General features: G+C 45.1%; 13 protein-coding genes across 14 annotated transcripts; 5 read left to right on the top strand and 8 right to left on the bottom strand.

Annotated features, from left to right (window-relative positions):
• Positions 1–32,296: 32,296 nt before the first annotated feature.
• Positions 32,297–34,102, bottom strand: LOC131285608 (uncharacterized). Its single transcript, XM_058314469.1, has 2 exons — positions 33,652–34,102; positions 32,297–33,612 (listed from the first exon to the last, which is right to left on the bottom strand). The coding sequence occupies exons 1-2, from the start codon at positions 34,100–34,102 to the stop codon at positions 32,297–32,299; spliced, it is 1,767 nt and encodes a 588-aa protein (XP_058170452.1).
• Positions 34,103–48,326: 14,224 nt separating this feature from the next.
• LOC131286521 (protein unzipped) lies at positions 48,327–52,028 on the top strand. The gene is made up of 7 exons (XM_058315483.1): positions 48,327–48,681; positions 48,759–48,998; positions 49,073–49,234; positions 49,317–49,428; positions 49,510–49,706; positions 49,783–49,935; positions 50,181–52,028. The coding sequence occupies exons 1-7, from the start codon at positions 48,415–48,417 to the stop codon at positions 50,598–50,600; spliced, it is 1,551 nt and encodes a 516-aa protein (XP_058171466.1). The 5' UTR covers positions 48,327–48,414; the 3' UTR covers positions 50,601–52,028.
• A 2,313-nt stretch (positions 52,029–54,341) lies between these two features.
• Positions 54,342–56,907, bottom strand: LOC131286426 (protein germ cell-less). The gene is made up of 3 exons (XM_058315374.1): positions 56,745–56,907; positions 56,293–56,665; positions 54,342–56,217 (listed from the first exon to the last, which is right to left on the bottom strand). The coding sequence occupies exons 1-3, from the start codon at positions 56,879–56,881 to the stop codon at positions 55,078–55,080; spliced, it is 1,650 nt and encodes a 549-aa protein (XP_058171357.1). The 5' UTR covers positions 56,882–56,907; the 3' UTR covers positions 54,342–55,077.
• Positions 56,908–61,916: 5,009 nt separating this feature from the next.
• Positions 61,917–65,753, bottom strand: LOC131289867 (U2 snRNP-associated SURP motif-containing protein). Its single transcript, XM_058319204.1, has 9 exons — positions 65,590–65,753; positions 65,434–65,527; positions 65,006–65,364; positions 64,399–64,940; positions 64,100–64,327; positions 63,589–64,018; positions 63,281–63,524; positions 62,710–63,199; positions 61,917–62,644 (listed from the first exon to the last, which is right to left on the bottom strand). The coding sequence occupies exons 1-9, from the start codon at positions 65,662–65,664 to the stop codon at positions 62,008–62,010; spliced, it is 3,099 nt and encodes a 1,032-aa protein (XP_058175187.1). The 5' UTR covers positions 65,665–65,753; the 3' UTR covers positions 61,917–62,007.
• A 150-nt stretch (positions 65,754–65,903) lies between these two features.
• On the top strand, positions 65,904–66,529 carry LOC131288134 (guanine nucleotide exchange factor MSS4 homolog). The gene is made up of 2 exons (XM_058317245.1): positions 65,904–66,144; positions 66,224–66,529. Exons 1-2 carry the CDS (start codon positions 66,007–66,009, stop codon positions 66,467–66,469), a joined length of 384 nt encoding a protein of 127 aa, XP_058173228.1. The 5' UTR covers positions 65,904–66,006; the 3' UTR covers positions 66,470–66,529.
• Positions 66,530–68,211: 1,682 nt separating this feature from the next.
• Positions 68,212–69,483, bottom strand: LOC131289924 (large ribosomal subunit protein eL27). 2 transcript variants are annotated; one of them, XM_058319272.1, is made up of 3 exons: positions 69,385–69,483; positions 68,856–69,080; positions 68,212–68,751 (listed from the first exon to the last, which is right to left on the bottom strand). In XM_058319272.1, the coding sequence occupies exons 2-3, from the start codon at positions 69,072–69,074 to the stop codon at positions 68,560–68,562; spliced, it is 411 nt and encodes a 136-aa protein (XP_058175255.1). In that variant the 5' UTR covers positions 69,075–69,080; positions 69,385–69,483; the 3' UTR covers positions 68,212–68,559. The 2 variants fall into 2 exon arrangements, with proteins under 2 accessions (XP_058175255.1, XP_058175256.1); XM_058319273.1 differs by lacking the exon at positions 69,385–69,483 and having other exon boundaries at positions 68,856–69,083.
• Positions 69,484–72,901: 3,418 nt separating this feature from the next.
• On the bottom strand, positions 72,902–81,751 carry LOC131285609 (probable histone-lysine N-methyltransferase CG1716). Its single transcript, XM_058314470.1, has 6 exons — positions 81,119–81,751; positions 78,101–81,025; positions 74,815–78,049; positions 74,030–74,244; positions 73,297–73,962; positions 72,902–73,217 (listed from the first exon to the last, which is right to left on the bottom strand). The coding sequence occupies exons 1-6, from the start codon at positions 81,749–81,751 to the stop codon at positions 73,038–73,040; spliced, it is 7,854 nt and encodes a 2,617-aa protein (XP_058170453.1). The 3' UTR covers positions 72,902–73,037.
• A 769-nt stretch (positions 81,752–82,520) lies between these two features.
• On the top strand, positions 82,521–85,066 carry LOC131289087 (mitoguardin). Its single transcript, XM_058318287.1, has 3 exons — positions 82,521–83,047; positions 83,122–83,979; positions 84,047–85,066. Exons 1-3 carry the CDS (start codon positions 83,000–83,002, stop codon positions 84,662–84,664), a joined length of 1,524 nt encoding a protein of 507 aa, XP_058174270.1. The 5' UTR covers positions 82,521–82,999; the 3' UTR covers positions 84,665–85,066.
• A 9-nt stretch (positions 85,067–85,075) lies between these two features.
• Positions 85,076–86,693, bottom strand: LOC131289088 (dynactin subunit 2). Its single transcript, XM_058318288.1, has 4 exons — positions 86,570–86,693; positions 85,666–86,493; positions 85,494–85,596; positions 85,076–85,423 (listed from the first exon to the last, which is right to left on the bottom strand). The coding sequence occupies exons 1-4, from the start codon at positions 86,603–86,605 to the stop codon at positions 85,236–85,238; spliced, it is 1,155 nt and encodes a 384-aa protein (XP_058174271.1). The 5' UTR covers positions 86,606–86,693; the 3' UTR covers positions 85,076–85,235.
• A 3,133-nt stretch (positions 86,694–89,826) lies between these two features.
• On the bottom strand, positions 89,827–139,486 carry LOC131286231 (patronin). The gene is made up of 27 exons (XM_058315159.1): positions 137,933–139,486; positions 116,383–116,694; positions 116,221–116,309; positions 114,498–114,642; positions 114,167–114,316; positions 113,704–113,804; positions 113,528–113,634; positions 111,250–111,459; positions 105,894–106,040; positions 105,693–105,815; positions 103,534–103,596; positions 102,693–103,232; positions 102,449–102,612; positions 100,841–100,969; positions 100,384–100,485; positions 99,703–99,849; positions 98,036–99,382; positions 97,581–97,761; positions 96,862–97,217; positions 96,552–96,788; positions 96,248–96,470; positions 95,799–95,876; positions 94,833–94,904; positions 93,822–93,923; positions 90,661–90,855; positions 90,228–90,510; positions 89,827–90,155 (listed from the first exon to the last, which is right to left on the bottom strand). The coding sequence occupies exons 1-27, from the start codon at positions 138,014–138,016 to the stop codon at positions 90,011–90,013; spliced, it is 5,832 nt and encodes a 1,943-aa protein (XP_058171142.1). The 5' UTR covers positions 138,017–139,486; the 3' UTR covers positions 89,827–90,010.
• Positions 139,487–143,868: 4,382 nt separating this feature from the next.
• On the bottom strand, positions 143,869–195,385 carry LOC131288289 (transcription factor collier). Its single transcript, XM_058317409.1, has 13 exons — positions 195,144–195,385; positions 186,498–186,651; positions 186,299–186,362; positions 183,782–183,837; positions 175,176–175,249; positions 173,664–173,732; positions 148,121–148,202; positions 146,581–146,758; positions 144,804–144,958; positions 144,606–144,732; positions 144,299–144,529; positions 144,047–144,223; positions 143,869–143,981 (listed from the first exon to the last, which is right to left on the bottom strand). Exons 1-13 carry the CDS (start codon positions 195,263–195,265, stop codon positions 143,869–143,871), a joined length of 1,602 nt encoding a protein of 533 aa, XP_058173392.1. The 5' UTR covers positions 195,266–195,385.
• A 15,157-nt stretch (positions 195,386–210,542) lies between these two features.
• Positions 210,543–215,293, top strand: LOC131285610 (uncharacterized). The gene is made up of 8 exons (XM_058314471.1): positions 210,543–211,299; positions 211,362–211,561; positions 211,641–211,725; positions 211,799–211,969; positions 213,750–214,544; positions 214,615–214,814; positions 214,884–214,968; positions 215,100–215,293. The coding sequence occupies exons 1-8, from the start codon at positions 210,543–210,545 to the stop codon at positions 215,291–215,293; spliced, it is 2,487 nt and encodes an 828-aa protein (XP_058170454.1).
• Positions 215,294–219,721: 4,428 nt separating this feature from the next.
• LOC131285611 (pickpocket protein 28-like) lies at positions 219,722–221,190 on the top strand. The gene is made up of 2 exons (XM_058314472.1): positions 219,722–220,257; positions 220,323–221,190. Exons 1-2 carry the CDS (start codon positions 219,722–219,724, stop codon positions 221,188–221,190), a joined length of 1,404 nt encoding a protein of 467 aa, XP_058170455.1.
• The last annotated feature ends 17,779 nt before the right edge of the window (positions 221,191–238,969 follow it).

The raw sequence follows: 238,969 nt of genomic DNA on the forward strand, positions 1-238,969 counted from the left end.
ACAGGAGGTGTCGGTGGTCCTGAGGCGAAAGCAATGAAAGGCTTCAGGGCGGGAGCAACAACAGAGGCATCGAAAGCGAGAAAGAATAATACAGTGAAAAAGCCCTTACATTTCGTCTTCGGGGAAAAAAGCAACAAACGTTAAACAATCTTTATCGCTTCAAGGCCAGAACTGGTTCCCCGGAAGAAGGAGCGATCTCGCAGCATAAGAAAGCTCACCACGGGGCAAGAAGGGAAGCTCACCGGCATTACTGCAGGAAAGCCGTTGAGCAGGAAGCCCAAAATACGTTAATCAAAAAACATACACGCCACAAAATTGCGCGCCCCAAGAAGTAAGCGTCGAAATACCACCGACTGGCTTCGAGTTCTGCGGGAGTTTTGTTTTTGATGGTTTGGTAATCGGGAGTAGCTCAAGCGTAGTAGTGGAAAAGTCGAAACGTAAAAAATACTGTACACTTGCATGTCGGTTGTCCAGCTCCGAGGGCAGAAGGAAGGAAGATTGCTTTAGAATTGTCGGTATTTTTTTTCCCCCTCTACCCACCAATCCCTTGCGCAATAATCTCTAATACCTTAATCAGACGCAACACCAGAGTGCGCGAGCACTAGAGCCGGCGGAAATGATGCTTTTAGGATTGTTTCATTTTTTTCCATTTGCTGTTGTCTGCTCCCATTTCATTAACTCAACTCGACTTTGAAACATAACAGGACCGAACGCACCGAACGAAATGACTCATGGAATGGACGGATGGTGGTTTTGTTTCGCGGTCCGCTGGACCGCGCTGAAGGCCGAAGTAAGCCACCGGGAAAAAGGGTTTCCTAGCTCTGTCTGTTGGGCGCATATTATGTCGGTAACGGTATATTTACATCGACGAAACGAACGGCAGTTTGCTTGCCTTTCGCAAAAGAGAGGGAGATATGCAGCCGGACCCCTACATCAAGCGAAGCGTCTCGAGTGGCGGCCAACTTCTTTCAAGAAGAAGCTATAATTCTGCCTCGATTATGATTATGACGATGATATGGATTAACTACCCAACGAGCGCGTACTATTTGTAATTCCAACACTGAATTCGGCACCGGGAGATTAGAACTTCGAGTGGGAGTTATTGAGCAATTGCCATGGTTCCAAAGGAGTTTTTATTTATTGCTCCATTTGCGGGATGATTTAACGGAATTAATTCATCGTCCACAAGGCTACAGCAAAACAACTGCAGGAAAAGTTAAGCAACTTTTGAGGGTTTGTGGTGCCGAGGGAAAGAACTCACTAGCATTTGGAAGCAGCAACCATTTTCCTGTCTTGAATGAGTTCCAAAAACTTCCAATAAATTTGTCGGCAATAAAAACTATGCCTCAGTTTAAATGAGTATTTAATGCGTCAAAATATCCACCGACTGTTTATCCTCCCTCCCGTTTGGAGTTAATTCGTTCCCGAAATTTAAAGCATCCCTCTTTTTTACGTCTTCTGAATGGGTGGCTGAAGTGAGTCTCAAGGGTGTCTGTCACTTCAAGATAAGCTCGCCCCTCTCTCGTAATGAGCGTTTTCTTAACGGCTTTCGTCTATCCGTCAACCATCGGGACACTTCAATTATATCTTCCTTTCTTCCCGGGCCTTTAATCCGGCAACAGTTTTGGGTAGAAAAGGAAAGCCTTTGATGAGCAGAAGCCATCGAGTTGTACCGCCTCTAACGCCTTCGTACGATTTCAGCTTTTCGGTCGCGTACTCGGTATCTGCCTTGGTTGATTTGACGTTTTGTAAGCCTCTGCCTCTGGAGGGAAGGAGCCTGCTTTCCGTGTGACCACTTGTGGGACCATCGATAGCTCCCAGGTCACACCTCCACGAGGAACCTTTCACCAAAGTACCCCGTCGTACGCCCTTTGCTGAAGTGGAACTTTTATGGCTTTTCGATAAGATTGTTTCCCAAACATGGTTTTCGTGTTTGGCAGGGATTGTGCCGTTCTCGTGTACCACCTCGATCGTGCTTAGAGCGAGTTTTCCAAGACCATGGGAGTTATATCGGGACTTTCCGGTTGATTAAGCCATAACCGTGGTGGTGTGATGGTTGACAAAATCGGACCAGATCGTGCCGTGACGTGGACACCGCACATTAATTGCCTCAATTCCAATTTCTGCACATTACCATAGGAATAAAGCAACCGTTCTCTGCACAAGACGCCCCGACGTCCTATCTTAACCTTAACGAGCTCGGCATGTCGTATAAATCTCGAACAGGGACTACTGGCATGCGCAGGCCTACAAACTCACCTACGAGACACCGGGACGTAGATACGCGCTCGGCAGGGGATCCTCCAGGATACCCGGGCTTGGACTCGAGGCCATCATTATGATGAGTGCTGATAGTCACGGGCAATTATCATTCTTGACGGCGTGGCACGAAAACTTACCCGTGTCCGAACCGGGAACTCCCTTCAGACCGTCGCCCACGCCACAAATCCGTGCGATACAACGAAACGTAAGGCGCAGCTGAATGCGGAGCAAAAAAGAAAGTCATAAAATCTGACGATGTCGAGGCGTGCTCGGCAAACACGGACGGTAATGTACCAGCCTACATTATCCAGGAAGAGCACTAAGAAGGGGAGCAAAAAAAAGCAATCGTAAATGGGTTGGAAAATCAAGATGACTGCACGACGCGTCCCAATCTTTCTGCATGCTAGCATCTTGATTTCCTCGTCTAAGGAACGCCGTACCAGGGAATTGCGGGTACTTCACGTCGCTGCAATGGAAGGAGACGTTGTTTGCGGCGCTTGGCTTGTAAACAAACGATTGCCTCCTCGCATGTAACGAGCAGAGAAAGGCATTGGGAAGTGTGGGGACCGGGGGATCCCTTTGGCAATCACTTTACATATCTTCGCTGCCTTTGAAAGAGCTGGAATGCCAACGAGCCTCTAACACGTATCCCAATTTGATGCGCGAGAATGCAAACAATCCCTCTCGTCCTAGGTCACAAGATGGAGCTTCGCTGGAGTTCACTTCTTATCTGTCACCGTTTTTTTGCTGCTTCCACTTGTAATGTGTCATACATATTTTTTTGTTCTCCTAATTACAAGCGTAGAGCGTCTCAATGGCTCCCGCTCCCGCAATGGCTAGAACGTTGTCCGGTAGCTTATCGATGCCGCTGTAATTTAGGGCAGACGGAGTCGATGTCTTGTTTGTCTCGTTGTCGCCCGTGATTACTTTTTTAACAAGCTTCACAACAGCGCCCCCGATTTGGTTTGAAAGTCTCTAGAAGTGCCTACAATTTGGAACCATTTGTTGTTTCAAAGATGAGTTGTCTTTTGTCTTGTGTTTGTATTTCTTTTTGTACAGCTCGCGGGTTTCTCAGGCAAGTGTCCATTTCATTTTAACGTACAATGTCGAAAAAGGAAAACAATTCGAATCCTTTGATAAAAAAAAGACACCATTTAGACATTGTCTCATCTTCAGAACTTGTATCATGCCTTGTAAGGGTTCCTCTGTTTCGCCCACTATTGAAACTTTGTCACCGATGAATCAGTTAGGTTGGACGCTCAATTGATGTCAATTGAGATTGCAAAAGATCTGTCAACAACGATGGTGATACAGAGTCCGCCCAGGATTGGACAGGCTGACGACATTGGGATGTTTATTTTTGCTTCTGACTTATGATTTTGGACGGCATGAAAACAAGATGAATCGATCTGTTTGTCCACGGCCTACGTTGTGCGCTTAATTGTTTAATGGGCAAAGTGTGCCAACCCAATTTTCGCTCCAGTGAAGAACTCCACAAGAGCTTGGAGCTGATCGCCCGAGTAAGGTATGACCTCGTTCGATTGCTCGACCAAGTGATTTCATAGAAGTTGCATGGGTTTTTTTCCCGTTCCCATTTTCATTCATACGCCATTATCTTGTGTGACAGAAATAAATCAACTTCTTCCAAGGAAAAAGTATAACTCCACAGCGTAAATCGGGGTCACGCGGAATGGTAATCATGTAGGCTCAGCTCACTTGTTGGTGCCGATGTGCAGTGGCATAATTGCATGCCGGTCCCTTTCACCGGAACGCTGAAATGCGCCTGAGAATGCTCAACTTTCAATGATTCATTCGTTATGGTCAAAAGTTTCTCATTCATCGTATCGTGCGGTGCTTCCTGGAGATTTCGTTGTTCATAAACACCGGTGGGAAAGGATGGAGCATTAGGTCATCGCTCAAAGACCGCGGCCGGGCTTCTTACATGTTCTTCTGTGAGTGAGTCAACAGCATATTATGCTTAACTGATGCAGCGTTCTTATTTTAGACACGACCTGCCTTTCGTAAGCTGCAAAGCACGTTCCACAATCGCTCGTTCGCGTGTGGTTAGAGGCAATCTTGTAGAACGTTGGGCAGTGACGGTCCATGCTAGGATTATGGATGGAATGTGGCCCATCGCCATTGCCCACGGATGCGTAAAAGCGTTTCCCGAGGCCCGTTATGAGAGCAAGTGTGCTCGGGCAACGGTTGATTGATTCGTCTGCTGGAAGGAGTGCCCCGTTCCATGATCCCCACCGGGACCGGTTCTGCATACGGACATTTGACAGCTCATCACCGCGCATCGTGCTTTTACTCGAAAGCCTAATGGACATGTTACCGGTCTCTGAGGCTTCTCGTGACTTGCAATGGAGCGAACGGGAAGATGATGGGGAGAACACAGTGCAGACAGTGTTACCTTACCCGACCCGTTAGGCTGCCGTCTCGCGAAGAAAGCTATCGCTCGATCCCACTGTCACGGTGTGCGCGGAGTTGGTCCGGTCCGGTTGGACGAACGAAGACGAACGACACATCCATTCCCGGAGATGCGAGATGTCAGAAGACTGCGCACTAATTGGCGAGAGCCTAAAGAGAGGACTGGAACTGCGCGCGACATCGATCGATCCATCGATTTATTCTTAATTGATCACCGACACCGAGAAGTTGCCGATTTCCAGCTTCACAAGATTTTTGTCCCTTAAAGTGTTGTTCATGAGGCAACCCCGTCTCGCAAAGAAAGTACTCCTGGCGTCGGTGTGGCGTCAGCCTCCCTAGAGACCTAGACGACGGCAAACAGGGAGTGTCGATTATGACATGAAAGATGAAACGCTCATCATGTCCTCTTCATCATCATCTTCCGCTGGTCGGTTGATGGAAAATCAATGTCCACCCACCCTGCGTTGAGCCCGCCGCCTAACGGATTCCCAACGTCGACTATCCATTACACTCGAGGCACGAAAAGCGCGTGTAACCGTGCGCTGCTTGGTCACGGGCTGGGCAGCGGAAGTAAAGGGTTGGCGTCGGCCGGCAAATCGACCAACCATCCGTCATCGTTGCAAACTTAACCGTCACTTAATTGATGTGTAAATATTTATGCTCGAGATAAATTTTATCCCGAGTTCGAGTTCCATGACCACCGGCGACCGAAGTGGAACGTTAGAGCAACACAGAGAGTGAGAGGGATGTTGTGGTAGATAAATAAACTACTACCACCCCATCTCTGTACGGTACGCCGTGCGATGGAGACGCTCCAAGTAAACACTTTCGCGGTTTCACAAGTTTATACCAGAATCTGGTCCGGCGCTATAGCGGACGGTTCATGAGCGGAAGACGAAAACTAAACCGTCATGCTGAAGCAATGTAAATGTCCTAACAACTGTCAGCTGGCGATGAGATAAGCGTCCATTGGCATGAGTGGGAAACATATTCGCGGTGGGAGGGGTTCATCTAAATAAATAATCGGACGTTCGCATCAATAACAAAGGCGACCCAAAGTGGTGAACGGCGAAATAAATATGCAATTCCACTTAGCATGTCAATACCATATGGTTCACAAAACGGCACAACTTATTTAGCATTGCAAAGGATTAGACCGACAACAGGAATTAGGCATTCATTCTGCCATTCCTGCGTCCGGCTTTTAAACTTGCCACCCCCTCCCTTCATTTGACCGTTAGGTTATAAAATTATACAATTACATTTATGGCAACCTCGTACATCATCTTAATAGGAGAGTTATGACGCGGGACTGGAATCGATCACCACAATCCTGACGTCAGTCGCCTCCTCTTCCCAATTTCAAACCAACACCGATCGATTTTTGGAAGTCGAAATAATTATTCCACCCTTTTCATCGGTTCTTCACGGGTTCTTTGGCTTTGACTTTCAGCGAATGACATTTTTTGTGTTATTTCTCTCTCTCGCTCAATGGAGATGAAATAAACAATAACCTGATGCTACAATGTGAAGCGAATTTTAACGCTCCATAACGCCGCCAAAGCAATAAACTTAACGACCACGAAAGGCACAAGGACAACCTCTAACGCAAAATCACGGCGAATGGTGAGCGTGGCTTCTTCGAAACGGAAATGTGGAACACGCCGGTTCGGATGGGGTTGAAATTTTGTTGTGTTGTTTGCTCCTTGCCTCCAGATGCCGGCTTATGACATCATCACATGCGGCGACTCGCGCAAAACCGGTCCGGCTTGAGATGCGACCGTTTGGTGCGTTGGAACTCAAATGTCCTGGGTCCGGTTTGGTTTCGCCGATTCTTCGCGCGGAATGAGAAGCAAGCAGAAGAAGATAGCGCACCGTACGATGACGACGACACGCACATGACGTCTTGCCTACGGGAAGGTGCAGATGAAGACTAAACAAAGATGAAGTGCGCCCTCTCACGGTGTATACGGGGGTATACAAAAATAACATAAACTGTCTCCCGCCGGCTTGGGAAAGAGGAGGAGAGAAAAAAAAAGATGCTACGGAAAATAATGTACCCTTCCGAAGCAACACAAAGTGGTCAAGAGAGTCGCGAAAAATAACAGTCCAAAAGAAAGAACAATTTAAATTTAAACCGGACCCACACCAAGACGGGAGGAATGCAGAAAGGGAATAAGCGATGGCTAAAAAGATGGTCCAACTCGAACCGTGGCATGCGAAAATCCGTGTTCCTTCTAAAGTCACCATCGTGCGCATATGTGCGTAAGTTGAAGAAACCCCTCGGCCGCTCCATCCCACCAGGATGACCTCCGCGACCCTGAGAAAGTGGACACACGTCTTCGCGATTCGCGAGCGCTAAAAAGGCTGGCCTCTTTCTTTCGCCTCGCATTGTTTCAATCTTCATTACGGCTGACCGTCAGTTCGCATAATTTTAATCTTTACGGTCTCACTGACACGGCTGGACACAGCCGCCGTTAATATGCTGGCGTTTGTTGCTGACCGGTTAGGCTGATGGTTGCTTCGACTGGTCCACGAATATGCTGGGGTCCCGGTTTAGCATCTACTTACACCAAATTAACTGATAAACTTTGACAGTTTTGACACAGCTTAACCAACACGGCTGGCGTAGGAAGATCCCAGCAGGGAAAACCAGATAACCTTCTTATTTGTTTAGGACCTCTGGTACAAATATTTACCGAATCATTTAAAATGCTCGCTTTCGTGCATCGTTTTAGCACGCTTCTGTGCGAATATAAAACTCTTTCCTTGTTCTTCCACGGAAGCATCTGACAATCGTTGGGATTGTTTATATGTTACCGGTGGTCCACAACTGGTCAAAAGGTGATGGTGATCTTCAAAGATCCAACCACAAAGACAGAAGAAACCCCGTTGCATTTTTTTCATGGTTCTCGCACAAAACATCTAAAGTCATTTTCCCAGCGTAAGAATGACACGAAGTGGTCCTCTTGGTCGGCTTCCGATCTGCTTTTGAGTTTGTTTCTGCAATTTTCATTGGCAATGGTAGCAAAAGAAAATCCAGAGACCACCTTGCTAAAGCGCGGTGGCAGCTTAGGAAAGCGCCGCACATTCATTCGGCTCCACGGTGGAAGCATCGTGTGAATGGAATTCAAAAAACTAGAACACCGTAAGCCTAAACACGTGTGAATCGAACAATGTGTGTGCAGAGGGAACGGAGAGCAAGTGAAAAGAGTGGTGGGAAAAAGGCGAGGAACAAATAGGCGGAAAATGACATTAGCGATGTGCAGATTTGCACGTTTCTTAGCGATAGTGTGCGCTTCGGGAGCAATTTTCTACCAAGAGACATGAGCACACACACACACTCAACCCTACATACCACGAGGGTTCTTTTCTTGTTCATACGTCCTATCCCCGCCTTTCCAATATAAGATGGGTAGCAGAGGGTGGTAAATAATTGAAATTTATTACCACATCGTTAGTGCATCGGCAAGAAATGACTTGCGGTATGTGAAGAAAAGCATTGGTACAACTTTTTGTGCTTCTTCCTGAAGAAAAATGCCGTCCAGCAAATTAGGTGCCCCAGATGGAGGATTACAAATGCGATACAAACGACAAATGACTGGACCCGATGAGGACATCAAAGCGGGGAAAATTACATTTGCTTGCAGTGAAGGGAAAGGCAACGTTTGGTCAATTGCATGCAATTTGTCAAATATGTTTGCGAAATGGTGGCAGAGAAACGGTTACTGTCGGAAATTATAATTGGTGCACCTTTGGATTACTTTGTAGATGCCTAGAAAATGCCAGAGATTAAAAACTGTTCTATTGTGCAAAGTTTCTATTTACGGTGATTAAACATTAAAATCATTTTATGATACCACAACCAAACGATAATAAAAACGAATGAAAAACATAAACCGTTCAACAGCACGAGCCTTTCTTATCCCCGCATGCAATGATTGTATCGAAAGCATCGGCCTGCAAGAAGAGGCACAACTTCTCACCACAGAAAGAGGTACGTACGACAGTTACGACGGCGATACTCTATTCGAACGTAACGACTCGATCGGTTAAATAGATAAGGGCTATAAAATTTCCAACACTCTTCTTGCTTCACCAGAATGGCCGCCTTCAAAGATACAGCAAGGCCGATAAATCGAAATTATTTTCTGCATCCTTACGAAAGTGGGAGCCGCCGAAGTGGTTTCGCATGGGGTGGTTGCATTTTATATTCCATTTTCCCCGGTACAGTTTTCCGCACAGGGGCAGCCCTCGATCTCTCAACCGCATCCTTTGTGGCTAGATCCCGCTCTCGACCCGGCGTCGGTTTGGTGAGGTGAAGGGTTTTTTTTCCTCTTTGCTCGGGTGTCGTTAAATGCGGAAATCGATCCGTTCTACTTGTGTAAACCGATAGAAAAGAAAGAAAGACTTCGTTTGGAAGACTGCAATGCTCCGCGCGTCGTTTGCCCATTCGCCGGGATGCGGACTCTCATGCTGTACGGTTTTGCAAAGACGGCGCCAGAGACGTTCGGTACAATGGAACCGTATATCTTACTTTCTAGAGCGAAAGGCAAACACCACCACGCTGTTCCTCCGCAAACCGACAATCGGCAATGGATTTGTGCTCAGTGGCGGGCGAGCCTTAAATCGACGAAAGATTGAAGCCGGAACAGCGTACTAAACCCTTCCCGTCAAAGGGACTTCCACGAGGAATTAATTTGCAGTAACCGTATTAATTGCCTTTCCTCCTAAGAAAACCCAACTAATCCAATTACATTAAATATTTAACTCCGCACCTCCGTACGACAGCGGAGGTGTATTAAAGCATCGTCGTCGGTGGCATCTCGCGATCGATAGAAACTGGCAAGCCCTTCACCCAGGGCTTAGGGAAATCAGCTACACGTTGGCAGGGGTGGCATGCGGCCATGTTTGTTGTTGGGCCGCGTGTCCTAACGAGAAGGTTAAGGTGAAAGCAACGTTCAATCACGTTTCATTGGCTCCAATTTAGAACTAGGACAGGACCGTGGTAGAGTCGACGAAGGGGCGGTTGAATCTGCCAAGGGCCTTTGCAACGTGGGGAGATACACTGGATTGTTTCGGTGAGGCGCATGTACCGCATTGCACTCTATTTAAAATGCACGACGTAGAGTTGAAAGCGTTTTCTTGAAGGCTGCCTGGCGGAATACGTTATTTGTAAAGAGTTACATTTTTTTAAATTGTTGTAGTTCATATGCACCCGAAAACCAAAGTTCCGTCGAAATATAAGATAGGAATTTAAAATGTGGACGGTAGATAGGAACTTTCCAAACGGAATGTCTCTAGGAAATGTTTTACATCAAACAAACTTTTAGATGTTTCTGAACCCTGAAGGCGAAAAGGTCGTCCCAACCGCAATGGCGTAATGGTGGCAAATCAACCACCAAAGCTACAGTAAAAGTTCGCCCTCGGTGAGAGGAAGGTTCTTCTTTTCCATTGGTATGCCGCAAGAGGCGCAATGGAAAATGGATCGCATTTCAAACACCTCCCACCATCAATTAGGAAAGCCTGACATGGAGAAGGAGGAAAAGTGGGCCTGTTGTAAAAATGTCTCTTCGTTTCGTCGGTGTCCAATGTCGTCCTTTGCGTCCGGGCGTGTAGCAGGCGGAGATGATACCATTTTCCGGCACCATCGGCATCTTTCGGTGGGACCTTTTCGCCAGAACATCGTAGGTATGTGTATTCTTTTCTTTTTGCTGAAAAAATAGACACACACAAATGGTTTTTTCCGGGTGGAAATGCCTCCGTAGCGTTGTTGGAAATGTTTTTATCGTTTTGCGATTTATTTTTCATGAACTCCTCCGGCCAGCGTAAACGAACTCCCGTCCCGCAAGGACGTTTGAAACCTGCCACTCACGAGCAGTTTTTGACACGCACACCGAATGTATGCTCTCTCTGTATGCTAAGGGTGTACTGAACCGGTATGTGGGATGTGTCAGGGTTCGAAAGTTCAACGGAAAGCCTTCCTCCGAAGGCCGAAATTCGAGGCGTCACCAGAGGAAGTGAAGGCCTCACTTGGTATTAGGGAAAAACGTGGGAGGTAGGGGTGTTCGGTATTTATTTATTCAACGTGTTTTTATTATATTTATGTACCACCTCCACCTTGGAAAACACGCACGACGAGGTGTTCCCGCTTTTTCCTCAGGATTGTTTGGGGGGTGAGCCCCATAAGGACGATGATGTACGTCAGCATTTTGGATGTGTACTGACAGGTTGGTTGCTTCTTATTGCTTTCCAACGGTCGATTGTTTTGGTCTCCCATATGTTTGGATCGATAAACATTAATTTCTCGGATAACCATGCCCTTTTTTTACAGTTTAGTTCACTTTCCGGAAAAATGACTCTTTAACAATCAAAGGTAACATACATTTTGATAATTTGGGAAGGTTAAATAGAATCTGTTGTTAATATCTCTGATATGAGTTTTGGAATTTCTTCAAAACAAATACTAAGTCTTCCATTTTTCAACCGGAAATACATACAGAAAAAACGTAAATGATACAAACAAAGAACAATCTCACCGTAAGTTTGCTTCTGTTTGGCGTGCCCTTAATTATTCATAGACAAGCTTATCATCACTTTGTCCCCAAAATAACAAAAACATGTAAAACAGCCCCGAATGTAAGACACCCGAGAGGCGACCCAAAAAGTGCCTTAAAATGAATTAATTATTGCGTATCACGACAAACAACTTCTTAATTACGCTCGTCGGTACCCAAAACGGTCGTGTAGCATTCCAAATTCGTTTTTAACAACCTCCACGGGCCTGGGTATTTGCGCAAGCATAACCCAAACCTCCCTAAATAAACAGTACGGGATGAACATTGGGAAGTGTTGTGTCTACCCTGTGCTCCGGATGGCCGGGACTGGAACCGGTATAGAACTTCAATAATTAAATAAAATATTCAACCATTTTTCATACTTTTCCCGACCACTGCTGCCTAGTTTGTCCCCCGGAGGAGTTTGAAGTTGAACTGCTGAACAAGACCAACAGACAGGCACAGCATCCAAATGCGATAAATCAATTAACTGTCCAACTTTTTGCAACGATCCAACGACCAGTCAGTGGTGGAACTTTCTTCGCGGGTATTTTTCGCATTGTGTTTCGCGTTGATATGATGTTGTTTTCCTGTTTCTTGTTTTTCCTTCGTCTGTTTTGTTATTTCGGTTTCTTTCGCTAAATTCTTTCATTTATTTCCCGCTAGCCCCAATTGTCCACCGGTCGGTGGAAAAATATCGTTGAATGGAAGCAAAACGGGACGGTGGATTCTTCGCCGCTGGTGAAAATTTAATTACGCCGGTCGAACGGGGGGCAATGTCAACCGCATAGGAGCTGAGGGTTGTGGGGCGGGCTCCATTGATGGGTTGTAAACGGGAGGCGGCAGTCGGTCAGCGGGAAACATATTGCCCCGTGAACGATGCCGGTGGAAAATGGCGCCTCCAGCTTCCGTCGGGGGCCGGGTAGTCAATGGGTCGACCTACTTGATTTACACCAATTAACTTTCTCTTTTCTTTTCTTGCTGGCTTCATTCCGCGCACGATGATGTTGTTGTAGCGCAAAAGTTTTTTTTTAGCTTTCTTCACTGTTGCCATTTCTTTTTTATTTTGTTTGCCTCGGGGTAGTCGCGGCGTGCATCGTTGACCTCGCGCGAGTTCGTTCGAACAGCCACAGAGAGTGGAGTGACTTGGTAAGACGGGATGACCTTTGGAAATTACTGCAGACCTACATGTTTTTTCTTTCCTTATTTCCTCCCTCCTTCTCTACCAACCGTGACGAGTTCATCTGATTGAGGAACTGCGCCGGGAACGATGCCTTATTTGGTTGGCATTTAAATGGATTGAAAACGATCCGCGGCAGTTGAAGTGGTAGGAATAAAAAAAAACTAATTTAATTATCACGTTCCCGGCGCATAAGAGGATTCCGGCGGGTTTACTGCTGTCGGTGTGTGTGCGTGGGCACTAGGTGGGTTCCAAAATTGGAAACCGGAAAATGAACCGTTCCCCTAGGAAACCACAAAAAATCTCAACATAATGGCGTATCGCGCACACGCCTTCTCCGCGTACCTTTCTTTTCACTTTCCTCGGGCATTCAAAAATCGTACCCTTTCCGGGTTGGAGATTGGTTGCTTTTTTTTTCGGCAAGACACCGGACGACCCTTCCGGAAGGGGTGGTGGGTGAACGTGCCCAGCAACGCATTCCGACCATTTAGCATCAGTTAGCGCACCTTTTAAACGGAAGGCAACGCCATTTGTCCCTCAACACCTGATTGGAAAAAGGTACATTGCCTCTCGCAGCCGTCGTCGGTGGTCTATGCTGCAACCCAAAACCGATTCTAAGCCGCGTGGCACACAATACATATGTGCAGACACAATGCACATAATGGTTTACGGTTCGTTGGGATCGTCTGGCACCTGGAAAAATGCGCCACGAAAACCACAATTCCATTGTGTTACTCGAGGCCCTCGCTAATGCGATGGGAAAATGATCCCAAACATCCCAAACTCATTGCCCAATGGGAACAACTGGAGCAGTCAAATTCGTTCAAATGCTTTCATTTTGACATGGTCAAAAAAATAGGGTCAGCATATTTACGCACAGTAAGTATACATTTCAGCAGACATATTTTTGATTTACGTGAAAAAAAGCTCAATTTGTAGGAAACTTCTAGAACCTATAGCGCGCAATCTTGTTTGATTAATCTCCATTCCCAATCGCTCTCAATAAAATTGTTGCTATGGACCTTTACTTTTAAAACGACATGTTTTTGACATTTTTTTTAGCTCCTTTTTTTGTCTTCCGGGTACGGAGAGAAAGTTGACCAATTAGGCTATTAAAAACCGGATTGAATCTTATTTTAAACTCTTATCAATTGCCAATAAAAAAGCCGTTATAGGTTAACGGTCATTTCAATACAAAATCGCACTCGCGATTTAGGCCGTAATCAACTTATTTCGTTATGTAATCTCTAGTACTGTGTATTTACAAACATTCTTCCTATCAGCCCAAAATGCGCACGACCATCGAGTTATTCACTGTTCTATATGTTCCCCTGGTAATTAAAACTCGCTTCTCAAAACAAATATTTGCAAAGGAAGTATTCATAACAAGAATTTTGTACTTCCCCCCCGGTGCCAAGGGTGAGTGCGTTTAAATTTAAATTTCAATTAATCGATAAACATATAACTCACCACACATTCCACATGACTGCACCATCACGAGACCGTTATCTTCAATCCATCCTTGTAATTTTAATGTTAATACCATCCATTCCCCGGTTGGTGGTATTTTTCATTACACCCCGCTTATCAAACACTGAGCCTATGACGTCGCCATCTCTCCTTCGCTTCGTTAACTCCAGGATGGTTATAGTTTGGTTGTATGTGTCCTGTCCCCTGCCGGGTGTCCTGCTAGTGCAGGCCAATCTCATCGCACCAGGAAGGCCATCGATTTATGGTCAAAGGTGCTGCTCTACGGCTCCTGTTGCTTCCCTTTCGGCTTCGGTTCGACTCATTCGATCGACCGAACCGAGATAGCGCAGGCGGGACAGGAGGATAGGGCACCCCGAAGAAGATGCGGTTGCGTCCGATAGCAGGACGGACACCCCGGGGCCGTCGTGGCAGGCGTTGAAGCATCACCAACCCGACAGACGCTCAAGTGGTACACTCCTGAGCGGGCTCGTGTAATAACATAAAAGAACCACCAACTTCTCAAGCGCAAAGAGCCGAGCTCCTATCAGGCACAATCAATCTCGAGTGAGAACGCAAACATAGAAGTAACGGTAGGGAAAAGGTCACCATCATCGCAAGTTTCAATGGAAAATGCTGATCCAGATTTTCTCTGTCCTTCCTCGGTGGAGGAGCGGAAAACTCCATTGAAAAAGGGCAAAGTTTGTGTAAATGTTGATCACATTTTTTGCGGCCCGATAAACCCGCAGCTGAGGATGTGGAAGAAAGGGGGGTCGGGGAGCAAATGTTTGTCTTAAAGGTCCTTCGAATCGAAAAAGACCGAGCGAAGCAAACAAGGAGCGACGGAACAAAGATTGGGTAGAATTTTCTCGGACCGTAATCGTGCGCATTTGCATACTTTAAAACAAACTTATATATTTCATGCCAAATTCTGTTTGGTGAACTGCAAATAGGGACCCTTTTCTTTGAATTTATCCTTCTACCCACGATTGGGGTCTTTTCTCGCAGGATATAAATAAAACACAAGGTAAATTGATGACCTGTTTACGTAACATATAGATGCTCCATGACTCTTGTAGCATAAGTTAGAAGAAACTGAATTCACCAAACTATCATCATTCTTCATAACGAGGCCTAACTTAATACAAGAATCACAATCGAACGTTACAGCCCGTTCCTGTTAGCTTGCCAAGAATAGCTCTTATAAATATAGCCAAGATGAATTTATCCAGTACAAGCTTTGGGGGAAAATGAGAGCAGCAACTACGGTAAATCATGTCCATTGACATTGACATAAATAGCAGATGCTGCATCTCGAAAACAAACTTTCTCGTGAACAATATCAACCAGAAGGAGGGGGAGATAAAAATCCCTTCTCTCCCAATTTGCCAACCATCCCATGTTCCCTTCATGATTTCGTTTGATGGTCCCCAAGGCCAATCCCGTGCATCACGAACCACGACTTCGATTTGGCGCTGGTTTGGCTTGATTTGATAAAATCGGACAAACAAAATCAACTAAAATGGAGCACAAACTGTCTTGGATAGCTGACCGTTAGCCGTTGAAGAATGAAAAGAAACTTCTACCAGATATGTTGTGCTTGGACGTGAATCGTGGTGGTAAGTGTCCGAAAATGTGTAACTACCCACCAAGAGGCATGTATCTGACGTATCAATCTTAAAACGCTCGCCCTTGGGAATAGTTCGAATAAATTGTTGCCTCAAGATTGCTCCGTCACGGAAATATCGTTCGATCGATCAATCCCATAGTTCCCTTTCTATGGCAACATTGTTGTACTATATTTCAACAAATAAACTGCAGAACCGTAGCCAGGGCGTGGGATTAAAATACGCACCATATTTCACCCGGCAAACAAGGCCCTAGTTGAACTCCAGTAGGGCCACGTCATCCCTTCTGCCAGCCCAGACCGAGGGCCAGGTCTATTTGAAATCGAATTAAAGTTTTATGATTCAACAATTAAATCAATAGTTCAACCGGAACGAGGCCCCTTCCCGGCCGCCCTTCACCAAGACCGCAGTGTGGGTGAAAACATGCACGTTGTATTATGCAAGCCGACGTCAGCCCATCTGTCTGGTGAGAGTTATTTGCTACCGGCTTCTTGCTTCGCCTCGCTTTGGCAGAGTTTCTACATGGATGCAACATAAATCACACATTTTATACCACCGGCACTACGGCCTAACCATGCCCGCCAGTTGTTTGCGTCTGCCGATCTCATCGAGCTCTGGACAACGTCAGGGGGCGAGACTCTGATTAGAGCGAAGAGTACACTGCCCGAAGGAGTTTGTTTTATGTTCCAAGAACCTGTATGGAGTTGCCGTTGCATCTACAATTGGGCTGACAGAGGAAGACATTTGCGTAACTACCCTACTTCCTTGGCATTCATTGTAGCAAAGTCTGAACGCAGAAGATTATGGCGCACACCGACATCGGCTGGACATGTCTTGCTGTCATCCAGATTTTACTGTGGCTCCTGTGTACTACAATACCGACACAGTTGCTAGGGTCCAACTGCGACGTACTCGTCGCCTGGAACCACTGGGCCAGAGAGATCGTTCAGCACGGCTTAACACTTTCGACTTTGATGACAAATAAATTCAACCTAAATTGAAGTCAATTGTCTATGTGTGCTTATGAAGTGTGCGCGCAAATACTCCCTCCGCCGCTACCAGGTGCTGTCCATCTACGAAAAACGGCAGAATTGGGACCGCTTCCAATCCAGCAGCGTGTCCCCTACAGCAGACCCAGTTCTAAATTGCAAAGCATGCACCGCAGTCCCAGTCCGACAACTCGCTCGATGTTCGACTGTCAGGGCGCTCGTAATCGTTGACATTGCGGCTCGTAACTTTAGCCAAAACCGTCCAACCACACAGTCCGCTCTCGGGAGCACGTTGGAGGTTCTGGATTTGTCATGTGCTTTTGCCTTTTCACTTCAACTGGAGTGCCATTTATCTGGTATTTAGTTGCATACGACAAGCTAATGAAGATTGGACGCGGTTGATTCGGTCCCGATTGTCAGTAGATCGGAGGATTAGGGTTGATCCTATTAGACTATGACCTCTTTAGATCTTGAATTAGGTTAAACGGCCACCTATATCCCTAGATTTTAAAAATATTTTGGATATTATCGGAAGGGATTTTTTTTATATATATGGTCTACTCGAAGCTAAAAGTGTGACTTTGTATCTTTATTAAAAACAGATTTGTCCAACTTAAGCATCGTACGGTTATGGTTATCAATATATCCTATGTCGAACAATTACCGGAAGTTGATGCGCATAATCGGGTACCAGGCTTTTCTTGCACAATGGCTCCCTTCATGATTCAACCAAAACTTCATTCCCTCTTTGGCGTTCCCGAAATGGAAAAGAAATGGAAATAAATTACAATTCAATTAACACCAATTGCTGCGGCACGCTAACCTTTCTCGGGGCCAGGCTCCTTAACCCAGTGCGGGTCAGTGGGGCCTGCGGACTGAACGCCACATTCATCAAACTGTCACCCACTCGTGCTGTGTCAGCAAAACAAGAAAAACGCCTCGCTTGCCAAAGCAGAAGTCGAGAAAATTATCACCTAAAACCAACAACGCAAACAGCGCTGTGGACCCTAAAGTGGATATAATCTAATTCATGGTTTAGTTATTTTCGCACGGTCGTACTTGGGGAAAATCCCCAAAATTTTTCGTCGTGTTGAACCGTTGAAAGGTACCCCCGCAAGGGCGGCACGGCGATGTTTGTTGGCTCGTTTGTCCTGTCAAACACTTACTCTAGGCTGCACGCAACGGATCGGTGGCTTTCGACGCTCAGTCACTTATGACTCGGTGGTGATGGTGGTCAATTTGCTCCTGTTTCCTTCCCCTAAACGAGGGAAAAAGTTTTTGGTGTACGAAAAATGCGGGAGGAAGCGTCGGGTTCTTTATAGAAGTGCAAAAAGTTGCGTTTAGAAGCGTATCATTTATCAGAGGGGACTCGTTTGAAATAAAAAGGTCCCTCTTCTCTAATCGCCCACGGTTCACGATTTAATGTAAATCCATTCGACCACCCAAATCAATCACTGTCAATTCCGTTGGTCGCTGTCTGCGTGCTTTCCCGCCGTCGAACCGGTTCTTCCGGAGTGTCGAGGAACCATCGTTCAGACAAACCGCGCTTCGATAGAGATTTGATTTGATCCAAAGTCACCTCAGTCTCCCAAGCTTAACCTTTTGATGTGTAGTGAATTGAATCGAAGCCGATACTCCCCAACTGATACGGCGGTTTCTATCCACCATCCTGAGAAACTTCTAGTAGGACCGTTGGTGTGCGCCTTTAATGATCTCTTTAAATAACGTTCTCGTGACAAGTGGGAAAAAATTGTTAGATTTTTTGCCGTTATTTCATCTGTCAACCGGATGGATACTGAAAGTTGATGATCAATGAGCCATTAGGTGTCTCTTGCCGCCAGCAAAACTGAGGAGCTCGAAAACGGTGGAAAACATCGTACAACGCTCCGTATGGTCGATTTGCCTACGTGATTTGTGATCCCTTCACTCTTCTTATTATTTGACATATTTAGATCACTTGAACGGACGCGATCGTCCAGCTCGAAAAGATCCATCTTGAACTTGCTGAAGGGACACACCTCTTACTGCGGTGAGATAAATGTTCGCTGTACCGGAAACCATTTCGACGATTTAAACCACCACCTAATACTGAGTGGTTTCCTGTTTTCTCTAACATTCTTTTCTCGTGTCACTGGATGGTTTCTTTTCCTCTTCAGCCTCCATTCGGAAAGTCAGATGAAAGTAGACAGCCCGAAAGCGCGCTGACTAATAACCACGACACTTTTCCTAACGGGTTTAATTTAGATTATCGTTTCCCTTACGGAAACCCACTGGAGAAAAAAGAACAGAGCCCTGTTTCCCACAAATTACACACGTCGGCTGGAGATTGTCCGTTTTACGACTAAATTATTTCTTCGATTGAATCTTTTCGAGCGGCCCTTGGGGTGTATTTCCCTGCCGCACAATCAAGATTCTCATGTGTCACGTGTGTGAGAAAGACCAACCCGAGCCGTTCGAGCGGAAGTGGTTACTACAACTTCCCGAGTGGCTCGCGAGCCTCCCAGCTGTGATCAGTTTTCGTCCATCAAAATCCCGGCTTGCGCACACCGGCAAGTGTTAATTTATTCACGAAACGTTGTCCGCACGGCACGGGTCCGTCGGGGCATAGAGAATGAGTTGGTAAACATGGAATATCACTTTCGGAACGGCTAATGAGTACTGCGGTTGGAATAATCAACCACCAATCGATCGTTTGTGGTGATACTGATGCGATGCGTGGTGAATATCTCCATTGTCTGCGGGAGGATAAAAAAGTATTTTAATGTTTCATTAGAATATCTTTCTATTGAGGAAAGGCTTGGAAGTAGAAGGTGCTGGCGACATTGTTTTGTTTTATTTAAAAGATACCGGTATCAGATACATTGTTGTCAGATTTTGCTTAAAACGATTTAAACTAATTAAAATGTTATGCTCGAAATGTATAACATATGATTATCCACCCAACACGATTATTCAAATCAAGTGACTTTATCCCTGAATAATATCATCCCTTTGATAATTATCAGCTAGCAGATCTATTTACGCTTTCATTCACTCTTAAAGTTGATGATAATATCTTCATTATCAACACCACCTTCTTCTTCTTAGTCCGATTGATGTTTTCACACCGGAGCTAAATTATTCATACTTGGCTTAAATAAAGATATGATAAAACATAATTCAGACACAAAACATCCGTCCCTTCGTCCTTCCGCCCCGCAAAGAATAGCTTTGAAAACTCGGAATCGGCAACCCTTTTTAAGCCCATCAAATTATCCCTCGGAGCAAATTATGACCAATTTATGCTTATCCTTGGTCCGTTTTTCCCTCCCAAAATACCGGAGCCCAATCGTGAAGGAAATGAATTTGGAAAGATAACCAAAAAAGGGAGCAAGGTCCAGTTTGTCATCACCCCGAGCAGAAAGGGTCAGCTGCCATTGACTTCCAAAGTGACCAATCGGACCGAAATGGAAGGAAATGTACCAACTCGGAAAAAGGTCATAACCCACTCGAAAACGGCTTCCTGTGTAATCGCTTTTGTTTCCGGAAGGTTTTGCTCATGCTGAAGAGTATTTCTCTATACCGTTTTGTTTAGAATTTATCACTAAAAAAACATAAGCCTTCAGAAACCTTCACCATTTAGGGAATTGGGAAAAAACCGCGCCCACATGCAATAAAACATTTTCTTCTAGTGCCTTTCACCGTCGCAAGCTCTGCAGGTCTCTATTGGCTCAGCTCGCGGAACGCGGTTGATTGTTTATTGACTCAGTCAATTTGCCCGTTTGCCACAACTGTAACTCTGGCTTGTTCTCTGGTTCTAGTCCCTCCGAATCTCAGCCGAAGTTCAACCGTCCACTTCTGATGCTTTCTTTGCGCGTCATCAGCGTCTTTGCCATGGCTTCTGATAGAATTTGAATTTTAAATCAACCAACAAACGATGTGCTTTACCTCTGCAGGTCTGCGTCTGCAGCCTGTCCCTTGCCTGCAGTCACTTAATCCGGTACCATCACCCACACGCGATGCGGCCGGTCGTTAAACGTGCCCGAGAGCAGATTATCCGCTTTAAAGTGAGTGCGATAGAGAGCCGTGAAGCTGTAGTTTTCTGGCCCATTATCCGGTGAACCGTTGGTTGACAATCGAAAAAAGAATGTCACAATACGGGATCTCAAATACCTTCCTCTTTCTTCTCGCTACTGCGACATAGGGCTTAAGTGCTTTATTGCCGGTGTTTACATAGCTTCCACTCGGAATAAAAATTGCTGAAATGTTATAAAACCCCAAACCACCACCGATTCCAAACACCGTCGCCATTACACAAACACGTTCACCCTAGTTTGACGTGATAAAGTAACAACAGACGTAAAACCCGTGTCAACACACGACACGGGAAGCTGCAAAGTTCAAGGTGTGGAATTTTGTTGTACAAAATTAAAACATTTCTCTTGTTCTTATGCGAGAGGTGAGATCCCCTCAACTCCGGCGTGCCGTGTTTGCACTTTTTGCTTGCTGATCCCTTATCTAATTTTCGTTTATTATTTGCTTGTTGTGGATGCTGTTCATCCAGTTCCCGACCAGGGCTCCTGTGGATGTAACGTCACACGGAGTACACCGTACCGTAACGCTCGGTAGGAAATGGTTTTATATTCCCGTCCCCCAGCGGGTGGGAGGGAAGTTTTTATAACCATTTTAACACGCACGCAGCTAACCCACAACCCAAAAACCCCAATTGTTGCCTGCTATACGCGCTCTGGAATGTAAGTTGAGTGGGATGAAGTGCACTTACCGGTTTGCCAAAAAATAAACCGGATTTGACTGGAGTCTTTCCTCTGATACTCACCCACGGAAAGTTGGTTTTTTGGGAGAAATGGTGAGGTTTCGATGGGGAAAAGTTAAAAGGGGCGAATTCCCTCAGCAAACACAGGGAGACATTCTGTGACCGTTGAATCTGGGAACAGTTTGGGTTGCAAGCTCTTATGTCCACCAGAATTTCAACCGTTCGAAACTCTAACAACTTTGGCCTCCCTTTCCAACAACTTTGGCCTCCGGAGGAGGTCCATCCGGAGATAGATGGGTTCACGGTATCCGACTGTCGGTTGGGTTGAGGTGAACCTTTTGAATATTAATTTCTCACACCTCTCTCACCTCGACCGGTAAATGCATCGTCCGGTTGACGTTAGGTTTGGATTACATTGGACCGAACGGGCGTTTTATCGCCTCTTCGGCATCGACTCGGCTTCGGAGTGAAGACGTCAGCTTCATGAACGCCCAATGCCTGGACGTAGGTTTAAAGTTTATGTTTGCCCAAACTGTCTCCGGAGTAAATATTATCACAGTCAATGAGTTGATAAATCTGGTCGCAACAGATGGTTCGACAACGACAAGGCGAGGTTCGACAACGACCCGGTCGGACATTCTCACTCAAATGTCATGCAAAGGATATACGGTCGAGAATTATCATATCTCGATCGGAAAGAGTTCCCATGATCGAATGACTCGATCGGCAACGTTCAACTTGGCGGCATTGAACCACTTCAGAATCTGTCGATAGTTTGTTTTGATTTGTTGGACACCGATGTTCGATTATCAGTTATTTTCGATTATTACCGCTCGTTCGATAGCGTAACTCATGCGCTTCAGATAAGAAAGAGGTAATGGACTGTGTCTTTAATTAACATGTTTGTGAAGCGACAAGCCTATCCAAACACGTATAACTTTATTTGGCTTACGAAGTTTGTGGAACGATATATTATGTTCATCTCTATGCATAGTTTTACCAACTTTTTCATTCTCTTATTTCTCTGCTCTTTGGAGGGATTGATTTATATTTTTTCTAGCATCCCGTGGTGAGTGCAATTTGTTTCTTAAATTATACCTTAAAGCCTGTGTTGCCTTTCTCTTGCAATGATTCCTCGCGGACGAGCAAAGGATTACGACCTCACCGAATTCGAAGAATAAATCATACGATCGCTCCAGTTATGGCAATCATGCTGTTGCGGTCTTCAAGTAAGGCTGAGAACTGCGGGCAACACTTTACACGGGAATAACCGTTAAAAAACACGACCGGAAAACCCCATGGGCCGCCCAGAGTGACAGCAGAAAAATATAAATAAATAAATTAATGCCTTCAAGTGACAGAACAGGCACACACAAAGCGCGAGGCTACAATGTAGCATTTTTGGGTGGTGGGGGGCCCAGGTTACGTACGGAACACCCTTCCATCGCGTGGGCGGAAGGCATAAATTACGTATCATTTTTTTTTTCAAGCCATTTCCTTCCTCCCTGCCCTGTGAAGTATGAGTTTGGTGTCTTTTATTTTTCCCCAGGTTCCCCGTCAGCCCTCACCCCACCTTAAAAGAGATCCTTCAGTTCTTAAACTCCTCCAGAGGGCGCAAAATTCAACAACCTCTTATCCTCCTTTCCGATCGGCGGCGCAAACAGAAACAGTCGTATTTTATCATCACGATCAGCATAGCCCAGCCTTTGTGTTAACGACTTTCAGTGCTGGCTAAAATGCTAAAAGCTGAAAGTGGTTTACAACAGCAATGGCTGAACTTGCATATTCAACCACACGAACATCATCGATGAGCCCTTAAGCCGCATCTCTTCTGGGATTGGCATCGGTAAAGTTATTGAAACAAGTTACTGACCACAACAATCCCCTTTGGTGAATCGCGTAGGGAGGAGTTGCTTTTCCTTCCCAAGCCTTAATGTATATCCGTCAGTTTCACTTAGGTTATTTTTATCGATAACATCAGCTCCAATCAGCCTAGTGGAAGAACTGGTGCCTTTTTGACTTGCACCACCACCACCACTCCCTGCTACTAGTCCTGTGCTTTATGAAGCTCGTATCGAAGGCTGACGTCAACAACATGGATCCATTGTGGAAACCATGCAGGAAGGATGCGCATGGTGTGGTCATATGGAAATTATTTCCACCGAACGACCTTGTCGTTCATACACACTCACATACTAAGTGTTGGTGATGTCGAAGGATCGAACAGAGGAGGCCCCACAGTGGCGCCTGCTGGGCTTGTGTACATAAATAAAATAGTTCAAATGTGCCATGTAGCTGTCGGCACACAGCAGTAGCAGCAATGAGCACATGTGGTTTGTACCGGTCATACCCGCTAACAGCACCGGACAACACCAAAGGCAGCCAATTCCCGTAATGCCATTGTGGCGTAACGTCGCCTGCAACTCTTGGTGATCATCGCTATGGCACTGCACTGCGTTTCGATGCCGGTGAAATTGAGGTTAGGCTAATAACGGACGGCCTTCTGGGAGCGGGTATAGGCTACTCCTGTTCAATATTGACATCCTCGCCATCCCTTTATTAATGGATGATGAAGCGGCTACTTTATTTCTAAAACCCTCGGAGGAACGGTTTCCCTGTCCTCATTCTGCAATATTCCGTTCCCGATATTCGTAGTTCTTCCGTCAAGAATAGTTTGCACAAAAAATTAATTGCATACCCTAGAGCTCCAAGGGCTGAGTGAGTCCATGAAACGAACACGACACCTTATAAGATCCGTATTTCATTCCGCCAGATTCTCCTGCTGACGCTTGCCCGAGCTGCTCTCCAGCCCGTCATTTCAAGTCATCTAATTAATTCAAGAATTTATTGGTTCAGTGGCCCGCCCGCCATCGGGAAGGGGCGGACGTTTTGCCTTTGCTGACATTTGCACGTAATTGCATTGCAACTGGCAATTGCTACTATCACAATCGTCGACCGGCTGGCCTCTGACGTGATCACGTGAAGTGGTGCAGTAGAAGAACCGCGCGAAGGAAATGAGAAGAATGTTATAACACTCCACTGCTGTCCTTGCAGCTGCAATGATACTAAGGCGATAGTTGGCGCGTTAATGGTGGAAAAAAAACGTACACATACCACTTAATCTCGCTCACTCCCGGGTATACGTTAAAACGCCATTTTATCACATCGTCACAATCGATAGACGGTCGGAAATTGCCTGAAATGAGTGCACCTTCCTCTGTCTCCGTGCGATCTGAACTCATCCTAGACGCAAATTGTGCCTACTGATGATCAAACGGAGCAGCTTGGGGGTTGGAATTTGCAAATGCATTTTTATCGTGGTAATTGGGAGCAAAAACTCTCCGCCCGAGAACTCCTTCATGTTCTCCTATCTTATTGCCTCCCGTGGCAAAGTGCAACCAAATGGATGACGAAATAAAATACTTGGCCGTCTCTTATAGCATAAGTCTCTTCCAGCAGCTTGCAGTCCCAAGGGGATGACCTCGACGAAAAATTAAGGCCTATCGGCTGCAACATCTAGGTTTCTGTTTCTCCATCTCGGAGCCACTCGTTCGCAAGTCGTATCTGTCGCTCCGGTTGTATTAACCTCGTTTTTGTTTAATCTTTTTCTCCACCGATGAAACCGAGGCGTCGATGATGTCATAATCCGCAGGGTCGTTCTCATAAGTCGTGCTCTTTTATCGTTCTCATGCTCAACGCCCGGCCTTTTTTCTTCCTCCCAACACCGCGTCCTCACTCATGCAGTCGCTTAATTCTTATGCACTCCGATCCGCCGGTGGCTCGCAAAATGATCTAGGACAACATTGGTGCGGCATTTCAATTAATTCAAATGACCGGTCCGTAGCCGACCCGGTCAAACTATCGGACCCTGCCATCAAATGCATACGTAGATGTGGCATGATTGTGCGTTTCAGAAAGCAAATTTGTGCGGTTGGTTTCAATAAAAATGCTGGCAACTGGATTGAAAAGACGTCAAGGGAAGTAGGGGTAGAGCCACATGTATGTCACCGAATGGGAACCCGGGAGAGATATCCTTGCATGACTTCGTAAGAGACTTTCATTTCCGGACCCCATTTCTTGGGCCAAACACGGAACGGTAATCACCGACTGGTCGGAAAACGGTCGATTTCGATGGCATGCATACAAATTCAAACCCAACACGCAACCCTTGCATTGCATGACCTCGGCCAGAATGCATTTCATTTGATTTGCCTCATAAATAGCTCCCAAAGAAAGAATGGGAAGGTCTCGTGACCTGTGAAAGCGACCCGGGTGAGATCACTCCGATTTCGAAATGCTGAAGGAGAATCATACGAACATGGAACCGAACCAATCTGAATCGATTGTGGTTCATTAGCAAGATGACGATGATGATGGTGCAAATGATCGGGATGACGCACCCAGAAACATAAGAAAAACGGAAGAGAAATCCATACCAGAATATTGAATCCGCTTATCGAATGCATTAGTTAATCCAACGAAGTGTGCGTTCAAAATGTTTCTCGATTAGAACGTCATCTGTAGGCGATTGGCACGTTCGTTTTGAAACCATCAGAATCGTTGGATTAGAGGGAAAGAGAAATCGACCATCACCGATCGACTGAAGCCGTTCTTTCGGTCACGATTAAGCGTATCGCTCCGTCTCTGTGGTTCTGCTAATTGAAATAGAACGGAGCTGCGTTTGCAATGGAAACATTCAACCTAACCTTCAAACTCCATCTCTAACGGTAATAGGATAAACAGTGCAAATCGATTAGATTTGCATTTGCATACAGCAGCCAGACGATTAGCATAAAGACGTGAAGTTGGATTGCAATAACTACAACGTTCGACCGGGAGGAACGTTGTTGGCATTGGCAGCTCTCAGTCAGTACATTGACTGATTTATAGGCATATAATTCAAATTTTCAACACCACCTCCATCGGCCATGTTGCTTCCCTCGCGGTTATGGCTTATTTTGTACGACTTCTTCTAACCCTCAGGGATAGCAACCACCAACCTTCGTACCTCCATTTCCGACCAATCAATCCGAAACCGAAAGGAAATTGCTCCACCCAGCGTGGGGAGAATCCGTTGAACCTGAACTTCACCGGTCCATTATGCCGCATGCTCGAAGTTCACGATCAACTCGGAGGCCGAACCACCTGTGGACCAAGTGGGTAGTGAAACGTCTCGAATCTCTCTGCTTCCATCCCCTTTTTATAGCGTCAGCTCCCGTGGGGAAGTTGCTTGGGGGGTAATTACTACCTCCATGCAATCCATAACTAATCATTAATCTAACCTTACATTTCTCTCTCTGTCTGTTTCTCGTGTGTTTCAGAATTCCTGTTCCACAACGGATGTGTTGTTAGCGGCAGAATTCCAACAGCGATCAGCGTGCCCAGCCCTGAGGCCGCGAATCGGATGCGTGTTGGTGGAGTGGCCAGGTGCGTAAGATAGAACGCAACGCGTGGATTACGTCGAGTCCAAAACGGATTATAAATCGTGCGTCTAATCGGCCGTCGGTCCTAACGAGGTTTGAATCACTTCGCGCCCCGGTACCCGCTCTGTGCGTACCGAGTGAAGTGAATTGTGTTGCGCAGATAGTTCTCTCCGTTAAACCGCTCACGAATTGTGCGTCTAGTGAAGAAACGTATCGCGCCACGCAGCTGTTGTGAAGAGGCCTCGCTTTCCGTTCGGTGCGTCTCCATTTAACCCGCTGGAAAAGGTGACAGCAACACAACACGCATCAACACGCGCCAGTGATAATATCGCGCACGGTGCAAAGAAAAACAAACCGACTGGAAGTGTCTTAGGTTCCCGAAAAACAAACGCCGACATTCATTGCCCGGGGAGGATCCCCTCGCGTCAAGTGTTACGCACGAGCGCGTGGTACGCCAGCCGCCAACTCCAGAGACCCAGACCCGTGTTGCCGTCTAATGACGCGTCAATCCGGCGCAACGAGCGGAACGCGATCAAACTGAAGTGAGTAGTCATAAATGTTACTCGTCGTTTTAATTTATTCGTCGTCACCAAGGGGCTCCAGCTGCCGCTGCCTATGGTTGCACGGTTGAGAGGCGGGAAACAATTGAAGAAGGAGCAACTTGAGACACGATCCGTTCGTAACAAGATGCCGACTGACAGGGCAGGTGGTTGTGAAGAGCGTGTTCCATACGAACTGTCTAACGTTACCTAGAACGCAACGCTAGCAGAGGATGGTTATGAAGCAGCTGTTGCGAAAAGATTTTGTATCCTTCAACTTTTCTACAGCCAAAGTTCACTCTGTTGAATTTCTCCACTTCAGAATTTATTTCGTGCCAGACGGTCACTATGGAAAGTTTGAGTTTAATCCTAAATGCCCTTTAATAATGATAAAACGGTATGATAAGTTGTCATTCGAACACGCCGTCGTACTAGTACTCTATACCCCGTGACCGGTGTCTTTATCCTCTTTCCCTCGCCACACCAACTTTCCCAAACGTTTACGATGCCAGCTCACGAAAGAGTGTTTCGAAGGTGGGATGACCCGTTCTCGAGGTAATCGTTTTAGTCACAACTTCCAAAGCGGTTTAGTTCCTATCTCTTCCCGTTTCGGCCTCGCCTTAAATACTATCGTTTAATCACAGTATTGCTTTATTCACCCGCCACGGACTAACTTTTCCATCAAAATTGATTTACGTACTTCAGACCGTGTCAGGCTGACGGCGAGGGATGATGAAGGACTCAGACAAATCCCGTTCCACCCAACTCCTCCGGTCGGAAGTGGTTGGGAGCGGTACACTCGCCCGTTGCTTCCCTTTCACAATTAACGACACTTTTCCAACCCACGTCCCACGTTCCTTTATAAAGCCCTTGGCAGAGGTTTGTTCACCGCCGGAAACGCGCTGCGTCGAATGAGGAAGAACCAATTTAAATTCGATTTCAACCGAAATAAACCACTTAGAACCGTGAACTGGTTCTAGAGGTTTTCCCCGAGGCATCCGGGACGCCCCAAAAAAAAAAAACTCGATCATGGACTAAAAATAAACACGGTACGACAATGGGTACAACCCGAGGCACCGAATAATCGACGACGCGGCTGGAGACGGGAAGCGGAAATCGCGTCCATCCGCTCGGAGCACGGGACTATCCGACGGGAAGGTTGTCCAGAGTTGCCTGTACGAGGTGTAACTTGATTAGAAACTTTTGCGGTACGGTTCTCTTTCGACAAAATGAGCTCAAGGTCAGATCTGGGACTATGACGAGCTACTGATCCGCCAGTCTCGGTTTACGTTCTAAGCCGCTGGAAGAGCATGCCATACGGTAGCAACATAAACTCCGACATCCAACGGTCTACATCGAAATCCGTAACAAGCAGATGGCTTCGGTAAGATACGGTCGGATATCATATGTTCCGGGAAACATAAAGTTGCCTACGATTTATGCCTCTTTTGGATCTCTTAACATATGTCATAGAATCCCCGAGGAACGTCATTAGTTTAAAAGGACAAAATTAACAGAGTGCCCTCCCCACAAAGATGATCTCTGCATTGCTACTAGATTTTTATTTCTGGTATCGCTTTGATCGTTCATCTGTAGAAGAAAACTCCCATGAAAAGGGGACGTTCCAAAATCCGGTCATTAATAAAAAGACAGACGGACATCGGTATTGGATGTTCCACACCGTTTCCCGTTAGTGTCCATTTTTAGAAGGAGAGAAAATGCTTGATTGTGTCAATTATCTAATGGGACGATGATGATGATGATGGGCAGCATTTGTTTTCCGCCAGCCTTTTGGAAGGATCGAGACACGAGGGAAACAAAAGGAAGCCACAATCAACCGATGAAATGGTGTACCACTTGTAGTTCGTTGAGCATTTCTTCACAACATTAACCCGACGGGTGGGTGGTCGAACCGTTTGTGTAATGAAGTACAGCTAGGCAAAAAAACCTCAAAACGAAGGACACAATTAACCGTCATTGCCGGACGTGTTCTCTTTTCGTGAATGATATTTACAAAAAAAAGAACATTTCTAGGGGGAAAACCGCAACCTGACTTCTGGAAGGGACGTCACGGTGGCGACTGTGGTTGAATGTCAACCGTTTCAAAATTGGTGGGAGTTGAGGAAAAGCGGTGGAAAAGATTTACTGCCCTCGGTCACGGCAGACAGAGCAGACGGGAAACAGCGACGAGTGGACACAAGAGGCAGGGACATATGAAAACAGTGGTCGAATGATTGAGATTACTTGTCAAGCGCCCCTGAATTAACATGTTGAATTCAATAAATTTTCACTTCGCGTTTGAATATTTGTCGTATTTGGTGTCAAACATGGCGATGGAAATCGGTAACTCAATACCATGCAGATTTATGAACCCTTTACTAACGTGTTGGTTTGATTAATGTTTTTCTTTGTTTGCAGAAAATGGATTAATCATAATGTAAATTAAAGTATATGGCGATAAAACAATCAAAAATCCATTAAAGCGTTCGAATAGAAACATGATATTTGCGAGTTTCAACACCTTTGCCGGGATATCATTTGAGAGCGGACAAGCCACTTGAAGCTCCGAGGAAATCCTAGAACACCAGCCGCCCAATAGACCCTGAAAATCCTATCCATCCCCGGCCTCTTAAGTGTGAATGAAATATGAGCGAGTGTTTCCTAAACATCTCCGATGGAAATGTTAAAAATCCGAATAACGCAACCGTTTCCATTTCTATTTGCTTTCTCTCACACGTCCCACTGCAGGGCTCATGTTTGGTAAACGACCACTGCCGACGACCGTTCGGCACCAGGATTTGAATCTTCTCCGGTTACAGCCAGCAGCAACGGCAGCCGGACCATAATGACCACGGCATTCATTATGAGTTGTTCGAATGGTTCCCCTTAAGCCCACAGAATGGCCTTTTAGTTTTCTCGATTCGTGCGTTATGCAGCCTTCGGGTGCATATATGCACAAAGTATTTGCCTCCACTTTCCACTGGAGCCGTTGAGTTTCGGAAACGTTCGTCCCGGCTTAGCAGCGGATAGTAATAAGAATTAATTTTCAAATTCCAATTACATGTTCAAACAATTCGTGGCGGAAGCAGAACCTATCGGAACTATGCCTGCCCGGGACAATGTAATGCTGGCGCGCATTACTCGAGTGTTTACATTTCACACCATCACGCTCGCCGAAAAGGGACCGCGCTCTCAAAGAGGCGCGGGTCAGAGGGAAGCTAAACGGGTGAGCGGATTAGATTTCCATGGGCAAATAGCAAAAAGGAAACTCGAGCCTCTAACCCATTACGGCTTTGTGGTGGGACGGTATCGATCACGGGTTCCCGAAGGCGTCCACGGGGAACGCGTAGGGAACTGGCCGTCTAATGTCCGATTTTTTTTTCAAATCCGAATGAAGAACGAGACAAACCCCTCGCTTCGAAAACGACATTCGATTCCTCGAGCAAAACGGGACAAACAAAACCCTACGATGTCCAGCATTCGTGGCTTTGAGGGTGAAACTTAATTGCGCCGTCGACCAGGCGCAGGAAGCCATAGGGTAAATATGGAAAATTAAATAGTTCCTCTATCGTACGTCGGATTCGATGCCGTCGTTTCTGGACGGCGCCGTGCCACGCGTCCATTCATCGTCCGGCACCGGATTAATGGCCACGAGTACCGGATTCATTGGGACCCGCGGAAGTACGACCGGAACTGTCGAAAAATATTACAACGTACAGGAGAACCTCCAGCAGCAGTTACGCCTGATTTATTCTCCCGCATGCGACTGCATATCCTAAAACAAGCCCGGTTGAAGCAGAGGGCAGCCGGTAACGGATTTTTGTTTGGATTTTCGGGTCGGTAATGTCCATCCATCGGTAAACCCCACGGGACACCTAATTGAATTAGACAAGTTAGAACTAAATTGGGCGGTATGTCGAATGATTTAACAACCCCGACGCTAGGTTGACCTTTGCCCAGTTTTCCACCCTTCTTTGCGCACCGGAACCGGACCCGACCCCTCAGCGGAGGTCGCAGCAGGGGGTGCGAAAATGAAGGAGTTCCCGTAATGGGTGCCGAAATTTTATTAAATTAGATTCCACAATGAAGCATGTCATCCTCCTGGGGGCCCTTGAATTGACCAGATGTTCGCGCACCGTAACCATAGCGGAATTAATTTATTACATCGAGAACATACATATCAAATTTGTGGATAATGAATTTGGCCACCTAATCGATTTGGCAACACCAACACGGTCTGTCGACGAAAGCGAAGCAAATTGTTTGTTGCCCGTCAAAGACCCAACCCTGGTTATAAGGTCAGAGTGTATAAAAATCTCCCAAGAAGTGAGAATAAAACTCCCACCCTGCATTAATTCTACAAACCTTGTCATGTGTGTCGGATCAGTGATAAATAATGGTGGTGCCGGGAGTATCACACAACATGTTGGATAAACTGTTCGACCATGTATAATTTTGTCGGTCTACGTTCCTATCTCCTACGACAGCAGGGAGTGGGAAAATGCTTTCCCCGATTCGCTTTCGATTCGTCATTGACCAAGACAGTCATCTAACAGGAGAATAGCGGAAACAACATTGGTCACAAATCATCTCAAAACATTATTTCTTATACGAAATGGAAAACATACAGATCGATCGAAAAACTCACGGTGAAACCAGCGAAGAGAATGTGCACCATTAGCATATCAATTTGTTGAACATTGGATTTTATCTGTACCGCCTCATTTCGCTTTCACAGAGAGAGAGAGATTTATGACGGTTGTCATACGGCCAGGCCAAACGGATCGAAGAAAACTTCAACCGGAAAGATTCGACAGCAGCATCACCAGATCACAACTAGTAACCGGCATCCGAAAGCCGATCTATTGTTCGATTCCTCCTGGGACTTGGCCTTACCGGCCCCCGGCTTTGGCTGAGGTCACTTCCAAAGTTTTTCCAAAAAAGGCGCCACGACATGTCGTCGGTAACAACAACCTCTCAACCGTGGCTCCCAACGACCGTGAGGGACACTTAGAGGGAGTCGGGTATTTGGAAGGAATTCCAACCCGTCCACCTTCCACCAAAGCCGCTAGTCTCTCCTCCGACAGCAAATCTCGTCGACAAGCTTCTCAATCCATCGCATCCGGCTTTTGCGCAGCTGCCGCTGAACCTTCCTCTGCCCTTTGCCGATGCGAAGACGTTCCTCGACGATGTCCGAATATGGTCGGAGCGTCGCATTGTACGGCACGAAATCCAGCGGCTCGGGATTGGGCACCGGGTCAAATAGCAGATCACGCATGGTCGGACATGGTGAGCTTGTGGCTCGCACGGAATGGATAATCTTCTTCGACCGACGATGTTCCTGCTGCTTCTTTTCGTGTTCCACCGTCGGCGACGTCGTGGCGCGGGAAGGTCCATCGAGACGACCCTCGATGTACGCACGGATGGGACTTTCGTGACACTTTTGCACCATCACCGGAACTCGAGCCACACTGACTTTCGGTAGTTTCAGCTTCTCGATCTTAGTACTATGCGCCATCCAGTGACCCCATTCGTCTCGCGTCATGCAGGTGTGGTAAACCAACGGTTCTGCCGGACGGCACTCCGATTCCCCATCGGAATCGAAGTCCTCTGGGGAGCTTTCAAAATCTGCCAATCGAAACCGTTTCACCTCTAGCTTCGCCTCGGGAATCTCCCTCGGTGCATCGGCTTTACGAAAGTAATCTTCAACCAATGCCGCCTCATCGCGCAGTTTACGCCTGTCTTCCATCAGCCGTTCCTTGTACATCGCAAACTGTTTCACCGTCGTTGGATACTGGCGCACGGGGCGCTCCTGAACTTTGTTCAACTCCGCCAAACGCCTCTCAAGAGTCTCACGCAAGCGTACCTTCCCTTCATTCCTAATGTCCGGAGCAGGATATTCGGCCATATACTTTTCCCCATCGAATGGCTCGGGCTGTTTGTGACGGTCCCGTTCCACCTTTTCCATCTGCTCCCTGACACGATCGAACCTCGCCAGGTAATGGTTCCGCATTCGGTCCAGAAACTGTTCCTGAGCTTCAATGGCTGCGGGTTTATTTTCTTTGTGTACAATTTCCGGTGACTTGTAGGAACTTATCGAGCAGGAACTGTCTTCAAGCTGTTCGGAAGAGTCAACTAGGTCATGGTGCTGGGGTTCAACCTGTTGGTTTTCAGACACAATCTGTTCAAACTCTCCAATCGCGTCTTCTGATTCGCTCTCGTTCTCAGGACTTGGTGGTCGGTTGAAATATCTGTCGAAAAGTTCGCTTCTCAGCAAAGCACGCCTGGCTTGGAAGAATGTCTTGCAGCACTCCTTCGATATCCTCCTCTTGTGGACATTTTTCTCCTCCTCCTCCTCCTCGTCTTCCTCGTTCTCCTCCTCCTCTTCGACGCCTTGCTGTTCCGAGTCATACACACTCCCACTGGAACTAACATTCCCCGCAACGATCACATCATCAACACAATCCTCCAACGGTCGCGGCGCTTCCGTTGGACAAACTTTCGTCCGGTTCCGCTCGTGAAACACTTCCTCTATCGGTGTACGCCTGGCGAAAGCGTTCGGCTTGCAACATTTTTGCGGCTTCACGTTGAGACCCTCGAAGGCGGCCAAATAGTTGGGCAGCGCCCGGTGTGGACGATCGTACTCTTTCCTTTCGTACGGGCGCCGAATGTCAAACCGTTCCCTGTCCCATTTCACGCTTGCTGCACCCTTCGAGCAAGGCCAACCGTCAACGTGACCATTATCCGCCATCGGTGGTTGCGCATTAGAAGAGCATTCTTTTTCGAAGGACTTTTGCGATAAGCGAACTTCTTCGTTGTTTGAATTGCCACTGGGGGACGAATTGTTTGTCGAATTCGGCTCGAGTGATGCCATCGCTTCCTTCGATGGAAAGGAAAAACAAACCTTGAAATGAAAAATGAGCCAGTCAAAGTACGCTATGTACTGGTATTCTTTTGCGATAATTTTAAATTTGCTTACCTTTACAAAACTACCTCCAACTGGACCTCCCCAACACCGTCGGGAGATGCAAATGAATGGATCACAGAGCAAAAAAAAAACTGTTGAATGTTTAATGAGCGTAACAGTATGACATAATTTATGTTCGCCTAACGACTGCAGAAGAACCAACCCGAGGGTCACCCTACCGTACCTGTTGCCAGGCAACGGAAAGAGATTGGCAATGACATGCTTTGTTGCAGAAGAGTTGAAACCACGTTACGTCATGTGTAACGTCACACCGCGCATCTTCAAACTCATCCCCATCCTAGTTCGGCTGTCCGACATCAGTGCACACCGAGTGAACGCAAAGTGAAAAATTATGCACAACAACGTTTCGAGTGGTTTCCTCTTCCCTTCTTTTTCGCTTGCCGCGGGTGTCAAGTGCATTGCTGTGTGAGACATGATCTGGAATTAACCGGTAGCTTCACCGGTGACCAAAACCCAAAAACCCGATAGCGTAATGCCGGCCTTTGAACAACATCTACCGTCGATCCAATATGGCAGCATCTACATTTCTGAATTGCACATCATATAGGGCTCGGCAAGCCACCGAGAAGAAGTTGCTTGGGTGTGCTTATGGTGCTTATTAATTAAGACCCCCTCTAGTGATTTCCTTTTTCACTCCAGTACGAGACCACGCAGAAGAAAGGCAACAGATTCTTGTGACATCCGAGCCTATCCTAGCCCATCCAATGGTCCGAGTGTAAGCAGGGTAAGCAGTTTATGAAACCAGAAAGATGAACCACATTGACATCATGGTCGTTACGGGTGACATTTTGCGGAGGTTTGTGGTGTGTCGGTTACTGAGAAACTCGTATGGACCAAAAATATGCAAATCTCGTACATTCCACAGTGGGATGAATTTTTTTCTTGGCGTCCTCAAGCTAAATTTATCGTCCTGAAGCTGTGCGGTCGGAAAAAGACCGCATTTCTCCGTGTCGTAGGCTGCAAACTGAGCCCATATAGCGATAACGTTAACGTTTCGAGTGCGTTATCCGATTTCGAGGTTTCGTGTTACCTCTAAAAATATCTTCCAAAACCGGTTCGCGAATTTCACCTTCCGATTTCGCATGCTTTCATCATATTGTATGAAGGTTTACGTTGGAAAAAATGGTATTGTAAGGAAGAACGTACTTTTGTATGCTTTTTCTTTTATTAATCTTCTTGTGCATCTCCATCTCACCACTCGCCGCTTATATTGCTTTTTATTTTATGGCTTTGGACATGCTACCCCTGAGGCAGATTGTCCACTTACGGCACTGCACTTGTTCCGATGGACGGACGGACGAAAAACCCACCGTTCGTGCAACGAATCTTAATCGAGCGTTTGACCAACCAGACTCCACTCGTCGGTACACAACGGGGAATGGATTAGTGGCTCTGTACTTGTGCACCCGTTGATTCGGTCACTTCGCATTGACTTCCCTTTCCGGGGGTCTTAAGCTCCTCCAGGCCATGATGGATAACGAGCGTAGGAGTTCGTCCGATCCCTTGAGGCGCACGGCTCTTTCGGATGAACACATAACCCAAACTGAACCAATATTGCCACCGGTTAACATTTCCGGTAGTATATTTTGATTAGTGTTACAAGCGAGAGCAACAGCATGAAGGCGAGCTGAATGAAGTGCAATCTTATGTGAGCTAAGAAGCTCTAGTTTATGCTCATTGCTACCGAAGTTATACTAATTTATTTGAGATGGAAAGTATTGTTTGATTCAATTTATGTTCTGAAATATATTTTTAAGACCACCACTTAGTTAAACTGGATTTCAAATCCAGCGGACAGTCACGAGAATGTTCTAAACAACACTAACCAAAAATAGCTCAATCTGTTTCATAACCTGTTTCTCTCGCGATGGTCAACATAGAAAATATTAATCCTGTTTTCCGGTACGAGGACTGGTTTATGCAAATTCGTCCAACATGGAGTGGTTCGGGAATCCCCGTATCTCGATGCTCGGTTTTAGTTTTGCCCGTTCATGGTGCGTTTTAGCAAACCGTTCCCCAACGGAATGGCTTCTTCCTATCGATCTGTTCTGCAGTGTGCCTTTACCCAACGCTCGCCGTCATCGAAAGTTGCGCCTGGAATGCGCCATGTCAAGGACGCGTGGCGTAGAGCGTAAATGAATTGAATCAGAAGACGACCCTGGCCGAAATTGAATTCCATCCCAGAGGCGCTTCCCAACATGACGTAAGCTCTGTGCTGTGCACCGGCACTCGGCGGTTTAGTCTAGGGCTGGCATCATCAACAGCATACGAGATTGATGGCGCCAAAGAGTTGTGGAGCTGCACGAACTCTCGACACAGCATGGGCTCACGTTCACGCATCTCCCGGGGACCGACCGAACGTCGTCTTCGTTGTTGAATGGTATGGTTGAAGGAGGAGTTCCGCCGCCATGATGTCAGTCGCCCCGATCACTGTCAGGGACATGTCGAATCGTTTAAAGCCACCCGCTTTATCCGGAGCCACCCATCGAGGGATCTCTTAACGGATACGTGATGCGTCTGGCGTGTCAGTTTTTTGTGCCACCGAGACGAAACTCATTCATTCTTTCTTTTTTGCACGCTCGTTTTTATGTTACCACCGGGACGACGGTGTAGGATCAACATCGGCTCACCGTCACCACCATCACCATCGTTATCAGCGGAAACATCATTAGCGCTGATTTGACTTCTCCCCGACGTATGTTCCAACACTGGTAACGTCAATTTCAGCAAGGAAAACCTTCGCTCGAAGGAGTGTCTCTAAAAGAAAAGGGTTTTTGTACTGTTCGTGAAGGAAAAGAACTTTCCCTTTTATATGCATTCCACAAGGTCGGCTGAAAATTCGCTCAAGAATGTACCATCCATGTCTTTTTTGTCAAAAGCCTTTGTACAGTCTTCAGTGTTGGAGGTAAATTTGATTTCAGAAATTCCACCTCGTAGTCGATTACCGCTCTTCCTTGGTTGGTCCGCAGTTAACTCTATTTTTCCCCCATTTCCAATTGTCAACGTCATAGAGCAAATATTGATTGTCTTCTTGGCAATTGGTTCCAGTTCCAAAGGATACTCAAATGGGATAAATATTCAGGCATATTCAAAGTTTTAAGTTCTATGGTCTATTTATAATCCAAATTCTGCAAATTATTTTATACTGAGATAGTTTTTCAAATCTTTTCTCAAAATGTTCATGGATCGATTCCATTTATAGGACGGTTTATTTATGTAAAAATAATATAACCACGTTTATTTAAAATTAAAAGAAAAGTACAAATGTAAGCTTTCAAGGATCATTTTCCTTCCTTTTTTCTGATGTTCTTCAAACAATGTATAAATAACTTCATCGACTAACAAAGATCATTTTTCCCGCTATAGAAAAGTGAACAATCAATGGACGTACTAAAAGGAAATAAATCCTCCAGTACAGCCGCCTTTCCTCTTCCATTCTCGATCCGGATATCCGTACCATGTCAGCAAGTGAAAAATGAGCTTTCAATGGTCGCTCTTTTTTTGCAATCGGTTTACTTCATATTCCGTTCCTGGTGCTACAAGGACTCAGTCGTGCCCACGAGACACAAAAAAGTAAGAAAAACTACCCGCCAGCACGACAGTTTGATGGAAGTGTACTTATTTTGTGTCACTTTAAAGTGATTCATTGATTTGTGCAACCAACCCTGGCCCTTTTTGGGCTCTCCTTCGCCATTCCGTCTACAGATCATGATGATAAAAAGTAAATCAGTCCCAACCGAACCCTACACACAATGGTCCTACAAATGGAAGGACAATTTCATTCGTTAGTTGCTCAATCGTATGTCTGCTAGCTTGCGTTGTTGAAGTAGGAGGATGTCGTGGGTGTTTGCTTTTCTTATGCGGAAGGATATGTTGTAAATGGTTTTTAATATTTTAACGCCCTGCGGTGACAGAAAAGTGAAGCCTCGTAATAAGCTATCAAACGACGACACAGACATAGTTTGTCTTTTCCGTTGCATTATCTGCCCGTAAAGAAGTGATGATGAATGCGTTGCCCAACTTCTTAACCGGTTTACTTTCCGGGGCGTTCACAGCAAACTTACTTTTCTTATCAACCAACCAAGCCTTTAGTTGTTTCGAAATGGATCTCTTTTCCACCATTGCGAGATCATGCAACTTTTTCTTAGCTGGCACCGGTGTAAACATTGGCTTATCTGGGGATGACTATTTGTCGACAAATTTTATGTAAACGATGTTTTATTTTACTTCCCGCTCAATGGAAGGCCACCAAAAGGGGCATGTAAGAGTAATAACGGATGATAAAAATGCACCAGCTGACTACAACGCTGGGATGCAGGATGAAGAATGTGCCTTCCACAAACCGTGGTACCGATCGCGATGGGCAAACAGAATGTTTCTCGCGTTGTTCAAACACCAAATCGCTGAATCGCTGTAGCTTATCCCAACGCGACCCCGGGTAGAGGTAGAACAAACGTTGAAAAAGTACACACGAAGTAGGCCAGCAATATGTCAACGGCGTGCGATAAAGGTGTAGGGAAGCTGGGGCAATATGGATTGGTGGGGCAAAATACATCTGGCACTGCTGAAATATGCAATGTTTTGCAGATATAAGAATCAAATAAATTAACGGAATTTTCTGAAAAGAATATTATTTTCCACAAATATTGCATACACTCTTGCATACATTCTCAGTTGAAGAGCATCAGACCATGTATTTTAAAAAATACCTTCCAATATGACACAAAATATTTTTCTGCATAGCTCATAACTCATCTGTTATTAATTTGACGTTTTTTTACATTTAAATGAATCTGAAATTTTCTTCAAGAATATGGTTTTTTATTATTGAAAATTGATCTTAAGTTTTATTTTTAAATTTGTTTACAGTGCTAATACTACTTCGGTATCTTTTTGCTGATTTAACAAAATTAACTGTTTTTCGACGTCTGTACGGTCAGCGTATTTTTTTGCTTGGAGGGTGCGTGTTACCTCGACTTCCCTTATAACCGGCAAAGCCGTTTTCAAACTCACTCCTCCGGCGCTGCCCAGCCCCCCGGAATGTACTCTTTCATTGCATACATTGGATGATTAATGTTAGCTGAAGCATCGGGCTGGAGCCAGCAGGACTCTTTTTATCTACCAGTTTCTTAATTGTTTTCCCCTTCGAATGTCTCCATCGACCTCTTTTGCCCCCGAAAAAGGTCATCCAAATGTCATTTGCTACATTTAAAATTGCACGTTTCCACGTGTACCGTTTGCTTCCCTTTTCATGTCGACTCCCAAGCCACTGCAGCTCAAGGAAGAGCTTTATCGGCCCTTTTTGGAAGGTACGTTCCTTTCGGGCTTAACGTTAACTTTTGGAATAAATCATACACACATACACACACAACCGCAGCTCAGCCGTTGATGCAGTATGCAATTTACCCACTCAAATCTTATTTCATTACTTATTTATTGCAATAAACGCGGTGCAGCAGAGCTTTACTCTCTTCGCTCCTCTGCGGTCACAATGGTTGGTGGAATATGTTTCCATAAATTTTCATTAAATCTATTCATTAAATCTTCTCCCGCGCCGGGTGATACATTATTCTTCAATTTGTGACTCTCTTTCTTCTGCACTTTCCTGATAGTTAGTCGCTCGGGAAATGGTGATTAAACTCCGGTGCAGGGATATAAAATGTATATTCCAAACCACCAACGCGAACGATTCTGGTGTAGAAGAGTTCGGCTTCCCTTAATTTAAAAGCAGCCAGGTGTGAGCGCAGGCCCTCGGTGACGAGTGGCATAAAACGTTTTCCTATTTTCTCCTCAAAACTCGAGTATGTGCCACACAAAAGCCCCTAACTCCTCGAGTGCATCCTTCCGCTCCGATGAAGTTTAATTTTCGCTTATTATTATTATTTTGCAACCAGAGAAAACAAACACCGAGCGGGCGTGTTGAATATGCAACCTCCATGGCCAGTTCCATAGCGCTCCATAACGTCTCGTCTCGTCATAACGTTTCCGCAGCAGTAGCAGAGGATTGTAGCTGCTTCTGGTGCTTCAGCTTCCCGTGGTTCCGGTCGACGGTTTGCGCATATCCGTTCCACTGCTGGCCATAAACCTTTGTGTGTTGTTTTTGTTTCTGAAACCCATATCGGTTTCATCGGTTTTTGTTTTCCGAAAACCTAGCTTTTTGTTGCTGTACGCTCGAGAACTGGCAAAATCTCGATCTCGTACTAACGCCACGCTCTGGTGCCGAAAACCATTTATCCTTCCCTCAGCCTCTGCTTGCATTGTCCTTCTCGAAAGCTACCGTATGGAAGCAGAGTTTTAGCTCCTGTGCCAAATTACGTTTCCTTTCCATGCCGGCCAAAGGACAAAGAAACACCGAAAGTGACAAGTGCTCTCGGAACCGGTGAAAATGGCCTCGATGGGAAATTTAGATAACCACGCCGCCGGCGTGCAGGAATGCTTGAACACAGTGTTCAGGTGATTAAAAGCATCATTGGCAATAGAAGAAGGATGGAAAAAGGTGCCAAGGTGACAAAGAAATAAATGAGATTTATGCCAATATACATTCTATAGGAAATCTTCCTTACCTTGCCATATTGGAGATATCCAATGTAGTTAATGAAGCTCATTTGAATAAGAATTAAAACTGACTTTAGCGACAGTCTTTCCGTGGGAAAAAAAAGAATATTTAACGATCGGCAAGTGACAAATGGCGGGTTTTTGCATACACAAATAATAAAGCACATATGCCATATCCATTGAGGCACAACAGGGCAAACAACATCTTCCTATAGTTCTAAAAAAGACCACAAAGAAGTTCAATATTTGCATACCAACTGTGTGGTTTTCAAGTATTTTTATTTCTTTACAAACATCCGATGAAAAATGAGCTGTGAAAATAAAATGTACCATTATTCATTTGCCGCGGAAGTTATTTTCCAATTCATGACACATCCTCCAAACAAAACAGCAAATCGCAAAAAGGTATAAATTAGTCGAAATTGAAATCTAATTAGATGTTTCGCTAAACGATTGACGCGGATTGCAAAGAAGTAAAAACACAACCACAGAATTAGGGAAGCGTGGTTAAAAAATGTACGCCTTTTCGTTTCACCCCGAACCACGGAGAGACCAACCGGGTGAGCATGCCGGTTAAAACATCTTGGCACCGAAAGAGCGAAACCGCGTTGACCGCAAACCGGTAAATTTATGCGTCAAACGCGTTGTTGTTGAACTTCATTTGCATTCAAATGGGGTGAAAAAAAAACTGCGATTTGGGGAGGGAAGCTTACTCATTAGCGGGTGAGTAATTGTTTCATTAACCGAGTTTGTAGGGTGGGCATGGTTTTTTTATGTTTCCCTGAAGTTCATCATGGTTTTCGAAATGGAATGTTTTTTTTCAGCTAGGCAATTGAAGAAAAATCATAATTTGCGTACAACTTAATGCAACACACCAAACTGGACCAAAATCACGTACGGGACATAAATCGTCCATCGGAACAGCCGACCACAAATCCCGGACTCTAACGAGGCATGGAAAGAGTGATGGCGTGTTGTCAATTTGTTGCACCGTTACGGCACACTATGCTTCGCGAATGGAGACATTTATCGTGCAAGAGAAAAAAAAACCGCCAACACTTGAGTGCTATATAATCCCCCTTCAGAGAGCAAACTCAAACCTTTCCAACGCGTTAAGGTTCATTAAATGCCCGACATCGATTCCATCACCTTATGATCGGTGTGTTCTGCATCAAATTAGTGTCCTCATGTGCATACAATGCCCTCTTATGTTCTACCCACAATCAGTGTGTGTGTGTTGCAAAACTAAATAATGCAAAACGATATTAATATGATTGCGTAATTACGTTATCTTGTAATGTTTAAAGGGAGTAGAACGCACACCTGCGACACACTCATAAACGGCGACGGTGATCGACCTCATCGTTATGCAAGACATCAGATCACTTGTCCCCTCCGTCCTTGTCCTCATGATCGACCGAGAAGAAAGCAGGAAGAATGACTTATTTATAAAGAAGCCTTCTTGACACGTCTAGTGACTCCTCGGAGCGCATGAAAATGGCAATGGGTCGTTACAGTGCGTCTCGGGAAAACCCCTAGTCTAGAATGATGTCATTTTGTTTTTTGTTAACGGAATCTACTCACTTGAACCACTACTTGATGAAACATAGTTCACTGTTTTTGATTATTTCAATCGAATGCCCAAAAATCTAAATTAAATTCAACAACACATTGTTTCACGCAAAGTTCTTTTTTTAATCTTATCAAAAGAAGTTTCCGGAACACAATATTTTTGATGATTAACGCACGCATCACAGCACCGGTAGCGCCACCGCATTTACCACAAACACGAGAAACGTACCAGATGCGGCAAGTTCTTGACAGTTTGAGGGCGTCATTTAATTGCCATGCGACTCGATTACGGCGACAAATCGTCATTTGCCATTTCGAGCGAATGGCGGTATGCGTTTCATACGAAACGAGTTTTCTGACCGATGCGATCGTAACATGGACGACGATGGTCGTCGAAAAGTTCATACGGTGGAGTGTTGGTTTATTTTTCCATGCCCTTTAGCAGCCCTTCTCAGTTGCAGGCTTAATTCTTATGGTGTTATTCTGGAGACTCGAGATTCAATCCCACGCCTGTGTCGTTGTGTTGACCCCTATTTATTATTACATTATTACATGTTACATATCACAAAATATGTAAATAAATTTTTCTAATTAAAATTAGGGAAAAATAGACATGTTTTTGGCGTTCTTCTAATACTTCACGTGTACTTTTTTACTTGTACCACTTACGATACCAGACGTAGATAAACTATCCTGAACAAAAGAAGTAATGATAGACCTAAATAGAATCTAGCTGCAGCTTTTGATGGCCAATAGGTAAACTGTGTGTTCTGATTACAACGACGCCATTGCATTAATTATTGTTAGAAATGTTTTGAAAACTTAAAACATGGTGCCAAACTATCTTCTTTGGGGAAATTTATGCGATTTATTTATATTCATCTGAATTCCCCCAGACATGACAACTGACCGCTAGATGATGCTTCCAAGAGTGTGGAACCGTTGGTGTTGTGTTGGGGAGAAAAATGATCCTCATTTGCAAGAATCGACAACCGCAAACACGGGGGTAACGCAGGGTCGTAACGATGGATGACATTACGTTATGCAACGCGGGCTGCTGTTGCAGTTGCAGTTGCATGTTCTCCATTTCCCCACCCCACCACGGCGGCCGATCGGCGTAGGAATCAAATTAAATAATAAAAAACGCTACACACACACGCCGGTCAGTTTGCGATGGCGCATCCCGAGGCAGAAGTGTGTGGCAAGCGCGCGTTCGTTCCGGACGGTAAAATCTCACTTAACGCACGCCATTCTCAATTTGCATATCCGTTCGCCATTCATCAAACGGGCGCACCGAGGACATCCCATCGGTGTGATGGTGGCAGCGTGCAAGTGCACCGTTGCAAAGGTGCAATCGAGGTGTCGAAGGGGGACGGGGGAGGCTGAACTGCGATGATGCAAAAACCTGAGAGAGAGAAACTAAAGAAGGAACCGCAAAGGCTTACAGCATCAGCAGCACATGGTTACAATAATTTTAATTACTTTGTTTGGCACCATTCTCCCATCGGGGGAGCATAAATATATCCGATCAGCTGACTGACGGCTGACGCATGGACATTGAAAGCCGTGCGTGTTCGATGGATGCATTGGTACTGCATTTTAATTACGGTGGAAATTGAAAAAAAATCTTCGAGATCGTGAGGTCATTTGCGTGCATGTTGCACTTCAGACGGCATAACATCTCGGTCTCGGCCCGTTCCGTATCTCTTTCATCGCGTGCACCAATAAACTATCTTTTTCCTTAACGATCCATTCGAGACGATGTTATGCTTCTAGCTTTCCTTAAATTCCCCCGTCGTTCGATGTAACGATTATTGCCACTCACAAAAATGACCATTAAATACGCGCTGGTGTGCCGTGTTGGATTCGCATAACCATAAAATCAAACGGCCCAGATGAATGGCCTTCGGTTGGGCTAGGTTTCGAAATATCTACGGTCTTAAGTTCCAGTCAACAACTACCACCACACACAAAGCCTATAGCTTTTTAGTTCACAACATTTCGACACACTACAGCTACAATATCCAAGCGTGACCTTGTGCCTTCATTGTTTATTGATTTGTCATGCTAAGCTAAACTATCTACATCCTGGAAATGGTCGAATTTCACCACCCACCCCCATTTTCCCACCCCGCAACAAAGCCTGGCACAACGTCGCATGATAAGGATAGACGTCATTTTTAGCATCGATTCATTTCATGCTGGCATGCAAATGCTTCGGTTTTGTTTGTTTTCCCTTTTATGCATCACCGCTAGCGTATTTTATTGCGCAAAATATACGTAACCTTGCGGAATTCCTTCAGGGCCGTGAATTCGCGTGGGAGGTTCCAGGCTCGCAAAGGGATGAGTCACCGTGTAGCACATGTCGGGTAAAACGGCACGAAAAAGAAAGTCCCTTCCACGTGGAGGAGGGAGCAAAGGTGGTATAAGAAAGGATAAAGGCACCTTTTTCTCGTCCATTTTCCCATCGTAGCGTTTTCCCCCGGTGGTTCCGTGTCGAAGAATTCTGTCGCCATGAGTTTGATGGCGTTGTCCCACCAACGACGCCACCGGGAGACTCAAGACCGGTCGGATTTTCGTGATTTCGTACGAGCCATGAGGAAAGTGCACCCGAAAGCGTACCCGTCGTTGGTGGTCGCGTTTGGTTTTCTTTCTTTTCGTTTCCGTTCAATTACGGACGTGCCGCGTCTCGGAATTGGATTAATCAAGCCATCAGCTATTTGGAAGGCTCTTTTTCGGGATGGGAACGTTTGGTTTTACTTCCTCTCGTACTCGACGAAGGAGGAATTATATTTCTTGTTGTTTTCGGGTTTCTTGATCGAATGTTTCTTATCTTCCATTTGATTAAACATAAACACCCTGTAAAACACGGTTTGAAACTTACAGAACTTTTTACTCGAAGGGAAACTCACCTTCCGATTCGATTCCGTCCCTTCTTGCGCATTCCTATTCCACTCGGGATCTTGAGGAAAACTTTGTAAAACCAATTTTACCCCTCGCAGCAGCAGAGAACCTGCAAAACCCATCGAGGAGAAAGGTTAACCACAGCCCACATCAGGCTTTTCTCACTCTCAAATCAACTCCCAGGTGAAGGCAATCCGTGGTATACCGTAAATTACCATCTTTTCCTTGATCCCTTGAATATTCCCTTTCCCATCCTTTGTGACCTGGTTTTCGCATCTTCATTTTCCAAGAAATGAAATGGATGTACAGGTGTGGGGTATGAGTGCTAAGCCCCCATGTGCTGCACCATGATGATACACTGTCATCCCCTATTTTCCCTATTGTAACTCTGGCTACATCATCAGTCATCGCGTCTTCCTGTGAACCGCTGACAGAATCATTAAATGTCACTCAATTCACTCGAAAACCGGTTTCCCGAATTCCCATACGAGATGTCACACCGCAATTCCCACATGATAATGATTTTCACCCGTTTTTCCTTCCTTCTAACGGCTGATCTCAGACCGTTACATAGGCCCTGGTGTTGTTTCAAGGTTTTATAGGCAAGGCCCCGGTATTGTCCATTTGTATAACTAACCCCTGGTGAATTTAACACGACCACAACACGGCTTTACGATGGGCAATTGTAACTTTCGCCGTCCAGTTCGACCCGATGAAATGAGCCGAACCTCTGCCGGAACCAATCAACCGAAAATTGCCTCACCGATGTCCACGAGTTCGGAAAGGCCTCGAGTTTGGTGGTCGCTTACGCGTGTGCGGCCTCAGTCTATCAAACCGCCAAAGAACAAGGAACAAGTTAACTTATGGACAAACAGGAAAAAAAGGAAAACTGAAAGAACATGAGAAAATGACAAACGGCCCAATTACGGCCAACGGCGAAGGAACTTCGATAGGTCAACGAATGTTCCGACCGGTATTCCGGCTATGTCGCCGACGGTATTTTTTGGGATACTTTGCTCCAGTTCTTCACCGTCGGCTGTGAGATGCAGACCACATCGGCGATAGGCGCCAGGGGTTCGGGAGGACGCCGTAATTGCTTAATCGCTCGAACGTTATTATTGAGACGTTCGTTCGCGGGACGGTATCGGACTATTTGGTATCGATTGGGTAGGTTATGTTGAGAGGGACAATTTGTACATCAACCCAAAAAACCCAAAAATTCATAGAAGATGAATATTTTCAATGACTTAGAAGGAACAGAAACTTCAAACATAATGGTTCCAATAATAATTCTTAAAAAAAAAGTATTATCAAACAAGAAAATGTATCAATAACTAAGTGAACTAAATATTGTGAAAAGTTTTTTTCGTTCCTTCAATTGAATTTGAAATTTCGACATAAGAAATAAGTTTCCCCAGAAATATGTTCCATGTTCTCTTGTTCTCAAGTTCAAATAGTGTGAAAATCCCCAAAATGGCTTTTGAGAAAATCTTTGAAGAAAACTTTCACCTCAAGCGTAAATCAATCGACCCTAGGGAATATTGGCTCGGCAAGATCATTGTCGCGTCACCATCATCCGGACGAAATCCCCTATCCCTGCCAGCGTATCATTATGCGACTGGTGGCATGGTCCATTGACGCCATTGCCATTTGATAGCAATCTGGCTGGCTGTTTTTCTTCGGGCGCACGCTTTTCCGTGACAGTACTCAACAACAAACCTTGCCGACCCGGTATCCTGCCATTGGATCTGATATCCACCAAACGAGAGTACAGTTGACGCCAGCCTGTCTGTGTACTGACGAAAATCGATCAGATTTTTCAGAGCCATTCGCTTAGTCTCGCCATTCGCAAGCGACAGCTGGTTACTGGACAGACAAATCGAACTGGGCGGCATATAATGCTCGCTATAAAAACCGACTCCTACGAAGCGGTATGCCAAACCCCCAACCGAACTCCCGACCAGCTGGCTGACGGGACGACAGGGTGAGTTGTTTTTCTGCCAAGCCAACGATATTTTGCGTCACTTTCTGTTGTGTGCACATTTCTATTTTTATTATTTGCGTCTATGCGACCTACCCTCCTGTGTGGGTGGTACACTACACTACCGGACACCAACACTCACGGAAATGGCCCCAAGCTGAGCTGAACTCTCCACCCCGGAATCCACTTCGTAAACGAAGTGCATCCCTCTGCCCTAACCCTGACCGACAAAAACGAACTTCCTAGCTTCAATGGGGTTTCATGCAGTGGTGGTTGGGTGATGAAAATTGTCACTGAAATGAACTCTTCTTCAAACAACGACAACAACTAAAACTACGTTGTCCCTCACGTGCTTCCGAAACGGCCTAACCTTCTAACTATTTCCTCTGCCAGGGGCAGAAGAGTTCAATTTTCAAACGAACCCGCACTCAACGCCATCCGCTGCATCTGCATATGACAAATGCACCAACTCGTATATCCCGCACATCGTAATGCCCGCCCCATTCCCACCCCAAGCCGTTTGGTAGAGCGAGAGTTACATTTGCAGAAAATAAATCCACCAGAACCCACCACAAACAGATGACTTCACGAGAAGGACATCATGCAATCCATTCCAGCTCGGTGTCCGCACAAGCCTCTCGGATTGGGGATGATGTAATGGTGGTACGGAATCGACCTCCAACTCAGCCAATTCCCGACGGCTCACAGCCGAAGGTCACGCCTCGCTGGGAGGGATGGGATTTTACGGTATTTTAATATAGTTATTTCGGGCTCATTTACTGCTTTCCAATTTAGTTTCGCCTTCGGTCTTCGGCCATCCGAGACCGTTGTGGACGGGTCAGATGGCACCGACTGTGGATGGCTGCTAATAATGTTTTATGAGTATTAATTGCAACAGGCCACGGCATTGGGACCGGCCAGTAACAGGAGGGACCGTCGTTAGAAATTGAAAACGAAACGGGACAGCGTAATAAAACAATCTGCCAGTTGGGATAAAGTTGAGGAAATAAGGCTTCAGAAATAGAATCAAATATCGCTTTAAAGGAATACTTCTGTTTAACTTATCACTTTTTCCATCTTTTCATTCCAGGGACTAAAAATCCACTGACTTTCCTTCGATTCCTAACGAAGTCTCTCAGTTTTTGAGGGGACACCTCTTTGCCCAGTTCAACCAACGCCAAACAGAATGACCAACGTACGGTGGCAAAAGGGAAGCCGGCGGGCGGCAGCGGTCATCCTAGCCGTCCTATCCTGCGTACTGCTTGCTCCCGCCCCAACGGTCGCCTTTGCGCACAGCGTGTTTAAGGCGCTGGCGATAGGCACCAGCACGCAGTCCGTGACGTCGAGTACCCTCTCGTGGGAGAAGTTTTCCGGCGCCGAAGCCCATCTGCAGTATGCCGTCCGAGTGGCGGAACCCGAGCAGCACTCGAAGGAACACGTTGAAAACGATCACGTAAGCAATAGGGTGAAGTTTGTTGAGAGTTACTGAATAGGTTCTAATGAAACGCTCCTGTGTGTCCCTTGTTGCAGGTTCACCCACCGAGCTACATCTGCCGGGTGTTGCTCGAAGGAATGCACACCGCGGGCCAAACGGTGGCGGGCGAATCGGGCACCATCTGTACCGTGGCGGCCCAGCAGGCCGAGGTAGAACGTCACCATGCGTTCGAGATCCTGATCAATATGGGCGGCGGGGGTAGGCTCCTCTGGCAGTCGTGGGACCGTTACCATGCGGGAATCATCGGCGGGGCCGTCAGTTCCGGCACAGGCAAGGTGAGTTTCAAAACGGCAGGCGCAAGACCCCCTTTGGATATTGATCGGTTTGTTTCGTCTGTTTTATTTTTTAGTCCAATGACTACTACATCGCACGCATCCGACCTGGCCATGGTGTACACCAGCAGCAGCATCACCACCATGGACACAATTTGTACGCTATTGGCAATTTCGACCCGAGTGTGAGCCTCAGCGGACGCATCTTCGCCCCGCTACCGGATTCAAAGACGAGCACGGTAGGTTCTTAAATGTCTTATACGTTATACTTCTGAAAATGAAAGGAAATTCACAAACTCTTTCGTCATTTCGGTTTCACAGCTACACGAACAGGGTGAAATTTTGGTCGAAATCGAACCGGTCAGGTACGAACTACATCAGATCAAGCTGATGAAAGTACGGACCGTTGTTAAGAAAAACGCTACCGTTTTGGGTAAGTCAACGGTCGCATAGCAACACGGTGCTAACCAGATGGTTGAATGTTTAAAACCCCTTTGGTTTGCCAATTTTGCAGGATCGACGATCCTTTCCAACACGGACGACAAGACCAGCCAGGCGGAAACGGTCATCACGTACGACTTCAAGAAGGAAATTTACTGGGGTAAGCACGAGGGCGTCGTGCAGGGTCTCAACACGAAGGTGTTCGACTCGCGCGCCCCTCAGGCGACTAACGTGACCTGGGGCATCAAGAACTCCGAACGTCGGTTTGAGGTATGCAAAAAGGATATTGAAAGAAAATTTATCGAAGTATGAGTATGAAAATGTATATTGTTTTATATAATCGTAGACGAAGGCAGTGAATACAGTGCTGGAACCGGGGACGGCCATAAATGTGACGCTATTTGGAAACTACACCGAAATGGAAGCACCATACACGGCCACACTGAAGGCGTACTATGACGATAAACCCGATCCCGTCAGTCGAAAAATTACAACAACGGTAAGGGGATTTTATTGTTGATTTTAAAATTTTACTTAACCGTATCATGCACATTCTGACTCTTTGATGGTGGTCTTCTGAAGTCTTTGATGGTTCTGTCTATGAACAAAAGTTGTTGGGAAAGAACATAAAAGAACATATGTACGAAAACAACGCTTTTCAATCCCACTTTTCACTTTCAAATCTAGAAAGCAGTACAAAATTAGAGACAATTACTTATCACAACTGTTTTTGGTCCATTTTAGATGGTTAGCCGGGACATGGAAGACGTAAAGATCGAGTTCAGCCCGGTGTACTGGATCGAGAATGGTACGCTCGTGCCAACGACAACAACGACGACCACCACCACAACCACCACCACAACGACAACGACGACCACAACGTCCACCACGGAGGCCACGACCAGCCTGCGTCCGGTACCGATCAACAGCACGCCAACCGAAGGCGGTAACGTGATCGACGAGGACGGCATGAGCAACGAGATTGGCCACGCACCGTCCACCAGCCGGGACATGAAGGACATCCAGAGTGCGCCGAAGGCCGACATCAACAAGCACGCCGACCATAGCCAACCGTCCGCCGGCGTTCGAACGTCGGCCTTTACCCAACCGATGAGCAGCCTATGGTTACTCCTGGCAGTGATGTTGCTTTTCCAGCGCTGTTAAATTAATCCACCCCATCCCGGGACACTGCTTTCAAAACCTATTTAGTCGACAAAAACACCTTACTCTAAGCCGCCACCACCGGAAGAAAGGCCACATTTCGGTCGACCTTTTTTGCTGCCCCCTCCCTCCCCGCTCAGACCGGGAACGAAATTCAAAGCGAAATATTTCAATGAAATATTTCAATTCTCCCTCAGAATCGCTGCTCTCAACCCCAAAACACATTCTGTTACCCCGGAGGGTATGTCTCGTTTGTTACGGAAGTCGCGAGGCAGCGGAGAACAATTTGTTTTTAGTGTGTAAGCAGTCATTTAAGAAGCATTTTATCATTAAGGCTTGATTGTAGCACCTCAAGCGCTTTGCGAGGGGCAAAAATGCGCGATACGGTTATCATTTAGTTGTTTCATCATGCTTTCGAGGGATCGACCGAGAAGATGCTTGCTACATCTTCGGAGGAACGTCGGAAAGCCTCTCGCATTTTATCGATAATTTGAAGAACACAAAACGCTGGTATCGCAAACGAATCGAAAATGGCAAACCAGGTCGAGCCGAGGAATCTGTTTCATAGATGTAAGGAATTAAACGCTAAGAAACAATGCTTCGTTGTACAAGGGCAAGATAGAACGGGGAGAACGCGAATGGGCAAGCAAATCGATGTAAAATTGTATGGTTAAATAATTTACTTCTTCGTGTACATAGCAATCCGACCCTAACCCGTGACCGAGTGATCCCGAATTGGTTTTATTTCTTTCACACACGCGGACAAAACACCAAAAACGTGCGACTCTTCGGTAGCTGTTCTCTATCGGCATGAGTTTTCTTGCCTCCCAGCCCCGTCTTAGTAATGAAAAACACACACAGATCGCTCGCACCAACGTTGCTGGCTTTCGACGACTTTGTTTAAACAATTCTGCAAAAACGCGAGTGTCCGCGTCTAGGAAAAGATTATAAAAAAATTCACTTACAAAAATGCTAAATGTAACGCTGATAAAATACAAATAAAAGCACATTCCGTTGAAGCAGAAAAGGAAAACGTGTGGGAAGAACAACAAGTGATTTCGAGATAAAAGTTACAGCAACGATTGTCGGATGAACGGAAAAAGCAGTAAATGAAAAGGATTAAAGAACAAACAATGTAATTCTAAATGTATACAAACATAATGATTAAACAGTACTGTAAATGGCTGAAACAAGAAAGTTGCAGATGAAACCCCAGTTGAACAAAAAAGTATCCTTTGCAAACACGTGCACGTTGATTACGAATATGTGAGTGATTCTTCACCACGGATCGTTTATAATAATTACCTACAGAAACACACAAGTCGTATTACAGAATTTTTAGTTTTATCCTCCAACGATTAGCAAGCTCGAGTACATCAAAAATATGCAACAGAGAAACTAGCTTATGATTTTGTTTATTTATTATATGATTAGACCAATAAGTTTTAGTTTCAATGTACGTTTTATCGCAATAAAGTAAAAACTAATTTCTCAACTCGTGAGTAAACTTTTTTTTATAGACAAAATAATATGTTTGATTGTTCAAAAGAACCTTCCTTTTATGTTCCATTATAATTTTTTTAATGTGTACTTCTATTTATATTGTTTTTTTTAACCCCACAATTATGAAAAGAATGAAAACAATAGCAAAACAACAAAAATCTGCTCCGAAATTAGATCGCGGAAAAGTACAAATTGTTGGAACTATAGAAACGAAACGCCTTTCATAAGAAGACGTTCTTTAACACTTTACTCATCCGATCTTACATTACACTTTTTGAACGTCCTAACGTTACACCAGCAACGCCAGTTTTCTGAACGGTAAAAAGCAAGAAAAAACTAAAAAAACAATTGACTGAGGAAATAAGGGTAATATGATTATGATCATCCTAAACAACAAAGGTGAAACAGAGAATATGCTACATTAACTGAAACAATGCCTTCGGTGAGTGATAAATGTAATAGTACTTCTACAATACAGCAACAGCAGTAAATCGCTAAACAAAACAAAAAAAAAAACAAGCTAAACTAAGCGTAGCAGAAATAACAAAAAAGGGAATTTTAGTGGATTTGAAATGAATTAATAAGATACTCCTTTACGACTTTCCTTGCCACACGTAACACCACGTGGTGGACTAAATTCCTTACTTTGAATCCATTTCGATGTCATTTGCAAACAGAAGTTAAGACCGAATGTACTTTGTTCGCGAAATGGCAATCACTATTCGGGGCGGGTTTCATCGGGCGTCTGAAAGCTGAATGGACGGAATTGAAAACGGAGCAATTGAGCAAAACAGTGATCGGAACTTTGTTGGCTTGCATTACAGTAAACAAAACGGGAAACTTGCAGAAAAAATATTAATAACAGCAAGATACTCGTGTGGCAGCCAACTATTTCATTAAAAATGGTAAACATCTATAACAAAAACAAATAAATCGTTGCCTTCAGTTGCTTTGTAGCTTGGTATATTGTGCTGCTTGTTAATGCTTTTCATTCTTCGGTTTATCGGTGCAACGCAAACTCAAACATATAAAGCCAAGTGTCTACACGTTGCTGAGCCATGTGTATAAGAATTTGTATCATCGACCGTTAAAAAAAACTTAAAATAAAAAAGAAAATTGCTTGTAATTCGTGCTACATTAAGTCGACAAACACAACTAAAGTTGAACGCGATGGATGTTTTCAACAACAATAACTTCAGCAGTTTAGAGTGGTGCTATGAAATTGAAATCGAACAAAATTCTACCCCACACTACAAGGAAGGAGCAACAATCTCTTTTACTTTCGGCAAAACAGAAGTTCAATTATGTTTGGAAACGCTATGGAACACACTTGAATTCAAATGGAAATGCCAATGGCAAGTGTAGCGTTATAGAATGTGGGAAAACAGCATGCCGCAACTGTAGAGAAAAAGGTCCAGTGCAGTGAAACAGTGAAATATGGTACGCAAATATTTTTATATAATCGTATTAACAAAAACCCAAAACAACCCTTATAGAGAATGGTGGAAATGCAATTACCCTCGTGTGCAAGGAAAGGAAACCAACGAGATGGTAACAGAAAGCAGAAGGTTGAAACAAACAAAAACTCTTCAGAATAAACCGAAGAAATAATGCCGGAATCAAAAATAACGCTAAGAAAAACAATAAAACAAATGTAAAACCAAAAACGAAAACAAATTGGTGAACCACACTTCTCACGTTTGAAGCATGAACGTGTGGAAAACCGCTAAATAAAGAATCGAAAACCGTACCAACCCGCTGAGATATATTTTTTATTGCACATTAGGGCATCATTTTGGAGATTACTTTCTTTCACCCTTGACAGTACAGACACTTGATGACATTGTTTGAAATTCATCATACCAATAATTATTTTACTACCTTTATAGTTTGCGCTCGCAAGCTGCAGAAAGTAATGATTTATATGAGAGAAAACGACTTAAAGTTCGAATGATTAGATGCACCTTTTTATCGCACGTGTGATGGTTAAAGTTACCTTACCTAACATTATGGTACACGAGTTTACGACGTTAATGTTATAAACGACTTTCACATGATTCCACATATGAGGGGTTATCATGAAATCGTCGTTTCGTTTTAGCGGTCGCTAAAGGCGCTCATTCGTCGCTAAGGGTGCTCATTTGTTCATTATAATGAACTTTTAGCGACTGAAATGAACAAATGAGCACCTTTAGCGACCGCTAAAACGAAACGACGATTTCATGATAACCCCTATGATTCGTTTAACATTTCCATGACAAACATGTTTGTTATTCGTGGATCAGTACCTTAAACCGATATTAGTGGCATGTTGTTAAACAAATCAAACTTAACCATTAGCAGTGGTATGGAATCGCAATCGATCGCTTCATTTTCGATCCTTGTACAAATGCACCGGGTGTCCGCAAACACCACTGCCTACTGGATGGTTGATAGAAACATCATAATAGGATGCAGGGCACCATCAAAACACGGGACCCGAACGAGCTCCTATGGTTACTGCGTTAGTAATGACTTTTCATACAAATTCATTCCAAAAATTCTTCATATCTGCACATATTTGCTCTATGTGCAAAATTCCTGATGTTAATAGTAATAAAAAATGGCCTACCTACATATGCAACGTAAGAGACAGCGCCATCGTTAATATAGTAAATACATATCTATATAATACACATCTGCCTACAATAAATTCTCACCGGGAAATAACACAAGACACAATCTTTAATTAATGGCACTTTTACCTGTGCGTTCTCGAAATTAACCAGCTTGCACTGCTTTGCGTGTATCACGTTTTTTTGCCATCCGGTTTCCAAAATTCGCTCAATTTCCGAACCACAGAACTAGTTTCACAATGCGCCACTAAGTACACTTCCATCAGTTGGTGGTGACGCTTGAATACCTTAGGAATGCGTTGCACGGCACTCTATCGCCTTGCATCATTCGTGCGCTTCGCTCGTCACCGTATCACCTCCAGTCAGGATTCGTTCACAAGCGCCATCCGGTTCGAGCTGCTCGCAGACCCATCCAAAGATTCCACCGTAACATTTCCGGACGATCCCGGGGCGGTCATACGGCGCCCGATGCTTGGTGAGGTTGAAGCTTGCGAAGATGATGGAATTTGTGCCAGCGTGTCTCCAGCTGGGCCCGGTGTAGGGTCGGTCGTTTCGGACGCATCGCTGAGGGCCGGTAAGCTGGTGGTTACTTTCACCGGCGGCGAGTCGAGCATCATGTTGACGGAAATGAGCATCGGAAAAGTGAGCTCTGGGTCGAACACAACCAGCGGAGCTTCCTCGTTCTTTTCCAACGACACCGACACGATCTGGGTGGTCTGTTGGTGCTTGATCTGGCGTAGCTCGTTCAGGGACGTCAGGGAAACGCGTATCAAAAACTGGCGCTTCACCTGCAGACTTAGCAAACGCTCGTTTTCCGTTCGATGGTGACGTTTAATGCGTAGCGTTCGTGTGTCCGAGATCAGCAGCAGATCGAGCCCATAGTGGAAACCAGTCCAGCGCCATTTTGAACTCTCGTTCGCAGTCAGTATTCGACCGCAACGGATACACGACTCGAGGAACGTGCGATCGTCACACTCGATCTGCCTGTCGAGCGACTGGTCGATCATCAGCACACTGTTCCACTGCTGAAACAGTGGTTTGTGCAGCCATTCGATCGGAATAATGTTATCCTGCCGTATAATCTTGATGTCAACGTGGTGGTTAAGCAGGTGGCGCAGTCTCAACGCGCGGAACACTCGCTCGAAGGGAGCCCCTTCGCCGGTGTAGAGGAATGGCACGCTACTGGTTCGCTCGGCAAAGTAGCACACAATCGGGTCGTCCACGCCCGGATTCTTACCCGGTTCTATTGTTGGTTCTACATCCGGGAACAGTTTTAAGCTCATCCAAAACCGAAGCAACTGGTACAGTGAGAACTCGGTCTGGACGACGTACAGGTCCGCGTTGGAGATAAGCTGCTCCATGAGTTCGGGACTTATTAGTCGTAGCCACTTGGCCGCGCGAAAGTAAACACTGAGTAGATTCACCAGCAGCCATCTGTAGGTGGTTTGTTTGACCACCTTTACGCCATACTCACAGGCAGCTTCATAATACAACACGGCCGTCTTGAAGAAACAAAGAAGAAGAAAACAATGTTATCGCATGCACCGCCGGAAGGAGCGTGAATTCTTCCAGTTTACCTCAGCATTTATCGTCTCCACCATCACCTCGGCACACCGATCGATGAGACTGTCGAGCTGGAAGAGAGTGGCCGTGGCGAGCGTAGAAATGACCTCCTTCGGCTCCAGCACAATCTCGTCCATGTACAGCGAACCGAACACAGAGTACAGCGACGGGATCGTGATCTTCGGGTCGATGATTTCAATGTGCACATAGTCATCGTCCGCCTCACGCCACGATCCATTAAACATGCTGGCAAAGTACGGACTCTGGCTCAGGTACACCTTATGCAGATGCCACTGCTTCCCCAGGGCGTGCACAGTAATGTCCGAATTGCGTTCCTCCTTAAACAGTGCCTGGTAGATGTACTTTGCCGTCGAGGTTAGCTTCTTCCTAAAAGTGGGAAATAAAATCTATGTCAAGCATCGACACACACACAATCATTCGTAGGGAATCATTGCTGCTTGCTTACCGCTTCGGAGACTGGAGTGATTTATCCAACAGATCACTACCGACGCCACTTTCGCCACCGTCGTCTGCCTCACGCTTCCGCTTACGGCCACGCATCGATTGCGAAACATCGCTCAGCTTATTCAGTACGTTCCCCATTTTAGTCAAAAGAGTTCTAAAAACAGTCTTTCTGTGCCACGTTGGCTTCGAAACTCAGTCGTCTGAACGCGATGCTCCTCTCTGGCGGTGATTCTTGTGGAATGTTGTTTCTAGCGATCGTCAGCAGCACTTCATCCCAAAGTAGTTTGAAGCCGGAGAAGTGTTAATTGCGACACCTATGCCAACTGGAAGAGGAAATGGGCAAGGAAAAAGAACAAATATAAAAATCGAACTGCAATAATAAACAACTCAATAAAGGCATTTAGAAAAAGATACCGGATCGAAGATAGGGCTATGTTTTACGGATCATAAAGAGTGTCTATTATAAGGGCTTAAAGCTAAATTCAGTTCGGTGTTATTAAAACATGATACGCCTCTGAAATTGCTTTTGAATTATCAATGATTTCGATTAACAAAACTTGTGTTTTCATGGATTAAACGGGTAATAAACCAAACACCATAACTTTTTCATATATGTGTGTTTCAAGAATCAGGGCAAAGCGCATAGGAATAATGGAAAAAGACACTTTTTTTCAAAAACTTTTCGTCGTTCAGATTGATGATTGCACCCAAATCATGTCAAGTGATACTTGCTTCATGTTCCTGATCTGAATATGCGCCATTATTATGAGTGATTCCGGTTCATAGGAAATCATTTATGTGACTTAAAAAAACTCACTTCAGCAACGTGCCTTCATCATTGCCAAGTTACGACGAAGCAAACATTAATTTCTGAGTCCGCCTTATATCCGGGAAAAAACGGTGGATAGAAAACGTACTGTTCGTAAGACAAATAAACAAACGAACATGGAATCAGATGAAAATGCGCGATTGTCTAAACGAATCGTATGGGATTGCTCAAAAATAGAACCTTCCGTTCATTCAGTGAAGATAAACGGCTTGTGTTTTACAGAGACATTCGACACTGTCGTCGTCTCCGGAAAGGGTATCCATAAATTCCCGGGATGGAATGTCCCACGAACCGCAGCACCAGTGCAGCTCATCGATAACTAGAAGAATTTGCAAATACAATTCAAATTCAGCAAACGTCCAAGCAAGCTCAGATTTGGGAATGCCATCTTCAACCAACTGTGGTTGATTGGAAATTCCAGTCTGTGGTGTTCTAGATGAACTATGTAGTAGAAAAAAGCTAGACGAACGATTTAAGTACTACTATGAACATAAATATAAATGTTTAAAACAACTGCTAAAGAGCACCAGTTTGTCGATTTCATCGGACGTTGACACCTTCTCCAAAACGTGCTTCGCATTCAAGACTTGAATAAATGAATTTTAACCTGATCAAACACTTCAATCTAAGAGCGCGGAGGATTTTCTTGACTTCCTCCAAACGACATCACCAGCTGATGTCATTATCTTACATTCTTCCTTCCTCACGTACATGCTTTAGAGGGACGGAAACTATCCACCCCCCGGCTTTCCTCGTTCATTCACAAAGCGGCATCATGATGTCACCTGCATTCGTGCGATAAATAGCAAACAAAAACGACAAATTGTCCAGAAACCATCGATCCCTTTGATGGAGTTTATTGGTAAACAAAAACTAAACAAAGCTGAACTACACCCATCGTTGGCAGCAAGGCATACACATTGCACTAATGACGCCAACATTGCCATATCACAGCATAAACAAACCCTTCGTTGGATAGAGGTAACGGAAAGTAGCGCACGTATCAACTCACGTGCGACGACGGAACGACCTCGACCTAACTATTTGAGGAAATGGTCGTTCGGTGCCGCCGAGTTAGCCGCCTTTGCATTTTACATCGCGGGCCCTTCCATTCAGCTCGTTTTGGTGTCGACCCAACAAAACGCGACCATCCGCGAATGGTATGGTTGGACTGCATCTGGCTGAAAACGTTAAACCAATACCTACAAAGCGTGTATGCACTCCTGTGCTTGTGCTTCATTCGCGGGGGGACAACAAATTTCGTCGTTGCCGCGATCCGCGACGCGCCATCGTGGTAGTGGTCCGATGAGAGCAGATCACGCACTGTGGTGGGAAAAGCTGCCTACTATTGTGTAATGATGCTCGCGGAAAGTTGGGACTGAACTGAAGGCACACACCGTCACAACAGAGCCTGCTTCGATCGAAGGCAACAGCGAACGAATGTTTGCGCCTGCCCCTCCCTCGCCGCAAGCATAAAATCCCTCATCCCAGGGCATCGATCGTCGCCATCATGGGGCCCATGATGTCATCGCGTGACTGGTGGTGCAGTGTCCCGCCGCACCGCCGTTAAATGGGAAAGTGTGTAGGTGTGTAAGCTTTGTCCGCCCCTCGCGAAGATGAGATATTATTTACAAACCAAACAGCAATGACAGCATCACCAGCAGCCGGCTGCGGAGATCTTGCAGAGGCAGCACTGAATGTACTTTGAGTTTGAAACGAAAATTACCCACAAATGCCATACAGCATCCCGAAGGTATCATTATGGTGGAATAGCGAACCAACGTATAAAATCGTCAGACGAGAGAAGTTTGCATCTGGAATCTGTTTAAATATTTTTCCACATGTGTTCGTGCAATCCAACCTACTTTACAAACAACTGCTCTACAAAATGTCTGGCTCAACGGATGACCACAAGCTATTCGATTCGGTTTATGGCTACTGCGAGCCATTCATTTCAATTTCAAGTGTGTTCAATATAGAAGATGCAATTGCAACGTACTGGCAAAATGCCTTCCCGTTTTTGGAACAACGATACTGTAAGACACGTTTGAATTTAAAGTTGAACTTCGATCGGAATTTCAATTGAATTGCCTATTGAAAATTACAATGTGTTTACAGGAATTTGCAATGCAATGGCTTATAATTCATAATTGCACAGCCGGAAGAATCAATGCGAATTCCTATTGGCCAGTATATAGTTAAAGGTTGCCGCGATATGCGATAGCATTTTATTTTAAGCTAGGAATAATCATCACCCATTGCAGTGTGAAGGCTCGAGCGTTATCTGAGACAACAGGATTAGTGTCACAGTACTATCGCCACATGATGATCGTACGATCCCCGGTAATCAATTCACCGATAGGCGGAATTCTGTTGAAGAAAATGTGCTCAACGTTTTGTAGGAAATATGAGGTAAGCTGTAAAGATCGGTTGAAGAATAGGACAATAATAAAGATGCACGCAAGAATTGATTTACCTTAACAGGGAAAGTGAGGGTCCTGCTAGAAGTTAGATTTTCACATCTCAATCGTTCATGGGCTTATATTTCCCCCATTCGTTTGTCGCTGTTGCGTTCTATAAATAAATGTTTGAAGCGGAAGTTTTTCGTGTTTCCCTTCACTTTTTAATGCACTTAGCACCACAACACATCCCGTAGAAAACTACTTTTCCTTTCAGTGTTCTGCACAGCACTATTGATTATTTAATTTTGAAGTGGAGGACGCTTTAAAAAAAAAATTATGCACATAAATTGCACAGCACCCCTTACCAAGTGACACCTCTTTTGTTTACTTCTGCTTCGTATAGGACGGATATTACGTCGTATTCACTTGCACGAGATTAATAGGGCGCACATGAAATCACCATTGTGATGCGCACAAATTGCCACAAGCCAACATCTGTTTTTACGATAGATTATTACACCGTACACAATGAATTGTTTCCGTTCCGATTTATCAATGCTGCCCCGAAGAACGTTACTTTTGAACCATTTCGCACTGCGCGCATCAAAACAAAACTGGCGTCAATGCTGCTTCGGAAAAGTCTTGCACCTACAGTTGATGTGAACTCAACACAGGGAGCTTGCATTGCAAGGTAACGTAGTGCAGAGAGATTTGACATTTCCCAACTTGACATAACGTTACGAAAATGGCGGATACGGAAACTAAAACATACACCATAATTAATGTACCTTGGGTATTGAGATAGAAGAAGTAATTTAAGTTCTAAAATTAGGTATACAGTTGATATCCGACTTACGCGGATAATAGGGACCAGAGAAATCCGCGTATCTCGAATATTGCTTCACACATAGCTTATACTTGGAGTTAGGAGATCGAGTTCTTGTATAAATTTATCATAGAATATTCAAAATTTTACTTTGTCCGTTAATATGAATGGAATGCAAGCGTATTCAAACAACGTAAATTGCAATAAACGAAATAAAAAGGGTAAGTTAGTTGTGTAATTTACATATTTATTCGTGTGGTTGTGCATCTCAGGAATTCACATCGATGTAATAAACCTAATCTACTATGAAATTTTGGAAACCGCGTATGTCGAGTACCGTGTATGTCGGATATCAACTGTACTCCAAACAAATAATCAAGATTTGCAATTACATTTTATTTTGTTTAAAATTGTTAAATTTACTTTACTTTAATAGACTACATTTGCAGTGCTTTCGAGAAATCCGGGGATCCGTGACACCCGAGCGATTACGCCGGTTAGAAAGTCGGCTCATGAGCGCGCACCTCGATGGCGTGGGCTCGAATCAAAACCATGACCGAAACCTCGCCTTATACGAAAAGACTGACTATACACGTACACAAAGGGAAAAAATCTAGTAAGCCTTTAACACTTTGACGGCCGCACAATTCACGGTGTCGCAACGCTTTGCGACCGGTGCGTTTGCACTAGTTCCTCAGTATCTGGCCGCCCTGTTTGATAATTCTTTTTCAATCTTTATAAGAATTTACGAACGAACAGCAACACGCCCTGTGAAATTTGTTATTTTTTTTACATCCAGTAGTCTGTGGTGCTTATTTGGTGACAGCGTTGACAGCACACCAAAATGATGTGATCGGATGCAAACTGAAACGGAGCCATTACATCTATAGATGTACCCGGCCGTCAGAGTTAGGGTAGGCATGACCACCGTTGGTCGTTACGCCAAGACGAGGAATCCGAATGTGGAAAATTCGTGCTCATACGAAAATTTACCACAGAACCTTTCCGTGTCCTGATAAACCGATGATTTTGTAACAGCAGATTCAGTCCCAAATCTTAAACTATCGCGGACTTTTTTTTATCTTATACGAAAATATTAAATTCTGCTTGCTGCTTGCTTGGCTACAGTACTAAGAATAATTTTTTAAATGTTCGTCCATGTTATAATTATTTAGCAGTGCTCGAATCAAAGGAAAATGAATCGCATTTACCGATATCGTTTACCATGAACTCTATCATCATACTTTGAACTTCCTGCAGATTCTTTCCTATTGCTACTACTGCTACTGGTACTGGCGTACACATCCTTCGCTCGATCTCGTTCCCGTTCACGTTCACGTTCCCGGTAACGGGAACTGGAAGTGCTGTCTCTAGTCCGATCACGATCGTAGTCTCGTTCACGTTCCCGATCGTCACGGGTCCCTCGATCGCGATCATGATCACGCCCATGGCCCCGTTCACTATCGCGTCCCCTTTCCCGATGCTCCCGATGGTCACGTTCGTGCGAAAGTTGCGTTCTTTCCCTTCCTAGTTCCTTCTTCTCGCGGTGATCGCGGCCATCCCTGCTCCGGTCGCGATCGCGATCGTATCGATCATAACCGGCGGATTCCCCAGTGCTGGTATGTCTGCTCGCGGCAGCCGGAGATCCAAGAAGATCATATTTACTGGTACGTGAACTGGAAGCTGCTCCCGGGGACACGGAGCGCTCCGAAGAGTATCGATAGCGTGATGCAATCCGGTCCATCGACGATTGTTCCTCGTCGGAGGAACTGGTGGACATCCGACGTTTTGACGATTTTGAACCTGGAGAAATGGATGTCCTTCTTCTTTTGTGTTTTCTTAAGCTGTGACAAGGGAAAATTTTCAAAATCAAAGCATGATCAACAACCCAGAAACTGCCTTTACTTACCTATCCTCGCTTGGACTGCGCTTGGTAGCTTTCCTCGAGCGATTGTCCTCATCCGAAGCAGGCCAATTCTGCTCTTCACGACCTTTATGGCGCAGTTCCTTCTCCATTTCCTTTATCAGCTTCATCCGGTAGCTATCGATCTCTTCGTGCATCGTCCAACCGGTGCGCACCGGCCGTGAACCGGACTCGAATTCGTCCTGATACTGGACGATTTTTACCTCTATTTCACGCAACCGTAACCGTCGAAGCTCGTCCTGGTCTGGTGCGCCATTCCCGTCGTCGTCCCGATCGTCATCGTCGTCTTCACTGTAGGTGTTGCCATACTTCCGGCCCATCGAACCACCCGAATTTTGAAGTGAAATTTTCGGTGGCTCCGGTACAACCGGATCTAGTGTATCCCATTTGCTGGTGGTGACCGCTTGGGCTTCAATTTGTGATGCATCAACCGATTCCCATTTGGACGGGATAAATGAGCCACTGCCCGGTTTCCCTTTTTTCGAACTAGCTCGTCCCCCGCCTTCACCTGTCGCCCCGATGGAGCTGACTCGACTTCCCAAAGATTCCAGAGTACCGCCCAACTCATCCGCCGCGTTGTCCAAGGGAATACCGTCGATATCATCGTCCGCCAGAGGCATACCATCGATGTCATCCTCATCGCTGTAGATGTCATGTTTTATCAGTGGGGTTCGATTTTCTTCACTTGCCATTCCACACAGCATGGCACTTTTAAGCAGTGCCGCCCCGTCCAGCGGAATCCCATCGAGATCTTCGTCTTCCTTCTCCTCTTCCGGTTCCTCTTCCGGTTGTTTTTCGACCTAAGTAAATAAATTAAAATTAGTTGAAAGGTCCGAACATCAGAACCTTCCAACCCTAGCTCACCGGTTGAATTCCAAGAAAAGTGTGCTGCAACTTCAAAAGAAACTCCCTCGGATAGATCGTCCATTCTTCCCAAGCGCGAAACACACCCATCACGCGGCTCTTGAATCCTTCCGCCTTCAGTCGACTGTCCAGCTGCATGTAGTACCCGTTCAGATTGCGAAATATGTCGAGCAGATTCTTTTCCATCGCTTTACGAAAAAAGCTAGCGTTTTGCACCTTCACGGCGGAGTTGTGTAAAATGTCTGAGATGAGATACAGCCGGGCGACCTTCTTTTTTACGAGCGTATCGTTCGAAGACAACGCCTCGGTTATGCATTCGCAGATTTCCTCTGCCGCATCAGCGTGCTCGATGCAGAAGATCATGGCATCGGCGATCTTTTGCCTCTCCGGGGTAAGATGACGGATAAGATCTTCCAAACGATCTCGTTGTCTAGATGGTTTACAAGAAAATAGAAATATTATTTTTATCTCTTCGTGTTTCCTTTCCGGTGCAAAATGCAACACTACATACGCTAGGGATAAATTTCCTTTATTCGTCTCGATACCCTCTTCATCCGCGAGCAACTCATCGGGCATGCCCTGGGTGTAGAAATTAATCGGCGGCGGTTTCCAAATCGAGCCATTCTTGAACATACGAAACTCTTTCGTACGCCAATCACCCGGCGTATCACCTTGAAGCAAAGAAAACAACTTCCACCGGTAGTAAATGTGCGCCGGGCTTTCGTTTTCAAACAGAAACCTATTAAAAAAAAAACAAATAGTTAAAAACTAATATTCAAGGACCGAATCTTTGATCTTGCAAGTATTTACTTGTACATAGGATTATCCATTTCTCGCGTCATAATGAGCGCTTCAAACATTGGTCCTTCGCGGATTACAAACTCCACCATACGATGGATGAGCATTAGCAGATGTCTTTCGGTAGGTATGACAACCTTTACAACGGATTTCACCAACACACTGTCCATCCGTTCCTTCAGCTCCGGCTCCGACATGTACGCTACGGAGGTCATCTTCGGAATGTTGTCCGTATCCGATGGATGAGGTTGTGCATTGAACGGTAACCCGGACGGTGGCGGAGGTAGTGTGTAAGCGAGCAGCTTCGGTGGGATGTAGATGGGATGCGTCATTATTGGGACGGATTTGCCCCAGCCAAGCTTCATCTCGTATCCCATCACATCGCGCCCGTTCAGTGCGCGTAGGGCTCGTTCGGCATCGCGCCGGCTCATGTACGCCACGAAACCACAGTTTCTACCACGCATTTTCTCCTCCTCGGACCGGGGCCACATGATTTTAATGCTCGCCAGTGGCCCATACTTGCCGAAAAGCTCCATCAACGCTTGCTCAGATATCTGCAATTAGGTATCAATCGGTTAAAAAAGGAACTTCTGCAATCGACTTTCGATCGGAATCGAACCTTTGGATTCAGATTGCCCAAATATAAGTTGGTCGTGTTGGGGTCACCGTTGTCGAATGAACCCGATTCGGTTTCCTTGTACACTGGATCCGACTCGGCCGAGCTTGTTCCGGGCAGCATCGAGCGGGCCATATGTTTGTACTTGTGCCGCTCTTCGCGTTCCTCCTGAATCTGTCGGAGCTCTTCTTTGAAAATCTCAAGATTGCTCTTTTTCTTCTCTTGGTTTCTTTTCTTTCCCAGGGCAACATCTTTCCGATTCTCGCTCGCTACCATTTTCACGTAATCCATCGATTTTTCCTGGTCTGACTCGAGGCGGGACTGGGGTTTGTACAGCTTTCCCCTGTCGCGTGTATCTTCCTCTATGGGAAACAAACAAACATCTTATTAGTCCCGACTCGCGAGAAAGTAAAAGATTCTTTACTACTTACTCCTCGAACCAGCATCGTACGTTCCTGCCTTTACCCATACTTTAGATATTTTCGAGGGTGCTTCTTGAAATGTCTCAACAAACTCTTTAAATGCCTTGAATTTTCAACACAGATTAGCTGCGGCCTGTACATTCGCGGTGGAGGCGTCCAACTTACATGAGCCGCAGCAGCTTCATCCTCACGTTTCTTTTGCTCCTCGAGTTCCTTGCGCGATAGCGGTCGTTTCCCCATGGCTGTTGCTGCAAAACTGTTCGCGTAGGATCCTAATTTTCATTCGAAAATAAGAGTTTTACGCACCGCACCGCACAGAACTGCACTGTATTGTAAATATGAAAATGGTGGATCTGTGATGTGAAAATTTTGACAGCATTTTTTCTTATTGGATTTGTGCTGTCAAAACATAGCGCCGCAGCCGTTGGCCGAGTGCCTTTAGTTTTTGTTACCAATTGACGTAAACAATAGCAGGTGCAGTGACGAAAACAATCGATGCGTTTACGTTTAGTGTGTTGAGATCAGTCGCAGTGAAATCTTTATCGAGGCAGGTTGCAACTTCCCGCAATAGTGCATTTAACCATGGCCAGTGAACAGTCGACCAGTCCTGATTACACACACCTGGTCGATGCGGATTCTAAGAACAAAACAGATGTAAAGTGTGACCATTGTGGTTCGGTTATGCTAAAACCAGCGAATGCCGAATTCACAACTGTTCAGGTAACAACATTACTATGCAGGCTACATCCAGCAACTTCGTGTACATCAATGCCAACAACCTCGTGTTTGTGTGTTTCAGTACGAACTTCCGCTGGCCCGGCAGAAGCGACAAAACGCCGACAAAGAGGAAGACTTTACGAGGGAAACACTGAAACACTTCTGGATGGTGAAGGACATGTTCACGTTCGAAAACATCGGCTTCAGTAATACGGTCAACAATCGGAAGTATTTGATCTGTGCCGACTGTGAGATCGGTCCGGTAGGGTATCATGATTTGGAAACCAAACAGTGCTACGTTGCTCTTGGGCGAGTAAAACACGAATAAATCAACGCTTGCTGTGTTGAAAATGTATTAAATATATCTCACTATGAACAGAGACAAGACTGTGCCTAGTTTTTTTTCGAAATTTGTGTTGCTTCTTCAAGAAAAGGTCCACCAAGGAAACAAACGTGGATCGACTGCATGGTCGTTCGAGGGTTCACTAGACCACAGGGACTAGACCTAGAAAGATTGGTAATCAAAGTCGGAGAACATTAGAGTCGGTAACTTTTTAGGATTATAATTATTTTAAACACGCATTAATCGATTCACTTATTCGTTTTAGCTGTTTCTGTTTTTATAAAGTATCTTTACACTGCTTGTACATATTCACTTACTGTAATAGAAACAAAGAGCAAATTACAGGCCAAGGTTTCTCCTCAGTTTGTCTGCAGATCGGTGATGGACAAATCTGTAGGTCTGGTAGCTTCGACAATTGTACTTTAGCTGCTATGGCCTTTCACAAAGATCAACAATAAAAGCGAAAAAAATAAAGAAAGCATATTGTAGCGGTATATTTAGCCGGTAGCCGTTGGCTTTAGCCCGAATGCTATATGTGCATGCTTGAATGAAAGCAGCTTGTGCTTCCTTGACGAAATATGGCTGCGTACCCTACTACACTACCGCAATCTGTACAATTTCCGCTTCATGGTAAAAGGCTGTGTACTTTTATTTTTGAATCACCAAAAATACACATCTGGTATTTTTGAAACACATTTCTTCCAGTACTTTTATAGAAATGAACCATCAAAGTGATTTCGTTGTCAGACTAAAAACTAAACTAAAAATTTTTCAAGCGTTCGAAAGTAGCTAAACGCGTAACGAAGTACTAAGCGAGTTTGGTTTAATCAATCCAACTTATAACAGAATTATTAGGAACCAAGATTTGATCAAATCACACGAAATCTATGATACTGGCTTAACTGGCCTGTTTTTCCAAATGTTTACCTTTCCAAACATTAGTTTACAAGATAAGATTCAGTCACTCGTCACCAATAATTGAAGCATACTGCTTGCTTCCAAGGTAATACGAATACGGAAATATGGTAATACAGAAATATTCATTAAACTTGCTTAAACTGCTTCTTATATTTTTTTCCATAAACCCTTTTGTCGAAATTGTTGACCATTGAAGTGATATGTTCACCCAGTGATGCATCTGGAAAGTTTCGACCATTCGATAAAGGAATCGTTTATAACTTAAAACGTACCATTCGTAAGGACGTAAGCAGGCATGCGCTTGCCTGCCGGGATAGAATGATATAGCCTGACATAGACATGCTTCGTGCGATAAAGTCTGCTAGAGTTATGGGTCATAATCAATATAGCTACCACCATAAACTGCTTCGAAAAGGCCGGGTTCCGTAGTATAACAATGAAACAAAACCTAGAAATAGCCATATCGGAGCAGGATCGAGCAACGCCGATTGGTCGAATCTTGTGTCCAAACTAAATAAACAATGCAATCCTATGCCCGGTCTTTGAAGATGGGACAGACTTCGATGGAGACGACGATTAATATGTCACGGAAGATAGAAGACCAGTCTTGGCGTCTCAAGCGTTGCAAGCACTCGAAACACTCCATAGATATTTTGTAAAGTCTAGGCTTTACCAACATTGAAAGTTGTGTTTTCGAAGTGTTTTCTTCAACCCATATGGTTTGTTACACTTTTCAAATGGTAGGATTTCTTTCTCGAAACCGCGGATTTTTTTTCTATGAAATCACGAACACCGGTACACGTGTATGATTAGTTTTCCAGTAGATAACACGAATTTATTGTAAGTCCTTTCGTGTCAACCGGTGAAAGAGAACGGATGTTAGCTGTTCTCCCCTGTCCGACGCTGATGGGGCACCATCATGTGCCACATTGTTGGGCTATAGCGGACCCAACAACGCAACCCATGCGGCAAGCTACGGCCCCAGTACAAACACAATACACTACAGATTTGCACCACACACTGCGGCCACCAACACACCACACCAGCGCCGGAACATTCCGGCAATCACACCGAACGAAAAACTCGCCATATCTCTTCCCCCTTCTTTTCGTCGTCGCACGCACGCATTTTACTTCAGTGGGTGTGTGTATTGTTATTTAGAAACGGAGCTTCTGGAAGAACCACTTGTTCTTGCCAGTCTTGTGTCGCTCCTCGAACTTCATACGGATCTGGTGGCGAGCCTTCTTCCGCTTGGCCGGATCTTTCAGCTCCGCGGCGGAAACTTTGCTGTCTAGGCTCACGTCTGGAACGCTGTAACGCGTTGGCATCAGATGGTTGTAGTTAAGCATCTGCGGGGGTAGGGAAAAGAATAACAAAATGTCAATTAGTAACAAGAACCTACTCCATTGGGCCCCGCGACAAGATGGGCACACGTCACGAACGATTCACTTACCCTGATGAATGGCTTGATCTTGCAGCGCTTGTGGAGGCGCTCCTTGCTCATTTTTCGTGAAACACGACGTGGGTAGCGATCGATACCGGCGACCAGAGCCTGACCGAACTGCTTGTCAGGGGTGCCGTCGTCGAACGTCTTCATGATGATAGCCTTGCGACCGGCGTACCGTCCTCCAAGGACGAGTACCACCTTTCCAGATTTCATAATCTTACCCATCTTGGCCTGGAAGATCGAAACGAAACCGAACTAAATTAACTTTCTATTCGACGCCGACACTGCGGGTGGCAAATCGTGCGAAATCGAACGGAAGTCCATGCCGAAACTGACAGCTTATCGAACCGTCCACACAATCCATCGCATCAACCACAACATGGGAGTTATTTCGACGGTTTTTACAACCAAATACCATCCAAATGGTATCTCCATCGATGGTTCGCAGTCCGGAGGTTCATTTTCTGCCAGTTTATCACAATTTTCGCACGATTTTACACACTTTTCCGTAAAGTTTTGTATCGAATTTACTTACGTAGTGAAATGCGTTCACTGTCGCTGCAATGGCCGACCGGAAAAAGAACTAGTAAGGGATAGCAAACGTTGACGTTTGTCAGTTGTGTCAAAACGTGTTGGTAGAATCGGGGTTCGGAAGATTCGTAGATTCGATCCCTAGACGGAATCTAAAAATTCGAATCCGATCTGACGGATTCTAAAGATTCGAATCCCATCTGTCGGATTATAAATACAGTAGGTCCTCGCAGTACGCTATACGATATACGCGAATTCGCAATACAGGTGAACATCGATTATCCGGGGGTGTCGGGACCGGTAGGTCCCCGGATAATCGAATTCCACGAATAATCGAACATATATTAAAATACGTTTATAATACCTGGTTTGAGTCTCGGTTAGTTCATTTTTGACCAGCTACAGTTAGTTGATTAATCATAAAAAATGTTTGAATTATTTTCATATGGTTATTTTTATTGCTTTTTTCGGTCCGACAAATTTTAGTTGACACTATTCCTAAAAAAATGTTGTGAAACAGCCTAATATTCATGGAAATATTTCAACCCGGTTGCGCAGTTGTCAGTTGCAAGACACCCGGATAATCCGCCCCCCGGTTAATCTGGCCCCGGATAATCGACGTCTGACTGTACGCAATTTTTTACAACTGACAGCTCATAGCGTTGCTTGAGTTCTGACTAGTCAATGTTACTTTGAATGATGTAGAATGAAGTTTTTAATATGCTCTTTTTAACAAAGATATAATTATGCAATGTAAGAAATGGAACACTTATTAGTGATTTGGATAGAATATATGTTAAATAAGCGGTTCCCTCTCACTGTCAACTCTTCAATATGAAGTATAAACGATATGGCAGAGGAAATCCGCAATACGTGAAAATTCGATATACGCTATTGCGTTCGGTCCCAAACATTCGCGTACTGCGGGGACCAACTGTATTTGTTTCGATTAGGATTCGCTTCAGATTTGATTGGTTTGGGACTCGATTTGATTCGATTCAGACTTGATGTTTTGAGTCAAATTAGTCACATAACGAGTCGATCTAAAGACAATGTAATCGATTTCAATTTACTCAAATCGAACACTGGGTAGAATGCCCAAGGAGAACCGCGCTGCACTCTCCTACCAAAGGTTTACATGTCTACCAAAAAAACACCTTGTTCTTGTATTTTTGGTAGGCTTTCTTGACATTTACCCCTCATAACCTACCAAAGGTGTATTTTAGGTAGGCATGTACACCTCAATCGCGTATTTTTAATAATAATATATTATCGTCCGGTTTCGGAAGGCGATCAGGCGAAACATCCAGAAATGGTCCCCCTCCTCTGGTTCGTGCTGGCAAACAGCGACCACGGATCGTAGCAGGCTCCTTCGATGTACGATGTGCAGCACCACTCTGTCATGGCCAGTGACAGAAACGACGCGGCTAGCCATTTTTTCGCTTTTTTCAAAGGTGTTGTTTACCTTTTGTATGGGATTGCGTCGAGAAATCTGACAGTTTTTGTCGTTTCCGTCCTCCCAATTAAAATACCCTCAATTGATTGGTTTATATCGAGACGATGTCGCGACTGTTAGTTGGATTGGGAATCGGATTTGGGGATTCGATTTACCCACCACTAGGAACGAAGCTGACAACGGGCCACGGTTACTTAAACTAAGCTACTAGCTTAAATTCCATCCGTTGGAAAATGCAATATTGCAAACTTCGGTTCGATGGGAAATAACGGTAGTCAAGAGAAGGCAGAGAACAGGAAACAATTATTCAGAGGGGTCTTAAAATTATTAAATAAATAAATAAATAAACGGTACATATGTACCGTATATATATTTGCTGAGGCAGGGCAAATGAAACATTTCACGTCGTCATCAAGGTTACTTGAACCGAGCTGCTTCGTTCCAGTAACCTTGATTGTTGCAGAGCTACCAACTGGACAGCGTGTGATCGGATCGGCCATCGGCGGCCGATCAACTACAGGATGTGCAGGATCACGAGGATACGTGAACGTTTCTTCAACCTGAGCATTATTAATGTGCACAGCCCGCACCTTGGGAGCAGCGATGACGACAAAGACGCTTTTTATACGCAGCTGGAAAGGGAGTACGACCGCTGCCCACAACACGATATGAAGATCGTCATCGGAGACCTAAATGCTCAGGTTGGGCGAGAGGAGGCCTATAGACCTACGATTGGAAGCTTTAGTATCCACCAGTTAACCAACGACAACGGCCTCCGGCTCATAAACTTCGCATCCTCGAGGCACATGAATATCTGTAGCACCTTCTTCCAGCACAAACCTTGTTTCAGCTACACCTGGAAATCACCACAACAAACATATTCCCAAATAGACCACGTTCTAATAGACGTAGTTGGTGATTCTGAACAAGATTGTTGATTTTTGAAACAGTTTCGTACGTTTTTGAAGCTGGGGGCCCCTAGAACGAGGTTGGCCTCAGTTCCACTTGACCATCTCACTTTATTGCCGATACCAATAAAACCGTTACACTGAAAAAAATCTCAAAGACGAGCGGATGCACTCACAGAAACTAAACTTTTCATACTGATCAAGAAAATGTAAAGGTTTAAAAAAATGTTGAACTCGATCCGCTTTCCCCCTCCCTTCTCTACTACCCGATTCCCGTTACTCTCTTTGGATAGAGGTGTGTCTGATATAATCTTTTTTATTGGTACAACGACCGACTTCGGTCATGCGTGCCCCGTAATCTAGGGACTTCTTTGCATCCACTTAATCCTTAACTCGTACCAAAACAGATTGTCCACAGGACGAAAACCATGTTTTACTCAGTTTAGCACCAGCGCCATGACGAAGTAGCAGTGCATTTGCGCAAATGTTGCCAAAGGAGTATCCCGGTGGACCGTTGAACGGGTCTTAGACAGGGAAAAGGTTGGATAACTAACCTCAAAGGTATCTAATGGTCAGTTTGGACTCGGACCAGTGGTCAGTTTGGACTCAGACGGTTATTGAATCGGTAGATAAGTACAAGGCGACGCTCTTAGATAATGGTTTGCAATCACTGCTTGATGCTCTCTTGGTGTACTGTAGCGTTAAGTTCTTTCGAAGGTATGCCGCTTGCGGAATGAGCGCGCATATGTAAATCAGTAAATCAGTCATTGACGGCGAACGTAAAGTCTAAATTCAAACAAACGTACGTATCTTTTCGAGTATTCTTTTGAAAAGAAGAATAACTCGTTTGGAAAATGGATACATGAAAAACGTATTCGTTTAACGAAAACATGCTAAACGCCATGCCGATATCAGTACAACTTAATAAAATTAGTTTTTGGAAGCGATGATTTTATAGGTAAAAAAATCTGCAATAACACGACGAACTACATTACAACCATATTGAAATGATATCTTTGAAAACGCATGCTGTAAGGTAACTTCTTCGAACGTGGGCATGACCGAAGACGATCGGTAGGCTAAAAAGACGAAGAAGAAGGAGAAGTCCAACATATATTACAACCATATTCTTTAATTTATTTTTATATTATACTTCGATCACTATTAGTATCAGGAATTAGAGTAAAATATGTCATAAAAACTAAAAATGCCATTCAATGCTTCATATATAGTTACTGTACTGTACATCAGCAATATTGCTGCTTCTTCCGGTAAAGGTAGAACCATTTCCGACTAAAGAGTCACGTTTGAATAGTCGGGTTCGTTGTCTCCGCGCACATATACTGGCCCATGCTTGGCCATGTACTTTTTGATAAATTCTCTCGCCTTCGTTTTTACCGAGTCCGTCACCTCCAGCACGTGCACCGTATTGTCGCAGTGCTTAAGTTCCTTTACCATTACGAAATGGGTGAGCTGTTTAAACGATTTGGAAGAGCAACGAATGGTTAATTTCGAATTTGTTGGGCTGTCGTAATACTAGCACACTACTTACCTTTCTGGCCAGATGCTTAAAATCATCGGTGTTGGTAATGCGACCCAACGGACAACTCTCCTTCCGATAGGCACTCAAATGCTGTACTATAACGCCGGCAATTTCCACTCGGAACTTTTCCTTGATTTTCTTCGCCTCTTCACTGTTCACATCGCCCTTGCTCGATTTCTTCCTCTTTGCTAGCTTCGACGATGATGGACCGGCAACGTCCCCACCCGATCCGCTGGATGTTCCACCCGCAGCATTCTCGTGCGTTTCTTCTCCCGGTTGTTTACGCTTCTTGCCCAGCCGCTGTTGAACCTTCTTCCACTCTTCGTACGGGGAGATCTTTTTCTTCTTCGTCAGTATGTCCAACTCATCGACGATACACTTGTCCTCGACGATCTTGTGCGACACGACAAGATCGTCGTCCATCAGTGAGCTATCGCCAACCCCAACGCCGACCCCAACACCAGCTCCACCGGCCACATCCGACGAGGCAGCAATCGCCCCGAGCGAGGGTTTATCCAGCGGACCACTGAACGGACTGTCCGCGAGCGTTTTGTCGAACATGCTTCGAGCGCGCAGCCGTTTCGCTTCTTCCTTACGCTTTCGGAGCTTCTCTTTCGTTTCCTTGTAGCGTTTCATTTCCATCTGCCCATACTGTTTGTCTTCCTCCGTACGTGGCTGTAAACCGAATATGATTTGTAAAATTAAATGTTTGCTTCAAAGCCACCTGGAATCAATTACTTACGCTGATAATACGTGTTTGAACCAGCTTTGAACTGTGCTTCTTTTTCCGTCTCGGTGGCAACTGCGTCGCGGCCGATTCGTCAGCATTCTGGTTGGCCGATTCGCCGAAAATTTCCTCCAGCGTTAACATTTGCGGTGATCCATCACCCGGCTCTTGCTTTGCGATCGTCTTCGACATATCTTCGTTCATATCGTCCGGTTTGGCCAAAACATCCTCTGTAAAATTGTTAGTAACATTACGCCAAGGCAGTTTAGTTAAAACGTAACTTTAATTCCAATTATCAATCGTACTTATTTTGGGTAAAAGAAGGTGGCGCAAAATGAGCTATCAGCGTATAGTGCACTGCACAATTTTAACTGAATTATGTAATTTGCTAAAAATATATGAAGCAATGGAAGATGTCTGATTATGTTTTTCAAAAGTCTAATAGAAATTTCCCAGTTCATTTCCATTTCAAATTTCCCAGTTACCTATGATCGCGATGAAGAATAGAAATTTTGGTTTAAAACTAGAATTGGTTACTTTGATCACTACGAAAACTGCAAAACGGCAAGATTATATCTTAATATAAAAAAACCAAATCACCAAAATATGGCCAACAAACAGACTAAAAACTATTCAATTTCTAATGTAGTTTTACTACCATTTAATAAAGGGAAGTTGATAATTAAAGTTGGGAAAAATTTTGGAGTATATTTCTTGAATGGACTGCGAGAAATTAATGTTTTGCTTGGAGAGGGTGGATACGATGGCTTCCGGATTGATGTGGAGATAGCAAAACCTACCCAAATTAAAGCTTGACTGCTGCTTCCTCATTTTCTTCTGCAACTGTTCCAGCTGAGCGGCCAATTCTTCCTCGCTCGAATCACACGTATCCGTTGTACTCGAGTCGGAGCTCATGGAAATGTCTTCGTCGGCAAAGGAGCCCACCGTTCCTCGACCCGGATGTTTCGGTGGTTCCCATTGCGGTACGCGATCCTTCACGTGGTAATAGTACAGACGGCCCCGCTCATCGATCGCAAAACGCCAGTAGGCGGGTAGTTTCATCATCGGTGGCAGCTCGTAGTCGTCCGGATTGGTCGACATCGGGGGCAGTTGGATCTTGAAGTACGCATGACTCGGTGGCGTCGGCAGCAAACGATCGTCCTCGGAAAAGTACTCGCCCGTTGCCGGATTCATGCGCACCGGGATGTCCATGGGGGCGGTCAGGTGCGGATTGAGCCCAAACCGAAGGCAAGCATTTTCGTGCATCATCCACATCTCCTTCTTGCGCCGTTCCGCTTCCTCGTGCGCTACCCGCATCTCGAACAGATGGCGCCGCTGCTGTTTGGACAGATTGTCCTGCTTCACTATGGGGCCATAGCAACCGGACCCGCTGCTACCCGGCGGCGGGGGTGGTCGCTTGATCTTGCTGGCCAACCCACTGCCATACGGCGCAGCTCCATCACGGTCATCCAGCGAACGGCGACGTTTCGGATCGGTTCCCCCCCGAGAGCTACGATCCCGATCCCAGCCGCGCCCGTCCCCGCGGTGACGGAGGTGTTTGTCGTCCTTCTCGTCGCCCTCGAGACCTAACGCCTGGTAGCGCATGTCCGCTTCACGCTCGTGTTCCTTCATCTGCTCGATACGCTCCTTCTTGGGGATACGGAAAACTTCCTTCAGGTTGATCCAGCTAATTAACAGTTTGCAGGAAAGGATTCGAATTTGCGTCCCGAGCCGCTGCTCTTCCGGTGCGTTTTCATCCTCCGGCTCAGGGATTTGAATGTCCGAGAGCATCACGACGCTACTGTTGGAGGCCAACGATGTGCTTCCCCCCTGTTCCGGCGCGGAAGATGCGGCGGTTGTCGCCGAAGCCGCTGCAGCAGCTGCTGCCGCTGCTGCCGCCGCTGCTTTCTCTTTGTTTTCCACCTCTTTATCGCAGGTGCTGATGATCTCCTTCAGCTTGCCCAAGTCGGCCAGTTTTAAAAGCTCGGGCATATTCTTCAGCACGTCTACACTCCCAAGGAGATCCTTTTTCACCGCTTGCTGTTCGGTGGCCTGACTACTGCTGTCACTCCCCGCCCCGTTACTATCGCTCGGGGAGCTTGTTCGGGAGATTTCCTTCGCCTCGCCGGTCGCAGCTGCCACCGACGGTTCCCTAGGTTCGTCCTTCACAGGTGCCACCGCGGCTTTCTGCACGCCGCTCTGCGAACCTGCCACTGCTTGTGATTGTGTTGTTGCCGGTTTTGTTCCCTTTTCCACCCGAGCCCACTTTTCGATCGTGTGCAGTATCTTGCTGTCCTTCAGCATGGTCTTGTTGGATATCGGCAGCCGATCAAGCGTATCGAGAATCTGTATGCGAAACTTGAGATCTTCAATCGATTCCGTGGACTCGCAAATCCACCCGTACAACAGCCGCAATCCGTGGTAATCGAGGAACAACCGGCGGCAGGGCAGCTCGCCACTCTGCAACAGCGTCAGCAATCGGCTGCGCGATTTGATGTCCTTTGCGCGCACCATCAAACGGGATAACTTGAGCGTGTGGGCCTGGTTCTTGAGTCCCGTCTTGAGCAGTTTGTTAATTTCCTCATCTAGATCCGGATCTTCATGGATCTCTAGTCGACGCTTCTTGCGAAGAATGGTTGTTCGTTTCTTGCGAGTTTTTTTTTCCTTGGCCGTAGTGACAGTAGTTGCAGAAATCGTTGCCGTTGCTGCGGCCGATTCTGCAATCTCCGCCTGTTCCGTTCCGTCCAATTTAAGCCCTTCTACTCCGGACGATCGATCGGCCGATCCGGCGGATGAGACCCCCTTTGCCGCTTTACCGAGCGTTTGATCGCTTGCACTGGCCGCTTGATCTTCCTTTAGCATGCCATCCTCTTCACTCTCCTCATCATCGTCACCTTCCTCCTCGTCATCCTCGTCATCGTCTTCATCAAAGTCCGACTCTCCTGCGCCTCCTTCACCAGTCGGCTTGGCCCCTATCCATCCACGACAGGTTTCCGCCTCACAGTAGCACTTCTGGGCCTTTCGCCCGTACCGCTGGAACTGGTAGTCGAAGGTGATCTCCTCACCGGGCAGGATGTACTTCGTGCTGAAGAACCCAATCCGCAGCTCCCCATTGACGGTCCACTTTTGCGTTTCCGCGTTCGGGTCGCACGAATGATTGATAAAGCGAGATATATTTCCCTTGGTCGTCGCATCGATGATGCCATCGCTGCGCAGTGCCATGAAGTAGTAGTGCTTGTTCTTTTCCCTCGAGTATGCCTCGGCACGCTCGTCAAACTGCGCGCCATTCAGCACCTCACCGACGTACTCCATGATGAACTCACCGGGAGCGATCGCCGTGCTCGCCTGAATGCCGAAGCCCTTCTTCTCCGTGCGAAACACCTGGCAGTGAGCGTAGTCTTGCCGCTGGAACCGCCGGTTCGTACAGCGATCACCGACGGTACAGCGCGATCCGCACTCGATCATGAGCAACCGATTGAGGCAGTCCTCGCCGCATCCCAGCTCGCCGCGTTCGATTTCCTCGTGCGTGAGAAAGCAATCACAGGTCATCTTCTTCGCTTCCTTGCTCACGATCCGGTCGCTGTGGTAGATGTTCTCACGGATCGTCTCGAATCGGCTAAGCTTTTCCTCCACATCGCGTAGGTACTCTTCGGACAGTTCGGTGTTTGCACTGTCACCCTCGTTGGCGATCACTGGCCAGGCTGGGCCACTGCCTCCACTCACACCATAACCGGTAGAACCCATTGCCGTGACTTCACCTACCGCACCGGTGCCCTCTTGAGTGACGCCCGGAACCGACGTACCATCCTTCATCACCTTCGTATCGATCGAAGCGTTCGGTTTCTTTAGCAGCCGATCTTTGTCACGCACCAAACCATGCCCACTGGTACGCTGCTTTTGCGAGCTGATTGTCTTGATGCGCGTCGAGCGCCGGATGACGCCGTCATCGACGTAGCTTTCAACCAACCGTACCAGATCGACCCGTTGCGAGTCACGATCTTCACGTTGAGGCGTTATCCCAATCGGGACGTTATACTCGATCGCATGCGGTGCATTATGGTCGGTTTGTGGTTCTCCCCTTTCCACCACGCCAGTCGGTTCATCTTCCAAATACGACAGCTCATCACACGGTGAGCTGGCCCCGCTGCGCACACCGGAGTCGACGTCCGATTGAAATCCTCCACACAGCGTTCCTTCACCGTCCGAAAGTCCCGCGACGGATTCCGATCGAAGCGTTTCGGCTTCACTGAATCTACCCTCTTCCTCCTCCTGTTCCGCTGTCACACTTTCGGCGAAAGTTAACTCAACTTCTTCTTTCAACATGCCGGGTTCTTCCACTTTTCCTAGATTTGCTGATGGCTTTTCCTCGATTTGTTGATGATGGAAAGTCGAAAAAGGTTCTTCTTTTATTTCTGCCTGCATCTGCGATGGCGGTGCGGAAAAACCTGTTGGTTCAGGCCCTGATTTCAGATGCTCCTGAATTTCGCCTATCTGTGGGGGAATGGGATCCACTTCCATTTTGTACATTTTAAGCGAAGCTTTCGTCACGATTTTCGGTTGTTCGGAGGATATTGCAACGATTGGTTCCGTTTCGCTCACCGGGGGAAGGTATTCCACGGGTTTCTCATCAATTTTCCTCTCACACATTTCAATCGTCGAGACTGGCTGTGGATCCTGCTTCATCGTTGCGGACGGTACAACTCCACCTTCTTTGGAGGATCTCTCACTTTCGCGGGAAATTTTTCTTGATTCTTTTCTATCCTTCGATTTCGATTTCTTCCCAACCGATCGATCCAAGCGATTACTCTCTTCCTGAAGGAAGGAAAATCCAGAAACGGATTTCTTTCCTTTGCTGCTCGATGCTTCGCTGCGCCCCTTTTTTTCCTCCTCTTCCACCAAGGAGCGTTTTGTCTTGTGTGAGCTGCTTCCCGAATCGGATTTTCGTACCGCATTCGTGTCGGAGAAGGTTGACTTCGACGAACTCTTACCGTGCCGATGATGGTGCTGCTGCTGATGATGTTCCTTTCGGTGCGAGGAAGAGGAGGACGATGAATCCTCCCGATCCTTCACGTCCCGCCGGCGAGAGGATGATTCTTCCAACGATTTCCGTGCAACAATCGGCTGCATCTCGAGCGCCTGCAGTTCGCTATCGAAACACTTCTTGGGCTTATCCGGACGCGGCGGGTGTACGATGGAAGACCGTTTTTTACTGGCAGCATGAAGCGACAACGCTACTTTTTCAGGTTCCACCATCTTTTTGCCCACCATTTCCTGATCCGCCACCTCTGTGGTAGGTTCGGAAGCAGAAGTCGTTTTATCGACGTTCTCTCTATGATCTCTTTCCGCTTTATGGCGTTTTTCAATACTACGATCCTTCGACGCTGGACTTCGCTTACGAATTTCTTCATCGGTGCGTTTCCGATCCTTCTTGCGTTCACGAGAACCCGCTCCATCATCGCGAGACGACTTATCTGACGATGAACGATGTTTGCTAGTAGTGGTGGATGATTCCTTAAAAGACCTATCCCTTCCGGACCTACTCGTCGTCGAGCTCGTGTCACCAGCCTTTCCCGACTCACGTTTATCTCGTTTCGGAGTTTCCTCCTTCGGCGCTAGCTTCTCACGAAGGAGTAATTCTTCCGTTGGTGATTTTTTCTCGGGTGTCCCGGTGGGTTGCGGAGGCAAATCCGCGGGCACCGGTTTTGCTTCAGGAATCGATTTCGCTGACGTTTCTTCTATCGACAAAGTAGGCTGCTTTAAAACTTCTTCTGCTGCTGGTTCCGTTGTTTCTGGCGCAACTTCTGTTGCTTGATCAACGGAAGTGTGTGCCTTCTCCATGGCAACCAGAGCTTCGATTGCGATATGTTCCGCGCACAATCTACTTTCATTTTGTAGCGCGTCGTTTACTTCGTTCTTAGCAATCTCTGCCGGAACATGATCCAACGGCGGCACCGATTCGTGATATTCTGTTTCGCTTATGACAACTTCTTGAATCTCATCCAAGTGCTCTTCGATAATCTCCACTTGCTCGGTACAAGCATCCGGTGCTGGGTCCATCTTCTTTTCTTCAATTAATGCCGGTTCCGCTTGTGGGATCGTAGCATTTTCGACCTCTTCGACCACCGGCAGCACATCGATTTCATCGTCGATGTTCACGTGGGTATCTCTGCCAGACACTTCATGATCTGCAAATTTTCTCGCTGCACCACGCCCACGCCCTCCACGTACTCCGCGACCACCACGGCTACCGGGACCACCACGACTGCCACGACCACCTCGTGATCCACGTCCGCCGCGACTACCACGACCTCCGCGTCCCCGTGTCGATACGGGCTTCACTGATTCTACCATCGTGTGCACGCCTTCCATGGCCGATGGATCGTTAATTATTTCATCGGCTTGCAGTACAATTATGTCGGCATCTTCCACCGCATCCGCCAAACTATGCTGTATTGGTAACGGCGGGTGTGTTTCTTCATCGTCCGCCATAGCCAAAGCCCCAGAATTACGTGTAGTTTTGTACGACCGCTTGATGAATGTGGATCCTGCCGGACGTTCCGGTGTTCCAGTAGGTGTTCCACGAGGCTTGCGTCCTCTCCCTCCAGATGCAATCGCTTTTAAGGGTATCGAGATGGCCTGCTCGGTAGTTTCCTGTGAACTCGAGCTGGGACTTGTGGGAATGCATGAAAAACTGTCGTCATCACCAAACACGGCTCCATCGATTTTGAGCGCTATCAATGAATTATTTCGTTCCTCCGGGTTTGGCAGTTGGATTGTTTCATCAGACGGATCCACGGCAGCGATATCGAGGGACGTTACAACTTTCTTCTTTCGACCTCTCTTTGCACCGTTTCCTCTGGAAGCAACTCCCGTTGTGAAGTCGCCCGAGTCCCGTTGCTGTCTGTGACTGGTTCCACCGACTGCGACCGTTCCCATCAGTCCCTGCTGCAAACCGCTCGTCGATGGTACAGCGACCCTCGGTGATCTGCCGCTAGAATAGGTACGTACGGGCTGTCGTACGAAGAAGAACGAAGATGATGAATCCGACGAATCTTCCGATTCCCCCACAGTGCTGCTGCGCGCAAGCGAAGCCGTGTACATTACCTGAGTCATCAGCATCGGTGTGTCGACTACGAAATCACGGAATTTATTCGTCGCCTTTACCTGCCGTTTCGATTTTCTCGTACCGGCCAGCTCTTCCTCGATCAAAATGCTCGCGTCATCATCCTCCGTCACGGTCAAAACGGATGCCTCTTCGTAGCCCGCCGACGGTGCTTCCTCCGACACGGCACATATCGTTTCCTCCATCACTTCCACCTCCTCCGATACTTCGATCGGAAGAATGCCGCTCATCGTGTCTTCTTCCTCCACCACCAACGTGTCGAACCCTTCCAACGATTTACTGGTTTCTTCATCTAAAATCTCTATCATTTCCACCACTTGATCGTCCGTAGAGCAACCGCCCTCGGTGGACTGCGATGTTTCACCATCCAGCACCGGTGAATCGCTCGCTGGCACGAAACTGCGTGCGCCTCGTCCTCGTCCCCTTCCACGACCCACCCCACGACCCCTTCTCCCCCGTCCACGTCCCACACTCACAAATTGCTGCATTTCTTCCTGCACCGGAGTACCCGAAGCTGATCTTCCGCCACTATCCGATGATTCCTCGATGGCCGCACTTGATCCAACCAACTTTATCCCACCCACATTCGACGTCCCACCTCGTTTTCTTCCCATCCTGTATCGTAGAAGATCGATATCGTTTCAGCACAGTGAACTAAGATTTTGAAGAAATTGAGACGCGGTTCATTGGAGATGGTTTTTGTACGCTCTAGCAACCATTTATATTGTCGTTCTAATCACTCAGATGATGGCTGCCTTTGCCGCTTCGCTTTTTTTGCCTACTTTGGCGTTTTGTGTTTTTTTTCTCGCGAAGAACTGTCAAGCTGGCAAACAAAACAAAAAGGTTTGCATCTGTCAACGATTAGGCTGCGTACGTATATTTAGGCTACGTACGTTTGATGCAATGGAGAAGAAAATGGGAAAGTATTTCGGTAATAAAACTGAAACGAAAGCCAATATTTTCAATGAAAAGTGGTAAAACAAGCTTAAAAAAGAAAAAAAAATAAATTGTTCATCAATTCGGTTCAACTATTTCAATTGACTTTGTGAAAAACCATGCAGGGTGACATTATTTAATGTTTTTGATTTATTAAATTCCATATCTTGACGAAGCACGTGCTTGCGACTTGCGGTACGCATGAATCGAATGTGTTTGTTTGGTTTTGGAACTGTCATACGAAGGGATCCCCCGCGCCCTTTCCCTTCTTCCAAGTCGATCCAAGTCAAACCAACGAAAACGACGAAGAAAACCGCGAACTACACCGCGTAAACAAGCAAACTTCGTTCATAATCTATGAAAACAGTTCTTCCCAACGCCGTCGGGTGGGGGGAAAAGAGCGATCCGACGAGATGTGCGGTAGGCAGTAGACAGGTGACGTAAAACACCATACTTTCCGACGACGAGCACCGTGTCCTCTTTTCGCGCTGCAATAGCGCCTCTATCACGGTTACGCACCGAGTCGATCGTCGTGAACTTGATGAAGAGTCACATCGCCTTCTTCACGGATAGAAGAACCTGTACGCGAAAGTGTGAATAGTGAAGTGAAAATAAAGGACATTACGAACGTCTTGGGAGACGGAGACGTTCGCTAATTGTTTCGAAGTGTTCAGCGCCCTTCCGACCAAAGGTTGATGCAAAGAGAAAGTGCTGCTTATATCTGATGTGTTTGTTTTTATTTTGTAAAAGTGTGTCTAAATTGTTGGTTTAGTGGGTTGTTTATTGTGAATTTTGTTACTGAAAGAACCATCGATGATGGTTTACTTTATGTTCTACAATTTACGAGACAATTCGACTAAAAGGTTTGTGTGAGGAAATTGTTGGACAACTTTATCATCGTTACGGGAAAACAGCGATTAAACAGTATGAGCGTCTCAAAGTATCTTCCGCTACATGTTTCGACCTCACAGAAGGTTTGTTGATTGGATTCTTCTCGTTGTTCGGTCTCGTTGGATTATAATTGACGGTTTATATTTGTTCTTTACAGATTATTATACTTTCCGTATCGGCCGGAGTGGCCCTACTCGGAGCCTTGGCCGCGTACCTTGGCCGGCGGAGAACTCCACTGCCACAGCAGCGTAGAATACGCAAGCCGTGTAACCGGAGGACCCGAAACAGTGTACGCAGTCCCAATGATATCCTATCGGTAGCCGGTTCCAAAGTGTCCGCCCGGTCGTACAGTCCCAGCGGGTCGGTTCATGCCATTTCCGACCGTATGTCACTGGCATCCGGGTCGCTGGTGGCTGCGGGGTCCGCTGCACCAGGTACAGTAGCGCTGCTGGGCAACACAACGCCACTGACCCCACAGCAGCTGGGCGTGATGGGAATGGAGGCGCTCGAGAATGTCGTTAGCTACTGGGAAGATGCCCTTGCTGGTCGGAACGATATGGACATTCCGGGACGGATAAATGCCGATCAGGAAGAGTTTTGTCGTGAGCTTCAAAATCTGCTCGATGCCGCCTACAACCTGCAGGAGCAGGGTGAACTGCTCTTCCTCGACGAACGATCCGTCCTGTACCGGGATGACGAGAAGCGGGCCATCACCAACGGCGAGCAGATGGGACTAACGAACGGGCACCGGTCGGGGTCGGATCCGAACTTTGATTCGGCGGAAAGTTTTGCCTCCGCCCTGGACCAGGTGGCCGATTTGCGTGAGTTTGAAGACTACGCCGAATCGTTCGGCGATAGCGAACGGTATCCGCTTTATTCGAGCGCCCTCGAGGTTATGGACGAACAGCAGATTCCGTACCGAACGCTGCGGACCGACATGGTTGGATGTGCTTCCGATACGGAGTATTTGGCGAAGTTGCACTGTATCCGGTTAGCGTTTCAGTTGCTCTTCAAGGTAAGCAATGTTGCTTTTCAAACGCGTCAATGGTTAATTTACATCTATTTTCCCCCTCCAACACAAGGATCCCAAAAATAGCCGCTGGGTGGCAGATACGGGTCGTCAGATTCTCACCGATCTTCTCTGCCTGGGTGATAAGGATCCGAAGGATTTTCTCGTGGCGTACGAGTCAATGCTCGAGTTCCTACAGAACCAAGGCAACTGGATCGACATCGAGCAGGAGCTCGAATCGCGCAACGTAAAAGCAATGACGTTCTACGACGTCGTGCTCGACTTCATCATCCTCGATGCGTTCCGCGACCTGGACGCACCGCCCAACAGTGTCCTGGCGGTCATCAACAATCGTTTCCTGTCGAATAGCTTCAAAGAATCCGCCCTCTCGACGGCCGTCTGGTCTGTGCTGAAGGCGAAAAAACGTATGCTCAAGTTTCCGAACGGCTTCATGTCGCATTTTTACTGCATCACCGAACAACTGTCCCCGCTGATGGCGTGGGGTTTCTACGGGCCGGACGAAAACCTGAAGGAGGTGTGCAAGTACTTCAAGGAGGAAACCATGAGCTTCCTGTGTGATATCTACAACTTCCAGAAGTGTCGCTACACCACGGTCGAGGAGCTCGCGGAAGATATCCTGGAGAATATGCGGAAGCGTGTGAACAACATTGGCGTCAAGTTCAATCAGTAGTTATTGCACGATGGTGTAGGGAAGGGAGGAGATTGCACACGAAACCCGTAGCCGTAGGATGGTTGTTTGTTGGAATATGTTTTAAAGTTATTATATTACTTTCATTTTCGAATCATTTGGACCCACCATCGTGTGTCGTGCAATCTACCGTTGTGGTGTGGGTAATAGTTTTTGGGAAGGAAAGGACCAAGCTTGTAACATACACAACAGGACGTGGCACTAGTTCCTCTCCGCTAGCTTTAGTACAACCAGTATCATCTAAGCACCAAGTGTGAAGAGAGTTCCCGAGTTTGAATGTTTTGTTTAAATAAAGGGAACATAAACGAACAAACTGGCGCATCAGGAGGCTAAACATTCGTCTCTATAGTAACATAGCTTTAATAAAGTGAAGGAATCCAATCTTATCCGTCGTCCTTTTTTGTAAGCATTTATATTTTACCAATTATTATTAGAGAATGTTTAAATAAGTAAGCGATTTCTGGATCGCTCTATAGAAAGCAATGTTAGTGCTCACTGTTAAGACATAATTACGTTCGTTTCGAAAAGAACGCCCTAATGCTATATGCTTCATCTACTTGATAGACTGTTGAATTTTTGTCATTCGTTCCTCCAACTTCTTCACTTCCTTGTTAACATTTTCCAGATTCTGTGCGAACGCTTCCTGCACGCCGGTAAGCAGCGCTTTGTTGGCCGCCACACCGTTGAGGATGGACGCTTGCGTTGTTTCCAGTTCGGCAAACAGTTTGCTAAAGTTCGTTGCTGCGTAAAAAAGGAAAAAAGGTCCCGTCAAACTTGACTGACTTACGACTAAAAAGGACCGTTAAATTACCATATTTGTGCAGGGATTCCAGTGTTTGCATACGGTGCAGCATGTCCGGCAGTATCTGCACGATCGGTTCCGAGCTTTTGGCTATTTCGTACAGCTCCAAAATCTAGAAAACAACGGCCATTTGATTGTGGGTGAATTTTCAAAATCTGGAAATGTTTGCAAGATAGGTTACCTTCTGTTCCCGATTGGGATCCTGCCCGGTAGCGTTGGATTTCTCCTGAATACTGTTCATTTGCTGCAGCAAATTGTTCAGGCGCGTTTCGATCGTGTCCAGCTGAGTCGGTTGCAGAAGGGCCGCTTTGGCCGAAATGTTTTGCACCGCCTCGATGAGATTTCCCGTTCCGGTGGTTCCAGCCAGCCGACTAATTCGTTCCGGCTTCGCACCGACAGCAGTTTCTAGCTGATGCAGACGATATTCCAGCTGCGCCACTCGGGAACTCTGCATCAACTCATTCGCCACGAGCTTCGGGTCGCTGCTGGAAATGGCTCCCGTTTTCTTGTACTCTTCGATTTGGGCGATCAGCTTCTTCGCCTCCACCTCGCCACTCCCGGCAACCGCCTCGGATCCGATCACCTGCTCGAGCTTCAAACTATCCAAAACGTTTTTCGCCGTGGCGACGACCCCAAACACCATCTCGTTGGAGGCTTTCTCCTCCGCCGTACGGCTGGTGTCGCCTCGGGCCGCTTCAATCTGCTCCATCAGCTCATTGATCTCGCACTTCAACCGGTGGCAACGCTGAAGCGGATTCTCCGCCTCGCCTTCACCGGCCAGATCGTACTCAACACTGCGCGCATCGTACCCGAGACGGTTCTTTCGGCCGATACCGTCGGAAAAGTCCACATCACCGGTGAGATACTTTCCCTTAAACTTACCGATCGAATCCTTCGTGGACAGGTGCAACCGTTCGATGGCGTCGTTCAGTGGCTCCTCTTCTTCGTAGTCCGACGTGTCGGCCGGATTTACATCCGCGGTTTCGTACACATCCGGTTGATCGTGAGCCTGGAGCAATTAGAAAGCGAAATAATAGAAAACATCTTCTTGGGCAATATCTTCGTCCACGATCCGATCGACTTACAATGTAGGGCAAATATTGAAACTTTGGATCGGCCATTACGTTTGATTTGGAATGCAGAAGAAAGTGTTCGGATGAGTAGAAAACTAGACAACTTTGCCACAAATGACGAAAAATGACATCACAGAATATTGTAAAAAAAGAAAAACTGCTCCCAAAACAAACGAAGCTGTCAAAACAATCTTAGAGCTGTCATTAGAACTTATGGTACAAACCAATAGAGGACGCTAGCATAGCGAAAAGGAACATAGATTTGAATAAACGAGTTTTGGAACATTTATCAAATCACGTGGCATAAGCAAAAAACCCCAGTGTAGAAATATTATCGGATACTGCAACATAAAACTATTGATTACTGAAATATTTATTTATTGACCCAAGTATGTTACATTCACAGGCAACGTAAGGTGCAAGATGTTCCCTTTTGCTAGTTGTCTTTTCTTTTAACTTCCATCAAATCCAAAGCGTAGACACGACGCCAAAATGTTGCAACTTTTGAATCCATGATCAAACAAATCGGCCGCACTTTCCATTCATCCAAAATCTCTAAAGCTTTTCTTATTATTGTGTGTATTGTGGATAACACCCCTTTTTTCTAAACAGCAAAATGTTTGTATAACGGCAAAACAATCGGTAAACGTGTTTTCCAAAACCTAATTTGGCGATAGAGTAGCTGGGTTTAACGGCAATTGAGGGATGAAAAAACATAATAGACAACCCAATCAACAAATCACTATCATCATATTTTCATAAGCAGTTGCATTTATCCTACGTTTCACCATAACACACTCTGCGTGGCAATAGTTCCACTGAGTTGGGAATATTTTACGACAACGACATAAAAGGAGGATAGATTTTAAATAGCACTACAGATCTAAAAATCAACCACCGTGGGCTCCTGTCCTTCATGGCGCTCGTGTAGCTTCTTTCGTTAGTCAAACGGGTTATCTTGAGTGAGAGGAATTTTCAGCAATTTTCCAATCGCAAGTGCAACACCCAAACGCTGTGATTTGTCTTATGTAGTTCCTCCGCCTGGCTAACGAAATGCGTCTTTTATGCATCCGTTTAATGTCGCCTGAGATGAACTATAGATATCCTTCATTGTCATGTAACTATCATCAGATTAGAACATTTAAAATCCATGTAACGCGACCACAGATGAATCTTGGCGCTTCCATTTTTGAATGAGCCTGGACAGAAACAAGTTAATGCTGGACGCTCCGAAAGAGAAGGAATAATGCTATTTGTTTTATACATCTCTCCATATTACGTTTATCCGCCGATCGGTAGTATTCACAGAGCAACAAACCAAACGCTCACTTCATCCTACGGTACTATACGGGAAACTTGCAAAAACTTTTGTTTTATTATTAATAATTCTTGCAAAACGCCACTGCCGTTAGGAAGAGTGTTTGCACAATTTTAGCTAACTGTATGTGTGTGTTTGTGTATGTGGCATTAATAAGTTTGTCTTGATCCTGCTTCCGACGCCGATTACCGTGGAGTTCAGTAAATGTTTAGAGTAGTTTGTTGAAATTCCAATATTTCCTATCATCCACTTCCATCTCTCCGCTCTTTCTCCTAACTTCAAATGTTTGTGCACACAAAAGCACTGATATTTGTGAGTAAGGTCTATTAATGTTTGGTTTGGTTGTTTGGCCACCGTCATTTGGGATTTTCTTTTGCTTTTGAAAGCATATACTGCACACATCACAATCACTTTTCACAACTAAACCGATAACCTAAATCAAAAACAAAGAACAAAGAAAAGGAAACCAAGAAACACAAACGAAATATTAATAAAAACGATTATATTTGATCTTTGTTTTAACTTAGGTATTATAAAATGACAGTTTTCGCTCCTGCATCATTCAACAGGATTCCCCCTCTCCGGGTCCTCTACCTGTCTGCCTAGTCCCTTCCTCGCCCGATGGTTACTGCTTTGCCAACACTCGCGATGAGTCAGAGATTATCGTAATTGTAAGCATATATTTTACAGAAAAAAAAACGAATCCACTAACAATAAAGTTACCTGCACGTGTTATCTTCAGTGCAACCGTTATCCGGATATGTCTCGCGCGTCTCGATGTTTGCACGCAGAGGGAAATTAGCTTTATTCTTTTGGAAAGGATGTGGTCATCTATCGAAATAATAATTATAATAATTATTAATAATTTTACTTGAATGTGTATGCATATTTCTATCATGTTGTTAACCGACTAACGGTACGACTGATGCTCGTTATTTCAATCAGTGGTAATTATTAGAGAGAAAAGAAAGAAAGTAGCATTAACAAACAATAAGGTAGAAGTAATAATTAGTCTTTAATTCAATAACATGGGTGTTGTTATCTCTTTTTCGCCTCGCGCGCTGTTAACAATAATGGTTGATTAATAATTTATAGCTTGTTTAATGCATACACGTTGTAACTTAAATCGTCACCATCGGTTTGTGTCGTTTTTTTAGCTTTTGCTGCAGCAAATAATTATGTACGGTTAACTACTTTATCTATCAGTTTGATCAGTTTCGTCCATCATTCTTTTTCTCCTAATGTATAATTTAGAAACTAGAAGGAAGGAAGAAAAACATGGGGGAAAGTTAAAGACAAACAGAGGAACAGAAGGTTCGATCAGGTTAGCTTTGGATGGAAATTTAAAAAATAAAACATCTGAAAGATACCGTTGCCAACTTATTTGCATCTTTTTACTTTTTTCGTTTCATTTGAGACTCGTTCCACCAAAATCACTTCCGAGAAGAGGGGATATTCATTTCAGGAATGTCCTTATGAAAAAAAAATCAAACTTTACGCAGTGAATGTATTAAGAAATACGAAGACCGCAAAAGTAATTTTGTCTAAAAAAAGTTAACTTCTCGCATTGGGCTATATTCTGGTCGGTTAAACAAACTGACTCGTAACTCATTGGCTCACCGCTATCGGGGTTTGCTTTTCCCTCTTAGCACAGAGGGTTTGCTGTCTTTTCCGTGTTTTTATTTTCAATATGAGGAGTTTTTATTCTAGGTCGCGTGTTTGCGCCCATCGCATACGACCTCTTTAAGGCAGTTTAGTAACAAAATGAGACAAGAAGATATAAACAAATAATGCAAATGAAAAACAAAAATTAACGTAATCACTACGATCTTTCCGTAGGGAAAATACTCGTTGAAAGAATACAAATAACGACTGCTCAATAAAAGAAAGGAAAGCCATGTGTGCAATATATCCTCTTGTGTCAGCTCTTGGGAAGCATCTGCTTTTTGCTCCACGTGAGCTCGTTCTCTCGGGGCGTTGGCTTCACGCCGGTTCCGGAAAATCTGCACGTTTACGATCGATCGTACTTAGATGAAGGTCGCTGTCCGACGAAAGGTGGGAGTAGCGGACGTAGTGGACGCCGTTGTGTCGGTGGAGCGGATGGAATGGGAACGCCGGACGTCGCGCGACGTTCCTCAAATCACCAGCGCCATGTCCTTTTTGCTCGGCAGATTAGCCTTCTTGCCCTGCCACAGCGAGTTGTGTATCGTGAACGCATCGATCGTAACGGTGAGGTGTTTGGTGTGCACTTGGGTGAAGCATTTGCCGCCCGAGTTGTATCTGAAAGGAGAGGTGTTGTTCCATTAGAACAAGTTCGGTCGATTTCCGGTAAGCCACGAAAAGTTTACTTACTTGAAGAATTTGTCGAACATAACATCGTCGACCTGGCTCGGTCCGGTACCGTACAGCTTGATGATCTGCTCGTTTTCCGGCCAGTAGCCGTAGAGTGCACGGAACTGACAACCGGCGTCGCGGAACAGTACGAGGAAATGCTTTGCCTCCGAGCGGGCAATCTTCTCCAGGACCTTCTGTTTGGCGTCACGGTTGACCGCACCCGGGAAGACACAGTACTCGACGGCATTCAGGATGATGCCGCGGTTGGATTTCGTTGCTGGTTGCTTGTACAGTCTCGGGCCTGTTGAAGGATGGAGAAAATGAAGCGGACATAAGTAATCACTCCCGCCAGCCGTTACAGACGCACGAAACGTGACGCTCGCGTTTACGCGTTCCAAGGAACGTAAAGAAAGAAAAAAGGATGTGGGAAGGCCTTGCCCACACTACAGACCATTGTAGTCCATCATGGAGCTCGCGTTGGACGAGATATCGCTGGAACCGTCGTCGAAGCCGCGCCGTTTCGTTATCAACCCAGGTGGCAGCGATCCAGGGCCGGACGGCGAAGGCAGATGGCGGCTCGACGGGCCCATTCCCGGCGATGGGGCCCGCCTCGGTGGTGTCGCACGTCCCAGCCCAGAGTCGGAATCTATCAGGAGCGCGCGCGTTCGTATTGGCAGTTGCAGTTAGTAGTAGTTGTTGGTGCCGGGGGGCGCGGACGGACACAATAACGTGTGCAGGCGTAGGGGAGAGGGCGCGCATCGGTTTAGCGTTTACAGAAGGTTCACGTTCAATAGCGCAACAGGCACACAGGATCAGCGGCATGGCATGAGCACGCATGACATGAGTCGCACGCAAGTGATGAGAAGTAGATGTTTTTTTTTTGTTTTATTCGGGGATTGGAATTTGTTTTTGACGAAGTGCCATGAAGATGTTGTGGACGAAAAAAAAACAATAAAGATATTCAATCAGTTCAATTAGTTCAAGCAATAGTGTGTGAAGAGCAGAAAAGAAGTGACGAAAAGATGGTGCAGCATTTTATTGTTAAGAAAAGGCGGAATGGGGGGAGTAGGTTAGGGTTAGTATGTTTTCTCTTTCGCTTTTTGTTTATTAATGGGCACAACAGCATTGTTATTGTAATATCAAGAAGCGCGTTGCATTTTTAAAGATATATGCAAGCAGATTTTCGTCTGTTATTAAATTCTTGAATCCAATCATGTTAACCAAACAACACAAAGTGTAACCAAATAATTTCTAAAAATTTAACAAAACGCAAGCACAAACAAAATCGACAATTACATGAGAGTATGAAATTAAACAAAAAAACTTAAAAAAAGACAATGAAATGAACGGTAATGAAGAGACGTGAAGTGAAGTGAAACACGGTGATGAATAACCCAAATTCACGCGCGCAGACGTATATCCTATGATTGAATCGTTTTGGAATAGTTCAAATAAATGAACAATCGTCTCAAAACCGAAGCACAGAAGATACAACACTTTGTTTGAGGAAAAGTTGGTTACCTAAATTTAAAGGGGCAGCACGATCTGTTATCTCTTGGGTTGTGTTTAACTATACTCTCGAGGTCAACTCTAGCAAGTGTTCTGCCTACGTTAAGGTGTGGTTTTTTGTGCTAAGTATGCTTCTCTACTTGACTAAATTACGCTAATGGGTTAGTTCTTACGGATTAGTGGTAGTATTTAAGTTTACAGTATCGAAACCATCGCTAATCAAACTTCTACCGCGGAATGTAATGCTTATTGGGTAAAGCGATTTTTAAAGAGTACGATAAAAATTTATTGCATTTTGCTTGTATCCAAGATTAACTCTCATTCAGTCGCTCGACGCAGGATTCCACATCCCGGATCGATTACCTCTGGCAAACGTGTGTTTCAATTCGTGCAACTTTCTCGCCCCCGCATCGATTCCGTGCGTTGGTTCACCTTTGTGCTTCACGGAACCACCGAACGGATGTCTCACCATCGCCTTCGTCGGTGTGCTGCTTTCGATCGAGAGACGCTGGAAAACATTTACCAGACATTCCTGTAGCCCTCGACGAGCACTCTTGTCCCTGGTTTCCGAACGATTCACCAGATGCTGCTGATTCGGCATATTTTTTCGGTGTTCCTTCGTTTCGCTTATTCCGGTCCGTCGTATCAGCTCGATTAGTTTATCGGTTTTACTGAGTACTTGCGGTGTGTTGGAGAAATTGTCACCACTATGGGCAGGAACACTGCGCCGCCGTATGCTCTGATGCACCGCCAGGCACCGATCGCAGTACCAATGGTTGAGGTTTTCCTTCTCTTCCGGTAGCGGAGGTAAACCTTCGATACATACCGTGCGCCGGTGGCGAAGGCGGACGTTCTCGGCGGATTTACGATCGTTCGATCCATCGTGAAGGTGTGAAAATTCGGATACTCTGAGCGACGTAATTTCGCTTATCGTTGCACAGGAGACACACAGCAGCATTTTCGCGGTTCTTGATAATTAACTGCACCCAACACGCTCAAAAGGGATAAATTTCTTGCGTAACAAGAATTTCTGAAGTTCGCACACCGAAAGACTGCGGACTGCCGATCACGCGTCAAGCAAATGCAGCACAGAATGAAGGAAAACTTCTCTGTCTGCTAAAAATATGAGCAACAATCACGCGCGCCGCACTGGACGAACGGACTAACTGGGATGACGTCGGATCGAGTGCTCATGCTGCGACCATAGTTTGTTTATCCCATCGCGTTCATCCCTTAGCGTAGGGGGCATGGCAAGTGGCGAACCTCGATTGAGACTAATTACGATTCATTTGAGAACACTTCACACAACTGGCAGTGTGAAGCAAGTGTATGAAGTGTCCCCCCGCTTTCGTATGCAGCAGCAAAACGGGAGAAATTGTATGTGAGTGTGTTTGCGGGAGAACGAATAACACGTTGGAAAGATGAGTTGAGGGTCACTGGTTTACCAAACAAGACCAAACGAATATGAAACATTGAAGGGTACAAGGACGACGCAATTGCAGCGAAAAGGATCAATTTATGCACGGTTTGATGCTTTATGACAAACTCACTGATAATCTAGACTAGTGTGCGGGACACAAGGAAGACGTAAAAATAAAGCGCAAATATGATTTAAAAGTTAAAAAAAATATATAAAACATATTATCCGATAAACTAAACTAAATTTAAATTTCACTGATTAACTTAACCCCGAAAACAAAAAACAATGTTTAATGTTAAAAAGAACCATTATTATTCATTACCTTTAACTTCCTATGAGAAAGGTTTAGTGTTATGAACGGTATAAAAGATAATAGGAGCTAAAGTTGTGCAAGTGGCCACTGGCCGAAAGAAAGAAAACCCTTCACAGAACTTCTTTTAGTTATTTTAATTTCTTTTAGTTATGTGCTTATAGGAAAGTAGCGGTGGAAAATCCCGTCACGTAGCGCGCAACAAACAGCATAATAACCGTAACCGTATCTGACACCATCTGAAGGCAGTTTTTTGGGGGGAGCAATAGTCCATTGATTGTTATGTTTCTATTCACTCCAACCAAGGGGGGTGTAAGGGAGGAAACGAAAGAGGAAAGAGTGTGGTGTGGTTGTTTGGCGAGGGAATTCTTACCGCATAGATTCATCAGGGAGTTCGATTTACGTCCCCGGAAATTGGCACCTTTCGCTAGCGAGATACGGGACAGTGTGCGACCTCGTTCGATCGTGGCCGGTTCTGGAAGAAGCACATGAGGACATGAGGATTGGCTGGTATGGTCAGTATGGACGGCTTCTTGAGATGGTAACGCGTAGAACTAGTTCAAGTTGAACTCTTACTATTCGTGTGGATGTTGTGTGTTTGAGGACATTATGACGACGACAATTTATAAATACAACTAATCTGGGCGGAAAAACAGGAAAAATATGCTTTCCTTGGAGCGAACTTGCAGATTATGAATGTTGTTTTCTCAAAACTACAACGACGTTTGTACGAAAATATAAAAAGCACCAATATACGGAGAACAGAATACATTCTTAATCTATTAGGAGCATGTTGTATGCTATTGCAGTATTGTGCAAGTAAATGTAAATATTACGTGTAAGCATAATCGTTCATATAACACTCCCTATTTGTATCATTCCATTTGATTCGCACTTATTACTATATAAACTTAAAAATTACGGTAAACTGTTGTGCTTAAGTAGCGTTAACGTAATAAAAATAGCAGATAAAAAAGATATATAAAGTACCCACTTTCCCCCTTGAACTGTAAAATACTCCATTGTGAGAGGGGGTGAATTTGGGTTGATAATTTTAGTTGACTATATATAGATGAAAAATCAAAGCGTAATGGCGTTAATGTGGGCATGCAATAAAATAATGTTAATTTTGTCATTTCCGATATTCTATCTAGAATTAATTAATCTGCAATAATAAAAAAGGTGTTAGACAAGGTTAGCTGCATTAACGAACGGATTAGTTATAGGAATATTAAAGATAAGTGTTTGCCACTACACTATTTGGAAGCAACTTTTGTTCAAACTACTACAATGCGGCTTCTTCGCTGGCACAGGATACTACACCAGGACAGAAGACACACACACAACAATCAGACACAGACAAAAACAGAGAGCCATCACCAACCTCTTCCAGTTTTGTATGATCCTCGGCGACCAATCGGCGTAGAGCTACTGCTAGGATACTCGTCCGGTGATTCTACAGATTGCATTATGGGCGTATATTCCAAGCGGTAGGTACATTTACGTGTAAGTACGTTATGTGCACGAAGAAGTAATCGGACCACGGTTACATTGTACAACACCGGTAGAATATGCAGCGCGACATCGACGAAGGTTGTTAATTTTAGTCGTTGTTTAAATACATTTTTGGTTTTCGGTGCATTAAGCAGAAGTGATTGGAGATAGATAAAAAGAAAATAAAAGAAAAGTATAAACATCCAGTGGTTAGAGTGGTTGTATACCAAAACCTAGAAAGGAGGATTTTAATACATGACTTCAACGAAAAGTATGATAATTATACTTTCAACAACACAACAAGCAAAGCGTACCTACTCGCACGTGGTGAACCTTTTTGAGTTGGGGTTTTTGTTAAGGTAAAACCTATTCAATGCATCACAGCATCAATGTGATTAACAATTTATAAACAAGTCCTAGGAGAACTTTAAGACTTTAACAGATTTAATTTAGAGTTAGCAATAGTTATATTGAATATTAAAAATAGATCCATTGAACGATTTTTATAATTTATAACATAAATAAATCGTAGAGCACCACCACCAAAATGTGAGCTCAAAAACATTTCCCTTATAATCGATTTCGTACGTACGATACAATTTGAACAAAATGTTTAAACACCAACAGACACACTTAATTACTGTAAAGAGACGAATGTTGATTCAGCAGCTAAAGAAGATAATTGTACACACAATTCATGACCTCTAAACAAATATTTTGCATAACACGAGCAATGCACTTCAACACAGGATTCCATATAGAGAATGAAAGAATTCATTTTCCACAGAAAACTATTAAACTAATGAGAAGATATTAATATAATGAAACAACAAAACAAAATAAAACAAAATATTACCTCTGATTGCAAGTGAATCCTGTGATCCCCGGTAGTAATCCCGGCGTATCGTGTTCGACGCACTATGCATACCGAGACCTAGTTCGGATGCCAGTCAGGTGCATCCATTCGGCGAGGGCGTCGGGGGATGATCGAATGAGGGGCACGGGATTCACATAACACACATACACACAGACATATACGCATCATTCACATTCAAGGGCGCAAACGAGTCAGTGATTCAGCATCAAAATTAGGAAACGAAAACGACACAGAAAGAAAAAAACAAAATACAAAAAAGCAAAATAATATATTGATTAAATCATATTAAAACAAACCAACGGACAAAGACGGCAATGCGCGATTAGCATAGGCCAACGGGTCATTCCCGGACCAATGAGGGTGGTCTGTATCATCATCATCCTTGACGAAACTATCAAAGACCGAACAAAAACTCACGCGCCACTTACCGGTTAGGTTTGAGTTGGAACCCTTCTTTCCCCGACTGCTGAGGCTGGACGCTTCGCTAAGATCAACCGAGCCGGACTCGACGTGGATGGTTTTCGGTCGCGGCCGGCTTAGCTTTTGCGTTCGCAGCTTTGCCACCGGCGTCGGCGTCGAGTGTTGCGTTTGATGGAGCTGCTGCTGATACTGCTGGTGTTTCAGCTGTAGTTCTCGATCGATTGTCTTTCCCTGCAAAATGCGTAATGTGCGCGTTACAAAGAGCAGGGGTTCGGCAGGTTTCGGATCAAGAGATCCATCCAGAATGTTTACTTCTCTCTCCGCTTCTTCGATGGCTTTCTTGAGCTTGTGCGCCTCGAGGATCGCTTGGCGGCGGGCAAACTGTTCCTCTTTCTTCCGGGCTCGCTCGTCCTCCTTTTCTCGCTCCTTTTCACGCCGCTGCATCGCTTCGATCTCCTTTCGGGCCTTGGCCTCTTCGGCCTGCTGTCGTCGCTGCAGAGACAGCAGCATGATTTTCTCCTTCTTTCGTTCCATCTCATCGACAGAGGTCTGAAATATAAAGAAAAATGAACGGCATAGAACAAAACGCATCATCGCATAGCATTTATCAAGTTGCTCTTACCTGATCGGTCGAAACGTCGATGACAATCTTTGCCTTCCGCTCCGTTTCACTTCCGTAGCCATCGCTGCTGTTGTTGTGACTGCTGTAGTGGCCATGGTGGTGGTTGTTGTGGTGGTTATTGTTGTTGTGGCTCAGCCCGTTATCATCGCCCATCGCCATCTGTGGCTGGTGGTGCATGGTCATGGTACCGGCGACATTCACCTTGTGTACCACCGGCTCGAAAGGCGATGCCCCACTGTGGTCAGCAATGATGCTCTTCCGCGTGTGCGCCGCGTTGTGTTCCTCGTTGAAGCTGCTCGAGAAATTGCTCGCCGTCTTGACGCTGTACGTTCCGAAATTGTTGGCATTGGTTTCTACTTTCCGGCACGCGATACGAAGGGCAACATGGAGAGAGAGAGAGAGGGAGAGTGAGAAGAGCAATGAAACGGAAATAGTTAGTACATGAGGGGTTTGAAAAGAAAGTTAATGTTTATTGACTGGCCGTGTCGGCACACCCTTGCTTGCATGCACTTCCCCAAAAATCACGGGAAGTGGGGTTCAATTGGTAAACTCCCCCTTGTGCTTTCCCGTTCCGCATGAGGTCATTTCTAAAGGTTTCTTTTTAACGCACGCGTGTGTCTTCCGCGAACAGCGATGCGAAATATGCGAGTGCATGTGCGGTGTTGAAAGTGTAACAGTCGGCATCCGAGTGTCAAAACGAGGACAAAGAGTACACATACCTCTGGCCGACGGTTTGTCGCTGATGCTGTCCCGACGTTTCTCACTCTCGGTAGACTCACCGCCAGGCGGTTTGTCCTTCTTTGGGGAGCGTTTTGTTCGCAGTGGAGGCTTTGGTCGCTTCGGTTGCTCGTTGTCGAACGAAATGTAGAATCCTTTCTCGTTCACATCCTCCTGCGGGTCCTGAAAAACAAGGCGAAAATAAATTGTAACGTCATTCGTTTCATGAGTTCAAAAGAAATCAATGATTTGTTTCAACTAAATACATGAATTTCGATAACGGAAAAAGATTAATAATGTTTGTGTGATTTAGAAAATCTGTCTTTACTATAAAAAAGATCACATTTCATAAACTACACAAATGTCATCTACTCTTCGTTATTGTTCTCAAATCATCACCGTTTGAAATAGCTTCGTTGAATTTGAAGGTGTTTGACTCTTTCCATTCCTTACTTACATGGAAACTATTCGAGTTGAGACTGGGACGCGTCGGCGAAGGTATTCTATAAGTACGATTTCCACTAGTAATGTTCAGTTTGCTCAGATGTTTGTCCAGATCCTGCACGCCTCCTCCAACGCTATTCCGATGACCGGCGCCCGGTCCCTTGCTGCTTCCGTACAACGCTTCAAGCTGCTGCTGTTGCTGCCTTAGGCTAAAACTATCATTATTTCCACCACCACTCTTCGAGGTGTTAATCTCGACGTCTCCCGTATCCTCGTCGCCGATGAAGGAAATGCTTTGCGGTGCCATATCGTCGATCGGTGGGGACAGTGGCATACTACGATTGTCACGGTAATCTCCACCTCCCAGCATCGCACCGCCACCACTCGAGGGACTGTTGCCGTTGCTGATCATCATCTGCGAGATTTGATTGCGCACCTTGCTGTGCTGCGGACTGGCAGCCGACTGTCCGAGATTGTGATGGTGCGGGTGGTGCACCTCGAACAGATTCTGGAATGACTGCTGGCTACCACCGCTGCCGCCGCTTCCGACGCGTCCCCCGCCGTAACCACTATCGCCATCACCCCCTCCACCTCCGTTTTGATGCAGCGAGAATCCTCCACTTTGGGCCGGCGATTTGTTGTACCCGCCGACGATACCACCCGCTTTGGGACCGTGATTCCACGCGTTCACGTCAACCATACTGTTGACGCTTGCACCACCGGGAATAACCGGTGAACCGCCCGGGGCAACACCGGCCGCTGCAGCTGATTGTGCCCAAGTGCGGCGCTGAGCCGGTTGCGGTGGCGTAGCGTTGTTGTCATGGAGGAAAAACTGCCCACCGTGCTGTTGCTGCTGTGGCAGCGGGGACTCCTTCAGTTCCTGTGGATGGTACGGATCCCGGTAGTGGTTCGAGTCCTGGTGATAGAACTGTTGTTGCTGCTGCTGCTGCTGATGGTGTTCCATGTTCAAGTACGGATTGGACGAGTACTGGTGACTTTCCTTGCTCATTGTACGATACGGTCCACCGCCGTTCTGCTCGCTAATCAGCTGCGGTTGACTTTGCTCACGAGCCACCGGATACACTAGATGGTGGCTGTGATGTGGATGCTGCTGCTGTTGCTGCTGGTGATGGGCCGGAGGTCCATAGTTTGGCTGCTGCGGCATGTACTGGCCCTGCTCGTTGATGTACTGCATCGTTTGTTGCTGTTGCTGCGATAGGTACGGATCGCGACTGGGTGGCCGCATGCCGTAGTTAATAGGCGACGATTGCTGTTGCGGCAGATGTGGACTAGAACCGAACAGTTGGGTGTTCATCGGGCGGTACGTCGTGGCCGGGATGCTTTGCTGTGAACCGTACTGCTACGAAGCAAGAGAAAATTAAATCAATTAGTATATACGCGAACAATTGTTTAACTAAATACTACATTCTGATTCTATCAGCGCTATGAACATCTTAATTAAATTTGAGTGCATCTTTGAAGTCGAAACAACAAATTGTTATTTAATCAATCATGCAATCATGTAAAGGATTTGGAAGTAGTAGTGATTCACACGTGTTACATAAATGTTGAATCAATTATTTTAAGCTAGAATATGACCCGAAAATCGTAGGAAAATGTATGAGAGACATGAGCTTTTTTATGGTCTGTGAGATGAGCGTAAGACAAAGCATCAATTACCTGATTGAGCAGATTGGCTATTTGTTGCGCATGCAGGAGCTGCTGTGCCTGCAGCGTTTGGGCTTGGATTTGCGACTGCTGCTGCGTGAGACGCTGTATGTCCGCCTGAATATCGTGCAAGTTGGAGTTCATTTTCGAGATGCTTTGCTGTTTGATTTTTATGTTTTTATGTGTTTCCGTATGGTAGCGAATGGTTTGCATTTGTTTTTGGTTGATGTTGTTGATGGTGACCCCCGGCGGACGGCGGTTGATTATTAGAGCGAGCGAGCGAGCAATGAAAAATGAAGCGACAGACGATGCGCAACGCCATCGATCCGAACGTCGGGGGGATTGGTTTAGGTGGTTCGAGGCGTAGGATCGATAGAGATCGGTATTAGTATGTTGCCAATCGGGAGAACCACACCAATCACGCGGGAAGGGATGATTTGCAGAGTTTTTGGTTTCGTTTACAAACCCAGAAATCAAGCGCGATTGGGAAATAGAGAAAGAGTGAAAGTAAACGAGACGAGCGATTAAAATTTAGTTTTTGGCACATACCAATAAATAGAAGAGGTTAGATCGGAGTAGATTATGCATAAGAATGATGCACAAAAGTTAGAAGTTGGACAACAAGCAAACAACCAAAACAAATAACGGAAATAACAAAAAAAAAAAAACGGGCAAATTGGAAACGTTATTTACTTGATACTGTTCCAGGTCCATGTTCTCCAGATCGGGAGTCTTCTTCGGTTCGATTATTTGTGCATTCCACTTCTGCTCATACTTGCTGTGGTCATCCAAATCCTGGTTATATGCATACCGTGTATCAACAGTTGATAAAAACACAAAAAGAACACAATTATATCAATTAGTACCCATTCATCTTCCATTCGTCAAGCACCAGCATTAATGAGTTTTCTTAGAGACATGAAAAATAAAAACAAAATAAGCACATGCAGAGTTAAAATTGAACTAAATTTAATTCGTAAGAGATTTTGATTGTAAGAGATGAGGCCTAATGCCAACGAAAAGAAGAATAAATGAATTTTGTGTCCAATCTATATTTTTAGTTTATCTTAAGAAACAAGAGTTAAAAGAGGGTTAAATAAGAAATAGAATGGAAACACCCAACGGTCAATACATATTACGCTAACAGTACCTTGAGCGAACAGGGTCGTTCCGCCTTTTCTACTACAATCTCATCCTCTACTACCGTAGCCCCGTCGTTCGATTCTTTCGAGGTGGATTCCGGCTCGCCGGTGGCGGCGACATTGCTGCCACTTTTACTCTGCCGCACCCGAACATTGAACGGGCGAACGCACGAGCAGAGTGTGGATGGGGTGGTGCCAAGGATATGTGGGTGTGGGTTGGTGATTTGTGGTGGAACGGGGTCCGGTGGTGTTTCGGTACCCAGGGTTTCAGCCGGCGCATGGTGTGACACATACATATTTACAACGAATGGAATAAGCGACGCACCATTCGCAGGTGATAAGGTACGGATGGGGGAGGATGTGGGGTTTCCGTTTTTCGACATTAAGGATAATGGTGTCCCCAACCAGCCCATACAGGATTTCCAACGGAGTTGTGACAGAACAGTGTGTAACGCCGTGCGCGTGCATCACGGCGTTGAGTTTTGGTTTCGAGTTTTTTTGTTTGAGTACGAAGGAAGGCGCAGCAAAAAGGACGAAATGAAAGAAAATAAACGTATTGGAACATGAAACATGAGTCGATAACATATAATTGCAATTGCGGCTAATAACTTTTGAGGCGGCACACACACTCTCACACTAAATGCCGTGTGCTTGGAACCGATTTTCTAGCAAAATATGCAAAACAAACTATTTTTCAAAACAAAATTAAGTGCATAGTTCTCTAGTGAAGCAACAAAGCGTTAAATTTATAAATTTTGTGGTAGAGAGAGGCACAGACCAAAGCTTTAAAAATCAAACCGAAAACATATTCAGAATGGATGTTTGATCATCGCACGAAATAATTGAGCCTGTCCGAAACTGACTTTAAATAGATGGCAAATTATTTGATAGCCGAATAGATTCAGAAAAGCATTATAGGAGCATACACATTTGACAACCAAATGGAAAGGAGAGAAAAACTGTCAATTTTATGCAGATCCTTTTGTGAAAAAAAGCGCTCGTAAAAAGACAATACAAAAAAATGAATTAAAAGCATAACGGTGAGCGAACGCTGAATAAAAGAGTGTGAATTTGAAGGCACATTATTCGGGGAAGGAAATTTCGAACGAATCGCACGACGTTTTAACTACAGCTTTCCATTCACCAGAATAAGGATAGAGAAAGAGAGAGAGAGAGAGGTATCCTTGGGAAGATATTTGTGCTGCAATGCATCACACGCGTGTGTTAACAGTGAAACTCATCCTCCTCCACCGGTGTTAAATATACTGATAAGAATACTTTGCAGCGTTAGAGTAGATTATTTTTCTAGTTAGGGACATTACTTTCTGTGCCAAACTTGGAACCGAGAAAAGAAGTTGGCAACCGAAACGTTTACTCACGAAACAACGAAAGCGATAATAACCCAGGTAAATGATAAAGGGAAAATATCGATCAATACTACATTACTATACGAGACGGTGAAATCTGAAAGGTTTTGATTAAATTCTACTAATACCAACATTCAAGTCCTCCAAAACAATTTCCAACTACTGAAATAAAATTTAGCCACACGTTCTACCACTTCCTACTACACGGCGCGTGTTCTCTCGGTTCCGGTGCGTCCCCATCACCCTCACCTTGTTAATTGCTTGTAAGAAAGCCTGTTTGCCAACCGTTTGCAGCTGCTTCGACCAGGCGGACTCGATGCGACGCTTTTCCTGCTCGATCAGGCGCCGCTTCTCTTCCAGCTTCAGCTTGATGGTGGATATTTTCGTGGCATCCTCCAGCGGCTGAGCGTCATCTAAAAAGAGGGTCGGAAATGTGCGATAAGTTTGTTTGTGCTGGGGTTTTTCAGAGAACGTGCTTGTACACGGCACCTACCAACATCATCCATCTTCTGTACGCTTATGGCTTGTTGTTGCCAGGTGGTAGTGTTGTTTGGCAGTGTGGCGAACGATGTCTTCCGGCGGGGAGTAAGTTCCACCTCCGACACGGACACAGCACCGGTTGCCATCGTCGGTGTGCCGTCTCCATCGACGAGATCTCGCTCGACCGAACCACCTGCACCACCATTACTGCCGATACTGGCCGCCCCCGTCATCATCGTGTTGGAATGTAGGGTGGTGCTGTTGTGACGTCGCAGGGTGCCACTGCCACTGCTGCTGCCCGGGGGCTTCTCCGTGTCACGATCCTGCTTCTCATTGCCCGAGTCCGTATCGTAGCCGAACTGGATGGAACCGCGCGCGTCAGCGAGTGAGGATCGCGTCGGGACGACCGGTTCGATCGACGTCAGGCTGGTGTTGGAAATTTTACGCTCCCGCTCGAACCGCCCGACCGTGTTTAGCTGATCCTGCGAGCCGCCAAAGTTTTCGATCGTCAGCTGCGAATCATCGCTGAACGAATTCCGACGTGATCTTCGTCCTGTGAGCGTGTGTGTGAAGATAACGGTAATGATATATTTGGTGTTTGAAATATTTGATGCCGGGTAGTGGACGAATGTCTTTCGTTTAACAAAGTAACTAAAAGAAACAATAAACACTTGCACTCGTAAACGTAAAGCTTTCGATAGAACTGACTTAACAAAAAAGCAAGCATGATTTACGAACGATCGTATGGTAGTGTAACGTGAAACAGGACTCAAATTTTAGAGTAGACACTTTTCCTAACAGACACACACACACATACACACGCACTAACATACACAAAACTCGGTAAGCCTTACCTGAGAAGCTGGGCTTGCGTGTCTCTTCCCAGTTGCTTGGCCGACCAGCCGGAATGCTATCACCTAGAAGCACCACGAGAAGGGTTTTGAAAACGTAAAATATGCACCGATTCAACAACTGATCTAGCCCAATCCGATTGAACAAGGCCATCGTCGTGACGTGGTAGAAACTTGTCGCGGGCACGATTCGTTACGTTCTGACGCTGTGGTCACTAGTCACCACTACTAACTCTGCCCCTCGTTTACTGCACGGTGGCTTTCTTATGGCGTTAATAATCAAGATAATATTTTTGCCCCCACTGTACAACAAGTCGTCAACACACGAACCACCCAGTGAACGGTACCGTCCCCAATTCAGTGCGGAAGATGCCATTCGACCATCCGGACAGCACTCCGTCGTTATACGTTTGCACACATCCCCTCCGCCTTTCCAGAACATGAGGTTGGTTCTTCTTCCACGGTTGCCGCTGGTTGCCGAACCATGACGACACACCGAACTAACGGGGAACTACACTACACCACAAACAGCAGTGTCCTACGCTTCGAAGGGTCTCTGCTTTACACTTCACAACAACCTTACAGCTTGATCTGTGGACAGGAATTATTGTTTTCTTTTCCTTCTCCTTCTTTTTCTCTCCTGTTCGATATCCGATCGACGACGGACTTCTTGACGGACAGCAGCCAGACACTCTCCTGTTGGGAGCAAACGGCGTCACGATTGGGTCCACTTCCGCACACCAACTAACTGGCTGGGCCTTACTGTGGGTGGTGCCAACCCGCAAAACCCATAGGTGCTGTTGTCTGCCAGTAGACTTTCCGTGCACAAACCGCACAAAAGACAGAGCCACGTACGTTTTATTAGAGTATATATTTGTGGAGGTGAACACACAGGAGGAGCCTACATTTTTCTGCCTTTTTCTTGACTTCGTTACAGTTTTCCACCGCATGAAACTTTGGTGAAATGGTTCAGTGAAGGTGAAATGGCAAGCACCGGGAAAAGGCTGGTTGATCATCCACGCCATATGCGGAGGGAGTTGTCGGAAAATTTTTAACGAATGTGTGTACCTCGACCGTGTGGTGTGTACTGGGGTAATAGTTTTATGTTTGCCCCACTCTCAGTGCAGCTAGTGGGTGGTTTTTGTTGTCTTTTTTCTCGTTCACTTCCGCCCGCGTTATTATATACTACCGTAAAACGCCGTGTGGTGCCACACTCGAAATAAAACTGAACCGAACAGTTACTGTACGGCAATTAGCGATAGGTTTGCCATCATCCACTTTCCCATTTCAGTGACCACCACACGGGACTCACCACCATGTGGTTCATGTGGAAGGAAAAATCTGGAATAGCGTTTCGTCTCCTTTTTGATGTTCTTCTGCACAAAGGTGTTATCTTCAAGCAAACTCTCCAGCAATCCGGGTGAGTCTTTTACAAGTTTGTAACGTTTACAACACCTCGTAATTATCAAATTGATTGACTTAACTCCGGTGTGATTTGTGCCTGCCACAAAATTTGTCGATCAAGTTTCTTATCAACGTTTCTTGGGTTGATGCCGGGTTCGAAAACGAAACTTTTATGCTCTGATCCTTTCCAGCAAGAGAAATCTTCAACACACCTTTGACACGGGTGCCATAAAGGAAAGCGAAATAAAGGGAGGTGTGTATGTCATGGCCAATGTCATTCTGTTGTGTATTCGAAGCTTAAATGACGAACGGAAAAATAATGATGCGCGTTCCGGTGCCATCGGTGAAGAGCTGTGAAGCTGCTGACGTCCGCGAGTGCGTTGTTGATGAGTTTTTCAATAAATAATGGAACACACCATTTGCTTCGATCGATGTCTTGGAAGCTTCCGGATGTCTTTCTTTGCACAGGAGGGAAAGTGTAGGTTTGCCGTTTTGGTGATTTGTTTGCAAATTCTATCTCTATGCTTTATCACTGTGATCTCTAGGGTAGTGATGGAATTATGAATGCTAAAACATATCACGCCTTTGGTTCAACACAACGAAACTATAAAACTGTACATTTCGAACACTAAGATGTGCCGAAAGTGCAAAATTGAAAACGCATTACAAAAACTAGAAACTAAATTAAACTAAACTAATTCGGTATAAACGTTAAAACGACTGAAACGACCAGCAAACAAAAACGGCCTAATACGAACCTCGTTCTTCCGCCTTGGAATCATTGTTGGTCTTTTCCTTGGCTTGCCTTATCCTGGCCGGTACCAGTGGTTCTTGCATCGACGACAGCGTTGGCACTCCTTTGCTTCGGTGTACAACGAATCCTGCAAGTAGACAACACAAAAGGAGAACTGATTAGACAACGGTTCAAAACGCTTTGCGCACGAACGGACGGTCATTACCTTCCTCCGGATCCGCTTGGTACGGTGATGATGATTGCTGCTGCAGCTGCTGCTGCTGGTACAGCTGATGCGGCTGATGTTGCTCCGGCACTTCCCGGCTCGCGATATGCTGCTTCCTGAGTGTGCTGGCCGAGGGCGACCGATTGACTGTCGGTTGGAGGAGTGGGTTGAGAAGGGGGGGAAGTGGAGAGAAAGATGGTTTGCGTTAGTTGCTTCAATTATCACACACTCGCGTAAGCAGCTCTGCCACGCCCGGACGAGAGGTGTATATCTCCGCAGATAAAAGAAAATTAGAATCAAGAGAAACGATAAGACGGAGGGGGGGTAAACATAAATAAAACACAAGCCGTATAGTGTCCGTTACAAAAATAAGATAAAACAAATGAAAAAGTAAACAAAACGAAACGAAACTTAACTACCAAACAAACCATTTCACAATTCGCACTCACAAACAAACAAACCAACAAACAAATGGGAATGATGGTAAAATGGACGGATTTGCTCGTTGCAAATAATGAATTAATCAAGCACGTAATGTAGCGCATCAGCTAGAAGGAGAAAAGTGTGAAGCTAGATAATAACGATTGCATCCTATGGCATGCATAACTAAGAAGAAGGCGGTAATGTGACAATAATACTATCTGCCATTGTTGCGCGGGATGCAAAGGGGTGCAGAGTTTATAGTTGCACAATTGTTTCTCATCGCGCACATTTTGTTTAATTATAATTTAAAACTAGACACAACAAAAGGAGCAGGTGATTATAAATCTTGGTTTGATGGCGACAACAATCGCACTTGAACAGCACATTTCTAGGTGGCATCGTGAGAAACACGATCTCAATGGTCGATTGTGCACCATAACCGCAAGAAAACTTCTTACCGTTTGGGGTAAAATCCGTTCCATCGGCATTTAAACTGATTGCTATCATTAATCATCTTCAATTTCCGAGAGTCCAGAGCAAACACCGGTGCGTTTGGTTAACTCGAATCTCGTGCATCATCAGACCGATAGGCAAATCAGCACGTGGTCTAAATTCAACGGAAGTACCCGCGATCGAAAACACCCGAACCACTCGAAAAAGTTTCACCTCCGAACCGTTCTGGAGCGAAGAAGGAGCAATAATGGGCGCGCACGGCCATCGAAAGTGAAATGAAACAAACGCACCAAAAACCATAAACCATGCGTGCGTTGTTTTGTTCGTTGGTTTAGGTTTTTGTAGTCCAGTTTTCTCGTCCGGGGTACCATTGGGGGTTTTTTTTCCTCTTTCTTTTTCCGATGATTATGCCCCACTTCCGGTAACGCTGCGGAGAAGAGAATCTAAATGATCCGGAGCACCACCTTTCCTTCCATACTGAACAGCACCACTCGGCTGTAAGCGGTATCTTTTCGGGGTTTCGGGTGGAAAAACAAAAAACAAAACAGCTGATTAAGTTCCCGATGGGCGATCGATCGTTCGCATAGGGAAAGGGAAAGGAACGTGCGCAAGAAGCACATGCGAGCATGCGCATAATGGGGCAAATAAGAGCGGCGATCATTTTCATATTACGAGAGCCCACTTTTCGAATTAGGCGCGAATTTCGAAACCATAATTGGGAAGCGCCGGCGGGAAGTGAAGTGGGGTGTAGTAGAGTGTAGTGTTGTGTGCCTGGTGCGTAAACGTAGCATTAGGCGTACGACGTAAAAGGCTTCGTGTGCCGGTCCAGGAACGCTGTTTGTTTTCCCTGACTTGTACGAGAAGGTATGATTAAAGGCATAACACATTTGTTGCATTTATACGATGCAAATCTTGTGACGTAACGTTTATGGGAGGCGGTGTTCGGACAAGAAATGATGTATAAACAAAATACAGGATTGGTGACTGCCGATGCAAGTGCAACATTGCAATTTACCGTTTTTTTACGGCACGACCTTCCCTTTGTGGGACTTAAGTCCCCAGGACACCTGTTCGTTATACCGGGTTAGTGCCAGGCTGAAGAGGCAAAAACTATTCAAGTGAACCTGTAAGTTCCATAAATTCCGCACATGGTTGTCACAACAGACTACCGCATTGATTCAGATCGTTGTTCGTTCTTGCTCAGTAAGAAGTCCCGAGAGGTAATTTGCTTTGGCATCGATCGTTGGCCAGTTCAATTGTACACTCTTTCCTTCACAGAAACCGGAAGCCCATGTTTGGACGATGCAAATTGGTTCACGATGGCGCAGACTAGGCTGCCTGTTTTTGGCCAGATGCTGACGCAATTTCGATTATGTTCACCCCAGGGCACCAGTTCCCGTTAGCTTCTTCCACATACACGCATACGATGGCAACAACTAGTCACCCACCCGCCCCAGACGCTGAATATGGGCATTAACTCTGCGGGAGACCTGTTAGCGACACGATCGAAAATGACCCCGGAACGCAAAAGGCCTGCCCAACAACCTGCTGCTCGAAAACACTCTGCGATGCTGTCACCGAGTGCTTGGGAAGCTGCGGCCTGGCCTGCGTATCGAATTGTGCGGTTGGTTTGAAAGTCAATTGGGGGTGAATTTGTCTTGGAATTCCCATGCATTCCTCGGATTCGTTTTCCTTCGGCCGAGAACCGGATTTTGTTTTAGCCCAACCAATCTAAAGGGCCGAGTTGTACGTAGGTAAAACCTAACTAAGTGCGTTGGTTTTCCTTTTTGTTTCATTCGACACAACAATTGCATTCCAGCGCTGACCGCAACCGGGATAGCCTTTTCCCGCTACAAAGCCTCCACCTTAATTGTCGACAATCTCCGTCGTTTATGAAATTGCCCGCGGGGGTTACTGTCGTCTCCTCCACCGAGGTACGGCTGGACCCCGGAAATGTCGCCCCCGAATTATTTGTCTCACTTTTCGCATCTGATTGTGATTTGGTGAAAAGTAAGTTTCTCCGGTCATTTCGCACTGTTCTTGTTGCATTTTTCACCTGACGTGCCAAGGTTGATAAAAAGAACAATAAATCTCGCACCCGAGAGCCACGAAAATCACGGCCTCCTTTCTGTTTGCAGCGAACTGCGTCGGCATTTTGCAGTGCTGGATGCTGCCATTTCGGGGTGCCAAGAAACAAATGGCATGTCGTCGTACGACGCACAACGAAACCATTCCTCCCTACCGCTCCCCCCGGTCGTGGCGTTTCTCTTCTTCAACACAAACCAACCGAAATTTTCATATTTGTAGCGTGTAGCGTGGAAAATTTCTGCGCAATTCAGGGCACCACGGCTCGACACGGACTAACCACCGCGGGCCGGCGCGGCGAGCTGTGGCGGTATGGAGGGTGAAGGTGGTTGTGGTGCTCGGAGCGGTACACTTGCGCACTCCGTAAGTGATCGGAGCGAAAAAGAAGCAAATGGCTTCGGTTGGTGAGAAAATTGTGGCTGGAGACAAACGCTTTCCAGCCAACCACACGTAGTACCGGGGGAGCCGTGATGCGGATGAGGGATGTGGGATTGGGAGAGAAACGAGGGGTCAAATGAATTTCGACCAAAATTTGCCACGCCGGATGTGATACATTTCCAGCCCCAGCGCACGGGGCTGGGAAGAAAACGTAAAATGGGATCAAGATTATGGTGAACGACAAGCTGAAGCTACAGTTGTTTCCAAAGCGGATGGAAGCGGAAGTGATTCGTGCCATCGGATGGCTTTCAAGCGAAGCAGAAGCATACAAGAACCAAAGTATTCGACATTCCTCAAAGTCGAAATCGATCGATCTGCAAAACAAATCCTCAATGTAGTCTCTTTAGTTGAGCTTCGATCAAAGCAAAGGCATTCATATAAATATTATAATAAAAATATAAAACGAACAATGTACATGATTTGGGTAAATGGAACTGATGGTGAGCGTTAAATACATTGAATAAATTTCTACCGATACAAATCATTAAGCACTCTATATCTTATTTTGCGATATGATATGGATCTCTTGAATATCAAAAAATCCTATACGTTCACTGAAAACCAGGGCTTGAGAAGAAAAACATATAGGTGTGTCTCAAAATACAATCTTAACGGACAGCATATCAATCTTAAAGCAACAATGAATGCGTTTGTTCATTACTGCCGCTTTGGAAGCCCCGGAAGCGCAACCGAAAACATTTGATTACACTAATGGAGGGTGTGTTTTAACTTTCTTCCCCTTTAATTAGCGCCAGTTTGATTTTTCCCGTCCAGTTCATGCGATGCTTTTGACCAGTTTGAATGTTTTTAGGTTAAAACACATTAAACGGAAACTGTCAAAGGTCTAACACCTTGGGTGTGGTGTTGGAAACTTTAGGAGAAACCAGAGCGAAGGGAGGAATGGAAGACGAAGCGTGATCGAGTGGTGCACAAGGAGAGCCGCACGAGGGGGAGCTGTGAATGTCTGCACCCCCATTTGTTGAACATAATTAACAGGTTTCGCATGTTGCTGCAACTGCTACCGGTGCAGTGGTTTTCGAGCTTCACTAAACACTCGTGTGCACGTGTTGAAGGAGGCAACTACAAGAGTCCTTTTGCCGTAAGTGGCGCGCCACACGTAGGCTCTAGAGGGTATAACGGAGTCTATTTGTCCGATGGACCGATAGGAATATGTAATGTAAAAAAGAACGAAAACATTTCTTGTTTCTACAAAACACACACCGACAGCATGACAACTGTAACGGGCGGTGAAAGTAAAGCACGAATCAATGCATCGATTAATATGCGGATGCGAATGATGATCGATGTAAGGAAGTGATAGCTACAACTGGACTTGAGCAAGAAATGCAAAGTTTTGCATCGGTGAGATCGACTGCAATTTCTATTTCTATGAGCAAACCGAATGAAATCGTTAAAGAAAAGAAGACAACATCAACATGCAGATACAACATTTACTACATGGACGTTTAACAGCCTTTAGGCAAGACACATTAATTACAAGCAAGTCTAAATGTAGCGATACAAAACATACATAAGTCTAGTTTATTCTTACAAAACATGTTTGAAAATCAGCAAGAACAAAAACAACTCTTTTACTATACTAATGAAATATTACAGAAAAGCAAATAAAACAAGACAGATGAACAAGAAACAGCGAGAAGCGAAATGGCTAAACAAAGGATGACGTGAAAAGACATTGATTACAGCATGATAACATAAAGAAAAGCCAGCCAAACTCCACAATAACGATAAAACCAAAATGAATGTAAAATAAACACAGGCAGTAGTTACAACACAGACAAATTATGAAGTATCCAGAAAATTTGCCTTGAAACTGAGGTAACAACAAAGTATAAGGAAAAATCGGATATAAAATTTGGAAATTTTGTAATTGTTGCACAATTCTCTGGGGGGAGACAGTTTTGAGAGAGAAAAAACAAAATAAAACATAGTAGACCTTGAAACGGCGGCCGATTAATGGCGCCATTGCCAGGGACACTGCCACCGCCTCCACCGCCACCACTGCTCGTGCCGCTACCGCCGCTGCTGCCCGGTGGCGAGTCGAGCCCAGGGCGCAGATCGGGAATGGCCGCGATCGTTGGTTGATTCGCAAAGCCCCGCCGGTGGGCAATGCCGTGCTCATTAGTCGCGCCGACTCCAGTTGCGTCTGGTACGTTCACGGGGGAGGGCGAGAAGGTGCGGTAGAGAGACATTAGGAAAGAATTTGTATTTATTCTTAGTCCTTAGGAACACTAGCTATACACCAAGGGGGTGTGGTGTGATCACGGATGAGACATTGGGCGATTAGATTTCTGGAAAGGGCTGGTAAAGGTTTGTCGAAGAAACCGGTAACACCAATGGGAAGTCTTTGAGCGATTTGAAGTAAAAGTTATGTGGGAGAGATGCACCTTCAGGTGCACATGTGTCAATTTGTAACACGTGCCGCATTCAATGAAAAATAGAACAAATATTGGGCAGAAAATCATCTTCAATCATGGTGTGCTTGACCAGTGGAGAGAGAGAGAGATAGATTTTCCAAAACAAGGAAATGTGAATAATGAAGAAACGTGGCAGCACACAGTGTGACTAGCAGTGAGAGAGGAAAAAGAAATGTGATGTAGACGAAAAATAAATACGCGATGGATGGCTGCATTTGGCGAGTTACCAATTGGTTTTGGATGAGAAATCGTCGATAAAAATGTGATGAATGTGAACGCGCCGGGATTGGAAACGGATACCGAATTCGAATGGAGTTTTTGATGAGATGTATAAGAGCAACACAAATCAGATAACGACCGAAAAAATTATTCCGATGGGCGTATGAATAGAAAAATGTTTTCATAAAATGAACTAAAATAAACTAAAAGAATTCTTTTACTGCTCCTTTTAGTTGGGAGCATTTAAAAACAGTTTTCAAAAGCTTGTTTGTGAAAAAGATCATTACCAGTATACTCATTGGACATATAGCAAAAATGAATTCTAATTTGCCGATATGTTTAGATTGGTAGACTGTTTATGAAATAAAAAAAGATTCAAACAATGAAACCTAAACATTCAGAAACGGAACCTACAGCATACCTCGGCATACAACGATGAAAGGAACCGAAGATATGGCTAAATTACAGCACGGTGAGGTTGTTCACAAATACGTTTACGTGTGACTTCAGAGTAGAGCATGAATTTCTGCCAATTTTACCGTGCAGGTTGTTGCCCACGCGTTCCAAAGCCCAATCTAGAATGCGTGTTGTCCATTTCTAACAATACTCTACTTGAAAGCCCCGTACGATCCATTAGGATGAAGCCACATTGCGAGGAGGGATTTAGATGATAGAGAAAGAGAGTCTGCTATGCATTCAACGAAAACGAGTAGGAAAAACTATATATATAACTAGCACCGGTAACAGGAGAGGTGAAACAAGGGTATAGGAATGTTATCAAGATGCGTCAAAAGAACTGGAAGATTGAACGGTGAGGAAACATAGCTAAAAACTGAACGGTGAAGATAGAATTGGCCCACCCTCAACACAGCCATCGCCATAGCCAATGGATACTAAAAGAAGCTCCTTAAGGAATTTACAAGGTTTGTGGATGGTCTCGGAGATAATAAATGTTAAACGGAAAAACCAACAGAAAAACACGGAAATCAAACACCTGAACAAATTAACAGCGGTTGATGATATCGTCTAGAACAGTTTCGCGTCATAAAATGAACAATAAAAATGCTGAAATATGAAACCGACCTCGTGATTTTTCGCGGTGACCGGCCCCGGTACGGTACACAGGGATGGGCTCTGTTCTGTTTCAGTTTCATGATACTAAGAAAAGTATGTGTAAACGATGGGACCTCCGATAAGGGAAGGCATGAAGTTTAGATGATAAAATTTAGATTGTGTGTTCGATGAGTGATTCGATAATGTCACGACAAACGATTGCTGATTGATTTGACGCCCGGCACCCCCCGAAATAGCACTAATGGGTGAATTACATTTCCCTGAACTTATCGCACACTGCAACCAAAACCGGCGTTTAATTTTACGACGCAAACACGATTAAGGAGGGCACATTTCGGGGGAGTAGGGGAAGTTCGGTTTACGGGTGTTTAATTTTTTCTTTTGCGAAAGGAGAAGATTACATTTTTAAATGGTTTCGTTTTTGTACACACTCAGTGACAGTGTTGTCTCTACTGTGAGTAATCGCAAAGCAAGTGGAGAGGGGCAGAGGATCGTCGTACTCACCTGGGGACTGCTGCTCCATGCCCGGATAGCAGACACATTTGGCCGGATGGATTTCGAACAGATTGAACAGGTCCGCCAGCAGCACCACTAGGTTCTGTTTCATTGAACTGCAACGTGTTGTAAAGAAAATAAGTTATTTCCATGCTCTAACCACGGGTTTCAAATCGTCCACTTACCCTCGCATATAGGTGATATCCTCGGGAGACATGTGAAACACGGTGTATGGCAAACTTCGCTCGGAAAAGTTACTAACTATGAGAATATTGTGAATCGAATCCTGTTGAGAAATAAAATAGAAAGACATATGTTAGAAGGCAGGAAGCAAGATTTTACATATAACATTGTCGTTAGTCTTTGACAGCTTAATGTCTCTATTGTTCAAACAAATATAGTTTAAAACATGCATATGTCCCATATAGAGAAGGATCTGTTTTTAGTCACAAATAACAAACAATGTTCTAATCCGATGTCACCGTAAGAAACGGAAAAGCTTATTACCGACACGTGCTATTCTTTCGTCACTTTTAGCTTTATGCGCATGTTGCATGGAAAGTGGGACACAGACCCATAAGAAAACTGTCCCGTTATCTGTGCATTATTTGTACATGGTATGAGAAAAAAAGTGAGACTTACACTTACCTCAATAGTTGGGACGTGGTTGAATTTAACGCTATGCCAAGGAACTAGTTTGGGACAGTAGTACGAGATTAGATAAGCCAGGCAAACACCGTCGCACAGCTCACGAAAGTCTCGTACAGGTGGAACGTCCGGGCTTTGGTGCCGTTGACCCTACACCAAGGATAGAGAAGGGAAAATCGTCTTCGTTATAAAGTAAGCTAACACAAGAAAAGAATAAATCCTAAGCGTTGCAAGAATGATGGGTTTAGCCAGCCTGGCGGGCTCGTCCATCCATCACCGGAGTTGCACTGGAAGGGGGAGAAAGCTAAGAATGATCATCGCAAGAACTTACGTATTCATCCACTGCTCCGCTGCCTCCGTTGGCTGCCATTTCGTAGTCGATGCGCTTCTTGAGCGCACCACAAACGTGCGAAACCCAGCTCAGTAAGGCAGCTTCATGATGCTGAACCGTGGGCGCTACACTTCGGCCAGAAATTCTAGATCGGAACCGACGGAACGAAACGAAGACGATGCGAGAAAACAAGATTAGCAAAAACTACCATCATCGGACATTGAAATGCTCATGACAGAGCAATCATAGCTAATGGACGACAACTTTCAATCTAGTGAAAGCCCGGATGACCTTCCTTCCTTTCGACATGGCGCGCACACACGTACACAGAAAAACACGCAGGCACCCACATAAAACACGGCCAGTATATTGCAATATTTATTGATCGTCAATGATTTGTGGGTTGGCATATCTGTTTTTGCGACGACCGCAGACCACCATTTGGCAACTCTTTTTCTGGTAGCTCACTCAGACATTCTTCTGTCGTTGTGGGGTACAAGGTGTCTTGGTTTGCCACCAGCTTAACCTGCTTTTTCGTTGTTGTCTGACCGACTCCGAAGGTGCCAGAGGTACAAATCGATAAATAAAAAATGCCTACGCGTAGCTCAACAGTCAACCTTCTCGCGACGGTCATGTCCGCACCGAGTGTGGGATGACTTGACTGGTTCGTAGAAATCCAGCATGATGGTCATAGTGACCACACAATTTCTAGGCTATTTCAACCTAGACTTCATTCTGAAACATATTTGCTCCACTCGAACACCTGTCTTCGGCAAAAGAAGATATCGGTATGAGGCTACTACACATGTCCAGTTTAAATTAAGACCACTTGAGAGAGACACTCATACGGTAGGGACAGACTTTGTTGACGTAATAATAGCTGATTCATGTTCATTGGGTTGGTTAAGCAAACTAGTTCACATAACACTTTGACCGAGGGAGTCTCGGTACACACCATAACCGATTTGTTTTCAATACAAAACTCACAAAAAAGCACAGACAGAGCCTTGCAAACACAAACCTCTTCAGTTCCATCGGTGGAAAAAAGTGGATGATACAAGATGAATTTTACCAACACACACTACAAGGACCGAGTTAAGGTGACCTTCCTTGTCCACTAAATCTTCGAAACTACGATGAACCATTGACTTGCGAGACACATTAGCGAAATCTTTATCGGGAACTAGGCAGCGCCCGAAACGGAGTATAGCACAGCGTCTCACACCATCGCAAGGAGTTCCCAAGAACGCCCGGCATTAGCCGACGTCGCTCGCGATTCACTCCCGTTACTATGGATAGCGGCAAACGAGTGCTACGCTACTGTGGAATCGATAATCCGCGAGCTTTCCGACCACACATTATGTGCCCCGCTAAAGAAACCATCTGTTGTCCTCCCACTCCCTCCGCTCCGCGAGAATACGGAAAATCAATGGTTGGCCGAGCTCAAGACGCGCCCGGTCCTGGCGCTTCAACAAGTTCGGTTTGGGGGAGGTGGTATCGCATTACATCCGGCGGGGGTTTCCTTTCTATTCCAAGGATTTGAACGCGACCTTGCTATCGTCATGCCGTTGTTCCAGTGCAGCGTGTTGCATCACCGTGTAAGAACAAATCGAGAGGTTTTGTTTTTCGAAGAAGGCGGCACCCATATCCATCCATCAGAGTTTAGTCAATAAAGGGTCGCACTTTTCGGCACTGGTTTCGAATGTGGTGTTGTGACCCTTACCTTTCTAAAGCACTGGAAATTCTTCCACTGGAAGCCACTTCTTTAGCGTATAACACCATCAGCGCTTCTATCACAGTCATATGTGCATTCTGGAAGAGAGACGAAATATGGATAGAAGCGTTAGAATACAATTTTTAGCTTTCGGTTTTCAAGCGAACTCACAATTCTAAGAGGATTCGTCTGAATCAGCACCGTCTCCGTGAGCGGCTGATCGGAGGACTCGTTCAGCGGTACGCCCTTGCGGGACAGCGTCTGCAGGATCGACCAGTGGTTCAGGCTCTGGTAGTTCGGGTCCGAGTAGATGTTGCTCAGCACCTGACAGTAGATCGACGCGTTCCCCAGCCCGACCACGATCTGGGGCTTCAGATGGTCCTGGCCTTCGTGGTCCCGGTAGAACGGATCCTTCAGAATATCTGGCACACGATTGTTGTACGCTTTCGAGAGCAACCATCTGACTGAGGATTTCTGTTTGGCCTGTCGAAGAAAGTTGGAAAGGTATAATGAAGGTATTAGTTATGTGTTTTCTGCGCTTTTGTTTTTGTCCGCCGGATTTGCATTTTCTCATAGCGCGACGTTGGGCTCTGGGCACTGATCCATTGTCTATTATTTTGATAAACGGTTTCCCACTGTGACATAACGAAATCTGCAAAGTTATTTCATCGCTTCAAGACCCAAGCCACTGCAGGAGATGCAATCAGCATTGCATGGCACATTGGGGGAGAAGGGCGTCAACAGATTAATCTGTCCATTGTTACGCGAACACTTGGAGGTTTCTTCGCGCAGGAGAGAGCGTAGCAACTTCAACAAGGTTCCTCGGCTACAATATTGTCAACGTCTGTCAACAGCCATGAGATGACTGGTGAACGATGGCTGTTGGGGAAAAGTGTGACAAGGCTACGCATACCTTCCATTCTGGCGAGTAAGAAAATGGCAAGCCAGTGTTCACATACTTAGCAAGGAATGGGTGAGCCCTTGGTTTCTTCCCGAACGATGCTCGTATGTATGTCAACGCTGGCCCCATCATCACACAAGGTCATAAAGTACTTCGTTTTATTGTTTCCCGCCCCAGGTCCCACAATAGCCACCCGATTTAAATGTCGTTTTGGATAGGCACAGACTAACGAAAAGGGCGTTCCTTTTGGCAGCCTTGAGGGCACGACGAAAAACGGGACAAGTTCCCGTCAAAGCAAGTTCCGGAATTTCTTACCCTTTGAACCCTGAAGAGGGCACCCAAAGAACTTGACGTTTCAGCAAAAAAAAAGAAGAAAAACAGGGAGAAAACACCTCGCTTTACGTCGTGCGTGTTTTAGGGCGTTCATTGGCATAATTATGGACCGGTTTTCGAATCAAACCCACGCACCGTGCCACTGAAAGTACGTGCTTACTAACGTCGTACCGTGTCCTACTAGCAGGGGAAAAGTAAGAAAAACCCCAAACGCTCACCTTTGCCTTCGCAAGCCAAAGTCAAGCGCGGTTCGTTGGGGTTAAAGTTGAACGATCCGTTGCGAACGGGACAAACTCCCGTTGGTGTCGGTAAAGCGGATAAGGAGAGTTTGTTTACCTTCCGATAGTCGGTTGTGGACTGCATGAATATGCAGCATTAATCATGGCGGCGGCTTAAATATAAACACCTTTTGCGCCTTCAGCTCTCCCTCAATGGCGTGTAATGTTGGGGTTTATTTTATGCGAGAATGTGTTCCGAAGCGTAACAACAATCGATGTCGGAGTGTTTGGCAAAAATTGGCACCGTCATCTGCGTGGACGAACAGTAGCCGAAGGTGAGAACTAGCAATGAACGAATGATGTTAGGCAATGGATTGCTCTAATTTATTTCCCCCGAAAATCTAATCGAACTAAACCGATTTACAGTGCGGTCCATCCACTACACTGGTGGCAGCTCCGTATCTTAGGCTCAATCCAGGTTTACGACGTCGTAATCTTTTCCCACCAGAAAAACTTTTCCAATTAGCTGCACCGTCTAAAACAGACGTAGGAGTGAATCTTGCCCACCGAAATGGCGCGATTACATGAGTTTACTGCACACGAAAGGGATTTGTAGGCCAACTCCCGGCTCGGGGCGTTGAACAGCTGGTTGGTGAAGCTTTCCCACCCACCTTTTCCAATGGAGTAGCAGCGAGGTATTTTCCACCGGTTAAAGTTTTCAAATCTGCATACACCAGCAGCTGATGCCAATTCGTTAGGTCAGTTGCAGCAAGACTTCAACAAACTGGGCAGCTGCTTTGGGGGTCGTTTCGTCGGTCGAAATAAATCGATAATTCAATGCTACACCCCACACGTTTCCCCCCCGAAGGCTCTCTCTCTCTCGTTTTCCATTTCTATCGATCGGAGATCTGAGGATGAATTTAACGCCACTTTATACTCCACCTGAGCCTCGCACGTATGCAGTTGGATGGCGAAAGTGGGCGTTGTTTCATTAAAGAAGCATAAAAAGATTTTAAACGGGTGTCAGATAGTCCCCCTCCACCCCGCTTTCCCCTCGAGCTACCACCTCTCCATAGTAGATTGTATATTTTTCAAATTTAATTACGTGGAAATTCAACCGAAAGAGAAAAGCCAACTCAGGCGCCCAGTGATTCGTGATTGCTGCAGCCGAACTGCCCTTTGGGGAAAAAGCTGGAAACGAGCTGGAGTGGCATTGGGTTTTCTTTTCCGTGGACCACTTTTGAGCCCCGCAGGGAATGCGCGAGGGTTGCACCGAAAAGTTGCGACTGTGTGTGTGTTGCGCCATTTTCGCGAACGATTTTTTTTTTAATCAAAAACCGTACATTGTATGACCTAGTTTTCATTAGGTCCATTTTAAGATCTTTTTGCGCTCGAGTCGAAGAGGGTAAATCTACTCGCCAACACGAAGCAGGAACTTATGTCTTTCTTCTAATCTCGAGAATGGGCCGGGAAAAGAAACACCATTGGCTCGTTTTCTTTTGGCGTTGCATTACGAAAACAGGAAACGTCGTATACATCCGATATGTAACCGACGCAGTTCTGTGCAGTAGTCACGTTCGTTTTGTTGGCCCAGCAAGTCCTTTGGCGGCGTGTTTACTTGCTGAACGGAATTAATCGAGTTTGTAATGTTTTCGTTTGTTCGCCACAGAAAAATACAGCATGATTTTTTATACAACAAAGTTCCACCGGAAAAATGAACGGAAGTGACACGACGTGAAATGATGTTTTCGCTTGTTAGATGTCTCTTCATGGTGTTACCCCAAGGTTGACTGTCGTCGCGCATTGGGGATCATTTCTAATCTTCAAAAATGGGACCTCTTGAGAGTAGTCATTGTTGGAAGACTATTGGAAGATCAGCTTTAATCGTAATATCAATAAACAGATCAACTTTCAATGTAACGTCTATCGAACTTTGCCTATCCAACCGTAGTTTGTTACGTAATAAAATGATGCAAAAAGTAAAAATAAGAACCAGGGTGAGGTGTGTGCATCCCTGTGCACGCATTAATTGTGCATCCTCTTAAGCAGCGCACCACTTCTCCCGTAGCTTCTGCAATCCCCTCCACTCGGCGGTGTCAATTCTCGGTCGCTCCTATTCCGTCTGGAACCTCCTGGGAGCGCTTCTGGGGAGGAAAGGGGGGATTCGCGTTCGACTGTTTTAAAAATAAACTTTCCTCCCAAATACCAGCCGGCGATGAGGGATCGCGATTAGCAGTGGAGGGGGGAAAGAGAAGCAAAACAAGAATCGAAAGATGCATCACAACGCAGGAAAGTAACTGTACCGTGTAGCTGGTGCACGACCTGCAAGCAAAAGGGGGAGATGAAGACGTCGGTAGGTAGGGGCATAGTTTATGTTTGGAACGAAACCGATCCAACGCTCATTAACGAGCTGAAGCCACGCACGAATCGCATTGCCGGTATATGAGGCGAGATGCACACCAGTCATCCGCGGTTTCAGGTGCTCCCATCTTTTGAATCGGGCAATCACGTTCGTATCAGATCCCAGGTGCACCACAGAGCTGTAGGCAGAGATCATGCTGAGATGAGTGGCCTCTGCTGTTCACCGGGAGAAAAAAAATGTATCGAAAAGTGCAGATGTTCGGTGTGCGCTGATCTACAGCACACCACCATGATGATGATGATGAGGGGTGTTTCAGCCATAATAGACACCTTCATCTCGGTCTTCCACAGTGACTCACGCCCCAGCCTGTGTTGCTTGCATTGGGACATGTAAATGCACCCATTGTTTATTTGTCTTAGCTGCCGGAACTGATCATGCCGAGCTGCCGACCCCAGCCAAGTATACCACCGTCGCACAGCATCGGGCTGCTTCTCGTGTCAAACTTCTCTGCTCCGACATGCGACACACGATGGCAAACTGCGGTGAAAACATTTATACCTGTCGCCCGTCACGTGTCATCTTTCTTCAACGTCTTCGGGGAAAATCAAATCGACGACAACGAAGAAGCTGAGCCTCATAATTTATATCTGAAGCTGGGTTGGGATTTGTGTGAATGTGTTTCGTTGGAGAAAAATGGAAAAAATGACCACGATGGCAATAACTGTCCCGCTAATCGAGCGAGAAGATAAATCGAAAAGGCCTCTCGGATGGATTAGTAGGTAGATGAGAAGAATGATTTCTCATGAGATAAACCTGAGTAAAATATTCACCAGAATAGCTCTGGTTATTCCTCTTCGATTAAATACATTTTATAGTGCCTCGAAAACCTCAAATCTACAGTCAACTTTCGAAGCAGTTATTTCTCCGTATCCGCTTGTGTTGTATAACAACCCTCCCTCGAAGACTTGCCAACAAACTGCAAACCTTCACCTTCCAGCAAGTGTCAATATCAGGGCGTGTTAGGTGGGACACACACACACCGGGGCTAATTTTACAATGTCAAGAGCACCCACTTCGCCATTCACTTCTTGTTAGTGAACACAAAAAAAAATCTTATTAGCATTTACATCATGCCAGTATATTTGTGTGGCGGTTACGACGCACACGATACGTCCTCCAGGAAATGAAAAGTTTGAAAAAAATATAACAAAAAATATGCTTGGGCGTCATTTTTGGGCGGCTCGCACTGTAGGTGGTTCACATCTGGACCGACCAGGGTAATTTACACGTTAGACGAAATATGATACAACATTCTACCAACAGCTTGGTGGAGGAAGTGAAACCTGAACTCAACCATTTTGTATTGTTACATAAAATTATTTTACGAACCAACGATATGTCATTGCTGTTGACTTGGACCAATACTCGTCGTTTGTAACGCATTTTGAATTTTTCAATAATGCGTTCTTGTTTATATTTGGTTTATATTTATGACACTAAATCATGCACCTAATAAATAGATGTATTTTAATCTAGCTATGAACTACGAGAAGCGATTCACATATGTTTCGAGATATATGAATCTCATGAGTCTTCAGCTCTTTGAGAATGTCAAGGAAAAGTTGGACGATTACTGAAACAAATTCAAGGATCACTCGCAGAAATTTCCAATGGGTGCATTTCAAAGATTAATGATCCAGAAACACATTCCACAATATGTCTTTCTTTGCTACGACGATCGAAATGTTTGAAATATGTAGCGTTAAGATCTTCCTGCAACCCTACCCTTCTAACCATTTAAAAAAATACCAAAATATCCGTGTTTCGAATACAAACCAACCAAAATGATAATCGTATAATTTATGGGAAATATTCCTTTTCATCCGTTCGCTGCTGCGACATACAAACGATTTCCTAAAGATCACCAAGAACTTGGGCGCAACCATAACGCCAACGATGTTTGACAGCTGTCAGGGAAATATTTCAAATGCAATACCTGCACGGGATTAGGTTTCATCCACGCAAGGGGTGTGTGGTGCAGAACGGGGGAGAAACGATGCACTAATTGAACGATTAGCTGTTATTAATTAATTGTACAATGATGATTGATTTCGATACGCGACTCGAGCCGATCATGAAAGGGACCACGGGCCGACCCTTCCCGTTTACCAAACCCTTACGACGACGTGGCTGAAGAAAGTATCCCCCTCTCTCCGGTAAGGAAAAAGGTTTAGAGAAAATCGATCATCCCACCCCACCCCATAAATCGCCCGATCGCCCGATCGAATACTACTACTAGTGGCAATCAAACCGATCAATCAGTTCACCAGAAGTGCAGCAAAGCGGAGAGAGAGAGAGGAAGTAAAAAAGGCGACTACTTGCAGCCATTCGCGGTTCCTATCTGCACAACAAACCGGAGTGGAGTCGGTCGTGTGCCCTCTACCATTTGCTAGCTGTCTGGTATGATAATTTCCGTTCCGATTGCGATTTTTGCACACCACACCACCACCACCACCACCAACAAACTCCACTTCAACTCCGGACAAAACGACCAATCATTCAACCATCTCGCGTGTGTTTTTTTCCCTTCTTCCTCCGTCGAAGGCGCAATGGACTGGACGACACAGTCGAAGATGTTTGCGGGACGAAAACCACAATCGATCGAAGCGTTGCGAGCACTGTTGCTCTACCGGACGTGCGGCCGATCGTGAGTTCCGGGGCTTTGGCAAAGTACCACACAACCAGCCAACAACCCCGGCGAAGCTCGTGCCATGCATGCGCGTCAAGTTTCCGGTTGTGCGGTGGGTTTGTGGAGAAAAAGCTGGGAGGAACATGGACATGAGTTGGCGGGGTGTAAACATTAGCCCCTTAGAGCCGTTCGGGGAATCTGAATTGCATAAGACGCGCCCGACTCTAGTCCTAACCACCGTTCGTTATCGATTCAGACTCTATTTTGGACAACCGATTTAATAACTTTGTTGGATCGGTAGAGTAGCTGCTGACTTGTCTAGAACGTCTAGTGGAATTTTATTTTGCAACTTTGTTAACGACGTAATAGGGATAAGATTTACAGAAAAAAAAACTGACAACTTGCCCTTGTAAGTTCTGATAAAGGGTAAAATTTGAACACAGTTCATCAAAACCCTATCACATGCTGGATGAAAGACATTCCGCATGCTTCGCAGAGCGTACAGTAAACGAATACGTGAAGAATATGCCTCCTATATGTGAATATCCAACAAGTTGGAGGTATTTCCACAAAATGCGTTCCTACGCCTACCGACGCTCTGGAGTGGCCAGTCAGAAACAGGGACTACCTACACGAAATATGACACCTTGCTGTCACCGCTTCCTAATGTCTACTTTCCGTGTCCTAACCAGCTTAGGTGCTCGTAATGTATGCACATAAACCACCGGTGGGTAGTGTCAAAGGCATGACGTAATCGTGTCAGTGTCTTTGGATGTTCTGATTCAGTTGCCCGTTGCCAGTAGTTTTAGTAATTGGAGTTGGCATAAATTGGAGTATTGTTGAAAGTACCAAGGTTAGGATTGTGGGTAGCGAAAACTTTGACAAGAAATTGTATCTAGCTTCAAAAGGGAAAGAATGTTGATAGCGCGAAGTGATAAAATCATCCAAAGACCACCCAGCGGTGGTTGTGCAGGTGGAACAGAAGATAATTTTCTCGGGGCATAAAGAAAGGTGTAAATTACTGACCCGAATCGATTCGTGACTCACGAGTACCCGGGGTGCGGTTGGGTTAGAGGCTCAAAGGCCAGGTCAAAGAGCAGACTGAGGTGATTGAGTGCTCGAGTAGGTGCGGCGGGCAGGAAAAGTATTACACCAAGATCCTTGCATCTCCGGTGAGGGCTTCTTTTTTCCGGTTGATCAAGTGTTGCCATCGTGTTGATAGTAAGAAGAAATTGAGAGAGTACGTTCTGCAGCGTAGATAATAGAGTCGTGACTACTAGCACATCCGGAGACACACCGACGTTGAACCTACTATTACGACACCTGATGTCCGCTCGAGCGTGTTAAACCGTGCGCCTGGTGGAGCTCCCCGAGAGGTACGTCTATGGTCTTCAACGTGGTTTTTAAAGGAGAAAGTATCAATCCACAAGCTAAAAGCTACACGCTTCCGACATTCTTGTGCGCGGTACTTTCTCACACTCCGTGACCTCTCGAGGCTGGAACCGAAGCTAAAGAGCTCTCACACAACCATCCCCGCGCGTTGCCCGCGTTGCGACAGAGGGAGGCAGCGTGTAGGCAAATCAACTAAACGACGCGCTGTCCAAGAGTTACGGCGGAAAGCGCTCCAGAGCGGCCTTAGGAGGCAATTCGCCGTGCGCCAGAGAAAGTGAACGGCGGTTCGCGACTGGCAAGCGCAACTCCGGGCAGCTCCGGGGATGGAAATCCTACCCTCCCAGACGTAGAGACGTCTATCAGACGGCCGGGCGAACCGGGTGATAAACGACACCGGGGGTTGCACACTACGAACGACTTTCTTCGGGGCGGTTGGTGTGTTGTTTTGCTCCGCTGGAACTCCGCTACTCCAGGCTGGCACTATTTCCTGTACGCGCAGAAACGGGAAGGGTGAAGTTCGCGGGAAACCGGACAAGAAAATAAACACCATCAGCATGTTACCTTTTTCTTCTGCTCCTCGATCGAAAGTTTACTCTCCCTGTGAGATGGTTCCAAAAGGCGTGAATCTGGGCGTTGCTGGGAAAACTTCAACAACCATTTGGGATTGGTTTTCTGACACCTCCAACATATTCTCCTTGTTATGCAACGATCAACAACAAATGAAGAGATTTCTTCAGCTAAAATGTTTCTGATTTATTGGAATTACGGAGTCCTAAGATATTAACTGTTCTTCCAAAACCATTGATGTTGTTTGTAGCCTCGTTAGCACAAAGCTCTATAACCCTCGGTTTAGCCTTAAGTGGGGTCTTTAACGGCGCCACAGCCGCATACCGTGCAGGTCAAAAGTTTGACATAAAAGAACGGACGTGGGTCACCGCAACATGCTACCGGATCTCCGAGTGTCCCCGTCAGTGTCGGGTCAAATCATACCGCAGCTACTCAGCGACTTTTATGCCGATCGTTATACGGTTGTCCGCTTTAACTAGAGGTGACTGGCACTGGGGGTACACGGTCGTGGTGTCAACGCCATGGTAAGACGAGGCGGAGATCCCCACGGGTTGCATGTTAGCTGAACCGCAACATAAACCACACGGTCGTTCCATAACACTTCGCCGGAATAGTATCGCCGTTGGTTGAAGAAGAGTAAAATGAATTTTAAACTAACTGAAGTGAGACGAAACGGACAACCTAACCGCAAGGGATGATCTTTTTTTTAGCAAATCTGGTGTGTAAGAAGTTTTCAAAACCTAATTCTTTACACTCCTACCATTATATGTTGAAAGAAAGGGATTTTTCTATTCAACAGCATTTTTACTAAACATATTTTACTTCAAGCAATATCTGTTTGGCAATTGACCTCTGTAAGAATTTCTGAGCCAATTTCTAATACCTCTCTTCAAAGATGAACAATCATTACCTCGATATGGCGATGAAGAAAGCCGAAGGTGTGTTTCTTCATATTTCCTATGCATGCCATCGTCATCATGTAAGCTACCTTCTTTTCCAACCGCCTGTGCATCGTTGCAGAAAGTGCATACACAGCCGGCATTTTTGTTTTCTTCTCTCCCGTCCTCCGGCGGTTTTTCTTCTGCGCAACACGCTGGTAGTTACGTGTTGCCTCATCTCGGCCATTTATGGTACATTTTCGAGACAATATATGTGAGACGCAGCAGCTGCGATAGGGGCCATTTCACCGGGCGGTGTTAGCTAATTCAAGCCAGTCCGAGGTCCGCAAAAGACCTCAGGTCCGCGTGACTAGTGCAGTTTAGGAAATTCTTTGACGGTCTCCTGCTTCCCTGCTGAAAGTGGTAACACAGGTCCATTTGGACTGTTCTCATCAGTAGAAAATGGAGATATTCTTAGCTCACCAAACAAGAGAAGGTGGCGTAATACAAAGAGTCGCACAGTATCGCCAAAGACGAAGACGAAGTAAAACTAAGCAAATAAATTGATGATAATTTTACCAAAACCGATAAATGCGGCATTCTTTTTTGTGAAGATATGTCCATTCGTTGGTCGGTTCAAATTTGAAACTTCACGAAAATAGTCCCAAGTAATGGATATGGAAAAATACATACACATTCTTTATCCCCCGCCGAATTGACTCGCAGCAGCAAACACGACACACGCACGTAAACAATTTTGATTGGAACCAACCGAGTGTATAAAAAGCGAATATAATTAACGCTGTTTACCGCCCATCCTCCATCGCGTTTTCCAGCCAATTCCGGAGTTGACGTAATTGGTGAGTATCGGGCGGCATGAGATAGAAGCGATCACGAGCCGCCACAATCACAAACGCCTGTAACAAGATCATCCATAACGTCATCGCATCCATTTGTGTGATTTCGTTTTGATGTGTAATTTTTCACGCCGGCGTTGGGCTTTTTATTTTTGGAGGCGGAGGGTGCATTTTCTCCCTTTTTGGGTTTCGTCACAAAATAGGATTACATAACACTCCGAAGGAAAACGCAAGAAGCAATATCTTCGGTTAACCGTGACGGAGGAGGGAAAATTATTGTCAGAAAATGGTCTTGTCTATTCGAGAAGGAAGTGCTTTGCTCCTCTGAAACGCGGTTGGCAAGGGCAAAGTGAGGTTAATTTCTTGAAAATAATTCATCTTTCTCGATCATCGATCACGGTAGGTAGACCAAACAGATTCGATTGTTTTCATAAAAGATTATCATTTTGGTTCCACATAATGGGGATCAATTGGGATTCGAAGAAAGTGGCGGAAATGAGGAGGTTGGGCGGGCAAATCGGCGAAGATCGGGTTCACCCACCCAGCGGGAAAAAGTAGCATGCGGCACAAGAAGATGACGATGACGAAGACGATTGGATTGAATTGGAAGCGGTTTCTACCACGAACCATTTTCATCTGGCCTCACTTTTGCTGACGAAGGCATTTCTTCGTTCGTCTGCTTGCCAATATGGACCCCACCAGCGCCCCCCGGCGGAAAGTCGAAGGCCGTCTTTTCTGACTTGTGCCTAGTCTCCTCCGCCCCAAGGCTTGTAGTATTGTGCACTCTTCCCCTTCGCTTCAAGTGCAGCGAAAAATAATTGCCTACTAAGCGCACGAAGGGTTTGCAGCAGAGGGAAGCAAACGCCAAGGGTGGATTGGGGCGGCGCTTCCACCATTCACCAGTGCATTGATGTTTCTATTTTTCGTTGCCTTCTCTCGATAGCAACATTTTTTTCTTAAGTCTCCTCCTATTCTCTCTCTCTCCTCCGCCATCCCGATTCCGCGTCCGTTCGGTTCGTTTCGGTTTCGGTTTGTTTATGCTACGCGAAGGAAATGCAACCGGATCTTAAGACCCCTAACGATGCTGCTGCTGCTGGTTGCCTTCGTTAACCCTTCTGTTTCTTCCTCTCCAGCCGCCGCCTTTTGACCGGGAGGCAGGGACGAATATGTTACAGTTATGGTTGGGAGGCATGATTACCCCCGTTTCCACACACAACTAATGATTTGTGTGTACGCAGCAGTGGCGTGTGTTGGTGGAGGAATTTGCCCGCTGGAACCGGGCGGGGAGTGTCTCGTTACGTTCTGCCGTTGTCTTCGGCTTGAACCAACCGGGCGAAGGCGCGTGGTTCCACAATCGGTAATTAAAGTCGAATGTCTTGGCGGTGCAAGAATTAAGGCGGAGAAGAGAGAAAAACACACATGTAGGATAATTCGAAGCATAAATAAGTACAACCGTTTGGAACTGGACAAACATGCTTGTTAGCACTGTTGGCATCGTAGAAATAGAACTTTTGCGGCGAGATTAAAAACGGTTAATCCGTGGCCGGGACATTAGGCACGTACGCCATCATCCGTCATGTTCGTTCGCCATACGGAATTGGATCTGCTGCTGCGAGATCGTCTAACGGAGGAGCTCGGAGCGAAATAAGAAACCCTGGTGTCAATTAGCAAGAATAGCTGTTCCTGTTGCATCCGTCCATTTCCTCTGAAATGTGGTAGATTTTCCTAAAACAAGCCACTTATTTTAAGAATCCTTTCTACAGCCTCCAGTCCACCGGACGCCTCGGGTGTCGCAATTTAAAAAAGGTTTGTTGATAAACCGACGACAAAGGCTTCCACTACCCAACCCAACCTTAGTCATCAGAGATAGCCAAAAAGCTAACATCATCTAACTCCCGATATATACTCTGCGCCGGTGATCTTCGTCGTACGACCAGCTTTTACTGGATCATACCAAAACTTTCCAACCTACACACGGTGCCTGGTGAGTGGTTTACATTTTTAATGAGAAGTTTGTGTTTTTATTCCTCTTTGAAGTCGACAACGGCGAGGCCTACTGAAGCCGTCCTACACTGTACAGTTGGCTGCAGACGCCGAGTATCGCTACTAATAACCTCGGATCGTACTCCTACGAAACGATCCGATTCGGAACCAGGCCGCGGAGGCGCCTTTGGTTTCACTGAAAGCTTGTCCATCGGCACTTCGTTGGGGTTGTAGCAGTAATGGTAGTAGAGGTAGTCCTCTCCCTTGAGCGCAGGTAAATAACCTAACACTCGCCGCTCCTCGCACATCAATGACATCAAATGGCGTGGGTGAACCTGCTTTACCCCGCATGCCTAATGTCCTCATTGCCGTCTCGTGTTTGACCTCTAAGGCCCGCGACGCTACCCCCCTTCGCTTCCAGTGACAGATGACAAATAACGACTTCAGCGCGCGAGATTGTCAAAAATCGACACGGGACAAAGAGAGGGGAAACAAAAATCAGCGCACCCTGTGCGAGGAGGTAAGAAAGCCTGGTGGGAGGTGGGTGGTGTTAAATATTTATCAATGAATGAAGTCATTTCTGGTTGGCGTTGACGAATGCTTACAGGAAGGCCCAAACATGTGGACAACCACATGACAACGCACGCTATTCCAACGTCGGGATGACAGACAGCCAAGCGTTCGGTGTCGTTTTTAGATGGTTTAATTCGAATATGATAAAAATAACTCACTGTTTGACAAAACGAAAATACGGCAAAAATAATTTAAAAAAAAGAATTCATAAATGCAATAAGTTAGGAATATCAGGAAAAATAAAATAAATTAGATGATAAAGAAGAGAATTCTACCATTCAAGCATAAACTTACCCAGCTCTCGTCTAACCGCAACACCAATGATGCATTATATTAATTATTTAAACGACCAACCAGCAAAGCATGACTAGCTGAATGTCTGGTTGATTAAAAAATAATCCCTGCTTGTCTAGCCCCAACAGCTAGTTGCTTTTGTTTTTGAGAACATGACAGTCATCCTGGCGTCCAACAACAAAAAAGCTTCACTCCCAAACCAATTTAATCAACTTCACGTCTCTGTGTGCTTGTATATGGCATTAAAAGTAATGGGAAAATCGTTTTTCCTGTACATCACCAAAAATTTAGGGCTGTCGAAAAAAAAACACACATACTGCGGAAGGACAGACCTGATGGGAACGGGGGTAGCCGTATTTCCTTCCGCTGGGAGTGGTTGCCTCGACACGCTCAAGAATGTGTTTTGTCTGCAGTTGCATGCTCTGGTGTGATTATGCTGGGTCGCGTTTAACTTCCCAGCGAGCAGCATACGATCGATCAACAATTTAAGAAAAAAAAAATACGAGGTGCAGACATGCCATTAAGAATAAAGTAAAAAATACAACACAAACAATAGTCTAGCCGCAAATTACAAATATAATAAATGAAAATTTTATGTATCAGACAATTCGTTTTAGAATGTTAGGAACAGGTTTAGAAATGCTAGTTGATTATGCGACTTGTTTTACACTGTGATTTACTGCGCACAGCAGGGTCGTTGTTCCCTTTTTTACTGTTAAATCGATACGTAACCCACATTCGATTACAAGACGTTGATAGGCTCACCGCGAACGCTATTCAGGGTCAATGTTTCTTGTCACGAGAGGTAAACATTACTGAGGCGATTATGCTGAAAGGCGTTTCTATCGTTCACGAGCAACGCAACATGAAGTAGAACATCTGTATATTTCTAATCGATGCGTGAGTTAATGTTTTCCTAGAAACGGCAGTGCATCGTCTAAAACAACTCATACCGTTTAGTAAACATCCTGATATAAATATTATTTTTAACTTGAATTAAATTCGATGGGGAAACGAAAACGCGCACGAATCAAATCTTGTACGAACCCTCTGAAGTACCGCACCGTTTCCAGCGAACTTTGAACCACATTCCATTAGCACCTACTTCCACACAGCATCGTTTTGATCATCGATCGAACTGTGCGATCGCGCAAACATTCGGTTTTTCACAGATCGTTTGCCTTTCCGTTTCCCATGTCCTCGATGGGAAGTGTGAACCGGTCCTTGCCAAGGGTTTCCTGTGAGATCACTCGATCGGCATTTCGATGTGTTATTTATACACGATAATTCTAACAAATAAAACATAGAAAGCTACACCGGTTAACGACTGGCGGTTGGAAGAATTTAAATCCAAAACAATAAAAACCAGCCAGCACAGATCGTTTCCAAAACACTGAAAAAAAGGAAACTCCGGCGCCAGGAAATAAAGAAACAAAACCGCATGTTCTTATAGCAAAACACTAAGAAAAACAAAAAGGACAAAACCGCGACGAAACAAGCCGAAGTAAACGACGATCGTGAATCGTGGCTAAATTTAGTGTGACGTAAGCTGGTGTTGCTGCGAATTAATGATGATTTCTTGTAGTGAAAATCAATACCAGTGTGCCGGTAGAACATCTGTGACATCATCATCATCCATCTCGAGCCTTTTTCTTCCTGTCTTTCTGGAGTTTCTGTTTGCCGATGTCGTTGTATTTCAATTTTTAATCCCCTCCATCCCCAAATTTTAATTCCCCGGCATGGCACCGAACCTTTCACCGAGCCGATATATTATTTGGGACCGATGAGGACGGCACGGAACGGAAATAGAAATGTGCCGAAAATGGCTTCCACCGCCAAAACATTACAGAAGCAGCAGCGAAAGAAAACAAATGGCCACTACAATTTCGTCCGCTGGCACTAGACTAACTCAACGGTTTGAACGGGTCCGATTTTCTCCTCGCACAACAGCATTCCCCTCCCCGTTTGTGCTCCATTTTTGGTGGTACTTTTCCTGTTTTCTTTTTAGTTTGGAAACATTTTTTTTTTTGCCAATGTGGTTCGCACGCACTCCGAGTCCGGGAAAGTGTGCAGCCGAGCCGGGAAGCGGGAAGGGAAAGTTGAAACGAAAGGGTAAAATTCGCGAACCAATGCTGGGTGGAGAAAAGTTTTGGGGATGCACTTTCTACGCGCGGGAAGAGTGGAGGAAGATTCAATATATTTAAATGTTATTTGCATTGTATTGAACAACCCCTTCCCCTCTATTCGTTCTACTTCAATACGTGGGGGGTGGTCGCTGGTGGAGTGTGGGTGGTGTGCGTTGGTATTTATTTATTTTCAATCCTCGATTTTTGCACAACCCCCTAACCCACAAAACGTGAGGAGCATTCGCTAGCGCGAGAAGTACAAGAGTTGATGGCGTTCCGGGGAATGAGGCCAGAAGCGAAACCGTGGGCGTATTTGAAGAGCCCAGCACTCCCGCCTATGGGATGCAGTATGTTGTTGCTCGCAACATATGGCACGGTTCAGGTAGATCGATAGGTGATGATAAATCGCGGCAATGCCATCTGTAAGGTGGTGTACAACCTACCACCTTCAAACTCTAACACCAGACAGACGTCACCTCGTGACCTGGTTTGGCGAATTAAATTTAAATCAAATACTGAAGTACAACGACGAACCGGCATGGGAAAACATATGGTCAAGCAAGTGCGGCTCCGTAGCCCTAGTGGTAGCGTCTTCAAATCACAAACAGTGCACAACTACAGTAGAAAAACTTTCTCCAAAGATATGTTGTTTTTTAAACATCGGTACCATTAGCCTCCAAGTGATAAAGACTTAAAATTATACAATCAAGCTTTTAGCGCGCTTAGAAAGCAGGGAGAGAGAAATAATTTTTAAAAGAAAATACATTATTATACACTCATGATACATATGAAAACGATTAGCACAATCAACATATAATTTCATTGGCACTTCAGGCGAGCGAGGGTGTATGTTTTCGTTTTACAGACATTAACATTTCAAACACCAAAGTTTAATAGCGCATTACATCTCCATTGGTGAAACCACTTGGATTAAAAGAAAAAATTAATGCAGTTTGCGGGCGGAAGTGGATACATTACAGCGTTGAAATGATGATTGTGCGAAATTCAAAACTGCACGCTGAAATCACGTATATTCCGGTTCAAACAGCTCTGAGTATTATTTGGCAAATTTTGGAACCTCACGAAGAGCAGGTAATTTTTAATTTAGCAATCAGGGTACAGGAGAACTATCGTGTTAAATAATTTGATATTATGTTCAGTAAATTATGGGATATAAAAACCACACCTTTCAGGACTTTGCCGCACCGTGTTGTCCAAAAACAGGTACCACACTGCCGTAGGCGGTTACATCCACCCAAAAACCCCTCCTGAACCTCTGGTAAGGTAAACCTCAGGTGCCTCCGAAAAAAAAGCCGCCGACACTACCTGTGAAATGCATTTCACACGGGGCCATATAATGCAATCCCAAAAACCAACAGAACCTGTTCTGCTACCTACGCTGGAAAAGCGCAAACACACAAGCGGAAAAAGGTGTGATAAACATGGTTGTTGAAGCGTTGTAACTAGGAAAATCTGGACGTGAGTCAGTCGCGTGACGAACACGCCGACCGAAACCCTCGGAGGGTCACGGGCGGTTTAAAAAGAGTATTAAAAAAATAAATAAAATACATTAAACGCTCCCGACACATGAGCACACAGGTGAAGGTCAGAGACGGAGCATTGTTGGAAGTACGTTTTCACCTGTCCACTCGGTTCTGCAGATCTGCGTGTGCGTAACGCTCTCACCCATTCCGTGGACACGGACACAAACATTCACTTTATTTAAATGTTACATTGTGCTCATCACAGGGAGATGGTTGTTGATGATCACGTCTGAAGGTCTTTCCTCGAAGGGGCGTGACCCTATCAATAGCGTAGTGAGGAAAATTGGCACTACAGTATACGGAAAATCAACACCGAATTTTAACAAAAATTCCACGAAATAGCTCACACACATTCCCGAAACGCCTTTCGGAAGTAAAGCGATCGTAGTTTAAGAAAACCAATCCAATACACGGAGAGCTCGATGGAAAGAAGACACGCTTCTCAAAGACAGCGACGAAGAATCGGCTCAATCAGTTTCTTCGAGAAGATACGAAATGACGTCAACAAAAGCGACCGGAACACACGGTTGGTAGCCATCGTGAGATCATGAAAACGACGGAGCACTCCTTCTTATGCGTGCTGGTGAAGTGAGGAAGGAAAATACAACATAAAAAAAAATCTGCCTGATGAGTTTGCTGCTGATGATCACATCTCATAAGTTGCCGTGGTCCGTCGTCAAGGTGGTCGTAATGCTTCCGATGGGGATGCAATGAATTGCATTAAGCAAGCTTGACTGATCATCGGTGCTATCGTCGGGGTGGGCGATGCTCAGATGGCCGGCAACAATACCGTACGATGTTGAGCGAGTTACATCTAATCAAAGCTGTTGTTTGGACATTCGCTAACACGCATCGTACAAGAAATGAGCTGAGCGAGTGATGCTTTACGGTGGCAGCACCTGTTAAACAAGTGGTCCATTATCAAACGCTGACTATGATAAGCTTATGGTAAAGAGTTAGCTCGCTAGAGACTTGGAGATGAGGAGTTGAATAACAGCTACCGACATTTTGTTAACATTTCATGTTAATTTAAAGACCCAGTCTTTTTAAACAGTAACCATTTCCCATTGGGAAAGTGAGATGTTTTTCGGTGGAAAAATAAATGGTTAAATTATACAGCTGTTATCTAGCTGTGAAGGTGTGATTTTTTGTGCAAAAATAGTCCATTTCCTTCATCATTAACGACTGATACAATGTACACAAGTTGGCCTTCCGCGGCGATGATGATGTTGATGATGTGTGCGCGTTTGTGCAGCGTGGAAAATGGCAAAAGAAAAAGATAGGCCCGTCACCTCTAAGACGCCCATCGGAAGAATCGTAGCGGCGCAGGATTCCGTCCTAATTCCCCGAGTTAATGGACGATAAGAAATACACCTTCGGGAGGCGGATAAGGGGTGGGAAGAAGAGACGGGAGAAAGCGCACCCGGCCGCCCCAGTCCAAAAGGCAGCCAGCCAGCCATCCATCCATTCGTCCGTGTCTCGACGGATGACCAGCGAACCGGACCCGGCCGGCACGCTCAGTTCACTTCACCATCCTCTGGCATCCCCGGCATTCCCAACCCAATAGTTTCTTTCCCTATTTTACTCTCTCGCTCTCTCTTTTTCTTTCTCTACCGCGATCTTATGCATTTGCTCCCGGTTGGATCTACCCTTCATCATCTCCGTTCGTTGCCTGTTCCGCGTTTCGAAACCTTCCGGAACAAACACGAACCACGAAGGGTGGAGGAAAGGGGGGTGGTTTTCGGTTTCTTTTTCAATGGGTAATAAATTAAAATTCTGCCTCTTAATTTAATTTCGCTGTCTTCGTGTGAATGTGCAGCAAAACGTGGCTCCGAAAGAGGACGGGTGGGGTGGTTGCGATGTTCGTGTGAGTGATGTCTTGGGTGCGTTTGGTTTGGAGATAGCTTTCACCACCGGGGCGGAAACAACCACCCTCTTCCTTCAACCCCACCACCCCCAGAGTTGGCTAATCGTTTTCGATACGTATTTCTCACACACAAACACTGCTACGCGAAGGTTGGCCGACGTGCTGGGATCATTGGATCACAAATTCGAATAAATCAACATCCATTTCTTCCGTGTGAGGTCTACATCGAGTATAGAAAATGCATCATCTCTTAAGAAAATGCTCACGGGCGCACTGGCGGAAAATTGCATCGCCTTCGGGACGGGAACGACAACGGTTGAAATAAAACGTGCGAAAGTATAAAAACAAGCCGAACACACACCGGGAGGGAAAGGGTTAGCATGCACTTTAAGACCAAGCCCTTCGGTTCGCCGGTAGTCATTAAGAGCCCAAGGGAAAAAAACCGGATGAAAGCAGCGGGCCGCAAAAGGGTGTGCTGATAAGAAACACCTTGAAGGTAAATAAACGATCACCTTCCTTTTACAGGCCCATCAAACCCTTCAATCAACGGGACACATACACGCATGGAAAAAACACGATGTTGACACACATCGAGAGTAAAGTTTAGGCCGGGTGTACGCAGTAGGGTGCAGCAGGTTACACATGATAAGTGTCTCGACAGCATCTACTGTCCCAACTCAGCATCAGCTGAGAGAGTTGCTTCAGGAAACTGAATCGCTGATTGGAACGGGGGGAAGTAAAAAATAATATAAACAAAATTTCCCCAACACAAGGAGAAGAGAAAGGCCAAGCGAAAGGTGACAACAATCGGAGCAAATAGAAGCAAAAAATAAAGCTAAAATAACAAAGAAACCCGTCGAGAGCGAAAGTGATTCCGTCCGGCTTATCCCGCGATGGCAAGCTGCTGACCAGCAGAAAATAAAAGTAAATTGGAGGCAGATCAGGTTAAATATGTGATTTTTTGTAAATTTCATTACCACCAGGACGAAACTACACATTTTTCTTTGAAGTTTTCAAATACACATGACTATTTGATACATTTTGAACACACCATAGCACAGAATATAATGGAGAGAAGGGAATATTTTTGTATTGTAATCTTTAAGAATTGTGAATTTTGTCATCTCATATTTTACACTTCAATTCACTTCACACAATATTAAAATAAAATATACTCCATTCGTTAAACTGTTTTACTTTAGTAATATAATTTTTGTGATATGAATTCATTACCGATAGGGTACTTTTTGGTTTTTATGTATTTTCTATGTCATGAGTGATTTGTGATATGGCAAAAAGTGGTTCTCAATTTCTTTGTGCAAAACATAGCAGAAACAACACTTCGGAGGTCTAAATACCCCTCAACCAGGAGGTTTTTGATTATTTATGGTCAAAAGTAAACGACTTCACACGCGTTGAGAACGTGTGGAATGGAACGTACTACAAAACGCGTGACGATGTGCGCATGTATTGGAGAGGGACGGGTGGAATTTGATAAGTATTTCTTCACCGCTGGGTTGCCTTTTTATTGCTACTCTTAGCGCTGTTGGTAGTTGCATGGCGAGCCCGATTGCGTTACGATGATGACGCCGCAATGTGGCCGCCACAGGGCAATCGACCGAATGAAACCGCGCCGCGCTTTGGGGCGGGCAAAAGGGTGGAAAATGAAAAGCTCAAGTGAAAAACAAACGGAGCCGGCGCAGCTTTTGTGGGGGCCGTTTTGAGGGAGGAATTGCTGAATTCCAACGGTGGCAAAGGTGCGAACATGTGTGTACGTGTGCCTGGACGCGATCACAAGACGAGCCATAACAGTCGGGTGGGCGGGTAGGGACGACCTGGAGGTGGCTTGGCAGGGTAACATACTTTGCCGGCGATCCGTCACGAATCCGTTGTGCGGGTGTGTTTCGTTTTGACAAAAACAACCGACCGTCTCGTGCTCCGCGAAACAAAAAAAGGGCCACAATTCACTGGTTTGGGACACTCGAAGGAGGAGGGTGAACCGTACCCGACAGCAAGGCAGATAACCGAGGCAAAGCTTGCCCGTCAAGATAACTGTTTCTCCGGTGGTGTCAATTGTTATTTTTGAGTCCGTTTTTGCAATCCTAATCAATGGGAGATAAGGGTTTGCAAAAGGGACGACATTCATATGACAAAGTCTTCGCGTGCATTCTTCTCGATTGCAAATTTATAGATAAGGAAGTTGCAATAATCCGAATTCAAAGTTGAACCTAATGCCATGTTAGTGAATCATCCGAGTTTTAATACGACACCGGAGATAAGGAATCAGCGACAGGAACCACACTTCCTTTTCCGTTTTTATTTTTTAAAGAATTATCCCATGATTTTCAAAGTAAAACTAGCGCTTATTCTTCGGTTGAATGTCATTTTTCCACTTTTCTTATCACCTGGAGGTCTTTAACAGTGCACGGAAGCACACACACTGCTGACCAAGATGATACGAGTTGGTTCATTTGTTATGCAAATGGTCACGAAAAAGAGTGTGTAGTGTGCGATTCAAAAAGCAAAAAAACACAAAGAAGAAATATTTTGTGAATGCTCAGGATAGAAGAAACAACAAAATAAAACCACTGCGTGGCGTTTTGTACCCGCCACCGGGGTTTGCCCATTTCATTCATTCGACTGAAAGCAAGGGTAAGGAAATGGTAATTAACTGAATGTTTCGGGGAAATTGTTGGGGCCGATACCGTAGCGGTGAAAAGCGTTCACATTGCATTGATGCTTTCGAACAGCGAACGGCGAAAAACATTCCCCCATTCGCACGGTCACAAAACGGAATCAAAAACTCACGTCATCCGTCCACATCTGACAGTCAACTGTTGCGCAAACTCGCCTGCTTCGCTCTGGAAAAGTGACACTTGCCATCCTTCTTCGCTTCTTTTCTGACAGGGAAAATGTCCAACAACGACCACCGACCCCTGGGGGTGGTGAGATAGGGTCATCAGGGAAAGCCTTTTTCCGCCACGTCTTCACCCAACCGCCCCGAAAACCCCTTCGATCCGACGATTAGGTGACCACCTGGCCTTGCTCAAGGTGAACAATGGCGTCGAGCTAGTGAGTTCAATCCGTGGGTTGATGAAATCTTATGATTCTGTGGAATGCTCGGCTCGGTTACTTACATAGCGGGATTCCTGGGTTTCCATGTCGTAGGCAGAGCGTGTTGATGGCAGCTGCTGCTGGTGCTGCTGCTGTTGGGTATCCATTTTCCTTGAGATTGTTTTTTGCTTTCTGCCTGAGCTGCTTTGATGCGAGAAGAGGAAGTTTTTCACCAGCCCAATCGGAACGATGTAAAATTCATTACCGACGTTTTCTCCCCTCGCGTTGGTGACTACGCTGGGAAGAACTAGAAGGACTTTTTGCTACACTCGCGAGAAAATAAAACGGGGTTTCGCCAGGATACGAGACAGGTGAACCAGGCTGACTTCAGCTTCCGAGAGCCGAACACGCACAATCTTCAACCACTGGCACACAACCGACGGGCGTTGTGTGGTGAAGGTTGCTACGGTGGCGCGGAGTGTGGTGTCAGCGCGGACCCCGCGGATCGAACGCTCGGATGATGACGAAATCACGCAACAAGACGACCGAGCCACACACTACGCAAAATGATTCCGATGAGTAATCCACGACAAGACGACCGTCGACGCTAGGGGGTGATTTGCAGCTGGTAAAAAACGGTCCCTTTTCTTGACCATCCGAACCGTTCACTTCCGGGCCGAGCACACGAAACGCTGACGGTGAGCTGGAAAAACAGCTTCGCCAGAGCCCTCAAGATGGAACCGCACGTTTGGGCTCCGGATTGGACATCATTTCATTCCAGCTTGTTTTGCTTCTTCGAAGACACTTTTTCGCTTCCACGAGCTGCTGCTGCTGCTCACTGCTCACAACTCACTGCTCACTGCTTGGTGGCGTTTTGCAGATGCTGCAAAATGCACGTTTTGCACGGCACTGGCAGCGTGAAGAAAACGACGAAAATATCGTAATACGGGCACGGATATTCACGGTTTTGCACTTGCACGACCGATGCACAGGGAAATATTTTCACCAACGAACACGCGCTCTCTTTCTTTCGCACGCCTGCGAAGCCAAGAGAACCGAAACGATATGCACACTCTTTCACGCAGCAGCGAAAACAAACCGTGACCACTTCACCACACTCAGCTCATCCTCACTCTTTCACGCATTCCCCTTTTCCGGCTTTCTTTCTTTCGTTTTACTTTTGACAATCGAGCTACCCCGATGGAGGAAGGTAAAAAAGCGATGACGACGATCGAGACCGATTTTTCAACTCACAATTCCACGATATTTCCACAGTTTAATGTAACATTTGAGAATCAATAATGCACACCCGACACAACAAACACACAATGCACACGTAACATCTTCGCGACGGGACCTCGCAAGACAAAATGGACCAGGTTGAAGTAGCGAATTCTTTGCGTCCACAATGCACTGCTGTCGCGATGGTATTCGATTGACAGCACGGTGACAAGACGGATGGAAAACGCTTATTTTTTTCAATGTAAAACAAAAACGCACACAGTTCGGATAATCCTAAGGCGCTTCCCAAGCGAATGCTGGGCAGGAAAACGCCACCTTATGCACACACAGTTCTTTTCCTGTAGCAAATTTTCTGCTGTTTCTCTGCTGCCGCACAAACTTCGACGCAGACGACCTTTTTTGTTGAACCGCGAGAATCCGACTGAGTAGGATAGAGAGGTCCGAGTTGGACCTAGGTTCGAACTATTGTTGATACCGGAACTGCGAACCCAGTTCCGGGAAAAGCCATCAACTGAGTTTTCCGTCTAATTCGTTTTTTCGTTTATATCACCATCAAACAAAGCTATTGTTTTATCAACTAGAGAATTTAGTGATAGAGCGATTTTCTGAATTTTACGGATTGACTTAACCCCATGTTGTAAGAATTATTTGGTCGAGTAAAATCAGTTCCGTGAACTATTCCGATTGATCAATACTAATTCCGGAACGATCCGAAAATAAGAGATTATCCATCACTATATCATCATCAAAATTCCATTTTCTAAAACCACGACCATTTTATGAGCAGGTTGGATCAAAGTGAATTCGGAGCCGTCAAAACCAGATTTGAATTTTAGTTCGAACAAACTTAATTTCTATTTTATTTTTATGTTTCCCGGTTGACAGAAATTGACATTGTTGCTGGTACTATGTAGTTCCAGCAAGAGTCCCAGCAATCTGCCATGGAAAAACTTGCTGGTACTACATGACAAAAAATTTGAATTTTTGTCAACCGGGTTTACTCTTCCAATTAACCGTCACCCGTTCAACCGCCTACCCGGGTAGTTTTTGGAGTTTTGTTTTGTTCTAACTTTTGATTGGATTGACGTATCGGCATGAAATTTTTAGAATGCCTAGAAAAACTCATTTTCTATCGTTTTGCTAAAGAAAAAATTTTTTCCAAGGAATTTAAATAATTTTTATTTGCGTTTTTCGGTTGATACCCCTCAAACGTTCAACCGGACTACCCGGGTAGTCCATACATTTTGTATGGGAGATTCCGTTTTCCTGTGCTTAAGACTTAATAACTTTTTATCTAGACGTCGGATCGATTTGAAATTTTCAGTGAAGGTACTTGAGAGTGTTTCCAAAAATATTGTATAATTTTTATATTTTTAAAAATTCATTAAGTATGTTAATTTGAGGTTCCGAAAAATTTCACCATACACATTTACAACCATTTATCTGTGTAGTTCATATATTTGACATAGAAGATTGCTTTTTCTGTATTTTAGTACTGATGTATTTGCTCGTAGATACTTAACTACTTGAAATTTTTTGGAAAATTGCATAAAATATTGTAGAAATTAATAAACTCACAGTCGCTTCATGCTTTCTTCATGCTTCAACTGGGAACAGAGTTTTGTCCGTTATTTAATTCTATTTTCGTCAGAAATGCTGTTCCTAGTAATTCTTCTATAAGTCTGTTCGGTTTTATCTATTCTAAGGATTGAGTTTTTCCATAACGCTCACTTTTACTCAGCTTTTATTGTCCTTTGAATCACACACATAGGCGATTAGATGCGGATTAATATACGTGTTTGTGGCGTACATTTTCTGAACAAAATGATGTGAAGCATACTTGTATTTAATATTAGATTAAGATTTTTATACCTAAACGTAAGGCATAAATATTTAAATTATCGAATTCGTGTTTTCGAATGAAACAATCCTACTTGAACATTGAACATTTCTAAAACACTTTTGGAAAAAAATTGAATAATTTTCTGAAAATTTCAAGCAATTCAGCTTCAATGATCAAAGATATGTATACTGAAATACAGAAAATGCAAACTCCTATCTAAAATGTTGAAGCTACACAGGTTTGGGTCATAGATGTGAAGGGTGAAATTTTTTGGAACCTTAAATTAACATAGGTAATGAATTTTTAAAATTATAAAAGTTATACAATATTTTGAGAAACACCTTCAAGTATCTTCACTAAAAATTTCAAATCGATCCGACGTCTAGATAAAAAGTTATTAAGTCTTAAGTACAGGAAAACGGAGTCTCCCATACAAAATGTATGGACTACCCAGGTAGTCCGGTTGAACGTCTACGTATGTAGGTTTGGTTGAACGGGTGACGGTTAACTGTTGTCAATCAAACGCGAAATCATTAGCCTCATTATTATAAACTTCTTTATCATATTGCTAACAATTTTTATTAGATGTTTGAAACAGTGGATAGCTTGAATTTTAAACGTCATGGCGATTTTAATGAAATTCATTGGTGTTCATTTTAAATTTCAAAAGCCGTAGAAATCAGATCGAAGCATGTAAATTATATTCAAATGTAATGAGAATCGTCAGAGAATTGTGCGCAATTTTGCAATTACACATCGTTTGCTTTATAAGCACTAAGAAAAAACGGTAAAAGAGTAAATGAGGCCCCGAGCTAGATTCTCCTCTTCCTACTGGTTCACATTAAGCGCCTGGAGCTATGCAAAGCGCAATGCATGCATTCTTTTCGAACATTTGATCGTTAACGGTTCGCTTCAAAGAACATAACGGTTTAAACTAATGACGCAGTGGAGGATTAATGCAGGTCAATATACTTTTACATATTGAGTTACTTTGTAAATTATACCACACATGATGGACAGGATGAAACAATGAGTTCAGCCGAAGAAATGATTTGGAAACGGCGGCGCGCTCGCAGCGAGCGTAGCGAGTTGACTGCGCTAGGTCTACCGAAAAAGAGAGTTTGTTATAATTTTGAGAAATAAGGGGAGCCCGTGGACCCCCCTCATACCGCACCAATAGGTTGATTGCGTGGCCGAAATTAACGGACACACCACGTTTCAAATACACGTAGATTGAATTTAACGAATCAATGTATCACCAATTGCATACGTTTAGGTATATCGCGGCACAAGAGGTGTAGCCACGACCGAAAAAACGAAGCCCGGGTCCTCATTTACTCTTTTACCGCTATTTGATTTGAAAAAAGCGAGACGAAAATAATTTTAAATTTTGAATTGCAAATCGCATGCAAGAACCTTGACAAGATTATAAACCTTGTTTGTAAGGTACATACAACATTTGCGAAGAAAATAACTATGGACACCTTGCTGTAACAAATTGTACATCTTTCGGAAGATTTTCGAACCACGATGTTTGATTTAAAATAATACTGACGGATAACGGTTCGAACATGTGACTATTGTTCGTAAGGTATTTTGACCAAATGGGCCCATTTTAAAACAATAGAAGTCAATTACGCAAAGTTCGGTTGCTGAGCATCACGAATGTAAATGTGAATATAAAAATTACCAAGTATGGACGATTCAGTTTATGTTACATTTATTTGATTTGCTTTCCTTCACATGAATAATGGAATCGATTCTTTGGTTTGATTTTTGTCATATTTGAGAATTGTGCACTGTACGATGTGCGTATGTTGATGAAACTATGCATTGAAAAAGTCGCAAAGGTGCCAAAAAAGACTAGTCAAATCCGTAACTCATTGTCGACCCGAAACTAAAACAAACACGAAAAGAAACGTTGTCGAGAAAGAAATCGTGCATACTTATGTAAAATAAAAAATAAACAACGACGGCTGATGGTGACGATTCGATTACATTCTTTTGGTTGCTAGTGTTTATTTCATAAGGATGTGTGAGTGTGAGTTGTTTCGTGTACAAACATTTAGATTGCGTATGACTGTTAGTTAAGGGGTTTTCCGTTAATTTTGGCTGCGTTATAAATTGTTTTAATTCCCATAATTATTTCGTAAAGATATGATTGTTATGTGAATCGGTGAAGCCACAAGTCGTATCCACCGGTCCACCGGACTCATGCTAATTTCGCTTTCGATATGTACTCGATTGATTTGATTTGCTCCTTGATGAACGGGATCATCACCTTTCCAGTCGCTTACAGTACAGTTTCCTAGTTTTTTTTCCTTTTCCACTATCCATCCCTACAGTTTTGATAAAACATTTGCATTCATTCGTTGGCTGCACGAGTTTTCGATGCGGATAATGTAATGTTAAGTTTTTAGTCTCGATTCCTCGTTTTTTCTCTTTTATTTTGGCAAAAATTTAACTACTTTAAGAATAATCGCACAAAGCGTGCCATGAACTCCATCAGGGGGAGAAGATCATCGGACATTTCCACTCACCTCTTTGGGGAGCTTTTCGTATCGTACAAAACTAGTGTGTTTTGAATTGTAATAAACATACATACTTTACACAACTGTACAAGTTTCAACTCATTTGCTACTGCCTCGATCGGCTTGCTGCTCGTGTTCAATATTGCGTTTTTCATGGTTTGAATGGTTCATCATTTTTCGTTTGGTTTCAATTTTATTGCACTTAACCGATAAAGAAACGAAACTACGGAGAGAACGTTAGTGTAAACCAAAATAATAAGTTGAAAAGGCAATCAAAATAAATCATCTCTATTGCTTAGTTGCGGCCAACTAACGGCATATGACTAACTAAGATGCAGCAAGCGCAGTTCTATTAACAAGTTTCGTTTGGTGGAGCATCAGCGCTAGCCGTCACCATCGGGGCTCATTTGGATGTGGTGGTCGCTGCCAGCGGACTCGGTGTGTAGCCTTGCGAGCCGCAGGTCGTCATCGAGTACGGGCTGAAACCGCTTCCTCCACTCATCAGTCCATTAATTCCTACAAAGAAAGGAGCTCTCCGTTATTCCTCATTCAAAAAGCCACGTTTGTTGCCACCGTCTTACTTGTAGATGAATTAAAGACGCTCGCTGGAGATGACGAGAGGCCAGTCATGTTCGGTGCGGTCGCATAGCCATTACTGCTGCCATAAGAGCCTCCACCGGAGGAGTGCGGTGTTGACGCGCTGCTACAGTATCCGCCCCGTGGACTAACGCTACTACTTTGGGCTCGGGTGTACTCATCTAAGGCAACAGCGGAAAAGACATGTTAGTATTATGGGTCAAAAAGGGTTTGCAATATTTCGATTTCATTTTTACCCTCAGTCCACTGGCCAGTGCCATCCTGCACACTCACGGCCAGCTGTCCACTGTAGGAATTGAATCCGGACGAACCGTTTGGCGAGCGGGGCATCGAGTAGAGTGCTTCCGCCAGATCCGCGGCCCGCTTGAGGATGATCTCCTTGGGAAGCTTCTCCGGATCTCCCGGATGGCGCGGAATTAACTTCTGCAGTCGCTGGAAACCGTAGTCGATCGTCGGTTCACTAAGAGCTAGAGAGGAAAAAGCGACGGTAAGAACAGCTACCGGCACAAAGTTTGTTCTCCCAGAAATGGCTTCACCACTTACAAACATAGACAAATCGTCCCGGTGATCCCTTGCAGAACTGTTTGCTCTTGTAGGACAGAGTTACCTCGACCACACCCGGTATGTGACGCGGTGGAGTTTGCACTCGAATCGCATGTGATGTGATGAGCTACAACAATAAAAAAGGAACATTTGGGTTACCCCGTGATGGCTGGACTAAAGAGAAACCAGAGGACATACCTCACTCCACACCAGCATAGTGCCAAAGACGACCTGTAGTCCGTCGAAGAAATTATCGCCCACGATAATCACCTGGGCACCGCCCGTGGTCCAACCTTCGCTCGGCGATATGGCCTTAATGCAGGGTGTAGCCATCGGTAGTGGTGGGTAGATGCCTGTAAGTGGATACCGGGAATCGAGACACGTGGTTAGTTGGATGCGATCGATCACACGAAGGTTTTCCATGCGGCCGTTTCGGAAACGACGGAAGAGCTGGTTTAGTTAAATTTATTCGACTCAAACATGTTTAAAAACGTTCTTTAAGCAATGATTCCTCATAGTTGCTTTCGGTGTATAAAACATTACAATGCATATAGAAACCGATTTAGACCAGAAAATCCCATCCGGATGACCCTATGGTACATCGATATGGACACAAAGAAAGCCTTTCGCTTACACGCGGTGAGTTCAGAAATGAGGATTAAAAATTCAACCACATGTTGAACGACAACGGCGCCGTACGTTATCACCATCATCATCATCACGTGGTGGTAAATATTCTATCCAATCGAAAGAACCACTCGGAAGGTGATCACATGGAGCTAGAGTACACCATCGTACAGAGTGGGTATGATTGGCCAACACCGACTGCGTCTAGCAGCACAACGAATTCGAAATGGAAAATGGAAATTTAATTGAACCACCCAACGAAACGGCTGTACGATGGGCAAAACGTATCCACGACATTGTCGATTGGAAACACAAAAGAGCAAATTGCATTTTCCACGTAGTTTCCGACACGCAGCACAACTTCGGGAACGACAAGAACGTGGAGTCGTAGTTCATTAGCGAGTCGTTTTGGTCCGGGAAATGTGTTCCTCATCCGGGCACCGATGCCCACATTTGGAACTGGAAATGAATATATTCACACTCAAAGTAAGGTTTTTCGTTTGGGCTAGATTGGAAAGGAAGCAATCAACGTGTCGTTCTCTCATAACTATCTACTTCTGATTTCCGAAAGTGGATATCGTACATTTTTCTTTTTCACATGATCGCTTAACTTGATTTGTGCTTTCTATAAATTTGAGAAAAGATTTTATACCACAGCGTTGGCTTCCAATTTTCAAAAGTTCACCATTTCAAATTTGATTTATACTTTTGCAAAGTGCATCCGATGGAATTACTTCCGCATTATATCCGCTTCATCGATGCCGATTTATGGTAATGATAGTTGGGAAAATCGCATCTTTCCGGATCTTTCTATTGTACAAGAGTTTTGGCAAGGGAGTATTAAGTTCTTTCGCTCGTTAGCCTGACATAGTTTATGACGATTTTCCGAACCACTTTTCTCGCTTCGTTTTCATATTTCACCAGGACCAGCTTTTCCGCGCTTCCGTAGTACGAACGACGCCCGCTAAGGAGGTCTTTCCGAGAGTTGTCTGTTCCGCAGCTCCGAGGCTTTCGCTGAGAGCAACTGCTGGACGATTGTCTTCAGCAGACGGGGAACTTGTTGCCGGAAAGGTTAAAGCCAATTGGGGTAGGTGTAAAAACGATCAAACCGGGGAAAGGGGAAAACAATACAATCTACTAGATAGGATAGCTACAGAACACAAGAATTTTTAAAACATACCGTAAGAGATAGATACTTTTTCAAAGATAAATTAACAGGCAAACGGGATGACTAACGGAATCAAGGATAAAATGAAATTAAGCAAGTCGCAACGGGGAAACAGGCGTTCACAACGGGAAATTCTAACAGTATGTGGTGTGATTTTGAGAAAAAAATTTTGAAACCGACCGTCGTACGTACTGTCCGGGGCCAGATGGTGGCCCGACATTGCCAACGGAGAATTGGCTGTACCTTCGGGATCGAGCCGCTTCGCCCGGCGCCCGTGCTTGCTGTTGTTGTGGACGAACATGTTGTCCGAGATGGCCAGCAGAGGCCCGTCCACGGCCACCTGGGTCGCTATCACTACCTGCAATATATGGGTAATTGGAGGGTGCAATGGGGGAGGTGGCGTGCGGGTTTCGCCGTGGTTCGGGACGTCGGTGTTTTTGGGGAGAAGGACGTGATTTTCATCGCAGGTTTTGGACGTTCAGGCGGAGGAAGCGGGAAAAGAGGAGAGAAACAAAAAGAATATAATTAATTGCATAAAAAGATTATTGCGCTAGCTGGCTTTGGGGAAGCCAATTTTACACAACTTTTCAAATTTGTTTTGCCATTACATGATTTTCTGTGTCGTTATACTTTAGTCTTGCATGTTTATTTCATGTCTCTCAAGTGTTGTTTTTCTATTTGTACAATATTTTTGCTGGTCGTTAATGTACGAAAATACGTCGACAGGAGTACGAAAATAAAACTTTAAACCAAGCAAAGATAGCCATGACCGATCTTAGAAGCGAATGAAAAACGATTAGAAAAACACTTTAAGTGAATGGTAAGAAAAGAAAACTCTGAAGAATGCATCTCCTCTCACAGCTAGAGAAAAGGAAAACCCAAGAAAGCACCCAAACAATGCATGAAAGTAAATGAAAAAAAAAAACACAAGATGGCACAATTTATCACCATTCGTTTCGGATAGGTTGAGCGTCCGTTTGCTTTCTCGCCGTAAGTAGGCGGTGACGTGTTCATTAGTTAAACAGCCAGCGGCCGAGCTGCTTCACAAGACGATGAAGCAGTTCCGATCATCAGCTTAATTTTATCTACTGCTTCTACCGGCCACCCCGCCCAGATCAACCCCGGTTTGGAGAACCTGGTTTCTGGACCGCTTTCACTCCGCCATTAAATACGAACGGGGGAGTTTTCTTGGTTCGGGGCTAGCCAATGTGCATGTCTATCTATTCTTAGCCCATCGGATGCTATTCGTGGATGGCTGGCTTTGTGGCTCGTGAGCTAATTTCTCCATCCGCACCCCGATCCATCTTGTGGGAATTTATTTCACCTTAAGGTGACATGTTACGGAGAAAGCAGGGTGGGTAGAGAAAGCAAAATGAAGGAGGAGTAAAATGTATCTTCCAAATTCCTCCGACCGTGCATCTGCAGGTCCTAGATAAATGAAGTCATGCAGTTTGTAAAGATATCGTTTGGCTTGTTTACTTATTTGGTTTAATTATTAATTAGCCACCGTTATTATGTTTTTAGTCGTGTATTTGGCTAAGTTTGATTTCTTTATTTCTTTCTACACACAGTGATGTTATGATTATTTTTCAACAGTATTTCGTAAGTCTTTCCATTAACTGTTTCCCTATTTTCACATGTCTTTCCTCTATTAAATGTTTGAAGTTAATTTACTTTTTTTCTCCACGACACGGATGAAATGTTGGTGATTAATACTCACTTGAAATCGTCGCATATCCCTCGGGTTTCCAGCATTCTTCAGACAGTTTTGGTTGCACTTGAGGAAAAACTTAAGGAAAAATCTGCAAAGGGTAAGAAAAGAGATGGAAAAAAGGAATGAGGCTAGTGAGTCACAAATTATCTAGGGAAAGGAAATGAATGTGGCCCATGGACACGAAACCGTTTGATCCCAGCTGCAGAACAGTGAGTTCTAAAATCGGCTAAATACCAGCGATCGATACCATTCCCAAAGGTGTTGTGGGAGCTTGGAAGGTGTTAAAGACGTATTCTCCGAAGAGTTGTTGTAAAACAGGCGGCAACCAGTCTTTGCGTTGGAATTTGTTTGAAGAAGGAGGTACTAACGTTCTGCCTAATCCCATGTCTTCCTAGATCCTCTTTCATCCGTTTTCCGATAATCTGTGGTAACGATAAAACCTAAACAGCAGGTCGAAGATCAAATGAACCACGCGTTGTCATGACGAACATACAATCCACCCTTTCCTCCCCCTTGGGAGAAACTGTAACCATCGGATGACGGTTTGGAAATAGCTTAAACTTGCCGTTCAAACTAGTAACCTCAGAAATCAAAGCAACTGCCACCGAAATGGTACGATTAGTTGACAAAATATTGCACCCTTGAACCGACAACATAATCCCCTGAAGAGTTCCAACAGTTGAAATTTCTTCGGCGAAACGAAACGCCTCAAGTGACGACAACGAAGGACGTCGTAGAGAGGAACAACTTGTTCTGACACTCTTTGAAACCTTTACCGTTTACTGCGTGGAGTGTTGTCCTGACCTGGTATGCCCTAGTTCCTGGTCGAAACTTTTACCATCGTCTTGGGACAGGGTGAACGTTAGGGAATCTGTTCGAGTTCGGGGTAATAAATAAAGTTTATTCGACTGTTCACACTTTCAACACAAGAATTTTTCCGTTCGCTGTCTGGAGTGTAAACGCAGTTGGCTTTAATTTAATTGTAAGTTCACGGCCTACTTTTTTTAAACGCTAGGAAGACCCTTACTTCCGCTGCATGCAAATGAAGTGTTCGTAGTTTAACGTCGCGTGCACTTCACAAATCACGCACCACCAGAAGAACCAGGTTGTGTACCGATCTCTGCCATCCCTTCGACACGTGGGGTCCTGATTTATGGTACTCCGCGAGACGATCGACGGATTCTTCAGGGGTTCCCCTCGGGTTTCCTTCTGAAGATCTCGAGCACGGCGAACAAAGTGTACCAGTCGGAAGTGTTTGATAATTGCTCGGGACGGGCTTATTTATTGCTCGTACCCTGCGTTGGTCGTAGGTCGAATGTTGCACGCACAAGCGGAGACTCGTGATTACCATAAACTGTTTTTGGGTGATACAAAGGCAGTCGTCATACGGTGGGTCGAATGTTCAGTTTAAACAAATAATGTTTTTCCAAAGGAAACATTTCCCTTTCTGGTGTCTTTGTTAAATCTGTATCAGAATCAAGCCTAAAAAGATTTATTCGTAATTGTTGTCTTTCTCACTTTCTCTTTCCTATACTACCCAACAAAGAGGAGATGTAAAATAGTGTTTGGAGTCGTGAGAGCTTAAAAAACACCAACAAACCGGTTACTCTAATGGACGCGACTGAATGGAAAACCTGGATGCCATTAGGATTGTTTCCCCACGTAATTTGTCGCAGCGCCGGAGCAATAAATCTCGCGTGTGCAGACATTATCGAGTTTCGGAACATAATGTGAGCAGTCGGAAAGGTATGCCTGGAATTTGCATACGAGAGCGGAAATGAGTTATGCTGTGACTCATTATGATTTGAAAAAAAAGGAAAATACTCCATGTTGGAGTAGTTTCTTCTTTTTAATTTTAATGACTATTACAGGTAAAGTTTAGTTCTGCTTCATGAAAATTCATACGGTTTGCGGAAAAACCTTCCAACATCCATTATTTCATAATCCCCCACTTCAATTATTATCGCTTCTTTCAAGGGCGCTTGAAACCGAGTAGAAACTTTGCAGAAACCTAATCCGAAAGCCACAGAATCAACGACAGATGAGCATTTGGAAGAGATAGTTGCGGAAAAAATCAAACAGATCACAAATAGCCCACTCGACAGCTCATCTGTTCCTTCTTTCCGATCCATCAAGCGCGCAGACAGATAGGAAAATGCGCGATGCGTTTTCCGACGAGACGGGCTTCGCTCTCCTCGGGGGTCGGGAAATACGATACCTGACCCATTAGCCGCGGGTGGTTGGAAAGGCTGGTTTGCAGGGAAAATTAGCATTTTTTTCGTATCTTGTGTATCGAGAGTAGAAGAGGGTCTTCGTTGAACTTGACAGAACAAGTGCATTCAGTAGGTTGTAGAATACCGCCTCTACCAGGGGCTAGATGATGCAACTAAATCAGCCCTCACGCGGTGAAGCAGAAGGGCTCTCGCGATAACTAAGGATCTGTGCATGAGGGCTTTGAACTAATCGCGAATCGATCCCCCTACCAGGCTGTGGTTACGGAAGGAAGGATATAGTTTCACTTTCGTCGACACTCGAAAAAACCAACAGTAGAAAAAACCCCTCGAGCCGATCGGGGCGTTTGTAAAGGGCATGGAAATACGGGGGGGGAAACAGTAGCGGCAGTAGTACTGAAACTAGCACGAACAAACTGCGGTGCAAAAGTCTAACAGATGTTTGCCAATGGGCAAATCACATATTAAATAGACACTCAGCGGGTAGCCACGGGCGATCGGGATCGGCGACGTTTGCCTCGAGCTCTTCAGAGGGTGCGAGGTGCTTATTTTGCGCAACCCCTCGGTAAAACGGAACGCAACCGGACCCTGCTGGTTTCGGCCGGCTAACGACCTACAAAATGCCTACCACTCGAGTGTGTCCTTCCGGAGCTACCGATATCAATTCTAGTTCATTTCGTTCCTTCTGGCGCGATCGCTTCCTTTCCTGCTTCGGCCTGCACCGGACCAGAAGTTATTAATAAAGGAAAACAGTGCAGAAATAATAAAATATTTACAAAGGAATTGTAATTGAGTTGGTTATTTACAATAGGATCGGCACGGGGTGCGTGATAAATGTCCTTCGCAAGGCAGCGAGAGGGTGTTGGAAACGAGTTCGAAGTGAGAGCAAAAAAAAAAACTCGTTCACTTTTAAAGGCCAGTTTATCCTGTTCAGGGTTTCGGGGTGGAAAGAAAAGCGAACGCATCCATCATCTTCAGTGCGTGTGTGTGTATTTTTTTTTCATACAAATATTTAGGTGATCGCATAGGACCTCCCCACCACTACCACCAGCTAAGAGAGCTGGACGCGCGTGGAAAGTGGGCGAAATGTTTATCGTGTTCTTCCACCCAGGATCGGAAGCCGCCAATCAATTACCGACACTTGTACGCTCGGAAAATCTGTTACGATTTTACGTGCCCTTTGCCGCGGGCTCCTCCGGAAAAGTCTTCGGAAAGGGAAAGCTGATTTTGCCGACCACGTCTTGTGTGGATTGGGCCTGAACTCAGGTGGCCTCGGGGTAAAGGACCACTGAAACTGAAACCAAACACTGGATAGCCGAGGGATGGGACACCTTATGGCATGTTTTATTTTAACTCTGTTCCAGTATAAGTAGATCATGTTACAACAATGGCACATGCAAATCGATAGTTTTGCACATATTTTATTATAACTCACAGAAAATAGAAAAAGTTAAAAATGATTTAAACTCAACATGAAAACAACACTAAAATCAATCACATCAAACTGAAAAATTTACAACTCAAACCAAAACACTTCAACCTAAACTTCAATGATTTGAATGTCGGCATAATTTCCCCCTTGTTGTTCTTTCCTAAACCAACCGACAAATGCAAACATGTTTTGTTATGTTTTGGTTTTGAAAAACAAACCATCTCATCACCGCGAGTCCCTGTGACAATGTTTTGTCAACCGGCACAAATCCACCGTAATCGTTTGACCGGCCTTCCGGAAAAACCTACTCTCATCGATAGCAGGGGTCATGTTGTTCGTGTCGTGTGTACCGGCTTCGTAATCCTTTCAATTTAAATGTCAAACAACAAACGATTTAAACAAGAGCCACCACCATCGAGAAAACGATGCAAGGCGAGATGACGAAGCATAACTGTTCAAAAATGTGTTATTTTTATCCAAAGCTTATCGGCAATAAAACAAATTCCAACGAAGCACCCTGTAAACTCAGACAAATTGAGGAAAAACTGACAACGGAAGTAATTTTTCGTGCCAAAAACAAAAGACTGTAAAGCGAGCAACAAATCGGAAAATCTGCTACTATCAGCAGAGCCCATCGGTCAGGATGTAAGTTCCTGTGTTTTTCCCTCCTACCATTTCCCAGCCAGCATCCTGCCGTGCTGGTCCTGGAATGGATTTGGGCTGAGTCAGAAGTGAAAATTAACATATTTATTTTGTGTCACTCCATTTCAAAGCCTCTCGCACCACACGAACCCCTCGCGTGCGACCATATCCTTCGGGTTAGATCCGATTTGCTTTGGTTTTCGGTTGAGGTTCGGCTACCTTTTTTCCTTCTTCTTCCTCTTTTTTCGCTAGCCTTTTTCCTCCCGTTCTACGCAAGGTAATTGAGAACCGATGTCCTTTGCTGTAACCGGCGGATGCTGTCGCTGTGTTCCCTTTCTTCGAAAGTGATGCGCTGTTCATTAAAAAGGGCGCGAAAGAGGAGGAAGCAAGGCACACGATGCCAAACGGTAAAAAAAATTCCCACTCCGGAAGGGAGAGGACATTAAAAAAAGGAATGTTTCCACTGGTGACAGAGTAGGGTGTTGTGTTTGTTGTTTTATGCTCGAGTGTGTATGAGTTGTAGATCGTTTATTTTTTGCCATGTTTCTCTCACCGTTCGACGATATTACGATGCACTCGCGGTAAAGAGAAGTGATTATTCTGAGTTTTTGTTCGAAACCGTATCTGTTTCCTTGTTTTTTTGCTGGCTTCAGCTATTCAAAAACAGATGACCAAACGAACGGAAGGACAGGCGTCATGAAGCAAGCTGTGATTACGCTTTCCTCTTAGGCCGAGGCCATATATCACTCCGATCCGGGGCAGCAAAGGTCAAACCAGAGGTAATGCGCTGATTATGTTGCAGGATACATTTTTTCTGTTCGCTAGCAGAAAATGTTTGCGTCCCTGCCGATACGGCAAAACATGGTGAACATGTTCTTGTAGCAATGTTTGTTTGTTGGTTTAAGTTATCGAAGCGCCATCCTGAAAGCAACCGGAAAATCGTTGTACAAATGCTTTTCCTCTTTTAAGTATAGCATTTAGTTCAAAACAGGACACATTTCTTAGAAAGTACTCGCCCTACAAGTTCTTCTCATTCTGCGTTAAGGATCGTTGCGGGCATCGGTGGTGTATTGAGCTATAATTTTCCGGTTCCAAAAGCACCCACAACATTCCCATCCCACGGGGGCATTCTTAGCGGACAAATTGTGGTGTCCTTTTACAGAACATGACAGGACGAAAGAATTTGTACATTTAGATTTGTTGTTTGGAACTCCACTGTACACCGCAGATGTTAGCGAAGCATTTGCCAAGGCTAGGTTTCAATTTTCGTCGGGTCCATCTTTACGCCCTCAAAGGCGCGTCAACACATCCGGCAACAGTTTTGACACTTCTGACAACACTTCACACCGTTGCTTTGGCGACGGACTTATGGCTTCCTCCCAGCTTTTTTTGCCTCACGTTTTTGTAGAGCAAAAGCCGAAGCGGTCATACGAAAGTGTGTCCTTTCGTGTGCGTTTTTCCGCTTGCGAACCACTCCATTGTCGTACTCCATGGGCATGGCCGATTGTTTGAAGTAGGGGCAATCATAACATCCACTTCTGCCATAAGTGAGCACTTCATTGGAGTGTTGGTAAACGCCTGGGTAATTGTGGCAATTGAACGGGCACACCGATGCACAATGCTTCTCGCTACATCAAAGAATCGAACGGATCGGGTTTACGCTTTTAATCCTATCTCAGTAGGTGACAGATTGTAAAGTGTCACCAAACCGGGTTGCTGTGCGCCTGTTTGGCTTTGATTAATTGAGTGATCGCTGTTGCTAGAACAGATCGAGTTTGTTGGACGGGGCGGAGCGTGACTGATGAGCTGAAAGTGCCACTCGAACAAGTCACAACATATGCTGTGAAACCAACCACGCGAACGTTGGGATAATTGATGGGATTTTTTAAATGGTTCGTTAAACTGTTGAATTAAACGGGGTGTGTGTTTGCAACGAACCGGTTTTATTGGGAACACACAAAAGTTGGATAAGTAGGAGGCAATGCAGATGAATCATTTATGTGTTTAAGTTTACAATATTATAAACATTATCTGCTTGAGTGGTTCTTCTAGATTTAAATTTCACTTGGTTCAAACATTTTTTTCCGGATTGAAAAAAGTCACTCGACTTTCCATAATCCCGCTCTTATAATACGATTTTACGATTATTTTTCTGGTATACCTTCTCGCGGCTCGGGTTTTTCCTTCTCGCGATTGTAATCCTTGTTAGCAACCGCAACAGTTTAACCAACGGAATATGGAAACGGAGTGAATACAAAAAGAAAACCCAAACCAATCGTATTCCACCAAATCATAGCACGTGTCCACCGGGGCTCCACCTTCTAGCTTTTTCTCGGTTTTGTCTTACCACCTAATCTTATCAATGAATCTAATTTACTTTTGGTTTGTTCTGTCGTCGCTCGACGCTCGGAAGGTTCATTTCTCCGTTTGGGTTCTACCTCCGTTGCAGAGAGGAAGAAAATTTTTTTTCCTGAGCAGATTTTTTTCTCCATACATACTGCAGATCCGCTTTTGTTCTATTCGTTGTAATCCTCTTATCGCGAGGAGCAACAAAAGCTGCCAGTGATCGCCAGAGTCGTGATGGAAAGGAAGGTAGGAATATCCTGGTGATAGCGATCCCGTTGCTACGAAACGAAGGACATTTCCAAGTAGGTCCATTTCACGACAATTGGTAAGAGTCGAACATGTCGAGAAGATTTAAACGTAGTTGAAAAGATGTCAAGTAGTTAAAAAGATCTTTACGTCAAACTAGGTGAAAATCATTTTTATTTCCATAATTGTTGAAAGAGCATAAAACTATTAATTTATAAACTTTTCAGAAAACAAAAAAGTTTCTCTCGAATTGTTGAATCTGCTGAATCTTTAAATAGCTTGTTTCCTGCAATCTTCCTCGTCGCAAAAGTATTGATTTCCCAGATAATCACCGAAAGACATCTTCAATGGCCATTTTCAATTCTTGACCATTTCGGTTGCGTGCTCATGCGTGTGCCTTTTGCTGGAGAGCTCGGAGAGGGTTCAGGAAAACGGGGTTTCCAATGAAAAATGAGTTCCAGTTGTCGTTCGGTCACACCAATACAACACCACCCGGTATCGGTTCCAAACAATTCAAAGTCGCCACGGATATCCCATCCCGTCGAAACTCGGAAAAAAGGAGCATTTCCATGGGGGTTGGAGAATCAGAGAGTGTGGAGGAGGGGGATGTCCAAGGAGCCAAAGGTGGGGGAGTTTGTTGAGATTTCCATCCTTCGTTTATGGCTACACATCGGCGAAGAGATAGGATCCGGGAATGGTGGAAAATTCTTTGTTATGGTTCTTGACTTTTCCTTTGCGACGTCCGGTCCCAAAAACCATAGGCCGTGCGGAAAAAAACCAATACACACGCAACGCGCACTCGGTGGCAGTGGCGGTTCACTTTCTTCCCCGTTTTATGTCTTCATTTTAGTTTTTCCACCCCAATGCCCAGCATTTTCTTCACACCGTCATCAACCGAACGGTCGTTTCCGTGTTGTATGTGTGTTTTTGTTGTCTCCTTCGCCTTCTTTTACCATTTTGGCAAGGAGCGGACGGGTGTCAAAGTACACACACACACACGCACACCAACAATATTTTCCCGCCGGAGGGTGTTTTCTTGCGCGGCGAAGACGATCCCTCTTCCAATGGGGGGAAAACCCAAGGAAACCCGGGCGCGTGTCTCGTCGATCGAAAGAACATCGACGATAGGAAAGACAGGAAGACCACGGTGATTCCACGGTGGTGTTGATAGTCGGGGGAAGGAAAACGATGTCGGGTCGGTCGCTTTAGGGATTTCGCAACGCCATGCTGTTGGGACTTGGGAAATGGTTTGTTTTTGTCGGCGTCGGCTTTCGCTTCGGGACGGCGGACGGGCGTCGTGGTGATTGGTAGCAAATACACACACGTCTTGTTCCGGTGTCCTTCACGCACATTTACGCACACAAGGACGACGAGCAGGAAGCGCTTTTCTCGTTTCGCTTTTCCTCCCTCTAAGAACAGCTGCTGGAACTGGAATCACCGAAAGATGGTGTCGATTTTATCCGGTTGTCTTCGACGCTGTTTGTCATCATGTTTTCGGATGGTGGGCCAACATATCCGGTACACGGTCGAAAGGTGGACGTTTTGTCGCGGATGTAAGACTCCCACCTCAACACACGCACATCATCGTCTTCCTTAAGACGTATTTTCTCGTCCATTTGTTTTTCCTTTCGCCTTCCGTTCCTTAAGGTGTGTTCTACTTGAATTTTCGCCCCTGTCGATGTCGCTTGTTTCTTGTACTCCATTACTTCATAACGATGTTGCTAAAACCTTCTGCTTCTCCTCGAGCATCCCAATCATCCTGAATATGTTCTAGGTGAGCGTTGCCTTCCCTGGGCGAACCTCCGCACGTTTGCCGGCTGCGAGAAGCTGCAGTTAGTTTTTATTGGCCAACGATGTAATGGTTGTGCTACTGACGATGGACTGTTTGTACACTTTCTGACGACGACGTTGTTTGTTCTTAAACGTTTATGAGGATCGTTGCTGCTTTCTTCCTGTTTTCGCAAAATGGGTTGTACGCGGAACGCTTTAACGTTCGCTCCAACTTACATCCAGGTGAGGATTAAAGCATGAGGTTTTTGAAAGATTGAATGACGTGTTGACGAAGAAACAAAAGTACAAGAGCGTCAGTAGGATAATTGGATTAAAGTGTCTCATAGCAGTGTTTGAACCTCAATGTTGAAAATAAAACTTTTATTTTTCTTAAACAAATCGAGAATCGAGAAAGCTGCGAGATGAGATGGTGGAAACAAATCAATAAAAAAATAATGTACTTTGTATGAAAAGTAAAATGATGAAATCTTTAAAAGTGTTTACCAATTTTAAATTATTCTTGCATTTTTATTTAAATCATTTGAAATGGTTGGTATTTGATTGTTATGATGTTTTTTCAATCTTCACCCACAGCTGGAGAAAATCAAAAGCCAACAATAAGAATCTGCTTGTAAATGTGATTTTCAATTCGATTCCTGTGCCAACAAAATTAAAGTCTCCTCATTCACCTTGGAGACAATCCCTTCGTAGAAACGGACCAACTGTTGGGCAAAATGGCCTTCGCTTGATGATTGTGTGTTACAATATCATTTTCTTCTTCGCTAGCAATAAAAAGGAGCTGCAAGTGATGGTGGAAAACCGGTAAGACAAACGCGCCAACGGCACGCAGGCCCGGCGATGGAAAAGGGTGAAAAAGTCACGCACCATCGCAAACGCACTTTCAGGGAAAACTGGCGTGAGGAGAAGGGCTAAGAAAACAAAAGAAAAACAAAAAAAAACACCCAACGGGGCCGAAAAGAAAATGGTCCGCTCCTAGCGACCGATGTCCACATGAAGATGGTGATGATGGTGATGGTGATGGCGATGCTTTCGTGCCTCCCATATTCGTGTGTTTTTCTCTTTTATTTTCGCTAGCCCTCTTTACATTTTACCAGCGTCCTTTCTTGTACGGTTGTAAAGAATGGGACGATTGTTGATGTCGTTGTGTTTGCAAAACTGTTGTTGGTTCCCCAGTTCCCCGGTTTCCTCTTTTTCCCATCTTAAGCGCGTTCACAGAAAACACAGAAAAGTTACAAATACACGCGTGTATCGAACTCCCTTCCCGGAATGCGAAAAATGGGCCCTATAAAATGGAAGAGGTGGCGCGAATCGGTTGGTGGGCAGTAAAACGCAACATTTTCGCACCACCCCACCGAAGGCAGTGGGTGGAGAAGCGAACAAAATCAAACACCAACTCACACACACACACTCTTCGTAGGGTAAGGGAGTACGGGAGGCCCGAACGGTCGAAATCTTTTGTTTCCTACAATTTTATGGCTTTAAATCTTGACCTTTTTTTAACGTCCCCACTTTACTGCCATCCTTTTTCGGTCAGCTTTTCCGGTCGTTCCCAGTGTTCCACAGTCCGCCCTTAAGGCCTACTCGAAATGCCCGTTTTTTCCGATGTGTCGGGTTGGTGAAAAAATATATTCCACTTTAACAATCGCAAACATAAAGAGTGAGGAAATAGGAACAAATCAATATGATTCCTTCGGGCGGCGTCATTGCCGTCGTGGTCATTACCATCAACATCGCCATCATCGTGACCATTTTCATGGGGACGAATGGGTTGTTTTCCGGGGAAGTGATTCCGGCAGTATTATTCCCTTTAAGTTGGATTCTTTTTGCGTATAAAATGTAGACTTGTTTTTAGTACAATGTATTTTAGAAATACCTGTTTGTTATACTAAAACATAATTTTCAGCATGTATCTAATGTGGTATATTACTAATATGATCTAGAGCAATGAGCAATAATCTCGTCGAGATTTTCATTCGATTTGATCAGTCTTCAATCTCGGTATGATAAGGATACCCCAACTCAAACACTAGAAAAAAAAACGCTCGAACCAACTTTCCTAAATCAGTTCAAGCTCCATAACAACGTCATCCCTCCTCCTCCTCCAACGTAGACGGGATAAATTAAATGAAATTAAATTTATTTCATCGTCTTACTTACGCACCGTTACCTGCTCGGGCTCGGAACGATCCACCCGGGCGGTGGCTTATCCGATGTTGGAGTTGGGGACCGAAGAAAAGCGGAAACAACCCCAAACGCAAGACACCCAATCAACAAGATACCGTGAGAGGATTGGGCCGTGGCGAGCGAGCCAACCACCAGGCGCCTCCACCAACAAGCGAGCTCCAACTCGCGCGCTCCTTGCCCAGATGGATGGCGTACGTAAAGCGGAAAAGACGGGGCACATGATACGCGCCTTTTACTTGCGCCTTGTTAGGGCTACTTTTGTACCCGTCTCGTTCGCTTCGCGCTCGCTCCCTTCACGCTCCTTTATTACCTTTCCGGCATTGCGAACCAGGCCAATGTTCCGTGTTCACCGGAGAGGAAAGGAAGACGAGGAAGGCATCATGAAATCATAAAGTAAATCGCCTTATAGGCGATTTATTTTATTTCTCGCTGCGCGCCACGCCAACTTCACGAGTTTCGGCTTTCGGTAGCTTTTCTTTTCCTGTTTTGGAGGGAACATTTGTCCCGCGGGTTTCGGGGGAGAAGGTGGGTTTTTGGCGCTGTGTATTCTTCCGTGTCGCTGTTTGTCGTCATCATTGTTTGTTTACATCGTACTCATGACTAGGAGCTGCCGGTCGCCAAACTCGCGTCCCCAAACGGATGGGGTGTAATGAATGGTTGGAACGGATGAGTTGCGACGTTGGTCACCCCGCAACAAAGATTCTGGGCCGAGAATATCATGTTGGAAGGTTGTTTCGTGTTGTTGTATTATTTATACAATAGCGAAGAAATTGTGTTACATTTCTTACATACTTTGTATGAAGAATAATTTAACTTTTGGGAGAAACTACTAATAAATATAAACTAATTTGATTGTAGCATGGACTAAACTGGATGGATGAAAACATATAGGAGCAAGAGCAAAAGTAACTTGCGTATTTTAATCTGCTTTATGAAATATTGTAGCTGTCTAAACTAACAAATTATTTATTTTATGAATATGTGCCATAAAACAAACAAATTATGATGATCATCTGCAAAGTTCACTTAGCATTAAAACTCTTTTTAACACCTTTTATCTTAGGATTATTTACTTTTACTTTCTGTTTCAGAGTTCGATCCTTTTTGACACACAACTTTTAGCAGCTAATGGAAACTAAAATCTGTTTATTTATATTATTAATTAAGGGGAAAGAAATTGTTGAATAAAATCACTAAAACTGCAGAATATTTTTCTATTGATTTGAGGGGAAATCATTTTGCTTTCGCTTAAGAAATCATTACTAATCTGTTTTCCTGTTTGTTGTTATGATGAAATGAGACCAACACAAAAATGCTCAAACTCGGATGAAGGACCTTCTTATTGTGCTCCGCCATGCATCGGTACGGTTTTCCTTTTTTTCCACGCATATTACCAACAACACGTTTCCATTTTACAACTATCATCACTCCACGGTAGTGTTGGTAACGGATTGGGGAACGTGCAATGCCGTGTCTTACGCAGTTTGATCCTTCCATATTTGTTTCATCCTTTCAAGATGGTAGAAATCAAGTGTGAACCCCTCATCGACAATCTGGTCGCCTTTTCCCGTGTAATCCTTTTTGTTTGAGAGATTTTTTTTGTTCTTGTAACCATGGCAACAGCAGCTTAGGGTTTTCGTTTACTTCCGTGGGTTTGATGATTCGATTGTGAGCATTTGGTTTTTTCTCTACACCGCCTTCCCCCTCAATTACTGCCATTTTCGTCCTGGTACTATCGCTGGTGTCTCCAGGGAGTGACCGAAGCGACAGACAGAAAGGATGTGGCGTCGTAGGTTTGTCATCGCCATCAGCAAAGGAAATACCACAGGCAGGACGGAGCACGCCGTTTGCTCTTGGAGTGAAATCAGAACACAATCGACACACAATCGAGCTACGTCACCATGTCTACCGGATGTGGACACCCGAAAAGAAACGCAGACGGATGATGCCGAGCTAACCGGAATTAATTAGTCGTGATTTACTGACAAAATGGTCCCCAAGGACGGTGGCCATCGCCGGGCCGTGGCCTAGAGACGGAACTGAAGCAAAGCAAGGCGAAAAAATAACCCTCATCCCTCAGTTCAGCGTATTCCCGGGCTGAAATAACTTGCAACAGTGGATCCTTCTTGCCGTGGCCATTAGCTTTTCGGTAAAAAAAATGTCCGCTGCTCGTTTGCGGAGGCGAAAAATGCACCCGTTGCATGGGCATTAATCTTGTTCGCTGCAGTCGTCCCGGGTGGCTCCGGGAAACGCGTTCGCTGCACTTCATGTGTGCGTGTGCAGTTTGCCGGGATGCGACCTACGAAACCTATTCGTTGGTGTTCGAATAAGAACGAAAGTAAAAAACCAGTGGCTAACATATAAAAAACAGGACAAATTACAGTATCGAAGCATAATCACTCTTTTTTTCTTGATGGTTCTTTTAAGTTGAAAGTTGCCATTTATAGCTACACTTTTTTATGTTTTGCATTCTTATTTTATTCTTGTTCTGGTGTTTTGTACTCACTTAAGGAGTTTCGAAACATGCTGTTACAATATATCAGAACGTATTTAAAAATTTTGTTCCTTGGTTTGTAAAATTACATTACTGTAAAATTTAAAAAATAAAGAAAATCGTACAAATCGTATAGTCAGTGAGTAAACCTCCAACGCGATGTTCATTAAACTACGTATTTGAAATTGGTTGCACATTACTGAGGAAAAACAAATTCTGTACTCCTATGACAGCTTTTATTTGGAAAACAAACACAAATCCTGACTTTTTATAGTATAAAATCTTTGTTCTTTGTTGTTTATTTTTCACACTCAACGTCATGAGTTCTTTGAAAAAGCAAACAAAATTAAAATGTTTAAATAATTAAATAATTTTTGCGTCTTGCTTTTTAGAAACCAAGTATTTATCAAGTATAAATTGCATGCGTAACCTTCTTTTCCTACAAGTTTTATAAAACATAATGAATATGACATTCTCGCCATGATTCCACCATTTTCGTTACACGCATTGCATTACAATAGTGGTTTGCCATTTTGAAGCGCACGTTGCATCCCTCATTTTCGTCATCCACCCTACGACATTTTCTTACTCCACCCCCAAAAGGACACGCATTTTGAAAATTGCAAACTTCAGTACGCTGTTTGGTTTTGAGTTTGTAAAAAGATATGTCTTTCACCAGCAAGGAACAAGATAAGGGGCGGTATTGTTCGATACAGTTCGTTAAAGAAAAATAGTGCGGCAACAACATTTACCTACACCACGCCATCGACATGTCTTTGGGATTGTGTCGGTATTGGTGCGGCTTAGGAAAGCATCTTTTCCACTTTGGCCGGACTTTAGTTCTTGGTTGTCCGTTCTGTCACAGTTGAGCTGGCTTTCCCTATCATTTCCAACAGTTGGCGGACGCTTGGGTAGGCTCGTTTTTATTACGTTGTCAAATTCGCATCCTTTCCGTCTACCCGCTCGTTCCTTATCTCCCTAGTTTACTTTTTTCCTTTCTTTCCGCCTTTAATCCAGTTTGCCCCGCGTTCGGAATCGTAATCGGAAAAGGCTCGTAACGACGCACCATAACGTATCCGATAGGATCGTCTGGACGAGATGGGAGGATTTGCTTTGACCGGAGGACACTGCGCTGCCACCCGCCAGTCCCTTGCTGCTCTTCGCCATTCAGTTTTTATCGATGTATTGGTGTATGGGACTCTTATCGGTCAAGAGCCTCGGCTTTCGGTTGGTGTTGATACATTTTTCTTGACTTTAGATTTTCCCCCTTTAAATGTGACTCGTCGTAATTTTTTTCCTCTCCTATCCAATAAAACTTTGAACATTTGGCAAACACTTTACGAAACGAGAAGGGTGCATCCATAACCTATCAACGCTAAACTCGCCCGAATGCTTGCCCAAATGCGTTTGCTAGGCAAAAGAAAATCTTCGATTTTGATTTTGTTTGCTTCTTTATGCGTACTGACGACGCTCTCGCACCCTTTTCTGAAGTAGGAGAAAACAAAAAAACCCTAAACCTTAAAGGCGATCCATCTTTTGCTGAAAGTTTTTCATCATGACTGAAGATAGGGATACGCTGTTTGCAGTTGAATTTATGAAACAGTTATCGATGCGAATCGTTGAAATTTTCGATCATCTCGATTCATTGGATGAAACACCAACGGAAAACAATAGAAATTAAAATTAATCATAAAACGCATTCAAGTGTAAAAGGAAATACGAGGAAAGTAAGTCAAACATTGAGATCTCAAAAAATGATTAGATTGGTGATTTGATTTACTGACCGCAGGAAGGGCAGGAGACTCTTGTATTACATCATTCAGTCTGGAATGTACGCTGCAAATCCATGTGGTTTATAATATGTACTTCCATGCGCACAAACAAGTGTCCTATCCGTTCGCTTTCGTGTCCAGTTTTGGTACTCATGGAGTTACCTAAAGGACCAAACGTCACCCGTGAAACGAGCGTGCGAGTTAGTTAAATGTTACGATTAAATTATTCATACACAGGTCGGACCGATTATGTAACACACACTCGTTCAAACATGCGTCTTGTGCGCTTTAACATGACACGCCAACCGGGCGAATCGTGGAGGATGGACGAAGTGGCGCAGCCGGGGGGCATCAGTTGAAGGACACAGCCGGCTCGGTGATGTCGTCCATTTACATAAAAGAAAAAAGTGATAGAGGAAAGAAAACGTACCTGCCTTGCGAGACACGTGATTCCCCCCTCAGTAGAAAGGGAAAACCCGGGTGGCCACGAGGTATGCATTAGGAAAATTAAAAAAGAAAAACCTCAACCGGTAGACGGGCGACTGTATCGGTTACGAGACGAAATGGGGAAATGAGAAAAACAGGAAATATTAAAGGGAAAAATCGGATGACTTTTTCGTTTAAAGACTGTCCGATTTCTTACTTATCATTTTTCTTTAAGATATTGATAAACTGTATTGACTCGGTGGAAATATAGGGATGTGCAACAGGGGGAATCTTATATAAAAACCGGCATACTGATTTTTACTATGATAATTTTGATTGGAACAAATTGTGCTGCGAATATTTATTTCCAAAAGTTACAAAAAATATGTTTATTCCCTGAAAAGTCTAGGTACACATACCTAAAGAATTTTTCTTCTGAGAAGACAAAAGCGACTCATCACCAATCAGTGAGTCTATTTGTTAAGTCAACCAATCCAATGTGACAATTGTGACAATCCGTTGACCAAGGTTGCCGTGGTTTTTTATTCATCTCCCATATTCTCCCCCACACCATCACGACACGATGTCCATTTGCATGTTTATTACAAAATATTGCCGACTTGGTTGGAGGGTGTCCTTCTTCCCGGCAAGTGTTACTAGCTTGTGACAGCTTAAATTTTCCATCCCCATCATCCTCCACTTGTCCATTCCGGCACGGAGACGGCAACCAGAATTTTATTGTCTGCACCCGAAGGCTTTTCCGCTGAACGGAGGATCGGGATGGGGGTGAAGATGTGAGGGCCGGATAGGGGCCACCGGATCCAAACGCAGCGTCATAGGACAGCTGTCATCCATCATAGAGTCCTCGTTGCCTTGCCATCCACTCTGATCCCTCTGATTCGAGCGGGTTCGTTCTCGGAATGCTGCTTGTCCCTAGCGCTTCTCAACCTCCTTGCCATCCTCTGATAGCAGTCTCTGTCCCACAAAGCTCAACTCCAACCGGATACGGTGCCAACGAACAGTGCCTAGTGCCGGCGGCCGTAGGCAAATTTATCGCAATGGCAAAAATTTAATAGTATCGAATTTACATATTTTCCGAAATTGACTTGAGGCGGTGTCCGTTTTCGTACGGAATGCCGAATGATGATTCGACCCACACTCACACACACACACGCTCTCTCACTCACGTTCGTTTGCGGTGTAGACGAAGGATGGTCCGTGTTGCAAAACGGGAAAAGTTGAGTGTTGCTTCTAGTGTCGCATTCTGGAGTCCGGCTGTCGTATGCTTCTCGATCTGTCGATTGTGGCTACACCAAAGTGCTAGGCAATTGAAACCATCCCGTTGCAACCGATGCAGTGCCATTGCGTGTTATCACAATCGAAGCGAACCTGGAGAGGTCCGGCATTGCATTGGCCGTTTGTGTGTTCCATCGTTATCTTCGGTTCGAAAAATCGATCGACTCCGAATGCGAATGTTCTGGCGGCAGGAAGTCATAAGCGATTACTGGTAAATTGGTCTCTTGCCCAACCGATGAGCGATTCCAGAACAAACCACCACCAACGACAACGTATGGAAATGCCGTGGAAGTTATTAGGGCAAGAGCCTAATTTAGACTGAAATTACCCTCTTATTTGGAGACATGTCCTGGAGGTGGAGATCCCTACTTTAGTGTAACGATGAACCACCCACAATCGTAATAAATAGACCTTCGGCATGAATGACGGACGAAGCGACAAACATCAACGTTTTCCCAAACTTCTCCCCAAAAAAAATACACACATATGATGAGCTCTAAAATATGTTAACAACGGACGCGCGCGTGATGCGTGTCCGCGTCGTGAGCGCTAATTGCGTTCGCGTGCCGTTTGCGTACGCATGTGCGTGGGCTTTTCCGCTGATTGAAGGAAAACCACGAGCACGTTCCCCCCCCCCCTGACCGAACTCCGATCGAGCGTAACGCTGGACTCAGGGAAGCGAGAGAACAAAGTTCGAAGGACAAGCAGTCCAGGAGTTGGTTGCTTACGACAGCCAATTTCGGTTCTCGACCGTCCAAGAAAAACCGATAATTGGAAGGTTAAATGGATGTTGATGGTGGATTCACTTACATACCTGAAAGCAGATGGTGAAGATAAGGAACGGCAGAGGTTTTGTGTAAGAGCAGGAAGTAAATACATACATGTGTGCCATTAAGTAGATGAGGTGAAAATGTGGGGAGATGGAAGATTGGAAATAGATTTTATGGGCCCCGACGTGGTAGGTCTAATTACGCTTTCGGCGGGGTAAAGGGGAGCGAAGTAATCGTCTGGTTTCACCACATGGCGTTGTATACCGTATGGAACAGCCCTGAACAACACCATATTCGATCGTTTAAACTCAAGCCTCGGTATACTTGGATGGGCGTAAGAAGTCAATCAATTAACATTCCTTGCGTCATCTTTGCAATAACCAGAATTGATTGAAAGATATCAATCCAAGTGTCCATTTGCTGCCTACGGTAATTAAGACGGCAGTGTGTAACGAAGCTAGGTGAAGCATGTGATTTCTCCAATTCAGTACCACGAATCTCTGGTGCCGACAAGCAGTCCAGAAGAACTTCATCCCTCTTCAAGGGTCTCACCATGAGACACTGAGGGTGAGGTGTGAAAATGTCAAAAATTTACCGAACCGTTACCTCCAGGGAGACGAAAACACTCGCTGCTGGAGTGTCATAAATCCACCGACACTCCCTTTTTGCGCCGGCTGCCAATTAATCCAACCCTTTTGGAAAAAGTGCGCACCGCGCGTGTAACGAGATTTCGAACTCAACGTCGACGTTGTCAACGAATTCTGGGCGATTCTTAAAAGGAACTATGCTGCGTTCCGCCTTCCAAGAGTGCGGGGAGTTGTTCCGAAAATGGTGATCGCTGTTACTGGACGCAAACTTCGGCATACCTTCAACTACCGATGGTGCGGTGGGGAAGGTAAGTCCAAGTCCAGTTTTCATTGTCCACGACGGTAGCGAAGATAGAAGTAAGTCTACACCTACACGAACTGAATCACTGAATGTTTGGAAAAGTCTGTCCGAGGCAAAAGGTACCACAAAACCGGTAGGTAGACAACGATCTCCCCTCCTACAAAGCATCGCGTATGCGATATCGATCAATTTTAATTGCTTGATTAAATAATGTTTAATTTAATTGCGTCGCGTCCCGGAGGCAACACCGTGCACACCTCGACGCTACATCGACAGTATCTAGCCTACTTGGTGCAAGTTGCTGTCGAAAAAAACCCTCACCGACCAACCACACCAGAAGGTGCTGTACGCACCCGCCTTATGAATTTTCATTCAACCAGCTGACGAACTTGATTTGATGGTTCGTTGTTTTTCACGTTTGAACTGTGCTGTGCTGGCTTCGCAGCCAGCGTACGTAGGTTCCAACCTCGGACCTTCGGTTGGTCATAAATCATGGACGCTCGTGCAAGTTCTGACCACGCCGTGGCCGAGGTTCTGAGCGTTCTTCCATTTATGGATTGGCTGTATATATGATTCGGGCGCGGTTGTGGACATGGGTGCACAAGAAGGTCCACCTCCAGTCCGCAGTCTGGCGTAACCGGAGGACCACCCCCATCCAACCCGAACACCCACTTCCCGGTCCGTTTGTTCGGGTCAGGATGTCGCTACCGTCTTTTTACGCACGACCCAAGTGGAATCATCACAGTTATGACAACAGTTTGACATAAAAGACATTCCTGTGATGGCCTGATTTCTTTTTTTTCGATCGTGTGTGTATGTGTGTTTGTGTATATTTTCCGCTTCGACCGGCATCCGAGCCTATGGAACGTCGGGTCGTGCGTTCTTCCGTCCATCGAGGCACGAACGGTGGAGACCGGACGACCCGACCGGACAGGGATTGGGTGGAATCAATCTTATTAAAGTTTATTTGATTGTTTCTGCTCACTTTATCCCCGCTTCCTTTGTCATTCAGCTCCTTCATCCGTTTTGGGCTCTAAGGTATCCGAGGTACCGGGTGCGTACGCATCACCGATATTTATTGGGTTGGGTGTTTTGCGATTCTCTAAATCCACGAGGATAGGATTTGGATACCTCGCATCGATAGGCGAAGCGTGTTGCGAGAGCGTTACCCGAAGAAGGGGCGACAAATCTGTCCACGGCCTTTCAATCTCATGCTCGCACCAGCCTGGAAAACCAGTGGAAAAAAGGTGTCCCCTTTTCCCCGCTAGGTGGATAGTTTGTGAAATCTCAGAAGAGACCGCCTCGGGTAGACGTCTTCTCGTCCGTAGGTAATGGTAACTTCCCGGAGGGTGCGCACGAGCTGAGATGAAATATTTATGAGTTCCCGGGTATCGTAAAAGGAAGCTTTTCGTGCCTCGCGTAAGTGGTGCTTTGTTCGGCACCTAGCCAAAGATCCAGTCCAGGAGTTGAGGACCCGCTCATCGCTCTAGTCCGCGGCCTAGTGTGTTGTGAGGCGGTATGGCACTTTGGAAGAATTTGTCTAAAATGGTACACTCGTTAGGAAGTTGCGAAGAGGGCTCACGGGACGGAACTCGAGGAAGAGCGCATTGTTCCGACGCGTTTGAAGACTGTTAGAGCCGAATGCCGAAACCGACCCGAACGGGGTGACCATTAAAATACAATCGAATGTCCAGAGAGTCATCTGTCGCGGGCGAAGAACCGAAGCTACGTCAGCAGACCTTCCGGTAGGTCCATAGCGGGAAAGCAGCTTTGCCTTTTTCCGACGCGGGCTACAAATTAAGTGAACGCTGTTACCGCGCCGATGCCATGTTGAAGACTTGCTTTTGTTTTTTTTCGTTTGTTTTGCGCGGTTTCGTTGTTGTTTCGTCAATTTCTTTTGCCATTCCCGTTCGTTGTCGTCGTCGTCGTCCGTTTGGACTCCAACGATGTCCGGCTTTTCGTGAGTGTTTCCCGCGATTGGACCTCCGGAGTTGACGCACACGCGTTGCCGATCCGATGCCACCGCGTACATTGTCGTAGATCATGGTCCGCGCGGGCTCCGCAGTTGCGGGAGTCGCACCCAAGAAGTCCCCCTGATTTGCCCGTGATCCTCATAAGGCGAATCGGAGAACAAGTTGGGCTGTTGGGGTTTCTGGTGGGCCATTTTATGCTAATACAACCTCCAGCGGGCAAAGGACGAAAGGGACGTGTGCGCGCTGTCGTCTTCGGACGACTTGTTTCAGCATGTTCCAGCAGCAGAAACAAAAACAAACCATGTCATGTAAAGGAAACGCGATAGAGCGAACAGAAAGCCCTTAAAAGGGACGGTGGTGTTCCGTCCGTCCGCGTGTGTTTGTGTGTGCGGGGCGGAACGGCACCCATTTGCATTGTCGACATTTTTGAAAGATTCAATTAATTCGTCGTTTGTCGAGGGCGCGCGCGCGCTCGCGGCCACCCGAACGCGAGCTCGGCAGGAATTTTAATGGCCAGTGTGTACCCATCCATCCATCAGAGAGTTCGGTCCATGTGTGCATCGATTGTGCGGGATGTTTTTCCCACTTTTCCGCAAGAGGGACAGAGAGAGAGAGAGAGAGAGGGTGTCCCTTTCTCACCAGCTTCCAGCCGGAGTTGTTTGATTGGAAGGTTGAGAGTGCGTGCCCGAAGTCGGTTGGTCGATTTGTTTGACAATTTAAACGCCACGTGTATTTGATTGCGGCAGGCTTACTTTTTTGCGTTTTGGTGCGCATACACCGACACCACACGTGTCCGGTGGCTAGTTTGTGCCTCTTTTCTAGCATTTGCTGGATAGACACCATGTAAATATTCAACAACGTATTTGTTGTTTTCCTCCCCCATGGAATGGATTGAAAGATTGGATAAGTGACTTGTTTGGCATTTCTCGTTAAATGGTTACGCAGAGACATTTTAATGGTTGTCTTTGTAGCGGGTCTCTTGTTATAGCTTTTACGCATTGGAACAGCATATTGCCTAAAGATGAAATTATTATCGCATTATCCAACAAAAAGTTATTATTGTAATGCAACTGAAAATCGTTAAAACATGAGGCCAACAGCTAAGAACAGGTAAATTCAATTGAATGCTAGCAAACGGAGTAGAATAAAGTGTGTACTTTAACTCTGCCATAAACTACATCCCCTTCCTCAAAAGCTATCAGTTACAAGTGTTCAGTGATACCTTGCTAACAATTTTCCTATCGTCTTCCGATGGCGAACAAGTTAACCACGAACGAAAAGTAAATCGATGGCGAACGACGAAAAGAGAGCATATTGGAAACAAGCGCAGAAGACCGCAAGTCCGAAAGTACACGACTTGTGCCACCGATGCTGACAGACATTCGACCAGAAGTTTTCGCTCCCGGCCTTCCCACCTACTTTTCCATCCCGGAACTTTCCCTCAAAGCTGTCGGATGAAATAGGATCAGAGAAAAGCCGGTGTCGGTGTCTTCCCTGCGCGCTGAGTAAGCGCTTACGTTTTGCGGGGATGCTTTTCTTCGCCGACTTCGTGACGCGTTGACGCGTATTCGCTCCAGTTCGTTCCATCCCCCACCTCCCCAAAACACTTCCATCCGTGCCCTTGGTCGCTCTGCCGTTTTTCGCCGTGTGGTGGACGGTTTCTAATTGAATAAAAATAAAGACGGCCGATGATTGTGATGCCAATTTTGTAATGTTTATTGTTGAAGTCAAAAATGGCACGTGATATGGATATTGAAGGGCCCGTTTTTTTTTTCGCGAGCCCCGCGAAGTGAAAAATGACGAACGTGAGTCGTTTCGAACGAACGGAGCCGGCGGGAAGAAAAACTGTCCACCATACCCTATCCTGTTAAGAAATTGCGTTGCCGCATCTTGCAAAAAAAAGGAACGCACACGCGATCGAAAAACGCACGATACGGAAAACGAGCTGATGAAGATGAATTATGTATCGGTTTCCTTCGTCCTCGGGATTTCCTTCCCTTTAAGCCGCGTGCTATATCAGGCGGGCAGGTTTAAGGCGGGCGATAATCGCAATCCGTTTCATTGCACCAAAGTTGAAGCACGGCAGCGTCCGCATACGAACCCGAGGATTTTTTTTTGTAATGATTTCTGTCGTTCTCTTTTTACCGAACGAAAGGGTTCGTCGCTTGCGCGGACACAAGATTCTTTCTTGTGACGCGTGATCGCGCAACCATGGATCGATTTTGTTGTTTGTACAATTGCATTATCAAAGACATACTCAATGAGTAAAAAAAAGTTATCAACTACTTGAAGAACAACAATCTGTGTGTCTAGAAAAACGCTTTAAACTTTCCACTTAACGCTTTATCATTGCATTTTGAATTTTAAATTAATTTGACTTCATTGCGAACAACGTTATTACATTTTTTTTTAAATTCTACTAATCAAATATATTTGTTATCCTTAGGGATAAACCATGTTCGCAAGATATTCAATAAAAGACTCAATAAAATTAAATAATAATTCCATATCCACATATGGCGCCCTTTCTCTCCTCGAATCGAGCATTTATGATGCGAAACTGGCCAAACCAGTCTTTGGACCTCCTAGCTCTAGCTCCTGCGCGTAAACACGAGCCATAGTGGGGGAGCCCGGAACATTTCCTGGCACACGTACGACGATTTTCTGACGCGCCGTGCGCGTCTAACGTTGACAAGGCGGCGGGTTTAATTCAATCCGGCAGCCGACGTGGGTTTTAGCATGCGATTTTAGACTGATTGATTGCTAGCATTGTTATTACCATCATTGCTATTATTTTTATCGTCCTTTTGTACGTGGAAAACCATGCCTTCTCCTTGGGATTACTACGCGTCTTTGCGTTTTTGTGCGATTTTTTCCTCGTTATCGTGCCAAACACGCACGGTCGGGAGATAAAATATTCTTTTTTCACGGCGAGATAGCGGTGATTGTTATAAAAGAGAGAATGAAAAATTCGCTCCACTATTTTCCTACCTTCCACCTTGGGGCTGGGATCAGACGTGCCGCCCGTTCGTTGCAGTGGATTTGGATCGAATTCCAATTCCAACCCCCGGACGCATAACGCACAACACGCTGCATTGTGCGGCTTTTAGTTATCAAGTACAACGGTGCAACCGTTCGTTCACGAGCACGGCTGGCAAAAGAAGGCGAGTATTCGCGCAGGAATTTGAGCTTCCGACCCGGTTTAAGCCGTGCCGTGTGGAGTGATCTACCGTTTTTGGAGCCTGCCATCTTGAGGTGGATTGAGTGCGACCCGGAATGCGCCCCGAGCGTGACAGCCGGACATAGTTTTACCGGATTCCTTTCCGTTTTCATTGGACTGTTTTTACTCAATGTTGCCGTTAATCACGGGGTTGGGGTAAGGAATCACGCCATTGATAAGCTTGTCATGCACATATGACTTCCATACGGAGCGAATAGTTGCACTTTGTTTCTCTGAATGTTGCAAAAAGAATTTTTCACATCATGCAAGGTTTAAACTGTTGCTACTCGACGTGTACAGACGAATACTAAATCCTGTTTCAACGAGGTTCAAGAGGAATAAATCGTTGTGGCTTATCGAAAACATAGTTTAATTTAACCAATCCCCGATAAGCACCATCCAAGGCGATCGGAACATTTCAAAGTGGCACAAGCCAAGTGTCAAATAGATGAAATATATGACGCTAATGAGCGTCACAATCTTGATCGGCTGTCATATCGCTGGTTTTATTGGACACCGGACCGCGATCGGAAACCGCCTGGAAAGCACTCTCCGACCGGCGAAGGCAAGGAAATCATCGATCGGGGCCCGATTGCCACGAAAGGACGCAGCGTGCAACGAACCGGGCACCTTCGGGTTGAGATTTATTTATTTTTTCGTACAATTTGCAGCCGGTTGTGTTTTGCCTTTTTGCTTTCCCGTTCGGCTTGCGGTGGTGTGGAAACACGAAATGCCGCTCGTGTGTGGTCTCAGTCAATCAGAAAAATACCTGTCCTTCCCATATATTCCAACCGAGGCGGGGAATGGGGAAGCTGATTGGAAGCCGGTGCCGCGCGCGTTGCCAACTGAACCGTGAAACCGAAACGGGCCGGACGAAGGAAAAGTCGAACCACCGATGCGCGATGCGGAGCGAATTGAGTGAAATCACGACAAGACGACAAACGTTCGGAAAACAGGAACAGCCAACAAACAAACAGAAGGAAAAAAGGTATCAATCGGCAACACACAGGGAAAAAACCGATGCTGTGCGCGGTGTGTGTTCGCGAACTGGGGAACAATTTAGGATGCAACTGCAATTGCAAACTGCACCGCGCGAGGATGATCTACAGCGACGATCCGCTTCGGTTCAGGGACGCACGGAATTTCAATGATCCCGAACCCCCTTTTCGGTTGCTGGAACTCATCAACGCAAGAATGATCATCAACCGAGACAAACCTGGGTGCAAGAAGAAAACCCAACATCGCGCGAGCGTCGTTCAGAGGGGAGCAAACTTCACTCGAAAGAAACGACGTATTTGCGGTATTTACAAATTTTCCGAAAGCCTCCCCGCCTTTCCGCACGGTTTCTGGAAAGCCTTCGAGGAAACCATTCGAACGACGACTGGCCATGCTGGGTCGGCACGGTTGGAAGTGGTTTTAATTTGTATTAATTATGCAGCAATTGACTGCTCGGGTTGGCCTCAAGTAAGGACAGCATCCAGCATGTCGTTTGGCGAAATCATTTTAATGTGGAACACCCACGCCGAATTGACGAGGGAAAGGGAAGGCGAAGGGGTTTCTTGCTTGGCTTGAAAATGAGGCTAGAAAGCTAATTACCACCTTGCATGTGATGGATGTAGTGGAAGGATAATTTTTAATGCAATTACCGTCCGTTTCCATCGTCCTTGCCGTACGGTTTCGTCCCTTACGTGCCCTTCATGCAGTATGTTTCGACACAAATTGAGTCATTTGGCGGGCCATATTTGATTCGCGTCAGTGTGCCTTGTGTGCCCGACATCGCTTGCTAGGCAGCCGAGTTCGCCAAACGGAATGAAATTACTTTGAAACGTCTCACTTACCGATCGATAATCACAGGATCTGACGGTGTTTCGTTGCGATTTCCGCAGCTTTTCTTGTCACAGCACCGGCTGGAAAGGCACACAACGGAAAAAGGGTTAGAAATATACTCAAATGGTCAGCATAATTTTATGGATTTATCTGCAAAACACTTTAAGCGAGGCTATTGAGTTTTGTTGATCTGGAAAAACAACTAATAAAATAACAAACTTATTGGAATCCTTCCACTCCCCACGGAAACGAGGTCGAAAACTCGAATTGGTACATTGATTTGTGCCATCCCATAAACAATATTGTCCAACCCTTCATACCTCCCACAAGTTGTTGGAATGTTTGAACTAGTTTTCCACGTTTAATCGGACCGACAAAAAATCCACTTTCCAAACACAAGTGAACCGCTGCCACCCGGTGCCGAAAACCGTCTTTCTTCAGCAATTTTATCACCCGAACCCAAATATTGATTGGCAGGAATTTGTTTCCCAACTTTGCGTACACATCACGGCATAAGCCAAGGCGAAATCGAGGGAAAAGAAAAACTTTAGCTTAGGATGTTCTTGGTTGCTTGTTTAGTTTTGCCAGCATCTGCCGGCCGTTTCCTTTGGAGACACTTAAAGACGCCTTCTCTCTCGCAAACGGCAAACAAACAGACCGGGCAACCTTCGCCTTCCGTTCCGTTGGGTGATAGATTTTTCCGGAGCAGTGACACAAAAATGGCGTGAACACGCACAAAACTGTCGGCGATAGGACTCCGAAGAGGGAAGCAGTGAGCCGGGAGGGGAAAAAGGAAATAGAAAATGAATGTTTCGGACCGAGGACACAGCCATCGGTTCGATGTTCGATTTTTCCTTCCCGCTGTCCCAGGGGACCGGATCCTCCCGGAAGCTGTAGGTTTTGCGGACGCCAGCAGCAAACGGAAGACGTCGCGTCACCGTCCTTAGAGTATTGCATTGGTCAGGAGGGAAGGGAAAAGGGATCGGGGAGGGTAGGGTAGGCGATAAAAATAGGCACACGTACACATCTTTTGTCCCCTCTCGGACTTCCTCGCTTGCTTAACTCCGGGACGCGAGTAACGCCCCGTAACGCCCTTTGTAACGCTTCATCTAACAAAAATTAGTGATTTCTACGTGAACACCTTGGCCGGATGGAGTTTAAAGAGATGTTAAAGCACCAGTGGACCGATCCATACCAAGAAATGGTTTCCCACACAAAAACTCAAGAATAATTTTATTGTTCCTCTGTCATCAGTGCTCCACTCGACAGCTTCAGCTACCATTAAGCGAGTTCCTGAGCTTGGGCTTTGTCAACCTTTTGGCCCCATTCCCGCTCGCTGACAGTTGAGTTGAAGTTGACCTACGGTGAGCTCTGGACGGCAATCGGATTACACTCTGGCAGCTGCTGCCAACGTCAAGCGCTTCGTAAGAGGTCTGAACTCGGTCACTACAGTGTGGATAGCCTCAAGAATAAAACAAAGCTGCAAAGTATGAGGGGAAAATACAGACTACAACTAAACCCACCTGCACATGACCTCGTGCGTCAGCAGTACTCGGCACATCTCCGGATTTTTGTCTTGTCCTTCGTATACGATAGCCTGTAAAATAGAAAGATGGAAAAACAGAGGTGAAAAATCGAGTACGAAACGAATCCACGTACCGGAATGCACGACTATTAGAATCGATATCAAATGACATGACCAAACGGTTCGTTACGCGACACGCGAAGTCTATGAGAGTCGGCAGGTTGGAGAACGTAGGAATTGTGTACAGTTTAGTGTACACACTGTTGCATGCCGCATCCTTTGGTGGCACAGTTGTTTGGAAGTGGTACGGCCATTTAAAGGATGTCGCAGCCAGTTGGAAACCACAAAAATGTACTTCCATCGTCCTGAGCTACTCGGTATGGGTTGAGGTCGGTTTGGTGGCGGATACCCAGCGGTTCTTTTTTACACTGTGGAGAATGGGCAAACTGCCACGAAACCCGGAGCTTCTGTTTGCCAACCATTAATAATACTGTCAACTGGAGCATTTATTACAGCTTACCGAGTGGAATAAGGTGGACACTAGCGCACGAGGAAAATATCACGGCACCCGGTGAATAAAAAAAACCCTACCACGGCTCTGATCGTCCCAGGACGAAGGACGTCGCCGAGGACTATTTGAGGACAAACAGACACGTGCACGCCGGCGACTCCCGGTTTGTTCATGTGTAATAATATCTAAGGTAAACAGAACCACCGACCAGAAGAGGTAAAACACAGGTTCGTACGGTCTACAATTTGTCTACCGTGGGGTTGGTCCACTTCCTCACTAAGGCGGACGTGTGCTGTTGGCGGATAGGGAAGTCGGGGTGAAAATTCGCTGCCCTTTTGCTCGTGGCAACTTGGCTCGAGTCGGTTGGTGTGGTGGCATGAAAAATTCAGTTGATAAACAATGCGAAACTAACTCACCGTTGGCACGCTAAGGCAGGTTCGGTTGGCTATTTCGTGGTATCGCAACCTTGCACGGGTTCAGACCGTTAAATGTACGGGGTGTTCCAATACGGATCTTTGGTGGCGATGTTTCACCTCAGGTCGTCGAGTTTATACCTGTCTATGCGTTCTTAACTGTTTCTCCTTTGACTCTGGTACTCCGGGTGACAAGTGTCAACTTGGGTTGTCAAATGTAACGTTATGTAACGTTACGTTACGGTAGCTATAAGCTCAATCAACGAGCGTTCGATTTAAAGTCAATCTTAAATGAGACATTATCAATATTTGGCTTAACGGTATCAATCATTCTATTTCTTCAAACAGATCGGAGATCATTGCGTTCATTATTCTTTAACACGGAGTAGAAAGACGGCGAGCCATAACTTAACGTAACATATGGACCATAAGAACCATCAATTACATACCGCCCCCTTATGTTGGCCACACTACTATTACTATCCTCCCTTCAGAAACCGGCAGCCTCCTCCTCCGTGTAGTTCACTTTCCCGAGCTGATTATTATGTTCCCGTTTTCCCTTCTTTCGAGTGGGAGGGAGAACTAAGGAAAAGCACAATTTTTCAACATACGGCTAAGTGGGACCACAAACCGGTGGGTCACGTGCGTTCACGTGGGATGCCGCTCGGAAGCGGAAGCGGTAGTGATTGTGTAAATTTTAATCACTCCCATCCGTGGAAGGCGATTCCTCCGTCGGTTCCTTATTACTTCCCGCGCTTTCGTTGATTTTCCGATTATCGACGGCACGCGACCCGACTCCGACGAAGCGCCGGCAAGTGCCACGTGTCAGCCTGTTGGCTCGTCGGTTGCTTGCATATGTCTTGCTTATTATGTTTGCATAGCAGCGGTAAGGGTAAGGTAGGGAGGGAGTAAGAAAACCACGTGTTGGCACGAGTCATTTTCCTTGGCCGAAGAAAAATGAAACAAGTACACCCGGGACAGGAAAAACAAATAAAATAAAGGTTTCCTTTCGGTTGATTTCTTCATTTTCTTTTAGTTTGAGGCGCGTGGGCATCGGCAATCGTGTTTGTGTTGCGTCACGTGGAGAATTTAAATACCGTAGCGAATGGGAACGGGTAGGAAGCCGGGCTATTAGCGATCCGAGGGGAGGTACGAATGTTTCGTGGGCCAAAGGATCCCCGCTTGTGATGTAATGAAATCGATAGCTTGACCATCGGTCGTATGATACGTCCGTTGATGGATTGGCTTTTGCGATATGTCGCTGTTAAGGATTAGAATCGTTCCGTTATTCGTTTTTCTTGTATGGAAAATGAATTGGCTACATTTGGAAACCCCGTGCGCACGTTGTTTTTCTACATCAAAAACCCCTGAAAACTGATGCCTTTTATTCTTATGCCCAATTCAATCCACCAGCTTTATCGGAGCTTTTCCACATTTCTCGCTACGGCCATGACACGCCGGTGTGCAAAACTGCATTCCATTTATCTAATTGCACCATCCAGCAATTGAAAATTAACACGCGACGCCAACGCGACAACTCGCGTAATAAAACGCCATCATGTAATCAGTGCTCGCCATTCCGTTGATGTTGCCGTTTTTTTCGGCCCGTGGTCCGTTTTTCCACTTGCATGAGTTCCGCGAACAGGATTGTGATGCCACTGTCGTGTGTAATCTGGTTTCCAAACCTCCTGCCTCCCTTGTAACGGTCCGCGCATGAACCAACTGTCGGAAGCGAGCGGATAAACGGTTTTCCCGAGAGAATGATTTGAATTGTAAACAACAACATCACCTGGACGAAGGGAGAAGGGTGCGCGGTGGCGGCAGCGGCGATATCAGCTTCCATAGTCGGCTTTTACTGAAAATTTGAACAGGAAAGGGAAAACCGGGCCGATGAACGGCGTATGCGGAGGATGATGAGTGAAAAATTTCCTCCATTCCTGCCTGGACACAACAAAAAATTAAAAGTCCATCAGGCGGAAAAACTATGCATGGATATTCAACTCACGAGGTGTGAGGTTGGCTAAAAATAAACAAAACAATTCAACCACGGTTTCGTTCCACGCAAAAGAACAAATCAGAGACCAACAACATCCTTCCCCAAATGTTTCCATTTTTCGTCGCTGATCGTTGGTGAAGCTGGAAGGAAATTTGCTCGTCGCTCGTCGCTCCATTTTGTTTTAGTTTTCCATTTGCACCGTTTAGTACACCACTGTAGTTTGGTTTGTTTGTGGTTGCGGATTGGTGAACAAAGTGTTAATTTGTGTCAATTTGGGTATTTTATGTTATTTGCATGGTTTGGTTATCGTCTCTATTTGTTGATGACCGAGAAATGTGTTTGTGTGCTATATTGTAACAGAAAAGGGGTACTTCAGTGTTTAAAACTTGTCTTCGAACTAATTTTTATTGATTGTAAGCAAAAGAAGTTTACGATTCGCTTTGATTACAAATCCTCTCATTTACTTCCAAGTGGACTAATAAATTACTCATAAAACACAACCTCAGACAAGCACTTCCATCCGGTACTTTACGGTTGCTGATAAATATTTCAACCATAAATCGGAAGCACTTTTATTTACCGTGAAGGCCCCCCATCCCCCTCGGGCTACAACGCGGCACAGATTGAAAAGGAAGCTAAATTGTTTACTCTCCGTACGATCGCGAGCTACGAAAACTCAAAAGAGGAATTCAATGACTCTGTTTTGGTATGCTATCGCCTTGATCCGCCTCGTCACTGCTAGTCGTTAGAGATTGTGTTTTGTCTTTCTTGTTCACTTTTTCCACTCACGCTTTTCGAACGATTGAAAGATGACCTTCCGGTTCGTCTGCGAAAAGTTAGTCCTCCCATATGTTTGAACTCCGTATCGCTGGTAAAGCTCGCATCGGGCCAGAAGAAAGGAAAATGAAACTTGCAACAAACCAAAACAGAAAAAAAACACAGGCCCAATAAAAGTGCGCGAGATGATGTGTGCTGGGGTCTTTTACAAAAAAAACGGAACAAAATCTCTTCCCAAAGAGGGCACCGAATACGTCGAGTTAACCTGGCCTGCGAAAAATTCCGTTATGGAACGATGAAAAACTGCCGCCAAACAACAACAACAACAGCGACAACACGGAAATACAGCTCCGGAGTCGGTGGATCAAAAACCAGCAGGGTCGGTGGACGTCGACCTGTCGGAGGGCAGCGACGGCTTACCGACGTCAGGATTTGGTATTTGGCCTCTGTTTAAACGTCACCAAAAGTCCCGATGTTTTTGTTTGGCTTCACCGTTCCCTTCGGTAAGGTACCGATAACGGCTGACGGCCTGATGGCCCCACATCTCGACCGGACCGGCCGGCTGTGGCATGCATTATGAAACCGGCGACGAGAACATCCATATCTCGTCCACCCATTCCATGGGGCTGGGAAGGCCTTAAAGTTCCGCTCCGCTTTTGGCGAGTGTAGCTACCGAATATTCACCGTTTTTTTTCCACCCGATCTTTTCCCTTTACACGGTTCGTTGTCTTTCAAATGTAGTTCCCTTTTTTATTCATACTGCGTGCCTTAGGTTTTTGATATTTTATTCGTATCCTTCTCTTCTGTGACAATTTTTACCGATTGACCGCATTTTGAACGGCGAAGAAATTGTTTCACGTTTTTGATGCGATTGACCTGGTTATGGTATTCGCTTTTCTCAACGATGAGATTCAGTAAACTCGATCATCGATGGTTCGTGTTTTCCAATTCAAAAAGCAATTCGAAACCAACCTCCGTTCGCTGTCATATGAATCTTCATTTAAATATTGCACACGTTTTGCTGCCACTCGACCCACTTGTCTGCGTGGGTTGATTTGTCCTTGAACACCCTTTTAAGCGTCCTAATATGTCCTGTCTCGAGCAACTTGCAGGCACGAGTTCGCAACACGTAATGTAATCTTCGTGGGACCAGTTCGCTTATCCACTTATCGGACCCTTGAATCACCTCGTACCTTCTCCCCTCCCTTGGTTACTCTTTCAATTCGCTGCAATTTAAATAATGTCCAACGGAAACGCCCAATCGTTTTAAACTGTTTAGGCGCCACACGGTCCACGTGCTGTCGCCTCTCCACGTGTGAGCTGTTTGTCGGCGAATGCTCGTTTCGCTGGTGCAGGCACGGGAGTGTCGGATTAAAAATTTGGAAAGTAAAGCCAGGAAGCGAATACTTGAAATCCGAAGACGCGGGAATAAAAAAACGCGTGTCACACGTGGTGGAAAAAAAAGAAATCGCTGCTACGATAAGAATCGACGAAGCGGCGCACGACCAGCCAGTCGCCCGATGGAAGTGATTCAAATGGCACGATAAGCATCAAACCTTGCCGAAAGGACGCAAGTGAAGTTGTGTTTTATAACGCAGAGTAAACCTTGAGCGTTCCGTTTTGATCGAGGGGAACGAATTAAAAACCCTCGATGGCGGGAAGTTTGTTTACGGGCGCAGTTCAAATGCAATTCAGCGATTTCCCGATTGGTACGGGAGGGTTTTCCGAAGCACAGACCGAACCAATCGTCCCTTGTTCGGAAGCGAGATGCTTTTTCGCCAAGAAGGGGTGAATCAAATTACCATTTACTATTGACGATGATCCCTTCCGGAGAAGAGGGCGAGTGGAAGATGAAGGAGAGGGGCATAGGGTTTCCATTTCCCCCTTTTGATTTGTCTCTATGATGCACGAGAAAAGCCAGCGCCGCCGCACTCGGTGGTATCGAATATCCTATTAAATTATAACAGTTTCGCCAGTCCTTTACCGGTGCATGTTGCGCTACATTTGCGCCAAGGGGGCATTTTTCCAACGCGAAGGGTTTTCCGATCATTGCGTTGCTCACTTCGGGAGCAAATCGTTTGCTTTTCACCGGGGCACAATGGGCCAAATGGGATTCGATCGCTCGTTAGTGGAAAAAGCGGGTTCGTTTCTGTGGCGTGTGGCGGAATCATTAATTCCTATTAAATTTTTCACCTCAATTTCTACAAGTTGTTGGAACGGGCGCAGGGAAACGGCATGTAGTAACACTAATCGAAACAAGCTGGGTGGGTGGTAATGACCAACCTCAAGGTCGCATCCTTGAAAACCCCGGCCCACTCGGGAACCGAACGTCCACTAGTTCCCGCTTATCTGAGGCACTTTATCTTCTTTCCCTTCGCAAAAGCTTGGGAAGATCCGACAGACAGTATCTCTCGCCCGCGTCCGCCTGGATGGAACGAAGATTAGATCCCAATTTATTATTCCCCCTGGCGCTAACACCAACATCGTAGACCGACATCTCCTCCCCAGGCCAGTCTGGTGTCGCATTTCCATCGGTTTCCCTTCCTCCAACAGGTTCGACGAAAATTTGGAAAGCTGTCATAATTTCGAGCTCATCCCATTGTCTGACAAAGGAAGAAACCTGGCCCGAGTCATCCGCACACGGATACCCTACTTTCGGTGGGTTTTTTTTCCCTTCCCCTAAACTGACTATTAAAAACCGGTCACCGGGTGGTTATCCGGGCGGATTAGCTTCCGGATCAGTCGGGTTGTAAACCGAAGGGCTAATAGATTCGCTCTGTTTACCAGAGAGAACACCGGGATTTGGCCGGATCCAAAACAGAAAAAAGTCCCCATCTAAACCTGTAGGTCACCGGTCGGATGATGATGGGCTTCATAAATATTCGCTTCGAAAAAAAAACTGGGCAGATTGTTTGGGCACGCATCGTTTAGGACGCCTAGTGTCCTAGTGCCAGTCTTTTCCATCCCGTAGCGGGTTTCTATTTTCTTCCGGGTGCTTTCAGTGTGCTCTAGAGTACGCCACGAATGCAGCTGATGTACAGGACGACACCCTCGCGATCGGTAAGTAGAGTTTAATTGATTTACAGATGTTCGATTCGGTACCCGGTAGATTCTCCACCCGATATCGGGTTTCTTACATATGGCAGGGATTTGTTGGGATGGGCTTTAGTGCCTAGCTTAGGGATATGCGTCCGAAAGGGCGCTCGGATGGAATCGATGTTTTGGTTTAGGCTGGATTAGCTAAGATCTAGATGTAAACGATGTTATAGTAGGCTATGTAATCAAAATGGGAGAAGACGTATGACAATTGCGTCGAAAGTTTGTTTTCCTTTTCAGGAGGTACTGGGATTTGTTGAGTACAGATGTAATTCAAATGTCGGTTCTTAGATGGGTTATTTAAAGTAACTGGTTCACAAATTCGATATGAGGTAAAGAGTCAAAGCAGTGAACTGTGAATCTCAATTTTCCAACTCGCTAGTCAATCCTTCCCATGGCTTTATTGACTTATGGCGTGACTCCTGTGCCAAATGCAACCACCAGAAATTAGCAACTCGAACCTCGACAATCAAATCTATCCCTTTCCTACCAACTCTTTACCGTCCAGTTCGAATTGTAACCAGATGGATAATCGGGCTAGGATCATTTATCGTCCTCCCAACCACCCCGGTCTCTAACGATCCGACAACTGTCAGGCTACAATCAGACACTACAACCTACGCTGCCATTTATCATTTCCCGACGCACCGGCGTGCCAACTTCATTAAGAAAACGGATGCTAGATATAATGAACTTCAAGCGTCGAGGGCCCCGACCCCGCTCGTTGGCAAAAGTGCATTCCAATCAAAACACGCATTGTTCGCTGGCAAATGGCACTTGCCACGATCCCGAGTCACCGATATTTTTTTTTCGTCTCTTCGACGCGCCACGAATTGTATCAAATGAGGCGTTAATTTTTGATTTGATTCACTTGCCACCAGAAACACACACCGACAGCACACGGGAGCACAACCCGACCAAGGCTAGTCAAACAACAACTGTCGCCTACTTCGTTGCCGCAGGGTTGACATATGGCTGCTGCGAAGAACAAACGCTCGCCGCTCCGTTGTACAAATGTCAAACACGGGCTCGCTCGAAACAGGGTCGTTAGCGGATAGGGGATGAATGTGTTGTGTGTGTGTAAGGTGTGTCGTATCCTGCGTGAATGAATGATGTACTCACGCACCATCCAGAGGAAGAGAGTCTCTAAATAAATCGTAGAAAAAGGGGCCATCAGGAATCGAGCCGGCAACCCGAGGGTTGGATGTTGGTACCAGGCACTGCCGGACATCGAACGTCGTTGCCGGTACATTCACGATGAAGTTGTTAGTTTTTATAGGGCCGGAAATCGGGAAATTGATAGTCTTGCACCGTGCACGACCCACAAACGGTGGAGTTTGTGTGTGGAAGTAAATTGTTTAGAAAAGTGTAAATAATTGACTCGAACAGGACTCGGCTGGGCGGAAGGCGCTGGTTGGAAGAACTGTACGCCCGTTCGGAATTGGAAGACAATCGCATTAAGTATTGAACATAGAAAGTGCAGCTGGAATGTTTCTTCCTCCCGCCACCGGCGGTGCATCGGCGTATGCAGTTCGATCGTTTTTTGCAATGGTTATCGAAATGGATAGCTAGTTGCCCCGTTCAATTATTCACGCCCGAATGTGCCGGGCCAGGAGTACCTTCCTGCTGAGAGCCCTCCGCCAGAACTCCTCCTCGTTGACAGTTTTATGCAGCGGAGCAGGCTGAATTAAAGTTCACTAAAACAAACGACCAGAGAGTCGTTCAGCCTCAATGGATTCCTAAAAAGAACTTCGACTTCTGACTCGTTGCGGAAGGCACAGAAATGCAATCGCTTCTTTCGGAGCACCTACCTGTTTAGTTACGGAGTCGATCAGCCGAACGAAGATATCTTGCTCCTGACGGGCACCTGAAATGGGATTGGAAGGAAACACATGGTTACACATTCTGAATACCGAAAGCGAGTGTCAAAGGCGGTTTGGTTGGCGCGGGGAAGAAATCTAGAAAACAATCAAAACCGGTTTCGGGGATCTGGCAGCAAACGGTCCTACGGAAGCAATTTGATGCGAATAGGACTTGTGGCACCATAAAGTGGTTCGGAAATTTAATAATACTGCCTCGAGTTAAAGCCTGTACTACAAGATCGGTTCCTGGTTCCTAGCCATTCCACTTCGAGTTTCTATTTCCCAGCTTAGAACCAGAGATCCAATTCTTCTCCGAGTTTGTTGTAATAAGATTTAGTCTTGCTTTTCAATAATTGAAAACCTCATAAAACTTGCTGTCGGACGTGGAAATAACGTTGCCCGAGACCCGTGACCGCACCGACCACCTCTAGATTCCTAATATCCCAACGGACTGCTCCTTCATGTGAATGTGTACAATGTGTACCACATCCACGGCCCGGAGGTGTTTGGCCGAAGAATCAAAACACTTAATTTTAATTGGATAAATTAAGGAGATAAAAAAGTTGTTCCTTCTCCAAACGGTTCCTTCGAAGCTTGGTGCAAACTTTGTCAAGTATCCCCGGTTCGCTAGCCGTCTGAAACTGTGAACTGTGCCGAGGGTATGAGGTTATGGGATGTCCGAAACCTTATTTGCTTATAAACCGACTCCTTGCCAGCACGCCAATGGTCATCCTGTACAGTTTTATTCCGGATTCCTTTCAGCCAACGCGTTGTATTGTTTTCTCCAATAAAGGAAAGGAAAAGGGGAGTTTGAAAAAATATGCAAAAGAAAGGCGGCCGGTTCTATCTTTTATGCCGGGATTGTGTCTTTTGCTAGAGTCGGAGCGTGGGAAGGGATGATTCAATTTGGCTTCTTCGATTTTAACCTGACCACATACGCCGGCAGGCAAAAGGGAAAATCACATTTTCTTAAGGGATTGTCCCTTTATCTAATGGAAAAGTTTTTCACAAACACCTAACCAACACCATATTTACGCACAGATGGGTTCCTGTTCGAGCTGAAGCTGACCACCGCCAAGGGTAATTGTTTGTTTGATTTATTATAAACAGAAGTTGATCCTGCTGCCCCACCAACACCTTCCTCCACCCCGAGTAGTAGATCCTTTGCAGTGCGACAGGGAAATCGTAAAATGGCCGCTGGTCATTATGCTATACTTTGCTGGATTACCCACCCGCTTCCATTGGCTTTAGCCACGTCAAAGCGGGAAGGACCCACGCAGGACCGAAACAATAGCCCCCGGGACGGTTTATCTCCAATGGGTACAATTATGAAAAATGGGTAAAACCAAACCGGATGCGGATGGTTTGGGCGCTTTATGGCGCTTGTAAGCAGCCATAAACCAGCGTCAGTTTTATGTTGCAACATACATGTACGCCACTGCGCTCGGTGCATAATGGTTAAATAATCCGTACTTCATTTGCCGCCATATGCGGCGTAGATGATTTGCGAGTGTGCCATTATATAAAAGTAGATAACAACGGGTTTTAACAATCTGAGTGAAAGCAAAACCTCAAAATGATGATCTCATTACAACAAACTTATCTCTGCACATTAAAATGTTTGGCAACAGTTTAAACACTAAGCAAATATGATGCATTACAACAAACAAGCTGCTGCAGTTGAAGTTTATCCATCGCTTAACATCATTATCAAACGAAACAACCAAAAACGACGTGGTGTATGCTCTGCTCCCCGGTGGAAACACATAAAAAAGTGTATTAAAAATTCAAACTCACACACTCCACCCTCACTTTTCTCAAACGATAGCGGAATATACAATCAAATGCAACAGTGCTCCCGCTAACAATGTGCAAACACACATACATTTCGCGTACGAACGTGCAACCGAAAAGTCACATGAATTATGCAATTATGTTAAACTGAGCGTATGTTTCTTTCTACGTTGTATTTGTTTTTCAAAAAATCACCTTTTATTGCTGGTACAGGATTATTTGAGATTCTTTCGTCTGTTTTCTTCCTTTATTTTGGATTGACGATTTTTTGAATCTTTTTTCTTTTTACTTTTACTCTTTTTTTTACCCTTTTTTTCTCTTTTTTTACTCTTTACTTTTAAGCATGTGTTTTAACACGTTTAAAGTGTATGATTCCAACATGGAAACATAAACATCATCTCGGAAACGCTATGCTAATTTGTTGCGTTTGTCCACTGGGCACCGCTTAAAACTGGTAAGATATCGCACACGGAATGTATGGGCACTATTTGCATAAATTATGTACCGTGCTGCTTGTGTGCATATGACACAATCATAGGCGAGTTCCGCATGAGAGGCGACAGGAGAAACAAGCGCGTTGCTACTAATTAAAACTTTACCTACTTCGGCTGCTTCGGGACCCTTTGGGAGCGGGAACCGGGAGCGTTTGCGACTCCGACTTCCGGTACTTACCATTAGCGTAGAGAAGCTGCAACCGGTACTGGATGCCGTTGTTCGTCTTCTGGCCATCCGGTTCCTGTGGAAAATTGCGAACGGAAGAAGAACATATTTGAAAATCGGCGAACAGTGAACGGACGGCGAGGAGTTGGGTCGTTGGAGTCCTCCGACGAGTTGTTGCTTGTCTGGTGTGCCATTTTGCCGTGCAACCTACCTGGTCCTTCTCGATGAAGCCGATGAAAGCGGTTCGTTCGATTTCGATGGGTTGGCCAGCGCGATCGTACAGCGCGACGACGAAGTGGAAGAAGTTTGACTTCCGCAGGTTGCTTGGCGGTTGCTTCTCGAAGTGCGCCCGTCCGATGCCCAAGCTGTGCGGATACAGAACAGAAGAGCAAAAGAGTGGAAGCGTCTGAGTAAGAATGGCCATTTGGCGGTTTGGTCCAGCCCAGGGCTGGGAAAGCTATGGACTGCAGCACTTTATGGAGCGCGCGCTTAAAATATCTTCCGCGTTCGGAATCCGGCAACGGAGCGGATGCCAAACTCAGTCGTTCGACTGGAGAGCTGTAAAATTTAATTGAACTCTACGTTTCCGTAAACCGCCACGGCGGGATTTTGGGACACGCTCCGCTCGGAATCGACGTACGACAACTGCTCCGTTATCGGCCCCGGGTGCCTTCCGGGAGTCGAAATTGTCCTTTCGCAGCCATTCCGAGTTCCGCCGCACAGAGATTTGGCGAAACCGTCGTTTGGTATAGCGGTCGGCGAGTTTCAAGAAGCGCTCCGTACGGTGGCGATATTAAATTTATGATAACCGTTTCAATGCTGCCCTCTTCTATGGCAATTAGGAGTGGTATCGGCGAATGTTTAGGAACGGAGGCCTTTACGATCGAGGATGGTTTTCTAATGACAGCGTACCGTCAACAGCCTTAAGGTTCTGAAAAGTATTTATCAGTAAGCTCTGATGCATCAGATGTTAAAGACCAGCATTCTGAGCAACTAACGCAAACGAGCTTTGACGAGGAGTTCGAAAAGGTTTAAGGAAAATTAAAGATATTGCAGTCCAACAAAAACAAACATATGTCCAAATATTGGGTAAACATTTTCTGACGGTACTGCTCCAGGAAGAGGCGGAAAATCCGTTAAAGAATAGTTCCGAATCTCCACTTCCAATGACACAAACGATTCACCAACGTCCTGTGCGTACCTATTGGTGTTAGTTCCGTGACCAGGACAGTCACCCACAAAACCACATTCACAACACGACGGCTCCGGAGGGAAAACACAACCCACTATGCCAGAAATGTAGGTAGAAGCCGATTCAAAACACACACACACATCGAACACCGATGGCGCTGTCATTAACGCGGCAAGAGCCATTAGCAATGCAAAGCAGTACAAATTTATTCAAAACGTATGGCCAATAAAATTTCATCGAAATATTGATAATATCCTCCCGGGCAGTCCGATTGCACAGTGGTCTGGGTGTTTGTGTGTGTGTGTGTAGGTGTCGGACACAGGAATCTTGTTGAACATAAATTGGCAAAACGGGAGGCTCACCAGCAGCCAGTCAGCGTTATTGCAATCCGACTCTGCACACACCGGATTTGGATAGCATCCGGGAGTTCGGATTCGGAATGGGAGGACGGGGGGAAAACTCGTGGATTATGCTTCGAATGCCCTCCGGGGCGGTCCGGTCTATGTGGAACTGGTCGTGTTGTGATACAGTGTATGACGCCTGACGGAAGGAGGCGGACACAAAAATGCATAAATGCACCAGAAAAGCCGGTACGAGCAAATCGACCGTGTGAGGTGTTGATTGAGGTTATGTGCGTTTTGCCATCGTTCGTTCGTTGCAGCGTTCCGCCTGGGGAGAGGTGGGATGGAATGGAAGATCAAATAATTCATACTCTTAAACGGTAGATAAAGGTCTAATTGCTGGCCTTTATCTGTGGTGTCTTTTTCTCTTAATGGTGTCACATCCGAAGGCTTTATTATTCTGAGCTGCCTTTAAATCTCTTTTGCTGTGTTATCTCACTCCAAACAAGGTTATTTGTTTGGCTAATAGAGCCAAGCGTGTGTTCTTCAAATTGCCTGTGAATTGTATCCTCTCGAATTTCGTTCCCAAAACACACGAGTAACATGTTCGACCGCAGTTTCCCCGAATCCATGACATTCTCGGGCGCACTCGAACTATTTATGAAGGCGCCATCTCCCCGTACCGAATCCGACACCGCATGGGTGCTAGGAACGACAGCTTCTCTCGCCAGTCCCGGGAAAGTTGAGCCACGGGTTGTCGTTTTCCGAACGTTCCAGTCCGAAGTGCAACGGTTCCGAAATCGAAAACATCTGCATGTCCTATGCGTTCCGTCGCAGGACGATGAGCCCAAATTACGAGCCATACCAACGATCGTGGGTAATAAACAAAAATATGGCAAAAGGATGCTTCATGGGCTGTGGTTCTTACCGGGTTTTCAGAAATGAGCAGTTTGAATTACGCACATGTCGTCCTAACATTAGCACAAGAACCAGAACCACACAACAAGTGCACTAGGTTTCACTTTGAATTGGAAGGAATGCTACGATTGCGAATTCACCTTTAGACACATTGGGGTGCTCTGCTGCAGACTGGAATTTAAATTGGTTACTAATCAAATTTATCGGTTTGATAAATTGTGTGACACTGGTCCATTGCAATCGTTGCAGAGGAGCAGAGGAACATGCTCAATTTGGCTGCCCAGTGTTGGATGCTCGGACAAAGGACCGGCGCGGGACTTTCGGACATCAATAATAATACATGAGCAGAAACCGAAAACCACGAGTTACGAAGGACACTTCCACAAAAGGTCCACATCCTCGAGCAGATGGTTAAGGCCAAAAATTGTCTTTCACTTCACAGCACCACATTTGATTGGAAACTGTCGATGCTTTAAGAACTGAAAAAAAGGCGAGAGGCAATGAATCTTCCGACAAAAATCACCATCGAGAATAGATGACATAAACCACCCTGAACAGTGTGTCACTCGGCAGTCGAGAAAGAATCTCTCGGACAAAACGATCCGTTTTTCTGTGGCCACTCTTCGCTTTGACTATTCTATCTCTGTGCCCGATAAGATCGGGTGGATCTAGCTTTAGGTGAATAATTGAATTACGATGTTCAATTGTTTGGTACTGGGGAAAGTAAAGAGGGAGGCGGAGGAGTGAAAAAATGCTACCCACAAATAGATGCCAAAAACTAGAGTGCAAAATTGACAAGGACAGCCCAGCTGGACATGAAGACACATTCAACGAGCCGGAGTTAGACAACCCGCTTGGGAATCGTGTCCCAAAGACGAACGTGCAATAACTCACCGAAAGAAAAAATAACATGGAAAATTGGAAAGGGTTCAAACGGAAAAGATGTGTTATCGAATGACATCGTCTATTCTGAAAAAGTGAATATTTTCTTGAAGCAAAAATTGAAATAATATAGCTCCTGACTTGGTTACATTGGTGTGCTTTACATACTTGATGCCATCCGCCAGTGATATGAAGTAAAGGAAATCGGGCTCATATGGGGTCTAAATTATTTCTTAGAGGCTCAACAAACAGGTATTTTCGCAGTGCATACGCATTAGAATCTGTTTGAAAAGAACTCAACCCTAGATTATTGTTCAATTCAAATTTCTTGGAAACAAATTATAAGAAAACAAAAGAGACTGTCTACTGTTATAACAAATCGTTGCACCATACCAAATTCTATGATCTTATATAATATCCATGAATAGTCTAAATCTTAGCACGTTTATTCTATGAGCAACTAAATCGAGACAAAAACTGAAACTATATGAACAACTAAACAACCTTGAATCTTTAAGGTCAGAATAGGGAGATGATTTGTGCCTTCTTAAATTTAATAATTATTTTCAGCCAAAATTAGTTTAATAAAAAATTTTATAAATACTTTAAACTTTCCATTAGAAAAAGATCAACAAGTAAAACTGTCTTTTAATATGTTTTCTTTGCAAAATTAAATTTGTTTTTTTTTTAAATCTTATATAAAGGCAGCGAAAAACTTGCCAGTTTTGCGGAGAATGTTAGCTGTTTATAACTGTTCATAGTTAAAGAACTAATAAAATAATTAGGTGAATTTACAATTTTTGGTAGCTGCTGAAGCTGTTTTCGATAAAACAAAGATTTATTGGCTCTTTTTCCCAGCTGATCGCTATCAAAAAGGATAAAAGGAAAAAGGACAAAAACATCTGCTGCTCCTCTCCCGAACCGAACAAAACCCAAAATCGAGTTGTGTTCCCGTTTAAAGGCCACCAAATCGACACGGTTTAATTTTAATTACTCGCGACATTAATTGAGTCGACGATTGACAGATCGGCATGCAATCTCACAAAACTCGCAGCAAAATTAATCCCAATTCGTGCTTTTTTCAGGGCGCTTGGCGAATCCGGAAGGATAGGAGCGGAAAGAGGGACCACACCATATATTTCATCGTTCGCGATGCCGACAAAGTGATAATTTTCCCATACTCGCGCTCGCGCAAACAACTATGATTTGATTTGAGCTTCCGCCCGGAGCAAATAGGCGGTATTGAATTAAAATACGCTGATCGGAAATGTCGCGATTTGCGTCGTGTTTTCGCGGTGTTTAATTCGATTACGGTACCGCACCGGATGCAGGTCGGGAAATTCGATTAGAGTGCGGTGATTAAAACGATTGACAGGTGGAAGTAGAGTTCCGTATTGCGAGTTGCATCTATGGTTGCAATTTGTGGAGTCAGCTTGACTTTTTTCCCATCCCGCTTGTAGTTATTATTGTTATGAAACAGGTTTATTAAATTTGGAACTCATTTCGAACTGTGTCAATACCCTCCATTAATATCAATTATACCAGCCGGTTATCTGATTATGAACAGATATTAATTTCAAACTGAATTCTACTGTTAGTTGAGCCTAATTTTCAAAAGGTTTTATTGAAATGTTTATAAATCATCCACATCAAAAATACTCATTGATTATTTGTCAATGAAGCAAATGTCAAGGGAAAATATATCCTTTCCCGACCGTAAAAACCGAAACAATCACCAAACACAAACACACCATCACTGAACCTCACCAGGATCAACCCTTCGCATCTATTTACCGTCAGGCATCATTAACCGACACTTGATGAAGCCACAAAACCGAACTATAAACTCAACCTGTGTTTCACCATTCCGTGCGCACTCGGAAAACCACAATTGTGGCTTCAACCAGCCCCAACCTCAATCCTGTTGCGTTAAGGTACGTCCCCGCCACCTCCCGAAGCCGATAGTTCCGCCGTGAACAACATTACGATCCGGAACTCTCATCCTACACCGCCGACTGGTTTTGTACGTGTCACATCGTAGGATTAATTGAATTTGAATTTAACCTCATCATTACCACCGGCATCGGCAAAGTGGTTGTCGGTTCGGCATTGGCTTTCGATGAGTTTTCCCCGATGATTACGATACCGAAGCTGCTACTAACGATTCTGATGGTGAGGATGATGATGATGATGATAGTGGTGGTGTTGGCATCCGGATAATCGGATAGGTAGCAACCGAACAACATGATTCCGGTTGCCATGAACGATGTTAATCGCTCCCGTGCCTGTCGTCATCGTCAATCGAACGAATTTCGATCAGATCCGATGTTGGGACGTACCTTTCAGCGGTCCTCTCAACCCCCGGCTTCGCAATTGCGCAACCAAGCGGACTTCAACCAAAAATTGTGCAAAGCCTTCCGCATTTTGATGGCCGCCCAAATTATGGGCCGAAATTGCTTTGATGATATGCTCGTTTGTGTTTCCCTTCATCTCTGGCCCGCCCCAACGAGGGGAGGGGAGGAGGGTTTATCTCTGATGACGTGTTGAATGTTCATTTTGGCTGAATTGCGCATAAAATGGAGTTCGAATGCGGTGATAGACAGTTAGGGAACTGCTTCATCACCAAGAATGTATCTATCAGAGTATGTTTTTTGTTTTGTATTTTCACCCGATTGAAACAATGATACACGATGAAAATCGATTCTTTTAAAGAGATGAACGTTTGCACTCCAGGTAAAATTATTGCACCTTTCTTAGGCACGAAGCTATCTCTAAATGTAACTTTGTTGCGTGTGTTGGTTCTATTTACGGATTGTTTCGCTGGAATTAAGCTATCTTCATCAAACAAATATAAATACAGCCAACTTAGCAAGGCTACACCCTGACCAAAGGGTTCATGGGTTATGTTTCGTTTTTTTTTTTGTGGTGATAGTTCACCTAAAACGGGACAAATAATGAGCTTCCAAGAATACATCTCAATTAATCCGAGACTCTTACAATCGTTATCTCTCGTGACCGAAGAAAAGCATACAGGCTATAATTTTATCCGGGGAAAATAAAAGATCATCGAAAATATCCCCTTTTGCTCGGAGGATATTGGACCGGGTATGTGCCCTCGATGACATGAAATATTTTTGGCAAAATGTGACGTCGCAAGACTATATTGGGAAACGAACCAAAAGCGAACGCTTCCCTCTAGCTTATCGGAGTATCCCACAAGCCTCATCGGAAAAGGAGCACAACAAATTGCTCCATGTCACGCGCAAACAGTTCCAAGTAGATCATGAAAGCGCGTTTGGGGGAGAGACTTCTTTCCCGACCGGTAAAGCTTCAATTATGTGACGCTCGTGCCATTCTCGATACACGGGGATTAGCGGGCGATTTTATCAATTTATTACGTTCCCTTAATTAGCTTCTAATTATTCTGCTCATTCGTTTTGATAGACGGTAAAATAGGAAGAAGGTTATTGCGAATAGCCTTTTTGTTTTAATTATGGAAGGTGCTATAATTTTTTCAATTATCGTTAAGTAAGATCTTTAAATACATTTAGTAACTTTAACACTTTGTCCTCACACAAACGAAAGTTGCAAAAAGTACACTCAAAATCAGCCATGATGAAACCTTACTGACACCAAAGGCCATGCAGGAGCAAAAAAAAGAAGATAATTTTGCTTAAACGCTTAGCAAACAGAAAATGAAACACTAAACTGCAAAGAGATCCATTAAAGATAAGAGGGACATAAATCAATTTTGCTTCCTCGGCCGACATGTTCATCGGCTTTTGAAAAACAAAAGATGCTCCACTTCGTGACATCCATTAAATCTGAAGCCAGAGTGTTGTAAATTGACTAAAATGAAATTTAGTGAACCAAAGTTTTCTTATGCCGTCGGGTGGAGAAAAATTCTTTTTAAAAACATTCGAGTTAACTTTTCCGCTCATCCGTTGGCGATTTTGTTTTCCTTTTTCATTCCCCTTCCACTCTCAACTCTTATCGCGGTCCAGATCTTGTCGTTGATTACGCGAGTTGAGACAACTCCAACGTTCGCAGGGCGAAGGATAGCATCTTGTTGAACAAATCGGTGGCTAATTTTCTGAACAAGAAAAGAAATATCAAGCAGAACAAAAAAGTTCTGTGTCTCCAAAACCCCGTCGGAGAATGGACAACCGCTGAGAAAAAGAAAAAAAGTCCCATAAAAGATGTTGAAACAAAAGCATCGCTATCGACATGCACCCGAAAAAGGTGTGAAGATTAAAAATCGTTCCAAACCGCCGAATATACCCCGATCGTACCGATTTTCTTCTGACCAGGAGCAACAATTGCATGGAGAAGGAAAAGACAAAAAAAACAGTGAACCGCCAAGCGAAAAGCGAAGAGTAAAGTCCAACGCCGGCCAGAAGGACCGAGATCAAACGATTTATCCGCGGGTTGTTTCAATTTCGTTCTTCTCCCGCCTCGTACCACGTACACCGCGGAGGCCATCTCCAATCGGAGCAGAGGAGGGGGTGTTAAAACAAACATTCGTATTAGTCACTTAACATCCCCTTTGGCCGGGGAACCTGCTCCACGCGAGTGGCTCCTTCCGAGTATCCTTTTTCTTGGCTAAACATCTGCTCGGGATGCCCTGGAGCACCATCAACACCACCAACACAACGATGAAGTTAAACATTGCGTCTTTTTTGTGGAAGGAGAGCGGGGGTATTCTGGCTGTTTCTGTGTTAGTGTATACCTTCCTGGCGAGCTACCGAAAAAACGAACCTCCAACTCCCGTCCTTAAACGGGGGTCGGTTTGATTCGGCTCGAGGGGGTGAGTTCTATTCTGGCCGTGGAGTGGAGCGAAGTGTGCCGTCAGTCTGCGCTTTCCTTGCGCTTTTCCGAGTTTCAAACATCCCCTCCCCCACCCAGCCCAGGTATCGGAGGTTGATCCTAACGAGCACCGGTTTGGCGATAGAATCGCTGCTGATGACGGCAACATCATCGATTGTTGGCAGACGCTGATACCCAGCCAGGGGAAAAATAGCATTATGAGGTACTTTCTGCTTCCAAATTGCTCACACAAAAACACAAGCACACAATTGCTGGCGCAAACTGGCTCCGAAACCGACATGCAGCTTTGCGGCGCATAAATTATGCGAAAAGTCCGCGATCATAAATCGCCGTGGCGCGGGAAAATCGGCGTCGCGTTTTATATCGCATCGTTGCAATCTTAATTGTTGTCGCTAAACTAGGTATGGCTAACGCTACCGGAGTTCCGGGTGGCCAGCGCGAGGTGTCAACGCGGCCCGCTAGCGTAGGGATGATTTATGAACCGCGTAAAATTAAGAGAGCCCTTTAAAAATGGGCACCTGATTTGGTAGCTGATCGGGAAAATTACTATCTCAATGGATTACTTTAAGCCTTTCCCTCGCTTCCATTGTCTATAAAATGAAAACACACCGAATTGACTCTACTTGTTTGACTAAATTAGGACAAGAGTTCCTTGAGTAAGTATTTCATCCGCGATAAACTTTAAATGGGTATTTACTTCGCCTGATCGACGGCCGGCTGCATCCAGGCTCGCGCCCCAAGCGGTTCCTCCTTGAGCGACGTCATGGGACCGCGCGGTTGGTTCATGTCCGCCCCGGTCGGTGGGAGGCCGAACATCATGCCTCCGGCGCCCCGCGGCACCGAGGACGGGTACAGCTTGCGGCCCCATTCCAGCTCGAGCGTTGGCCAGGGCGAGGCCGAGCTAAAGCCCGGCACGGTCTCGTCCGAACGCAGCTTGAGACCGTTATCGTACACCGTGGACCACAACTTTCGTCCTCCTGCCTCGAGGAACCTCGGGGAACCTACGTGCCCGGGTGTGTGTGTCTTTTCCCTTAAGGACGAAACACACGTGGCTTAATCACACCAAGTCACAAACACAGCACAAACACTAACACCGCATTCAATCGCGCACTGAAAGCTGAAACGCTGTTAGACTACACTTGAACTGCGTGTTCTCGTCTTCGGGAAGTTTATAAACTGTCACTCTCGAACTTTTAGTACACCGGCTGGGACATTAGAACTCAGGAGTTGGCGCGCTCGGAAAGCCTCAGATTTGTAACATCATCATCGGAGGACCCTCTCTGGAGACTTTTACTGCTTGAGGATAGACAACTGCAAGACCGCGGTACACCGGGAATCACCGGACACTAGGACAATCCACTGGGGCCTAATTTGCGACCGGCCTATCGAACACCCGCGTGGGTAATCGAACCCACTATCAGGTCGGGAACGTGGCGAGCGACAAGGAAGCGGTTGCAGAAGCGGACACGGCCTGCCAAAACGCCGACGAGGTAAAAAAAATCCCTATACCCGGAGCGATCCCTCCAGAGAGTGTAAACGTTCGTCCCGTGTGGCTGCTAAACCCCAACTGAAAATCCGTACGGGCCAAAGTTACGATCGTAACGTCCTCTCGCGTCGGTCGGCGCGCGTTCGGATGTCGTACACGAGCCACGGCGCAACCAGCACACACCAGCTCGAACTCGACTCGCGACGCCGGAATATCCGACCGTCCGTGTGTCAGCAGGGAAGGAACGAAAGCGAGAGCGAGAAAGAAGTCGATATGTCCCAGCCAATCTCATTCCACGTGGTGCCGTCACTTCGTTCCGTTCCGTGGTGGTGCGGGAATTTTGGGAAACAGACACACACACACTCACACACCCAGGACATGCGGAAACCATGCATCTTTACCCTCGTCTGCATCCAATGGACATTACGCGACTCGAGAGGATTCGTGTGTGCCATCTCTTTCGCGAAGGGAATTATTTACAATCCCTCTGCTGCAGCAAAGCGAACGGGAAGGGAAAACGCATGCACCACTCACTCCATCGAGTGCTTGACAAGGCCAGGAAGTAAGCGGGGGGTCGACGGCGGATCGACTACCGGTTGTCCTATTCCCATCCCAGGGCGACCGTTAAAAACGCCGCTCGGTTTTCCCAGCAGTACGAAAAGGATATCTCCGGTGTGAAATCTCCGGTCCCAGTAGGCCCCGCCTTAGTCCCAAGGTTCGACGCGTGTGCAAGGTTCACGGGGTGCGCATCAGCCCTCCCTCTCTCGCTCCCGCGGAGCAAAGGGATTCGCTCGTCCTGGACCTCAGCTTCCGTGTGCGTCGATCTTTCCACCCTACAGGTTTACCGAATCTTACAAGGGTGAAACTTTTCAAGCTGGTTTGAAGTCGGATTCAATGCCGGAGTTCAAATAATTTTAGTACAAGTGGTTTTTCTTTGTAAAGTAAAAACATAAATCCAATCCAGTTACTCTAGAACATGGATTAGACTAATTGCATGTGATAATCACAGAGGAAATTCCAAAACAAAAAGAGAAAATTTAAAAGAGGAAATTCTAAACCAAAAATCGATCATTTTGCGTCACTAACCAGGAAGAGTACATAAATGAAATGAAATGTTGCTCTAGAACTTCTGGACTACCGAACAGTTACAGAAAATCCTCGGATCGGAAAGCTTCAAGAACATCGGAAAAGCTCCTCCTTGCTGGACCGAATCCTGCCGAGTGCATGGAAAATCCTAATCGTGATTTTTAGTACAACGCCACGTATTGTTCGCCGCTGCGGTCTATCTCTTTCCCGCACGCACATGGTTCGTTCCCCTCTTCCATTGGCTCCTCCCACTTTGTAACTCACACTCCACTGTTGCGCAGGAACAACGTGTTATCGCTCGCCATTCACAAACACAAAGAAAAATTTGAAAAGTAGGAAAAAAAAACGACAAAATAAATACAAGTGGGACTCCACGCACTGCTCTCCTCCCAGAAGTGGAAACCACAATGGGAAAAAAGAAGAAAGAAAAGAGAGAAAAATCACCGTCACGCGAGTGGAAAACTTGTTGCGCTTCTACTTCGTTCGGTCTTCTTCCGGTCACCACGGTGTGGCGTAAAGATGCGCGAAATGTGGTCACACCAAGCGGGTCTGCACAAGTGGGCGTGTTTCCTTGGGTCTCTTGGCTTGGTATCGCTTGCATGATGTCACCATCAACCTCGTTTTCTTCTGTTTTCATTTCTTATTTCCTTCCGTTTCGATTCATCGTAAAACCACCAAGTCTTCGGAGGTTTGGACGTGTTTGTCGTACAACCTACTACCGGTTCATGTTTTTTTTCGTCGGTAGCAACAACTACTCGGTTGAGTCTTATCCTTTGGCTTCCGTTGGTTCGCCTTGCTTCTGCTACGGATGCCGGGCATTGTTCGAAACCAGAGCCCTTTCTTTGCACTTGCCGTTCATTTCCACTAATGAAGAAATGATTGGATTGCACCGGTACACCACCTTTGTCTTTTTGCTTTTTCAGACGTTCCGTCCCACCTTCGAGTCTCTTGTTTGTAGAGTCGTTTTTCTTGAAAAATGAATCGCACGTTTTTCCACTCCAACTTGTTTCGAGACTCGGACGCAATCAGCTTACCAAAAGCATAAACGATGCCAACGGGCGCGTGAGTCTAAATGTGAGTGTGTGTGTCATCTGCAGTAATGAACGTACGTGCTCGGAAATGCATGATTTTTCATCATCATTTCTCGCGTGTTTGCGCTTTTGTTTTTGTTCACCTTGTTGGATGTGTTCCTTTGGTTGTTGGTGCAACGTCTTTCATATGTTTTTTTGGTTCCATGTGGTGTAAAACGTGTACAAATCCGGTAAAGAAAACAGAGCTCGTGTTCCGGTAGTGGATGGTCCCCCGGGGGTGAAAGGAATACCCAAATGAAAGTAAGAAAAATATTGCAATGTAACACCCTGCTGGAATGATGCGAGGTGATATAATTACTGAGATGTGGAATGTGCATATGAATCTTAATAAAGTACATAGTTGAGGACATAAAGTCAAGCACTGGAAGGACTAGTTTGCACATTGTAAACAGTGTGTTGTTATTTCGCAATTGTCATATTCAGTAAACACCTGAAACCTTCCAAAGGATAGAAGAGGTGGATTTGTTATGTGCAAAAATTTGGTAGCGATTATCTGCCCGATTCTGTTCCCTACTTCTCTTAACAATTAGATAAACGAATTTGAAACTTACATCCGTTTAGGTTGAGGGACTTTTGTGCTTCGGAAACGATGGAAAAAGTGTGATAAATATAACCTTTGCCACAAACAAACCTCGCAGATGGCGATAAAAAGAGGTTTGCAACTTTCTCGGGTCGGAAAAACCATTCGTCCGGGGAAATGCCTGGGGCTCGCCGATGGATGGGTGCGTTAAAGTTTGGCGCACCATTCTTTCCTTGCTCTTTCGGTTATAGATACCCGAAATCACCCCTTTTTTCCTGACCAGTCGGGTTTTCGCAAACGTGAAGAAAAAAACTGCTTCTCCTCCAAACCGGGAAAACACTCACTGGGTCAAATCCGACCAAGCGGCGGAATGTTCGTGCGTATGCGGTCATAAATATATCCTGCGGTGACACATACCGTGCATGTCCTCATCCACAACCCGGTGGCTCCGGAACTCCGGGAACAATCACGAGAGATAGAACGAAAAGCAACAAAAAAGGAGAAGGACATGGGAACCGTCCAGTGATGATTATCACCCCTTTCTGCCGATGGCATCGACGCTCGTTTGTTTCCCGAGGCCCTGTTGCACCCTCGTCTCGCTGTGGGAAACAACACCCACCATCCTTTGGCTCCCGGTCCGAAATCCTGCCTCACCGTTTTCCGCTCTGAAACGACCAAAAAAAGACGTCCTCCACTACACGCACCGGGACGACACCCCGATGGGCAGCCCAACCCACGGCAGCCGGGAAAAAGGGGTTGATTAATCCCATTAGATAGTGCGCTGACCGCAAAAAAAGCGACCCACCCCGCTGGGGACTCATAAATTCATCAATTTCTAAATTGACCGCTCCGACTGGCCGGGTTCGGGTTTGGATTCCGGTGGACGGTTTGCCTGACCGAAAGGAAGGCTTTCGGATCTCTTCGTTCGGAGAAAGCGCTACCAGAGGATGTTGGAATCGTTTTAGAGTTCGGGAGAAAAATAATAAGCGGAAACCAAGGATCGGTTCTGACATCCTCCGATACATTCGCACAGGGGAAAGTTGGAAAATGTTGAGGCATACGGTTCGGCAAGCCTATTGCGGCACATGAATTCGATCATGTCTAGTCAAGCGTAACGCCGTTTAGCATAAGGGCAATGCCCTTAAAGGGTAATTATTGTTCAATACTTGAAGAGACGGCTTCCGAAAAGCATTTTGCTTCCACTAAGAATTCCCGAAAGGGTACCAAACCTCCGGAGACGTTGATCAAAGAGGATCCAGACAGAACTTAAAGCTCATAGTTGCCATGAAAAAAAGCTAAGAGACGGAACACACAAGAATGCATCCGGCATGTGTGAGTTTTGACAATTAAAAAATATATCAAGTAAAGATAATGTTTTCTTGTTAATTTGTATACAATAATAGTTTTAAAATTTCTAGGAAAAGCGATGTTTAACTTTGCATTTGTTAAAAATCTTTGCAATTTTATTCCTGCATCATGGTTGCATCTTTAGAAAGAATGTTTCCTTGGTTTGCTCGAGGGACTTCAAAGGAATTCATATTTATATTCCAAACGAGAAGCAGGAGCATAAAAAAACTACCAACCAGCATTTTGTGCAAAACTTCCACACCACATCGCCATCATTAATCATACTTCTGCACACATGTCATGGTTTTAGCACGTTGTCATCCGTTTCCTTCACTTTCCTTTTCCCCGTTCGAGGGGTTCGCCAGAATGTTTCTCTTTTTCGATTAAAAGTTTACCAAACAAACGAGCGAAACTCGGAAAAAAACCCAACCTCGAAAAGAACAAACATGTCGATGTTAGACAAGCGAGCTCCCGGTTATTCTGCTCCGCGGAGAAGAGAATTTAAAAACAATACGAAAAATCTGTAAACTCACGATCCGCATACGGAAAAGCTATAGACGGATTTCTGTGCCTTACCGTGCGGTGGGTCTATTTATCGGGCAGGATATCGGGGCCTGCCGAGGCGCGAAATGGATGTTTCGTAAATATTCCATTCAGGTGGTCGGCGGAGGTGTCGGAAATCCCGGGAGTTTTATTCCACGAAACGGTGTAAACGTACATCCAGTCCTGTTGTGGAACTTTGTTCGAACCAAGAAACAGTGCAGGTACAGTGTGAGCGGTGTACAATAAAAAAAATGGTAGATTAAAGACCTGCACACTTCCAGCGAAGCAAACGTACAATGGCGGCGATCCCTGGAAGAATCCGAATGACTTTGCAGAATGAACGAAGCGCAACGCAAGCAAAGCCGGCCTGAAGCTGGAAGAAAAAGGCGGATTTCGTTCGGCAAACAAAAACAAACCGAACATGGTCATGAAATTGAACATACAAATACAAATTATTAGAAGTGTACACAGAAGCGACCACACCAAAGCAAGAATGGGTCGGTCGAACCAGGAGAAAGGTGTCAAATGCGAGCGGGACAAGAGGGCGTAACGGACGATAAGGTCTCCAAGGGATCGGCGTTCTGGACGAAAAACTTACCGCCACCAGGTGGTAAATCCCTTCTTCGGCCCGGGGTTTCACGGAAGGATTACGAGGGCTTTCGGTCGAGGAAAGTGGTCGAGTACAAGCGCGCCTAAGCCGCTTGTTCACTCCTCTTTGGCAGCTCGGAAAAAAATATTGGGAGATCAATTTCAAAGTCAAATAGGTAAGACAAACACATGGAACGTATAAGAGGAGCTTCCCAGGCTTATCCATTGTCGAACTTTTGTTGGAACCATGGGATGAGCCGTAACTAAAGAGGTTATTTATGGTGTTTTCTCGCCGTCCAGGGTCTAACGGCATGATGATGACCAATGTGTCGGCTTTTGGCTACTGGGGTGTATTATTGGCTAACATGTGTGTTGAGCAATTGGATCTTTTTCAAAAGTATAGTTGAAATTGAGAATCAAAAGATTGTGTTCTATTTGTAATGATAAAATAACAATATGCTAAAAAACAACTGCAAAATATCGTGCGGACCGATGCATCGAAGTTTAGTGATACGCTCAACGTTACGCTCTTCATTTTAAAAGAGTGCAATTCTTTCAGAAGTGGTATAAATAATTAGTGTCTCCTATTGGTCTTTCTATTAAATTGTTCATGTTGATCTGTGAAATAAATATCACTTTTCTCTGACACTTGAATTAATTTAACATATTCCGATTACTTCTAGTTTTTTTGATTTAAGATTTCCACATTGGTCGTCCATATAAGAAATTGTCAAGATCCAATTTAGGGAACTATCGAGACACCTCTTAAAAATCTTTGTCAACTGCACATTTTACTAAAATAATATGTTTTATACTTTTTATAAACATTGAGTTTAGACCAGTCGGTTGATCCTTGACATAAAATTAAGCACCAATCACTAGGCACACATTTATCCCTAGAAAAGTATAAATAAGAGCGAAATAAACAAAATCTCTCTCTTGATCCTCGCACTTCGTTGTCACCTTTTTTGCGAGGATCAACCGACTGGTCTAAACTCAATGTTTATAAAAAGTACAAACATAATATTTTAATGGTATGACTACTAGTGACTAATTAAGAAAACCCAAAATCAACACGACGGAAGTATTCAAATAGTAAAAAGCGAAGATAGTTGCCAAAGGCACTAGACTTCTAAGATGTTTTGCTGCTCCAAATTTGCACTTATGTTTTACTAATCGGATGTGTACAAAAAATTTGAAGCGAACCAAACCAAAAACAATTGATGCCTTAAATGTTGTTGGCCATAATTTAAATAATGCTTTTGCTATATTTGATCGCTGAGTCAAGTTTGTTTAAATGCCCCTTATATAATTGTTTGTTTTGCCGTTAAACTAACCCTACAACCCTAAATTAATTACTTTAATCATACCAACCCCTACGAAATCATCATCAGTATGCAGCCTCTTCATTTTGTGTGCAAACACGACATTGTCCATTGTTTGTTTCCGTGGACATTATTTAAAACATAACCTGCACCAAACATGGTTTCCATTACTCACGCAAATAGTTTATTGCCCCATTCAAAGGAGTTAAAAAAAACAGAGAAATAAAACAATCCGTCAAATGATGTCCGTCGATCATAGTAATGCCTTCCCAAGCAGCCATTCTTCACTCCGCCAGGCCAAACCATGCGGTACGCGGTAATAAAATGCAACGATCGCCAAAGTTACAAATTACTGACACCAGCTGCCGGTGGCCCACTTGCCATTAATTAAAATAAATTGTAATTCACCCGGTTCGAAATGTGGCGTGAGCAGGGCTCAGTGAGGGCATAATGGGTATGGTCCATGATCGGATGCACACAGCCACACAATTGGTGCACATTAAGCGCCACCGGAAAATGCGACACTGAGCGAACAATTTGACCACGTTTGGTTGTTTGTTTTTCTTAACATGCTGCCCTGCCCGCGAATCGGGCTCGCGGTGAGTTGACAATTGGGATGAATTGAAATAATAATTAATAATTTCCCGATCATAAATAAAACAAATTTAATGAAGTGGGGATTTTTGTTTTCCCTGCCTCCGGTCGCCAGCGTCAAATTTTCCTATCCACAAGTCCCACTTGCGCCATGTGGAAATAAGAATGGAAAGAAACGCATAATTTCCCCCCCGAACGAAACCTGAACTATTGAATGATGGTGTGAGAGAAAACGCATGGAAAACAAAACGGACCTGGGAAAACAATCGACAATCGGTGTTCGAAATTGCGTTGCCCGGTGGTCTCCCATGCATTACCGGTTATTAATTTTTTGTTTTGTCGAAAATTATCCCATTTGTTTTATTCCGGTTTGCGTTCGGTGGAAGGATGGAAGGGTGGAAACGGAAAGCGATGCATTTTGGTCAGCTGCTTTTACGCAATTCGATCGGAATTGGTTTTCAACTTTTTCCATGCCCACATTTCCATTCCATGCCGCAGAATTCCGGTTCCAAAAATAAAAAGTATTCTGGGACTTTTGGTGGTGAAAAATCGCAATTTCATGTTTTTTTCCTTCTTTCCCGAAATAAAACAATTCGATTCCACATCCGACCTCGGCTTGAGCAGCACGCAGGCTGAGTGGGTGGCCCCGTGAGAGACAGAGAGAAGGGGCGAGGGGAGGAAGTAAATTTACTGCCTCCCCACTGGACCAAACGAGCCAACCAGCCAGCTTGCCACACACCCAGAGGATTCCATGCAGCCGGGGTTTTGGGCAAGTGATTAATTTTAAACAGGACAGGCATTTGCAAACAGCCTTTCCTATGGCGCGGTCCGAGGGAAAACATCTACATCCGGTTTTCCCGATGCACTTGGGGCAGCTTGGGGGCGGGCGCAGGGGTGGCTGGAGGGTGCTTTATGGTAAATTTATTCGTCCGAATTGACCGAATCGACATAAGCACATCGGTAATATGGTAATTGTTATTGGTTGAATTGGATGTATTTAAATTAAACATGAAGTTGACTCGCTACGACCGAAATGAAGCTGTTTGCAGTTTTGTTTCCTTTTCTTCTCACCCTTCGAACAACGTATGCCAAGGGGTTATTTTTTTATTTTAACAACCTGCCTCCGGTGATAATTGTTTGCTAGTTTAAAGAAACCGTTTGAAAGAAAAACCGCCCCGTTCGAATCCCGGTCGTTTTGGCCAAGGTCTTGTGTATTAAATGCACAATAAATTTCCACCACCTTAAGGGTTCGTTTATATGTCGAGCGTGTCGATGTGTATTGGTGAATAAAATTAGAGTATTTCTTTAATCTGTTATTTCCCCAGGGCATCGTAAAGTGTATTACTCCGTCTAACACGCGCTTTGTCGAAACGTTTGGCCGGAAACGCACGATGGAAATGTATTGGAGAACATGTGAGCTGATTTCGATTGGTTGTTGAAGGTGCAAAGGCTGGGCTATCGAAGAAGGATCCAATATTGATGTGGCAAAGCGATGAAAACTAGTCCTGTTTGTCGACGTAATGGACATCGTTTTGATTATTTACATGCATCGATTAAACATTCAGTGTTCAGTAGCAGTTTGGCATGAGATATTTTCTCTTTTATTCGGACCGGTTAGAAATAAAGATTTTAGAAGTGAACCTTGATATCTTTATTACTATCTTCTATTAATTTATTTCACCTCGCATTCATTATGCTTGCCCAATATCATATCAATCATATCAATAATTCGTTTTTATCTACCAAAACCCCAACACCCTTCGGCTCAACCATTTTTTTTCACCGCATGTCTTATTAATGCAAATAACGACACACCGCAAAATATTCCCATTTCCGCAAATGGTTATGGAGTGCAAATCTCTGAAATATTGACGAGCATCATTACCGGAATGCTATCGTTAAAAGAAAAACACATTCCTCCCCCAAACGCGAAAATCGCGAAAAGAAAGTGCAAGGAAAAATTGCACCCCGAAGGAGGAAAGAAAAAAAAGACAAACGTACCCAAGTACCAATGACTTCCAATAAAACGATTACGCAAATCATCCGCGAAAAGCCGCACGATGGGAGCGAAAGGAATTAATAGCACCCATATGGATTTGGGTGGAGGTAAATAAATAAAGACCGAGTGGTACGCGAAATTTAGAACAAGGTATGCAAAATTGCAAATCCGAGGGTGCTGGTATTTTTTTGTTTGTTGCGGATGATTCCAAGTGAATCACAGCCTGCTCTGTGAGAGGGATGTATGCAATAATGTCCAAGGATGACGTTTTCTTAGGAGACGCTGGAGCGTACCCACGGTGGTCGGGGGCTTCATAGATTTAAATTTGATAAAGCTATTGTTTATCAATTCACGCATACTTTTTTGCAGTTCTTTCTTTGCCATTTTGTCCCCTCTTAAATGCGCAACCAAGAAGCCAAAAATGGTGCTGCATCCTAAGGAATATTTTAATCTACCGTGATCTTAAGAACAAGGAGCTGAAACTGTACTGAAGGAACACAGAACAAAAAGCGGCGTATCATAAGAACCCCAGGCAACTGCAATGAATCCCTCCTCAGGGAAGAATGGAGGCAAGGTGGTGTGCATGGAAAAGAAAAAGAAAAAAAAATTAAAACACTCCTCCGAGGGATAACAAATTTATTATACGGCTCTTTAAACAATTTTGGCTCCGTAAAAGTTTCGCAATGGAGCCCGGAGCTAGGGAGGTAGGGAGAAAGGACAAGAGAGGGCCTTTCCAGTGTGGCCAAAGATTGTGCCAGGGCGCGGCCGCGGCCAAATGTCCCGGCGAATGTCGCTCCCAAGTTGACAATCTCGTTATATTTTTATGTAGCGTAGCATAAGCGTTACGGCATAAAGAACTCTGGTGGGGGAGAAGGAGCCGTATTGCGTTGGCTTCAATCTAATAAATTTTTAATATCCCTGTGACTACTTTGCGCAGAAGGACATTTCTTTTTTCACCGCGTTTGTGCGCTTTTTTTATTATTATTTCCGCCTGGTTCTTATGCCGTCCAGAAATGCAAGAGAATCTACCTTTCACTCCGGGAGTTTCTCCGTTCTGCAGATCATTGCGTTTTGGAATGACAAACGCTGCTGGACAGTTTTGAATGGTGAGTCTTGCCGTAAAAATGAATTCTTTAACAGATCGTTGTTTTAAATGGGGCTCAAAAACGAAAGCCGTCCTTCTATGGGTTCTGTAAACCAATTGGCACTTCATTTCCAATGGCCAGCGTTCGCTCCTTTTCTGGTAGTATTGTACAAATGGGGCAGTTTGGGTTAAATTTTTAAACAACTACAAAACGACCGATTTCTAAAGATAAACATTCAAAAGATTGCTTGAAATCATCATAAACAGGCAGGTATTATAAAATAGTAATGAGTTCGGTAGAAAATCTTTAAAGTGTAAGCAATAAACATATCCTATAGCTGTTTGTTGGAATGAATGATACTAAAATTCGGCTTTAACAGGCATTTTCCAGATTTTCCACCCGTAAAAACAGGCAATTAACGCAAGTAGTAAGTGATCATTCAACACCAATCCTTTTGTTTGAACTTAACAAAGGGAAAAAATGCTCTCAAAAACCAAAAACCAACTGTTGATAAAACAAATGCATCCAATCGATTGTTTTCCTTTTATTTATCCAGTCCGCAAACAAACGACAAAAACGGGTCCCTTTCAACAGGAAAAACCCGGCATATCATTGGCCATCATGTCACCTCCCCGAAACCCACCCAACCCGGCAGGTGGTCCATCGCCTTTCTACAATTGGCTTCCCGGCTAGCTTAGGATCCAGTTTCAAGGCCGGGGTAGCAGTGATGGTGCTGGTCCATTATTCCGAACAAACTGATTTAAAAGCATTCGATCTCCCCGAAGCGCATTCATCAAAACCGTCAATCCAAATTCAATCGAAAGTGGAATATCGGTCCCCGATATTAATTATCACTTCCATCAATAAAACATAAAAAACGCATTTTCGTTGGAGGAAATTTTCCCTGGTTTTCTTTTGACTAATTCAGGGTCGGAGTAGAAAGGAGACCAGGCTGGGAAACCCTCGGATTTACTGTTTTCAAATTTACCCGCTACCCGTTGTCGATTTATATTTAAATGTAAAGTTTGAAGACGTCTTCCTACGTCAAAATCGAATCGATGAACATAAGAATGAAAACGTGGACTTGGATTTGCATTTTCTATGTCGCGTCACCTATCACTCCCTTTTCGGTTTCGTTTTTGTCCCCCTTTCGTTTGGTTGATTTGTATTTGGGTAAAAAGGGATTATAGCGGATCGGGCGGGCGATCAGCGGAAAGAAGGAAAAACAAATCCGTTTGGTAATTTGCTAACGACACTCGAGCGTACAAACATTGGAAAGGGAGTGCTACTTCCGCTACTTGTCGATCCATTTTGACAGTTAGCTAACCTCACTTTTTTTCGTTTGTCGAAGAACGACAATTTATCAACGAAAACGCAAACAAAAATACTGAAAATGTTTCGCTCGTGCACCACACATATTCGCAGGTGCAATCGATGTGGTAGATATGCGTTGCATGTGGACGTAGCCGGAGTTGGAAATACGTATTTCGGGCCCGAATTTGACGTTCCCGGGAGAGTTTCTCGTCCGCGTCCAATTGTCGTGTGGGTTCGGGCAAACCGATCAACAAACAATAAAACACCCATCAGCGGGGCTTTTGGCTCTGTTGGGTCGGAAAAATCGAGGCAAAAGAACACCCGCCCAGTGATTGTCCTTCGTCCGAAGGGTGGGGGTGAGCTTGGTGTTTTCGGAAGATGAAAAATTAACATGACCAACCCGGTGAGTTAGACCCCTCCAAGACGGCGGGCGAGCTCTCTCGTCGGTCGAGGACAGGGAGGAAAATATATTTATTCCCATCACAATAGTTACGTGATTGCAATAAAATCCTTTATCATCCAGCGGGCCGACGTTAGGTTGTCCAGCGCGTCGGAACCATTCGGTCTGTGTGGTCCTTCCAAATTCATCCACGACAGGACACACAAGAAGCTGTAGTTGTGTGTTGAAGAAGACACTGCCGTTACTTAAGCCAACAATCGGAAACTTGGCACGCCCGATGCCCTTCTCCAATGTGCAGCACGGTCCGAACCCGCCCAAAGTTCCCCTGGGAGCCTGGCGATGGTGTAGTCTTTTGTGGAAAAATGATTTCCGTACCGGTCCGACATGTGCTGCCCGGTAATCGAACATCGCCAGTGACCGACACATTTTTCCCAACCGAGACCGAAAGGAAAAAAAAGCGAAAGAGAAATACGAAAATAGCCAAACGTTTCCCAACGCAAACCTCCTTAAAGTTTTGGTGTACTCGAGTGAGTGTGTGTGGTTTGAAATATTAGTTTTTCAAAGTTCTGTCAACCGACATGTTGGATATGAAATATGATTTATGGAGCAGGGGATGAATTATGATTGAAAGAAAGATCGAATTGGTTTTCCGGAGAAGGTAAAGTTTTCGGACCCGGTTCAGATGAAAATTCGTATCGAAATATAAGGACAATTTATTCGATTTACCAAAACAAAAGCATCAGAATTTCGGTAAAAAGCATCTGATGTTTTTATTTTAATCCGAGTTCAAATATAATTCACTCCAGCTCATCCATCAATAAGCGAATTGGTTAATGGACCATTAAATTGAGCGCGCTCACAATAAACAAACACCCAGAGGCCAGATTTATGGCTCGCGGTATCTTCACCGTAACGTCGCTGCCATTTCCACATTCTTATGCTAATTCGTAATGGGTCGCGATCAGTAAAACAGGCTCTCATCCTCCCACGCCTAAGCCTAATCTCATTGGCGTACACCGTTTGAACTTAAGGCATTTCGAACCGAAGAAGTCATTCCGGGGGGTGCGCGAAGTGTGGCCTGTTTCCGGGTTAAGGTGTACCCGTAACGTCTATCTCAGCGAGTACCGATGTTTTACAACGAGAAAATCACTTGATAACATACCCCCGACGACATAAAGCCCTCCGACCTCGCTGGAGGAGCCTCGTTCAGGGTGATCCATCCGGTGCCACACACGAGGTGGGGTGAGTCGAAGGAAAAATTAAATAAGGAGTCTCCGTTTGGGAGGAAAAACCTTTGCTACCTTTGGGACGCTGTCCCAGAACTCATCTACCGGTTGTCTTTTCTTCACGCACTGTCGCTGTTGGTATTCTTGCAATACCTGATGTTCGCCCGGGCCATGAGGCCCACACAAAACATACGACCCCAAACCTTAACCTACCGACGTAAGCGGTGGTTCTTTCGTATGTAAATTGGATGTAACACATCTTTTTTCGGCTTTATTTATTTATTAGCTCGCGGAAGAGATTGTTCTCTAGCCCTGGATCCACAACGCATCCGTAAGCAGAGGTAAATGGCGCGTGTGTATAAGAACCTTAGGGGGAAAATTTATTGCTCCCGTGAAGCACTTGATTGTAGGCCCACCGGCATGTGCAAGGCACACGTACCAAAGGAACATCCTTTGCCCTTTCACATTCGATATTCATCAGATTAATAATCTTGTGCGCAGATAATTTTTTCTTCGTCCCGCACGCGAACAACTAACCTCCTTTGCCGAGGGAGTATTAGTCGACAAGAAACACTCGTACGTACACACGGTATACATGTGTAGCGGGGGAAAAATACATAAGAGGAACGTTTGCGGGATCCTCCAAAGAAAGGTCTAACTCAATGAGTGGCTAGGGAATTTTTTAAAGGGAAGATGCTTCGGAGGATTGTGAGGGAAGCTCTCGGTTTTTCTTATCATTTTCATAGCTCTACCCGAGCCTTTCGGGTTAATTTCGGAACCGACGGTAGTGCTATTTACATTGGCCTCTTGTATTCTTTTGGTGGGATACCTTAAACAATTCTCTGGCACAAGAGCTGCAAAAGACCACGAGAAAGGCCACGGGGGAAGGGTGTCGTAATGGGTCTGTTCTTTTTTCTCTTGGCAAAGAAAAAATTTCACTACGATACTGTTAAAAAGCACCATGTTTTCCACGAAGTGAAAGGAAAAATTATGGAACCATTATCCGAATGGATTCACCGATAAGATAAAGGAGCATGTAGGTGCTTAGAAAGCGAAGGAACAGTTCACAAGTGGCTACCAGTGTAGAAAGTCTTCTAGTAATGTTGTAACGAGGTTCTGCTTATCAAGTCATGATGGAGACAGTGTTTATAAAACATTCGGGAAGTAATGAAAGAAAGGTTTCAAGACATCACAACAAAACTCCGAAGAGAAGTACTCGCATCTGATGACAGTTTTCCTATTCTTTCTATTGCACATGATAAGAAGGTGTCATGGTAGCCCATTTAGGTTATGACAGATGTTCAACTGCGTGTATTTTTAAGTCCCTCCGATGGTAGCTTATCGGAAGGCTGATTAGAAGGTTCAATTGTTTTGCCATCGATTGTACTACACAATAGCATGAGGTATCTGAAGCCCCGAGATAAGGCACGTTGAACAATCTGACCTACCTCACAAGCGCCTGAGGGACTGCCAAGACTCTTCAGTCGACGCAATGGCATCGTTCAGACTGGTGGGATTTTTCTTGTGTCTTGTGGCAGTCTGCTTCGCCGAACCGGCGAGGTATGACAACTACCGTGTCTACAAGCTGTCCATCGAGCGGATCGAACAGCTGGAGTTGCTTCAGCTGATCGAGCAGAGTCCCGATGGGTACGCCTTCCTGAGTGATCCCGTGCACATCAATACGACCGTGAAGCTGGTCGTCCCCCCGCATAAGGTGGCCGAGTTTGCGGAGTTGAACGAAAAGTTCTCGCTGAAGGCGGAAGTTGCCTTCGAGAACCTCCAGGCGGTGATCGACCGGCAGTTGAAGGGACGCCGTGAAGTGTTCGGATGGACTGCGTACCACACACTGGAGGATATCTATGGCTGGTTGGACACGCTGATCGAGCAGTACCCGAGTGTGGTGTCACCGATCGTCGCCGGTCAAACGTACGAAGGGCGACAGATTCGAGGAGTTAAGGTGTCGTACAAGGCGGGCAATCCGGCCGTGTTCACCGAGGGAACCATTCATGCCCGTGAGTGGATCAGTGCGGCTACCGTGACGTTCGTGCTGAACGAGCTGCTTACTTCGGTCGATCCAGCTGTGCGAAACATCGCCGAGAACTACGATTGGTACGTGGTACCCGTGGCCAACCCGGATGGGTACGTGTACACCCACACCACGACCCGTCTGTGGCGCAAGACTCGCTCGCAGCAGAACGTACTCTGCTTCGGTGCCGACCCCAACCGCAACTGGGACTTTATGTTCAACCGTATGTTTACAGCCATTCTTAAACCATCGTCATATCCCTAACATCGTCTGTTACATTTCCAGAGGGCGGAACCTCTACTCTACCCTGCTCCGATACCTTCTCCGGACCTTATCCATTTTCGGAGATCGAGACGCTCACGCTATCGCAGTACATCAACACCATTCCGAACCTATCCACCTATCTGGACTTCCACTCATCCGGTCAGCTGCTGATGGTGCCCTACGGACACACTCGCGAGCCGCTCGATAACTACAACGAATTGGTGCGTATCTTATCAGCATGACCATCCCAAAAAAACAGGTGTTCATTGTCTAACAATTATGATTACACGCAAAATCCAGATGGAAATTGGACGAAAGGCCATCGCCAAACTGCAAGAACGTCACGGAAGCGTTTATCAGGTGGGAAACATCGCGGAAATCATTTGTAAGTACCGCTTATCATAGGGATCCCGTCCCAGATCGCTTTAAGAGTTTTATTTTTAATCGATTTTTTTTAGACGTCGCCTCCGGTAGTAGCTTGGATTGGGTGAAGGGAACATTGAAGACCCCGCTGACATTCGCCTATGAGCTGCGTGATAGGGGCGAGTACGGATTTCTGCTGCCCCCGGATCAGATCATCGCCACCGCCGAGGAAACCCTCGACTCGATCATCGTGATCTTGGAGGAAGGCAAAGCCATGGGCTATCACTAACCTGAAAAGCTCCATATAGCGTAGCTTATGCCATTAAAAGAAATATACTTCAAGCCTATTCAAAAATACTAAAAAAAAACTCTTGCTTTTTGCTGTTATTTAATTTGCACATGCCTTGCCCAAGTCTTCCTTCCCGCCAGATTCTATGAACTTTGCTGGAGAATAAATCCCTCTTCGAAGCTGAAGCATTTTCCGGGCGTAATTCATACACCAAAAAAAACTCGTGCGTTTCACTCGGCCGTGTATCGCTTTCAAAAGTCAACATATGTGAGGAAAGAACCACCCCGGGTGGTCCATGATCCGTGAGGCATTCGAGGGTGACTGTATGAGCAAAAAACCAACCCTGGTAAAGAATAGGAGGAATCCTTGTTAATCGAGGGGTTTTTTTTCGGAGCTCAGTCCATGACACGGTTTGATGTGCCTACTGTGGGGAATGTTGGTGAGAGATTCGGTATGGTCTTAGCCAATACTTGTTTTCGCCCATCGATAGTACACAGGGAAAATCCACCAAGGACTTGATTAGAATAAGAATAATTGGGAACGTTCGGATAATTTATTGCAACAATTACTCATAACTGTGCAGATGGACGCTGTTAAAATTGCGGAGGAAGGGTGGTTTGTGATAGATTCACGCCCAACCTGAAACAAATTGCATAAACAACAGGCGTTAGCTAAAAACCAATTAATTTGGCAATTGCGTACAATTCGAAAAATGAAACGTTTCAATTTATGACGCAACAGTTACCAACAAGCTGGAAATGAACACTTTCAGCCCACCACATAAATTCGTCATAGATGACAAACAATCAAACAAAGGGCATGAATCCAGATTTTGGTGTACAAGAAGAGCATGCACATAAAGTTCAAGGCAAGCATTTAATCAACCAGTCAACCGATCAAAACATAAATTTACGTAAACTTTTTTACATCTATGTTAAAACCTTTCAAAATTCCTTATTATAAATAAGAGATCGACAATTGAGCAAAATTTCCAGATCATTAAAGATGCCGTTAGATAAAATTCGTGTTGCTTTATTGAATTGTCCTGGAAAATCGGAGTTCCGTAGTCGGAAACCCCCTTAAGTTTTTTCATGCTGTCCGGTCAGCGGAATCCGCTCGTGATGCGCGCGAAATCCTGAATAAATTCAAACGCGCAATTTCCACGTCGAGGCGTGCAGTGTCCACAGAATGAGAATGCTCATATTTGGGTTTACAAGCCAGCAATTTGGAATGTCCTCAGCGTACTGCATGATCAGCACAATAATCATGTGGTGACATCGACCATCCTAACCGACCAGTGATATTTTACCACTCTTTTTCTATTTTAGGTTTTTTTAAAGATGGGCTTGTTGTGATCTTCAAAATATTTAAAATGTACTTAACTTAAGTAAAAAGTCAATGATAATACAAAATATGATGATAAATACAACAAAATGATAAAAGTACAACCACATTAAAAATTAGTATATTTACTTAAAAAATTGTAACAATGTCTCCAAAGAAATAATTCACGACGTTAGGTTATCTCAGAACCATAAACAAAACAAATAAAAATGAGTACCTAGGAATTGCTATCACCGACTATCGTCCCCAATACGAACACTCTTGGCTATGATCGTAACGTCCTACGTCATAAAGATAAAAGTTTATGCCAATACGTTGTGGGTTATCGGATTTTCCGTTACCCATAATCTCACCGAAAGCAGATAATCCCTAATCTAAGCCTATAAAGCGACTTAAGCCAAGTGACCACTTAGTCAGTTTGTTGATGACAACGCATCCTCTCAGCATGAAGTTTGCTCTGGTGTACCTCGCACTAGCTCTGCTGTGTGGTGCTGCTGTGGCCGAGAAGGCACGTTACGATAACTACCGCGTGTACCGCGTGCGTATCGAAACCGACCGTCAGTTGGAATTGTTGAAGGCGCTCGAACAAAACCCCGATGGCTATCGGTTCTGGGATGAACCGGTAAAGGTAGGCACCCAGGTCCTGCTGGTGGTTCCGCCCCATCAGCGTGGCCACTTTGGTGAGATTCGTGCCAAACTGGCGTTCCGTGCGGAGCTGCACATCGCCGACCTGCAGAAGCAGATCGACCTCGAGTCCCGGACGTCGCTGCGCAAGGAATCTTTCGGCTGGACCGCGTACTATCGTACCGATGAGATTTACGCCTGGCTGGACAGTCTGGTGGCGAGCTACCCCGGTGTTGTTTCACCACTGAACATCGGCAACTCCTACGAGGGACGACCGATCAAGGGTGTGAAGGTGTCGTACAAGGCGGGCAACAAGGCCGTCGTGATGGAGAGTTTGATCCACGCCCGCGAGTGGATCAGTGGTGCTACTACGACTTATGTGTTGAACCAGCTGCTTACCTCGACTGATCCGAAGGTGCGCAACATTGCCGAGAACTTTGACTGGTACTTCTTCCCGGTGACGAACCCGGATGGGTATGAGTACACCCACACCACCGATCGTCAGTGGCGTAAGACGCGATCGGAGGTGAGTATCCTGTGCCGTGGAGCCGACCCGAATAGGAACTGGGGATACAACTTCATGCGTAAGTGGTTTTTTGGGCATCTCAGCATTACGTCCGATGGGATTCTGATTTCATCCATCTTATTTTACAGAGGGTGGTGCCTCTAATGTCCCATGCTCCGATACCTTCGCTGGGCCGAGCGCGTTCTCTGAAGTCGAGACCCTCCAACTGTCGAACTTCATTGCCACACTGGACAACATGAGCACTTATTTGTCGTTCCACGCATACTCTCAGCTGTTACTGATTCCGTACGGTCACACCACGGCTCGGCTGGACAATTACGACGAAGCGGTTTGTGTTTATCACCTTGCGTTAAGATAACAAACTATAAAACGGGTCTCGTTGTATTATCTTCCTCAGATTGCTATCGGTACGAAGGCAATCAACAAGCTGCAGGAGCGCTACGGCACGACATACAAAATTGGCAATATTGCTGAAGCAATCTGTAAGTAGCAGTAACCTTACTAGTATCTTATCTTTATCGAGCTCTAGAGTGCGTCTAACGCAACAAGTCTGGCACGTGTCTGTTCTGGTTCGGGCTTAACGAAACGATTCTCTGTTGATTTCTCTCTACAGACGTCGCGTCCGGTGGTAGCATCGATTGGGTGAAAGGTGTGCTCCGTACTCCGCTGGTCTACTGTTACGAACTACGCGATCTTGGCCGATATGGATTCGTGCTGCCCCCGGATCAGATCATCCCCACTGCCGAGGAAACGCTTGACTCAATCATCGTGATCTTGGAAGAAGGACAAGCCGCGGGCATTCACTAACCTGAGAGCTACTTAAAATGTTTGTTTATGTCTCCAAAAGAACTTTTCTGCAAGCTCACTAAAGAACCAAATAAATTCTTGTCTTTTTTGGTATTCGATTTACACATGCCACACAAAGTCTGCCTTCCATTTGGTTTCTATAACATTTTTATTTAAAAATGAACTCTTTTCCGAAACGTGAACTTAGTCAGTATCGACATGGACTCCGGTGGTTTAAAATTTGTATGGCATTAGATGATGAATGTCTAAGGATAAAAAAATCAATGAAAAGGAATCCGAATCGAGAGGGTTTTCAAAGTTCAGTACATCCCACGGTTTGATTTGACATCAGTGAAGAATGTCAGCGAGTTGCTCGGTATGGTCTTAATGTTCCATTGTCCCTTGCAAAACACTCAAGAAATAATTTGTGAACGGTCGGCCAAATTATAATATTTTTAAGCAAGAATTTTAAGCTAGAATTGTACTTTAAATTTTTATTGTCGAGTCAAGTATCAGTTTACTCCACATAACTCAAATATGCTGCTTTGCAAATTGAAACATACTTAAAATCTATTTTAAATAAAACATTCGTTAACTGTTAATGTGAGTTCAAATACATTACGAAAATCTACGTTTGATAGACGCTTCGAAACGATTGCATTAATATTTTCGAGGTTTCTAGCGATCACACAATGATGCTCGACGTGACTCCCAGTTTGAAGTTCGACTCTCTGTGTTGACTAGTAACTCTTTTACTCATTCCTGGGATTCGAATCCTTATTGGATATTCAAATCTCTACTTGGGATTCGAATTTGTATGACGACTAGCAACTATTTGACACAAACAATTGGCAATATTGCTGAAGCAATCTGTAAGTAGGCACACCTTTTTAAGTTTCTTAAGGGTGAAAGGTGAGCTTTGTACTTCGCTGGTCGACCGTTACGAACTATGCGATCTTGGCCATTACAGATTCGTGCTGCCCCCGGATCAAATCTTCCCAATTGCCGAGGAAGCTCGCAACTCAATCATTTTCATTCCGGAGGAGGGAGCCACTTGTGGTTATCACTAGGAACGGCACGTATGACGGAAATGTGTTGCAGTATCTGCAAGAATTTTATAATTTGTGTTAGTGTTGTAAAATTCGTTTCATTAAAGCAGTTTCAATTATCTCTTGACGGTTTCAAAACATTCTTAAAATCTCGTTCCATGCTTCCTTCATACCTCCATAGTACGTTTGTACTAAAAAAGAGCTCCTCAGAGAAAAAAAAATTCGATCACCATACCAACGAAAAATAAAATAACTCCAATGCCGCGCCCCGAAGAAGTTGGGGCTGGAATGTAGGTGAAAGCTTTTTACTGGCTAGCCTCGCGCATGCGAACTTGGTGCAGCCACAACCCAACCCAACTCAGGACCGTCCTGCTCACTGTCCGACCACGGGGGCCCGGGTCCAATCGCTCCCCGGGTGGAAAACTAACGGTACGGGCGCTATGTGACGAAAAGTCTTATGTACTGAAAGCGCCGAACGGCGAGTCGACGAAATCTCCGCCCTGTTGAATATTTTATGTTTCGCCGGAGCGACGGAAGTGAAGACAAAGCCAAAGACATAATTCCAGTTCCTGGTGGTGGGCAGTCTTAAAAATGTGTGAATTTTTTCCGTTCGTCTCAAGTCAAGAACTAAAGCTATGCCGGGATCCGCTCCCGCTGCGGAATACATAAAAATTATTGTAGGTTTGGCTTCGTTCACATTTTTGTAAACTCAAAGCACACGCCCCTTTGTTATCTCCAAGAAGATCATACTTCAAACTTTTGTCAAACAAAGCTTTTATTATAAATAGTAAGGTTACAAATTTTGTTCAATCATTTGAATTGTGATTTGAAACCATTACAGTTCCTCAAAAATCGATTATATGAAAGAAATGAAAAAACTAAGTTTAAATTTACTAACAAATTTAAGAAAACCTTTAAAAACTCCAGCAACGAAAATATTCCCATACTTGAGCATATTAAAGTTCACTTTTGAATGAGTTTAGACTTGTATCTTTAAGACTATGAAGTGTTCATCGATTTCATGATTTTCGGAATAGTTGGAACTCGGTACGTTTTCCCGCGACACGTTCGATAATCTCCCATTGGAGTTGTCGCAAAATCATCACGAACTCGCTTCGACCTTTGAAATTTCGGGTCCACCGGAAAGTCTTCCACCTTCAACTACAACGGAGGGAGGCCACAAAATGGGAAAGATTTTAGAGCGCAAAAGTTTTTGCGCCAATCGATAACAGGCCCGACGTACTTCACACAAGGCGCCCTAAACATGCTGTTTATATGCAGACCAAATGATTGTCGGGTATGGTTAATAATTTAAATGGATGGTCTCATCATTAATATAAATGATCCGAGTGAGAATTGTAACGCCGAAGCTGCCTTTAACCCGCCTAACAGCGCCTACAGTGTACGTCGAAAGGAGCGATCCTCGAGAGGTCCTCCTATGCCGGGATTTTCGAGCTCGGGTGACGTGACAAAAGCCTTGTTTAAAGTACGAAAATCACAACAGCTTGAGTCAACCCTTTCCCGTCGCGGCCAATGATGAATGAGTACTTCGGCTTGCTTTAACCCTGTGCTCCACAGTCTTCACGCGAAGAACCCGTCCCCTGCCAGAGCTGGAGAATGGTGCAAATGGAGCGTACATATACGATGTGCGACTCATTTTAATTATGCTTCCGGCTGGAGGAAAAACCCTAAGCATGCGGCAACGGGCTCCGACGAAACTCCTCACCCTTCCCCGAGCCATCCCTGGTAAGAAGCACCACACCTCACATCCACCCTCCATACGTACGGTGGCGCGTTAAACAAATTGCAAAGAAATTTCCCACCGGATTAACCGCCCCAAATGGGTTCGTACGGCAAAGCGGTCGGAGCGAGCATGGAAAAACGCACCGGCCGAACGGCGGTGGCACACGGATGATGGCAAATGAAACGACTAGCTGCTTAGTTCGACACATTGCGGCTGCCGGTTTCACCGCAATAACCATCACCGCCGAAATAAGCAAAGAAATTAAATCCCTCGCCCAACTTATGACGAACGGAGCGGAATCGTTTCATTACGGTTTCGAGCAGAGGAAAAAGAAGCTAAAATATCCTTTCCTTACCGTAACACATTGGATAATGATGTGGGCAGGCAACGACCAATGGCATCCAAATCTGAAATTGCATTTCCATCCAAAGCGACAGGGTCAAAAATCGAGACCGAAGGTTCCGACTGAGAATGAAACGACCAACTCCTTGCTTGAGGACGAAGAATAAAAATCTTTGCCTATCGAAAGGGATGTCGAGTTCTTCGGAATGGGATAATCAACTTCATCAACAACCTCATCATTTTCTTATCCAGTGATACGAAACATTTGCTACGAGTAACCTTGGAAAGGGAACTGGAAAGAGCAAAACGGAGAACCATATTAGAGTAATCCTAACCGAGAGGGACTTTTATAAGAACCCCCACACAGTCAGACCTTCTCAGAAACTTCATTTATATTAATTCGTTTTCCTATTCCATATTGCTGAACTCGTAATAATATTTTATCATTTCATATATAATTGTGGAAGCTGTAGAAAAATGAATATCTAATTCATCATTTGAAAACAAGCAATTCATTCGAGCGACTTCAGAATCCATCAAACATACGTAAACTGCCTACACTTTTGAATATAGTATACGTGAAATTTGAACCAGAACTTGAGTATCTAGGGATGTTCATTCCAATTTTCTCTGCCAAATCTACCATTTTTCGCTAGGAGAAATTGAAGTAGGATACTCCGAAATTGGTAATCAGCCGGATGTCAGCATTGATTAATGAATCGATGATCGAATTATTAATGATTCAGTGGGTGATTGACTATGGCTACCGTTTACACTAGAACCCACTGACGATTTTGTTGAATTCGGTATGGTTTGGTTACCGTGTCGATGTACAATATTGATCGCTTCGACTGGGTCGTTTTCCGTTGCATTTTAGCGCACATCGGTTGCTAAACATGAGCAAAGAATGTACTTTTTATGCTAATCTGTTGAACTATGGTTTTCTCTATGCTTCGGTTGCAATAGGGTAGTTGTCTGCCACACCGGACACTTACTGGTGCGACACCTTTATGAGTCTAATTAGCATTGGACACTCCTATGACAGCTCGCACGGTAGGAGCTGCCTGGGTTTTGATAAGATCTCCAAAGGGCAAAAGGGTGTGTATACCCGGGGTGTGATGACGTACACGTGCTCGCGGGCAAATCGAGCCGACCTGGCCCTGGTTATGCCGATCCTGTGTGGCAGGTAGCCTTCGAGACGAGTCCATCCATCATCGTGTCATTTAGTGGCAGTTGGACGTGGTATCGGCGCCATTCAGTTGATGCTCCGTTCAGTGTTAGTGGGTCGCATTCCCGTTCTCGATATACTCCACGATGGAACCGATGGACAAGGTGATCTTTCAGCAAAGGGAAGTGCCGTGTAACCAGGTTTCCCAACCTCCCCTTCCGGGCGCGGGTAGGGGTGGTGCGTCCGACGACGGTGACGAAGGAATTCTCAAGGACTACCTTCACAATAGCTCATTTCCGGTGGTTCGGTACGCGCTCCGCTCTGACTTGCGACATTCGTTGAGGCTGTTCTGGATTGCAGTAGGCTTGTGTTTGCTTGGTGTGTTTAGCTTCACGGTAACGGTGTGCATCGAGAGGCTTAAGGATCCATCGAACGTGTTCGTTGGTGAGGCCGAGAGGCCACTTCCCATCTGGAGCATTCCGTTTCCAGCGTTAACACTGTGTCCAACCAAGAAGCAAGCTTGTGCCGATGAAAACTTCCGCCTAGAGCAACTGTGCGAGAAGATCTGCTGGGCGGATAATTGCTCACAGTGTGCCAAGCTTTTGGATCCAGTGCGAACGGATCGAGGAATCTGTTATACTTTCAACGCGGTTGCAGGAAATGAAATTTTCAACAATGCCAGGTAATTTGTGATCATCGAACGAGATTGAATCGCTTCCCTATCATATGATGCATCATATCTTGCAGTATAACAAACGTACGGCATCTCTCCAATGTTACGAAACTCACCGAAAACTGGGACTTTCTTCGAGGGCTACAGCTAATCCACACCGTGCAGGTGAAAGAGTATCCCCGTGCGGCGCAGGACTTATCTGGACGCTATCGTTTACGGATCTTCACCCGCGGTGACCTTAATGAGTCGATCTGCCCAACACCCTCGCTCGATGCGTACATCCACTCACCCGTTGATTTTCCGTTCAACCCGATAAAATCTACGCCAATCCCCGCAGAACAGGGACTGGTACAAATCACTGTCCATCCGAAGCTAGTACGACCGCAACGGTACCTAAGATATTTCACTTCATCCGCTACGGGATGTATTTCGCAGCTGCAAAACCCACTGAAGTACTTCAGCATCTACACGCAAGCCAACTGTGAAACGGAGTGTCATACGAACTTCTTCAAGCAGATGCGTCGCTGCGTACTAGACCACATGCCCCTGGCATCTAACACGTCCCTGTGCAACGGAACAAACAAGTATTTCAATGTCTACAACAAGAACACGAACGCTCTTCTAAGGGCTGAGAAGATTCCGAGGTCTCATTTCTTCCGATGGAAATGCAACTGCTTACCGGCCTGCGTAGAGTTTCGGTACACTGCCGAGGTCTCACAGGACATCGCGTCTACCAGCAACGATTCGGAGCCAGTCTCCACGCAGCTCGTGGTGGAGTTCGCCGAGGATCACTTCTATCCGCTGGTGCGCATAGTCCGCTACGGTTGGATTGACTTCCTCGCGAACTTCGGAGGACTGATCGCACTGTTTTTAGGCGTCTCCATCGTAACGTTGCTTGAAATAGTTTTCTTCTGCTTCGTGAAACCCGCTGTTGTTAGATAAATTTAGCAAACTGATGTTTTTGTGGAAATTATTTCGCTTTGAAAATTCATCAAGAAAATATTTGAGGACCTTCGATGACAATTTGCTTAAACCTCACAACGACCAAATGTGTAAGTGAAAGATTCAATTTTAAACAGATTTTTACACTCAACCTTATATTGCACAAATAAAGCAAAGGGACACAAACTGTTAAGAGTGTTTTTCTTGGATACGACTGCTTTCCAATTACTGCCGATTCAAACCCAAACCACGTCATTCACCATCTGCCACAAGGAGAGGACACTTTCACATCATTACACGCACTTTAACCTGCAAATGAATACCACATGAGCTCGTAAAATCAAACCTCTTCAAAAAGGGCTCCTTTCACCTCCGGGGGTTAGGTCCACGGCTTCTTTGCTGGACAGTTTTTATTCGCTCATCAAAACTCGTTATCAGCCTAATGGATGGCGCGTCCCATATCAATAAACCCTTCGCTAAAGCAAGAAACCGCTGCCTACTCTGATGTCCCCTCGCCAAAAGCCAAAAAAGCCCGACTCACGTCTTCCACTGCACGGTGCACGAAGTTCGAGACGCGTGTAAGTGTAGTCGACGTACCACCCAACCCAAAACGGACACCAACTCCCACCTCGTTAGGAACTCGCCCAAAATGAACCAAAAAGGACCACTCAAACACGCCATATGGACCGGGGCCAATAGAGTATGGTTTGGTTCCTTTTTTTGGGGTAAACCCTTTAACATTAAATTTATTTTAAAATAAAAACCCCTTACCCCCTGGGCAGGCGATGGTGGTGACCTTTTTTCGGCCCTCCGCATCCACCCGATCCCTGTTTCGCACGTACACGACACTGGACGCACGACACAATCTTCAAACGAACCAACCCTTTAACCGAATCCGGCATCGGAGTGGCTGAAAGGTGGCCGACCCGACTTGTTTGGTTCGAGTTCCGAAGTCCGGGTGCTGCAAGCCTCATTTTCGTGGGCACATAAAAGTAATAAGGATAATAAATAATTTTATAACCTTTTTCCCTCCGCCGCGCAAGGATTCGAATGGTTGGTCGAATGTTTTGCCCGACCAAAAATTGTCTTACTGTCGCCCGGTAGCTGGAGGCGGTAGGCCAGGACAGTCCATAAATCTCAATTTACTGATTCCACCCGTTTATGCGGAACTGGATTATGGGGTTGGGACGGTACGTGTGCGGTGTTTCCTAGTACGTGGGGATTCCCGGGTACGGATTGGACTCAGGATACTCCAGAGCGTGCTGGATCTAATTTTCGTACTACCAATCTAGAACCGCGGCTCGAATTTCTTCCTCGTAGAACGGGATAACCTCCGCATTCTGAAATTAACTTGTGCCCTTCAACCCACCGAGTGGACGTCGTTTATTATAAACGGGATCCGGTACTTCGCAACTTCCGAATGTACTGACGAGCTGCAAAACATTAAACATGGTTTGCAGTGGACATGTCCGGTTGCGTCGAAAATCGTCAAGTTCATCCAATCGGGTGCTGCGGCATGAGCTCCTGTCGAAATTCCCTCCGGTACTGTTCCGGGTCACTTCGACGTGTGGACATACGGGGCGAAGAGTTAAGTTAAAGATTCCGTTTGAAGGATACGTTTATTTGCCCAACCGCTTTACTCTCTCTCTCCCTGCCCAGAAAATGGATGGAAGGGTTTACGAAAATACGAATTGCGAAATGGATCTCTTCCGGTAGTGAACGTCGCAAATGGACGACGAAAGTCAATTATAGCGCAACATGGACCCGGCGTGGTGACGTCTGTGGCCTTGGGTTTCGGGATACGGAACTTCTCAGGAGATCTACAGCCACAACCAAAGCCAATTTCGCTGGTGGTATGTTTGGTCAAGAGGAAAATTGCTTCACTTCTAAATGGTTCTAACTGTTCAGACGACGGCCCTAAGCTTAGTTCAAAGTTTGGCTTGATTTTAAAGTAGGAACTAAAGGTGGTTTAGGAATTTTACTTCAAATCAAATCAGATAAAAATACCAAAGCAACTTTAAATAATATCAATTATTAACTCAAATATAGCCCTTCCCAACAAGCAACCACATCCAAATTGTATTCTAATTAATCCCTCCTTCGAGCCCAACCACCAAAATTATTATTCTAAGAGCTCCCGGACGTAACATTCTTCTCACATTAACGTCATTTTCCGCCCGGAAATTATTGCACGTTCAACAATTTCTCCCGAAGGCATCGGAGTCATGGGCCCTCTGATCGGATTTATGCACGACTGTGTAATGCAACAATTTGATTATCCATCCACCGGGTACTCGCCGGTACGAAGGTTCATTGCTCGATTGAGCCGATAATCCAGTTATCCCATTACTCAGTTTGTAGATTTGCATGGCCCGCCGGTTTTACAGGGCCCGGAACAGGTTAAACGGCTCATTAAGAACTCCAACTCTGAAAACTCCAGGACACCCAGGGTAGTTTCCCGATAAAATTGCGCTCTGCGCGTAATTCCACTCACGAACGGAGTGCTAGTTCCTACCGGCGGAAAGTCGCCGCATGTCTATGGTGTTTAGCTCACGGGTGGAAATATTTTCCACAATTTCCAGAGCCAGCAGACGCGAGCAGTGAAATGGGAAAACCGCGATTCTGCAGAATGACAAATTCGTAACGCGACTTGCGTCTGTGGAAATAATTCAATTCGCGGATTTGATTCAATTATTCCGAAGCGCGTCCATAAACGGAACCGAGCATCGAGTTTAGTTGCACAATTTCCGCGGTTTTCTTTTTTTTTTGTCTTTTCCCATTGACAAAACGACAATCGGACTGAAGAATGGCACGCGAGCTGTTCGTCGAGCTCCTAAATCCCAGTCTAATTCGGCCGAGTACCGGCCGCTCCTTACGTGGCCCGAGGACCCCGAGGTCCTCGGAAACCGACAACAACCACAACCACGGCGTCGACGACGTCAATCTGGAACGTAATTTGTTAAAATTGACTCCACCTCGCGACACTCACCTGCGGCTCCCACGAGAAAGGCCAAGCCTCTTCACAAACCGGTGCCCGCCGGCCAAACGAATTTCTCTGACAGTTTTGACGGACGGACGGCTACACACTCCCGCCGTTCCTTCCACTCAGTTGCGATGGTCGAGGGGGCCTTGAGGTTAGAATTTAGAAAACGCACCACCGGAAACCGGACCCGAACGCCACCAGGACTAGCGGGAGCCTGGGAAAAGGCAAAAACAAAAGCAATTCAATCAGCGAAAAGCAAATATTTGACCGAAGAAGCCGACAATTTGTTTGGAATTGGTTGCGCTCTTTTTTTTTGTTTTCTTGCTCTCGTCTTCATTCCGGTCCGGTTTATTCACTTTTTCTTTTTCCACGGTTGCCCGATTGTTCCAGTTTTTTCCCTTCATTTATTAAACCTTCCAAGCGTGAGGCCTCAAAGTCGTTGGCTTTTTTCTGTCCTCCCCCTCGTCCAGATCTCACTTCATTTATGGTTTCATTTTCGTGGGGTGTTGTTTTTTTCCACCGCCCTCCTGATGGTGGAAAATCGGTGAGATCGGTGTTGCCTGTCGGAACAGGATCAACAGCGAGTGTGTCCTTGCTCGCCACACGTCACCTGACCGGGTCGAAAGCGATACACTTCCGATCATGGTGGCGAAGGATTTTTTGTTTAGTTGATTTTTCTTTCCACGTTTCTCTTGCGGTACACAACACAACCCGCCCCGGTTTCGCCCACGGGGTAGACCATCCCCGAGGGGGAAAACGGTTTTTACCGGTGGCAAGACAATTTAAAATTTACTTGATTATTCATGAAGTTTTTCCATGTTTTCATGAATTTCTAAGTCTCAGCCGTCGGTCGGAGGGACGTTGGAAGCTGTTGGCTGTTTATTCCTTGTTTGTGTACTACACTTTTTGAGGTTAAAACAGTTAGCAACGAGCTGCCGATGCAAGGCTGTGTAAAGCCGTGGTAAGATTGAAAATAAAAATCATCCCCTGCTTTGCTTGAAAGCCTGTGGTGGGCCTTCAACCGCAGGCTGCTAAGGAATGGAAGGCGTCGGGCTGGAACTAATGAAATTTGTCAGTAAAATCCACAGAAGGAAATTTTCCAACCGCAAGCCCCGTCGACCGAAACCGAAGCGTGTGACGTGTTAATTACAACGATTCGCTTCATCGCACTGTCTTTGCGACCCCACCGAAGTCCTTTCGCCTCCGAAGACCTAAGCCTTACGATTGTTTGACTAATCTCAAACAATTCCAGCTAACGCTTGGAAGAGAAGGGAGTTTAGTTTCTCTCTTCAATCGCGGTGACAAATAGATGGGAACAACTGAGGGAGAAACTTTATCGGCACGTACGCCTTTAGCCTTTTGCCAACCCAGTCTCAGTTATGGGACCCTTGGGGTCTTGAGCCGGACGGGAAGGCATAGGCTTCTGTCAATAGTCTTTCTAATCCTTGTAGATTCCGGCAGCGGCTCGTTGCTACCGCTACGGAAACATCGTTACATTGGCAGTTTGCTGTCGGCCCCGCTGTTTAAGGTTATGTTTATTTTACGAACACACACACACACACATGAAAGATCTTTCCAGCCTCCATCGGTGGGAAATGTTTGCGAAAAATCCTCTCCCCCAAACAAGGGAAAGGGGAACAAACGTGTGCGTTGCGGATGACTGCTGACTGCTTTATGGCGATGCAATAAAACAATAAATTTTATACACCTCCGCACAAGGTTTCGCAGTTTCTTTCTTCAAATCGGTAACCACAATCGTTTGCTTGTATCTTGGAACAATCTAATGCCCAACCGGAAGCGAGCGAGCGAGTGAGATGAGTTCCGTGTTTCGTTTGTTTGTGAAGACAGAATCCCATTAACCGGAAAGATTAGATTCTTTGCGCAAACGAGCGAAAGATAATTACAAATCACGACACGTGACCACCTTCTCCGATGGTGGAGCGAGTGAAAGAGGATGATACATGTGTGTCGGTCAAATGAACGAATCCGTGCCAGCATTCCGGATCGCTAATTATCGACCATGTCCCCACAGGAAGCACCGTCGCTGACGATGTTCATTCGTTCTGCTCAATTATCACAACATTTGTTCCTGTCAATTAGTGCGTCAACTGTCAAACTGCCTGTCAGGTGCATTATTGGTCACTCTCCGATGTTCGCTATGACCCCTTTTCCAATGCCATGACATGATCGTTGCACTTTAATGCGAAAGGGGATGCACCCTCGCTCGCTTACAGCAATCCTTTTCAGTCGATGCAGTTGCTGCGTCGTTGCATCATGGACATTGGAAGATGTTCTGAGTCCACCCCCGCTAATGTAGACACACTTTATTCGAACAGCAAGGTACAAGTGTCAATTCTAATTACTTACAGTCTTTCCCCGAGTTACGCGACACTCGAGTTACGCGAATTCGACTTACGCGAATGTTCAAATTTTGACAGTTCATTGAGTTTATGACGTTAAGACAAAAAAAAAACTGCAAAACAGTTGACGTTGGACAATTTTGTTATAACTTTGTAAATTAAAAAATATTAACAATGAATTTGGTATAGAATACAATTCGAATAAACTTAATAAAAAGAGGAACTTAACGTATTCGTATTATTTTGAATATGTTTTGAATGATGATATTAAATACTCGATCTCTTAACACCAGGTATAAACCAAGTGTCAAGCGGAACTCGACTTACGCGAAAACTCGACTTACGCGAATGCCTCCGGCACGCATTATTCGCGTAAGTCGGGGAAAGACTGTACTTCATTTAGGAAGGGTAAAGCTTGATGTTGTTTTTCGTGGAAGTAGTTGAATTTGATGTATTCTCATTTTACCACTTTTATGACTGTTTTAACAGTAAGTATTGTAGAATTACTGCTACTACTTCACGGTTTTGCCCATATTAAAGGAAAATAAATACGTGTTAAAATAACGTCGAGTTAGTGCTGTTAATTTTTTTTCCTTAACATATGATTTGCTACTTTATTGACAGAACAATCAAAATCAATAGAATTTTATTTCATTCTAAATATGTTTTTGGAATTGTGCTAAAAATAGTCGCCATGTTTCCATTCTATTCTGAGTTTACGGTTTTTCTAGATACATTAATTTAATGTAATTATGTTAAATTAATAAATTTTTGTGTAATAGAACGTCCATGGAAAATGTTACAATACTTAAGCTTATACATTCTTTTCTTTATCGGCTATTTCACGGAGGCCAGAAAAACCTATACCTGCCGTGGAAAATGTCCCTACACCCGAGGGACTTCCAACAATCAAGAAGAAGCAACAAATACCTCATCGTACTTGCACGTCCACGTTCACGATGATTTATAAGTAGCCGATTCGCCGATTCGCAAAGAAACACATTGCGAAACCAAAAAGAAAATCCTCCACCCCGGCGGTGAGAAGGTGTGTGTGCGTATTGTTTTTTTTTTTTTTTTGTCCAGTGGCCAAGTCCGGTTGAGTTATGGCCTGCCTACACTCATGGTTAAACAAAAAACAGCCCCGAACATTCTATCTTGACCGTACGCTGAATTGGTTTAACTTTTCGCCCACGGCGAGGATCTGTTTGCTTGCTTACATTGTTTCGAAGATGGATGGCCAGATTTTCCCGTTTGCAAAATGAAATTAATTTTGAGCGTTTTGGTTTTTGCGACTGCAACCGGTTTTTTTTTATAGTTTTCCCTGAAAATACTTCCACTTACGCATTGATATGAATTTTTAAAACAAATAAAACAAATCTTTCGACACCACGGAAAAGGAAAACCTTCCAGAGCCCGAGCGTTCATTGACACGCGACACCTTCTCATCACATTAATTAACCTTTAATCAGTAAAAGTGTCGTTAAATTAAAATTTTAATTACAATTACCCACCGGAGAGGGATACGTTTTCATCGCCATCGCCGTCATCGGCCATTTTAAGACGAAATAAAATTCTTCGCCTCGGCCGCCTTGTCGGTGCCGTTGGAGTGTTTATAATTACTACGATCGTTCGGTTTGGGGTAAACTTTTCCACCGTCTTCGGGATGTTTTTCTCCACCACCACCCTTCCACAGGCTCGGGAAGACACCTTGATGGCAGTTTTATTTCGTCTACTTTACATCGGCCCTCGAGGGGGACCAACTTAGGATCGTATAATCATTAGCTATGCATTAAAAACTGTCACCCCACGACGGTCGCGATTCGAGGCAGCGGCTTCCAGGGTGCCGGGCGGACAACACAATATTGGTGTGTACAATTTAAAATAATCACCGAGAAGTCTGGTGTGGGCCGGCCATAGTAGTGTCTAAGACGGGCCGAAGCAAAAGGAACCTAGCTTCCAAAGGGGCGAAGTGTGAACTCTCCAAGGAAAATTATTCTTTATTGCACCGTCCATGAATGATCGCAGTGCGGGGAGTTTGCTATTCGGCGAACGGCATACGAACGATGAAACCGCCATGAAACACCGGGTGGACAGGTTCCGGTTCGGTGTGTTGTTGCCATTCCCGACCGAGAGCAGTTAGCATATAAATATAAGATTTATAATTTTTAAATTAGATTACAGATGAGAAAAATGAAACCACTCTACATACAGCAAAGGGAAGGTCAGCAAATAAAAATGAAGAGGAGCTGGTCCATTTGATATCGAGAGCAGAAAAAATCGGACACCACCACGTAAGGAGTGAGATACGAGCCAACAGGAAAAAAAAGCAATAAAATATGATCATACTCCAGGGCCAAGTTGGACTCCAGCTGAGAGTGGAAAGGAACAGTAACCTTCCATCGAATGGCAAAATGTGATGCTTGGCGCAGTGTTTTCCATCTATCCGGTCCGATTCGACCGAGTTCCGGCCGCGCGTGTTTCCACCACCCGAACAAAAAACGGGAAATTGTAACCGATGATGATGGAAAACGCTGTGTGAAGAAGGGGCACACGGGAGGTTTGAGGTTACGTCTTCATTATATTTTTTTATTTCCTCTCGCATTTTGTTTCCGCGTTCCGGAAGGATCAGTACAAGTGATACGGGAAGGGGCCCACAATCCGTGGCGTTCCAAGCGCGCGAGGAATGATGATGAGCGATGGAGGGGAAAATAACGAATCAGGGAAATGAGTAGGAGCAACAAAAAAAACACGGGACCCAGTACTACTCACCCGGCGAGAAAATAATAACACATGGTGTGGCATGGGAGGGAGTTGAAAAATTTGCCCCCGCGCGTCCGGATTGAATTACTGCCGCTAGGATCCGCTTCCGCTGGCAGAAGAGGAGGGTATGTCGAGGAAAGCATAGGACAAAAAAACAGCACCAAATAATATACTCTGCTCGAGACGGTCATTTGTTGTGGACGAAAGAGATGAGTCTCACGTGAGGCTGGGTGTAAATAAATTACGCCTGGTTTTATAGACTCGTTTCTAATCATTCTTCTTCTTCGCAGAAATGGATGAAAGTGGAAAACAGTCCTTAAAGCATGGTACTGGAACAAAACAAAATCATCTTTACGTTGGAAAAAGGAAAGTTCAATTTACTTACCAAAGATAAAGTTCATACATTTTTTTGTCTTTAAGAACGATAAACCGACTCTATTGAAACTGATACAATTCAATGTATTTACTCTATTGTCTGAAAATTAATAGAGCCACAGATAAAGGTGATTTTTATACAATTTTATGTACGGTGAAAACAAGTTTTTTTGTGAACTAGTAGTTTATTTTTGAAATGCATTTTTTCTATACTAGGCATCAAATATTTCAAAATACTAAAAGAGAAATCCATAACCCAGGTATGGCCATGAAGGTTTTTATTCATGTAAAACTCGATCATATCACAGAAAACATGTTTCAAAAGATTTCTTTAAGATCGCAGGAAGAAGATCCACCACGAGAAATATATAATTTAAACATCCCCGTAAATACGAGGCTTAAGTGCTCCAAATCACAACACCAACATCATAACTAACCATTCTTCAAGTCATTAAAGGGCCAAAAAGGCACCCGAATAACGAAGAGGAGTGACACAATTATCAAACCTGTTCAAAGCAATGATTCAAAACTCCCAACTCCAAAATCGTTAGTCCTTTCCGACGCGAGTGAGGGGCGGCACCTTTGGTGCGCTAATGTTTCGATAATTTCCACGCCAATCACAAAAGCACAAATGACCTCGTAACGAAACCGTGCCACAAATGGTATAATTGTATTTGCTTTTGCGATCGTTTGCTTTGTCGATGGAAAACTCGCAAACGAAAGGACGAAAAATGATGGGTTAGATTTGTGTTCCGATTGTTATGACTCCCGTGTTAGCAAAACAGAAAATTCACGCTTGCAGACTGCCTGTTACCTTCTATCGGAGGGGCGTACATTATTAACAACGAACACAGCGACAGGATCGGTGACCATATTGCTACCAAACAGGCAAGTTCGCAAGTTGACAATCCAGATTCGAGATGTCCCGAAGAAGATCCCGGACTCGCAATGCCGAACTTGGTGGGTGAAGTGGTGGTTATAATTGAATTAATATTCAAATGTGCCCCGGTTAGTCGCTGGGCCTACCATTCGGTATCGATTGTTAGGTTCGGCGCGGCAAAGACCACATCGGCACAATAATGTTACATTATTGCTTCCCGGACTCACCGTGGAGGGTTCCGGGTAGTTTGGAGGGCAAACGAATGAATAAATAATATTTACTAGCTTGACGCCCCGGCGTTGCTCGGTGACGAAGGGATTGAGAAAAGAATTATGGTTTTACTCTTTACTTGAAAGTTTGAATTAATTTATTAGTTACAATAACGGCAAATTTAAATGTATGAAATTTCATGAATTTCCCCGTGATGTATAAACCTTAGGGTAACTATGTTGGATACACCTTGACGTTTGTTTACATGCTTGTTTTGTTAGTGTTAGTAAAACTGAGTTTAAATTGTAAAATTTAGATAATTTTATCAAAAAATAGTGATCAAACAAACCTTCAACAACATTTGCAGTACTTAAACTTAATGTGTGAAAAGTTTCAGAAGCGACGGTTCAGTATTGGTCGAGTTTTTAGTGTACACAGAACTCCATACATAAAAAAAAGCTAAAATATGTAGTAGATTGATATAAATTTCGCACCATTCATCGGAGTGCAATTTGGTGGAAAATCGTTTCCCTGCGTCGGAGTGCGTGAGTTCGCATGCTCGTGGCTTAACATCGTTACGCTCCACGGTCAAACCCACGAACCGACCGTGCGGGATGATTTTTGCAACCCGAAATAACAGGTCCCGGACTGCATAGGACCAACACCCTTCGGACCACCGAGGGATGCAATTTTCCTCGTTCCGGGCGAAGGGTTCCGGCGGGAAAACGCTGCCAGATGGAAGCATGCAAAATTTTATTGCCACGAAGAATCGACACTAAATGGCACCGTTTCGATATGGCGACTCGCAACTGTTGATGATCGTGTTGTTTTGCGCACAATCAGGCAACCCATTCAGGGCGCTAACAACTGGCCCAAATAATTGAGTACGAATGCGGAAAGGAACCATTAAAGGAAGGACCATAAGGGTGTATGTTTTTCCTGATTGCTAGCGTTTGGAGCTTTTTTATTTGACAACAATTCTCGAAAATCCTTCCGGATATGTTGAAAATGTTTATACTATAAATTTGCAGTTGATACAATACTTCATTGTATTTATGGGGAAAATCATCCGAAGAAATTATCTTAATACCAATCATTTACTAGATAAAAGAGAATTGGTCTCGGAAGGATAGTTTGCAAATAAATAGTAGCTCCTTATTGCCCTCCTAAGGCGTCTTAACCCACATAGTGCACATTTATCTCTTCGAAAACAGCCTAGGTTAGCTTTCTTTTCCCTTTCAATAATCGGCAATAACCCTAAGCATCATTGCACAGCAAAAGTGACCATCAAGCAGACGGAAGAAAGTAGGCCTCGGAAAGGATTTGTTCCCTTCCTATTGGAAAAGAGATTTTGACGTTCGAGGACATCTTGTGGCTTTGTGGTGGAATCAGGTAGGAAGGAATCTAATAAAACAACACCCCTATCGACGTGCAAAGTGCCGCTGTCTGTTTGTATTCCGTCTTGTGTTTAGTTTTTTCTTCTGCCAGTGTCCCGGATTTCCACTTCTCGAACAAATAAAGGATGCGAACACGTATCGATGACGCAATGCAATGGAAATGGAATTTATTTTCCCCGCCCGGCGATGTGCGAGCGATGCGAAAATGTATGCGAATTTCGTAACAGCATGACTCCCGGTGGGATTTCCCAACGTTGTGGACGCGGGAAAAAGGGTGACGGTGAAGGGGCGGAGAAGGTTGACAAAAGGATGCGGAAACATAACATCGTAAAGTTAGCGTACCGTCTTGGCCGGGAAGCCCTTCAACGCACCGTCTTACGGGCCAACGTGGAAAGTCGTGGAAAGGGAGGAAACGGGACGGCAGCTAGAAACTTACCGGCCCGTCGTCAGCATTATCATCACCGGGTAGGCAAAACCCGTCTTCGGTCGCGCTTTCAAACAGCGCACACGCTTCCGGTTCGGTATCGACGGGGTGGAAAGTTGCGCCCGTTCGCCGACGAACCTGCGAATCGACCTCGAAGACAACGGGTTGAATGTATGCGAAAATGCCCGCCTAAGTGAAGGAACCTGTTGAGATTTGAAATTCCCACAACGATCCCATCGTCGAATGGCCGCCCATCCCTTCCCCCCCTCCCGTGCTATCGCATTCGTCGCTGTCCGGAAGTTTGAAGTAGCCCCCGGAAGCGATTTTCATGTAGCGTACCGTGCATCGTCGCCATTGTGGAGTTGGGTTTCTTTGGCCGCTGCTCGCGTACGGGAAATTATTATCCCTACCACATATCGCAGTTCGATTGTGAGTGTGTTGAGCGTGTACCGAAGGACACGGAGTACCGAAGGATTCCGAGAAGTAAGCAGCCTAATGGAGACACGCTTGCACGCATAAATCATTTTGCATATTCGCACATTTTCTTGCGAAGGCGATGTGGGAAAATAATGTAATGGTTGGTATCTCAACTTTGAGCACCACTTTTGTGTTTTTGGTATATTTTGAGATTTATGGTCTTTTAAGGTCAGTTAATCAACGGTTTTGATGTTTTGTAGAAGATGATGTGAAAACATTTCGAACGCTATAAGAATAATTTTATATTTACGTACTTAACCATAATTCACAAAACAAATTCTATAAAACTATTATTGACCACGGCATGCTTCATAGTTGTTTATATTTTACAGCGACTGAATGCAGAAAACAAGAATATATTCAAACAAGCATTTTCTATTTCCACATTCGTCGTTGGTTATCAAAATTACAACAATATTTACCAACATTACCAGTTAAATGTTTCAAGTTTCAAAAGTTTATTTCTGCATATTCTAATACAAAACAATTCCTGTCGCAAATTAATGAAATTTTGATAGCGAAAGTGCCCAGGACGTCAACATTGGAATTATTTCACGATTTATTTCTAAACACATTCCGGGTAATAGTCATTTATACTTTCAAATGCACTTGAAACGTATAATCCACTTCTTGAACATTGTTATTTCGTTTAGTTTGTGAACGCATTTTAAATTTACTACCCACGTTGTGTATAATCCCGTTTAATAATTCTTGAAGGGAATTTTTAAGAATATTTTTGTACGGCAATTCTAAACACTTCCCAAAAATAAGCCATGTACGTATGAAACATATCCTGCAATTTCATAATAAAAGAACATAACCCTCAAGAATGCTTCACTAGAACCGCAACATTTCCCGAAAGGGACATAACGTTGGAAATTTTCCACCTCTCTTTCACCCTTATCGCCTTCTTCTAACTATCTTTTAACCACCGAGCGTCCATTGTTTCGACATTTTCTCGTGTCAACGACGGGAAAAGTTTGTCCATCTAGTTGACGTCAATGGTGGTATCTTGAGCTTCCAGCCGACGGTGGTTGTAAAAAGGGGCGGATAAACTTGTTCCGTTCGTTCGCTGCGTTTTTTGTTATCCCACCATCCAAGAGTACTTTTAAAAAGGCATAAAAACTACAAATAGCCCCAACTTACTCTCCTTTTGTAACCCTTCCCGTTACTACCCTCCTTTAAATATGACATTTATGATCTTTCCTTGGCCTCGTGCGGCAAGATCGTTAAAGTACCGTTTAAAGAAAGCCCCGTACTCCTGGTGGATTTTCATGGAAAACTTTTCCCTGCTCACCCAGGAAAGAGTTGACGAAAAGTTCCACGAAAAAAAATTAATGAAACAAGTTCATAAATTCGCTGACCACCCCGCCTCGTCCTAGGACTAAACTTTTTCAATTGGCCCGGACCAGACACTCGGGAACAAAATCTCGATTTAATTAGACGAACCACTCGTCAAAAAGTCGTTTCCGGTGCTAATTGAAGCTGACAAGTTCTAGCCTCTAGGGCAGGAGCCTGGTTCTAGCCGCGAAGCCCGAGGTGTTGGGAGGCTTGGCTGAAAGAATTTTTCCGTCGACCGGACAAATCCCACCGGTGATGTTTTCTTAATTCTTTCCTTTGTTCCATCTGTTCCCAGGGGGAAGGAACCGAGGGTGCAGTTGTCCTGTTGTCGACGGTGGTGGCTAACTCGTCCTGTTGGCGGGCTTCGTTGGTATATTCAAGTAAAGGGTTACATCGAACCAGGAACAAGAAAAAAAAGGCCCTCGATGGAAATCACAAATTATGGCACGCGTTGAGTGGATCTGATTGGACGTTTTAGTCAAGGTTTTCCTAAGATCCCCCTTCAAACGGGTCCAATTATGGCACATTTAAAAAATGAACAAAATGTGTTAATTGGGCATCAAATTTGTAAGAAGCCTGTAGGCTATATTTTCCCTTCTTAATGTCCTAAGAAAAATATTCATAAGCAAAAAAAAACCAACCGTCTCCCCTTCCGGTCCTGGTGACGATAAACCTGTAAATTAAGGCAGATTTCTGCCACTGGTGTAAATTACGGTCGACTCGTCTGGATGGGAGCCAACAGTGAGGTACAATTTCCCCCATCAATCATTCAATTTAACTCTATCTTAAGATATCGGAACCATCCTTCGGGAGAGGGTGGATACCGACGTCCGTTCACTGACCTCCCCGGTCCATTATCGACCGGGTGTTTCGAGTCCCATTCCACATTCCGAGAGCCGTCCGGAATCAAAGTTCATCATCAATGCCACGTCAGATTTAACTTGTAAATAATTAATCGAGTGATATGAATCCCAAATTAAGTGGATGCTGATTTGTGTGCATGCACGGCTGAAGCGACGCTCAAGCCAGTTCCAGCCATGTGGAACGGAGAGGCCTGCCCCTCAGAAGTACACCCGTGGAAAACTTTGGTTTACCGTTATTTATCTTTCACGTGAACTCCTCCTTCCGAGCAGAAAACCTTAATCTCCAACCCCTTGGATCTTCTGGATGAGTTACCCACGTTCACCGTTTCGCCCACAGAGAAGGAGAGCATATGAAACCGCATAATCATAATCATAACTTTGTCCGTCTACCAGACTCCGACGGGGCCCTGACCGGACCTGCCAAACCGTCTCCACACCGGCCTACCGGAACCATTTTCATTAATCTCGTACGGAATGTTTCGTTGCTTGCTTGTACCGTACGTTACTCGAGCTTCCTAACGTTACCGTCTCGTGAAAGTGAGCCGGTAGAGTAATGATAAATTATGAAATAAATTATATATACACTCTACCTCGACATCAGCTCACAGAGGACGTTAGGCTACGCTGCTCAGAGCTTGGATTCTTTACCGTGCTGCTGGAAAACAGGTGCCAGGTTCCCTCCGGCAAAGGCGCGCGATTTTCTCGCCAATTTGGGCAAAAGAAAACTTTCGCCCCTCCTCGCACACGCTTGACAAACAGTTTGGGAGAAGCCGGAGAGCGTAGAAGTCCAGAACTCCCAATTCTTTGCCACGGAGCCAACCAGCTCAATGTCGCAAAACCACACTCGGTTGAGTTTGTTGTTTGTTTGAGCTCACCAGGTTCTGCACAGGAGAAGGTGGCAGTCATCTTTCCTAAATATTTTCCTCCCTAAGAACCAGGTCAAATCCCATGTACCTGGAGTGCGTGTGTGATCCAATGCTTCGGAATCATAAATTTGTATGAAAAACTTATAATTAAGTTAGAGTGGTCTACCATACCATCGCTGAGGGCAGTAGAGTTTAGCTGAATTTAATTGAATAACCTTGTTTCTTCCAACTCCGCACGGTCGGTTCTTCCGGGCACTTCCGATTATCCCAAGCAGTTGCTTCATGAAAGTCTTTCCGTAACTCACAACGGAAGCCGATGGAAAGAAAGCCTGCCGAAGAAAAAGGAAGCACAATCCGTAACCACAAGACGATGTACGGCTTTTCCTGCAGTTGTTACGATAAGATGGCTATTCTAGGGCCATGTGCTCTCTTGGAATGAGCTACATCTTATTCATCTTCCATCTTCAGTTGCTTATGTAATATTTACTTTATGCAAACCATCAGTTCCGCCAGTTCAACTTCCATCAACAATTGCGATGGCCGGTAGGAAAATAAACTGCACGCCTATTTTCCTCGCTCAAAGTAGCCACACATTGTGCCCGTACGCGAATGATGTCGTTTTTTTCGTCCCATGTTTGTCTTTTCTAATAGCTTTGACTCTTGTGCGAGTAATCGATTCATCTTCGTCCTACACCGATTCGGATGTCACGAAAGATATGTCCTCTTATTATGCAACCCCAAAATCAAACCAAACCAACGATGTTTGATGGAAAATGGTAATGAAAATTGTAGCCATCCTTCCCGTGCTTGCGTTCAGTTCCAAAAACACTGTCCAAAGTCCACCCAAGGGAGTAACTTATCATAAGAGGAAAAAGGTAGCTTCTTCACCGACTGGCAGTGATATATTCGAGGTGATAACATACATAAAAACAAACACACACACACATCCACTTGCATGTATGCTAACGGCATATCTCCGATTTTCTCGACTTCCAGAAGAGGATTCCCTCGGATTTACTAATAACAATTTGACGTCAAGCATGTTCGTCCGGTTTGATTGGGAGGCAGCTGAAAAACTCTGACAGTTTTTCGCAAGAAGTTGATTAAAAACCAACGTAAACCGGGGTAGCCACGTAGCCGGACACGCCAGCAGCCCAAGTGTGGAAAGAAAATTTAATTCGTTCCCTATGAAATATGACCTCGTTGTGTGCGGGGCATTTTAAAAAGAAACATTCCCCGGAGGCTCCTTTATTAGATGTACGTCTAACTTCAGCAAAACTCTAGGCTCTGCTCAAAATGGACATACCCCAGTTTTCAATTGTGGTAAAATGCTCACACATCACTCCATAGTCTTGACAGGCACAATCCAATAAAAGTAATAAATGTTGAAAATGCGATCGGATTGGATTTGCAACTGGAAAAAGTTATGTCATACATAACCTATTTTCGTTAGCAATAGAACAAAAGAATTAGAAAAAAGAAAAAAATCCTCTTTAAATTTGCAGAATAGGGTCATAGTGTATTTTACTTGTGGGAGCGCCTGTCCGTAACCATCCCCGTGAGTTGTGCGTAACATCAGATGTCACTTATTTTCGCTCGAAATTTTAAAATCCTCACACCTTGCTTCACCGTTTAAGTGCCGGAAAATTCATCCAATTGATTCCGTTCTTTTCCCTTCCTTTTTGTGCCCTTTGTACAAAACCAAAAAGAAAAATGTCCGATTTTTAATTCACATATCGCATGAACGTGTGTGATAATGGGGAGGTAATAAAATTTACATAGATAGATAAAATCAGCACATCCTTCAGTGTCCTGTTGCATGGGTTGGACAGTGCACTCTTCGATAATAAACTGAACACACTATGGAACATCGAGAATTCAGAAAATAATTTTATTAAATTTGATAAAATTTGGATAAGAAATTATGAGAGATATTGCACATTTTATTTATTTTTTATTGTACATTATACAAAAATACTATAAATATTAAATTAGTAATAGACAATGACATTTTCTTTTCCCGTTGTGCCAGCGGTATGTTAATTATCGGTAGTTTTACAGCTCGTCTCAGGTTGCGCAGACAAACACGCAAAGCACGCCAGGCACGCCAATGACCACTCACTGCTCTTTCAGCTAAATTAAGTTTTTGACACCTCCCGTGCAAAGTACCGACGGTGTGCCAGTGTCGGACCCGCTAAATGAACCATAAACACTGCACACGAAGGGGCGTAGGCCACCCACTGATAACGATGCAAATGAGGCTACTTTGTTTTGTTTTTCTCCTCGATGACCTGCTCCGAAACCATCGATCCTGTGATCGGGATGGTCACCACGGGTCAACCACATAAAACACTGTCACAGCACCGCCAATGACAATGCACATAAATTAGGGCAAACAATAGGTGTAAATAATGTCCTCGATGCACACCTTCCGTCGGGCCAAATGCCCACTAGCCTTGCCTCCTAAGGATGGCCCGATAAACACTCTCGTCCGGTGAGAGATTTGACCGAGAACACCAGGACACGAACCTTCGGTACGCATCGACGGGGCCGAGAATATGTCCGGTTGGTAGTAGTAGAGCATAAATTCTAGCCCCGGGAAACCGAACCCTGTCACTCAACTCGGTAATAAATTACCACCAGCTGAGCGAATGGTGACAAACTGCCAACGAGCTGGAGCGGTAGGGGAAAGGGCGAAATGCGATGACTCTTCAGCGATGCCCCCCAATGGAAAGCGTGCCACCCGGAGGCCATTTCGAGGGTGTGAAAATAGGGTTTAATTCACCATAAATTTTGTTATTATTGTAATTAAATGTCTATTAATTATGCAAATGCAGACGGCG

This window comes from Anopheles ziemanni, chromosome 3, assembly GCF_943734765.1.
Source record: "Anopheles ziemanni chromosome 3, idAnoZiCoDA_A2_x.2, whole genome shotgun sequence".
In the NCBI taxonomy this organism is placed as follows: domain Eukaryota; kingdom Metazoa; phylum Arthropoda; class Insecta; order Diptera; family Culicidae; genus Anopheles; species Anopheles ziemanni.

Excerpts from the sequence above, each read along its gene's own strand:
- LOC131286521 (XM_058315483.1), top strand. The coding sequence starts at position 48,415 with ATGACCAACGTACGGTGGCAAAAGGGAAGCCGGCGGGCGGCAGCGGTC. Across the intron at positions 48,682-48,758 it reads AACACGTTGAAAACGATCAC|GTTCACCCACCGAGCTACAT; the intron begins GTAAGCAATAGG and ends CCCTTGTTGCAG. Across the intron at positions 48,999-49,072 it reads TCAGTTCCGGCACAGGCAAG|TCCAATGACTACTACATCGC; the intron begins GTGAGTTTCAAA and ends TTTATTTTTTAG.
- LOC131288289 (XM_058317409.1), bottom strand. The coding sequence starts at position 195,265 with ATGATGTTCGGCCTCCCACCGACCGGGGCGGACATGAACCAACCGCGC. Across the intron at positions 183,838-186,298 it reads GCAGCTTCTCTACGCTAATG|GTGCCCGTCAGGAGCAAGAT; the intron begins GTAAGTACCGGA and ends ATCCCATTTCAG. Across the intron at positions 148,203-173,663 it reads GATCCTGTGATTATCGATCG|ATTTTTCCTTAAGTTTTTCC; the intron begins GTAAGTGAGACG and ends TACCCTTTGCAG.
- LOC131289867 (XM_058319204.1), bottom strand. The coding sequence starts at position 65,664 with ATGGGGAAACGACCGCTATCGCGCAAGGAACTCGAGGAGCAAAAGAAA. Across the intron at positions 63,200-63,280 it reads CGCGGCGGATGAGTTGGGCG|GGAAACCGGGCAGTGGCTCA; the intron begins GTACTCTGGAAT and ends GTTCGAAAAAAG. Across the intron at positions 62,645-62,709 it reads CGCAGTCCAAGCGAGGATAG|CTTAAGAAAACACAAAAGAA; the intron begins GTAAGTAAAGGC and ends CCCTTGTCACAG.
- LOC131289924 (XM_058319272.1), bottom strand. The coding sequence starts at position 69,074 with ATGGGTAAGATTATGAAATCTGGAAAGGTGGTACTCGTCCTTGGAGGA. Across the intron at positions 68,752-68,855 it reads AGATCAAGCCATTCATCAGG|ATGCTTAACTACAACCATCT; the intron begins GTAAGTGAATCG and ends CTACCCCCGCAG.
- LOC131288134 (XM_058317245.1), top strand. The coding sequence starts at position 66,007 with ATGGCCAGTGAACAGTCGACCAGTCCTGATTACACACACCTGGTCGAT. Across the intron at positions 66,145-66,223 it reads CCGAATTCACAACTGTTCAG|TACGAACTTCCGCTGGCCCG; the intron begins GTAACAACATTA and ends TGTGTGTTTCAG.
- LOC131285611 (XM_058314472.1), top strand. The coding sequence starts at position 219,722 with ATGGAACCGATGGACAAGGTGATCTTTCAGCAAAGGGAAGTGCCGTGT. Across the intron at positions 220,258-220,322 it reads GAAATTTTCAACAATGCCAG|TATAACAAACGTACGGCATC; the intron begins GTAATTTGTGAT and ends CATATCTTGCAG.
- LOC131289087 (XM_058318287.1), top strand. The coding sequence starts at position 83,000 with ATGAGCGTCTCAAAGTATCTTCCGCTACATGTTTCGACCTCACAGAAG. Across the intron at positions 83,048-83,121 it reads ATGTTTCGACCTCACAGAAG|ATTATTATACTTTCCGTATC; the intron begins GTTTGTTGATTG and ends TGTTCTTTACAG. Across the intron at positions 83,980-84,046 it reads CGTTTCAGTTGCTCTTCAAG|GATCCCAAAAATAGCCGCTG; the intron begins GTAAGCAATGTT and ends CTCCAACACAAG.
- LOC131289088 (XM_058318288.1), bottom strand. The coding sequence starts at position 86,605 with ATGGCCGATCCAAAGTTTCAATATTTGCCCTACATT. Across the intron at positions 85,597-85,665 it reads ATCCCAATCGGGAACAGAAG|ATTTTGGAGCTGTACGAAAT; the intron begins GTAACCTATCTT and ends GTTGTTTTCTAG. Across the intron at positions 85,424-85,493 it reads GGAATCCCTGCACAAATATG|CAACGAACTTTAGCAAACTG; the intron begins GTAATTTAACGG and ends TTTTTTACGCAG.
- LOC131286231 (XM_058315159.1), bottom strand. The coding sequence starts at position 138,016 with ATGGATACCCAACAGCAGCAGCACCAGCAGCAGCTGCCATCAACACGC. Across the intron at positions 113,635-113,703 it reads GATATCACCTATATGCGAGG|TTCAATGAAACAGAACCTAG; the intron begins GTAAGTGGACGA and ends AACACGTTGCAG. Across the intron at positions 105,816-105,893 it reads CCAAGCGGATCCGGAGGAAG|GATTCGTTGTACACCGAAGC; the intron begins GTAATGACCGTC and ends GTCTACTTGCAG.
- LOC131285608 (XM_058314469.1), bottom strand. The coding sequence starts at position 34,102 with ATGGCATCACTCGAGCCGAATTCGACAAACAATTCGTCCCCCAGTGGC. Across the intron at positions 33,613-33,651 it reads TGCGGGGAATGTTAGTTCCA|AGGAGGAGGAGAACGAGGAA; the intron begins GTGGGAGTGTGT and ends AAGGCGTCGAAG.
- LOC131286426 (XM_058315374.1), bottom strand. The coding sequence starts at position 56,881 with ATGGGGAACGTACTGAATAAGCTGAGCGATGTTTCGCAATCGATGCGT. Across the intron at positions 56,666-56,744 it reads TCACTCCAGTCTCCGAAGCG|GAAGAAGCTAACCTCGACGG; the intron begins GTAAGCAAGCAG and ends TCCCACTTTTAG. Across the intron at positions 56,218-56,292 it reads TGGAGACGATAAATGCTGAG|ACGGCCGTGTTGTATTATGA; the intron begins GTAAACTGGAAG and ends TGTTTCTTCAAG.
- LOC131285610 (XM_058314471.1), top strand. The coding sequence starts at position 210,543 with ATGGCATCGTTCAGACTGGTGGGATTTTTCTTGTGTCTTGTGGCAGTC. Across the intron at positions 211,562-211,640 it reads TCGATAACTACAACGAATTG|ATGGAAATTGGACGAAAGGC; the intron begins GTGCGTATCTTA and ends CGCAAAATCCAG. Across the intron at positions 214,545-214,614 it reads CTGGGGATACAACTTCATGC|AGGGTGGTGCCTCTAATGTC; the intron begins GTAAGTGGTTTT and ends CTTATTTTACAG.
- LOC131285609 (XM_058314470.1), bottom strand. The coding sequence starts at position 81,751 with ATGGGAAGAAAACGAGGTGGGACGTCGAATGTGGGTGGGATAAAGTTG. Across the intron at positions 81,026-81,118 it reads CACCGATGCTGATGACTCAG|CCCGTACGTACCTATTCTAG; the intron begins GTAATGTACACG and ends TTCGTACGACAG. Across the intron at positions 73,218-73,296 it reads TTAAGCATCTGGCCAGAAAG|CTCACCCATTTCGTAATGGT; the intron begins GTAAGTAGTGTG and ends TCGTTTAAACAG.